At 53.9% G+C, this 252,393-nt stretch overlaps 12 protein-coding genes and 3 long non-coding RNA genes across 41 annotated transcripts; 7 read left to right on the plus strand and 8 right to left on the minus strand.

Annotated features, from left to right (window-relative positions):
- Nucleotides 1–1,253: 1,253 nt before the first annotated feature.
- Nucleotides 1,254–9,228, minus strand: LOC120411427. The gene is made up of 3 exons (XR_005603734.1): nt 9,127–9,228; nt 7,865–7,981; nt 1,254–3,290 (listed from the first exon to the last, which is right to left on the minus strand). It is a non-coding gene; the product is annotated as an uncharacterized LOC120411427 (long non-coding RNA).
- ACER1 (alkaline ceramidase 1) lies at nt 2,261–14,261 on the plus strand. Of its 2 annotated transcripts, none has more exons than XM_010411513.4 (7): nt 2,261–2,339; nt 4,188–4,290; nt 10,388–10,502; nt 10,880–11,018; nt 12,029–12,166; nt 12,843–12,980; nt 13,644–14,261. In XM_010411513.4, the coding sequence occupies exons 2-7, from the start codon at nt 4,198–4,200 to the stop codon at nt 13,810–13,812; spliced, it is 792 nt and encodes a 263-aa protein (XP_010409815.2). In that variant the 5' UTR covers nt 2,261–2,339; nt 4,188–4,197; the 3' UTR covers nt 13,813–14,261. The 2 variants fall into 2 exon arrangements, with proteins under 2 accessions (XP_010409815.2, XP_019148749.2); XM_019293204.2 differs by lacking the exon at nt 2,261–2,339 and adding an exon at nt 3,800–4,067.
- Nucleotides 14,262–17,295: 3,034 nt separating this feature from the next.
- Nucleotides 17,296–23,235, minus strand: LOC109146258. Its single transcript, XR_002048171.3, has 3 exons — nt 22,948–23,235; nt 21,971–22,184; nt 17,296–17,394 (listed from the first exon to the last, which is right to left on the minus strand). It is a non-coding gene; the product is annotated as an uncharacterized LOC109146258 (long non-coding RNA).
- A 4,611-nt stretch (nt 23,236–27,846) lies between these two features.
- On the plus strand, nt 27,847–60,390 carry MLLT1 (MLLT1 super elongation complex subunit). Of its 2 annotated transcripts, none has more exons than XM_039566126.1 (12): nt 27,847–28,004; nt 31,560–31,740; nt 34,601–34,683; nt 43,393–43,536; nt 45,060–45,185; nt 46,414–46,959; nt 51,740–51,836; nt 52,559–52,670; nt 53,846–53,945; nt 54,142–54,213; nt 55,544–55,615; nt 56,361–60,390. In XM_039566126.1, exons 1-12 carry the CDS (start codon nt 27,993–27,995, stop codon nt 56,487–56,489), a joined length of 1,674 nt encoding a protein of 557 aa, XP_039422060.1. In that variant the 5' UTR covers nt 27,847–27,992; the 3' UTR covers nt 56,490–60,390. The 2 variants fall into 2 exon arrangements, with proteins under 2 accessions (XP_039422060.1, XP_039422061.1); XM_039566127.1 differs by having other exon boundaries at nt 51,749–51,836.
- Nucleotides 60,391–60,848: 458 nt separating this feature from the next.
- On the minus strand, nt 60,849–78,294 carry ACSBG2 (acyl-CoA synthetase bubblegum family member 2). Of its 5 annotated transcripts, none has more exons than XM_039566116.1 (15): nt 78,220–78,294; nt 73,965–74,094; nt 71,875–71,954; nt 71,084–71,328; nt 69,773–69,861; nt 69,093–69,213; nt 68,559–68,639; nt 67,913–68,062; nt 67,250–67,426; nt 66,512–66,693; nt 66,073–66,306; nt 65,264–65,481; nt 63,936–64,075; nt 62,811–63,057; nt 60,849–62,230 (listed from the first exon to the last, which is right to left on the minus strand). In XM_039566116.1, the coding sequence occupies exons 2-15, from the start codon at nt 74,063–74,065 to the stop codon at nt 62,118–62,120; spliced, it is 2,178 nt and encodes a 725-aa protein (XP_039422050.1). In that variant the 5' UTR covers nt 74,066–74,094; nt 78,220–78,294; the 3' UTR covers nt 60,849–62,117. The 5 variants fall into 5 exon arrangements, with proteins under 5 accessions (XP_039422050.1, XP_039422047.1, XP_039422048.1 ...); XM_039566113.1 differs by lacking the exon at nt 78,220–78,294 and adding an exon at nt 78,033–78,121; XM_039566114.1 differs by lacking the exon at nt 78,220–78,294 and adding an exon at nt 78,033–78,117 and having other exon boundaries at nt 71,084–71,325.
- A 10,452-nt stretch (nt 78,295–88,746) lies between these two features.
- On the plus strand, nt 88,747–152,000 carry RFX2 (regulatory factor X2). 6 transcript variants are annotated; one of them, XM_039566125.1, is made up of 18 exons: nt 88,747–88,880; nt 122,846–122,958; nt 126,001–126,090; nt 127,102–127,181; nt 127,936–128,203; nt 132,365–132,439; nt 138,465–138,646; nt 140,888–141,007; nt 141,971–142,086; nt 142,921–143,039; nt 143,332–143,444; nt 145,609–145,760; nt 146,603–146,700; nt 147,326–147,475; nt 148,159–148,367; nt 148,660–148,813; nt 150,363–150,405; nt 150,518–152,000. In XM_039566125.1, the coding sequence occupies exons 2-18, from the start codon at nt 122,854–122,856 to the stop codon at nt 150,622–150,624; spliced, it is 2,181 nt and encodes a 726-aa protein (XP_039422059.1). In that variant the 5' UTR covers nt 88,747–88,880; nt 122,846–122,853; the 3' UTR covers nt 150,625–152,000. The 6 variants fall into 6 exon arrangements, with proteins under 6 accessions (XP_039422059.1, XP_039422053.1, XP_039422057.1 ...); XM_039566119.1 differs by having other exon boundaries at nt 88,791–88,880; nt 122,849–122,958; XM_039566123.1 differs by having other exon boundaries at nt 88,792–88,880; nt 127,936–128,029.
- Nucleotides 107,210–109,802, minus strand: LOC109146259. The gene is made up of 3 exons (XR_002048172.1): nt 109,705–109,802; nt 108,308–108,420; nt 107,210–107,344 (listed from the first exon to the last, which is right to left on the minus strand). It is a non-coding gene; the product is annotated as an uncharacterized LOC109146259 (long non-coding RNA).
- A 2,616-nt stretch (nt 152,001–154,616) lies between the features above and the next one.
- Nucleotides 154,617–157,181, plus strand: LOC104697029 (la-related protein 6-like). The gene is made up of 4 exons (XM_039566129.1): nt 154,617–154,765; nt 154,905–155,081; nt 155,325–155,523; nt 155,977–157,181. Exons 2-4 carry the CDS (start codon nt 154,915–154,917, stop codon nt 156,892–156,894), a joined length of 1,284 nt encoding a protein of 427 aa, XP_039422063.1. The 5' UTR covers nt 154,617–154,765; nt 154,905–154,914; the 3' UTR covers nt 156,895–157,181.
- A 1,153-nt stretch (nt 157,182–158,334) lies between these two features.
- On the minus strand, nt 158,335–160,316 carry IFI30 (IFI30 lysosomal thiol reductase). The gene is made up of 7 exons (XM_039566132.1): nt 160,097–160,316; nt 159,258–159,437; nt 159,106–159,180; nt 158,936–159,031; nt 158,697–158,849; nt 158,546–158,614; nt 158,335–158,457 (listed from the first exon to the last, which is right to left on the minus strand). The coding sequence occupies exons 1-7, from the start codon at nt 160,226–160,228 to the stop codon at nt 158,392–158,394; spliced, it is 771 nt and encodes a 256-aa protein (XP_039422066.1). The 5' UTR covers nt 160,229–160,316; the 3' UTR covers nt 158,335–158,391.
- Nucleotides 160,317–160,927: 611 nt separating this feature from the next.
- Nucleotides 160,928–180,872, minus strand: PIK3R2 (phosphoinositide-3-kinase regulatory subunit 2). Of its 3 annotated transcripts, none has more exons than XM_039566118.1 (16): nt 180,764–180,872; nt 173,385–174,108; nt 169,289–169,381; nt 168,841–168,903; nt 167,701–167,832; nt 167,297–167,498; nt 166,968–167,053; nt 166,574–166,679; nt 166,379–166,477; nt 166,043–166,223; nt 165,736–165,861; nt 165,305–165,447; nt 164,930–165,106; nt 164,638–164,709; nt 164,245–164,415; nt 160,928–164,000 (listed from the first exon to the last, which is right to left on the minus strand). In XM_039566118.1, the coding sequence occupies exons 2-16, from the start codon at nt 173,722–173,724 to the stop codon at nt 163,808–163,810; spliced, it is 2,184 nt and encodes a 727-aa protein (XP_039422052.1). In that variant the 5' UTR covers nt 173,725–174,108; nt 180,764–180,872; the 3' UTR covers nt 160,928–163,807. The 3 variants fall into 3 exon arrangements, with proteins under 3 accessions (XP_039422052.1, XP_010409819.1, XP_019148734.1); XM_010411517.4 differs by lacking the exon at nt 180,764–180,872 and adding an exon at nt 176,664–176,899; XM_019293189.3 differs by lacking the exon at nt 180,764–180,872 and adding an exon at nt 176,354–176,590.
- A 2,777-nt stretch (nt 180,873–183,649) lies between these two features.
- On the minus strand, nt 183,650–208,871 carry MAST3 (microtubule associated serine/threonine kinase 3). 4 transcript variants are annotated; one of them, XM_039566108.1, is made up of 29 exons: nt 208,778–208,871; nt 205,796–205,827; nt 204,369–204,458; nt 196,418–196,506; nt 196,086–196,158; nt 195,884–195,904; nt 194,615–194,693; nt 193,805–193,962; nt 192,135–192,210; nt 191,539–191,748; nt 191,355–191,456; nt 190,723–190,855; nt 190,155–190,222; nt 189,722–189,807; nt 189,379–189,587; nt 188,946–189,084; nt 188,603–188,735; nt 188,327–188,492; nt 187,991–188,092; nt 187,592–187,714; nt 187,179–187,288; nt 186,890–187,035; nt 186,423–186,655; nt 186,111–186,311; nt 185,801–186,027; nt 185,575–185,697; nt 185,308–185,444; nt 184,873–185,054; nt 183,650–184,765 (listed from the first exon to the last, which is right to left on the minus strand). In XM_039566108.1, exons 1-29 carry the CDS (start codon nt 208,814–208,816, stop codon nt 183,747–183,749), a joined length of 4,506 nt encoding a protein of 1,501 aa, XP_039422042.1. In that variant the 5' UTR covers nt 208,817–208,871; the 3' UTR covers nt 183,650–183,746. The 4 variants fall into 4 exon arrangements, with proteins under 4 accessions (XP_039422042.1, XP_039422041.1, XP_039422044.1 ...); XM_039566107.1 differs by having other exon boundaries at nt 184,873–185,057; XM_039566109.1 differs by having other exon boundaries at nt 183,727–184,508; nt 184,873–185,057.
- A 2,314-nt stretch (nt 208,872–211,185) lies between these two features.
- Nucleotides 211,186–216,216, plus strand: IL12RB1 (interleukin 12 receptor subunit beta 1). Of its 3 annotated transcripts, XM_039566404.1 has the most exons (16): nt 211,186–211,614; nt 212,003–212,120; nt 212,200–212,369; nt 212,452–212,603; nt 213,095–213,137; nt 213,300–213,410; nt 213,494–213,576; nt 213,655–213,920; nt 213,959–214,140; nt 214,220–214,321; nt 214,406–214,546; nt 214,640–214,783; nt 214,920–215,016; nt 215,097–215,178; nt 215,279–215,542; nt 215,675–216,216. In XM_039566404.1, exons 1-16 carry the CDS (start codon nt 211,569–211,571, stop codon nt 215,816–215,818), a joined length of 2,145 nt encoding a protein of 714 aa, XP_039422338.1. In that variant the 5' UTR covers nt 211,186–211,568; the 3' UTR covers nt 215,819–216,216. The 3 variants fall into 3 exon arrangements, with proteins under 3 accessions (XP_039422338.1, XP_039422336.1, XP_039422337.1); XM_039566402.1 differs by lacking the exon at nt 215,675–216,216 and having other exon boundaries at nt 211,186–212,603; nt 213,494–213,877; nt 213,970–214,546; nt 215,279–215,470; XM_039566403.1 differs by lacking the exons at nt 215,279–215,542; nt 215,675–216,216 and having other exon boundaries at nt 211,186–212,603; nt 213,494–213,877; nt 213,970–214,140; nt 214,406–214,783; nt 214,920–215,103.
- An 8,940-nt stretch (nt 216,217–225,156) lies between these two features.
- On the minus strand, nt 225,157–235,596 carry ARRDC2 (arrestin domain containing 2). 3 transcript variants are annotated; one of them, XM_039566332.1, is made up of 8 exons: nt 234,862–235,312; nt 228,417–228,483; nt 228,176–228,323; nt 227,734–227,836; nt 227,204–227,460; nt 226,953–227,112; nt 226,564–226,715; nt 225,157–226,475 (listed from the first exon to the last, which is right to left on the minus strand). In XM_039566332.1, the coding sequence occupies exons 1-8, from the start codon at nt 235,115–235,117 to the stop codon at nt 226,422–226,424; spliced, it is 1,197 nt and encodes a 398-aa protein (XP_039422266.1). In that variant the 5' UTR covers nt 235,118–235,312; the 3' UTR covers nt 225,157–226,421. The 3 variants fall into 3 exon arrangements, with proteins under 3 accessions (XP_039422266.1, XP_010409821.1, XP_039422267.1); XM_010411519.4 differs by lacking the exon at nt 234,862–235,312 and adding an exon at nt 229,378–229,755; XM_039566333.1 differs by lacking the exons at nt 225,157–226,475; nt 226,564–226,715; nt 226,953–227,112; ... (2 more) ...; nt 228,176–228,323; nt 228,417–228,483 and adding an exon at nt 229,657–234,716 and having other exon boundaries at nt 234,840–235,596.
- Nucleotides 235,597–239,275: 3,679 nt separating this feature from the next.
- Nucleotides 239,276–242,061, plus strand: PEX11G (peroxisomal biogenesis factor 11 gamma). Of its 5 annotated transcripts, XM_039566393.1 has the most exons (6): nt 239,276–239,372; nt 239,917–240,093; nt 240,171–240,349; nt 240,504–240,554; nt 240,980–241,126; nt 241,394–242,061. In XM_039566393.1, coding segments are annotated over exons 1-6 (621 nt in total). In that variant the 5' UTR covers nt 239,276–239,306; the 3' UTR covers nt 241,395–242,061. The 5 variants fall into 5 exon arrangements, with proteins under 5 accessions (XP_039422327.1, XP_039422324.1, XP_039422325.1 ...); XM_039566390.1 differs by having other exon boundaries at nt 240,980–242,061; XM_039566391.1 differs by having other exon boundaries at nt 240,983–242,061.
- Nucleotides 242,062–243,693: 1,632 nt separating this feature from the next.
- Nucleotides 243,694–247,686, plus strand: LOC104697033 (ectoderm-neural cortex protein 1-like). 3 transcript variants are annotated; one of them, XM_039566384.1, is made up of 3 exons: nt 243,694–243,775; nt 244,428–246,233; nt 247,135–247,686. In XM_039566384.1, exon 2 carries the CDS (start codon nt 244,443–244,445, stop codon nt 246,210–246,212), a length of 1,770 nt encoding a protein of 589 aa, XP_039422318.1. In that variant the 5' UTR covers nt 243,694–243,775; nt 244,428–244,442; the 3' UTR covers nt 246,213–246,233; nt 247,135–247,686. The 3 variants fall into 3 exon arrangements, with proteins under 3 accessions (XP_039422318.1, XP_039422319.1, XP_039422320.1); XM_039566385.1 differs by having other exon boundaries at nt 243,705–243,787; XM_039566386.1 differs by having other exon boundaries at nt 243,706–243,763.
- Nucleotides 247,687–252,393: the final 4,707 nt, after the last annotated feature.

Raw genomic sequence — 252,393 nt, forward strand, 5'->3', positions numbered from 1 at the left:
TGTCCCCAAGTGCCACATCCACACTGTTTTTGAGCACCTCCGGGGTGGTGACTCCACCACTGCCCTGGGCAGTCCATTCCAATGCTTTACAACCATTTCTGTGGGAAAAAAGAAGTCTCTAATTTTTTAATCCAATCTAAACCTCCCCTGGAGCAACTTGAGGCTGTTTCCTTTTGTCCTGTCCCTGTTCCCTGGGAGCAGAGCCCAACCCCCCCCTGCTGCCCCCTCCTGTCAGGGAGTTGTGCAGAGCCACAAGGTCCCCCCTGAGCCTCCTTTGCTCCAGGCTCAGCCCCTTTCCCAGCTCCCTCAGCCACTCCTGGGGCTCCAGCCCCTTCCCCAGCTCTGTTCCCATCCCTGGCTCTAGCCCTTCACTGTCCTTCTGGTCACGAGGAGCCCAAACCTGCCCCCAGAACTGGAGTTGGGGCCTCAGCAGTGCCCAGCACTGGGGGGTCTCTGTGTTAGTCCCACATGAGGCCCAGAAGCTTCACCCTGTGCTCCCTGGGCACCCTCCTGTCCCCAGCCCAGCCCCATGTCAGCATCCCCAGCATGCCCAGCCTCCCAGGCCCTGCTGACCACAGGCAGGAGGATGTAAACACCAGCAGGAGCTGGGAAGGAGGACTCAGCAGGAAACCAAGCTCTCTTTATGACCTACTTATTGGTGAATCAGAGCAGATGCAGACCCGTGACACCCTCCCCAGTTATGTCCCCACTGCGTGGCACAGGATGTATCTGGGATGCTTGGACACTTGGCTCACCCCAAGGATGCTGGAGGTTTTGGGGTGGGAAAACTCATTCTTTTTGAATGTTCACACAGACCAGGCATCACCTGTGTGGGTTCTTCTTCCCAAATCCATCTCTGCCACCTTCCCTGCCTCTCTTCCTGCCGGGATGGGCAAGTCACCGCTTGTTTCTCTGAGATTCCCTGTGGAACTGGGGAGTTCCTTCCAGCCTGGGAGCTCGGTGTCCTGCTTGCAGAGTACACTGGACTCCCCAGGATGTACCTTTGAAGGCCCTTCAAATAACTACCTACCTTTATTCCCTTATTCTTGTCTAGTCTTTGTTTTTAGGTGGCCTCGCAAGACATCAAGAGTTCAAAGTGAATAAAAAGCAAATCCACCCTGGACTCCCTCACCATCCAGGGGTGGGAGCAGCTCTCTGGGATCCCCTCAGATCCTCTGCTCCAGGTCTGTCCTAGAAGGATCCCCAGCCTGGACTTAGCGCCACGTAACGGAGGCTCCACCATGGTGCAACATCAGCTTCAGTGGTTAATTACCCTCATTTCCAAATCCAGGTGGATTTGTGGGGCTTTTGTAAGCCCTGGCACAGCCCAGGTCTCCCAGGGATGTTCCTTTTCATAGGAGTAGCAAAATAAATGGCTGAGCTCCCCAAAGAACTTCTCCCCATGGCAAAGGCTGCTGTGTGATCCCTACTCCTCAGGAAGCGCAGGGACAGGGACACGGACAGGGACACCTTGGAGCTTGGTCTCACCCTGCCTGTGGTGTCTCCCCTGCTCCACCAGGAAGCACTGGCCAAATAATAATTTTCATGTTTAAGAAAACAACATATTTCTCTGAACTCTACACGGAGGGAAAAAATGTTGTTTTGGGGGGAAAAGTTTAATTGCTGCCAAATTTCTTGAACGCCTGAATGAGGTCCAGGAGGAAAATATTTGCGAAGCAGTCACCCAAAGGTGTCCTGTTCAGAAAGTTCTTTAACTAAATACCAGAAAGAAGAAAGGCTAGAAGGAGTGAGATTTGATAACAACATTCTTTTTGACAACAAAACATTGGGAAAAAGTTGAGAAGTGGCTTGAATTTAAATCCTGAAAGAGGCAGCATCACCTTGCTCCGCACTTTTTGGTGAAAATCATCGTGTTGGGTGTTCTCCAAGTGCAAGGGAGTTTGTGTGGATGTTCCCTCCCCTGGGAGAAGCAGGGGCAGCACCAGGTGCGTGCGCCTGCGCCGAGAACCTGCCCGGGGGCACACCGATGATTTCAGGCTGCATTTCCACCCCGCTCTTCCAACCCTTCCAGCTCACACTTCCCTGCCCTGCCTCCTTGCCCCTGCCCATCCAGGGGCATGGATATAAACCCCTCCAGCCAATATGTTTCCTGTGGGGGCCCAGCTTTGCCTGGAGGGTGCACATGGCTCCTGTCCCATCCCAAAGCTTTCCCTAGGGACGGAGCGAGGGGATTTTCTGGCGGCTGCTGGCGGTGAGCTCACACTGTGGGCACTCCTTCGGAGCTAGAGCAGCCGGGCAGGTTGCTGCTCCAGCTTTGCTGGAAACCTTGGAGCTCCTGGAGCGTGTGGAAGCAGTGCTGGTCCATCCAGGGATCACAGGTAAGCCAGGCTGGGAGGAGACACGAGCAGCCAGTGCTGGGCGCTCCATCACTGCTTCCATTTCTCTGCTCCTTCTTCTTCTTCTGTCTCCCCATCCCTTCACCATCTCTCAACTGGCATCTCTTCAGCCATGAGGTGGGATTTGCCATCCTGGGTCCGATTCTTTTTTCACCTTGCCTCGCTGTAGAAGCGATGAGGGATGAGGAGAGAGTCCCTGTGGTGTGAAGGAGCACATGGAAACGCAGCACCAAGAGTCAGCCTTCAAACCCTTCTGCCTGCCGCCGATTTTATTTGCCTGCTGTAGCTGTGATCTCAGCTCCTCTGGGAAGCAGCCAGCTGGGATTAAGGAGATGCCATCGTTAACTTGCAGTTCTAAAGGCACAGTGGAGGTTCACCCCCGAGTCAGTTTGTCTGGTCGGAGCAGGAGCTGCAGAAGAGCTCATTGGTGTCACCCTCCTGTGTTTTCTCCCTTTGAACTGCTCGGGAGTTCAGGGAGGCAGAGGAAGCTGTGGGAGCCTCACCCCGCTGCACACCCACGGGGACTGCTGGGCACGGTGCTGGCTCATCTCACCCCGCTGCAAACAGGGAGTTTCTCCTCAAGAACATCAGCTGATGAATGGGTTTGGGATAAACCTCCCTTCCCTGCATTAGAGCTGAAAAGACTTTCAAAGAGAAGCAAAGAAAGCTGTTTGCCACCAGTGCCTTGGGAGCTCAGAGATGCCACTGAAGCGGTGTCACCTCAGCACCTGCCTGGTGTCACCCCAAACCTGCTCACTCTGCAGAGCTGGAGCAGCATGGACGGGTCCACATCCAGGGGCAGAACTGCTCAGCTCCAGGGAATTTCTGTCTCTGTTTTGTACCAAAAATCCAGCTACTGTGGGTTTGGTGGTGCTTTCAGATGCCTCTGAAGTTGGCGCCCATCTTCAAAAGCAGCTCTAAAGTCTCAAGGATCTGAAAAAAACCCCACCAAATAGGAAACTTCTGATCAAAATAGGATCAGGACTTCTGATTTTTCAAATTAATGAAAGAGTGCTGAGAAGCAATGAGGACAGGAAAGTCTTTAACAGGGGGAAGAAAACCAGGCAGAAGGTTAGACTATCCTTATTTTTTGGAATTCCATTTGTAGCTGCAGCTTCTGCCACTACCAGAGGCCAGGTCTGGCAGAGGAGAACCCGCTGGAGGTGTCAAACTGCGATCCCTGTCACTGGGAAATCAGGATGGAGATTGCTGGGGAGTGCACTCCAAGTGAAATCCAGTTCAGAGTGAAGAGGCACCTCCCAGTGCTCCCAGTGCCCCAGGACTCCAGTAATGCCCAGGGTCTGTGCTGGTGCTCCTGGGCTGAGCTCCCATGAGCTGAGTTCCAGCCCTCGGGAAGATGCTGAGGAACGACTGCGGAGAACAGAGCCAATGAGCACCAACCTCTGTAGGGTTGTCCACTCCCCCAGAGGTAACTCAGAGCACAGGGAAGTCCTCCTGGCAGGAAGGTCTGAGTCATAAAGAAAGTGAGGAGAAGGGAGAAGACGGGGTGACAAGGACTGGGCTGAAATGGGGAAGCGCCGTGTGGCAGCAACGGCACCTGACGAGAGGTGTTAATGCCATGGCTCAGTGACCACCCTCAGAGTCTGAGAGCATTTTCTGGGGCGATTTGCAACTCCTGCATCGAGGGGAGAGAAGAACTGTTCTGCAATAGGATGTGTGTTGGGAAGAGGATGAGTCCTTGGTAGCTGGGTAAGGCTGTGCTGGGTTGGCTGGCGCCACACGCGTGAGGAGCGGGGTCCCCTTTGGGTGTGCAGCCTTCCCTTCCCCTCCCCGTGCACACCACTGACCTGCTCCTCTCCTTTCCCCAAGGTGCCCGACGATGCCGAGCATATTTTCCTACCAGAGTGCTGAGGTGGATTGGTGTGAGAGCAACTTCGTGCGCTCGGCGGTGATTGCCGAGTACTACAACACCGTGAGTGGCTGAGGGAGGCTGGGGCTGGCTCCAGGCACCCAGGAGATGCTTTTGGGATCCACATAGGATGGGATATCCCTGTTTCCTTTCCTTCTCCTCACTCCTTTGAACTTCCTGGTGCTGGAGGGTGCTGATACGGGGAGCGTGTTCTGAGCTTCAGGTAAATCACGGGACTTACAACTGAAAACTTACAACTGTCTCTCCCCAAAACGTGCTGTGCTTGTGGTGTGTCTGTGGGGTTGATTGCCAGTGAGAAAACTCTGGCAGAGCTCCTTCGCAGCCCAGATCTGTGAGATCCTGTTATACCAGTCCTGCAGCTCTGCTGCCAAGCGGGGTAAGTCCCATACAGGGCTCATATACTCGAGCTAAATGTACAGGAGTGGCAAAACGAGAGGCAGCACTTCCATGAACCGTGTCAGGCAGGTTGGGAATCCGGAACTCAGCGCAGAGGGAAGCTGGTGCATGAGCCAGTTTCACCTCCCGTGATCCTTTATCACCCAGGCTGCATCCAGTGCCAGTGCCATGGCTGGAGCATCCATACCTGCCTGCAGAGCACTGTGAGATAAGCGGCCTCTCGAAGCATGTCCTGCTCCCTCGGAGCAATTAAAGGCTCTCAGGGGTGTGAGGCATGTGGATTTACAGCCTTCCACAGGCCTTGTTTACAACTTTTGGCAATTACTGTCTAACACTAGAAGTTCTTGTTCTCATGGAAATGGCTCTTCCTCTTTTTTTAAAGCATTTCCTGCTTTTAATAAATTACCTCTAATAACGATAATTCCCCAGCCCAAGTCCTGCAGGCTCTAATTGCCCAGCCAGGGTGTCAGAGGAGGGGGCTGTGCGTAGTCACTGCTCTTTGAGGCACTCAACAAAGAAAGATCTGCCAGTCCAGCCCAAATCCTGCTTCCCTGTGGCATCCAGCTGTGTGTTTTGTGCTGTTTGCTGTTTACTGCTGCTGCAGCATGGGCTCAGAGGTGCAGAGCAGGGCATAATGAGCAAGGAGATACAGAAATCACTCAATGCTCACATCAGCATCTCAGACCTCAGGGCTTGGAGCAACCTGGTTGAGTGGAACATACCCCTGCACATGGCAAGGGGTGGAAGGAGATGATCTTTAAGGTCCCTTCCAACCCAAACCATTCTAAATGCAGCTGGAAGTGCCCAAAGCCTCTGTGCTAACACTGGAGAGGGGCTGAGTTCCACCAAGAGCACAAAGCCTGAAAGCGAAAGTTTTGGGTTTGGTCTGAATTCCTTCCAGGAGATAAATTTGCCTCATAAGTTTGGTACCTAAGGCAGCATTTTTTAAACGTCTTTGGAGCTGAGACACCGTTTACACCCAGACTGACAAAGAGCTCGGAATCCTTATCACACCAACAGCTATCTCAGGAGCTTTCAAAAGCACTTCTGTGTCCAACTCCTCTGCTGGACACCCATTGGTGTGGCCAGGTGCAGGACTAACTCTTGTAGGCCCTCTTAATTCCCATAAAACATTAACTCTCAGCTGCCTGGGCCGTTTTGTGGCACAGCTTTCTAAATTCTGTGGCTGTTCCTGAAAATCTTACCCAGGTGCCCAGCCCTGGATGGAGGAGCCACAGCCACCTCCCAGGTTTCCATACCACACCACTGGGCTTGTTGGGATGAATTCTCACAGTGTGGGACTCAGGCACAGCTTTCCTCCAGGAGAGGAAAACCTCTCCAATGGATGATTCCATGCAGATAAAAATGAGTGCGACACGGAGGGACAGAGGGATGTGGACAAGCAAACCCTGCAGGATTTTTTTCCAGTGGTTGGACTTTCCCTTGTCTCCTCTATGTAACACTGGGAACCTCTTCCTCAGCAGAGAAAAAGCTTCTTATCATGTCCTTTTTGCCAGGCTCAGGAGATCAGCAGAGTGCCTGTGCAGGAAGGGAGGGAAACATTTCTGCAGCCTGTGTCTTAGGATGTGATTCCTGAGCAGCAGGAATCTAACCCTGCCATGCCAGCTGCCTGCCTTGGGCTGGCAGGTGACCTCCTGTCCAGACAAGGGGTGGCAGAGGAGCAAACCCTCCTAAAACCTGCCCTTATCTGAGCTTCTGACAACAGCCCCGAGACTGCAGTGTGCTCAGGGCCAGACCTTGCCACCAAAAGTGGGCAGGAGCCTCACTGACATGGGCATCACCCCTTCCTCAGCCTGCACAGCCTGGCTGGCACTGCCTGGGTCCCATCCTCGGCTGGCACTGCCTGGCTCTCACCCCCTGCAGCAGAGCAGGGACCCCCCTTCCTGCTCTGGGATCTACCCCAGGATCAGGTTCTTTGTGATGTGCCCTAAAGGGGGGATTATAGAAATCTGACCAGGCTGAGATCTGTAGCTGTCCCTGCTGGCTGCATCCTGCAGATCCAGCTGGGGTTCAGGGCACTATCCCAGGTGTGAATTTAACAGCCTGCATCTTCTCCCCATTAATTTGTTCCCCATATTCAGATTGCTGCTTCTCTGCAGGAAGCTTTACGGGCCCGCCCTGAATTCATTATACCAATATTTACCTCAGTGTCAATTTTCCAGAGTTTTAGACTAGCTGGGAAGCTGGCCAGCTCCTTCCCAAGCCTCCTGGATCACTAAATCAGCAGGGTTTCCTCACAGAGCATCCTCCTCAATGTCTTCTCCCCAGCCCTGCCCAGGGCTGGAGCGGAGCAGCTGTGTGCCAGCAGAAGCAAATGTGCTGCTGGGGATTGCTCTGTGCCAGCCACACTCTCTCAGGCCTGCTTGGCTTGGATGCTTTTTATTAGAAATAAGCACCAGGGGTATGAGAAAAGAATGTAAACAGTACCTTTAAGTACCTAATAATACATGGTGGCTCATGGCTGGATGCAGTTCAGCAACAAAGCTCTATTTATAGTGACTCAGTGACCCAGAAATTTATTGTCTTCTGGCTGCTCGGGGGAGAGCAGAATTGTGCTCCAGGAGGGTCATCAGTCAGGGACTTGTCTTTCTACCCTCGTTTCTTTGCTGAAATGACTGATCCAGGGTGCTGGTAATGACACCCACACCTCAGCAGTGTCTCTGCAGCAGCTCTGACACTGCTGCACACCAGAGCTCCTGGATGCTTCAAGTGGTGAAACAAAGGGTGCAGATCCACCAGAGCAGGGCTCAGTGGCAGTGGCAGGGCTGTGTGGGGTGTCCTGGCCCTTTCACACTCTAACTAATCCCATGGCTCTCTTACCTGCCCAGAAGGCTGTGCTCAGGAGTCCAGCCCAGCACGCTGCAAACACTCCCCAAACTGCTGCTTCCTGCCCCAAAGCACTGGCACTGTGATGTCAGGACCTGCAGCCTTGTCCCCTGTAACACAGACCTGGCTTTAGGAACTTGCTGCACAGGTCTGGAGAGCCTCAGAGGTGTTCGCTCTCTCTCTGGCCCTGTGGGCTCCTCTGTCAGCTAAAGCTCGTTCACTTTGAGTGAGAATGAACTCACTGCTGTGAGCCCTGCAGGAATCTCCTTCCACTGCAGAAAGTGCCTGGCTGGAGTGAGGAGCAGCCCAGGCCTCTGCTGCTGTGCTCAAAGCAGCATCTCCTGCCTCAATCCGTATCAGAGGCTGGTCTCACCTGTCACAGGTGAAGGTTCTGTCCCTCCGCCCCGGGCTGGAGTTGCACAAGTTGGGCTCTTCTGGGTGATCCTATCAGGATTAGAGCCGTGTTGCTGATCCCAGTCTCACTTCTCTCCTGGTAAAAGCAAATAGTTGGGCTCAGCTGAGGCACCTGGAGCAATAACTCACACTTGCTGAGGAGTGGGACAGGCTGGGAGCTCAGGCAGGGGGGTTCTCACACGTCCTGTCACACCTTGGCTCCATCACCACTCCCTTATCTCCCCGCCACCCCGGGCAGAGGGAGCTGCTGCCTCCTGGCCAGCGTGACCAGAGAGGCTTAAACAGAACCTCTGCTAGAGGGTCCCAGCCTGAGCAGAAACTCCAGAAAAACTGCTAATGGGTGTACTGGGAGCAAAACCCTCCTACCCACATCTGAGACGGAGCTTGCCACATCCTAGAGGGAAGACAGAAAGTCAGCGTTTACAAATCAGGGCTTGGAACCGACGAGTGATGAAAACCCCGTGTCCCCCACGGGGGTGGGAGCTGTCCCCTAAGCTCCCAGCTTGGCTGCTCTGCAAGGAATCCCTGTTATCTTCCTGACCCTGTTGGCACGGTTCCCCCGGCTATCCCTCCCCTCTGCTATCTGATCTTGCACATCTCGTCCTGAATTAATGAAGTGATAACGCAGCTATCATGTAATTAATGGCACTGTTGCAATGCCCGGTGCTCAGGGATCCGGAGCTCTCCCGCAGTTTCCTCACTGCCGTGCGTGCTGGCACTTGCACTCTCCTGCCTTTTCCCCAAGCGTTTTCCCTCTCCTTGCTATCCCTGCCTGCCTTCCAAAAGCCTCCTTAATCATTTCACGGGAAAAGAAATGTTTGAAGCGTAGTCGTCGCTTGAACACATGGTTTGATTTCTCGGTCGTTTCTGAACAATTTGACCTCGAGGGTGCAAGTGGGAGCAGCACTTCTCTTTCATGGCTGGAGTGGGAATAGGCCTGGATTTGGCTCTAAGCACCTATGGAAAACCGATCCATTCGGCCTGAGAACTGCTGCTAATGGGAGCATCAACTTGTCTCATGGAGGCCTTAGTGAAAATCAAGATGAATCTGCGGTGTTTAAGGGAATAGAGACCTCACATTAGGCGTGAATTGTGTTTCCCTCTGGAATACCAGAGGGTGTGTTCCAGAGAGATGACAACATCCCAGTGATTTGCAGCCCTGTTACCATAAACGGGGATCCCAGGGGACACCACAAGCCCAGCGCTGATTTTGCCGTTTACCTGGTGCTGCTGAGGGGGGGAGGCTCCAGCTGTGGATGCCAAATTCCAGGCGTGGGGTCTGGGTCAGCATCGAGCTGGGAGATGAAAGGAAAAGGATTGTGAGGCTGAGATAAAAGTCACCCTGGTGGTTTGCCAAATGGCACTCAGCAGATGGCTCCAGAGCCCCAAAGAGCTGTCTGGCAGGTAAATGCAGCACCACAATCCCAACCTTTCATAAGCAAGAACGATTTTCCCTGGGGAGGCTGCGTTCCCCGGTGATATCCCTTCCCTGAGCTTGCAAAGTCAGGTGAAAAAGGGAGGGTAAGAAGCCACAGAGGGCAATTAAATTAGCTCAGGTTTCCCTCCCCTGTGCTGCAGGGGGGAGGGGGCCTGGCCCAGCAGACAGGTCCAGGTTAGGGCACTCGCTGGTCCTCTCCAGCTCCCACATTTGGCCCATCAGCATCTCCTCTCCCTGAAGCACTGGCACCTTCAGCCAGTCCAGCAAGAGGTTGAGCCCCAGAGCCATCCCCTCCACCCCAGACAAATCCAAGTCCATCAGAGAAGGAATTTTGCAGCGTTGGAAACCAGAGCAGAATAATTCCTCTGTGTTCATTTGCCAGGTGTGTTCAGAGGAGGTTTATGACCTCATGTAATTACCAGTGTCCAGAACACCTCCCTTCCCCAGGCCAGGTGGCTTCACACCTGACATCACAGGATGTCACCTCGCTCCTGCCTGTTCCCACCTCCTGATGTCCTGCTGCTCTCCACCACACCCATTTCCAGTTCAGGATGTTTTGCTGACCATGCCTTGCTGTGCTGGCCGAGCTCCTCACACCCTTCCAAGCCCTCTCAGGGGAATCACTGCTGGCTGGAAGGGTCAGGAGCCATCCCTGCAGCTCCTGGAGGGTCTGGGTTGACAGGAGAGGGAGATGGCTGCAAACAGAGGAGTTGCTTGGAGGCACTGGGCAGCTGAAGATAAACCAGCATCACCCAAAAGGGATGATGGGTGGGACACAGCAGCTCAGCCTGGGCTTGCTGGCCCCAGAGTGAGAGCAGAGGTGTCTGCAGCCACTGCTGTCACAGCAAGAGCCTCCCTGCCAGCTCCAGCCTGGCTTCTGGAGAAACCCCTCTGCCCTCTCCCTGTGCCAGGAGCAACCCCTGCTTCCACACGAGGCTCTCCGCTGGCGATCAGGATCCTCACACACCGAGACACTGAGGCACGAGGTGGGATGGAGCTTGCCCAGGACCGTGCAAGGAGCTGAGTGTGCCTCTTGTTTTCCAGATCAGCAATGTGAGCTTCTTCATCCTGTCTCCTGCGCTGCTGTACCTGAACCGGCAGTACTGCCAGAAGAGGGCCGTGCCCCTCTACTTCGTCTCGGGGCTGCTCCTCCTCGTAGGTGGGTGCCAGGGCTGTGGGAAGATCAGACAGGTTGCCAAAGTAACCCAACATGAGACCTTTGGAGGGTCTCAGTGGCCAAAGCACAGGGAAAACCTGTGGGTGGGCAACCAAGCAGTCAGGTCTGTTTGAAGCCTGCAGCCCATGGTTCCTGCCAGCTGTGGATATGCAGCTTCCAGCCCTGTAAATCCCCACGGTGTGAGTGGACTGACTCAGTCTGGCCTCCTTGAACACCAAAATCCATGCCCTGCTCTTCAGGAATGGTGTATCTTCAGAAATGGCCCCCCAAGAACCTCCCAGGGCTTGTGGGAGGATGGAACTTTGCCATCTCAAGTTGGATGGAGCTTTGCCATCTCAAGGTGTCCTTGCTCCTTGCAGGTCTCTTCTCCATGTACTTCCACATGACCCTGAGCTACGTGGGACAGCTCTTGGATGAGCTCTCCATCCTCTGGACGCTGGCTGTGGCTTATTCCTTCTGGTACCCACAGTGTTACTTCCCCAAGTGCATCAAGACCAGGTATGAGCCAGAGGGACACAGTGCAGGCTCTGAGGGGAAGGATGGGTCACTGACACTGAGGTGTGTGAACCACTGATCCCCCGATTCCCCTGCACGGAGTCAGCTCTGAGGTCACTGAAGGGCTTTAGGACCAGGTCCTCCTTCTTTTGGTGCTGACAGAGGAAAAATCAAAACCCTCCTGTGCTGGGCTCCTCTCAGCTGGAGATGTTTGTGTTTGTGTCACTGCAGAGGAAGCTTTGCATGGAGAATTTCAAAATCAATTAGGAAATGAAATGTTCCTGAACATTACCATTCAATCACTCGTGCTGTCAATCTGTTCCAGCATCCTCTGCCATCCGCAGAGAGCTTTCCCTGAAGACTGAGGGGGTTTCTCATAGGACAAGCTGGTTACACCCCTCATTTCAAGGAGGGCTGGCTGGGCTGGAGGAGCTCAGCAGAAAGGATGGGGACACTGGGAGAGCATGGACCAGCAGAAATGGGAACCCAGCAGGGCTTTACTCAGAGGCTGTCCCCTCCTGGCTGGAGCCAGCCGGGTTAGAAGCCTTGCAAAGACCTGCTCCAAATCTGCTCTTCCCATGCCGAACAGGAGGTCACCAGGAGTTCACCGTGGAGACGTGGCAGGGGGAGAGGGAAGGGTCTTGAGAAGGGATTTGCATGTGAAAGGCCCCTCTGAGCCCTATTGTTGCTCAGTGAGCCCAAATCCGTGTGTTTGCACAGTCCTGCCTGGCAGCCCTTGCCTGTGTAGAGCCTTTGCCTCAGCCCTGGCATCACCATGGAAGTGCAGGAGCCACCTTCTGGGCTGTGCTTCGGGTCTGTCACGGACCCACTGGGGGCTGCTGCCTCAGCCTTCCTGCCAGGACCCCATAGACACTGAGGTCAGCCTAGTGCAAACAGACAGGAGGTGCTGGAAAAGTTTTTCCCCTCTCAGGACAGGAGCAGGATCTTTCCCATCCTTACCCTCCCGTCCTGTGAGCCCTGGGGGCACTGACACTCACCCCAATTCCCCTCAGGAGGCATTTCTTCTGGCTGACTGGTACCACCACCGTGATCAGCACCTTGATGTCGTTCGTCAAGCCGACCCTCAATGCCTACGCGCTCAACTGCATCGCCTTCCACCTGCTCTACCTGACCTGGCGGGAGCTCAAGAAGTAAGGAGGGGGCTCAGGGGTTACCTGCAGGTCCAGCTGTGCTCCTGTTGGGCAGTGACTCTGTCCACAACAGTGAATTGAGCCTGAGTCTTCAGCAGCCACGTGTACTGGGGAGGGACCAGGCAGAGGCCCAGGCAGGACTGTGGGCAGTGGGGTACAAGAAGGGCACCTGGCCCAGGTGGCCGTGCAGAGTGGGGACAATCCATGGGACCATGGTGGAGGCATCATCCCTGGAAGTTTCCAAAAAGCCTGTGGATGTGGCACTTGAGGACAGGGCTTAGTGCTGAACATGGTGGTGGTGCTGGGTTAACAGTTGGATGTGACGATCTTAAAGGTCTCTTCCAACCTTTACAGTTCTACGATTCCATAATTCTCCCCCTCAGCTGCCATCTCTGCAGCTCCTTCCCCTTTGTGGGGCATTTGGGAACTAGTGTGGGGCTGGGAGAACCCACCAGGATCTGGAGACAAAGACAAGAGTGCCCTGGCATTTCCCAGCATCATTCTCACACCCAGAGCCGCACTTGCCCTGTTCCTGTGGAATTCTGAAGAATCCTCTCCCAAAGAAACTTGCTGGGGTTTGCGCTGCTGCATGTGCAGGCAGGAACCAGCCCTCTTTAAAACTCCCTTTCCTTCCAACACGATTACTCTGCTCCTTGTCCCTCGCTGTGTCTTCCAGGTGCAATGACAAGCGGGTTCACCGGATGGCCGCGGTCATGGTGATGTGGTGGGCACTGGCCATCACCAGCTGGATCAGTGACCGGTGGCTCTGCTGGCTCTGGCAGGCCATCAACTTCCCCTACTTCCACAGCTTCTGGTAAGGGCTCCAGGAACCCCAGCCCAAACATTTCCAGGGCTGAAATGTCCGGGGCAGAGGAACAGCAGCTGAGATGAGACACTCAGCTGCATTATTTCCCCACCCTCTGCCCCTTTCCTGTCACTATTGGTGCTGCTCCTCGCTCAGCCCAAGGATTCAGCCCTAACCACTGTTTCATGTCCCTCTCCTCCTCCACACCAGCCAAGCACTGTTTTGAAAGGGAAATTGTTCCAGGAGTCCCCCCAGGTAGGCAGCTGGGTCTCAAAGGGCCGTGGCTGCTCCCAGGGCGCTGTGTGAAGTGCAATGTCCTTGGGGATATTTTAACAGCCAAACTGAAAAGCAGGGCTTTGTTTGGGCCTGTCCAAGTGCTGCACACTCAGATCCATCCTCAAAAAGCACTGGGATGGCTGGGACAGACAACTCAGCCAGGAAACAGGGAATGGTTGGAGTGAGTCCCCTGTGTCACCTCAGCCCCTCTGCACCAGGTAATTGTCCCCAGCCCAGCTCACAGAGCTCTGCCTGGATTTCCCTGTAGGCACAAACCCTGCAGGACCCATGCTCCCTGCAGCCCTCATGGGACCTTTGGAGGCTGCAGCCTCAGGGTGACCATGGCAGCAGGCAAAGCTCCCCCTGTCCAACACAGCTTCTTGGTTTCCTTGGCAGGCACGTGCTGATAGCCATGTCCCTGCTGTACTGCTGCCCGCTGGTCATCTACTTCAATGTCAGCTACGAGATGCCCTCGTTCAAGCCGAAGCTGGAATACTGGCCCAGCGACTCGTGGCCTGTCGTGGTGCCCTACGTCACCCTGGAGGAGCCCCACAAGCAGTGCTAGAGCTGGGTGCCCTCAGGCCTCCCTGGGGCGCGGGGTGTGTGATGCTCACACAGGGAATATCTCGGCTGCGTTCCTGTTCTTCGGGCAGGGGCAGCATGGTAGCGGAGGGGGCAGGGAGCAGCTGAGGCCTCGTGATGCTGGGCATGAAGCAGAGTGAGAGCCCACAGGTGCCTTGGAAGGCTCTGCCCAGACTGGTGTTCAAGGAGCTGGAGATTTTCCTCCAGCAGATCCCCACGAGGAGGGGAGGGACACGGTGCTGCTTCTGTGTCCTCTGTGTTAGTCAAGCACCAGCACCCCTTGCTGACAAGGGCACAGAGGAGAACACTGAAGCCAAACTGGTGACAGCTGGGTTTGTTGGGGCTGCTCTAATTATTATTATTAACTCTATTTATTGATATATGTGGTCTTGCTCAGGAGAGCTGTGCATTAAAGCTGTGGACACTGACTTATACTGAAGCTTTTTTTTCCTCTGACTGCACCACATCCTCTTATCTGCTAGTCACTCCCACAGACAGGGCGGCCAAAGCTCTCTGACTTAGGGAGAGCTGTTTATAAAGAGAAATCCTGGGTGACAGCCCAAAAGAGGCTCTGCTAGCCCAGGGCCAGGGGTGCTCTGCCCCACGCTCTTCCCCCTCCTCAACCCCCAGTGACCCTTGTTCCTCCCCGGCTCTGACAGTCTCCAAAGGCCACAAAGGTAACTTGGAGACTCCTCTGCTTTCTGGAAGGGCTGTCTGGGGGCAAGATGAGGTAAGGAGCCAGGATGGTCAAAGCTGGCTGAAGGAGGGGATTGTCCTGCTCTGCTCTGCACTGGGGCAGCCTCACCTCCAGTGCTGGGAGCACTCTGGGCACCACAAGATCAGAAGGGTCCAAAGCTGTTGGAGAGTGTCCAAAGGAGGGACACGGAGCTGGGGAAGGGTCTGAGGAGCGGCTGAGGGCACTTGGCTCGTTCAGCTGCAGCAGAGGAGACTGAGGGGAGGCTCCTGGGGGCTGCAGCTCCTCCCGAGGGGAGGCGGAGGGGCAGGGGCTGAGCTCTGCTCTGGGACAGGGACAGGAGCCCAGGGAACGGCTGGAGCTGGGTCAGGGCTGGGCATGAAGCTCAGGGAAAGGTTCTTCCCCCCGAGGCTGCTGGGCACTGCCCAGGCTCCCCAGGGAATGGGCCCGGCCCCGAGGCTGCCAGAGCTGCAGGAGCGTTTGGACAGCGCTCTCAGGGATGCCCAGGCTGGGGTAGTTGGGGTGTCTGGGCAGGGCCAGGGGCTGCACTGATGATCCCTGAGGGTCCCTTCCAGCTCAGGATATTCTGGGATTCTAGGATTCTGTGACATTAAATAGAAATGCTGTTACCTTTGCAGGAGCCTCAGAAAAAGAAACTGCTGTGCTTTCCAGGCTGTCTCCACAATTGCTCTCACAGCTATGGGACACTCTCCTGTTCCCTAAACCTTGCTGCTCACTGTGACAAGATGAGCCTTTTGGTGGGTCTGAGTCCTGGCCCAGCCCGCAGGGACTGTCTGTGGGGAGCACCAAGTCTGGCAGGGTGGCTGAGGTTGGCTCCCTGCAACGCAGCCACACCAGAGTAATGTCACTCCAGGGACCACTTTTGGGCCCCTGCGAGCAAAGCAAAAGCAGGAGCACTCAGGGGTTTGTCTCTGAGGAGAAGGTGATGGGCAGTGCTTTCTCCCACGGCCGCGGCTGCCTCGTCGCTCCCTCTTGCAATGGTCCCCGGGGCCACTAGATGGCAAATTTGGCTCATGAACCCCGAGCAATATTTCATCGTGGGAGAGGGATGCCTTGCCAAGGACTGGACTCCCAGGCCTGGTCCCTCCGTCCTCTCCATCCCCCAGCACCGGGCTCAGACACCTCTCCTGCAGCACGGCCACCCATGAGACAGCTGCACAAGGTGCAGGGCGCTGGGAACTCGCATCTCCAGCCTGTGCATGCCCCTGTCTGCCCGTGCTGGTGCCCACCTCGTCTCTCTGCCTCTTTGTCTCCCCTTCGTGCCCCCACTCCCACCTCTCCCCTCATCACCCCGTCTCCCTTTCGCTGACCCTCCCTGTCGCTCTTCCCCCTCCTCACCCTTTCCCCGGCCCATCACATTCTTCCTCAGCCTATTAATAACTTCTGGGCAATTGCACCGGGTCCCCGCTGGGCCCGGCCCCGCCGCCGCCGCTGCCCCGCGCAGCCACTGAACGCGCCGGCAGCAAGTTCAAAAGTGCAGCGGGGCTTTCACAGCCCCGAGCCCCGTCAGGGGGTGGAGGAGGCCGCTTCCAAAGAAAAGGCGGCGTTGCCAGGGAGCCCCTGGCACAGGAAAAGGGGGTCACCTTCACCTCCGGCAGGACCCGCCGAGATGGACAGGCGCCAGCAGCCCCGCGGGCCGGAGATGCTGAGAGCGGCCGAGGGGATGAAGGGCCGGGCCGTGGGCGAGCGGGGCTAATTGGCCACCTCCGGCCACCGAGCCCCGGTGGGATGCTCGGCCCAGCGGCCAAATCCCCCCGTGCAGTATGGAAATAAGGGAGGTGTCCCCGGCGCTGCTGCCTGGAGAACAATGTTGCTGCAGTTGAGTGACTGTAACAGGCCCCGATGACAGCCGGGGCCGCGTTAAAAATGCCTATTCAAGTAGATCAAGACATTGAGAGGCCTCGTGGGGATCTGAAACCCTCGGGGATTTCTGGATGAGGCCAGAAGCTGAATCCCCAGCCCTGGGAACCTGGGGGAAAAAAAAAAAAAGAAAGAGAGAGAGAGAGAAGAAAAGAAACCCACAAAGCAGCTTTAAAAGGGCGGCAGCGCCCGAGGCAGGGCCTCCTGCTCCAAGCTGCAGCCTGAGAAAGCAAAGCAGCCCTGAAACCAGCGTGTGACGGTGGTCTGGAAATCCCCAGGGCTGCACAGGGTTATCTGAGGCTGGGTCTGCACCTCCAAAAGGTCCCCGAGCTGCTGGGGATGCTCTGTCCTTCCTGCCGGGGAGCCACGGCTGCAGTTTGTGGGGCAGAGCTGAGAAATACCACTAAAAACTGCCAGGGGTCCTGCAAGGATGGCCAGAACAGGGAATGGGGGAGTCCTCAGAGGGTGAGAGGCAGCAGTGGCCCCTTCTCGACACCCTGGGGAGTTGTGAGGGTTCCCTGTGCCCCGGGACCCGCGGCCGTGTGGGTGTGACGGGTGTGACACCAGCTCAGCACTGGAAAACAAGGCAGGGCAGGAGGGCCTGCAAACCCCGGTGCTCAGGGGGCTGGGCTGGACTGGCCAGAAAGAAACCTCTCCTTATTTTTGCCACATCGTTCCCCTGCTTTGGTTCTCCATGTGGCTGCATAAACCACAAAAAAGAGAAGCAAGAGGAGGAGAGGGAATGAGGAAGAGGATGAAGGCTGCTCCTGTCAGCTGATGCCAGATTAAAGAGGTTGGGAAACAACAGCATCAGTTGAGTCTATTTGGTGCAATTGCAACACAAATGAAAGAAAAACCTTGATAAGGCACCAGTCCTGCAGCATCGGGGATTAACATTTACCTGTTCTGCTGCACCAGTTGCCTCCCGCTGTTTCAGATTCCCAGGATTTGGCTCGCAGACTGGAAACTTTTCAAGGCAGAGTGATTTATCTGTAAAAGATATTGCACATTCATGGACCTGCATAAATAATGCAAAAGTAATTAATAATAACTCGGTCCCTGCTCTTAGCAATGCCAGGAAAAGAAATTGCTTCACCAGAGTGTCACTTATGCCTTTTGGAAAAGATCTTTATTTGTTAAGTGTCTCAGAGAGAAAGGACGGGGTAGTTTTGAAACAGGGAATGTTTCAAAGTCCTGGGATTTTCGTGACAGCCTGGCAATCTTCAGGACTGATTTAAGAAGCCTTCTGCTGGAGTCATGTGAAACCAACATTGATTCAGCTTTGATTTTATGTTTAGTTTTAATCTCCTGTGTCTGCAGTCAAAAGTTTGAAACCATGAACACAAAGGGCTGAGAAACCCAGGAAGGAAAGAGAGAAGCTCCAAGAATTATTCCTTTTAAAAGTCTTGTCCTTTCAACTCTGAGTGTAACTTTTGAGGTTTGACACAGGATTTCCAACTCTGAATCCAGCAATCCTGTCCCAGCCACTTCAGAACTGCTAGGAAAGATATTCCTTTATTTTCCTGCCCCCCAGTGTTTTCCCTACATCCTTGCTGGCCACTTTTCTTAGAAGACAAAATTAACCATAAATGCCAGGATTTCCCAGATATTGGTGGCTGTTCTGGAAAGGTGGAAGCTTCAGGTCCTGACTAGCTGACAGGGAATACTGTCACTATATTCCAAGGAATACTCTGTCACTGTTTTTGCAGGGTGTCGAGGTCCCTGCCTGTGTCCTTCTGTCTGAGCTGCACCCACAGCCAGGGCTGGGTTTGACCAGGGATCACGGAGATGTGGGGAAGGAAAAGCACAGCCATTACCTAGGCAAATAAACCACTTGACCAAAAAATGAGGTTTTAATCAAAAGATCAAATAATCTCTTTGGCTGTTTCTATAAACCCCCATGGTTTGGTTCCACTTGGGAAGACATTCCCACTGATGCTGGCAGAAGAAAAACAAGCAGCTCCCTTCTGTCTGGCAAAGTGGTTCGAATAACTTCAACTCTCTACTAATGGCTGCTATCAAAATACCTAAAATGGAAGGATTAATTTTTCTGTGCCTTCCCATTACAGCTCAAAACGTGGTTTCAATTAGGGTCAGTCTCCACTTTTTTTTTTTGCTCACTTTCTGCAAACACTCAGTCGCTCCTGTCCCTGTTCATGAGCTCAGTTCTGCAGTGGTTCTTCACAGATGTGTTCAAACGTAAAACTGAACTGTCCTGAAATGTCACACTTTGCTTCACTGGCACAAGTACTTAACAAACGATGAAGTTTTACCCGAAACGCTGAAATATTCAACATTAAGTTGTGCATGGGGTTATAAATTTCACCATCTGCAGTAGATGCTGCATTTATTTAGATAGGCCTTCAACAAGAGACCAGCTGTCTCAGCTCACTGAAATGTTTAAGCATATGTTTAATTTTAAGAATATGAATAATTCCATCGATATCAATGGCACTTACTTACACTTAAGAATATATTTTGCTGAGCTGGAGCCAGGAATAGTGCCATGTAATGCCAATAAAGTGCAAATTGCAATATCTCACTAAGTGCTTTCTGGGACCAATTTAAAAATTAATCAATGAAGATCTGTCGTGTGAAAATGCAAGAATTAATATATGTGAGATTTTGCTGTTTGCTATCCTAATATTGCCAAGTATTAACATCCACCAGAGCACTGACAAGTGAAATCAAACCCAAATCTGTGAAATAGAGCAAAAATGGCAACAAGTTGCATGTGTTGTTCATCATGAATCATCCTATCAGGCTTCACGATTTACCCATGTAACATTAAATAACATTTACCATCCTTACAGGCAGACAGAGATATAGATTAATTCTAATTAAGATTTGGAATCAGATGATCTTTAAGGTCCCTTCCAACTCAAACGCTCTCAGGGATGCGCAGGGTGGGATTGCTGGGGTGTCTGTGCAGGACCAGGGGTTGGACTGATGATCCTTGTGGGTCTCTTCCAATTTGGGATATTCTGTGATTCTATGACTCTTAATGATTAAAATACTACAGAGCAAAGGGTCAGAAATAACATTATTTTCCTCTTTTTGCCTCTTACCCTCCACAAAACTTTGTTATGAGGATCAAATAAAAGTTTCCAGGCACAAACACTTCAGCCATTTGTATTTGCTCTCACAATTTTACTCCTCACAAGTCCGACATCCCTGACATTGCCCGTGACCTACAGAGACCTGGGCCGTGCCCCTCTTCCCCTGGGACGGTGTCACCAAATAAATAACTCTATATCCATATGCAAATGATTGCTGTTTTCAAGCTGTTCCCCAGCGACCTCACACGCTGCCCAGACGGTGCAGGAATATGTTTCCCACATATGTCAGATGTTTCGTGACACATTTCACACGTATTTAAAATAGATCTCCTGGCCTATAAAAATGCCCAGGCACCCAAACCAAGTGGCCTGCACCTGCAATGTTTACCAAAATTGCATGAAATGTGCCCAAATTGTTTGTATCCTCCATCCAGCTCAAATATTGATGGTTTATAAGTTTATAAGTGCAGTGGATTCACTCATCAGAGGGTATTACCTGCCTTATTTGATGGCTGAGTAACAAAGAGAAAGAATTTGTTACAGCTCTGCCTCCACAGCGACAACTCTCAGTCCTCCCTGTGTTGGTTAAAACAACGTTTGTCACATGTGTTTGTCACTTTATATTCCAGCCTGACTCCCTTGGAACTGCACTGGCTGTGCTTTTATGCAACAAAATCCAGCTCCAGGGTGTTCGAGATGTGCCACGCTGCTAAAAAATGGTTTTTCTGCAATCAGGGGCACTCCTGTCTCACAGGTAATGATGGCAGTGATAAAGCTGAAGTTTCAGTGGGCTGAATTTCAGCATGGTAGGGCCAGCCAAACGCCCTGAGTCACAGCACGTTGGCATAGCCCCCACTGCAGCGTGGGGCACTATCTCAGCTGGTATCGTACCTGAACCAGGTAGAGCAGGGGTGGTTTGCATACATTTGCATATGTGGCAACCCCTCCTGCAGTTGCTGTGCAGACAGGTGAAAGCTCTTTTTACACCATTCCAGAAAAATAGTTTAGTGGAATCTGTCATGGGAGCAGCTGACCCAGAATCCACAAAAAAATCAGAAATTCTTAATAGTTTCATACAATCACAGAATCAATCACAATGGTTCAGATCATTGAGTCCAACCACCAACCCAGCAGCACCACCACTTAAACCATGTCCCCAGGGGCCACATCCACAAGTTTTTTGAACACTTCCAGCAGTGGTGATTCCACCACTGCCCTGGGCAGCCCATTCCAGTGCTTTACAACCCTTTCTGTGAAGAGATTTTCCCAGTATCCAACATAAACCTCCCCTGGACCAACGTGAGGCTGTTTTTTTGTCCTGTCCCTGTTCCCTGGGAGCAGAGCACCCTCCTGTCAGGGAGTCGTGCAGAACCAGAAGGTCCCCCCTGAGCCTCCTTTTCTCCAGGCTGAGCCTGGGAATGCTACAGGCTCTGAAAAACAGCTCCAGGAGCTCTGGTTTTGTCTCACAATGTGCTCTGAGTGCAGAGAGCATCACACACCACTGAGCTGGGGATCCACTGCCCTTGGAAAAGGCCAGTTGCTCTCAAAGCCACCAGGCTGAATTACTGGGGTTGGAAATAGGCAGGACCACCAGATGCAAGAGGAGAAGGCTCCACACAACAGGAGAAGAGCTCAGAATGCTCAGAACCAGGGTAAGCATGAGTGTGTAGCCACTGGAGTGCCACATTAGAGCCCTAGGAATATCCAAGCACTGGGAGTGCCTTGGGAGAGCTTCTATCTCAGTGTACTTGTAGAATCATAGAATCATGGAATGGTTTGGGTTGGAGGGACCTAAAAGCCCATCCAGTCCCACCCCTGCCATGGGCAGGGACACCTTCCACTATCCCAGGGTGCTCCAAACCCTGTCCAACCTGGCTTTGGGATGGGGCAGCCACAGCTGCTCCAGGTAATGTGGGATAGCAAACCCTACTCACTTTGTGGGCTCCTCAGTCCAGAGCACAACTCAGAACAGGCTCTTTGGTGGTGGTCAGACTTCCCTACTGATCTCCTTCTGTCATGTTCTATTTTTCAAGCTATTTTTTCCCCCATCTGGTATTTTTCAGTGGCCTAAAGGTCATCCTGCTGAGGGTGACAGTCCCCAGTCACAAGGTGGCCTCTCTCTGAGCATGCAGATGAGCACCTTTCAAAGACTTAGGCAGCAGCCAAAAGCCACCCTGTGCAGAGCAGACACCGATTTCAGCAGTGAATCTCCCTTCCTCCTATTGTCCCACGATTGTGTTTGCTCCAGTGGCCACATGAAGTGCCTGGGCCCATCTTCTCCAGCTGTCCTCGTGCCAGCAGTTTGCATTCAGCCTGGGACAAATCCAGCCAGGGAAATTCTCCCTGTGGCAGGTGTGGCCAGCTCTGGCACCACCAGGCCGTTACATCACTTGGCCAAAGCTGACCCCTGTGTGCAGAGCACAAGGGGAAGGTGCCCTCACCTCAATAGCCAGCCCCCGAGCATTGATGGGTGTCACTTCAGCGGCGCATTATAATGCCAACCTCACCTTTGGTGTTAATGAGGCCCTTCATTAACAGGCTGGAGCAGAGGGGTCAGGGGCTGAATGGTGACAGGCTCCTTTCTCCCCCAGAAAGCTGGTGCTGCTCATTCAGAACTGGATCACGTTGGCGGGGCAGTTCGAGGACGCTTGTGCTGCCCATGTTGCATCTGCGAGGGACGTGACGTGTTTGGGACTATTCATCTGGCTCTTTTCACCAGCACTAAATACCCAGAAAGAATAAAATAAATTCTCATTGTGTTCCCACTTACTAAGAAAATTTTCCCTCTTCCTTCTGGTTTGGAGGGTTATTGTACATTTAAATCCTTCTGCATTTTTCAGTAGCTATAGCATGCTATAATTTAGATTTTCCTCGGGCACAAAAGAACTTAGTTAAGCTAAACTGTATTACAGTGTGGGTTGGGTTTTTTTCACAAAGTCCTTCATTAATAAGGAACTAAAGAATTTCCAAGCTGTCTGTAATTTTTCCCAGATGCAGCTAGTAGTTGCTAGGAGTATCTTTTTGGCAATCAGAGTTTTTGGTTATTAACAATCTGGGCTTTTGCTACACTACACCAGTGTTAAATATGTTCTGTGAACACTGCAGTGTGGAGTGTGAACTGCAGAAGGAGAAGGCAGACAACAGGCAAAAGAAAATCATTTTTTAGAAGAATAAACACTGCTGGGGTTAACAGCTGATTGGAACAGGCACAGGATTCCCTGCAGGGATCCCAGTGTTGATTAACAAACCAGGAGCCGGTGTGGCTGCAGCCCTCACTCACCCCTCACTCACAGCTTCTCCCTGTCACCCTGAGGTGACCCTGTGCCAGACACAGACCAGAGCAGTGCCCAGGCCCCCCCAGAGAAACCAAATCCTTTCTCAGCTTCAGGTTCAGGACATTTTCCAAGGCTGCACACAAGGACATGACGGTGCTGTTAGCAAAGCCTTGGTCCACTCCAGGAGAAAGATCTCTGCCCCTTCTTACCTAAATATCACCATTTCTGGGTTTCAGCTGCAGATTTGTTCATCTTGGGAACACCACCGAGCACTTGGCTCATGGGATGTGCTTTGCAGAAGTGGGTGAAGACCACTGTAATCACTTTGCAGCTGTAAGAGAAGGCAGTGAAGTCACTGACATCCAGAACTTGAGAATCCTTCCACTCAGGCACGTTGCACATGGGCACAAAGTGGAAGAGTGAATTTTCTCAGAGAAACCCCGTTCAAATGTGAGGTTTGTGTCTTAATCTTTAAATCCTTTAGAGCTATTACAAGATGATCGTTTTTCTACATTGCCTGATTCTTTCCGTGCTGGAATCAGCCTTGCTTGTTCCCTGGCTGGTGCCCAAGCCACTCAGAGCCCAGACTGACCACAGAAGTCATGGTCTTCAGTGCAAGAGTGGAAGCAGGGAAGGCTGCAACTAAATTAGTAATGAGAAAATAATAATGAATATGAAAAACAGTGAAACAAACTTGTTTCTCCAGAGACAGGAAGGGCAAGCCACAAGCACAGACATACAAAACCATGACAGGGACTTGCAGTCGATGTGCAGTTGATGTACAGCCCACCTCGCAGTGAGGGATGCTAAACGTACAGGAAAGAACTTTTGCTGAAAAATGAGCAATTCAGGCATCTCAGGCTGCATGAGAACAGTCTGGAGGGGCTGCTGGGGAGGGTGGGGGCCCTGTGTGTGTGTGTTTGGGGGGTCAGTGCTGTGTTCCTGCAGAGAAAGGGAGCCAGGGGGAGCAAAGAGGTGCCTCGAGGAGCAGTTTTGTCTGCAGTTGCCTGCTCCTCAGATCATCCCAAGAGCCGGGGTGGGCTCTGCCACAGCTCCTGACAGTCTGGTGACTGGGGACACCTGAGTGAGGGCTGCTCTGTCCGGACTTTCCCCACTGGAGCACCGGGACTCATCTCAACGCCCCTTTACTCACACTCCCCAGGAACAGCCACGTTCGGCCTGTAAAGCATCCGTGGTGTGCACAGGCAGGAGAGAGAAAGAACGTGTTGTCCTTTCCCAGGGCTGGAACCTGGGAAAACACCCCTGAAATCTTTCCCATCCCTGGCCAAGACAGGGATAAGCGCAGTGCAAAGTCTTTTTTCCACTTTATTTTCCATCATCCCCAACTCTCACGGGACAGAACCAGCCCTTGGCATGGTCTCCTACCATGGGCCAAGCCAGATTAAACACACACCTTTCAGTCCAAGACAAGGATCTTTGAGGCAAGAGTCTGGAAAGAAAAATTAAAAAATAAACCCAAACAAAAATGAAGGAGAGCTGTCGCGTCTCATTTGCATATTTGAATATGCAAATCAGAGCTGTTTCTTATCCATTGGCACTGGCCCTACTGTAGATGGCAGCAGCACAGCGGATCTCTGCCAGCATCCAGTGCCACAAAGAAAAGACGCTAATTGGATTTGCAGACGCTTATTGCAAAGCCCAGAAGTTGCTGGAATAGGTATAAAGAACCAGGAGCTCAGCCCACGGCTGCCTCGGGTGCGAAGGCACTCGGCTGACAGCTCGTTAGCTTGAGATCTCCCTGCAAAATTAGGAGTTTGGAGAAGCCTGGATGGCTGCTGGCTCCGGCGTCCCCAGCACCCGAAACTCCCAACACGCTCCCAAAGAGCCTGGCAAATTTTCTACCCTTGGCTGTGATTTTTTTTTTCTGTTTGAGGGGAGCTTGAAAAGAAAACCGGGGTAGGTTTGATCAGTGGTTGCGCTGGAAACGGTTCAGGCTGGGAACTGCTAGCGGAGCAAAGGCTGGTTCTAGGAATTTCTCTCCTTGAGTGTTTTCACAGTTGAATGTAAAGAGCCACCCCAGCACATTTTAAATTAATCCATTCACGCCACTTCATCGAATATCCTGAGTTGGAAGGGATCCACGGGGATCAGCAAAGTCCAGCTCCAAACTGCTTGTCCCAGCAGAGCGCTTGGAGCACCAGCTGGTGCTTACCCCAAATGGGACACTCCAAATTGTTCAGTAAAATGTGGTTTAATACCCAATTATTGGGCTGCCAGCACGCATGTGGAAGCTGAGGCACTTGGCTCTGGGTTTCCTATCTTGGAAGTGTCCAAGCTCTTGCTCAGATCCTGCCCCTGAAAGCCGGAGGAGAGACCTGTGTCCAATCCAGAAGTGGGAAGGCAGCTGTGTCCTGCACTGGGAGAGCACAAAAACAACCATTAACACCAGGCTGGGCAAAAATAAAGGCACGGGAAAATTGCCATTGAGGGAAATTAAAACAAAAAGCAAATTCTAATGATGTTTCAGAGGAAGTAACAGGCAATTTTTCAGGAAAAAGCTCATGGTCTGGTGTGTCTGAACAACATCTCTTGCACAAGGTGGAAATTCAGCAGAGCAACAGCAAGCTTGGAAAAGACGAAGACATTCCCAGGAAATATTCAGCCCTGGGAGCACGTAACCACCGAGGACTCTGATGAGGCTGTGAGTGAATAGCCAAGATGGGGAGGTAGAAAATAAAAAGATTTAGACCCGAGAGTCACGTGCATGGGAATAATGTTCACAATTAAAGATATCAATGAGAACTCCCAGAGAAAGAGGCCCTGTCTCAACAGAGAAGAAAAGGGACTGTCCAAGGAGATGTCTCTTGGGACTGCATCAGACAGAAACATGGAAAATTAAAACTGGAGCACTTAAAGGAACCCAAATCAGGCTCTTTTTTGTTGTTGTTGTTGTTAACTGAAGCGATTAAGCATTTTGCTTCACTAATATCCTCTATCAGGTTGATGAGGTAAAGTGGCTCTTTAGAACGATTTGGGAACCGATTAATCCTTGCCTGTGGCGATCAGTCAGCGGCACACGGAGTTATTGGCTAACACGGGGGTTTTCTGCTGCCTCGCAGAGATCAACAAACTATTTCAAACAAGAAAGTTGCACGGAGGAAAAGAAATTCTGAGCGAGTTTGCTCGGAAACAGTCACCAATTGCACTTGTAAAGATAAGTCCCGCGTTCCTTTAGGGCTGGCAAAATTGAGAGCTATAACTTGTCACTTAAAACTCTAAAAAAAAGGGTAAAACTCTCCCCGGGAGGGAGAATGATGGAGGGGGAAAGAGGGGGGAGAGGGGGAAGGAAGGCGGGAAGGGAACTGCGGGGGAATGAGGGACAAAGGGGAGAAATGAGGGAAGTGGAGGGGAAATTGGAATCGAGAGGAAATGTGGGAGACTGAGGGGGAGAATGAGGGGAAAATGAGGGAGATCGAGGGGAAAAAGAAGAGAAAGTGAGGGAGAAACGAAGGAGAGTGAGAGGAAAATTGAGAGGAATGAGGGGAAAATGAGGGAGACTGAGGTGGAATATGGGAGAGTGAGGGGGGAAAAGGAGAGAAACTGAGGGGGAAAATGAAGGGGACTGAGGGGAAAAAAATCGGCGGAATGAGGGGAAATGTGGGGAAATTGGAACCTGAGGAAATGTGTGAGACTGAGAGGAGAAATAAGGAAGACGGAGGGGGAAAGGAGAGAAACTGAGAGGGGAAATCTAGGAGACTGAGGGGAAAAGGAGAAAAACATAAAATTAGGGAGACTGAGGGGATAAAAGGAGGAAGACCAAAGGGAAAAGGAGATAAACAGAGGGAAATTAGGGAGACTTGGGGAGAAAATGTGTGAGACAAAGGGAAAATGGAAACTTTAGAGGACATGTGGAAGATTGAGGGGGGAAAGGAAAGAAAATGAGGGGGGAAATGAGAGAAACTGAAAGAAAGTGAGATTGAGAGAGAAAATGAGAGAAAACATGGGATACTGAAGGGAAAATAGAAACCGAGGGGAAAATGAGGGAGACTGAGGGGAAAAGGAGAGAAAATGAGGGGGGAATGAGGGAAACTGAAAGAAAATGAGGGAGACCAAGGGAAAAAAGAGTGAAACTGAGGGGGAAAGGAAAAAAACAGAAAGAAAAAGGAGGGACACTAAGGAGAAAATGGAAACTGAGAGAAAATGTGGGAAACAGTTGGGAGAAATGAGGGAGACTGAGAGAAAAAGGAAAGAAATTTAAAGAAAATAAGGGAGAGTGAGGGCAATTGAAACGAGAGAGAGCAAAGGAAAAATAAGGGCGAACAAGGGAGAATAAAGGAGTAAGGCAAAGCGGGGGAGAACAAGAGCAAATGGGAGAAACGGAGGAGAAATGAGAGATAAGCAGAGGAAAAAGGGGAGCACTGAGGGAAAATGAAAGACAACGAGGAGAAAAATGAGACAGGGGAACGTGAGGGAGAGACGGGAGAGAAAAGGCGCAGGAAAGAGCGAGGCTGCGGGGAACAAGGCGAGCCCTGCCCGGCCATCCCGGGCTGCCGAGCCCGCCGCATCGGGACCTGCGGCTTCCCTCGATTCCCCTTGTTCCCGGCTCATTTATGTGGGGAATTAACACACCGGCGGGGAAACGTGGACCGAGGGCGGGATGGGAGGAGAAGGGGCGGGATGGCGCGGCCGGGAGCGCCCGACGAGGCCCACTCGCCTGGTGCCGGTGTTGGTTGTGCACTACGAGGGACATCCCGGGGGACAGAAGCGGGGACAGCAGCGGGACAGCAGCCTGGGCACCGCAGCCGCCGCATCGCCCCACACGGGGCTGGGGGGGGCGGCCGGACCCCGCTCCCGCCCCCGCCTGACCCACAGCGCTGACCCCGCCCTCAGCCCCGCCCACTCAGCAGCCCGCCCGCCGCTCATTGGTGGAAGCGCCCGTCCATCACAGGGCGGAGGGCGAGGCCCCGCCCCGCGGCGTGCGGCGCGCGGGCATTGGCGGCGCGCGGGGCCGCTGTGGCGCTGAGGCGGTTTCCGGTTCCGCGGGGCGGGCGCGGGGCTGGCGCTGCCTGTGAGTGACACACAATGAGGCGGGCGGCGGGGCCGTGAGGGGCCGCGACCGAGCAGGCGGCGGCCGAGGCGGTGGGGAGGGGGGTGGGGGGGACGGACAGAGCGGCTTCGCTCGTGGACAGAGCGGGGGAAGAGATTCTCTCCCCCCGCCCCGCCGACCGGGCAGCGAAACCGCCGCGGCGGCGGGAGCGAGCGAGCGGGGCCCGCGGCGCTGCTGTGCCCAGCCATGGACAATCAGGTGAGGGGAGCGGCCGCGCCGCGCTGCCGGAGGGGTGGGGCGGTGCCGCCCCCCCCCCAGAAAGGGGGGCACGTAGGGGAGGGACCCCCTGGGAGGGGGCTCTAAAGGGGGGGGGGGGTCCCTGTCCTCGGGAAGGGGGGGCCGGGGGGCATCGCCCCCCTTTGGGGGGGCATATCCCGTCCTTACAGTCTCTTTGGGGGGACACACCTCCTCCATACACCTCGTTTGGGGTATACATGTCCTCCCCATACCCTCTAAGGGGCACATCTCCTCCCCATGCCATTTGGGGGGGGGGCATACCTCCTCCCCAGCCCCTTTTGGGGGGCACACCTCCGCCTTCCCACACCCTGTTGCGGGGGCACGTCTCCAATCCCATTTGGGCGGTACACGTCCTCCTCACACCCCTTTGTGGGGGCACACCTCCTCCCTACACTCCCCACTTCGGGGGCATGTCTCCTCCTCACACCCTTTCGGGGGTGGCACATCCCCTCAATCCAATTTGGGGGGTCACATCTCCTCCCCACCCCCCATTTGGGGAGGGTGCACGCCTTCTCCCCACTCCCCTTTTGGGGGACACATACTCTTAATCCCATTTGGGGGGCATACCTCCTCCTTGCCGCACCTTTTGTGTGGGCACATCTCCTCCCCAATCCCATTTGGGGGAGGCACACCTCCTCCGCACCCCCCGTTTGGGGGACACATCTCCTCCCCATACCCCTTTGAGGGGGTACATCATCTCCCCAATCCCATTTGGGGGGGGCACGTCACACCCCTCATTTGATGGGCACACCTCCTTCCCACCCCTCATTTTGGGGTTACACCTCCTTCCTAATCCTATTGAGGGGGGACACCTCCCCCCACCCTTTTTGGGGGGGGGTCTTAGCCCTGTCCCCTCCGTGGGCGGCCGCTGCAGCCTCGCCCGCGGCGGGGGGTGTGAGCAGCATTTCCCGCAAATTCCTGCCTAGGATTATTGCCGGGGAGGGAGGTGCCGGCGGGGTGACCCCCCCCCCGAGGCGTGCCGGAAAGGGTTAATGCCACCGGGAAGGGTTAATGCCACCGGGAGAGTCCCTGCCGGCCCGGGGGGGTTCCAGGATGGATTCGGGAAGTTTACCTGAGGTGATGGGGATGAGGAGCCTTTTGTGTGCGGGGAGCGGGTAACAGGTACCTCTCGGGCTGGGGTTTGGGAACGAGCCCCGCTATCCCGGATAATCACCCGGAGGAGCGGGAATGGGAGCTGCTGATGGCTTTCAGGCAATTAGCACATCAAACAAAAACCAGAGCAGCCTTCAGAATGTTTATTGAGAAGTTGAAAGCAGGCTCCTTTGTATTATTACAAATTGTTTGAATAGGATCCTGATTTCCCTTTGTTGAGAGACACGCTTGGAAAAAAAAGGAAAAACCCTCCATTTTCAGCGGAGCAACTTTGGATGCTGGTTATGTTGGGAGATCTTATTTTCAAATGTGTTTCAACTTCTGGCTTAATTCACAGCGATTGTTAATTGGAGCGGGGTGTGAGGAGTGCAGCAAGTACAACTTTCACTCTCAGTTAAACAGTTCTCTTTTATGTTTAATTTCGGTCTCTTCCACACAGCCCCATCTGGTTCTCAGCTCCCATTTCTCAGCCGTTTCAACTCGGAAAGGCAGATTTTGTAGCCTGACAGTCATTTGCACTTCTCAGGAGAGGGGTAGTAACTGGCAACAGTAGCAGGATTTAAAGGGTAATTATGGAATCGATAACGTGAGGCTGCGGCACAGACTGGCTCAGGGGATGTGAACACTGTGGGAAGCATCCCAGATAAAGCAGGCCTGCAGGCACACTCCAATGTGAGCTTAGGATTTCGGCAGGCTGGCTCCACATAATGCTTTTGCAGCGTTGGAGGGATTGCTGTGCTCGGAGTGAAGCACACCTTGCCTTTCTTCTCAGCCCTTAATGCGACATGAAAGAACAGCCGGCCCTGGGCCTTGGTTCTTAGCGCAGGAGCGAGGTGGAGCTGGTGGAGATAAGCCTTAAGAACAGGAAAAAATGGCTTTGCCAAGAGAACTTGCAGAGGAAGGTATCCCAAAGAAATGCTGTAGCAATAATGGTGGAGGAATTAATTAGATGAGCTTGTCCCCGAGCCGTAGGATTGATGCGTTGGGTGGCTGAAGGTATTTTGCTGTAAAGATTTAAACTGCCTGAAAGAGTGTGTTAAGGCTTATGGTTGAAATTGGAACTGGACTGCAATTTGGGAGGTCAGGCTTTGATGCCTGGTGCTCTGCAGACCTCCTGTGAGAGCTTTTTGCAAAGACAAGAAGGCTGAGATGGAGTCACTTGTGCTTTTTCAGCAAGTATTCACCGTGCTCTGGAAAAAAAAAGTCAGGTTGGAGAGATGCAAAATATTTTTTGAGCATTAATTGTGATCACACTCCTTGCTGCAGTTTGTCAGGGGGGAAAATAAGGGTGATACTTTCCCTAAACATTTGTCTGGAGCTCGGGAAGCTTTCTCTTTCCCTGCTCATTGTCTGACGTGCCCTTGGTTTGGCTCCAGGTCAGCGTGTAATATAGGTAATGACAAATAATGCTGCCTCTCCCAATGGCAGTTGGGACTTGCTAGGAAGAGCAAGCCTGAAGTGAAGAATGGGGTAGGGACTAAAACCAACCCCTTTTTCTATGAGCCTTCTGGTGCTGAAACTGGATTTTGGTAGATGTAGTTTGGAATCACTGCTGCTGCTCTGATTTTTGTAACAAATGTGCACAAAAGTAATGTTCCTTGAGTGTTATTCTCTGTCTACAAATGTGGCCCTAAGATTTCCTTGATTTATCTTGTGTCTGAATCCCATTTGCCTTTTCCCTGTTACATCTGTTTAATTCATTTCCTTTCTCCTGGCTGTGAAGTCTGCAACACTACGTGGATTTTCACCATTAATTTCATTTGGTTTTTAAGGCACTTAATGGGATTTTTGTGCTTTGAGCCAGACATGGAGTACACCTTCTCTGTTACTCAGTGATCAGAGTAGGATTCAGGAGTGCAAATCAGAATTAGGTCAGTTTAGTATTGGACATTGTACAGGCAGATATGTTAACCTGGTCTTTGAAAGTGTGATAATAAAATATATTTAGAACCATACAGGAAACATAATTTTCTTCTGGTGAGTGATATATTCTAGAGAATATAATAAACCACCAATTCATGAACTGATTTTTCCTGTTTCAAGATGAGTTTTCTGTCAGTGCTGTGAATTCTGTAAGCTGTGAACATCAAGTTCTGTCTCTGACACTTTCTAGAAATAAAGATTCCTCAATTAGGACTTTGCTGACAATTTAACTGATAAGTGAGGCAAAGAAACCGATCCCTCTTCTAGAGCTGCTTTCTCTGCAATGTTAATATTAGGAAGAAAATAGATATGATATGGTGCTGGGAGCTATTTTTGTGCCACCTTTGCCAGTGATAACACCGCTCTGCAGTCTGAGGCTGATCCCTCCATGGGAGCTCTTGTGTTCCCTGGTGGATCTAGCACCTTCCAGCAAGGTTTTGTGTTGTCTCTGCTTACGGTCCCACCTCTGTCCCCACACAGTGCACGGTGCAAGTGAAGCTGGAGCTGGGGCACCGAGCCCAGCTGCGCAAGAAGCCGACCACGGAAGGGTTCACCCATGACTGGATGGTGTTTGTGCGGGGCCCGGAGCAGTGCGACATCCAGCACTTCGTGGAGCGCGTCGTCTTCCGGCTGCATGAGAGCTTCCCAAAACCCAAGCGAGGTCAGAGGGGTTGGGGATGTTTTATCTCTATGAAAGAGCATTTTGCAAGTCGAGGTTGTGTTGAACTGTCACTTTTCTGTGAAATATCTCCTTAAAGAGGAGCGAAATGTCCATTGCGTGTACTCCAGCTTTAACCTTTCCCCACTGTGTTTGAGGAAGGTCAGGGAGAATGGGACCTTTCTTCTGCTGAAAGGGCAGGAGGTGAGCTGCTTTCTCCTCTTATTTAAGCATTAGTATGGGCAGGTTCTCAAGACACAAGTGACAGCAGAAGATAATTCATGTCACAGAATGGGAAAGATGGGTTTGATTTGTTAGAATTCACCAGCAAAAGCTGGAAGCACATGAGAGATGCTCTAATACTGGGCTCAGATATGTACTGGGTATGTAGAGTTTTGCAGATTCTTGCAATTTCTGGTCTCAGGTGCCAGTTCAGGTAGCTTTAACCCAGCAGAAATCAATGCTGCCAAGGGGTGATGGTGTCTTTGCTGTACATTCCCCCTGCAAGCCCTGTGCAGTCATTGTGGTTGGGGAGAGTATGGATGTTACATAGTGTTATTTTCTGACTTTGTTTTCTGACTATGTAGCAAAATTCTTGGCAAAGGGCAGCAGGAGCTCATGAGGTTGAGGAGCAGGAATTGCCCTTTTCAGGGGCAGTGCAGTTACGTCTGTGTAAGATTGCGTAACTGAAGCTGCAAGCATTAGTGGTTTAAGAAATACAAGCTGCCTGTGAGAACGGTTGTAATGTGCATTCTTGGAAATACTGCTTTGGAAGCAGGACACTCAGGATGTCTTAGGACAAACTGTGACTTTGGGTATTTGTGGGAGTCCACGGTGGAAAGGAACTCAGAGGTGCTCAGCATTCACAAGGATGTGACTCTGGTCTGTGTGTTGATAATGTGTCCTTCAAACTGGTCTGCTAAAACTGATGTCTGATAAGCAGGTGCAGTACTGAGCTGAAAGCTGATTTATAGAATAAAAATGCAATCTGTGGGTTACAGTTCTTGTCTTCTGATGCATTACAAACAACTGTGTTGGGATAGTATACAGAATCCTGGAATGGTTTGGGTTGGAAGGGCCCTTAAAGCCCATCCAGTGCCACCCCTGCCATGGGCAGGGACACCTCCCACTGTCCCAGGCTGCTCCAAGCCCTGTCCTACCTGACCTTGGACACTTCCAGAGATCCAGGGGCAGCCACAGCCGCTCTGGGCACCCTGTGCCAGGGCCTGCCCACCCTCCCAGGGAACAATTCCTTCCCAATATCCCATCTAGCCCTGCCCCCTGTCAGTATAGAACCGTGGCCTTTGCTCAGTCAGTTGCTGTATCATCTGCCTTTACAGAGGTATTTTTTCCCAGTCCCTGGTTTTTCCATGCTTCCTTGAGCTTGCTCCTAATGCCAGTGTGCCTTTGACCAAGGCGTGTCTGGGTTGTACGTAAATACTGTGGCAAATGCCTCCTATTCCTAGGTTTGTTTGAAGGGTTTCTTCAGATGATCCCCTCTTGGAGCAGATCCTGGTGCTGAAGGTGGGCTTGTGCTGCTGGCAGATTGCTCTTGGAGCCCTTGGAATTTGTCAGTATAGAGTGGCAGAGGAACAAAGGCTGCTTGGCAGATAGGCTTAAGATTCCTGCTGCCATATTGGCACTGCTCTTTGGTGTGGGATTTTTCCCTCTAAATGACAGGGTTCTTACATGAAATTCAAGTTAAAGCAAGTCTAGAGGTTTTTGTTATTTTTAGTTATGCCCTTTTTTCACAGTTGAATTTGGAGTGCTGCTTTCCAGCACCTTAATGATGGTAGAAGTGCTTAGAGCTGGGTGGGGATAATACAGCTACATTAAAGGAAAATAATTTGTGTTCTTTTAGGTTTGATGTACTGTTTCCTAATCATATTAATTACTTGGAATTCTTAAGAGAAACTCAAAAGATTTGCGCTGAATTCCTCTAATTACCTAATTGACTTTATTTACATATATTGTAGTGCATAAATTATATGCAAGTGCATCCGGTTCCTGAGAGGGAGAATATCTGTGTGGGTCTCATGTTTCTCCTGGCAGCTGCTGTGTGCTGCTACGTCATGGCCAAATAAAAGATCCTGGAATCCTTCAAGTTGGATATCCTGGAACGGATAATAGGAAGGATTCAGGAGCATGAAGCTGCACCAGGTAGCGGGACAGGGGGAACTGAGGCAGGGACATGCAGATTAATTTCTGAGAAGCAATTAACTTTTCTAATTGCTGTTTCTGCAGTAAGCAGCTCTGACCTTAGCAGCAAACTGGTTCACCTTCCTCCTCGTATTTCCTTGTGTGTGAAATAAATAGCAGTGCTCACCTGCCCTTCAGGTTTGTTCACCTCTGGGGGAAGCAGCAGCCAGGAGTGTGGCCGTTACCCAATTAGGAGCATTGAGGAGTGCAGGGGAGTATTTCAAGGCAAAAATAATCACTTGCTTGTGTGTGGTAGTGTTCTGATTCACAAATATGAGCATCAAAGTAAACTTTACCTTTCTGTGCTGTTCCACCTTTTGGGCCTTGGCCTTTCCTTGCCAGGCACTTGGAACTGGCAGTTTGCGTTGTTGTGGGACTGCCCAGGAATGTAATTGTATCTCACTGCACGGGCGGGGAAGGATCTCAGTTAGACTCAGGCCTGGAGTGTTTTATGTTTCCGTTCCATGGGAGGAGCTAAGAACAGATTTCATGTTATTAACTGAGCCTGTGGCCACCATCTTACTCTGTGTGGGCTTTTCCACAAAGGTCAGTATTTTAACTGTGCCCTGAATCGACAGAGGCCCAGTTCTCCTCTTGCATCTCCTTTTTGGCTCAGAGAAAGTTGTGCTGAATTGCAAGTTCACATTTATTTGTTCTCTTTCAGTGTGCAAGGAGCCCCCCTACAAGGTGGAGGAGTCTGGCTACGCTGGCTTCATTATGCCCATTGAAGTGCACTTCAAAAATAAGGTAGAATCTGATTTCTGGTCGTCTAATTGTTTTGAGCTGTGCCAGAGCCTGAAACTGCCTGACAGAAAGACTCTTAAATTATGTGACTGGTTTATGTGTGTGTTTTTTATTAGTCTAATAAATAGAATTTAACTGGGAGTTGGAAGCTCCTGCCAGACTTCAAAAGAAAGCTTTTGGCAGAAATGGAATTGCATAGAGAGGTGATAGCAGGACAGTGGATGGCCCTGGAGATTCTGAGCAGAGATTGTACCACTTGTAGCTTCTTTAACATGGAGGATATTAAAACAACTTAAAATATTTTATGTGCTTATGGAAGTAAATAAACATAAAACACTGGTATTATAAAGATTTGTAAACACTGTGTTGGTTGTCAATATATTAAAAAATCTACTTTTAAATTTGCAAGCTTATTACATTTAACTATATAGGTATGAAATTTTTAGAAGCCCAAGACAAACATTTGCATGTGTAGCACAAGTATTTAGAGCTGTGTTAAAGATATCCTTGTTCTAAACTCAGTGCTCTTCCAGAATGAAAACACTAAATATTTTAAGTCTTAAGACGCACTGCCAGCAAGTATATGAAAGTTAAAATTTGGGATTTATTGCTTGCTTTAAGTCTACCACAGAGGTCACATGCTGTAGGTTATGAAAACAGGGAATTGGGCACTTGTGTTCATATTACCTCAGTTTCAGTTAAATTGTTTTGTTAAACATGAATAATGGATGTTTCTGGGTTTGATTACTGCTTAAATAATAAAATAAAAACGAATGTTTTGCTTATGATCCCTAAGAGGGAACCGAGGTAAACTAAGCTAAAAATGTTGAGCCACATCCCTGTGCTTTCCCACCCCCTCAGCTCTCCAATGACAAGCCTTTACCCCAGGTGTGTTGACAGCAGACCACATGTAACAGCCTGATTCTATTTAGTTTCCCATCCTCCTTTCCCTGTCCCTCCCACAAACATCTGTCTGCTGTTTCCTTCTGTCCCCACTCCAGCTCAGGATGCTCTCCTGGCAGTGTCATTTTGTGAATAATTAGCATTTTGGGTTGGGTTTTTGGCCTACCACATTGCTCTGACGCCACTTTATGGGTCAGAGGGACAAGCCAGATAATGGGACTGAGCCACAGAAGACAGCCTGCACTCCTAAACCTGGGAATGTTTTGCCCACAAGTTGTTTTTTGGGTGGGTAGGGTAAGCCAGAAGGCTGGGAAGTGGAATGGCAGTCAGGGGCTGGGGAAGTGAATGTTGTTGATGAAAGCAATTTTTTTGGCAAACACTGAGAACTACGACTTGAGTGCAATAAAAACACCTCAAAAGCTTGAAAGTAGCTCTACTTCTGGTGGCTTTTCTGAGGTTTTAGATGGGAATCAGAAAACTCTCCAGCTGCACTAAATGTTGGCTTAAGTCAGGTTCGAAGTCCTTTACACTCCTGACCAAAAAATGTGAACTTCTCCACGCTGATTCCTTAGAAGTGGAACCTCTAGTGCCTGGGAGGGGTGAGCTGTGTTTTAGTTCGGCCTTTCCCTTTTATTTTCCCTTCCTTTCTTCACCCAGCCTTTCCCCACACTTCCCTTTTCCCTGCAGCTCTCCAATGGTTTGTCTTTCACAAATCCTCAGGTCTCCCTCATTTCTGTGTGTCTTTTTGTAGGTGCTCATGTTTGCTTTGACTGCCATCTGCATTCCTGTGGCTTTTTTTTTCCCTCTGTCCCTCATATTCCCACGTTCCTCACGGAATATGGAGCTGGCAGCTTTTCTGACTAGAACTTGGTTTCACACCCACTGGGGTCATCACTCCTCATTGTTTCTCTACGCACGTGACTGCAGAGTTGTTCCCCAGCACTGAGCAGAGAGGTGGCTTTTATAAATAAGGGAAATAGGTGGGCTCTGTTCTCCCTGGAAACAATGGAAGGAGCTGTTAATTTAGGAGAAGGCTCTTTGTTTCTGACATTTTGGTCTTCAGAAACATGACAAATAAATAGGAGAACAGGTTGAGTTGCAAACTTGTTTTCAAATCTACAGATCTTCAAAATTTTTATTTTTGCCCTGTTTTTTAGCTGCATGTTTTCTGGAGAAGTTCTTTTCCATTTTTAAGCTGATTAACAAATTGCTAATTTAGGACTTTCAGGCAGCACCTCTCATTATTTAATTGGGGCAAGGGGTGGTTGAGGGAAAAGGTGACAGGTTCCGTCTTCCAGCACATCACTGGAACAAAGGCATTTTCTCGGATTCAACCATGAACTAATTTAGGATTGCAGGGAGCTCAGAAGCTGTTGCTGAGGGGGTGAGCAGGGACAGGACCTCAGGGGATGGCTGGAGCTGGGTCAGGGCTGGGCATGGAGCTCAGGGAAAGGTTCTTCCCCCCGAGGCTGCTGGGCACTGCCCAGGCTCCCCAGGGAATGGGCCCGGCCCCGAGGCTGCCAGAGCTGCAGGAGCGTTTGGACAGCGCTCTCAGGGATGCCCAGGCTGGGGTTGTTGGGGTGTCTGTGCAGGGCCAGGGGCTGCACTGATGATCCCTGAGGGTCCCTTCCAGCTCAGGATATTCTGGGATTCTGTGTGAAGAGTTGGGCTCCTCTGTCCATCACTGCCCAGTGATGATGCCATCTGCGAGTTTTAAGAGCAATGATTGTTTTCAGTAAGTGGAGTTGAAGGAAATGTAAGAGGTAAATACTTCTACAAAGATAGAAATGCAAAGACTGGGATATAGTGAAAATTAAAAAGGTAGGGAAAGAGGAGGACGAATGGCAAAGGTTTAGAATGGCAAAGGCCTGTGTTCTCCTGAATTAAAGAATATGATGTTAAAACATCAAATAAATCAAAGTCTTCATTACTTCAACACCATGTTTTCACTCTGATCTGTTTAAACCTGTTGACACTGGTGGGGATCAGCTGGTGTGTGTGCAGCAGATACTGTGAATTGATTACAGCATTTGGGACTCATCCTTGAGTAATTCTCTTCAAGTAGATGTTATGGATTGATTCTGGGATTGGGGTGAAAAGGCTCTTTGGAGGTGACTGGGCAGGAGGAGTTGAATGGGTTTTGTGGCCATATGTTCCTCACATTCTGACACATTTTTGTTGATGTATGTCCTCAGCTGAAACCAGACTTCCAGAGGCTTTGGGATTTGTTTATCAATGCATGTTTAGCTTTGTGAAGGTGAGAAGAGAAAGGATTTAAAGAGGGAGTGAGCCAGTCTGTGGAGATTGATCTTTGCCATGGTTGGCTGAAATGGGTTTTTTTTCCACAGTTTAAGCCTCCTTTCTTAGCTATTTCCTTTCCCTGTTCTGATTTGTTCCTGGGATGACAAATCCTGGCTGTCAGAGCCCGTGTGCTCTTTGCTTTGGCTAAAGAAATACCAACCTGTGCTCTGGGAAGGAGCAGCTTTACTAAGAATGGTTTTAATGAACTTCATCAGGGATTTTTTAAGCAGCTTGGCATAAAATTGCCCATTGACTTTGTGTTGGAGGACTCCGTTTTTTATCATTGTTGTGTGTTTGGAGCAGCAGACTCGGTGCTCTTGGTGCCTTTTTGTCAGACAGGGAAGCGTCAGCAGAGTGTGAAAAAGGTCTAAGAGCCTGTTCTTATTCTCCATCAACATCGCTGGTCTGTGTTTGTCCTTCCTGTGCTGCAATCCAGCTCCTCCATGAGTAGGTGCTTTCTCAGGGCTGGAATTTGAATTGCAGAATATGAATTGTGAATATTGCAGTGAGCCTGGGCAGTCTGGGGCTCTGAGCAGCCACAGGACTCGCAGTCTCCTTTAACACTGGCAGAGCCTTTGCTGCTGTAACTGATCCTGAAAAACAAATGGCAGGGGCTCAGCAGGTTGATTGATAAAGCTTTTGAAAGTCGAGTTGGCTAATGACAGCAGATCATTTGGACTGGAAATGTTAGTGTGCTATTTTTGTTTTGAAATCCTTTGTGTTCCTGTAACGAGGGCTGCTGTGAGTGGCTTCTGGTGCTCAAATCGATACAAACCGGGTACAACAAATGCGTTGCTGTTTTTCTCCTGCTCTTCCCCTTCCCTCTCCCCCTCAATTTCAACAGTCTGGAGGCTTTTTTTTTTTTCATTGTTGTCTCCAAATAAATCTCTTCTAGTGGTACACGTTGTAATCTGGAGGCTGTAATACAGGTCTGGCTTTGGTATTCATTCCCTGTGACATTTTTTGCATCCTAATCAAATTAGATCAATCCTCCCCACAAAGCTAAAGGTCTAGTAGATTTTCACGTTATTCTGATATAAGGCAGATGATATTAATGCAACATGGATAAGATGTTGTATTAAAGTCTCTTTAAAGATGCTACCTCCTAATTTTAGTGCTGGAGATAAAAGCCTTCCAGGATTTACATAATGGATACATGGAACTTGGGCTTTTCCTATTAGTGAGAAGGAGATAAGCAAAGAAAGCAGAGAAATCTGTTTGATTTTTCCAGTGAGGTTCAAAAGAAAAATACGAATATTTTACCCCTTCTGCAACCTTTGTAGGTGTGATAGAGAAAACAAATAGAGAAATATTGGAAAAGGGAAAAATTATTTGTGCATCAAAGTAGGGACTCAGTGGAGACGTTGTAGGTGGGCTGCACTTATGGCAGGGGAGGTGAAACGAGATCAGCTACAACTGGTGTCAGGACTGTGCCGTCAGGAAGGGATTGGCCTGGGAAATACTCCTAGGGAAGGTTGAAGAGCCTGTGTTTGCATGAGACATTTGATTTTACTGGAATTGCCATTTGGGGCAGAATGTGCACAGGTTTGAGAGGAGGAGTAGCTTTAACCTGTTGGTGTTTACTCAGTGTTGCTGAAAGTTGTGGAAGGAGGAGTAAAACTTGTCCTTTTGTCTGCCCTTTAAGGGAAGCAATTTAGGTCTGTCCTGTACCATCTTCCCTCCCAAACATGCAGCAATTCCTTTTGTCCTGCTGCTGCTGTCTGGTGAATCTTTCCTTTTACCTTTTTCTGTCAGAAATTAGGATGGATTATCAATTTACCCATTCCTTTATCTGAGCAGGGCCAAAACCCCTGGGCTTTGTGTGTTTGAGTAGCCATTCAGTGTGGCACATAGGCACCTCGAGATGCTGAAAATACATGTAAATACTTATATATATATATATATATATATTTTGCAGTGTGTGGCAAGGATGTGTTTGCAGCTTTATCAGCCATGCCAGCTTCATATAATGTATTTGTAAGAGTTGGTAGATTATTAAGTGCTTGTCTTGGAGTAGTGAGTAGATAAAGAGATATATTTACACTCATCTATGTTATTTATACTCATATATTTATTGTACTTGAGATATATATATATATATATATATATAAATATATTAGGAAAACCTAATTTTCAAACAAAGTAATAAGCTTCTGATGGAGCAAAGTCCTAAATGCTTAATCCTGGAGAATCTTCCAAAAGATAAGGGTGGTTCATGGATTCCTGAGTGGAACATAAGGCTGTTTATTTCAAAATGTGAATATTGGGCTATTGCTTTTCCAATGCCCTGTCTGGAAGCAGCTCCAGGACCAGTCAGACGGGTTGTACCAGCCTGGAAAGGGGTTTCATTTCTCCAGACGTTCTGGATAAATGCCTCTGTCAGGCTGGATCTATGGCAAAAGGGAAGTGGTGTTAGATGTTATAGTTATTGAATAACCATGAGCCTGCTTCCTTGGTGTGCTAGATTTTTGTAGATAATTTTGTTTTATGGCTTTCTAAAAGTGATTTATGAGCTTTATGCGCACGCTACCAGTGAAATTCTTTTGATTTGTGTTAAGTGGCAAAGGGCACACCCTGCCTTAAAAACAAGACAAGGAAATTTTAACAAAAGACTTTGAAAAATTCCTCCTCTTACGAAAAGTGCCAAAAGAACTTTAACCCATTAGTTCAGAACTCAAAGGAAAAATAAAGCAGCTTCAGAGCTCGTAACAGCGCAGTGGCAGGCGGTGCAGACAGGAAGCAGTAAAAATAAAACCTAATGTACCCAGCTCAGGAGATTGGAGGTGGAATAGGGGGATTCACGGGATGAAGGGAAGTTTACAGCAGCTGCAAATAAAAGCCCTGGCTTTGTGGTGCTCACTTGTAGTTTACTTCTCTGGCATCCTGGGATTTAAGGGGCAGATGTAAAGTGAGGTTCTGAAGTGCCTTGCTGAGACATCCCTGCACCAGCTTAACCATTTCATGGCCAAATGCACCACTGAATTTGAATCTGAACAATTCATATCTACCAGTTAGAAATGGACGTGATCCATCTTTTTTAAAGCTTTTCTTGGAAGTAGGGCCCTTTAGAAAATCTTACAGTCTTGGGAGCAGCAAAATACCCACAGAAACGGTCTTCCCTGGTCAGTTTTACTGATTGACATCAAGGAATATCAGAAGGTGGAGTTATCTAAGAGCAAAGCCTGGATTGTGTGTGTAGTTGCTACTGAAGCAGGAGTACATGAAGGATGTTGTAGGATTGTCTGGACCAAAGTTTGTAGGGTGAGAAAGACCCTACACGGGGTTGCAGCTCCCAGCAGCAGGATGTATGGATCCCAACATATTGAGAGAGGCTTTGAAGTGTGGCACTGTGGATTCAGCCTGGCTTTCCATTTAAAGTGATGGGTAGGTCTGGGTCAATTGAGGGAGATTTTCCTTGGGTTTCTACCCCCCTTCTCCCCCTTGATGGTTGTTTGGGGGAAGAACCTTTTAGGGAGGACCGGATGGATTAAGCTTTGGAGTGGCCTGAGCTGTAATCATTAGCTGGGCAGTGAGGGCAGTAAAGGAAAGAATGTTTATTTGCAGCTTTTTGCTTTGAGACTTTTGTGGTGGTTCTTTTAGGAGTGCTGTAATTTCAACTATTCACTGGGGGGGGTGGGGGGCTCCTTATGGCCTGGGGGATACAAAGGAGATTTTAATGATCAGGGCACTCTGCTGGGGCTCATTCCCAGGGCAGTTGTGATCTCTGAGCTGGAGTAATATCACATTAAAAACTGCTTTAATTCTACAAAAATTCAACTGAGACATGATGAACATTTTGATGCTTGTGAGGCTGTATTAAAAATGGGATACCCAAGGTGAGAGGGAGCAGGATCTGCTGCCTCTCTCCTGCTCAGAAAGCAAATGGGCAAATGACAAAGCAGAGCTGGTAATGGGATGGCAAAACAGCTCCTGACCAAAGCCTGCGCTTGCTGATGGAGCCAAGATTATTTACTCTGTTGTAAACCAGGGAAAGCATTTTAGAAGCCATTATTAGGCCACATTTGGATTTCTATTCATCCTTCATTTCAGTTTATTAGACTTTGAGGGACCCTGTGCAGCTGCTGTTTGAACTACAGCGAGCGCACACGCAGAGCTCGCTAATGATTCTGTTAATGAGAACGGGCATGGAAAAGAGGCAAATGACAGGGCAGTGTACTTTGCAAGGATTTTTCTTTTTCCTCCCATCTATCTGTTTTAGTAGACTCCTTTGAGGAGCATGTGGATTATTCAGGACTTTCCCAAAAGAGGGTCTGAAGACCTGGTGTTGGCAGCACGTTAATCTGAGACTCTTCTCTGTGTCTATTGATGCCTACCCCTGTTTGGGGGTGAGGATCCAAGACCTCGACTCCCAGATGAGCTCAGGGTACTGACTTTGATGTAAACCAGGTGTAGCTACCACCCTTTATGTTATTAGAGGTGTAGTTTGTCCAAGGAATAGCCTCTGGAGCAAACAGCAGGAACCAGGGTGGTCTGAAGCCGTTTCAGCCTATTTTCAGCAAACCTAATGGCTGAGGCTGGGAGCCTGCAGCGCCTGTTCCCATCCAACAATGCCACTGCACCAGGAAATGGAGCTGCTGGATGGGAATTCTGGAAAAGACTGCTGTGCAGCTGCTCGGTGCTGCGCAGGGAATGAGGCATGTGGGATGCATTCATGGAAATACGCAGGGCACCGCCGGCCTCGCTGGGCCTCCCAGCAGAGTCTCTCTTGCCACATTGAATTTCCAGCTTGGAAATGCAAAATGCAAGGAACACCAGGCGGTGTCCTGTCGATATTTGTAATACACAAGAAGTGTATTTGCAGTTTTGGTGGGGGGGGAAAAAAGGGGGGATTTCTTCCATTCTGTGCTGCAAACGCAGCAGGTGGAACAGAAGCAGTGAGGCGCAGATGATCCCCCCACCATGCATACAAACTCTGGATTGCTTGGGTGAAAGTGCCCTTGGAAAGTTCAAAAGCCTGGGATATCTTCCCATTCAGTCTCTGCAATATGCATATTGAAAAGGATTTTGCAAACCAAGCCATCCTTTTCCCATTGCGTTTAATCTTTTCTCAGTGCCTGCAGAGATCCTGGGAGTTCAGAAGTTGTTCCTTCTCTAAAAAAGGATTATGCCTTTCTTAATATTGATACTTAGAGTTTGCTTCCCAAAGGAGATAGGATCTGAATTTTGGTGAAAACAGAGTAGTGCATAAAGCTTGTGAATCTGGTTTTCTGGGGAGCCTTGAGCGGCTTTAAACAGACTTACTTTCATTCAAAATCTGTGTCCATACATTGCTTTTGCATGAGAAGCCTCATGCCTGAGTTCCTGATGAACAATGTTAACTTCGGCACAAATAGTTTAATTTCCAGCTCTCTGATCTCATGGTGAAAAACTCCATGAGTGCAACACTTAGTGGTTTATTTGGGATTTTCAGGAGTGACTGTTCGGATCCCCAGACTTAGTGTGTTTGCCAAGCTTCTTCCAGTTTCCCAAAGCCTTTCTTGTTTTTAGGAGGAGCCCAAAAAGGTTTGTTTCACATACGACCTGTTCCTAAATCTGGAGGGGAATCCACCTGTGAACCACCTGCGTTGTGAGAAGCTGACTTTCAACAACCCCACCAAGGAATTCAGGCGCAAACTCATCAGGGCTGGAGGGGTAAGTGCCCAATTTGGGATCCTAAAAGGAGTGAGCTCGTTTTGCTCTGAGGTTTCTTTTAGCCCAGCAGGCTTCAAGCAGTTTTCTTCATTCATTTAAAAGATGAGCCAGCCAGTTTTGACTCGTGGTTACAGGACTGCAGCACCTGTAGCAGAACAAACCTGCTGGTGGTGTGTGATTGGTGACACTTCATTTGTCAATTTAAATTGTGAGCATTAATATCAAAGCACTGAACCCCACTGGAAAATGAGATCTGCAGTGGATGTTGCAGGCTGCAGTTACCTGTGACCTTCCTGGTGCCAGGAGCAGAAAAGCTCAAGGAAAGCGAGCAGCTTCCAAAATATTCCCTATTAATTTTTTTTAGCTTATTAATTTTTTGTAGGTAGTGCTTCCTGGTCAATAAATGACCTCTAAACTTGGCATCAGCTACTTGTGGCTTCACCAATAAAAAATTAATGAAAAATTGGTCAATATAGAGTGAAAACAGGTGTGGGGGTTGAAAAATAGATATTCTCTAGAAGGCCCAGTAAAGTATGGGTTGCTGCAGTAGCTGAGCTCTTCCATCTGGGAAGGCAATAAATAGTGATAGACTCTAGGATTATTCTCAAATAACTGCAGGATCTGGGCAAATCAGTCCAAGCCACAAAGGGCTAGAAGTTTTTAATGAGCCAGAGGATGTCAAGGCCAGGTTGGACGGGGCTTAGAGCAACCTGGAATAGTGGGAGGTGTCCCTGCCCATGGCAGGGGGTGGAATAAGATGAGCTTTGAGGTCCCTTTCAATCCAAATCGCTTCATGATTCCTGTTCCTCGTTGTGCCAGGGCTTTCCTGTATTGGGCACACAGAGAAAGGTGCTCATTTCAGCCCTAGGATGGCTGGAACGTCATCTGCTCTCTAGGATTTTCACAGTATGTTATTTGAGTCCTTGTGTACTGAGGTGTTTCAGCTGTTAATCACTTTTGATGCCCTTTCTCTGGTGGCACTTTTCCACAGAATTATCCTGACAATGCAGGGGAGGTAAGAAGGGAATTGTTCCATGCAGCTCAGTGCTTGGTGTTAGGATTTTGTGAAGGGAGAGACCCAAGCCTTGTTTTTTTCCTTTTTCCCCTGAAAGAGTGAATTCAGCTTCTCCTAAACAGAGAAAGTCTTGCTCATTCCTTCCAGATTTATCTCCCTAGCCTTTTTCAGGGGAAGAGCATTTGCAGCAGAACACACAGTTCTTGTCCAGAGCTTTATTGCCTGCCTGTGCTCAGAATATTGGCATTCCCTCTGGGAAAGACACTCGATATTGCATTGCTGCCTTTCAGTTTTTGTGGGTTTAATATTCTGTATTTGAGGAGCTGCCTTGAAACTGAGCATTCCATAGACAATATCTTTTTATGGCCTTTAAGCAGGAGAGGAAAAAACATTGAAAAGATGAATAATAGTGTGTTAATTGAGCAAGTGGCTTAACATAATCATGTGTTAATAGTTAATAGTCCGTGAGATTTTGCTCAGACATAATTTCCCTCCTCTTTATTCGCAGGTAATGGTGATGCCAGAAGGAGCAGAGACTGTTTCGAGGCCAAGTCCCGATTATCCGATGCTGCCCACGATACCTCTCTCTGCCTTCTCTGATCCCAAGAAGACCAAACCCTCCCATGGGTCAAAGGTCAGTGCAGCACACTTTTGGGTCAGCCCGAGGTGAAGGAGTCTTTCAGGCCAGGCTGCTGAGAGCTTGTTCAGCAGCTGTTCCTGGCTGCTGCTAATTCTGAACCTCCTTGTACTCTGCAGTTCAGTAGTTAATGGTCTGGAACTTCCCAGCCTTTAGGAGGCTTTTTTATGATCTGATAGACTTCTCTCCAGGGAAGTTTTGAAAAGAAAATTAAATGTGCAAGACTGGGAATTTTTGGCGAATTGTGTCTTCCTTAAAGGTGGATGAAATCCTCTCTGATTGTTCTGGTTGTGTCCTCGATGCTGAGGATGGATTCTGTGGCTCTCTCACTGTCTGCCATGCCACACTCTGAGTCCCTGCACCTCTTGGCATGAAGGCTGAGTGGAAAGTCAGCCCTTCCTCTGTCCTCAGGGCAGTGCTGGAGAGAACATCAAATATGCTTCACTTGGTCAAACTGGTGCTTTCCAGATTTGATGTTTGCATCCAGCAGTAGCCAGTTCTTGAGACTTCCAAAGAACCTCACGTTCATTATTTTTTCCCTTATGTACTGAAGCTATTTTTGTATAGTCCTACATGGGAGAAACGATCCCCAAGCACTGTGTTTTGGAGCAGATTACATGCATTTTATCAGCCTGAACAGTCAGAGGTATTAACAACAATTCATTTTCCAGTGTAATTCAATTTTGATACCGTGTTCTTCAGGGCTCTAAACACTCTGGCACTTCAGTTATGCCTTCTGATGTTATGAAACACAGTGAAGATGACTTTACCTGTTAGTGGCTGATTTCATTTTGGTCAGGAATTAAGCATTGGAGAACACAGGAAACAGCAGAGAAATAAAGGGCTCTGAGATGAGCTCTGGTGAAAATTGCCAGTTGCTAAAGAGACAACGTTCTCCTGCTTCCATTCCTCCAGGGTGCCCTCAGAGGTGCATCTCTGTTTGCATTCAGATTAAACCTGAATTAAACATCTCTAGATGTTTCTAGACCTTTGACAGACCCTGGAAAGGAGCAGGAACATGTTTCATCCTTTCCTAATGTTGAAGTGCCCACTGTCAGTTTGTGTCCACCAGCTTGAGGGAAGTGTGGATGTTTACCTGGGCACGTGGGGGTGGATTTCTGCATGAAACAAACCTTGCCATGGGATTTATGAGGATGTGTTTTATCATTCTGTGTGGAGCTGCAGTTTCATACCCAGCTTGTATGTTTCTGTTGCTGAATTTTAGGATGCAAACAAGGAAAGCAGCAAAGCATCCAAGCCACATAAAGTAACCAAGGAGCACAGGGAGAGGCCCAGGAAAGACTCTGAGAGCAAAAACTCCTCCAAAGACCTTGAGAGAGAACAGAACAAGCCTTTGAAGGACTCCTCCAGAAAACCAACTGAGAACAAACTGCCTAAGGAGGAGAAGGCACCTCCAAAAGCTGCTTTCAAGGAACCAAAACTGGCCGTGAAGGAGACCAAACTGGAGAACACCTCTCCAAAGGGGGGGCCACAGCCGGAGTTAAAGTCTTCCAGCAAGAGGCCCTCCAATGTGGAGTCACCAAAGCCTAGTGCCAAAAAACAAAAAAAGAGTAGCTCCAAAGGGGTAAAGAATATCCTGGGGACATCTCCCAGAACCTCGTCTTCCTCATATCCAGAGAAGAAACAAACCAAGGAGAAGATGAATGCCAAAGTGGAAAAGGTAAAATCTGAGAGCGAGGCCAAGGAGATCAAAAAGCCCATGGAAATGGAAGAGTCAAACTCAGAGGATGAAACTTCTTTCAAGTCAGAGGTGAGTAGGGATTTATCCTTTACCACAATTTGGAAGGATGATGTTAAATCCCTGCCTGAAAAAGATGTTAAAAATAATCTCTCCGAGAAGATAGAGAAGCAGATTGGTAAATGCTTAGGCTGGGTTGTATCTCAGATGAAATTCTTCTTTGAAACTCTAATCAATATTAATTGTTCCTCCTGTGTGGTTTAGCTCCTGCTTCAGATACAAACTTCTATTGAGATTTATGTGCAGGCAGAGTTACCTAAAAGTCAGAGTTTAAGGTTATGGTCCCTCATTCATCCCTGGCAGTGATATCTACAGAGCTACAGGAGATACAGGGACACTTTTCTGCCTGCTTATGATAGCGATGTTTTTGAATGTGATCTAATTTCAGAAAAGAAGGAAATCATCTCAGTTTTGGTAATGAAAAAAGCCCAGTATTAAAATGTAAATAAAGCCCCTCTTCCTGTCATGGCCTGTAAGAAATGTGCCATTGGCTGAAGCTCAAAATACAACCACATGCCACTAAATCTAAATAAGTTGTGTTGTGAAACATAAAACAAATTATGTTCTTGTACTACTATTTTTAAAAGCTGTCTAAATATTTTTTCATTTTTACAACTGAGAACATTCCTCATCCTCTGTTTTCTAAAAAGTGTTTTCCAAAAGAAGGCAAAAAAAAATGTAAGAAGGGACAGACAAATCCAAACTGTTGCTACTTTTCACTTGTATATTTGTTATAAAGAAGCCATATATCTTGTAGTAGGGTTCACAGGATAATGTCATGGGAATTCTGGAACTGGTTCCTCCTGACCGCTTTAAGAAAGGTTTATTTTATTAAGATGAATGTTCTGGGGACAGTTTGTATTATGATTTAATCAGCACTGTGATACAGCAAATACTGATGTGTTTGTCAGGAGGGGTTTTTTCTGCAGGATTCCCAGTAGAAGAGTTGATCGGGGAAGCGTTAATTCCACTCTGCAGAGAAGTAACATCCCTGGAAGTGTCCAAAGCCAGGTTGGACAGAGCTTGGAGCACCCTGGGATAGTGGAAGGTGTCCCTGCCCATGGCAGGGGATGGCACAGAATGATCTTTAAGGTCCCTTCCCACCCAAACCATTCTGGCATTTTATGACTTTATTTCCCAGATGGATTAAATACTTATATTGGGCATTAAGAAGAGGCAGTTCCTCCCCTCTTTTAGCCTTTTACCCAAAGCGCAGCAGTGTGCAGCAAGCCCCACATCTCAATTCCAGACCCACAGCCCTCCCTGCAGACCCGTGTCCTGTGCTGATCCCAGAGTGTCCTTCGCTGTCCCCGAGGTGTCCCCGTCCCCTCGCGGGGGGCCCGGGCAGTGTGAGCTGATCGTGCTGCCAGGCTGTCCCTGAAGCCACAGCCTGTGGCACTGGAGCCTCAGCATCTGCTGCAGCCCGTCCTGCCCCTGTCCTCCCTGGCTCCAGCTCCTGTAGGGTGCTGGACAGTGGGATCTGGGGAGGGCAGGGACACTCTCTGTGAGGGACAGGGAGCGGTGGCAGCTGCCGCTCCCACCAGCTGAGGTTCCTGTGGAACCTGAACTCCAGGGCACAGCTGCATAAAGCACTGGCAGCAGCACCCAGGCTCTGGAGTTCCTTGTGCAACCTGGGGGCATCTCCCTGCTCCCAGCACTGCTGGTTGCTGCTCCAGGGTTTCTCCTGGCACAGCTGCGTGTGGAGCCGTGTGGGAGCCACATCACTAAAGCGAGGGAGCAGCTGGAGGTGGACCAGGGCCCGGAAACTCTTAAATCAGCTCTGCTGCTGTAGCCAGGGATTGTGCAACAGCTCCAGGGCTGCAGCTCCACGGGGGCTCCTAGCTGACATCTTTGCAGGCTGCTGTGGAGAGGAGCAGCCCTGCTCCCATTTGTGCTCCTGGCCTGGGAGCTCAGAGGGGGACTCTCCAGAGGGATGAAGGACTTTCTCCTGCTATTTCAGCTCTTGCTGGAAGTTACTTGGCCTTTCTTTCTTTTTTTTACCTTTTTTTTTTTTTTTTTTCCCCCATCAAGTCCAGTTCCCTGAACTGGCCTCATGCTTGGCTGCCTCAGTGCTGACAAAAGGGAGAGCAGGGATGTGAGGCAGCGTTGCTTTTTGCCATTGTCGGCGTTGCTTTGGTCACATCCCAGTGACAGTCACTGAGCACACGGAGCGTGTCCAGCTGCATCCTCCTCTGGCTGAAGGAGCTGATGGGGTTAATGGCAGAAGGAGAGATGAGTTACCTCCAACTTCTGCTGCTTAGGTCCTGTTAAGTCATTTTAAGGGAAGACCTGCAGATTACCAGGAATGAGGGATGTAGGATTGGAGCTGTGGGTCAAGCACAAGAACTGTGCTCCCTTAGCTTGAAAATATTCATAAAATCCCAGAATGGTTTGGGTTGGAAGGGACCTTTAAATATCATTCAGTTCCATCCCCTGCCATGGGCAGGGACACCTTCCACTGTCCCAGGCTGCTCCAAGCCCCAATGTCCAGCCTGGCCTTGGGCACTGCCAGGGATCCAGGGGCAGCCACAGCTTCTTTGGACAACCTGTTCTCTCTGCTCTCCACTTCCATGTTGGAATTTCCCTAAACAGCCAGGGCTGCTGCAATGTGCCAGTAGATCTGATGTTGGAATTTTTAAATTATTCTCCTTCACTCCTGAACCCTTCCCAAAGATTGTAATACCATTTTGGACACATTTTCCCCATCTTACAGTGGAATAAATGGAACTCTTACCAGTACTTGGGTGACAGTGTGGCCAGCAGGACCAAGGCAGGGATTGTTCTTTGTGCTGGGCACTGCTGAGGCCACACCTCGAGTGCTGTGTCCATTTCTGGGCCCCTCACAACAAGAAGGACACTGAGAGGCTGGAGCGTGTCCAGGGAAGGGAACGGAGCTGGGGAAGGGACTGAAGCACTGGGAGCAGCTGAGGGAGCTGGGAAAGGGGCTCAGGCTGGAGCAAAGGAGGCTCAGGGGGGACCTTGTGGCTCTGCACAAGTCCCTGGCAGGAGGGGACAGCCGGGGGGTTGGGCTCTGCTCCCAGGGAACGGGGACAGGATGGAGGAAATGGCCCCAAGCTGTGCCAGGGGAGGGTCAGGTTGGACACCAGGAAGAATTCCATCATGGAAGGGGTGGTCAGGAATCAAAAGGGGCTGCCCAGGGAGGTTTGGAGTCCCCATGCCTGGAGGTGTCCAAGGAAGGCCTGGACATGGCACTCAGTGCTCTGGGCTGGGGACAAGGTGGGCATCAGGCACAGGGATTCTGTGATGAGTTATAAAGAAGGGTGGTATTGGAGTGAAAAATTTTGCTGCCACTTTCACTTATCAATTCCCAAAGCTGCCAATGTGCCTCTTTGTGCCTGTCACAAAGTTTTTTTAGTATTAACCCTTCCTTTAACAAACTTAACAGTGGGAATGTGTGATCGCTCCAGTGTGAGGATGTGGCAGCAGTAGTAATAAGTGGATTCCTAGGAATGAAACAGTGAAACTGAAATGCTGATTTCCAGGGAATTACTTTTAAAAAGGCAAGATACTACAGTACTTTGAGAATCTTTGAACTAGAACCTGCCTGAGCGCCAAATAAAACCGTTTTAAGGGGAATTTTAGGAGCTGTTTGGGGATGGAGGGAGTTGCCGTGGCCTCTGCTGCCCTCTGGCGGTCCCCAGGGCTATTGCAGGTGATTGCTGTGCGGTATCGGATTTACGATTAAAATTTCCCAATCTCACCCAAATTTCCTTCCTGGATGCTGCTGTTACCAGTATTCACTTACTCTTCACTTACTCTTACTGCACAGGATACTCCTGGTACTTCTCCTGAGTGCTGACGGAGGAGTTGGGGTCACAAGGGTTGAGCTGGTCTCTGTTATGTTTGCACAATGTAGTGGAGCCAGTACAGTGGATCACTCAAACTGGTGTAGAAACAACTGGGTTTAGGGGATAATAATAATAATAATTTAGAATTAATTTTGGAGTCATGTGAGCTAGTTGGGAAAGACATCTCCGTGTCTGTGAGGAAAGGGATAGGGAATTGGGATTGTTCATTGAAGAAGAGAAGCTTTGGTGTGACCTCCAATGCCTGAAGGAGCCTGCAGGAAAGATAAACTGTTTGTAAGGGATGGAGGGACAGGACAAGGGGGAATGGCCTCAGACTAACAGAGAATGGGGTTAAATGGGATATTGGGAAGGAATTCTTGGCTATGAGGGTGGGGAGGCCCTGGCACAGGGTGCCCAGAGCAGCTGGGGCTGCCCCTGGATCCCTGGAAGTGTCCAAGGCCAGGTTGGACCAGGCTTGGAGAAGCCTGGGACTGGATTGGATTAAATCATCTTTAAGGTAATTTCCGACCCAAACCGCTCCATGAGTCTCTGAGTCCATGGTCAGTGATCAGTCTGAGGCTCAAGGGAACCTTGGTAGGTACAATAAATACACCTTTTAAGAGGGTTTAGGTAGTTGAGGGTTCTGTGCTGGTCATCTGTCACTTCAAAGTAAGGGCTTTTCATTTAAATGTTTTTCAGATGCTCCATATCATCAGCTGGGGGGTTTGAACCTTGTGGTGTGAAGGGGTTTGCTGGGAGTCCTTGATGTTGCTCCCAGGAGTGCTGAGCTGCATCCTGCCAGACTTCCATAAATGTTTTTTTTATTCACCTCACATTCTGTTTGTTTCCATAATCCCGAGAACTCCATTCAGCCATGGGTGATGTTGTAGAGTGCTCAGATGCTCCTGTCTCACAGTGCTTTGTGCTCTGCTTTTCTGGATTAGAAAGATTAAGATTCTTTTTCTTTTGTTTCCCTTTTATGGGGGGTTAAGTCTGTCCAGTCCAGCCCTTCCAACTCCAGCTCCAGCTCCGACTCCAGCTCTGACTCTGATTTTGAGCCATCTCAGAACCACAGTCAAGGTGTGTTAAAACCTTCCTTGTGTAACCTTAAAAGGCTCAAGAGAAATAAATCTGCTTTTCCAGCACTATAATAATACAGTTTCTTGCATGCAGCCATGTGTTGGAGCTGTGATGCTTCAGCAAGAAAAGGCAATAATGTCATAACATCATGAACAAGTATTTTTCTTCTCTTGGCAGCTAATTTATGAGTAGGGAATCCCTCTGGATTTGGTTCTTTCCCTTCTGGCTTTGGTTTCTGCCTCGGTTTATAAATGTGTTGCTGCTGCCTGGTGTGTAGAATCACCAGAACAGTTCTCCTCCAATCTCATCTATGTTTTATTAAAAATTATAAATGTGCCATTCATCACTTTGCCAGTGTGTAACAGCTCCTTTCTCAGATCCCTCCACTGATAACCCAGAGAGGGAAACTCTGGCAACAGTAAATGTTCCAACTGCAGCAAATGCTGTGCTGTTGCTGCTGTCTCCAGTGCCATTTAAATCAGCCCCACACACATGAAAAATGTGTCCTTTTGTTCTCATTTGGGAGGGAGGGGAGGCTTTGGGGAAGGGAGGGAGTTGTAAAGTTTGTCAGCTCTGCTTTAGCCCTGAGCCTGGGGCAGGCTGTCCTTTTCCAGTCACATCTCACTGGCAATCAGGATGTGTCTCAGCTGAGATGCAGGGGTTGGGCTGGGGCTGTGCTGGTCGTGTCCTGGTGCTGAATTCCCTTCTCCCATCTGCCCCAGGCCCCCTGCGCTCCATGGTGGAGGATCTGCAGTCGGAGGAGTCGGATGATGACGACAGCTCCTCTGGAGAGGAGGCAGCAGTCAAAGCAAACCCCGTCAGCCGGGATTCCAGGTGGTAACAAATCCGGAACAGGGATGTTTGCTTGGCTCTCGGCCCTCTGCATTTGGTATTTTAGGGTGCTCTCCATTTGGAAGGAGGAATTAAAGAGCCGGGGCTCTGTGTGGGAGGGGAGGAAGGGCAGATGTGTGGGGTCACTCAGCACAGGGTGGGGACACAGAGCTGGGGACAACAGGGTTGGCCGAGGAGCACAAAGAGGGGAAGGCACCAGGAAGTGCTGAGCTGAGCTGGCAAGTGTCACTGACTGACACCTCCAAACACCTTCACCTAATTGTGACCCTCAGATCTCTGCAGAGCTGCTGGGGTGTGGCACCTTTGATCTGCCAAGATTAGGGACATGTGGGGGACAGGCAGAGTGTGCTGCTCTGGCTGCCTGCGACTGACAGGGCTCAGGAGTCACTCTGTGCCCACCCTGTGTTGGCTGCTCCTCTCCTCTGGACTCAGTGACAGCTGTTTCCTGCTCCAGGCCCCGGAAGGAGTGGAACTTCATCCTTCTTCCCTCAGGAAATGCTGCTACAGCGCAAACCTGGAGTCTCAGTGAATTGTTTAATCCAAATGCTTGGCCCAGAGAGCAGCTGCAAATCAGAAATGGTGCTGCTGGTTACCAAAACAAACAAATATCCATTATTGCACTTGTCATCATCAGCTAAACAAGGATGGAGAGACATTGAAGGGTATTTTTGTAGATCTTTAGGGGATAACCAGTTTTCAAGTTCATCACAGGTAGGCTACCTGCCATATTTATAGGGCCAAAAGGAGAAGGAGAATAAATAGGAAATCTTAGAGGTCACACCAGCAGCAGCACTAAATGCATTTTTTGTCTGTGGAGGTGTCAGTGAGCCTTTCATGCTCTTGGTGACACTGGGAGGAATTCCTGAACTGAACAGTTGGCTGTATGTGAAAATCAAGTGGTGCTCAGTTGTTCTGGGGGACTCGTGTATGCCAGAGTTGAACTGCTGCCTGTGCTGTGCCACCTAAACCTCCCTGGGAATGCCAGGTGACACCAGCTGGGAAAAAAGGGATTCTTGGAATCTCCAGTGACCCATTCTCGCAGCCAGTGTAGGATCTATGACATAAAAGAGAATTTCACTAGCTCTGTGTGGCTCAGCTGGCAGCTGATGAGTTTGCTGCTCCCTGGTGATGCTCATTCTCTGCTGGTGGTTTTTCAGACTGAGCCTCAGTGACAGTGACAGTGACAACAGCGCCGACTCCTGCCCGCCCAGCCGGGAGCCGCCTCCTGGGCAGAAGCTGCCCCCAGCAAACAACAAGGTATGAAATCCCCCCTTCCCACAGCTCTGCTTCCCCCCTCTCCTGGTTCCTGCATTGGAAATTCTCACTTGCACCGAATTCTCCCTATTCCTGTCCTCAGCAGACAAGTGATTCCTTCCATTTCAGCGCTCTGCTGGGACACCCCTGTGGTTCCTGAGCTGATTTTGATCCTGTTGTTGGTTTCTTTTCCCCTCAGGCATCTGGAAGGAAAAGCCCAGAGTCTTGTAACAAGCCAGAGAAGATCCTGAAGAAGGGAACGTATGACAAGGTGTGTCCTGTGGAGAGGGATCTTTCATGAGGGCCTGGAGGGACAGGACCCAGGGAATGGCTTCCCAGTGCCAGAGGGCAGGGCTGGATGGGATCTTGGGAAGGAATTGTTCCCTGGGAGGGTGGGCAGGCCCTGGCACAGGGTGCCCAGAGCAGCTGGGGCTGCCCCTGGATCCCTGGCAGTGCCCAAGGCCAGGCTGGACATTGGGGCTTGGAGCAGCCTGGGACAGTGGGAGGTGTCCCTGCCCATGGCAGGGGTGGAATGGGATGAACTTTAAGGTCCCTTCCAACCCAAACCATTCCAGGATGCTCTGATTGAGGAGCTGAGTGTGTCAGAGCTGCTGGGCCTCACCATGCACAAAACCACCTCAATCAGCCCAGCCTGTTCATTGTTCTGTCTCAGCAGGGTAAAAGCTTGAGTTTAACAAAAACCAGATGTTGAAAGGACAGACTTTGGAGAGTGACACTGCAGAAATTGTGTACGTTACATAGCTGAAGCCCCAGGTGGTGTTCATAGGCAAAACGTTAAAATTGTTGTATTTGTTTGCCCTTTGTCTGAACCAAGGGCCTGGGCACTGCTGCAGTGCTGGGGCACTTCATTAAAAGGCAGTTTCACCTGGCTTTGATCTTATAAATTAAATATTATTTGCTGCTCTGCTTTGCAGGTTTAGTTGGAACCTTTGTTCAGTGAAATTCCCTCTTTCCTTCCCTCCAAGGAGAGCAGATCCATGTTCATGCTGTGATTCACTGATTCTTTGGATCAGTTTTGCTGATCCGGACCTGTTGTTGGCTGTCTAATAAAAACTAAAATTAAAAAAGAAACCCAAACCACTCTTACCTAAGAACAATGAACATGTTGAGCCTGTGAACAATCCTTCATTTCCTGTTGTGGTGTAGGTAAAACTACCTGGGACTACAGTGCACTCCAAGAATTTTTCCTTACCTAAATGGAAGTCATTGCTCAGCAGATTGCTGGGGTGTTGGTCACTGATGCACCTGATGTTTTCAGGTAATTTGGAGTTAATTAGGAGAATCCACTGATGAGGAGCTCACACTGAGGGTCACCAAGGTGAACTTCACCTCACTGAGGTCCTTAAAGGTTCTGCCCAGTTCTTGGAGCTGGTTACAGGTGTGGGTGTCATTAAGTTTAAGAAAATGGCCTTCAGAGTACTTGTATTTAAGGGAAGTCTTCAGTACTTGAGGAGGAGGCAGTAAAAAAAGTATGGAAAAATTGGGAATGTATGAAAGGGCCTCAAGTTCTTCTGACCCCTCACTGGGGAAGTCCCTTTGGCAGCCTTCAGACACTCCACGGGTCCCTGTTTGTGTTCCAGGCCTACACGGATGAGCTGGTGGAGCTCCACAGGCGGCTCATGGCACTACGGGAGCGCAACGTGCTCCAGCAGGTACAGACCTTGTCCGTGCTGGCCCCGGGGATCTGGGTGTCCAGAGGGCTCAGCCAGGCCCTTCCAGAGAGCTTCTGCTTTGCTTTGAAAGCAAAAATATGGAAAATAAAATCAAATCAGCTGTGCATGCGGTGTTTTTGTTGGAAATAGGACAGGAGTGTGGTGTGGGCACCTTCCCTCTGCCATCCTGGCAGCAATCCCTAAGTTGGGGTCTCCTGGTCTGATTGACAGCTTCTTCCTGGGGGCAGGGGCTGAGCTCTGCTCTGGGACAGGGACAGGAGCCCAAGGAACGGCTGGAGCTGGGTCAGGGCTGGGCATGGAGCTCAGGGAAAGGTTCTTCCCCCCGAGGCTGCTGGGCACTGCCCAGGCTCCCCAGGGAATGGGCCCGGCCCCGAGGCTGCCAGAGCTGCAGGAGCGTTTGGACAGCGCTCTCAGGGATGCCCAGGCTGGGGTTGTTGGGGTGTCTGTGCAGGGCCAGGGGCTGCACTGATGATCCCTGAGGGTCCCTTCCAGCTCAGGGGATTCTGTTATTTTATGATATAAAAGGACAGAAACGTGCCCACATCACTGTCCAGACTGTGCTACTCAGGCATGCAGGAGGAGCTGGTTTGCTTTCTTGGGGAGAGCATTCCTTTCCTGTTATGAGCCTCTCCAAGGCTGTTCCAAAGGGGTGGGAAAGGCCTGGATGGGCTCTGTGTGCCCGCTGCCCTCTGTGCTGTACTGATGTCCATCCCCCTGTCTCCAGATCGTGAATCTCATTGAGGAAACCGGGCATTTCAACGTCACCAACACAACCTTTGACTTTGACCTCTTCTCCCTGGATGAGACGACCGTCCGCAAGCTGCAGAGCTACCTGGAGGCCGTGGCCACATGACGCTGGGCCTGGGAAGCTGGCTCTGCTCTTCGACCAGAGATCCCCTCCACTGGTACAGGAAACCACCCCATGGAACTAGGCCTTCTTATCCTCCTGCCTCACCCGAAGAAGCACTGCCTTAGAGAACAGCCATGCTCTAGGAATGCTCAGCCAGCTGCACTTTTCTTGTAGGCTTCAAACCAGCGCCCGCCTTGCTGAGTCTGTCCCCCCCCGGCTTCGTGGGCCAGGCCCCGAGCAGAGCAGGCGTGCTGCACTTAGGCTGCACAGCGCGACCTTTTCGGTTTCCCTTCGAGCAACTGTGTTTCAAGAGCACATTTTCCAGGCGTCTCTGAGCTCTGAAGGAGCGTGGATGCTGTTCCCTTCCCCCGGAGCTTGGGACCAGCCTGCGGAGAGCTCCAGAACTCAGAGCCCTCCCGCTCTGCCCCGCGCCGTGTGGGTTACATTGACAGAGCTGGCCCGGAGACTGGGGACACAGGAGGCTCCCGGGGGTCCTGCTGGTCTGCTGCAGAGGAGAGGGGCTGCATTCCAGCTGCATTCCAGCTGGGATCACCCACTGGTGACTCCCGGTGGGGGCAGGACCCTCAGCTCCCTGCAGGGACACTCTGTGCTCGGTGAGGAGGCCTCTGGAACCTGCTGTCTCCTGCTGGGGTTTGGAGATGTCTTGTTTGTTGATCTGAGCTCCTAAACAAAGTCCCACTCCTTTCAGTCTGCTTTAACTGTAATAGGACTCCAAAACTGTAAGCTGTATATTTTATATATATATATTATATATATGTATGTACTGTATGTATAAGAAGGGCCTAGTTGGGTCTTATGATCTTAAGGGTGTGTTTTTCTGTTGTTTTTTTATGGCTCTGGCAGGGGAAGGCGCTTAATAAGATTTGACTCGTTTTGTTCAATGCCTCTTGTGGACAATTTGTAGTGTAAGGAAGCTGGACAGCAACCTCCAGGCATCCCGTGCTCCAGAAGGGGCTCACCCGTCGTCTTTCCATTTGTCAGTGTTTGATAACTTTGCCAAAACATGTGATTGGTTTTGTTCTGTGTTCTCAAAGAGGAATCTCCTTGCAGTGGCCCCTATAGTAGTGGCTGTACTTTGGGAAAACCAAAACAAGGGAGAGCTTAAATCTTTGGGAGACGCTGATGTAAAACACGGAGTGGAGTCAGGTTTGTTCCCTCCTCCCTCTCCCACCACGCTGCCTGTGCAGGAAAAGGCAGGAAACACAAACACTAATGCAACCCCTTCCCTGGATTTCTAGTTAAACTAGTATTGACCTCCAAGTGTTGTCCAGGCGGGCGTGGGGAAATCCCAGCGCCTTCCTCAAAGCTGTGTTACACTCCTGGTCCCTAAATTCAGTATTTTCCCAGGAATTGCTCATTTTTCCAAGGGGTGTGGGAAGCTTTTGCCAAATGTCCATGGGGCACAGGTGGTGTGGGAGCAGCGGTGCTGGGGAGCCCCTCTGCTCAGGGAGGGTTGCACCGCTCCAGGTTTGCTGTCCCTTGTTTTGGGTTCCCCCTTTCTTTATCATGGAAATGTTGCAACTAATCAACTGAAGTGGCAATATGATGATAAGCTTGTTTGAGTTGGGTCATGTTGACCCGATTCCCATTAATTTTGTCCTTGTACCACCTTTCATGTGTTGTGTGTGTGTATATATATATATATATATGTGTGTGTGTATATATATATATATATGGAAGTTCAAGCTCATGCCAGGTGCAAACCCTGTCACACCAGTGATCTCAGCTCTTTTCTTTCGTGCTGGACGATGCCAGGGCTGGAGAGAAATGCCAGAGAAGGTGGAGGGCAGTGGGCAGAGGAGGAGGTGGCAGCAGGACACCCATGGTGGAGGCCGGCGGTCACAGCCCCTGGGTGGGTACTGCGAGTCCTCGTGTCTCCGTGGGGCTGTGCCGGGGGAGGCAGCTCTGTGCCCACTCCGGGCAGCCTGGCACCCCCGTGCTGGGTGGGGTTGGTGACACTGTCCTGTCCCCAGAGCAGTGGGGGTGGCCGGGCTGACCCAGCTCTCCCAAGGTCTTTGCTGCCCTCTCCACCCTGGTCACTCCTCCCACAGCTCCGGTCCCAGCACTTCCGGACTGTCCACAGCCTCCAGAGCTGCCCCTCAAGGGACTGGAGGTGCCACCTCCCTCCTGCCCCTTCTGCTGTCAGTGCCCCGTGCTCACAGCTCCCAGCCAGCCCAGGACACGCGTGGGAAGCTGTTCCTGAGCGTGGCTGGAAGCACCGTGGCCACGGCATCGTCCTGTCCTGGAAGTGACTTTGTTGGTGAAGTCTGCTGAGCATTGATAGGGATTTGGTTTGGTTTTTATAAGAAGTATTTTACACATGAATTTTTTTAGACTGTTTATAATCCCCCTGAAAACCCGAGGTAGGATTGTTCCCCAGCAATAGTTCCTCTCCATTGTGTGCACATGCTGATTTGTTACTAAAAGGTTTTTGCAAGTACTTAGTTGTTCTACAGAGTTGATGTTTTTTGGGGTATGTGGTAGCATTGGGGAGCACAGGAGGAATGACTCTGCAAACTAAGAATGGTCACATTTGGGCCTCATCTTGTGTCCCCTTGGAGTTCCCTGTGTAGATTCCCTCTAGGCTGGCTGAACGCTGTTCTGAACATGCCGTGTACAGGTTTTTGTGGATAAAGTGTTTGTTCTTGTGTCACTCTTGAGAGCATGGATGGATTATTGTACTCTAGGAAGGAGGGGGCAGTGCTGCTGTGGGCATTGCTTCAGGTCCTCGAGGATGTGTAGTAGCTTGCGTTGTTAAAAAAAGGAAGAAAAAAAAAAAAGAATCCAAAATTGACTTGTAGCCATAATGGTTTTTCCAAGGAAAATGGACAGGACTCTGTTACTTTTCCGTGTCCTTCGTGGTGGTGCTGCTGGCACAGACAGGTGCTGGGCAGCCCGAGGGCTTCCCGAGCTGAGTTGAAATCGTGTTGGAGGTGGGATCAGGACTCGGCTCCTTCGTCCTTGGCCCAGATCAGAGGCCAGGGAGGGGTCGGGAGCATTTTCCTGGGTCCTGGTCTGCGATGTGTTGAGCCTTGAGGCTTTGATTACTGACATGTACTATTAAAAAAGCTAAAAAAAAAAGAGGAGAGGAAGGCTGGCTGGCTGCAAAGCCCGGCTGAGGCGTTTGGGCCACGGAGGGAGCGAGGCTGGCTGAGGTCAGGCTGAATCCATGGAAGTGCAATGACTCTGCCACCCGTGGGATCGTGGGGTGCGGTGGGAGCATCAGAACGAGCCAAGCAATTGATGCAACAATCCAGAAGCAGTTTTTTTGTCAGATCTTGGAAGGTGTTTGATGGTGAGAGAGGTTTAAACGTCCCTTACGGAGGGGCCTCTCCACGAGCAGAGCCCGGAGCGGCTCCGGTTCCGCAGTTTTCCATTGGGGATGTGCTGGAGCCGGCTCTGCTCGCATGAGGCTCCTCCCTGCTGGCCCGGGTGCTGTGGTGACGCTGTGACAGCCCCGGTGCACCTGGGCCAGGTGTTAATTAGTGCTGGAAGGACCCAAATCGGTGTTGCTTTCCTGGGGCGCGGAATAGCCATCAAAAACTGACAAGATGAGTTTGCACTCCTAAAGAAAAATGTAAGTACTTCAACTTCTAGAGAATTTTTAATTGTATTTCTGCCTAGAGCCGAGGTATTAAATACCTCAGCACCTGAGGATTTTAAAAGTTGTGTTGGGAGAAAGTTCTTCACTCAGCTGGAAGAAATGCAGCTGAGCCAAGACTAACTGCAAGATTAAAAAAAAAAACCACAAAAAAACTCATGTTTGTAATACGTTACAGGATTGTTTGTCCTGAATTTTAAACTTTTTGTTAAATTTGTGGAACTATGGAGGAATTTTCTAGAAAAAGTGAAATAAAGTAAGATGGAAAAGTAAAACTCGGAAGTGTTTTTCTGTTGTTGTGTTGTTTCTCCAGGGATGGCACTGTGGCTTTCCCAAAACCTCTCCTCGTGGCACAGCACTGGGGCTGGGAACACCATGGGGCCTGGCAGGGGCAAAGCCAGGGAAAAGGGAGTTGTTATAAAAGCGTGGGATGGCTCCAGCATCCCCTCATCCATCAGAGCTTTGTCTGTTCAGGTGAGGGGTCCCTGCCCTGGGGGGAGCTGGAGCAGCAGGTCCCGGGCCTGGGGCAGCACCCCTGGGAGTTGAGGGGGTCCCCCACTGCACAAGGAGGAGCCCTGGCACGGGCCTGGCCCGGCACAGGGTAAGGGTGGTGCCGTCCATCCCCTGAGGGAGTGGCCGTGGCTGCCCAGGGAGCGCCCCAGGCCCAGCTCTGGCTGCCGCTGTCCCTGCCCGGCGCAAACCCGGCCCAGCCCTGCTGCTTCCCAGGAATGAGAGAGAGCTGAGAGACACAAACGGAGGAGTTTATTACACATTCCTCTGCAAACACACACTGGCACAGGATGAGCAGCAGTTCCAGTAGTGCATTCCCACCCTTCCACCGGGCACTGGAATTTCGCTGACCCAAAGCAGAGACAGGTTTAGGTTTAACCCACCCTGAGCCTGCTGTGATACCAGCACTGAGCTGCTCCCACCTGCCCCTGCTCCTCCTTTCCCTGGGAAATGGTGCTGGGAATCAGCTGGGCTGCTCTGCCTGTGTGCAGGGAAGGATTCCTGGTTTGAAATAAGCCATTTACAGGCAAACCCAGTGCCCCTGGGTGCTGGGCAGCCTGGAATAAGCCAGGAGCTCCTGGGTCAAGGTGCTGCCCTCCAGCTTTGCAGGTCATTCTGTGTCCTCCAGACAGTGAATTCACCATGAAGGATCTTCACAGCCTTGGGCTGGTTGATCACAGACCGTCAGGAGAACCAGCCTGGGCTCCCAGCACCATCTCCTCTCCCCAAGCACAGGGACAGAGCCTCAGCCCACTCCCCTCCACTCCAGAGTTCCCCAGTTCAGACACTACAACATTTCTGGATTGTAAGACACAGACAGATTTCACACACTGTACACAGCCTTATAAATAATCCTGGAGTAAATCACTTCCCAGAATACCAGCCATGGATACAACTCAACAATACAATTTATGGCTTCATTATAACTCAAAAAGGTAAAACAAACTCAAAATATTGCACAGACAAACCCAGTTCATGTGAGGTTCCACCTCCACTGCTGTGTGTAGTCACACAGCATTTGTCATCTCAGACAGGAATAGTTTGTGGGAAAGGAGATGTAAAACTATATGGATACCATCAGCATGCAGGGAAACGGGCAGCAGGGAGGGAGGACACTGCTGGAAAATAAAATCTGCCTTTCTCCCTCAGCAGGAAAAGTGCAGCTCCTGATTTGCAGCTCCTGTTTTACATTCATCTCAGGAAAAGAAAACTTTGGTTAGAACGTAACATGTCACGTGGATTTAAGGTAAACATTGTATTGCCCTTATAAAAATGGAAATAAAAAATACAAAGTTGAGATATTTGGGATATCTCAGCACGGGACACAAGACACAGCAGAACATGGGCAGGACCACGCTCACCACACTGCAGGGCCAGGACATGACAGCGAAGCGACGCCGAGGGGCTGCCTGAGGGCTGAGCCTCTTTATTTCAACAGAATCCAGGGAATCCTTCCTGGGCAGCTGGGAACGCCCTCGGGAGTGGTTTCAGTCCCGGCTCTATGGCCGGGTCGAGGGCTCCCCCGAGGGGGTTTCGATGTCCGTGTAAAACTGAGAGATTTGGTCCTGGTATTTCTGAGCCACCACCGGCCTCTTCAGCTTCATGGTGGGGCCTGTAGGGAACCAGCACTGGGGTTAATGGGGAGGGAAGCACTGGGAGCACCCACCCGGCCTGGGGTGAAGCAGGGCTGGAGGGGAGAGGCAGAACACAGGAACAGTGACCAGTTCTAAACTTCTCTTTGGGTTTAATAGAATCTCCCTCCCTCCCCTGTGAGCAGAAGCAGCACAGCAGCACCCAGAGGCTGCTGGGCACTGCCCAGGCTCCCCAGGGAATGGGCCCGGCCCCGAGGCTGCCAGAGCTGCAGGAGCGTTTGGACAGCGCTCTCAGGGATGCCCAGGCTGGGGTTGTTGGGGTGTCTGGGCAGGGCCAGGGGCTGCACTGGTGATCCCTGAGGGTCCCTTCCAGCTCAGGATATTCCAGGATTGCAGGAGGGTAAGCACTGCTCACTGCTCCCCTGGGTGCTGTTGGGCAGAAGTGGGAATTCAGCCCAGCTCATCCCACCCCAAACTGCCACATGGAAAAGGCACAGTGAGGAAAGGCTGGGGGCAGCTCTGTGCACTGGGGTTCTGTTGGTGCTCAATAGCCAGGGAAGGGGCGCAGGGAAAACCCCAGACACCTCCCCCACCACTCACCAAGCTCTCCACCAAAGAGGGAGAAGTCCTTCTCCAGCAGGATCCACTTCTGGACTTTCTGGGCATTGGACACAGCTCTCTCATTGACAGCAGAGATCCCTTTCTGGATGGCGGCGTAGACGGCCTTGTCTTTGCTGCTGATAATTTCTGAGACCTTGGTGGCCTTGCTGCCCAGCTTCTGACAGAATTCCAGAGCTTCTGGAGTGAGGTCATCTCCAGGCTTGCCTGTTTCTGCATCCACAACGCACTGCAGGACAGGCAGAAGGGGAACTGTGCATTGCTGAGCACCTGAGGCCCTCTGCACTGAGGAGCCTCCAGCCCTGGAATGGTTCCCAGGCTCCTTTCCCCACCCCGCTCCAATCCCATCAGCCCCTCAGCTCTCACCCAACCCCTGGGTGCCAATGGAAGCTGGGGACAAAACACAGATAAACCCCTGAGATCTCTGCCTGCTCAGGAGCCACCTCAGGGCCAAGGAGCAAGCAGGGTACAGAGCTCACCTGCCAAATTCCTCCTGTGCTATCCAAAGTTAATCACTTTTTCCAGACCTTTTCTGGAGCACAATTTACTTCCCTACACTGTGCAGCAGCATTCTTGGAAGTCACACACAGCATTCGATCATGACAAGCACAGCAGGGCCACCACCAGGGCCACCTCAGGTCTCCTGCCCCAGGCCCAGGCTGTTGGCCTCGGTCTCACTAAGGGGCAATTCCCACTCTGACAGTCAGCACAGGCCACCACGGATGTGTCCTGCTGGAGTTTAAAGCCAGAGTCTGACAAAGAAATCCCTGACAGCTTTTTACCTCCCAGACTGCTCTGGAAGAAACTAAAAGAGGTGAGGAGACCTGAAAGGTTTCCTTTTCCAGCCTCACTTCTGGGTCTTTTCCTTCTGTTTCTTCCTGCCCTGTGTGGCACAGAAAAAGCTGCCCTGAACAGCAGCAGGACCTGACAGTCTGAGCAAGTGACAGCTCTGTGCTTTCAGCTGCTCTTTGCAGCTCAGCTACAGCAAATTGTGCTGCGGGTTCCTGGCTCCACAAGACACTAGAAGTGTGTAGAAGCTCTCCTCCTCCCTGGATTTAATGAGATTCAGCAGCACAGGTGGTGGATTCCCATCCTGTTTTCCATTACCTTTAGTGTCAGAAGCATAGCAAGGAATTTGGCTTTGTCTCCAACCAACATGGCGTTGCTGATGATGGGAACAGCATTCTTGACAGCATCCTCGATTGGAACGGGAGGAATGTTCTCACCTCCTGCAGTGATGATGAGCTCTGGAAAACAATCAAATCCTGATTAATGCTTGGAGCTTCTTCCCTTCCCACAATCTCAAAGAACTCAACTGCTCCTTCGTGTCTGCTGATCAAACAGTGAGCCTGTGTCAGCAGAGCTGGAGGAGGCAGCACACCAGGCCTGGGAAAGTCACAGGGTGACCATCCCTGGAAGCGTTCAAAAATGTGTGGATGTGGCACTTGGGGATGTGGTTTAGTGGTGGCCTTGGCAGGGCTGTACTCAGGGATCTTAAAGGGCTTTTCCAGCCTCAGTGCTGATCCCATGACTCCAGCCAGGCCCGGAGAGAGGAGCAGGAGCTGTGCACACACAGCCCTGCCAGAGCTGCCTCGGTGCTCCGCAGGTGTTTGCAGTCTGGCAATACAGAGCCCCTTGGCACCCTGGCACAGACCCCTGGGGGTCTAAGGCACCTAAGTGGGCACCCAAATTGTCAGAAATTGAAGTGAAAGATTTGCTGGGGCGGTGCTGGAGGTTCCCATGTGCTGCAGAGCAGAGGGGAGCCTCCCCTTCTCAGTTATCTCCTGTTCCTCAGAGCAGCCCTCACATGAGCACCTCTCTCTTTCTGAGGGCTGAAGTCTTGCATGACTTTGGCTTTGTTTGGGGTTGCTCAAATTGCTGTCCCAAGAGCCACATTGCTACAAGGCACTTGCACAACAGAGTTAAGCTGCTGTTTTCCTTGGAGGGCACCCAGCAAAGCTCCTGAAACTGAGGGAGCTGCTGGTAAAACAAGCCCACAAAGCATTAACTCTGCTGGGGCTGAAATCACAGGGCTTCTCCCTCACTCTGCAAACACACCCAGGCTCCAGAGGCTGCCCCTCTCCTCCCACCACACCCTGCAGCCACGTTCACATGGAACCTCCAGGAGGAGAAGGATTTAAACGTTCTTCTGTGCAAGTCACAATCACACAACCAGCAGAGCCTCCCCTGCACCAGGGGAGGTTTAGGTTGGATACTGGGAAAAATTTCTTCACTGTTCAGCATTGAACAGGCTGCCCAGGACAGTGGTGGAGTCACCATCCCTGGAAGGATTTAAAAGATGTGGCAACTGGGGACGTGGGTTAGTGGTGGCCTTGGCAGTGCTGGGGAACAGTTGGGCTCCATGAGGCCTTTCCCAACATTAACAACTTCTACAGGGCTGCACAACACCAAGGTAAAGTCAGGTGATGTGTTACCTTTAATTCTGCCTGTGATGAAAAGGAATCCATCCTTGTCGTGCTTGCCCAGGTCCCCTGAGTGCAGCCAGCCATCCTCATCGATGGCCTCTTTGGTTTTGTCCTCCATGTTCAGGTAGCCCATGAAGATGTGCCTTCCTGAGAAGCAGATCTCCCCAACACCATCCTTGTCGGGTTTATGGATCAGGGTGTGGCAGCCCGTCAGCTCCTTCCCACAGCTGAAAGTGACACAGACCAGGGATTAATTTATTTTAAACTGAATTCAAGCAGAGGTTACAGCAGCACTTCTCAAGCTGAAGGGGTTTGAACAAAGCCCAGCAGCTTTTTAGCACGACAGCTTCAGCAAAGAGCTTCAAAGGCATCTGCTCATGGAAGGGCAGCTGCAGAAAGAGCTGTTATTGCAGAGACCAGTGCTCACACACCTGCTGGTTTGCACTCATTGTTCTCAACACCTGAGCTTGGAACGAACAGATTTACATCCTTGGCAGCAAACTTTCACTGTGCAGACTGAACGAGCCACCCAAAGACAACCCTGCACCCTTCAGTCATTAAAGGGAAGGGTAGTTGGAGTTACCAATTCTTCCTTCTTCCTACCAGCCCTTCACTTCTTCCCCAGCTCCTACAGAACCCAGCCAAGGCAAATTCACACATCCCTGCTGCCTCTGCCCTCAGCAGATCTCTTCACCCATGATGTGGCTCCCCAGTGACCTTTTAGTGGCAGCAAAGCTCTGGGGATGAGCTCTGCCAGGAGAGAGGGATGTGCCAGAGGCAGAACCCACCACTCCCTCTGCTCCCAGGAAGGTGCTCACCTGCCGAGCTTGAAGGCGTGAGGTAGGGAGATGGTGTGAGGCCCAGAGCTCTCACTCATCCCATACAGCTCCAGCACGGGAATGTTCAGGCTCAAAAAGAACTCCAGGGTGTCTCTGGTGATGGGAGCAGCCCCCGTGTAGCACTTGGTGCAGCGGTCCAGCCCGATGGCCTTGCGCACCTTCCTGTACACCAACTGCCTGGCCAGGCGGAAATTCACCGGCACCTCGGAGCACCTGCGGGAGGAAAACGGGCACACGTGGAACTTCTCCCCCTTCCTCCTTTTATCTTCATCCTACTTTAGTTTATTCAGTAAAATAACAGATGATTTCCCCCCTCGGGTCCGAGAGCCACTGGCCTTTCACATGGGACATAATCCTGGATGGACAGTAAAGTTCTCCTAAAACTCATCAGCATTCCTGAAATGTAGCTCATAATTACCCATTCATCCTCTTCAGGTTGGTCTGCAGCCCCACTCCCTTGGCCCACGATGCCACCTTCCTTCGGAGCGCTGAGGATTTCATGCCCACAGATTTCATTTTCTCTTCCATTTTTTCCCAGACACGAGGAACTCCCAAAAAAGCAGTTGGCCTCACTTCCCGCAGGGTCTCCACCAAGCTGCCCTGAGAGAAGAAGGATTTAATGCAGTTTTTAGAAGTGATTCACTGCAGACTTCAGGCCAGCTCTGGTCACTAGCAAAACTTGGGACTCTGCCATCAGTTTTGAGGAATTGTTTGTTTTTTGCAGTGGCACCAAGAGAAGGGAACCCCTGGGGCATTCCAGGGGGAACTGGGAAGGGAGCAAGGGTCGATGCTCTCAGTGCCAGTGCTGACAAAAGAATCCTTTACACCCAGGACTCAGATTTAGCTGGGGCCATTGTGCAATGTGGGCAGAGCAAAGCTGTTGCTCAACCAGTTCTCGATGTGGGACCAGGTATCAGGTGAGAACTCAGCAGCTCCCAGTTGAGAAGTGCTGGGTCAGCTTCTCCCAGTCTGTGACAGAGTCAAAAGGTGACGGTCAGAGTGGCTCCACTCAAACCAACAGGGGCACTTGGTCAGTGGGCAAAGTAAACCCAGTTAGCAAAGCTGACAGAACCATGAGATAACACAGCCTTGTTTTAAGCACCCACCCCAGCTCAAGCAGGTGGATGGGTGTAAGTTTATTATCTTTTTTTTTTACCTTCAATGCATCTGGTTGGGCAAAGTAAACTTGCACTCCAAAGGTCATGGCTGACCAAATATCAGACATTTGTGCGGCGATGTGGCTGAGGGGCAGGTAACTGACCACCTGCTCCTGCCTGTCCTGGGCATCGCTCAGCATGATGAAGCGTCCGGCCGCCGCCGCCGTCCACGTCAGCTGCAACAGGGACCCACAGGGGCTTCAGAGCAGCACAGAACACACAGGCACAACAGAGCTACAGCATCCTGGGATCTCAAAGGCGGGACTGGAGCAGAGGAGACTGAGGGGAGGCTCCTGGGGGCTGCAGCTCCTCCCGAGGGGAGGCGGAGGGGCAGGGGCTGAGCTCTGCTCTGGGACAGGGACAGGAGCCCAGGGAACGGCTGGAGCTGGGTCAGGGCTGGGCATGGAGCTCAGGGAAAGGTTCTTCCCCCCGAGGCTGCTGGGCACTGCCCAGGCTCCCCAGGGAATGGGCCCGGCCCCGAGGCTGCCAGAGCTGCAGGAGCGTTTGGACAGCGCTCTCAGGGATGCCCAGGCTGGGGTTGTTGGGGTGTCTGGGCAGGGCCAGGGGCTGCACTGATGATCCCTGAGGGTCCCTTCCAGCTCAGGATGTTCTCCCTCAGCACCCCCAGGGTCACAGTTGCTGGGGTGGCTCTGGGCACTCACGTTGTCGTGGCTGAGCATGACGCCCTTGGGCTGCCCCGTGGTGCCCGAGGTGTAGATGAGGGTGCAGCACTGGTTGGGTTTCTGGGCCGCGATGACCTCGCGGAGCCGCGAGTCCGGCACGTCCCTGCCCAGCTCCATGAACTCCCTCCACTGCAGAGAACAGAAGAGCTCGGTCACTTTGTAAGGTATCACCCACATGAAAAATTAAACCCTTTGCTGCACACCAGGACAAGGATGCTGTTCTCCCTGCCCAAACCTCTGGAAAAGGCTGTAAATCCACAGTCATCCCACAGTGTTTTCTGGCTGACACAGGGAGAAGCAGAAAGGAGACAGACCCACCCCCAGTAGCTTTACAGCTCTGTAGCAACTCCCTGGAGTAACTGCAGGGCCCGAGGCTGCCTGGCAGAGGTCAGTAGGCTCACAGCCCCCTTACAACATGGATTATCCAGGTTGCACAACAGCAAACTCCTGCCCATCACAGCCAACACGAGCTCAGGGGATCACAGTGACAGAACCCCAGGCTGGTTGGGGTGGAAGGGACCTTAAAGACCATCTCATTTAAGGTCCTGTGGGAGGTGACAGGTACTTGCAGCCATCGGCTGAACACAACCAGGACTCACAAGCACTGAAGAAGCCCAGGACTTACCGAGTACAGATTGGGTCTCTTCTCTTTGATCTCCTCCCCATACTGGACAATCCCCTTCAGATGAGGTAGTCTATCTTCAATCTGTATTAAGAAGGGAGATTCATGAGAAGGAGCAAATGCTGTTTGTCCCTTTCAGACCTCTGTAACCCCCACTTAGCATCTCCTCCTATTTGCCATTTTATGTAAAGCCAAGAGAATCCCATCTGTGCTCCTGAAAGAATGGGTTTGCCTCACTAGGAACAGTCATAATTTGAGCTGGGATGTCACCAGACAACCTAGAGGATGCTCAGTTGTTCATTTTGGCTTCTCCTATTTTAAGCCCAAGGCTTTTAAGAAGTGAAAGCACCACTTAACCTCTTGTGAGACGTAGTGCCAGTGCCAGCTCACCCAGCTGAGCAGGGAGCACACCAAGGAGCTCCCCTCTGCTCTCAGAGCCAGCATTCCCCCCAGGTAATGCCCTCCCACAGCATTTTACCCTCCCACATCTGTCAACAGGTTGCTGTAACCCCCCAGCCATTTAAAAAACATAATTACTTCTAAGATTTTTTGCAGCTGTTTATGATTTTCCACCACTATAACGTTGGCACTGCAGTTCTCTGCCACATAATGACAGGCCTCGGGAGAGTTTGTAGTGTAGATCCCAACAGCAAATCCCCTGCAAAGGAAAAGGGAAAAAACAAAACAGAAAAGCAAAACACAGAGTTAGAGGACAAGCAGAGCTGCTGTCAAAATTCAGATCATTTCAGAGAAAAAAAACTGTAATAAGAATATCCCATAAAATGTCAACAAAGAGGGGAGGGCTTAATTCCAAGAGGAAAGATTCTGTTCTGGGGCGTGGGAAATGTCAAGAGTGGCGTGAGGCACCAAAATGTCTCACGTGGAAGGCAGATATCACAATCCAGCCCTGGGATTCTCTGGCATTTCCCACCATGTTTTAATCACTGTGTACATAAGAATGCTTTTGGATTAACGTACTGGTCATCTTATTTTGAGAGAAGCAGCTGGCTAAAAAAAAGAATTTAACTCTGGTCTCATTAATTCATTATGAAATAGTTCATGTTCTATCTAACTTCATTAAATTCAAATATAAGCAGTTGGATTCGGGGGTTTTTCTGTTTGTTTTATTGGGGGTTTTAATCAGAACCTGCTTCTCATGACTGCAGTCACTCTCTGCCTGCCAAAGCAAAATGCATGGCAAGAAACAAGACTCTTACCCTGCAAGGATAGCTCCAATGTCAGCAATGAACCACTCTGCAGAATTAAATCCCAGGATGCCCACTCCATGGAAACGCTCCAGCCCCAGCTGCAAACAAGAGATGACATTACAGCAGCCTGGCTTCTCCTCTGGACAAAGCTCAGAGTTCATTGCTCTGAGCACAGCACTGAGGGAAAGAGTTCATGTTCTTACACGGGGTAATTCCCACTGAAAAACTTCCCAGGAGCCAAGATGGAACCAGTGAAAGTTTCACACTGCTGTAAGTGGGCAGGAAAATAGAAATTTGCTGAGGTCTGCCCTTGGAAAGACTGGCTCACTGGCACTAACAGGAACATAAACCTGCAATCCAGGGAGTTACCAGTTCCTGGGGCTGGGAATGAGAAGGTGAGAGGTGAAGACAGACAACACCTCCTGGGACATTTGGTACAGGTTGGGTATGTCAGACATCAATAATGGCCAGAGCAACAAGCTCCAGGGACAGTGACTCTTGGCTATGAAATTCCAGCTCTTGGAGACCCAGTCTTTAACTGCCTGGTTTTGTCCCAGAGTGGAAGATCCCAGCACAGGAGTAAAACCAGGCTGGCCTTAACTTGAAGAGATAAGACTTGATCCCAACAGTAAGAACAGATAATGTTGGTTTCCCTCTCCAAGTCTCCTAATCCCAACAGCACAGGCAAAGGGCTGGGCCACTTGGGACATTTAAGTCTGGTTTGTAAGCATTCCTTTGAGTTTTTTTCTTAGAAAGATGAACTTTTCCATGCCTCTGGAGGGGCAGTGTCCAGGCTTACCAGGCACCTCAGTTTAAATGTTTCCTTATATGCTCTTTTTCTTGGTTAAATGTGGAAGCAAATGTCAAAAATATTAAATACCAAGGTGTCCATAGCATGTTCAGGTACTTCCCTGTCACTAAGATTCATCTGCACTCAGGGAATTTGCAGGTTTAAGACAGACCTGAATGCAGCCATTCCAGCACTTAAATGAGTGACCATCAAACTTGACTTTTTACACAGTGGTAGGAAAAGGGAGAACAGTTTTAAGTTAAAAGAAGATAGATTTACATCAGATATTGGGAAGAAATTCTTGGCTGTGTGGGTGGGCAGGCCCTGGCACAGGGTGCCCAGAGCAGCTGGGGCTGCCCCTGGATCCCTGGAAGTGTCCAAGGCCAGGTTGGAGCACCCTGGGATAGTGGAAGGTGTCCCTACCAGTGCCAGGGGTGGCACTGAATGAGCTTTAAGGTCCCTTCCAACCCAAACCGTGCTGATTTTAGGATTCTGTGAATACGAAAAAAGAGAATTCAACACACTCTTACCTTCAGAAAGCTTTTGGCTGCTTTCCAGCACTCATCATAGTACATCTTATATGTCAGCTTTATCCACTGGCCATCTTTTTTGGATGCAAGGGCATAATAGTCACTGTATTTATTCACACTTTCCTGCAGGAGCTGGTGCACAGTCTTTGGGGCCTCGCTGCCAATGCCCTGTTCTTCCATCCTCAGCCTGACCTCTCCATCACGACGCGTTGTCCACACGCTGGAGCCAGGAGGGGGGGAGGCTGCTTGGAAGGAAAAGTGTTCAGCATCTTAGATTAGAAATTTCCTGCTGCCATAACAGCAGTAGAAATACAAGTACCAAGCACATGAAAGCAAATGCTGTTACACCTCCTCCCACAGCTCTTTTTTGACCTTTTCTTCTTGGCAAGTTTGCCATGTGACCCCCAGTATTTTAGACTGGAAGCCTCTAGAGCACTTTCAAATTTTGTTAAACATCTCCCACTTACATCCCCTCTAACCGGCTCTGCTGCCCTAAGGCTCTTGTACTGGTAAGGTGAAAGCTTCCTGCATCTTATACTCTGCTATTTTTAATTTTTTTCTTTTAAGGAGGACTGAAAGCAGGACACTGGTAGCTGGTAGATGAGCATCAGGCACTGACACTGCCTATTTAATCCTTGAAGCACAGCTGGGCTCTAAAGTCTGAGTTCAAGACACTTCTGCACAGCCCATCCTGCAACCTGAGCTGCTTCTTCCATTGTCATGACAAATCCTTCTCTCATTGCAATAATAATTTCATGCACACCACAGTCACCAAACTTCCATCCACCCACCTTTGGGACCGAGTGAGTTCACCTGACATTTCTCCATCTTGGAATCTTCCCCTGGCTCGCTGTTGTGTGGCTCAGCAGTTCTGCAAGGCAAGAGGAATTATCCCTGGATGAGAACACTGACGGCTGCCTGCCACAGGCAGGTTTGCTCCACCCCTTAATGTCACTCAGTCCTTGGATGTCAAAGTGACTCCTGATGTTCTGCAGGTGACTTTATTAATTCACTGCCCTGCATGGCCCCAGCAATGGAACAGGTCCCTCAGAGTGTGCAAGTTCTGCCTGTTTCGAACACGTGAGTGTTGTCCTAATTGCAGCTTTCATTGCAGACGAGCTGCAGAAGAATCCATAAACATCATCCCAAAAACAGCCATCATTTAATTCCTAAGGTCTGCTCCAGGTGCCTGAAACAAAGAGCCTGCAGCTGGGAGGAGGAGAAGGAGGGGGGCAGGAAGGGACACATGGATCTGGAGCTCATCTCCTCTCTGCAGTATGTGAGTCCAACAACAGGGAGGCCCTGGGGACACTCTCAAGTCACCCCATGGGGAAACCCACAGAGATTTCCTGCAAAAGAGCAGGAAATTGATTTAACAGGAAATCTTGTTCTTAGGTATTCCTATTAAAGCCAGGGCTCCCACCAGATGCTTGGGAAGAAATGGAAAGAGGCTCATCCCCATGTGCTTCAGCCACGCTCCTCCCAGCTGAGTTTCAGCCCCCTTTCACTTTCAGCCCTGCAGGAGCTGGTGCAGCACCACCTGCCTGATTGCAAAACTGTTCTTACTCTGCCCCTTTCCAAGATGGACTTTCTCACAGCCCTAAGAGAGGGGGATAATCAAGTCTCATGTCCCACTTGAGAGCAGCAGTTGGAAGCCAGACCCGGTGAGATTTGGGAATCCCACCCTCCAACCAGGCCGCCACTGCTGGGTTCCCTGCCCTGGGCAATGCCCTGCCAGGACCATGGGCACAGCACTGAGGTCTGAGTTTTAGCTGATTTAAGATTATCCTGCAGAGACCCAAACTCTCCATCCCGCCCTGTCCTACCAGGGCCCTTTGCCTCAGCCCATCACACAGGTGTTGTTTCTCCAGGCCGGTGTTTTCCCTTCCCCACAGCAACACCTGGCTGCAGCACCAAGCCCAGGCTCCTCCAGAAGGGCTGCAGGGCCCTGACATCACAATAACCCCAACACTGCAGGGGCAGCTCTGGGGCAAAAAGGAGCCCTGACTCTGCCCCTCACAGTCACACTGCACACAGGTGAGAGCTCCTCTGGTCCCACACGAACTCCTCAGCCTAAGCCAGGCAGGGCTCCCACCAAGCCCCACCTTTTCTTCCCTTTCTACCAGGCCAAAGACAAGAAAATCCAGCACAGGCACTGTGTGAATTTCAGGCTAAGGGGGAAATCTCTTCCCTCTAATTTACATTTACTCTGAATTTCTAGGGAATAGTCAACTATCACTGCTTTGGGTATATGAGGAGGTTTAAGGCCATGGGAAGATCTGACATGGCTGATCCCATGTCCTGTCCTAAAGCAGAACTGCTTCTCAGAACTAATCTGCAAGCCAGCAACCAGGGCTGAGTAAATAATTTCTTTATTTCCCCCAAAGGGATTATGAGATGTTCCCATCTCCGTGCTCCCTCCTCATTATTGAGAACATTTTTCAGCACAAATTAATCCTCAGTTGCAATAGTTCTGCACCATTTCTCCATCATCTTTTGTGATCAAAGCATGCAAATGACCCAGTAATATGAGGAGAAAAGCCCCAGCTATTTCCCTCACAGTCAATCAAGTCATCTTTTCTCCCCCTTACGACATGTAATTCAATGCAGCCCAAAAAAAAATTTAGGTAAAGAGGTTTTAGACAGCTAGATCCTATTATGCTGTGGTGAGATATAGACCCTAATCTGCTCTTTAGTCTGTAAATCTAAGCAGCCTCTTACCAGCAGGAGTTTGAGATCAGTGTAGGTACTGCACATGAGCTGTTCCCTGCAGAGGCAGGGCTCTTCCAAAATCACTTTAATTAATCAAAGTAAGCATGATAGAATATGAACTATATATACAGGTCACAACAGGATAAATAAACCCCCAAATTAGACAAACCTGGGTGAAGAGTTGAGCAGCACATCTTTCAGTGACACCTCACAGGTCGCTTGAGGAGCTGAATTGCAATAGGCCACGGGGACTGGTTCTGCAAGTGCCATCCTTTCGTCTGACTCACACAGCACTGTCCCTGCGAAAACAGGTTTGAAAAATTAAAATACAGTCAAACGTCAGAGCAAAGCAGCTCCACTGACGTGAGCGAGGCAACCCCAAAGACACACAACTCGAGACTGCTGCATTTGCACGAAATAGGGGAAATTCTGACAGTGGGCACGCTCCGGTCGTTGCAAAACCCCGCAGCAGAACCAGCGTGACACCCACAGCTCCCCAAGAGCACCACGAGCCAAACAATTTCAATTCCAACTCCCTTTGCCCCAAATGCTCCCGCTCGGCTCGCAGCCCCCCCGACCCCTCCAGCCTCACCGCGCATCGCCGGTCCCGCAGCCTCCCCTCCGCAGCCGCTCCGCACCGGCGCCGAGCCCGACGTGTAATATCCTTTATTTTTAAACTAGCGCCCAGGAGGCAGATCTGGAGCATCTTATGTCATGTGCTGCTGCCTTGCAATTGGAAGCGGCTCGTCACCCCACACCGCCGCCTCTTAAGGAGGCTCTGGCCCCACGCCTGCCCGTCAGCCTCGGCACACCGGGGATTTCAGGTCCCTCTGGGGGGACACAGCCCTGGGACACCCCACATTTAGCCTGTTCTCATCAAAATAAGCGTTTTGCAGCTGGTTTTTTTGGTGGCTCTCACGCTGCTTTCAGCACCTCGTCTTGGGGGATTTCATCGCCTGAACGAAGTGTGTTCTAAACGCTGGTTTTATTTAAGGTTTACACTCATCAAAAGCCTTTGGTGCTTATGAGTTGCCAGGCTGAGCTTTAATTGTTTCAAGGGATTTCAAGCTGATTAGAGATGAATCCCATTATCCTTGATCTCTCTAAGAAGTGGATTTTGTGCTTGCTATTTTGTGCCTGCATTAGACAGACTCATTTAAATCGTATGATGCGAGTAGCATATTTTTTAAATTTAAATCGTATGTTTGAGGAGCATCTCGATGAGGGACAGGAGAGAAAGGAAGGAGTCTTTTTATCTCATAAATCCGACCCAGCCACGCTGCAGCCTCCTGCCTCTGCCGGGAGAGGAAAGCCACGCCAGCCACAACTCGGGGACGTCCCCCTTTCCGCTTACTCATCCGCGCAAGGACACGTTGCTGCTCACGCCGAGCTCTGCTACAGCCTGCGAGTCACCACGCCGAAAATAGTTTAATTCACGAGCAGCTGAGAGGGGGATGGCTGCAAAAAATCCCCATTCTGAAGCGCCGAGGAAACTGGCAGACGCTGCCCCACACCCCGTTCTGGGCTGGAACACCAGAGAGGTTTATTGGGAGTCTGAGAAGAGGGTGTTGTATCAGCAGCCCCGTGCTCGGAGCAGCCACTCAGACCTGCCCAGCCCGGAGCAGCCCAAACGCACCCGTGGCAGGGCAAACCCACCCGCGGTGCCACCCGAGATGTCCCCACGGCCTCTCTTGCTCAAGGAAAAGCCGAGCAGAGCCCAGGAGGGACGGACCACAGCAGCTGCCGTCACTCCTGACCCCCTTTCGCAATGCTGCTCCCACTTTCGTTCCCAGCACCCCAAAGCGAGGGGTTCAGGGCACCCCAGTGCCCCTGAGGGAAGCTTTGGCCTCTGCACTAATTGCAGCGTTTCTCTTGCCAGCTGTGCATTAGTGCAGTAACGAAGTTTCAAGGGAAAGGGGGAGGCGTTCTCACTCCAGCTACAAGGGAATCACAGCATCCCGGGATGGTTTGGGTGGAAAGGGACCTTAAAGAATACCCCATTCCCCACCTGCCATGGGCAGGGACACCTTCCACTGTCCCAGGCTGCTCCAAGCCCCAGTGTCCAGCCTGGCCTTGGCCACTGCCAGGGATCCAGGGGCAGCCCCAGCTGCTCTGGGCACCCTGTGCCAGCCTGGGCCTCCCCTCCCTCGCCCACCTGCCCCTCTGTCAGTGGGAAGCCAACGCCCCTTGTTCTGGCATTCCAGGCCCTTTTAAAGTCTCTCCCTCTCTCTCTCTAGTTTTCTTGCTGCCTCCCTTCAGGTCCTGGAAGGCCACAATTAGGTCACCCCAAAGCTTCTCTTCTCCAGGCTGAACAATCCCAATACTCTCACCCTTTCCTCACAGCAGAGTGTTCCATCCCTCTAAGTTTCATGTCCAAGGTAGGCTTTCTGCATCACCTTCAGTCACTCAAGAGCAAAAAGCTCCTCCCAGTGGAGACCATCCCTGTGTCCTGCCCTCACTGTGCACAGCCCTGGGTACACTTGCACCAAGAACTGAAGTCCAACCTGACTGTGCAGCTTCCCAAACCAGACATGCATTTTATCCAATCAATTCAGGTTAGAAGCAAATATTTCCTAATATATACAGACTCTCCCTAGCTCTGCTCAGCACTGCAGCTCGGCCCTTCCCTCCCTGATGCTTAGTTACAAACACAAGCCACTGGAAATCACACGTGTTCCAGGGTTGGGAGGGGATAATCTTTAAGGTCCTTTCCACTCCGAAACAGTCCATGGTTTACCAGAGCCAGGTGTAACTCTTGAACCCCAAATGCTCCTCTCCCACCTCACGCTGTTCCCTGAGGAATTAACACACCATGATGTGCCACAGGTGTTCCAAACAAAAACCTGTGGGGAGAAACGTCCCTTTTAATTAAGCCTGTCTGACTCCTTAAATCATTTAAATAAAAACATGTTCTGCTTTGAGGGAGCACCGTGACCCAGAAGAACTGGAAGAATTGGAACCACTATGGGGCTTCACTGACAAAGCAGAATAAAGGTCTGAGGATGTGTGGACTCATGACAGTGAACGGGGCAGGCAGTGGAGCTTTCATTTCTAACAGGCTTTGGACACACCTTTACCTAAAACACACAAGAGCTTCAACACCAGTTCAAATTCAAATTACTGAGTACGTTATCAGCCACTTGACATTTTCCAGCACGGCCCCACTCGGCTTCCTGTGGCTGATTTCTTTAACCAGTAAAGGCACGACATCCGCTCTGCTCCAGTTCTCCCTGTCCAGAGCGGTTCCAGGCAATTGCCACATCACCATCAAAAGTGAAACTTGGGCCTCTTTGTTCCTATGTTACCTTTAAAGTTTACTAAGTGAGGAAACAAAAGCTGAGCAACCCACTCTTCTTCCTCTTAAATAAACTCCGTTTCTAAAGGAGGCAGTGATAAAAGCTTCCTGAGCACTGAATGTTTTGTCCTTGGCAGCACCACTGACCACATGTGCTAGGGTGGAGAAAACAGGAGGAAAAGTTACTTCAACCTCTGTAAGGACAATGAGTGACTGTCACGACTGCAGACAGGCACCTGCCTCCACCACAGCACCTTCAGAGCTGAGCTTTGGCCGGAGAAAGCTGCCCACTGCCCATCAATGGTCAGCCAGGCCCAGCTCCCCAGCCACGCAGACAAGCACAGAACTCTCCATTTCAGGCACATTGCTTCTCCAGGACAGCGGGATATTCCAGGTGAATTCCCCAGCAGTGTGACTCACCAGGAGGCTGAGCCAGGCTCCTCTTTCCTAAGCTTTTGCTTCACCACACCATCTGCACGGTCGCCAGCGGGGGGAAGTCCCCTCAGGCCGAGCAGGAAAGCACGGGGCTGAGTTTCCACAGAGGCACCAGCTGCGTTCCGCCGGCTCCCACACGTGGCTTTGTGTCCGCTGGGAGCTGGCACAGGAACATCCCGAGCACTCGGGTCACCTCACAGCATCCAAAACTCTCCGAGCACCTCACCGAGCATCCCGAGCACTCGGGTCACCTCACGGAGCATCCCCGATCCCACAGGTCACCTCACAGAGCATTCCCAATCTCTCAGGTTATCTCCCAGCACACCTCACGGTCCCTCACGATGGGTTCCTGGACGGCACAGGGGAAGGGACAGCCCTTCTCTCCCTTCTCCTCAGACCACCTCCTGCCCTGACAGGGGGCTAGGGGGGAGTCGCCCCCAACCCACCCCGTGTTCATTTAACCAAAAACCACCAAGAATTTCCCCACCCCGCTGCCCAGACACCCACCCACAAAAGACACATCACGAGAAGCATCTGCCGGCATGGTGAACCCCACACTGCAACCCCCGCGGCGGGCGGGCACCCCACACACAGCGGGACTCGCTGGGAACACCCAGAGGGCTTGTGTGGAGTGGGGATCCCCCTTCCCTCCCTCAGCCCCGGGCCGGGGTCGGGCTTTAGGACCGCGCGTTACCTCCGGGCCCGGCGGGCGCGCGCGGCCCCTCAGCAGCTCCCGCGCGCCGCCGGGCGGAGCCCTTTAGAGCGCTCACCCCTGGGGGCGTGGCCATTTCCGTTTCGCCCCGCCCACCCCGCCCTTTCGAAACACCCCATTGGACGAGACGGCGGTGGGCAGAGGTGAAGCCACGCCCCCTTCGCGGGGGGGGAGGGGGGGGTGAAGCGCACCGCCGCGCGATTGGAGGAGGCGGCTGTCAATAACGGCCAGGACACGCCCCCCCCGCGGCGCGGGTTACCCGCGGTCAGTGCCCGGCGCGGTGTCCGGGACGGCGGCAGTCGGGGATCGGCTGTGCCGGACACCGGGAATCGGCTGTTTCTGTGCCTGGAACACAGCCCAAACACTCCCCAGGCTGTGCTGGAACAGCGTGAAGCTCTGGAGCACCTGGGGTGCTTTGGTGGTGTGGGGCAACGCAGCAGAAGTTTTCGGGAAGAGGAGGATAATAGTCGGAATGCTTCTGGAAGCTGTTTTTTTCCCTAAAATGAAGTGAGGTTAAGGGCGAGGTTCAATAGGACAAGAGGAAACGGCCTCAAGTTGCGCCAGGGGAGGTCTAGATTGGACATCAGGGAAAATTTCTTCATGGAAAAGGTTGTAAATCATTGGAACAGGCTGTGCAGGGCAGTGGTAGAGTCGCAATCCCTGGAAATGTTCCAAAAACACGTGGATGTGCCATTTGGAGACATGGTTTAGGGGTGACCACAGGCTGGCAGTTGGGTTTGATGATTTTAGAGGTCCTTTCCAGCCCTAATGATTCTGTGATTCTGTGAAAAAGATTTTCAAATGGGGCCCTGAGCAATAACAACATTTTGACCAAATGAAACAGGAGATGGTTCATAAAGATGCTCGTGGGCCATTCTGGACAGGGCAAGATGTAAAATGTGCTCCAACCACAGCTGGAGCAGAACAGTCCAACGTGGAGCAGAAATCTCCAGGGAAGGATCAAAGTGGGTTTTTAGATTTAGGGATACAGGGGACGAGAGGCCCCCTGTACTCCAGGGAGGAGCAGTGTGGGGGCTGGCAGAGCACAGCCCTGAACAAACCAACCCCGTGCTGTTGTTTCCCAATCAGCACAAACCAAGGACACGGGCTGGAGCTGCTGAGCAGCACCACAAGCACAAGCACGGGGCAGCTCTGGCTGTGATGTCCAGGCCCCCATTACCAGACTGGGGCAGAACCTGTGGTCTGGTGGCAGCTCCACCATCTCCTGCCCTCCCTCCTTGCTTGTTTAAGCTGGAGTCCAACAGTACATATTTATTTACTTGTTTGTTTGTTTGTTTGTTTGTTTGTTTTTAAGGGTTATGATCAGGTGGATCCATCTAACTGTTCTCAGTTGTTCCTGGCTGATAAAGCTGCAGAAAAGCCAGGATTTTGTTTATCCTGTTAGGAAAACAGCTGTATCTGTGAAATGGATTATTGCTGCTATTTTTCTGGTGCCAGGCCAAGAATTCCAAGCCGTTGTTTTTTTCCCTGTGAATTCTTCTCTGCCTCCTCCCACTGCCCAGAGACATTCCCCACTCACACAGGGAGGGGAGGGTATGGTTCTCACCGTTCAGCTGATGAGCAAACCTGAGGAATATGTAATTAGGGAAGCTCCTGCCAGAAGGTCAGGCTGCAGCTGGAGCAGCGGCAGGGCCAGAGGACAGAGCCGTGCTGGCGATATTGCAGCTGTAAAACAGCATCAGCACAGCAAGACAGGGGTGCCAAGGCAGCCTCAGGAGCCCTGAGCTGTCCTCTGGCCCAGGCACCCCCAGTTCCTGCTGTGTTGGCTGTTTCCCATCTGCACTTTGAGCCTTCCCTTGCAGCTCCTCCACGCTCCCATCTCTCCCCAGCTGTCTCACCTCCTCCTCTCTGCAGCCCCTCCAATGTGGCTCCGCTCTCATTCAGATGGTGAATTTATTTTGAAGAGGAAGACAAAGCAGCTGTTGGTGAGATCTGTAAAATTCACAGACTCCTGACCCTCACACTCCAGCCTGCCCTGATCCTCAGCCAGGACCTGCTGTGCTGATGAGGGGCACAAAATTCCCAGTGAACCAAGGAGAGCTCCAGGGGCACAGACCAAAGGTTAACTCAAGTGGCAAGAGTCTATTTTTGGCCATTCCCTGAGCCAACAAATTACTTCGGGTGAGCGGCTTTTTTAGTGCTCCCTGTGTCCTTGCCCGTCAAACGGAGGTGGCATCACTCCCAAGATAGATCCTGTGGTGGTTGCTGAATTCCTGCTGGTTCTGGGGCCAAAGGGGACCGTGCTGGTGGTGAGGGACCAGGTTAGAGCAGAGATGAGCCCAGGTGGTCCTCGGGCAGCCCTGCCACAGGCAGGAGAGGGGTTGATACCGTGGAGTTATTATTGATTGGTGATAACACAGCCCTTTATAAACAAACAGGGAGTTGTTAGGCTTGGAATAGCAAATGCACTGGAGTGACTGGGTCTCTGGTCAAACAGCTCCTTTGCTGGCTCTGTATTTGCCAGGAATTAACTCCTAGGGAGCCACGGGGTTCTTGCTTTCTGAGGCACCAGGAGCAGGGTGGCCCCAGCAGCTCCAGGAAAGTGAAGGAACCAGGACCAGGACATGCTGGCGGTGACCCAGTGGAGAGCAGCTCTGCAGGGAGGGGATTACAAACCCAGGAGGGACAGTGGGACCCTGGGGGCATTGGGAAGAGTGTGGCCAGCAGGGCAGGAGTGATCCTGCTCCTTGGTCCTAGTGAGGCACATCTGGAGCAGTGTCCAGTGTTCAGTTCTGGCTCCATGGTTCAAGAAAGACAAGGAGCTACTGGAGAGGATCCAGCGGACGCCACAAAGATGATGAGGAGTCGGGAGCATCTCAGATGAGGAGAGAATGTGGGAGCTGAGCCTGGTTAGTCCAGAGAAGAGAAGGCTGAGAGAGCATCCCATCAATGCATATAAATATCTCCAAGGCGGGTGCAAAGAGGATGGTGCCACTGCTCAGTCATGCCCAGTGACAGGACGAGGAGTAATGGGCACAAACTGAAACACAAGACAAACACCTCAACATGAGGAAGAACTTTACGTTGAGGGTGGCTGAGCACTGGAACAGCTGCCCAGAGAGGTTGTGGAGTCTCCCTCTCTGGAGACATCGCAAACCCATCTCGGCACGTTCCCGTGTCACCTGCTGCGGGCGACCCCGCTTTGGCTGGACTGGGTCATTTCTTGTGGCACAAGATCAGGAGGGAGGAGGTGGCTGCAGGTTCAGCAGCCTCGAGCTCTGCTAACACAGGCTCAACCTCGAGGGGAGGACCAAAACCTCCACAGAATCCCTTTTGCTCCTGTTGGTGAATGTGTGGTGAGAACGCACACAAAGCCTTCAGTTCATGGTCTGCTGGGGTGAGTTACAGCAGTGTCTGGGCTCTCTGTGCTGGGATGTTACAGATTTTTGCCTCTGTGATAAAAGTCACTTTTTTCCAAGTGTAGACACACTCCTGGAGGGGTTTAAAAGATGTGGAGATGTGGCACTTAGGGACATGGTTTAGTAGTGGGCTGGCAGTGTTAGACTATTGACCTTGCTGATTTTAAGGGTTTTTTCCAACCTAAATAATTCCATGATATCTTCACATTTCTGCCTCACCTTGACATTTCCAGCTATTTCACATGACTAAGGCAGGGGGAGATGCCAGCAGGGACAGAGCTGTCCCTCACAAGAGCATCAGGATAAGAGCAAAGGCCCAGGATAAAAGCAGACTGGGGCCGTGGGGATTCCAGGTTTGTGCATTTCAAACCACCCCACTGTGGATAGGGACGCCGGGGCACAGGTTTGGTGGTGAGACACGGGCTGGCTGCTGCTTCTCCTTCACCTCAGCCACAGCTTTCCTGTGCCCTACAGAACATCACCCCAGTGAAATTTCCATTTGCAAGTTCTTTCCTTTCCTACCGCAAGAAAAGCATCATCCCTTCCTGTGGACACAGAGAGTGGAAATAAGTTTCTTCTTCAGCTTAATCATTCCCCGTACGGAACAAGCCCTGTCTGACCATCTGAATTGCCCAAGACAGTTTACATAATTCTCACTTTTATCACCAGCCCTGGCACTGGATCTGGGAGCTAGTCTGGGCTAGCATTCCTCTGATAACGCTCCCGAATTCCCAGCTCCAGAGTCACTGGTGGCAAGTGACTCAACCCAAGTTGTTGCACCTCAGGACATTGACTTGGAAGATAACGGGGCATGGGGGGAAATGAAATATTTCAGCAATTTCCACTTGAAGCTGGACACAAGGAGAAGATGCATGTGATGAGGAAACAAGCTGGAAACCTCGTGGTCACAAGGCAGGAAGGGAGACAGAAGAGTGTCTTTATACTTGAGTCATTTCTAGACTTCAACTGCTCACGGTGTCTTTCCCATCAAGGCCTTGCAACATCTTTTCTCGTCGTGTGAAAGGGTCTACAGGAAACAGGTGTGGGAAATACTGGAAAAACCCAAAAAAAACCGCAGCCCAAAAGCACTCAAACACAACAAAAAGGCACACACACACTAAAATCGCCACCAAATTATGCTCTAGGTTAATATCCAACTCTCAACTGTCATAAATCAGCAAAGCCAAGGACTCATCAGCAGGATACACCAGCTGATAACTGACCTTTATCTGCCTCTGTCTGTGATTAAATGAGTCTTCTGCAATTCTCATAAACAAAACAGGGCAAAAACTACTTACCCTGGCCTGTCATGGGCATAAACTCCTTTTTAATTTTTTTAAAATACTCATTAAAAACTGCACACTCATGGATTTTGAACACAGAGCGGGCAAAGGCTGTTTATGCAATATGCAAATTGTAGTGTGTGGAATACGTATTTATAAAGCCTGAAAAGCAGTGGAGAATTAGGATTTCTTGGCTGTATAATTATTTAGTTTGCTGTTATATATCACCTCACTTCAGAGGCCGTGCCTATATCCTCTGAACATTAAACCTAAACCCAAATTGCAACACCATCTATGCCCACAGGTAATCCTAATTTTGGAAAAGAATTCTTTGGAAAGCCATTTGCTCTAAAATGAGATGGATACAGATGTTGCACGGAGAAGAGTTGTTTGTAACATCAGAAACAAATCCAACTGCACCTCCAGAACTTCAGTAAAAATGGAATTCTGTCTTTTCTCTTGCTGCTGGAGGCCGAGAGCAGCGGGATGCTCCCCCATCCCCAAGCCCCACGGGACTTTGTGGCAGTGGTGCCACAGTGTTTGCCAGGCAGAGCAGGGCTGTGCCCCAGCTGCCCTCCCCACCCAGGCTGTGTTGTAAGCAGGAAAGGGATGAACGAGTGACCAGCAGCAGTGACACAGAAACGTCCCTTGGTGACATGGGCCAGGTGCTGCCCCGGGAGCTGGGGGGCAACACAAGCTGACAACTTTCTGCTGATGGTTGACTGAGCTGGAGTGAGGTGCAAGACCTCTGCACCTGCAATTCAGCCCGAGATGTTAATAATCCACAGGGCCACTTAATCATTTTCTGTGGTTTTTAATCATGAACTCACCAGAGTAAAACAGTTACAGAGCTTTAAGACTCTCACAGCCACGAGGATGTTGAGCTTCCCCTTGTCAACAAACCAAACCTTTCTGCTCAATATTCAGATTCCAAGCTTCCAGCAGCCTGCCCAGGGGGCCAAGAAGACCAGTGGCATCCTGGCTTGTACCAGTGGCCAGCAGGACCAGGGCAGTGCCCATCCCCCTGTGCTGGGCACTGCTGGGGCCACACATCAAATCCTGGGTTGTTTCGGGCCCCTCATGATTAGAAGGACATTGAGGGGCTGGAGTGTGTCCAGGGAAGGGAATGGAGCTGGGGAAGGGTCTGATGAGGAGCAGCAGAAGAGGTTGTCCCCAGGTGCCTCAGAGGTTCCTCTTTATTGCTGTGCAGGTGCTGAAGGTGCCACTGCCGTGCGTTTTGTTGATTTTGTGCCCCCTCCCCACCACATCACCCAGGCCCCTCACTCTGATCCCGTCCACCATCCCCTCAAGGCTCCTGGTCACTCTGCTCTCAGCACCTATGGTTTCCTGAGGAACGAGAGGAGCCTCATTCAAACTCACTCACCAGAAAACCTGTGCTTGGTGCAGAAATTCCATTTAAATCCTGCACGGGGGCTATTCAGTCACTGAGGGTGTAATTCCACATCTGTTGCCTCCGTGCAGGAGCTGTGTTGACAGAAGCTGTGCGGATTTAGTCATATCAATATGACTGCACTTGATTACATCCAAGTTGTGGACACATCCTCCTTCCGTGGGCTCAGGAGGCTGCAGCTCCCTGCAGGGAGTGGCACACAAAAACCCACAGGCACTGTTTCTTTTCCATGACTTTATCCAGTGTTTTCTGCGGAATTTCCAGGCAGCTACGGCCAAACCAAACAGATAAAACTGCAGATGAATGTTCGGTCCTTTAAATCTCATTAAAGGAAATTTCCAGGGTGGGGTGGGGGGGGAAGAAAACATTTGGGGTTTTAGCTGTGCTAAAAACTTGTTAGGGGGAAGATGTGAGGTTGAGAAGAGCAACCTTTCCAAATCCCACGTTGTGCAGGGAAGCCTCTGCCAGGGATTGTCGGGATACAACCCAAGTGAGGCAGGAAAAAGAGCACGGGAAGGGCTGAACACCCTTTCTTGTTTCTCCCACCTTCAGCACTCACCTGTTTGCTTCCAGGTTGGAGGAAAACAATGCTCTGGGCCACTGCCAGGACAGGACAGAGCACCCTGTAACAGCCTGGAATTCATTTTCCTGCTGGAGAGACGCGTGGGCAGGGCACGACAGGGTACGGTGCCACTGGGGAATTCCAGCGCGGCCTTGGCACAGCCACACTCAACAGATTTCTCCATTCAAGCCCAGCCAAAAGCACTGAAGAATGTTGCTGTCTGACCAGCAGCGAGTTTGTGATGCAGAAAACGCAGCCCTGGCGCGGTGCTTGGAGCAGGATCTCATCCAGGGTTATCAACCCATGGGATGTGGCAGCTCCCTGAAGGAAAAGCTGCAGCTTGCACCAGTCCCACTGGAGTTTCATTGGAAATAGCTGGGATGGAGATTTAATCTGTTCCAAAGTGCATCCCTGCTTACAAAACCAGGACATCTCCCACGTGCACCACAACTTGAAATGATCGTGAATGAAATGATGGTGAGGTTTAATTTTATTGCTGGTGTATTGAAGGGAAAATCCACTATCACAGGTGAGATGATCCTCATAACTCGCATGGGATGGTGCTGTTGATCCTGTGGGACAGGGGACACAGAGAGGCTCCAGTTCCGGCTCCAAATGTTCTGCACTGAGCTCACCCAGCAGTAAAACACAGCATGGAGAGAATCCCAGAATCCCAGAATCACCTCCAGGGATGGGGGGGAGCTGGCACAGAAATCTGCCAGGTAGGAAAGTGCTCAGTGGGTTGGTACCTGTGTAGGAATAGGGATTCTCCCGTTTAAAACAAGCAAACTTTTTCTTTAAGCAAAAATCCCAAAGGCAAATCTTTAGGGTTTTTTTGTTTCAGTCCTCTGGGGATTTTTTTCACTCAGGAAACAATTCAAAGGAATAGTTTCAGTTAAGGTTTCATTTCCAGTACCCAAAACAATACTATTTTTCATGGATAAACACAAGATTTCGAAGGATCCCACTACCTTTACAAGGAATTTGCTTTCATCAAAATACTCTTTTTCTGTCAAAACGTCCCTTTAGTGAAATCAAGTCAATCAATTAGATCTCTGGGCGGGATTGGGTTTGAGCTGAATTCCAGTTTGCTTTGAGGAAAGTTTGCCCTCCTGTGGGTAGCAGAGACAGCTGCAGCAAACTGCTCCTCTGAGAGAAAAGAGAAGAGAAAAATCAAACCTCTCTTTCTTTACCAACAACTTTTTAAAACGAATCTCCTTCCCCCAGACCCCGGTACTGCATGAGAGGAGTGAGATCTGGCTCATGAACAGGCTGGAAGGAACAAGGAAAAACTTACTGCCCGTGATCAGTTTAGCACAAGAGGTGGCAGACAGGTCCCTAATTAAAAATAACAGCGCTGTGGTGATTCCCTGGGATCCCAGCAGGGAACTGCCTGGCTCCCAGCGGCTGCAGGGCTCTCTCCGAGGTGTGCTGGGCATCACCGAGAATTTTCAAGTGTTCAAAAATACGTGGCTGTGGCACTTGGGGACAGGGTTGATGGTGGCCTTGGCAGTGCTGGGTTGCTGGTTGGATTTGATGATCTCAGAGGGCTTTGCCAGCCTTGATGGCTCTGTGATCGTGGGAATTTCAGGATGTTGTTGTCACCTGTGCTTTGGGTTTCACACAATAATCGGCGCTCTGGGAAGAACAGGAGCACGTCCAAATGTGTTTTACATTTCTTTTCCAGAGGAACAGGCGCTGCTCAGTGGGGAATTGTGACCTAAAAATTGAAGTGGTAACAGAGCTGCAACAACACGTTGGAGGTGATACTAAAGGGGAGAGGACTGAGGAATTTCATTCAGCTCTAGGTAAATTTGAGTGATAATTCAAAATCAGCATGCTGCAATTCAGTGTGGCTGAACCCAATGCACGGTGCTCAAGCAGGAGTAAGTGACCACAGGATAAAAAAAATAGCTGTTTATTGCGTGGTTTTGGGGAAAGGCCTGGATTTTTCCAGCAGGAAAACCAAAGGATTGCTTCATTTGTAAAACAAGAGATTGAGGGAAGGAATGAGAGCAACCTTCAAACACATCAGGAGGTTTTAAGGCAAATCTATTCATCTGGCCTCAGTTTCCAGGAGTAAAGGTGGATGTTTATAGGTACTAGATGGCTTCTCAACAACAATTCCATCTCTGTTTTCTATTTTACTGTATGTTTCCCCTCACCTAAAAGCTGTTCTTTTTAAATAACCATGGCTTAAGCATCTACAAGCCATTAAAAAAGCAAGTTATTTCTCTTTGGGGCTTCTCGTGTGTCTGTGGTGGTCAGACACACAACACCATGAATTCTTCAGTGTAATTCTCGGGATAATCTCTCAAAAGCAGGAACAGCAACCCCAAATCAGCAGATGGACCACATGCCAACCAGTGCCTCCCATTTATATTGCCTTGCTCAGTCACTTCCTTTCCCAGTAACTCCTTTCCCGAAGTGTTAGGTAAGAAAAGTAATAATCCTGTGGTGTTTGGAGTGAGCTGTGTTATTGGAGTCTCCATGGGTACAAATTCCACACGCTTCCTTGGCTGAGGCTGGGACATACTTTTCAGAAAACGTTGCAGAAAAAATACATCATAAAAGCTTTTTTTTATTGCATGTCAGGAAGGTGATCCTGGAAATCGTGAAATTCCTGATGGGGATTTTTCAGAGCAATTGGTGGTGATTCTGCTGAGTTTAACTGTGGGGGAAAACCCATAAAACCCCCACAAACAGAGATATTTCGTAAAGCTTTGTAAAAAATGCTGCTTTCCTTGGCAGCACCTGCATTCAAAAACTATGAGAGCGACCTAGAGCCTGGGTTGGGTTTCACTGACAAAATAAAACAGGACAGGATGTGGGCAGCAGAGGACCATCCAGCCTGGCCTTGGGCACTGCCAGGGATCCAGGGGCAGCCCCAGCTGCTCTGGGAATTCCATCCCAGGGCCTGCCCACCCTCCCAGGGAACAATTCCTTCCCAAGATCCCATCCCTCTGGCAGTGGGAAGCCATTCCCTGGCTCTTGGCCCTCCATGCCTTGTCCCCAGTCCCTCTGCAGCTCTCCTGGAGCCCCTTTAGGCCCTGCAAGGGGCTCGGAGCTCTCCCTGGAGCCTTCTCCTCTCCAGGTGAGCACCCCCAGCTCTCCCAGCCTGGCTCCAGAGCAGAGGGGCTCCAGCCCTGCGAGCATTCCCGTGGCTTTCTCTGGACTTTCTCCAGCAGCTCCACGTCCTTCTGTCGCAGCCCCAGCACGGGGCTCGGTCCGTTTGTCCCTGGGTGGCGATTTGATGTCACAGGGCGCTGCTGCAGCCTCTCCCCTCACTCACCGCGTCCCCCCGAGCTCCGGGCGCTGCCGGGGCCGCGATCCAGGACGGGAGGGGCCGGGCCCGGAGGCGGAACGCTGCAATTCACCGATATTCCCCCCAATCCGCCCCAAATCCCCCTCTCCCCACCCGCCCCCATGCGTTGTTGTCAGTGACGTCACGCCCCGTCGCCACGACAACGGCTTGATGTCATTTAAAAAAAAAAAAAACAGCGGCAACGGGAGAAACCGCCAGCCCGCCACTCGGTAATGTTTAACAGCGGGAAAATCAACTTTCTGGGTTTTTTATTGATTTATTGAGGTGAAATCATCGAGCCGCTCGAGCTGGCCCCGCCTCCCCCTCTCCCCCCCCCCCACCGCGCGCGCGCACGCGCGCGCGTCACGCGCCCGCCCCGCCCCGCGCCGAGGCGCCAAACCGCGCGCCAACTGATGGCCACGCCCCCTCCGCCACGCCATTGGTCCTCCCGCCCCGCGTCCCGCCCCACCAAATGACGGACAGGCGCTTCACCAATGGGCAGCGGAGAAGCGCTGGGCCCGCCCCCTGAGGGGCGGGGCTGGGCGGTGACGCGCGGGGCCGGGGTAGCAACAGTTGCCTCGAGACCCGGCGCCCGGCGCCATAGTGACCGTAGCCCTGGAGACTGTTACTTGCCAACGGCGGCAACGCGCGGCCCCGGCGGCCGGAGCCCAGCGCAGCCCGCGGCACCCGGCGGGGACGGCAGGTGAGCGGGGCCGCCCCATGACGGGCTGGATGTAGGACCGCGGGCGGGGGGGGGGGGGGGTGCAGGGGATGTGTGCGCGGTCTCCGCGTCCTCCGCGGGGCCGGTGCGGTGCGGGCCGGCAGCGCGGACCCCGCTTGTCCCGGCGCGGGATCCGCGGTCCCGCTGCGCGCCGCGGCGGGGGGCGCCGGTCGCGCCGCCCCCGGAAAGTTGGGAGCGGGGGAGCGGCGGAGGCGGCACCGCCGAACCGCCCCGGGTTTCCCCCTCCCCGGGCCGGTGCCGCTGCCCCGGGGCACCGCCCGCAGCGCGGCCCCGCCCGGGCACGGGAACCGACACCGCCCGGCCGGCGGGGGCGGCGCGGCCCCCGCGGCTCCGCCGTTCCCGGCGCGGGGCTTCCCGGAACGCCGCGCTCCCGGCTCCGCGGGCGGCAGGGACGCGGCTCTGCCGGGGGGTCCCACCCGGCTCCGGGGGCGGTGAGAGCCCCAAAGTGTCCGGCCAGGGTCGGGAGGGGGCACAGGGCAGCGGCTCCGCTGGGTTCGGAGCCGGCACCCCTCCGTACCGTCCGCGTGCCCCTCTCCGTGCTCTCCCTCTCTCTGTGCTGTCCCCGTCCTCCTCCCCGTGCTGTCCTCCGTCCCTCTTTCCCTGCTGTCCCCGTCCCCCCCCGAGCGCTCCTCCTCCTCTTTAGGGGTGGAGGGAGGTGGTTTCAACTCCAGCTCATCCCTGGAGTTTGCCAGAGCTGGGAGATCCCGGCGTTCGCTTTCGTGTCGGTCTTAGAAACGAGGGAAAATCGCAGCGAGACCTATTTGCAAGCATCTGCCGCCTGTTCTTGACGCGGTTTCTCCTGTTTGTTTTGAATAAAGTGTGTTGTGAAACAAGATTCATCTCCTGCTAGAGTGGGATTTTGTGGACGTGCCTGTTTCAAGCGTGAGTTCCTGCTGCCTGATTAAATCTTTCCATTCTTTTTATTTAGACAGCACTCTGAAGCCTTTATTTTGGCTTTGCTATTGAAAGAGGCGAGGCTTACTAGTTAAAGAGCAGAATAAATAATATTTTTTTTAAATACTGTTAAATCTACTTTACCTTTTTGCATTTAGAATGTCCTTAAACTGAGGCTTTAACTGCTAGGTTAAACTGAGAGCTCAGCTTCAGAATCATTTAGTCGAGGCTTTTTTCATCTTCTTCTGCCCAAACTTTTCAACTCTATCTTGGTTACAAATCGTTTGAGAATGGAGAGTAACGTCTGGCTTAGAAAAAAAGAAAAAAAAAAAAGTCAGTCTTAAAATACCGACCTTAAGCTCCTGGGCTTCCCTCTCTGCTTCTGCTGTTTCACTTTTCGATGTGAGTTTGCTTCAGTCAGTTTAGGATCAGTTCAGTCTCAGGTTTTATTTTAAAGTGCCACGTTTAGTAGAAGGCAGTCTGTGGAAGGGGAGGCATTTTGGGAGGCTCTTTCATGGTTACCTCGGTTCAAGATGGGTTGAATCAACCTCTGTGTCTGCTGAGAGAGTTTAGGATGAACAGAGTTTGATTTCTGGGTGGCTGGAGTCAGGTGAGGCAAAACCCCAAAGGCAGGACCATGTAGGACTTTGTAAGACCGTCCTGTGGGGTGCTGGATACGTGAAAATCTTAGTTCAGGTTTTTAAAAAAAACCATCCAGCTGGGTCTTTACCTCTCAGTGTCACTGTCCTGAGGGATGGGAGATGTATTGGAATTCTGTGAGGTGTGCTGCATTTGCCTTGGGGTTACACAGCTGTGGGTAGGCTCTGGGGGTTTGTTTTAAGCCATTGGAGTTGGTGTTCTCAAAGCTTTTCCTGTAACTGTGAGGTTTGGAACTGCTCATCTTTTTAATCGGCATCTGGGTTCTCAGGTAACAACAGGATCTTGGCCTGAAGGCTGAAAGCGCAGACAGAAGGGATTGACAGCTGGAATTTCTTTGTCCCTGCTTGCTTCCTGCAAAACAGGAATGATCCCAGTGTGCTTTGGGGATGGGGATAGGAGCATCCACTGCCACCGAGGAAAGCCAGAGCCAGGTCCCTCGCAGCCACCGGGGACTCCCACAGACAGTCCCTGCTTTGCATCTCCCTGCTGGGCCATTTGCATCTCATGAATTCCTCTCACAGGAGCGTGTCCCTGTGCTGGGGCCCTGTGTGCCAGCTCTGTTCCTGGGGAAGGGTTCGAGCCAGTGGGAAATCCAGAGCACCTGGAGAGGGGGTGAGACCTGCAGGCAGCACACTGGGGCCGTGGCCAGCAGCAGTTTGTTCTCCTTTAGCATCAGATTTGCACTCTTAGAGTGTTTTGTAGGATTGCCATATAAATTTGTAGGATTGCTTTGTAAAGCTGTAGGATTGCCATATGAATTTGCAGATTTGGCCCATAAATGGAGGCCCCTCCTTCATCAAGGGACTTGGCACCACGCTGAGCCCCTACAGCCAGGCTGGGAGGGAAGTTTGGGGTCACCCATCCCAAGAAGGCTGAGTGTGGTCTAGAGAGAGTCGCTGTTAAATCGTGTATTAGGTATGTGAAGGTACATCAGAATTTCACTTTCTGTGTTCTTTTGTGTGTGCAAACACAATCAGACCCATCCCTGGCAGTGTCCAAGGCCAGGTTGGACAGGGCTTGGAGCAAGCTGGCATAGTGGAAGGTGTCCTTGCCCTTGGCAGGGGGTGGAACGAGGTGGGATTTCAGCTCCCTTCCAACCCAACCTGTTCTTCTGTGATCATTGAGCAGCCAGTGTCTCTGATGACGTCGTGTGTCCTGGCTTTTTGGTGGAAATGCTCCAACTGAGGGTATTCCCTGCCACTAAAAGTCACTTTCTGCCACAAAACAACTTCGGGGCTGCCACAAACGCGGCTCCATCGCGGCAGAATAGACGGCGCCAGTCATTGTCTTTAAATAGTCCCCTGCTTGTAACACCTCGGAGCACCGACAGCTGCCACGTTTAATCACAACATGTTTTCCCTGCTGATACAGGCCCATAAACAGAGCTGCTTTCGCGTATTCCAGCCCATTTCCCCCGCTCACTTTTAGCCCTTCCCGAGCTAAAAGCGGAGTCCGAGCGCGCTGCTGATTCAACAGGCGGATCCCGCCCGCTCGGCTCCTCCGCCGGAGTTTCTGCTGGAGGCTACCGAGTTATATTTAACCCAAGCTCTCCCTCCTCTCCCTGCCTCCCTCGGAACAAATGCCAGCACAGTGCAGGGCTGGATCCCGGCCAGCGGGAGCCCAGCGTGCCAGGGCTCGCCCGGACTCAGGGATTGGGATCCATCGGGATCCAGGATTGCATTGCCGATATTTGACACGCAGGGAAGGTTTCTGTCTGTCATCTGCGCTTTCAGACGTGTTGTTTTGTCTTCTTTGGACTGGCAGGTCTTTATTCCTTTGTTCAAACACTCACAAATCCAGTTTATTGTCTGGGAACGTGCCGGCTTTCCCACGTCGGGATGTGTCTGTCCGAGCAGCTTATGGGGCAATTCTCCATAAATACATAAATAGATGACAAAACCTTCCTTCAACACAAACCATGGACCCCTTAACGCACTGAGCAAAGAGGAATGTGGCTTATGCACTAATTATCCATAAATTCATAAATAAATGACAAAACCTTCCTTCAGCACAAACCTGAGCTCCCTGAGCAAGGAGGAATCCTTTTGTAGAGGGCACTTCTAGAGTCACTTTTCTTAGCCCACAAAGCACAGAGGAAATTATTTCAGGGTCAGATTAATACACAAATTATTTTCGTGCGGGGGGAAAGCAGAAAAAACAAATCCACCTTCACTTTTGGGTGATGTTTTATGAGAGATGGCAATGTTCACATTTCAGAAATTATTTCAGGACACATTAATGCACAAAATGTTTCCAGGTAGGGGGGGAAAGGAGAAAAAAAACAAACTTACTTTCAGCTTTGGGTGATGTTTTATGAGAGATGGCGATTTCTGGAGAAGTTTAAGTGTTGTTAATTCAGCTAATTGAGTTGTTAAAACAATACGCAGTTATGTCTAGACATGTGATTTCATGTCAGTGAGTGAGAAAATCTTCCTCTTCCCACAGTATTCCTGCTCACTTATGTCACTGCAGGCGTTAGGCAGTGTCTACCCAGCAATAAAGTTACAAGGTGTATTTGAAATTGCAACAGAAGCACAGAGTTTCCCAAACAGAACTTTAGAAACTGTTTTGGTTTGTTGATCTGGTCATAAAATCACAGAAGAACCTTTCCCTGAGATCCATCCCACACCTCCCCTGACACAGCCTCGTGTCATTCCCTTGGGTATTTCCCGATGTTCCACAGGAGTGAAGAGCTGTAGAAATCCCAGGTGAAGGCATTTGAAAAGTCATTTAAAGGCAGTTCTTAAGTTTGCTTTTTTCCTGACTTAGATTTCTATTAAGAATTTGTTTTTCTGGGCTTCATAAATGCCAGAGAAGTCTCGGCATTGTACAAATGTGTCGTGGGAGGAAGCTTCGCAAGAGGTTGATGACTGAACACTGCAGTCAAAGGAACAGGTCACAGAATGCTGCACCAATAATGACTTTTATATAAAGAATATGCAAACAAAAATCAGGTGCTTTGTTTTCTTGTCCCAAGTCTGAAAGAAATCCTCAGTGTCTCTAGCAAGAAGCTGACAGAAGTAATTGAAGTAATATTGACTGCAGAGATATTCCTCCCTGATGCTGCATTTAGCTCACTGCATATTCACCATCCAGGTTCCACAAATCATTTTTTTTCCTGGGTGAGGGGGTTTTTCTTTGGCTTCATGTACAGAATGTCTGGATGTGCGTGAGGACAAACACCAGCAGGTACCTGTGTGCAGGTTCTGAGGAGGAGCAGCTTGAGACACGCCCCCATCTCCCCTGGCAGGGTGACTCCATGCTCTGACTTCTTCAGGGCGTCTCTAATCCTTACAAAGCCTTATCCTGGCAAAGGAAATGTGGAACATGAGCAGGAACAAAGCAGAGGGAAGAGGTTCAGGGGATGGCACCATGTAGCAGCATCTCTGAATCAGGAGCTGGAGTGGCAGGACAAAGGGGAATGGGTTCAAACTGAAAGAGGGGAAATTTAGGTTTGATAACTGAAGAAATTCTTCACTGTCAGGAGGGTGAGCCACAGGTTTTCCAGAGAAGATGAGGCTGCCTCATTCCTGGAAGTGTCCAAGGCCAGGTTGGATAGGGCTTGGAGGAAGTTGGAGTAGTGGAAGGTGACCCTGCCATGGCATGGGGTGGAACAAGATGAGCTTTAAGGTCTCTTCCAACTCAAACCATTCCGTGATTCTATGTTTGCACATAAAATTATATATTCCCCATCCCTTCCAGAGAAGAGGATCCTGGCTGGATTTATTTCTCTCCTGTGCACATTTTCCCTTTCCCATCAGGAGCTGAACCCATGCTCCAAACTCATAAACATCCCGTTTGTAGCTGTGCTGGGGCTGAGGGAATCCTTGTGGACTCCACACATCAGCAGTGAATCCGGGTGTGAAGAGAGATGGTTCTGCCTCCATGGCTGAGTTTTGGAAGTGCCCCACTCGTTTGGAAGCACGAGGATGAAGCCAATGCTGAGTCTGTGTGGGGAGGCAGCAGTAATTCAGGAATTTCTCTGGGATTACGTGGCTGGTGGTTCTTTGAGGTTAACACGAGGCAAAGGGTCCTGCTGAATGGAGCCCATAATTAAGGATGCCTCTTCTGGAGGTGTCAGGAGTTAAGACTGACAAGAAACATCAGGGGAAGAGGAGAGAAGGGAAAAGGCGGGGGTGGGATGATTACAGGCAAACAACCTCAGCAGAATTACGATTTCCTTAACCACCACCTGGTTAGTCATTGTCAGACTGTTCCTTAGTATCAGCTTAAGATCCCATTGCCACCATGACAACCCTGGAACTGTTCTGGAGAATTTCTGGCTTAACACACAGCTGATTAAACATTCACCCTGCCCAGGGAATTATATCAGTTATTCTCGTTCTTCTGGTGTCTGGGAGTCCTGGAGGCTTTAGATAAAGCAGCCTCACACTGACAGGTAAAACCCCTGCACTGCCCTTGCCCTTGTGCAGCTGAGCAGGGACAGAGTGGGACACCTGACAAGGATTTTTTTTTCCTCTAAGACCGTAATTAGAGGAACCAGGGCACAGAGCACTGAATTTTTATTATTATCATATAGAGACATCCAGCAGTGCTACACAGCAACACAGTGATGGCCTCAGTGCAATGCTGGTGGAAGTTATTGTGTTTCCCTCATTTTGGAAGGTTATTTATGATGGACGAGTGTCTTCTGGAATGGTCCTGAGCATCTGGGGATGGCTTTTGCACAGAGGATTTCCCAGGCTTTAGGTGTTGATGGACTGGAACATCAACTCATGTGAAAGGGAATGGTTTTAAACTGAAAGAGAGGAGGTTTAGATGAGGTATCAGGAAGGAATTGTTCCCTGTGTGGGTGGTGAGGCCATGGCACAGGTTGCCCAGAGAAGCTGTGGCCTCCTGGAAGTGCTCCAGGCCAGGCTGGATGGGGCTTGGAGCAACCTGGTCTGGTGGAAGGTGGCAGGAGGTAGAACAGGATGAGCTTTAAAGTCCTTTCCAACCCAAACCATTCTGGGATTCTTTTTCTGTTTCCTGCTTGGCTTCCTCCAAGATCTGATCCTGAGCTGAGCTGATGCTTGATGATGTATGGGTTGGCTTAGTCCTGATGGGTTCAGTTACTGGCTGGTAATGGACAGTTCCACAATTAGATGATTTATTAATTATTGTTTACTTGGTGTATGAACGGAGGCTGCTTAACAAGGCACAGGAACTCCGAGTGCAAGTGGCATTTCTCTCTCCATCACCTCCTGACCACGGTGGGACAGGGTGTCACCAGTGTCTCCAGTGTCCAGGACAGAACTGTGTCTCCACCTGGACAAGGCAGGGCTTTGCTGGGAAGTGTGGAGAGAGCAGCATGTCCTTCCTGAGCCTGTTCCTCACTGCTGCCAAACCTTCCAGCCTGCTCAGCCCTGCAGGGATGCAAACATGGGGAAGGGTCTGAGGAGCGGCTGAGGGCACTTGGCTCGTTCAGCTGCAGCAGAGGAGACTGAGGGAGGCTCCTGGGGGCTGCAGCTCCTCCCGAGGGGAGGCGGAGGGGCAGGGGCTGAGCTCTGCTCTGGGACAGGGACAGGAGCCCAGGGAACGGCTGGAGCTGGGTCAGGGCTGGGCATGGAGCTCAGGGAAAGGTTCTTCCCCCGAGGCTGCTGGGCACTGCCCAGGCTCCCCAGGGAATGTGCCCGGCCCCGAGGCTGCCAGAGCTGCAGGAGCGTTTGGACAGCGCTCTCAGGGATGCCCAGGCTGGGGTTGTTGGGGTGTCTGGGCAGGGCCAGGGGCTGCACTGATGATCCCTGAGGGTCCCTTCCAGCTCAGGATATCCTGGGGTTCTGTGAGCCCAGGCTGGAGCAGGGGAGCAGGAGGCACCTGGAGATGTGTGGTGAGGTGGACAATGGCCCTTCTCTGTGCAGCTCATGGGAAACAAGGCATGGAAACGAGGACGGATCCTGCACAGAGCTGGATATTCCAGTGAGCTCAGCCAGCTCTGGGGCCTTTCTGACCAACAGTCTCATGTTTTCTGTTACCCAGGCTGTGCTCTTGTTTGAGCAGTAACGGGAGGTTGTGCAGAGCCTCTGATAAGGTGGGAGGAAGCTGGCTGAGATAAGCCCAGTGCTGGAGGTGCACTTGTCAGCGCTGTCACCTCGCTGCTCTGTGCAAAGCTATCTTTCTCCTCCTCCCCTGAGCTGTCTGGGATGGTCCCGTCTAAAAAAACAACTCAAAATCCACCTCAGGGCTGTGAAATGTGGGGGGAGATGGGATTAAGTGCACATGAACTGGTTCTGTCTCATTTATCCTCAGTCCTCGCATTTAAACAATTTCTTGTGCTGTTCAAGCCCCCACCCTTCCCCCCAAAGGAGATGAAATGCAGATCTTTTCAAATATTCATGACCTTAAATGACCAATCATGGGAGGAAATTTTTCTTTAATAGGTACAAATAATAAGAGAAATAATGGCTCCTGGTCACCAAGCTGGTCTTCAGAGCTTCCTTCTTCCTAGCAAATATTTATTCTCCTTAATGTGACAGATGTGCACCATTGTTAGAAGACTTCCACCTGCCAGGAAGGTGAAATAGCCTCCACAGAAGATTTCTTCAAGCCCCTTGAAGAACCTGGGCCTTGCCTGCAGGCTGCCCAGCCCCCTCAGCTCCTTGCACTCAGAAGGAAGATTTTTCTATATGAATCACCTCCCCTCAAACCAGAAATGCAAAGTTCACCCCCATATTTTAGGCACCTCCTCTGTCACACTGACCTGCACTGCTGTGACCTCAGCTGGGCTTGCAAGAGCAAAGTTGTTGCTGCTCCTGGTGTAGCTTTATAGATCTGTTGGGGTCCATGTTTTCCTATTGGAATAGTATTTATGGGAAAATCTGGGAGTTTCCATAAGATCATGACTGGCACAGGGTGCCCCAGAGCAGCTGTGGCTGCCCCTGGATCCCTGGTAGTGCCCAAGGCCAGGCTGGGCATTGGGGCTTGGAGCAGCCTGGGACAGTGGGAGGTGTCTCTGCACATGGGATGGGATTTAAGGTCCTTCCCACCCAAACCATCCTGGGATTTAATGACTCTATGAATATTCCCTGCAGGAAGCACTCAGAAGGGTAGAACTGCTGCTTTTTGTGCTAATAAATGGACTTATTTAAGTTTTAGAGTATTGTCTTGTGTGCTGCTGCCATCAGAGTTAGTTGTAGAAGGTGAGGAGTTGTAAACCAGATAATTCTTGTTTTGAATTGTACTGGAGCAGCAAAAGTGCTTTTTTGATTCTTACCACTGCTGTTTTCTACACTTTCATTCCTCCCAGTGTAGACGCTGCCCAGAATGTAAAAATCTTTAAAAAACAACTTAACAAAACAACCTCAAAACAAACAAAAAACCCCAAAACATCCCCCACACAAAAACCCCCTCACAAAACCTCAACTTGTTTTTAGGTAAAAAGTGCAGTAATTGTTTTTGTAACAAGCAGTAAACTCTGTGTTCCCAGAGGTTTACACCTGGCTCTTGAAATTTGGACTCAGTTCATTATTTAATCTTATCAAGTGATTACAAAACTGATAAAGTATAAAACTTATAAACTGATAAAGTGAGGTAGAGGCACTTAAATAGAAATAGCTTTATTTTGGTCTCATTATCGAATATTAGTTAAAAACCATAATTTTTTGACTTGTGTCCAGTGCCAGGAACCCCAAAATTATCCAGAAAATCTGTTATCCTGGATGGGGTTGGGTCTGGGAGGTACTCTGGGAGGTTTCATGGGAGAGGCAGAGCAAAGATCGTCTCACGGCGAGGACGGGGGTTAATTATTTAATTATCCTGTGCCGTCAGCTCGTTTCATCCGTCACAGTCACAGAAACCTCCCCTGCAATCCCCATCCAGGACATTCCAGCGCAGCTGCGTCACCCCGGGCTGTTGGGATGGGCTGTAGCCACAGCCGGGGGTTGCTAGGGAAGAGCCCTTGGAGTGAGGAACCTCGGGGCTCTTTGAGTTACATAACCCTGTTAATTAGGGAAAAACCCCATGGACAGGGACCTGCTGGAGCCACCGGGATGCTCGCAGGGCTGGAGCCCCTCTGCTCTGGAGCCAGGCTGGGAGAGCTGGGGGTGCTCACCTGGAGAGGAGAAGGCTCCAGGGAGAGCTCCGAGCCCCTTGCAGGGCCTAAAGGGGCTCCAGGAGAGCTGCAGAGGGACTGGGGACAAGGCATGGAGGGCCAGGACCCAGGGAATGGCTTCCCAGTGCCTGAGGGCAGGGCTGGATGGGAGATTGGGCAGGAATTGTTCCCTGGGAGGGTGGGCAGGCCCTGGCACAGGGTGCCCAGAGCAGCTGGGGCTGCCCCTGGATCCCTGGCAGTGCCCAAGGCCAGGCTGGACATTGGGGCTTGGAGCAGCCTGGGACAGTGGGAGGTGTCCCTGCGCATGGCCAGATGGTCTCCAAGGTCCTTTCCAATCCAAACCATTCCATGATTCTGTGATTCCAGCCGAGCCAGGGAGTGGATTGCAGAGTGAGTCCCTCTGTGGACCAGTTTGTCCTCTTCTGCCCCATTTTCATGGATGAAATTTGTCATAAAAACATGATCCACCTTGCCATGCTCCCTGACTGCTGCCCTGTGGGGAAATGTGCTTTTTCTTTAGCCCCACAGGTTCCTTGCAGGCTCTGGCTTTGTGAAAATCAAAATCACCACTTCCTTTGCTGGGGACTGAAAGGAGACATTTTCATATCAAAACATCTGAGGGTGTGTCTGTCACAAGAAAACCTCTGGGTTTGCAGGCCCTGGGGGTGCAGCTGTATCAGTGCCTGGGATTTGAGTTATTTTCTAGATGTTTATACTCACTTATGTATAAAGTACACCTGTATTTTATACATGTACACGTATACAGACACATGGAGAGAGGGTGAATTTCCAAGAGTGAATTGTGATCAAATGCAGTTCCAAGGGTGTTTATTCCACATTTCTGATGCACCTCTTTGCCTTTGGACTCCATCCTCAGTGGGGTTTCTGTGCCACCTTAGACTCCCCTGTGCCAGGAGTTCCCCACACTCAGGCCTGTGCCCTGAGGCATAAATTAATCACTGATCTCACAAGTCCCATCTTTTTCTGATCCACAATCCACATCCATTGGCACTTCAGATCTGTTTGGGAAACCCTGCTTTATTTGCTCTGTGCTTTCATTTCCATTTTCCATCAGGGAATAATTCAATCCCTGCCTTTTTTTTTCCAAGAGCCAGAAAGTTAAGATGGGCAAACTCATAAGAGTTAATATTTGTGAAGTGCTTTGAAAGCCTCAGGTGATTGTTGCTTTACTCACTGATCAAAACAAGACACACATTTTTTGGGGGTGGTGTCATTATTGCTCTGCTTCCATTTTTGGGGGGATGGTGTCACTATTTTTCTGTTTGTGCCCTCCTGGAATATTTTGTGCAGAGGCACTTAGAGAATCCCAGAATGGTTTGGTTGGAAGGGACCTCCTGGCTTCTTTCTGCTCCCTGAAGGTGATCCCCCAGGAAACGCCTCTACCCAGAGGATTTTCCTGTTTTCCTCTTTAAAACTTTCCTCCCCCAGTTTGCTGGGGGTGGAGATCCTGCAGGGCTTGAGCTGGTGGAGATGCAGAGATGATGCTCAGAGCTGTGTTCCGGTGCTGAAAAAATTGAGAGAGGGAAAACAGCCAACAAACCCCTGGTGAAAGGGTTTAATTAGAGAAATTTGGGGAAAAGAGTGGTTGGGGCATTTTTTGCTGAAGTGGCTCCAGTATCACTCTTCAGGCTGTTTTACAATCCAAATGAACACACAGCTAGAATGCTCTAAAAAGGGAATTTTGGAACAAAAATGAACTGCAGATGAGGAAAACTCTGTTGTTCCATATTGCTCAGTTTGCAGGACCCAGTGAAACTCAGGATATTTCCCTCTTTGCACATTTAAAAAGTCAATTTATATCACGGGTTAAAGTCCTCCAGCTGTGTTCTAACCTCGTGTCCTTAAAACCCAAGCTTTTTTCTTCAACTGCCACCAAATAATTAATACATGATACACTGCAATTCTAATTCACTTTCCCCTAAGAATTACTTAATACCTTGGTGATGAGTCTCTCCTTAGTCAGTCATGAAGGAATTTCTGTGCTAACTTCTCATTTTGGCAGCTCCGTGCTTGAATTTATATTGTGATGTTTGGGCAACGAAATGTTCCACACAGTGAACATTTTGAATGCATTCTCCTGATTTTTGAGTGCTTTCTTAACATACGAGGATTGAATTATGTGATTAGCCAGAACATCGTGCAGTATTCTGCTGGGGAGAAGTAAATTGTCTGTGGATGAATTTCCACTTTACACTTCAGGTTTATAACCAGCCTAGCACAGCAGTGAAGTGGAAGTTGGTGACAACTGACAGCCTGTGGCCACTCTGCAGTGATTTTTAGACCTTTTTCTTTCTCGGGTTTATAAAAATTTTACTAATTTTTCCTGCATCAGAGAGTTAATGTAAGAGTTGAGCTACTGCCTGTTCCCTGGAAGAATGATTTCCCCCCAAATCAAGAGCATGTGCTGACTGGTTAGAGGAGATGGGCAAAAATAAGGTCGAATAATGTAATAACACAGGATTTTAACTTTAAAAATCTGCCCCCCTGCCCACCCCCAGCTGGGTACAGCGAGTTGTGTCAGTCCTTGGAGGGTACTGAGTGCTGCAAGCCTGGCTGGGGGGCCAATCATCCCTAGGGATGCCATTCTCTGAGTTTATGACAACTGGGGCTGTTTTCCCACTGCAGAAGCACAACTGTGGCCCTTGCACACACGACTGCAGGTGCTCGTGGGGCTGGAGAGCCAGGCTGCAAACACCACTTGATTAAATTTCTCTTCTCTTTTCTCTTCTCTTCTCTTCTCTTCTCTTCTCTTCTCTTCTCTTCTCTTCTCTTCTCTTCTCTTCTCTTCTCTTCTCTTCTCTTCTCTTCTCTTCTCTTCTCTTCTCCTTTCTCTTCTCTCTCTTCTCTTCTCTTTCTCTCTCTTCTTTCTTCTCTTCTCTCTCTCTCTTCTCTTCTTTCTTTCTCTTCTCTTTCTCTCTTCTCTTCTCTTCTCTTCTCTTCTCTCCTTCCCTTTCTCTTCTCTTCTCTCCTCTCTTCTCTTCTCTTCTCTTCTCTCTTTCTCTTCTCTTCTCTTCTCTTCTCTCTCTCTCTTCTCTTCTTTCTCTTCTCTTCTCTTCTCCTCTCCTTCCTCTCCTCTCCTCTCCTCTCCTCTCCTCTCCTTCCTCTCCCTCCTCTCCTCTCCTCTCCTCTCCCTCCTCTCCTCTCCTCTCCTCTCCTCTCCTCTCTCTCCTCTCCTCTCCTCTCCTCTCCTCTTCCTCTCCTCTCCTCTCCTCTCCTCTCCTCTCCTCTCCTCTCCTCTCCTCTCCTCTCCTCTCCTCTTCTCTTCTCTTCTCTTCTCTTCTCTTCTCTTCTCTTCTCTTCTCTTCTCTTCTCTTCTCTTCTCTTCTCTTCTCTTCTCTTTTCTCTTCCCTTCCCTTCCCTTCCCTTCCCTTCTTTTCCCCCTTCCCCGTTCCCCTCTCTCCCCCTCTCTCCCTCCACAGCTGTTACTGCCTCTTTCCTAGAGGCATCACCACCTCCTGTGAACTATAAACTGCTCACCCTTGCTCCTTTGAGTCCATTTCCTGAATTGTGTCATCCCAGCCTCCCTCTGTACCTTTGTGTCACTCCTGGAGGGAGTCACCCAACCCTTCTGGCACAAACTGATTGTGAGAGACAAAACCCCCTCAGCTGTGAGAGCAGAATAAGGAGCATTATTCCTCCTGGAGTGCTTTCTGCAAGAGCACCTGAGTGCAGATGCAGGGAAGATGATGGTGCTCTCTTTTTTACTCCCTTCCATCTGCAAAGTAAAACTTGTCCACTAAAAAAAAATCAATGTCCTACTGATTGTTAAAATTTGCTGTTAATGTCTTGATTGCCGGACTCCTCTGCCCTGTACCACCAACCCCGTTCACTTTAGCACCACATGGTGAAAAAGAGCAGAAAATGTCCCTTCTCTTTTGGAAGGTTGAACTGGAAATTCAGGATTAACAAAATCTACTTGGTTTTTTTGCCTTTGAAACAGGCAGATGGGATCATTTAACATATCATTCACTAAAGCTTATTTTGACTGAAGTCTGATGTTAAGTAGCACCCCAAGCAAATATTTCAGAATAAAATACCATATTTCTGACTTACAACTCTGTTGCTGTTGGTTTAAACTAACTATGGTGATAAAATCCCTCCTATTGGCACAGGTTCTGGTAGCAGAGCAGTAATTGTTTGTATATAGAATTTGAAAGCACTCGTGTTTTCCGCTGTTACGTTAATGGAAAACATATTTTGACATCTTCCCCTTAGCTCCCTGCCCAAACTAACTGGATTTGGAATTCCATCTGGCTGCACAGAAGAGACTCTTCCCTCTATTCCCCACCCAAATCTCTCCTTGGTAAATAAAGGAGCCAATGAAAGGTTAAGTTTTTTAAGAGAACAAATCATTCTGCTGTTAAAATTGGCAGCACTGTAGTCTTTCCTGGCTACCTGCTGGTCTGAGGCTCTCCAGAGCTGCTGGAAGCTTTTCCTAAAATGCTTTGAGCTGTTGGAACACGTTTGGCTCATAAATACCTCCAGCTCATGGCCCATCAGAGACCTGTGAGTCAGGGAGGAGGGAAGGGTTGAGTGTGGATGTTGTAGAAACCCCAATCCCAATACCTCAATAACAGAATAAAGTCGAGTTTCATGCTCTGCAACCTGTCCTCTCTCCCCTTCCTACAGGACTTTTTTCCTTCTTTGTCTGTTTGGGAAGAATGCTCCAGAGGGGATTTACCCTATGGAATGTGAGATTAGTGTTAGGTTGTATCTTTTAAAATACAGGTTTGTGCACTTCAGTCACAGAGGAAAGTTAAGAGAGCAGTAATGGGTTGATAATCAAACAACTCATCATTTTAAAAGGAAAACAGAGTGAATCCCTAGCACAGTGGAAGGACTGAATGCTGCCTGATTCCTCTGATCCTTTTGAAACTGTGCAGCTCAGGCAGGAGAATCAGCTTGAGGTGAGTTGATCAAGCCTTCCCTGCAATCTCTCCTATGGAAAAAAATCCTTTGAAAGTTTCCCAGCCCACACAGAACAGGGTCTTGGCTCTCAGTGCCTCACACTGCTCTCCCTCTGCTTCATGTGATGACAGATCTTCAATATTCTTTGCAGCAGAGTAAGGGGGGAAAGCTGCTGCTGCTGGTTCGGTGTTCCTTGCACTGTGATTTTGCAAAATCCAGAACGGGTCGACGCCTCAGGCAAGTCTGGGAGGTGCTTAAACCCAGCAATATTCAGCTGCTGCTCCTGGAGACACAGATATCCAGGAGCTCCAGCATGGACAACATCCTCCTGCCTCCTTTGGTGTTCCAGAAAGAAAAGATCTGCTCCTGCTTCTTGAGCTTTGGTACAAAAGTCTTTGAAGTCAGCTGTGGTGTGGCTGGGAGGGAGGCTGGCCTTGTAACAAAAACGAATTGAGTTAATCCTTGCACTGGCAATTAGGCTCCTTGTGGGAATTTGCAAACATCTGGGTGGCCAAGAGAGTTCTGTGAAACTGGCAGAAGAGCCCTGGTTCCTCCCCCAGTGCTGCCATCTCCTTCATGTGCTCAGAGAATTAAATCTGGGCAACTTTTACTGACAGGGCCTGAGCCCGTGCAGGCCGTGGCAGTGAGATGAACTCAAGGGCACGGCTTTGGGGGATGGAGTGGCACAGGAGAGACCCCTCTGTCCCCGTTTAAACTCTCCCTGAGCAAACAAGTGAGGCAGGAGACTGGTACTTGAAATATCTGTGGAAAAAAAGCAGTTCCAGGTGTCCCAGCCTGGCTGTGTCAGAACCTCTGACGATGCTGAGGAGATTCCTTCTCCCTCTGCCTTTTCTGCTCCTTTAGGAGCTGCTGAACCCTTTCAGCCTGGACATCAGGAGGAATTCCTTCCCTGGAAGGGTGATTAAACATTGGAAGGGGCTGCCCAGGGAGGTTTGGAGTCCCCAGCCCTGGAGATGTCCACACCTGGACATGGCACTCAGTGCTCTGGGCTGGGGACAAGGTGGGGATCAGTCTCGGACTCGATGGTCTGGGAGGTCTTTTCCAGCCTAAATGATGCTCTGTTACAAACCCCTTTTTCCCCACAAGAGTATTCCTAGAAAACCTTTCTCTTTGCTCGTGGTGCTGCACTTCTCCACTGGTATTTGCATTGCTGATTATTTGGCCTTAGGAGAAGAGTTGCTCTGCTCTCAGCAGCTGGTGGCTTTCCTTTCCAGAGGAGATGGATTTGTTTTTTCCATCCCTGAATAATTTAGATACTATTCATAGCTTAAAAATATTACTTTGCAGAGTAACGAGGTGCTTGTATGAGGCTGAAAATGAATGTTCTGATGTATTTCCACCTGCAAATTACAAAACTGCTGCCTGAAGTTTGCTGTTACAAAGCTTTAGGGACTCCAGTTCAGTCTGCATTTAATCAATTTGTTTTGTAGAGGAAAATTTATATCAAATCTGGCAGCCCTTTTAATGGGTAGGTTGCGGAAATGAAATTATGCCTGATTCTGGTTCCAAATGTGCTGTGACATTAGTGTTAAAAAAAAAATTAAAATGACAATTTTTGCTTCTCTTCCTTGTGAAATGGGCAGGCATTGTGTATAAAGAGATTTGTTTCAGGTTTTTAACCTTTTAAAAAGGTTTTGCCATCCTTTAAAACCTTTTTGAAAGATTTTGTTATCCTCAACTGATACTGGTTAGGAGTGGAGCCCTAACCAATATCAGGAAATGTCTCATAATTTGAAAACCAAACATTTTCTGGTTGGCCTGCATTGAAGAAAACACTTGGCCTGGACTCCTGAATTGGGCTGGTGACATAAATCAATAGGATGCTCCCAGCTGAGGCCAATACTCATTTCTTTGTTTGGAAGGTGCGAGGTGGGACCCAGGTGGGACCCTGTCCCTCACATACATGGAGTGTGAAGATATCACACAAAAGATACTGGGAAGGAATTCCTCCCTGTCAGGGCAGTGAGGCCCTGGCACAGGGTGCCCAGAGCAGCTGGGGCTGCCCCTGGATCCCTGGCAGTGGCCCAAGGCCAGGCTGGACATTGGGGCTTGGAGCAGCCTGGGACAGTGGGAGGTGTCCCTGCCATGGCAGGGGTGGCACTGGATGGGCTTTAAGGTCCTTTCCACCCCAAACCATCCTGGGATTCTGTGAACATTTCCATTGCTTGGCAGTTCTTCTGGAGCCTCCTGCAGGTCTGATATCTGAACCTTCTGCTAGCAGGACCTGCCCTGTGCCTGTGCTCCTGTCCAGGCTCTGGAGGTGCCTGTGGGATGCTCCTCTCTGCTCCAGCTCCTGCTCTTCCCGCTGCTGCTCAGTTCAGTTCGAAGTGGAGGCATTCTTAGCATTCCTTCCATTCCGAATCGTAGCTACACAACTGTCTAATCACACTTCTCCACAACAACTGGCCTGTAAATTAACATTATAATGGATCGTAAGGGTTTGTAATTACTCAGAAATGTCACTGGGCTGGAATCGTGCAGGGCTCTGCCTGTCAGCAGCCTCCCCTCTGCCGCTTCTTGGAGTCTTCCTGCAGGTGAAAAATTCATTTTCCTGAGGTTTTGTTGTACTGAGCAGCACCTTCCTCCTCTGTTGTAAAGGATTGTCCTGGTAATGGCTCTGGGTACAGGAGCATCACCAAAGTTTGGGATGAGGCTGAGGGGAGCTTGGTACGTCACTGAATTTCTTTGCTGAGCTGAAATATCCCAGCCATTTCTAAACACCACCAGCTTCTGCTTTCTTCTGTCCCATCCCAATTTTGATGTTTATTTCTTCAGGCGAAACAGCCCCTGGAATGGCTGGAAGAGTTGCCTCTGGCAGGGATGAGGATGCTGCTCCTAGAATGGACTCTCAGAGAGAAGGGAGCAGAAATCCTTGAATTGTATCTCAAATCCTGCCTTGGGCAGGGCAGCAGCATCGTTCCTGCTGTCCAGCTCTGGCAAAACCAGGGCTTATTCCCACAGGAGAATCCCCACCTCCAGAGGGACACAAGGGCTGGAGCAGTGGGGGTGTTTGCTGCTTCACCAAACTGACACCAGGAGTTTTGGCTCCCTGTGTGGGCAGCGCTGCAATTCCCTCCAGAGCTCAGCTCGGAGCAGCTGCATCTCCTGGTGTACCAAAAATGAGTTTTTCATCCCCTAAGGAGAGCACCAGGTGGGTAATGCAGGGTGGTGGATGCATCCCATCCTGGAACTAAACTGGGGATATTCACCCCTTACACAGCTCCATTCCCAGCCAGCATTCCCTTTTGGGAAAAGAATTATCTGCCAGGAATTGAGGCTGCTGCCTTTTTGTGGAAAGGGGGAAAGGAATGAAATAATAGTTAATACTTAATGCATATGAGCAGCGATGCTGCTGGGGTTGCCTAGCAGCCACTTAGACAAGCAAGAGAATAAAAAGGGCTGAGTGAATGTGTTTGGAGCTGGTTCCTTGGTCTGCGGGTGGAATCTGACCCATGCAGCCCAGTTTTTTTTTTTTTTGGGAGGGGAGGAGATGGTGGAATTTACCACTAATGGATATTTTAGCTCTGTGGATCATCTCTATCCACTCCCCCACCCCCATCTGTTTTTCCTTTTCGTTTTTTTTTTTTTTTTTTTTTTTCAAGTGTAACTTGGAGAGTTTTAGCCAAAGGGAGGTGTTAAAAGTTTTGTGTGGTTTTTTTGGAGATGGAATAGGCAAAAAAAAAAAAAAAATCTCAAAGAGATTTTTTCCTTCTATTTAGGACTGTATCTCTGGCAGTCTGGAGATCATTAGCATTTCATGGCCTCTTCAATATACTGCTCAGTAAATGCTGTAGAGACTGGAAATAGCTCCTGCAGTCACACTTAACACTCCTTGCCTTGCTCTCCTTCCTGCAAGAAGTTCATTTCATCTCTGAAAAGCAAAAGTAGAAAGAAACTTTGGGGAAAAAAAAAAAAAGGAAGGGGGTTTGAGCTGCTCTGTGAGTGCAAATAAACTCCTTCCCCCACGAGACCAGAAATTCCCCAAAGTATAAGGTTGGGTTAGAACCCACTAGGAGATAAAAATAAGGAAGGCTGACAGTTTAAATAGTGATTTTCTGAAATCGTGTTCTTCTCTTGACTTTTTTCCCAGTAAAAGTTGGAAAGCTGGAAACCCTTTTCCCTGTCAGGCACTTGTGGGAGTTACAGGACTCCAGCAACTGGAATCCTAAAACCTCCGCTGCCATCCACACTTGAGAGGTGTGAACTCTCAATTTTAATGCGTTTTCCTCATCCCAGCAGTAATTTTTAGCATATTAAAGCAGGGAAAAGGGCACTTAGGAGAAAAGAATGAAGTGAGAAGCATCTTGGACTTAATTTGGAATAAATATAGCGGGTCTTTGAGGGCAGCTGGGCTCTTTTACACTCTGAGAGGAGCTGATGGCTCTTGGGTCAGTGCCAGCAAAGATATCCCTGTAGGAATTCTGGTGGAAGGAGCAAGAGGGTCAGACAGGGAGTTTGGGCTGGTTTTACAGGCTGGGCTTTGAGTGAGACCAGAGCTGGCAGGAGGTTGGTCACATCCACCTTTGCTGCTTCTGCTGTTGTGACCAGAATTCTCTTTTGAGGTGCTTTACTTGGCCAAATGTCGCAGTGCTAAAGCACCTTTTAACCATTTTCACACAGTTTGGAGGCTTCAGTGCTGAGGCTGGCCTTAAAGCAGTGGGCAAGGGTTGAATGAGCTTGGTTTGATTGACTTTTTCATTAATGAGTGTAAATGCTCTCGGATCACCTCAGAGAGCTGGAGGTGCTGTCTGTGTTGTCCCTTTGCCAGGGAAATTCTTCAAATTATGACTTTTTAATTTCCAGTTGTCATCTTTAAGTTGCCAAAGGCTCTCACCTGTCTTCCATAAGGAGCTGCTCTCTGTCAAATGCTGCTCTGAACATCTCCAGAGATTATTTGCCTCCTTCAAAATACTTCTGGGTTTACTCTTCTCATGTGGGGCAGTTCCCCTGAGAGGGAGATAAATGCTGTAAGACCAAGGAGTAGTTTGGGGGTTGGGTCAGCAATAGTTGAGGGGGAAAAAAATCTTTAAACAAAGAACCAAAATTTTGGGAGACTTTATTTAAAACGTGCCCAGGATTGTGATTTTTATTTTTCATCCAGTGGATGAGTGATTCCAGCTTTTTATGTGCCTCAGAGAAATGACTGCCTCAGTCCAAGCTTGTGCAGTGCCCTGGGGGACTGTGTGTTCCTTCAAAGGCTGGGCTTTATCCTGGAGGCCTTTTCCCAACTTAGTGATTCTATGATCAGCAGAAAAACACCTGGAGAAACACCCAAGGAAGCACTGACAGCAGCCACACCTGGAAACCACCAGTGATGAGCTTTTATTGATCGCTGCCAAGGTGAACTGAAGTGATGCCACAGCCTAAGCTCTGACTGCAAAGTTGGAGAGACAAATTCTGCCCCAGATCTGCTCCTCTTGAATCTGGGAACCTGTGACAGCAGTCTGTGGCCTCAGTGATGATCAGCAAGCACAGCAGAACTTTTATGTGTTCGATCAGACCACGGCACCCAGGACAATGATGTTTCCACCAGCCCAACAAAAGCTTTTCTCTATTCTTTATTTCCCCAGAGCAAGCTGTCCCTTAAAATCCTCCAAGTGTCTCTACATTTTTGCTTGTGATTAATTGCCTCAAATTCTAATGTAAAAAAATCGATGCGGAGAATTTAAATTAGCTTTCCATGTTCATGGCACTGGAAGAAAACATCCTTTGATTAATTTCTCCTCTTCATCAAACCCGAGGACACTCCAAAACCACACACACGCTCTCTCCCAAAAGCTCATCTCCCAGCCAGGCTGCCTTTCCCTGGGCTCACAGACACCACCAAGAAAAGCAAACCTGGTTTAAGTGAGCTAAACCCTGCTCGAAGGGGATCTAAATTCTGCTGGAAAACTTCGAGGGATCTACAAATAGGTGGGGAAAAGAAAAGAAATAAGTTGGAAGAGAACTTGCTGAGGTGTGTGTTTGGGGGTGCCTCTGGCCATGGGCTGCGCAAACACCGGGAGTCGTTTACTCCCACCTCCAAAAAGCTTAACTCCTTCATATTATTTTTTTAAAAAAAACCCCAACCAAACAAAAAGATTTCTCTCCTGAGCATCTGCTTTGAAGAGCGCTTCCCCAGCCCGCTAATCCGTTTATTCTGAAATAACAATTAAATAAAATCAAACCAAACCAAAACAAAGCCGCCGCGGCGCCCGCGGGCCCTTCCCCCCACCCCTCCTTCGCAGTTACCATGGCAAAGGCGTTATTTGTCCGTCCTGCCTTCCCCGGGCTCCTGAAAATACCCGCTGACATATTTAGTGAGGCGGGAGCGGGATGGGGATGTTTGGTTTGGGAAACGCTCCCGGCGTCGCCCGGCAACGCGCTGGGCCACGGGAGGGGACCGGGAGGGGACCGGGAGGGGACCGCGTCACCCCTGGCAACCGCTGTTGCTCCCCAAACATCGCGGCCCCACAGCCTCCCCCCACGTCCTCCCCGCCATCCGCGGCTTCCTCGCCCGCCGGAGGGATTTGGGAGCCTCCCCTCCAAAAGCGCTCGGAGGGGTCTCGGAATTAGCAGCGAAGACGCTTCCCCCCCCCATTTATGGTTCAAAAGGGTTTTGAATCTTCCCCGCTCGTCCTGATCCGTCAGGAGGCTCTGGACTGACCCGTCCCCGTGGTGGGGATGGTGAAATGAGGTGGGTTTTGGGTGTCGTTGGAAGCCCTGTCCAGCCAGACCACAGACAGAAAGGTCACTGGGGCGAGCTGCCCGTCACAGAGCCACCCACTCGTTCTCCAGGCCAGAGACGCTGCCCACAGGAATTTATTGCCCGGATAAACGATCTCACTTGGTTAATTCCAGTTCTGTAGCAGTCAATTCTCTTTCTTTGGGACAGTGGGAGCTGTTGGAAGCCTTTATCTCCTCCCATTCCTGTAGGATACAGTTTGTCTTACTGCTGTCCTCACCAAGAAATCCACCAGTGCCGTTCTCCGAGCACAGAATATTCAAATCCATATTCCCAAACCTCATTTCTAGGACAGCAGCTTTCTGTTTGCCTCTCCAGGGAGAATTGCCTGTCTCTGGATAGTTTCTACCTTCTATCTGGGGTCTTGTTCAGTCCTGGAATCTGCAGTGCCAGTCCCCAGCAGCTTTATGAACCTTAAATTCCCACAGAAAAATCCCAGCTCCTTCTCCCTGCTCACTGGAGCAGTGCAGTGGTGGGGAAGCAACTGCTGATGTCCCTGTACTTGCTGAGATGTGCACTGGACACAGCGATGGAATGGCTGAAGAACTGCTCTGAGTTTGATTTTGGGCCCCCCTGTGTGACTGAGGAGTGGCTGGAGATCTCAGAATCATGGAATGGTTTGGGCTGGAAAGGTCTTTAAAGCCCATCCAGCGCCACCCCCTGCCATGGGCAGGGACACCTCCCACTATCCCAGGGCACTCCAAGCCCTGTGCTTGGACACTTCCAGAGATCCAGGGGCAGCCACAGCTGCTCTGGGAATTCCATCCCAGCCCCTCCCCACCTCACAGGGAAGAATTCTGCCCAATATCCCATCTAACCCTGCCCTCTGGCAGTTTGAAGCCATTCCCTGTGTCCTGTCCCTCCAGGCCCTTTTCTAAAGTCCTTCTCCAGGTCTCTTCTCCCTGACTCCATTTTCTGTGGAGTGCAGGAGCAGAGCTCAGACTTTTGTGGTGGTTCCTCCCCAGTAGCACCAGTTGCTGGTCAGAGCAATGCTCCCTGTGTTGTGCTGAGCTGAGACAACCTGGAACCTCCTCCTCTTCCTTCTCTTTTTCCTCCTTTTCCTCTTCCTCTTCTGCCTCCCAAAGTACAAACCCCCAGTTCATCCCATGGTTCATCCCACAGTGGGATCTTCTGGAGGTTCGGAGCCCTGACTCCACTGATGCTGTAAAATCTGAGACAAAGTCATCTCCCCTCCAAACAGCCCCAGTTCGTGTTTGTTGCTTCTGCTTCCCTTTGTGAGGCACCACAGCGCTCCTGAGTGCTGCTGTGTAAATAAATAGCAACACCCTGGGCTGTGCTGGCAGCGGTTCTGCTGTGCTGGCTGCAAACAGCTGCTGCTGCCGCCCCACATCTCCATGGAATACTGCAGCCAATCTCCATGGAATACTGCAGCCAAACTCCATGGAATACTGCACCCAAACTCCATGGAATTCTGCAGCAATTCTCCATGGAATTCTGCAGCCAAACTCCACAGAATACAGCAGCCAATCCCCACGGAATACTGAAGCCAATCCTCATGGAATACTGAAGCCAATCCTCATGGAATACTGCAGCAATTCTCCTGCTGCACACTGAAATCCTCAAAAGGCTGCTTGGTGTTAAGGCCACTGAAGGGGTTGTTTAGTGTAAGCAAGTTAAAAATGAGGGCTGCTGAACTACAGGTGTGAATTAAGCTGATCTCTTGGAATTGATTTCAAGTAAGTGACATATTCCATAGTTCTCTGATGTCAGACAAGCTATAAAAGCCATAGGACAAGCTATAAAAAGCAGCACCAAGGTTTGCAGTTCCTTGTTCCAAAAGGAGCCCAATTCAGCCAGAGGAGGATTAGCTGTGCCCAGGTAGCTGGGATTGTCCTGGGAGTGGGCACTAGCTGAGCCACGGACTGCAGGGGACAAGGAACCAGAGACTCTGGTTTGGCTGATGATGGAAACTTTTAAATGTGTCCTGGAAAGGAACCTTTGAAATGCTTTTGTGCCAGATTTTTCCTAGAGACTGTTTTCTCACAAGGGTCTGGAGGGACAGGACACAGGGAATGGCTTCCCAGTGCCAGAGGGCAGGGCTGGATGGGATATTGGGAAGGAAATCCACCCTGGGAGGGTGGGGAGGCCCTGGAATGGAATTCCCAGAGCAGCTGTGGCTGCCCCTGGATCCCTGGCAGTGCCCAAGGCCAGGTTGGACATTGGGGCTTGGAGCGCCCTGGGACAGTGGAAGGTGTCCCTGCCCATGGCAGGGGGTGGCACTGGATGGGCTTTAAGATCCTTCCAATCCAAACCATTCTGGGATTCTATTTCCTCTGTTGCATCACAGCCCTGTGAAACCCTTACAATGCACATATTAAAAATATGGGGAAACAATAAATTCCAGCCCAGAGTTTGTGCTTGTTTCCCCCTGGCAGCATCAGTGTGTGTGTTACAGCCCAGACAGGGAGAGAACTGGAGTGTGACTTTTAATTCCTCATTCCAAATGTGACAGCTTCCTCACTGCTCAGCAGATACCCTGACGTTGTTTCTTGGCTAACATTTGCCATCATGGTAGCAAAACTTTTCCGAAGTCAACGTTTAGGTAGTTCATAGGGAAGAAATAAGGAGTTCCACTTGTTGATAGGGTTGTGAAAATCTGTAATCTCTTGGACTTTTCTTAGCAATAAACAGCTGGGAGTGTTGCGGGTGAGTCTGTGAGAACCCCAGGGAACGGCTGGAGCTGGGTCAGGGCTGGGCATGGAGCTCAGGGAAAGGTTCTTCCCCCCGAGGCTGCTGGGCACTGCCCAGGCTCCCCAGGGAATGGGCCCGGCCCCGAGGCTGCCAGAGCTGCAGGAGCGTTTGGACAGCGCTCTCAGGGATGCCCAGGCTGGGGTTGTTGGGGTGTCTGGGCAGGGCCAGGGGCTGCACTGATGATCCCTGAGGGTCCCTTCCAGCTCAGGATATTCTGTGTTCCATGATTCTCTGTTGGGTCCTGAGGGTGAAGAGCAGCAGGGCAGGAACAGGGACACTCCCAGACCTGAAGGAATCCAATCCTGGCTTTTGATGCTTGGAGAATGTTCCTGTTATTAACCCAAAAGAAAACAGGACGGGTTTTTGTATGGGAAGGATGTTCCCAACAATACTTTGCCCCTGTTCACATCTGAGATTCCTGCACGTGGGGTTTAGACTTTGCAAGGAACCCCTAAACTATTGTGGCTTCTGCTCTTCAATCTCGTCTGGCTCTTAAGGAAACTCCAAATTACAGGGCCAGCACAGATCCATTCCTGGCTCTTTTCTGTCCTCAAAGTTACTTTTAAAGAAACAGCAGAGATTAGTGAGCAGCCGTTACACAACAGCTATGTGTGTATATAGATATTACTTGACTTAATTCTGTGAAATCTAATTAAAGAAGGAGTGTATATTTGTATTTCAGTATATTATTAACTTGCTAATAAAAGCCATTTCCAAATTTGTATTTTTCCATGAGGACCAGGTTTCTGAAAAAAAAACCCCAAGCCCAGCTATAGTTCCTGCTGCCCTTGAAAAGTGTGTTTTGGGTTTATCTGTGTTTCCAGGTAACTGGAGCTCATAGACAAGCAGTGTTTGCTTCTGTTTTAAATTAATTTAACCTAATCAGTGGCAGGGTCTGGTGCCTTCTCTTGTCTATAACATTTTGAAGCGGTGTAATGAGGAGTCTGCAGAAAGCTTCGCTTCAAGTTCCTTGGTATGTTTGCTTCCCACTTCCACCCCCTCCACTTACAGCACTCGTGGAAAGGGTGAAGCTGACCACACGTGGTTCAGGACACTGTGGGTGAGCTGGTTCAGGTGCCACTCCCACCAGCCTGGAGTTCAGCTGTGAGGAGACAAGGACATGTCCTGTCTGTCAGAGGTGGCCCAAGCCTCTCCCCATGGGCTGTGAGGGGTGGATGGTGCTCCATCCTTGGCATGGGACAGTACCTGGGGGTTGCTGCGCTGTGGGGATGCCAGGCACCGTCCTGCCCTGTCCCAGGCTCTGTGGGATGGCTCGGTGTCACCTTGGCGTGGGATGGGGGTTCTGGTTTTGATGAGCCAAGGCTCTGTCTGGTCTTAACCTGCTCCCCTGTCCTTCCAGGGTCTGAAGGGGCTGGCAAGGAAACTGGAGAGGGGCTCTTTGTCAGGGACTGGAGTGACAGGGCAAGGGGAATAGTGTCCCAGTGCCAGAGGGCAGGGCTGGATGGGATCTTGGGAAGGAATTGTTCCCTGGGAGGGTGGGCAGGCCCTGGCACAGGGTGCCCAGAGCAGCTGGGGCTGCCCCTGGATCCCTGGCAGTGCCCAAGGCCAGGCTGGACATTGGGGCTGGGAGCAGCCTGGGACAGTGGGAGGTGTCCCTGCCCATGGCAGGGGGTGGGATTGGGGTGAGCTTTAAGGTCCCTTCCCACCCAAACCATTCCAGGATTCTGTGAGATTTCCTGGCTCCCTCCAAGATCCAGAGTAGCAGCTCATCTTCCAGGGCTTTCAGAGCAGTTCAGATCCCAGGCACTGCTGTCCCCAGTCGCTCTCCCGAGCCAAGGGAATATCACGATTGGCAGCTGTACAACACCGTGGACAGGGATTGAGTTCAGGTGCTGAACACCCAGGCTCCCAAGGGCTTTGAGCTGCACCCACTGCTCACAGCCGAGGTGGGAGCTTTGTTCTCTCAGCACCCCTGTGTGGTCTGAGGAAAAGATCACTCCTAAAGGGGAATGCTGGGCACAGCAGGCTCTCCTTGGCTCAACCATCAAAAGCGAAGAGTTTCTTTTGATTTCCCAGCTGAGGGAGCTGGAATCATGTTTTTCCAAAGAGGATGCACAGATGGGGGCACCCCAAGGTCTTGGTTGGGAGCTGTGTCCTGCTCCTGTGCTCCTCCACCTTGGGAGCTTTTTTGGGCGATGGAAAACATTAAATTGGTATTTTCCTGATTGGAATTTCAGGGGAACGTCTGTTACTCCTTGGAGGTCTCATGCTTTGGAGACACAAGCAGTGGGGATGAAGGATGTGTGTGAGGCAGGAGCCAGGCTGGGTTTAACACAAATATTTGCCTCAAAGGAGGGAGAAGTCACTCAATCCATTTTCATTCACATCAAATAAACCAGTTCCTTCTTCCAAAGAATGAAACACTTCCTTTCTGTGCCCTGCTTCAAACACAACCAATGCCTTTTCAGGGCAAGTTATTACATCAAGACTGAGCCAGAAATGTTGAATGAAATGGAAAATATTTAAGAAAGTTTTCTTTAGTAAAATAACTGTGACCTAGAGTGTGGTGGATGAAGTAGATGGATACTTGCAGCTGCTAGAAAATAATCAGAATCAGCCATTCCTTGCATTGCTTTTATTATTTTCAGCCTGTTTTGAGAGTGTTGAGAATTCTCAGTAGTGAAACCATTAAATGTAAATTCTCTGGTTCCTTTTTCTGCAGTCAGGGGAGAAAATGCCATTTAGAGCCCATCTAGAACATGATGGTTAAATAGCATTTTTATTTCTCCTGCATTCCGTTATTGCTCCTCTGGTTTTCCCATTTATCTAAGCTCCAAGCCGACTAAACCTGAAAAAAAGTTCCAATAAACCAAACAACTATTTTTAAATGTAAGCCTTCCCTTCAAAGCAGGCAAAAATTGCACAGAATCAACCAAAAACCAAGGAAAAACCTGGATTTCAAATTTTGATCCTTGCAGGTCACTGTTGCGAATGAGAAATAGTTCAATTTTTTTTTAGTGAAACTGCAGCCTTCCCATTATTTTCAGTAAAATAACAGATATCCGGAGATTTCTATTAAAAATTCATAGCTGCATCATGGACTTGCATATGGAAATGGGATTGGATGAGATTCCCTGGGTAATTCACCCCCTGGTCAGCCTGAGATCCGTTCGACAGAAGGAAAACGTGGAGCACAAACTGTGCCAGCTGAGGCTGTTGGCTGCACTAAATCTCATTAATTCCTGATAATATTAACGATGAACAAAGGTTATCTGCTGTATTAATTTAAGGTGAATTCTCCTGGATAAAATACCATTGGCAATCCCATCCAGCTCCAGGTTTCCTGCAACTCTTTTAGCTGTACCATGGAATTTTTAAGGTTGGAAAAGACCTCTAAAATCAAGTCCAATAAATACAAATCTTGCTGTCACCGAGCTGGTCTCTCTCCCATGTCTGTAGAGATTTTAGCTGCAGATTTATTCTCAATTCTCACGACGGGAAGTGTCTGACAACCTGTGCAGGTGCTGATTACAAATTCAGGAAGCCTGAGTTTACCTGGAGAGCCAAGGCTGTTGGCATGTGAAGAACACCAGAAATAAAAAGCCCAGCATCATTGGAGCAGCTTCACCTGGAAAAATAAACTTTTCCCCGCCTTTAGGTCTTAATTTGGAATAAAAGCCATGAAGTTTAGTGGTGGACTTGGCAGTGGTGGTGGTTGGACTCGATGATCTTAAAGGTCTTTTCCAACTGAAATGATTCTATAAATACATCCTTCAGGCATCAAAAATCTGATTTAATGTTTCCTGTACTTCAAGGCAGTCATTTTTCTGTCGGATTTTTATGCCCCATATTTAAAATCCCCTTTGAGATGAAGTTGTTAAGCCCATTTATGAATGGCAAGGACAGGGGCAGTGGATTTCTTACCCATGGAGGTAATAACACCCACCAAGGTTTACTGGGAAGCTTAAATATAAGTAGCTGTAAAAAACTTTGTCCCAGAAGTCGAATAACTGATTGTTCTTAAAACTAACAAAAAACTCACTGAGGATATTTTCCTTTTCCTCATTCGTATCCCAGTATTATATTCTATTTCAAATGTCCTGACAGAAATAAAAGGATGTAATAAAGGAATTTGAAAAGTTTAAATAAGATCAAAGGATGACCAACCAAGTAAGCTTTGAAAAGCAAATTAAATAAAATAGTTCATGATTTGTTTTGTCTTCAAATGAGCAAGTGATTCACTGGAACAGCAACAATTTTAATGTTTTGAAAGCAGCACTAATAGAAATGTATGATTCTGTAGAGAGGAAATTCCTCCCTGTGAGGGTGGGGAGGCCCTGGCACAGGGTGCCCAGAGCAGCTGGGGCTGCCCCTGGATCCCTGGCAGTGCCCAAGGCCAGGCTGGACATTGGGGCTGGGAGCAGCCTGGGACAGTGGGAGGTGTCCCTGCCCATGGAACAGGGTGGAATGGGATGGGATTTAAGGTTCCTCCCAACCCAAACCGTTCCATATTCCATGATTATCTGGCTTGGCTGCTGCTGCAGGGTAGCTCGTAGGTTTTACATTTCCACCTTCAAGAAATAAAGATATGTAAACACAAGACCTGAATACCCCATGAGAACCAAGGCCATGCCAATCCCACCTCTGATTTATGTGACCTGCTCTTAAAAAACAAAAATAAGGTGGAGAGGGAGTTATATCCGTGTCCAGTGATGATTTTTTCTCCTAGAATAAAAACAAAAACCAGTGTGGCCACAGTTACAGCAGAAGCGACCCAGGGCCTGAGGAAGGCAGGGACTAAAATCCCCTTAATTTGGAGTTTGGAGCTGCCTGGGATGGATGCTGCTGCTGCCAGATGTGCTGCAGAGCGAGGACCAGATCACCAAAGACAGATAAACCAAACATTTCCCTGAGCCCTGCTCTGCCTCTGATCACCAGAACTCCTTCTACGTTTGAGGGCTTCACGTTCAGCTCCAAAATGTTTGTGTTTGAGGGTTCAGGACCATTCTGTGGAAAAATCCATCTCCTGGATGTCAGAGCCTGTGGGCTGCAGCACAGAGAGAGCACTCAGGGCCAGCTCTGGCATCAGCCCCCTCCTTCCCCAAACTCTTTTGGGGTGCAGGGGATGCTGCTCCATCACTTGAAGGAGTCACCCTGTGATCTCCCCCTGCTGCCTCCTCCTTTCCCCCCACCCACCCCCCCTACAAATTTGAACGTAGAGAATATTTTGAAATATTCTCCTCCTATCCTCTTATCTCTGTTTTCCCAGCGTTTTGGAGCTGCTTTAGGCAGGAGAGATTAACAAAGGCAAGGCCATTTACATGGAGGCAACGGTGCCTTATGAATGAAACAGTGACAAGCCGAGTTTTTATCAGCCCTCGAGGCTTGTGCTGGTACTCCTTGTCTTTCTGAAAGGCATTCAGCCTCTGACAGCCCTCAGAGACCAGTGCTTGAAAAATACCTTGCCTAGGGGAGTATTTGTGGCTTTTTTAGGAGTGGGAAAATTGAAGCATGGGGAAAGGGAAGCATCCTGTTCAAGGTCACAGAGCGAGCTGGCGGCAGAACCAGAAGTAACCCCCAGAAGTTATTAGGGGTTTTTTTCTTGAATTTCCTTTCCTGTCCCTGCTGTTTGCTTGGATACCGGGATAGCTGTGTGTAAACAGAAGGTTTCCAGCGGCTGCAGCCTTGTTATCTGCCTGATTCATTCAGTGATGATGCAACCTGGAATCCAGATGTCTGTGATGCCTTCCAGGGCCCTGGTGGCCCCGTGTGACATCACCGGCCACGTTGAGCAACCAGGGCTGTAAACTTGTCTCTCCCTGAAATGCCAATGTGCTGAACAAATCCACTGTAAGGAGACCTTGTAGCAGCTTTTTAGTGTCCAAAAGGTACCTGTGAAAGAGCTGGAGAGGGACTTTTTACAAGGCCATGCAGTGACAGGACAAGGGGAATGGCTTTAAGGTGAAGGAGGGCAGACTTAGATTAGAAATTAGAAATTAGAAAGGAATTGTTCCCTGGGAGGGTGGGCAGGCCCTGGCACAGGGTGCCCAGAGCAGCTGGGGCTGCCCCTGGATCCCTGGCAGTGCCCAAGGCCAGGCTGGACATTGGGGCTTGGAGCAGCCTGGGACAGTGGGAGGTGTCCCTGCCCGTGGCAGGGGATTGGAACAAGATGAGCTTTAAGGTCCCTTCCAACCTAAACCATTCTGGGATTCTCCCCACGATTTTATTCCTTTTGCATGGTCAGGGCCATCTGCTCATATCTCCACAATAACTGACTTTTTTTCCTCTTTTTCACCTGGTAAGGATCCCTGGAACTGAGAACATCAACTGGGGATGCTGCTGATCCTCTCTGTGACCCACCAGCAGCTTTGTTGATTATTAATTAACTTCTCAGTTTGCAAACTCCCCAGTACCAGGGGCTGCCAGGCTGTCAGAGACCACCAGACGCCTTTTAATGGCTTCTGTCAGTCCCTTCTGTGAGAGAGCTACAGGTGGGATAAACCTGTCTGTCTTAGGCCAGATCTAAGAGGAAGAAGCAAACCGTAGATCTTTGGGAAGCAGGAGGGCTGGCTTTTGAGCCAGTGAGTTTCTGCTAAGAAGACGATCAAGAACACTGTAAAAGTGCCTCCCCTGTGGGAGGTGAAAAGTGGGATGGGAGGAGAGCAGGGAGTCCTTCCATGGGCATTTGCTTCAGGGATGTGGCAGAGCTGCCAAAGAGCTGCACGAGGCTGAGGGAGCTCCAGGGGTGTTCCTTACCCTGGGACTGCTGGGGAGTTTGAGACGGGAACTGCCCCTGGATCCCTGGGAAGTGTCCAAGGCCAGGTTGGACAGGGCTTGGAGCACCCTGTGGAAGGTGTCCCTGCCCATGGCAGGGGTGCAATGGGATGGGATTTAAGGTCCCTTCCAACCCCAACCATTCCAGGATTCATGAGCTGGAGCTGATCCAAATCCAACCACAAGTTCCCATGACTGGACCATCAGCTCTGGTGGCCTTTGGAGCAGAGCAGGGGCTGCCCCAGCTGGAAGAAAGAAAAACCTCCTGGCCCTTTTTCCCTCTCTCCTCCTTTTCATGGAGCCACTTGTCCTCCTCCCACCTTCCCGCAGTTCCACATCACCCAAGACACTCTTTGAGGTGATCTCCCACAGACAGAGATCATTCTGACCTCCAACCCCACAGGTCTAAGAGCTGGTGTTTATTAATGGTCCATAATGATCCTTCCTGCTCTCATCTGCAGCAGAGACATCCCTGGAAGCCCCAAAAAGTCTTTCTGTGGCCCTGAGCCTAACCTGGGATAGTGGGAGGTGTCCTTGCCCATGGCAGGGGGTGCAGTGGGATGAGGTTTAAGGTCTCTTCCAACCCAAACCATTCTGGGATCAGGTGAAGAGGAATGAGCAAGACTTTGGGTGCCACATTTCCTCTCCTCCTTGGAAGCCAATGCTTTCTCCACCCTCTGGAGCCTTGGCCCAGGTGCCAGCTCGCTTGGCAGCCGTGTTCCCAGGGCATCAGCAGAGCTCTGCAGCACCTTGTGCTGGTTTCTGGGAGCGCAGGAATTCTGTGTGTGCTGTCAGCTTTCCATCAGCGCAAATTAACGATAGCAGATGGCACACACAGATCTGAATCCAATTCTCAGGAAGCGCAGGATGGCTTTAATGAGAAGTGAATGATTCTTTCTCCAGGATGTTGCACTGATAAATAAAATAATAACAAGTCCTGTACATGTGGCTTGGCAGTCCAGGACTTCTCTGTCTGTCTACCTTGTCTGGAAGTGCCATCTGCAGATTTCCTCGGAGCCTTTGTGTCTGGCGTGGTTGTCATCACTGCCTCGTGGAACAAACCTGAAAATCACACTGGGGATTTATTTTGGCAGCAGACAATTCACCTTCTGCCCTGCCCACGTCTCTCTGCTCTCTTCTGGTCACTGAGGGAAAGCAGGAGACAAAATGTAGCAGCAAAGATGAGTCGTTGGTGATTTGAATGGTAGAATCATGGAATATTCTGGGTTGGAAGGGACCCACAGGGATCACCAAAGTCCAACTCCTCCATCGTTTCTAAGTGTTCTTTTCTGGTTATAACTACACTTAAAAAGGGACCTTTTGTAGACCTAAAATGCCAAGAGCTGACCCAAGAACCACTGACAGAAGATTAAAATATCTTTGTCAACTCACCCACCTTTCTTCTGTAACCTCAGCACGCTGCATTTCACACTCAGAAAACCCTGGAAAGCTGCAACCCATGGCCTTGGGCACAAGGGAGAGACAATAAACACTTCTGGAAAAGTTAGGGAAGCAGATGTGCTGAAAGTGCCCCCCTCTCCTGCCCGAGCATCTCCACCTGAGCATCCCAAACCCAGCAGCTCTTGCCGAGTGTTTAATTGCAAATAATTTGGGGCCGTTTCCCTCCTTTACTGGGAGAATTATTATTTCCCTGATCCCACGGCGCTGTTGCAACTGGAATCTTCTCGTGGGGAGGTTTTGGCTAAAACCCAGGTGGAGGCAGTGATGGGGAGAGGCAGGTGCTGCCTTTATATAGCAGAGCTGTGACGATGGGGGTGCTGAGGGCAGCTCAGGGGGCCTGGTGGGGGACACAGGAGTAAATATTGATTTAATTTCCCTTGTTTCTGGCTTGTTGGATTCATCTGGTAGCTGTGAGTCTGTGGGTTCTCTGTCTACTCTTTCTCCCAGGTGTGAGAAAAATGATGGGAGAGAGAGAATTGTTTGTAAGCTCTGGGGTTTTGGGAAGGTTGGGAGAGTAATTGTGATTTGCTAATGGGAGTATGGATATTGGGGGAAAAAAGCCCTTAAAAACCTGATTCGTGGAGAATCTTAATATTTGGGGTTTTTTGTCAGTGGCTGAAGGGATAAACAGATAAACTCTGTACCTTCACACCATCCTTGCATTTCTTTTGAGCACAGATGAGCAGGGTCCAGTGTCCCTCAGTTTCTCATTTTTCCTTTTGCCTCTTAACTTGCACAAAGTTGAGGGAAAAGTTTAAATATTGGCAGGAGAAGGGAAATAAAACAAAGACATCATAATGTTTGGAGGCTCAGCAGCGAGGCCGAGAAAGCAGAAATGACACTGCCCAAAATCTGGTTGTTTTTAATCTTTTGATTTTGAAGTGACAGCAGAAACCCTCCTAAAATAGTTTATTAAGCGGGAAGTTTCACAAGAAACTGAGGAAAAAAGGCTCCCCCACCCCAAAAAGAAACCAAAATGCCATTTTGTGCTGTTGGGAAGCCCCTTCTGAGCATCCCTTGGTGTCTCCAGGGATGGACACAGGCTGGGACAGTGCCAGGAGGGAGTGCTGGGCCACAGGGATTTGAGGATGCCAAGGGCACCACCAGCTCTGTAGGGTTGTGTGGCAGTGGAGGGCGATGCTGTGGCTGTCTGGGGACCTTGGTGGGATTTTGGGGCAAGGGCAGGGATGGGAGGGTGGAGATGCTGCTTTGGGGTTTCTAAAATACTGGTGAATCGCTGCTCTTCTGCTCTTCATCCTTGATTATTTGTGGTTAGAAACCCAAGCTGGCCACCCCCACTTTCCCAGTGAGATCTTAGCTAAACTCCAGGCACGGGCTGAGGTTTGATTAAAAGCTTTTTTGCAGTAGTTAAACGTGATAAGGCAGAGGGGGAGAAAGCTTTATTTTAAAAATATGCCTTTACTCTTCCTGATCATGTGTGATGCTCACTGTGACACAATAATTTTCCAACGCCACTTTTCGGTTAAATTTAGAAGTGCATTTTCTGTTCCTTCCCTCTCCTCTCCGTGAAACAATTGTGCAACTTTCTTTTTCCTTAATATAATCCTGCATTAAAATTAGCTCCAGGACTAAAACGAGTCCCGTGTGTAGGACGGGAGCTGCCTCCCTTCCCAGCGCTTCCCTCTGGATCTTCCACTGGGATTTTGCCCCCGGTTCAAAGGGCTGGGGGTGTGTGGCTGTGCTGTGCTGCCCTGCCTGATGTCCCTGTGCTGTCCCCAGCAGTGAGCATGCAGAGTCCCGAGGGTGGATCAGACTCAGCAGCTTCCGTGGCGCTTCACACGTCGGCCTCAGCCCAGGCGCCGGTGGTGCAGCCAGTGCCAGCGTCTCAGCAGGTAACGTATGCACAGCTGGGGATGCTGTTTCCATGGAGAAGAGCCCTGTTTTCCCTGGCAGATGTATTTTCATCCCGGGTTTTGATAGTGGGGAGAGGATTTTTAATCAGCTCGTTGAGATAGTGGGGACAACCTGTTGCTGGACTTGGTGTTGATAAAGGCCCTGTGGGTTTGAGCCCTCCCCATCCACCTGCAAGCTTTCAAATGTGGCGTTTGGGGTTTAATTTTGGTCCCCAGGGGAGTCACTTCGTGCCAGCTGGGTGTGTGCTTCGGATTGATTTCCTGTTGTCATAGTTTGGTGTGTCAGTAAAAGCAGGGGAAGATGGAACAGCCCTGCCAGGTACCGAGGTCATGGGAACAGGTGAGGGCAGAGCTGGTGCAGGAGAGGGTGGAGGAGCCATGTGCTGCATCCAGAGAGGAGTGGCCAGCAGGTCAGGGAGGGGATTCCCCCCTCTGCTCTGCCCTCCTGACCTCCCCCTGCACTGCTGGCACCAGGTTTGGGTCCTCAGCTCAAGAAGGACATGGACCTGTTGGAGAGAGTCCAGAGGAGGCCACGGAGATGGTCCAGGGGCTGGAGCCCCTCTGCTCTGGAGCCAGGCTGGGAGAGCTGGGGGTGCTCACCTGGAGAGGAGAAGGCTCCAGGGAGAGCTCCGAGCCCCTTGCAGGGCCTAAAGGGGCTCCAGGAGAGCTGCAGAGGGACTGGGGACAAGGCATGGAGGGCCAGGAGCCAGGGAATGGCTTCCCAGTGCCAGAGGGCAGGGCTGGATGGGATCTTGGGCAGGAATTGTTCCCTGGGAGGGTGGGCAGGCCCTGGCACAGGGTGCCCAGAGCAGCTGGGGCTGCCCCTGGATCCCTGGCAGTGCCCAAGGCCAGGCTGGACATTGGGGCTTGGAGCAGCCTGGGACAGTGGAAGGTGTCCCTGCCCATGGCAGGAGGTGGAATGGGATGGGCTTTAAGGTCCCTTTCAATCCAAACCTTTCCATGATTCCATGGTCTCTTCCTTCAGTAGGTGGATCCCAACATTTTAATTTGAAGGGGGGATTTGTGATTAATATCCATGGATATGCTGCATTGGGGAGGCCCAACAGGACACAAGAGGTGGCTTCAAGCGATGAACGGGAACCACCCAGTGCAAAACGGGAAGGATTAAGTGAAACTGGTTCCTTTTTGTTCCTTTTTATGCCGTTTGGGGAACTTTCAAAAGAAATTTCTCTCGCAGGAAGCTGGAGGGATGAGAGGATGGGTGGGTGTAACTCAGCTACATCCTTCTCCAACTCCCAAGTGAGCAGCAGCAGCTGCCATTGGATGCTGATGAAAAGGAACAATTAAAGATTGTGAGTTGGGAGGAATATTCCACTCTGCAGGAGCCATGGACATTCCCATTGGGTGATCCAGAGCGCTGCTGTCGCCTCCCAGCCTTCCCATCCATGGAGAGCATTCCTTGCTGGTGTTGCAGTGATGGGGACAGCACTGGGCAGCAGTGCCAGGTGTCCCAAGGATCAGTAGCGTGAATTTGGCTGTGAACAAAGGTTGGAAAACTTTTGGATTATGAAATCACCCATCCAGCCTTTGCCTGTGCTGCCATTGGGATGTGGAGCATCGAGAGGAACTCTGTGGATTAAGGAAAATCCGGGGCATAGTGGAAGACTGCTGAAGAGGAGGAGCATCCAGAGCCTTCCCTTCTCACCAGCAGGACAAAGAAAATACTGGGAATGAACTGCTGGTAGAAGGAATGGTGTGAGGCTGAAGCCCTCGGGGTTGTTGAGCACTGGTGCCCCTTTCAGTGTGGGCAGAGGCTGTTTGAGCAGGACGGCCTCACCTTACAGGTTGGGGATGATTCCTTCTTTTGGTTGGAAGGTAACAGGAGAGCACCGGGACAGGCAGTGAGGAGCTGAGCTGGGCAGCTGTGCCAGGGATGTGCCATTTGGCAAAAGCAATGCCAGAGAATGAGAGAAAAAGTAGGAGAAAGGAAAGAGTCTTTGATGTAGGTGGCACTGCCAAGGCCTGACTTCAAAAAGGGCTGGTGATGTCCCCATCCTGCTCTGGTGACAGCCCCTTCTGGAGGGAAAACGGGCCAGGTGATGGCTGACATAAGTGTAGGTGTCCTCACTGCAGGATCTCCAGGGAATGCGGCCTGGGCCCTGGAGATGGAGCAGGTTTCTGGAAATCTGGGCAGTTGTCATAAACCTGTCATTCTGCTAGGACAGGATTTCTGGTTGTTACAAAGGCATGTTGGGAGGGCTAAAAATCATAAATATCCATGTATAAGGTAGCCAGTAATTATCAAGGTTGCTCCTAAGAATCCTGTGGGATTGTTTTCTGGCTCTTTGTCCTGTGGCCCAATCTCCTGGATGTTTTTAAAGCCTCCAACCACAGAGGATGTGTCTCCTTGGAGAAGGTTTAAAAGGCCATGGAGATGTTTGTCTCTGTTCCCTCTGAATCCTTTCTTTCCATCCACCACACCCCCACGTTTGTTTTGCTGGATCTGAAGGTGCTGAGCACTCTTGAGATGTGTTGACAACCTCACACTGAACATGGAGTGTAACACAGGGATGATGGATGTGACAGAGCCACCACCATCAAACGTTCCTGTGCCCTCGGTGGCTCTGCAGGGAGCTGCAGAACCACCTGAGCTTTGGTGCTGGTGGAAGCTTGGTGGGATTTCTTGTTGCAGGAGGCAGAGTGTGGTTGGGTTTAGCAGCTCTAAGAGAAGGAACTTTGGAGCCAAACGTGGATGTGTGAGGAGAGATTCTTGTTTAGCTGTGGCTGAACTTACCAATGAACTGCTGTTTCCTTTCGTGGAGGTTTAAAGATGGTTCCTGTCAGAAATTTTGGGTGCAGCTTTGCCCAAGTTCAGGGGGCTGAGTTCAGGCTGATGCACCCCCCTGTGAGGGTGGGGACCACAGGGACACTAATTCCAGGGTGCCACTGCTGCTGCTGCTGTCAGAGACAAGTTATCCGTGGAATTTTGTTAGAGAACACCTGGCTCACCTGTGTCATGGACTGAATTTAAGTGTCTCTTCCTGTATGTCCTTCTTGCAGAGGGTTTTGGTCCAAGCCACAGGCTCCGCTCCCAAAGGGGCGCAGATGCAGCAAATCTCCGTTCCCAGAGTCCAGCAGGTTCCACAACAGGTAATGAACCCTCTGGGGAGAGACACCATGCAGGGACCCCTGCATTAGCAGGTCCCCACGTCCCACACGGCTTTTGGAACTGTGCCAGATCTAGAAAAATCTTAATTAAAGATTTATGGGCAGTCAGAGACCTGGGATCACTTTCTCCAGTTCTCTCCTCCTTTCTTAGACTGATGACAAAAGAAACTCTCAAGATATTTGAAGTTTAGTAAGAGCCTTTGCTGTAGTAGTTGTCTTTCATGTATTTGAAGATTTGATGGATTCATACATCTGAAGATTTGATGGATGCTTTCAACTGCCATTTGAAAGCATTTATTAAATCAAAGTTAAATTAACAGCAGTCTCCTTTGGTAAAGGTTTTTTTAGAGGTGAAGTTAATTACACAAACAAATTTACTGACTGCACGTGGCTCCAGAGAAAGGTTTGGTGCCAGAGAGCCGTGCAAGTGTTTTTATTTATTTGAACTTTGCCTTTTCCAGGGCTTGTTTCCTAAGGAACCAGGGATATGTGGTGCTGTCCCATGTGGACAGCGAGTCTGACCCTCCTAATTTTTCTTCCTTTAGTGATTTTTTTATTTGGTTGCTCTGTTTCAGGGGGAAAAAATAATTGACAGAGGGCAACTCCATCCCTCCCAGGGCAAAGAACAAGGGGGCTGGGGTTCAGCTGGACACTGCCAGGCTCCCCTCTGAAGGAAAGGCTGCAGCATGAGCTCACCCCTATTAGTCAGCCCTGAGACACGTGTCCAGGGGAAACCCAGCTCCATTGTTTCCACTGCTCATGGAACAACCACTTATTTATCTATTTTAATTTGACCTTTGAAAAGAAAAACCTCCTTTGGGATTCCTAAGCATGGAGGGGGGGGGGGGCCGCGGGGGGAGAGAATGTTTTTGGTTTGGTTTTTTTTTTCCTTTTTCTTTTAAAAAGAAAGCTTAAATGTCAAGGTAAGGTTGGAGTTGTGCAGTTTATCCTGAAGTTCCTGAGCAATCCCTGAGTTCTTGCTGCCTGTTGCAGGTGCAGTCTGTGCAGCACGTTTACCCAGCCCAGGTGCAGTATGTGGAAGGAGGAGAAGCTGTTTATACCAATGGAACCATGTAAGAGTCTCTCAGAGATGTTCCCCTCCCACCTCCCAGCCCTTCCCTCCCCCCAGGCTCCTTCCTCCCCTGTCCCACGATGGAAGGAGGAGGAGGAGGAGGGGCTGTTTCAGGTGTTCTGTGGGGTGTGAGGGTGGTTTCAGCTGGATTCCAGCCTTGGGGGTGTTGTCCTCATGGAGGGACTGTTCTCCAGGGAATCCTGCTACATGAAAGTGCCTGGTGTTCCCCTGTGCCCAGCAGGCTGTGTGGTGATGTGGGCAGCTTTAGGAGAGGAACTTCTAGAGGGAAAAAGGGGCGTTGTAGGATTTTAGAGAATCAAGGAATCCCAGAATGGTCTGGGTTGGAAAGGACCTTAAAGCCCATCTCCTTCCAACTCCCCAACACCTTCCACTATCCTGGGCTGCTCCAAGCCTCATCCAACCTGGCCTTGGACACTTCCAGGGACGGGGCAGCCACAGCTGTGCCAGGGCCTCTCTACCCTTAGAATTCCCTCTTCCTCCTGTCTGCCATGCCCCATTTTGGGCCTCCTTTTGGCCTTCCTCACCCCAGTTCCCTACAAGAGCTCCAGGCTCTGCCCTCGCCGTGAGCTTGTGCTGCGGGGCCGGTTAATCCCAGCTCAGGGTCCCATTCCAACAGAGCAAACCCCACCAACACCACAGGGGGTTTTCTGACACTTGTCCATCTTTCAGAAACCATTGAACATGGGATTCCCTCTGCCAGCTCCTCTCCATGTCCCCTTTTGTCCCCTGCACAGACGAGCCGCCTACTCCTACAGCAGCGAGGCGCAGATTTACGCTCCCGCCAGCGCCGCGCCCTATTTCGAAGCGCAGGGAGGAGGTGGAGCTCAGGTGACTACAGCGGCATCCTCTCCTACAGCCATTCCCTCTCACAACATGGTGGGCATCACCATGGACATTGGGGGAAGTCAGATCCTCTCCGGCTCGGGAGCCTATCTCATTCATGGGGGGCTGGAGAACTCTAGACATTCTCTGTCACACACCTCACGCTCCTCTCCAGCAACGGTATGTAGCCCTGCAGGCACCGCAGCTCGGGGGCCAGGAATGATTCCAAAGGGAACTGAAAAGCCTTCAGAAAATAAAACTGACCTGTCATTATCGCTGTATATGTCTGTCCCATGCCATGAGAGCAGGGGAGAGAATAGACACTGGTGTACTACACTTATCTTTTCAATTGGTGTTTGGACTGTCCCTCTCACTCAGCAGATCACTGAAATTATGCAGCATTAGAGAAGATTCTCTGGGGGTTTGGTTTGGGTTTTTCCCCCCACCCCAAGCAAAATATTTTGGCTTTTAAAGATTTGTCTCTATTTATGTTTTCTAGTAAGTCAAACATCTCACACATGCTAAGCCAAAATATTGAAATATATCTTCAGTTATGAAGAGACCTGAAAAATCCTTCATTAACCCAGTGGATAATTAGCACATAACTTACGTCAAGCTGATCATGCCAAGTGCACAGTGATCAAAAACTCTTTGTGTGTATATCTCCTACACCATTGTGTATTCTGTCCTTGCCATATGTTTAGAAAATGTCTTTTAGGGGTGATACTGATCAAACAGAAACGGTTTAAAGTTCCAATTTCTTTAAATCGTGTCCCTCCCGCTGCCAGCCGAGGTGGCAGGTGCTGGAAGCTGTGCAGCTGTGTGGGACTGAGGGCTCACAGCTCTTCACCCAGAACAGCCTTTTTGCAGTGAGAAGCACCAGGGCTTTCATTTGGGAATCTCCCAGCCCTTAGGAGCTGCCAGGAGTGGTTGGAGCTCATTTCCTGGGACACTGCTCACCTTCCTCTGCAGACTTCTGTGTGTTTGTACATTCAAATATAAATATAAATACAAATGTAGGTGTAATTCAGGGCATGTAGCCAGAATTTAAAATGTGAGCAGCATCACCAGGGAGAAAAACAGGAGCTGTTGCTACTGAGAACTCTTGTAAATCTGGCCTGTTAAGTTGTGCTTTCTTCTCCCACTGAGTTTTAGAATATAGACTTTATGTTTTCTGAATCTTTGTGCCTTGAAAGGTTGCTTTGATCCTGTGGTAAATGTGCTCTGCCTTGGGTAGGCATAGGGGAAAAGTCCTTAGTTTGGATGCAAGAGAAAATGACAGATGCTGGGGTCCTTTTCTTGGGTGAGAACTGTGTGTGTGTGTATGTATTTTAACTGTTCAAAGTTAAAAATTAGCACTGGACCATTTGATTTTTGCTCAAAGTTATTGTTTGGAAGCATCACCTGTGTGGGGACTGCGTCTCACAAAGCTGCACAACTTTACTCTGGGATTTTTGGGGAGGTTTTTTTGTTGTTTGGGGTTTTTGTAATTTCCATGGTGATGAGCACAATATAAAAGCCCAAGTAGAAAACGTGTCAGTAGAAATGTCCCATGAACAGATTTAGTTTGTGGTTATCACATGAGATAAGGCTGTTCAGGAAAAAAAAAAAATTTAGAAAGCGACCTTTATGAAAATGCATCAGAGATGAATTCACCCTTTTGCTTGTAGGAATGAACTCTGTGAAGGTATTTTAACACAAAATAGCTGAGGAAGGGCTGAAGAGAGTGGAAAAGAGCCTGGCAGGCAGTGCAGGGCTGTGTCTGTGTCTGTGTGTGGCTTTCAGTCCTTCCAGCGCAGACCGGAGTCGGAGGGGATAGAGCAGAGCCTTGACTGCTTGGGATTTCACATAATCATGGAATCATTTGGTTTGGGACCTTAAAGCTCATCCCATTCCACCCCCTGCCATGGGCAGGGACACCTTCCACTATCCCACGCTGCTCCAAGCTCTGTCCAACCTGGCCTTGAGCATTCCAGGGATGGGGCAGCCACAGCTTCTCCAGACACCCACAAGGAAGGATGGGCAGCTTCAGGAGAGCAGGGACTGAATCAAATCCATGGGCAGGAACATTATTTTCTGTTAATGTCCAGCCTAACCAGAGACTGGGAAAGGCTGGTGTTAAAGAGGCCAGAGGGGCTCAGGTAGTCATGGCAAAACATGGTGGGGCAGGGTTGGGAGCTTTGTGGGAGGAAAGGAAAGCAGAGCTCGTGCAGATGGAGCCAGGGAAGCCAAAGTGTTTGCACATGGCCCTGGGGATGGACATCAGAGTGGTCAGCAATGAGAGGGCTGGGCAGTGGGGAAGGAGAGGGATTGGAGGTGTTGAGGGCTTGAGGAAGAGACTTGGAGAGCGAGGAGGGCACCTCCAGAGGAGAGTGGAAACAAGGGAGTGCTTCAGGATTAGCAGTGGCACATGAGCTGCCTCAGGAGGTTGAGAGACATTTGGTGAAGTCTGTGTGTCCACAAAGAAAAATCTTCAAATACTTAGAGAAACCTTCTTAAGAAACCTTCCCTATCTGCTGGAATAACAACGTTCTGCTCCATCAGATGGGCTGGAGCAGCACAGGGAACAGCCTCACTCAGTATCTGTGCCAGCACAGCACTGTTAATCTTCACCTAAATTAGTCTGGACCAAGAGAGGAAATCCTTGAGACCTCCTATAAGTGGGTCCTCAGAGCTCTTCACCTTCCTGCAGGGCTGCTGAAGAGCTTTTAGTCTTTTCCCTGTAATATTTTTCATTGCAGATGCAAGGTGTCCTTTTGGATGGGACACCTGCCAACAGCAAAAGGCCAGGCAGCATTTCTGTGCTTGCCTCAGAGCTGTTGCTCAAGCAGCCCCCGAGCAGAGGAAGGAAATTGGGTCTCCCTCTAACTCTGACTCATTTCCTGAAGGCTGTGTCAGCACTTGGGCTTTGGTTCCTCGTGGTCCATCACGGTGTGAGGCAGTGTTCTCAGAAACCCCACTAATCTGAGACTGAGCTCGGTGATAACCCCTCGAGAAGTGCCACAGTGGTTCCACTTTGGGCTGGAAACCAAGGGACTTGTGCTGGAGGTGGAGTGTCACCTTCACACCAGGATGTGGCACGGTGGCTGTGGTTGGTGGATGTCACTTCAGCAGCTGGGTCTGATCTGTTCTGCTCTGCCCCCTGCATCCTTCTGTGACAGAGCCTGGGTCTGTCAAGGGCTGGGTTTATCTCAGCCTTAATCTCCACCGTGGGGTGAGTCAGTGCAGGCTGTGAATGTGGGAAGGAGGCCATGGACAGATCATCTGCAGATGCTTTGTGCCTGTGCCCACAGAGGTGTCAAATGAGGACAGAGGCAGGAGAGCTGCTGGCTGCAGGTTCTGTGTGCTGCTGCCTTGTCCTGCCTGCACCCACAGGGCACAGATAACGCAGTTTGAGAAACAGGAGGTTCTGCTCCTGGCAGTCCCTTATATGGGGTTTTTGGGGTTTGGGGATTTTTTTCTTGCAAAAAGCTTGAAGAGGAGCGCTGGAGTTCTGGGACCAGCAGCCATCTGCTAAGGAGTTTCACAGATTCTGCCCCAATAGCAGAAAAGAGAAGACAAGAAGGGTTCAGGAGAGGGTTGAGGCACAAGGCAGCAGCCACAGGTGGGCTGAAGGTGGAACAGGAACCAGACTGGGAGTGAGGGGGCTCCTCAGGGGCCAAAAGGCCTCGCCTTGGCTCCTCTGAGATCAGTAGAAACGAGCACAGGTAGCATCAAATGTTCCACCCTGGTTTCTGGGGGAGAGCTCACCCAACTGAGACCTGGCTCCTCCCTTCTTCCCTCTGCAGTTCTCAGCATCAGAGAGCCCTTATCCATACCAGTTCATGCACTCTCCTTGCACCCCAATTTTATTTAGTTTTTTAGGGGTTTTTTGACAAAATCTGAAGAGGTGACAATAACCAAGTCATCACTGCCAGCTCTCCTTGAGAAGCCTGGGTACAGCTCTGCAGCCAATCTCTGACCCTCTGCAGTGGATCTGTCTGGAAATGGTTTGCTCTCAGCAGGAAGGGAAAAAGAGGAGCAAAATTGCTTTTTTTATATATATATATAACTGGGCAGTGCTTTTAGTGGAACATAAACCCCCCCTGGCCTCGCTCTGTCACCCCCCTGGGGATTCCTGCTGTGTGTCCATTTGCATGTCCCAGTAACACCTCTGCAGCTCCATCCACGCCGACTGTGCTCATCTGTTTGCCTCTTTTCCACAAGCTTGTTCATATAAAGCATTAATCATTCAAATATTAATAAAGAAACAATAATCCTGGCTGTTGCTAACTATCTGATTTCCTTTCTTTTTCCTTTTTTTTTTTTCTCTCTCTCTCTCCTGTGCACATTTTTCTTTAGCTTGAAATGGCGATTGAAAACCTACAAAAAAATGAAGGGATTACATCACACAAAAGCAGTTTGCTCAACAGCCATGTAAGTTACAATCAGAATTTACAACCTTTTCCCCTGCTTTGATAGGAGAATTATTTGTAGCCCTTTGGTGTATTTAACAGTCACTCAAAAGCAGCCTGTGATTGAGCTGTGCTGCCCAAAACAGCCCATTCCCAAGGAAAATCGTGCCACGATGATAATGTTTGCTGCTGAGGTGCTCTGCAGTCTGTTAGCTGCCTCTACCCTGTGTTTATTTATTTCATCTGCCTTGCAATGGAAATTGCTGGCAATTAGATAAACACATTTGAGGAAGTTCTTTTCCTTTCACTGCAGCTGAAAAATGGCTGGAAAATGACTTGTAAATCCGCAGCCACGACTCGGCGTGAATTGTGACAGATTCCCCTCAGGCAGCACGGACCCAAAGCCTGTGAATGCCTTTTTTCCCTGTCTCTGTGCCTCAGGAAGCCCATTGCTGTCACAGTGCTGTGCTGAATCCATGTGCTGGCCCTCTCTCTCCGTGCTCTGCCAACGATTTCCCTGCTTTGTGTGATATTCCCACTGTTCTGCTGGGCCTTTGCATCCCGGTTTGTGGTTCCCGTGCAGGAACACTGAGGGGTGAGCACATGCTTGGGTGAGATTTGGGTTGATCCAGGTCATGTTGGAGTCCTTGGATTTGCCTTGGCTTCCCTGTGTTTGGATTAAGCCCAAGCATGTCCTGCACCCATAAATCCCAGTGCACAAAGTGGTGCTTCTTTATTCTAATGGATTTCCTCTGTGTTTGTGGGCTGGTTTGTTGGCATTCTTAGGTCCTGCAAAAAAAAAAAACCAAACCAAATTAAAAAATCTTTGGCTTCTTCACCGTAGATAAATAGCCTGAGACAACAAAAGGAACTTTGAACCAGTCTGATTCTCCTCAGCTGATTTCAAACTCCAGGCCAGGGCTCCTGAGGGAGCTCAATCCTTATTTCAGCTGGTGGAGAGTGAAGGTTTCTGGTTGTAGTTGGGGGAACACAAACCTGCAGGATCAGGCAATTCCTGTTCTGAGCATCTCCCTGCATCCCTCCCACCCCAGGCTGTGCCAGGCTCACACTCCTGAAGTGCTGCACGAGGATTGTGTTGCTCTGCAGGATTTTTCTTGTTCATCCAGGACAGTGTTTGAAAAAAATCAGGAAAAGGGCAGAGGAAGGAAAGCAAAAGGTAGCAAAGAGATTTCACTGCCCACAGGCTGTGCAGGATGGAGCTGGGGCCTGATCCAGCCCCTGATCACACCTTCCCCACCCTTGTCTTGCAGGCTGGAAGTGCAGAACTTGATGTCCCTGCTTCTGGGTCATGGTTCATAGCTTGGCATTAGGTTTAAATGCTCTTACAAACTCTGGAGCAAACAAACTCCTGAGCACATGTGACACATCCACCCTCAGCTGGTCCCTCGGAAGGTGCTGCTCCAGGCACAAGGTGCTGGTCCTGGGCAGCTCCAGAGCTGGGTGGGTCATTCCCTCCAGCACAGAGCCTGAGCTGAGGAGCCCTACGGGGTCCTCGCTGTCCCATGGACCCCCAGCGTCCCTGCTCAGCCTTGCCAGGGCACGGGGAGGTGTCTGTGGAATAACAGGAGGCATGGGCAGTGCCTGAAGGGAACACAGCACGCTGGGGAGCCAGATCAGGCAGTTCCAGAGCTGGAGGAGCTCCAGTGCCCAGGGAGGCTCTGCAGCCTCTGCGTGGGGAGGTTCTTAGGACTCACCTGAGTGAGGATTGGGCTGGAGTGAGGGACCTGAGCCCCATGGAAGTGAGGCCTGATTTGAGTAGGAAGCTGGACCAGGATGGTTTGGGTTGGAAAGGACTTTAAAGCTCATTTAATTCCAACCTCCTGCCATGGCCAGGGACACCTTCTACCAGACCAGGGTGCTCAGAGCTCTGTCCAGCCCAGTCTTGGATGTTCCAGGGATGGAGCAGCCACCACCTGGAGACTGCAGATGGCCAGAGCTGGCTCCCAGTGCGGGTGTGGGACATCCCAGTGACCACCAGTGCTGTGGCAGAAAGGTTTCTGCTCTCCAGGGTGTTCCAGTTCCCACCTCTTCATGGCAAAGAGCAAAACCACAACACCAGGGAGAGCATTACCCATCCCAAATTCCCCATGGCTGGCACACAGGATTGTCAGGCTTGTGCTGGAGGAGCAGAGAGGGAAGCAGCAGGTGACTGCAATTTGTCAAGGCTGAAAGCAAATTCCAGCTTGACAAAAGCAAGAGAAAATGGGGAGATGATGCTAATTGCACTGAGTTGTGGCTTAATTGCTCTGAGTCTTAAAGTTGAAAAGTTCTTTGTTGTCTTCTGTCCCTCCTTTTAAATTTGGCATTTTGGAAATGTGCAAATCCTTGGGGCAGTGGGGTTTATTTTGTTACCATCAGCAGATGGTTCGTGCCAGGAATCTTTGGGGTTTTAAAAAAAAAGTAAAATAAGAGGACAAATAAAGGTATCTCAGTCCAAAGGGAATTCTCCCCATAATTTAACTAAAATCAATATGAAATGGAGCTTGGTCACTGAATTTGGCTTCCAAAACTCCCTGAGAGGTTGTTGAAGTGCACTTGAAATATCCAGTGGGGAAGGTGAAGCTCCTGCTGATCCCCGGTGACACGGGATGGTTCTGATGAAATCATGTCCGTGTGTGACTGCAGCAGAGAGTGGCTGAGGCCCTGGGTCAGAGGATTATTTCTTTGCCAGTTATATGAACTTGCAAATGGTGCAAAGAAATCGGAGAAAAATAACTCCAATTTATGTACACGAGTGCCTGAAGTTGGAGGAGTTGGGTGCCTGAGGCCCTGTGGCTCTGGGATATCCACAGCACGAGTAGGAGCAGGGGGAAAATGTAATTTTCCCTCATTGCCTGCAAAATGAAATACCAAAAAGCCCACAAAACAAACCCAAAAAAACCCCACTGGAATTCTTTCCTGTGAGGGAATGGCTCTGTCCTAACTCTGAGCTCGACGGAGTGGAAACTCAGGAACCTGCTGCTCACAGTCCCAGCTAAAAACACCCTAAATATGACCACATATGGTTTCTTTTTTATATTTCATAGAAACGGCCACAAGAAAACTTCTCCAAACCTGGACCTTCGAAAAAAGGTTTTTATTTTCTCAGCCAGCCCCAAGAATGGCTTTTTCCATCCTTGGATCGAACAAGGAGGAGGTTTTTGCTAGCAAGAGTTGTTTTCAAAGGAAACCAAACAGTCAGATAGAAATAAAGTTAAGGTAGAAATGAAAATTAAATGTTCCCCTGTAGTGCCCATAACAAACACAGCAGCATATGGCTGCAGAGTGATTTTATTGGAACCTGATCGTGGCATAAACAGAAATAAACCAGGGAATATCTGATTGTCACAACTGAGCAACGTTCAGAAAGCAAACAGATAAAGGGATACAAATGGAAAGAATCTTTAATTTTCTCGTTTTAAGTGCCCAGTCTGTTATTAGTAGTGCAGGAAGAGCAAAAATCATGTTTGGGAAATTATTTCTATTCTGACAGGTCTTTGTTTCAAGCTCTTCTGTGTGCTTCATAATACATTTCTAATTCAATAGTGGGAGTTCATATTGTGAAACTCTGCAATGTTTAAGGGAATATAAAAAGACATTTGCAGGAAAAGGAAGCTGGGAGATGAAGGGAATCTTCTAGAAATATCAGGGATTAGAATAAAAAAGCCCAGGATCAAATTTAAATGAGAGGATTTTATCTGTATCTGAATTTTCCATAGTAATAGGAGACTTTTATATTTTTTTTAAGGCTTAAGGCTTAAGATTTAGGAGATAAATAGCTGATGCACATTCAGTATCTTCCATAGCATAAATAAAATTAATGGTTTAAATTTTTGAAAGAATCTTAAGCAATAATTTTTTAAATGTAGGGGATGGGCCAACATTAACACAGATGTGGACAACTTAAAAACTGAATTCCTGCTGGTGTTTTATGCCAAAACCACTGGGTTCCACTTTCATTAGAGAGAACTGAATGGCTGGGTGTAGTGGTTTGGCCACACTGGGGGAGGCTCAGGGCCACAGAAAGACTTTTTGGGGCTTCCAGGGATGTCTCTGCTGCAGATGAGAGCAGGAAGGATCGTTATGGACCATTAATAAACACCAGCTCTTAGACCTGTGGGGTTGGAGGTCAGAATGATCTCTGTCTGTGGGAGATCACCTCAAAGAGTGTCTTGGGTGATGTGGAACTGCGGGAAGGTGGGAGGAGGACAAGTGGCTCCATGAAAAGGAGGAGAGAGGGAAAAAGGGCCAGGAGGTTTTTCTTTCTTGCAGCTGGGGCAGCCCCTGCTCTGCTCCAAAGGCCACCAGAGCTGATGGTCCAGTCATGGGAACTTGTGGTTGGATTTGGATCAGCTCCAGCTCATGAATCCTGGAATGGCTGGGGTTGGAAGGGACCTTAAATCCCATCCCATTGCACCCCTGCCATGGGCAGGGACACCTTCCACAGGGTGCTCCAAGCCTCGTCCAACCTGGCCTTGGACACTTCCCAGGGATCCAGGGGCAGCCACAGCTGCTCTGGGAATTCCATTCCAGGGCCTCCCCACCCTCCCAGGGAACAATTCCTTCCCAAGATCCCATCCAGCCCTGCCCTCTGGCACTGGGAAGCCATTCCCTGGGTCCTGTCCCTCCATGCCTTGTCCCCAGTCCCTCTGCAGCTCTTTTGGAGCTCCTTTAGCACTGGAAGGTCCTCTAAGGTCTCCCTGGAGCCTTCTCTTCTCCAGGCTGAATGAAATAGTTTTAATTGCAGAGCTTTAACTGCACGGTTTTGGATGCAGCTGACTTCGTGTAGCAGCAGTTTAATTTTGGATGTGTGAAGGAGACCCACAGAACACACACTGAGGGTGCTGCAAAGCCTCTGTGAGCGCAGAGTGGGATATGAAACACAGAAACTGAAAATAGCTCAGAGGAATGAGGTGCCAGAGATGTCATCACACAGCTCAGGTTGTCTTTCACAGAGTTATTGGTGTAGAACTCAGCCTTGTGGTGAATTGGGACCCTGGAGTGTCACCAGGAGAAAATGGGAGGAAAGGGAGGGACACTGGGGTGGGAGTGGAGAGGGTTTGAGTGTAGATCCATGGGCTTTGTCAAATCCCACTGATTTCTAGACTAAAGCCGTGCTCAGTTCCAGTACATGCTTGGACTAGCAGTTGTATGGAGATGCTGTGGCTGATATTTGGCACCCACAACCCGAGTGCGTTTTGCCCTGATCTGCTGGGAATGCAGCTGCTCCTGGTGCAGGGATGGAGGTCTGGGGTGAGAGGGAAGTCTGAAAAATGTTAATCCCAGACATTCCTCATGGCAATGGAAGGGCTCTTTCCAACCCTGTTGATATTAGTCCATGTGTACATCCAGCTCCTCCCAAAATTCACTTATTACAACACTCATTTTATTGATGCTGAACTCATTTACTCAAATTAAAGGAGATTGGAGGCTTTGCATTTGAATTCCTGTGCTGACACCGTGTGCTGGACCTGCCCTTTCAGACTATCTAGGTATAAATAATTTATATTAATTGCAAATTTTAATCAACAGCCATGTCAGAAGTTCAGACAGTAAATTTTGCAAAGTAGATGGATTCCCTCAGATTTTGAAGGTTGCTTTGGCAACCGTTAATTTTATTGTTAAGGGAGCCGTTGCAGACATGCCAATCTTCAAATTAATAAAGATTTTGCATCAATTTGCTTCCCCTAAAATTTATTCCTCTTAGGCAGTATCTCAAGATCTCTTTTCCTTGGAAAATGCGAGTTTTTACGGCTTTATTTTGGCTCTGCAGGAATTCATCCGAACCCGAGGTGGACACTGAGGTGGCAGCAGGACTGGGTTGTAATGAAAAATCTGACAGTGGTTTTGTTTGGGCTGGGGGTGCCTTTGCCATCCTATAAAGTAACATGAAATTATATCGATTATAAGTGATGTGAATTAACTTGTATAAATTAATTACTCAGTTCTCTTGACCTCCTAAACCTGACGGATGTTTAAGCGCTGACCCTGCCTGACATCCCAGCCCTCTTTAGACTTGCATGTTCTTTATTTTTCCCTGCCTGAAGCTGCAGTGGCTGCTGGATAACTACGAGACAGCGGAGGGTGTGAGCCTCCCCAGGAGCTCCCTGTACAACCATTACCTGCGGCACTGCCAGGAGCACAAACTGGACCCCGTCAACGCCGCCTCCTTCGGGAAACTCATCCGCTCCGTCTTCATGGGGCTGAGGACTCGGCGCCTGGGCACCAGGTTGGTGGGAATCTGCAGTTAAATAAACAAAACACAACCCTCCTGCAGCTTCTCTCGTGCACTCAGAACCTCCTGAGCATCTTTTTGTTTTTCTGAGGTCGTGCGGAAACAACCGACCCTGAGCCGGTGGGAAAATGTTTTATTTGAAGCTAAGCTGCTTCTCATCCCGTGAGGATCCCGGGACCCCAGGGAACAGCTGGAGCTGGGTCAGGGCTGGGCATGGAGCTCAGGGAAAGGCTCTTCCCCCCGAGGCTGCTGGGCACTGCCCAGGCTCCCCAGGGAATGGGCCCGGCCCCGAGGCTGCCAGAGCTGCAGGAGCGTTTGGACAGCACTCTCAGGGATGCCCAGGCTGGGGTTGTTGGGGTGTCTGTGCAGGGCCTCAATGATCCTTGTGGGTCTCTTCCAGCTCAGGATATTCTGGGATTCTGTATTGTCTGAAAAAGATGAGGTAACTCATCCTCACAATTCCCACTGCAGAGCCCAAAGTTCTGGCTCAGTGAAGCCGTTTCTCCCTTTGGGTCCAGTGAAGATCCCCCATGACAGACCCTGTGCCCACAGCTTTGATGCAGACAAGGTGCAAAGCTGTAAATGGTTTATTTCTGAAACACCCAAAGCATCAGGCTGAATCTTGGGAGAGGGTTTTTTCTTCTAATCCATCAAAGATCTGTAAGATGTTACAAGCAAAGTGTAACACAAAAAAATAAACTCCTGTAATTACAGACGTGTCCTTCAAGGGAGCATCTGCACTGCTGAGTGTGCACTTTATCCCAGCTTATAATATTTAAAAAGTGGGTAATGTACTGCCCATAAAACAGTCATTGCTCTGATTGTTGAAGATTTTATGATAAAATTCAAGCATAGATATCTGAGCTTTTAAATGAGAACAAAACCAGGGCACTCCACAGCTGGAATGTGAGGTGGCAGTTGTAGGAAGAGCAGGGGAGCATTTGGGTTTCTGTAGATTGGGTCAAGTGCAAGAACTCTGAAATTACTCTGAAGTAATTTCTTTAGAGGAGAGAAATTCTTTAATCCCATCAAGGATTAAAGAATAAACAAGCGAGCAAAAAAAACCACTGTAAGCTGGAAATGTGCAGGCTGGGAAGGGGACAGTGAACCTCAATAAGTATTGAGGAAAGAGCTGACCCCCATTATTTTCTTACTCATTGTAATTTTAGGTTCTAAAGGCAGCTTTTATTTGATTTGCAGGCACTTAAATCACTTAGGACAGGGCTGAACATGGAGAGTGTGTAAAACCCTTTGGTGCAGTGACAAAGACCCAACAATTCAACCCCATGAAAAGAGCAAATTCTCCCCCCCAAAAAAAGAACCCAATTTGATAAATACTCCTCTCTTATATTTCTCTAATTTTCCAAGGGGAAGCATCCTTGGATTTAAGGCGCCTCCAGTCCCAGTTTTAGTGACACAGCAGTTGCATTTTAAGCCTCCACTCTGTGCTCTGCAGATGCTGCTGGTGCTTCCCTGGCTTGGTCTCCTCTCCCTCTGAGGACTCAATTCACCCATTTTTGGTGACAAATGTGCTGAAGCCAAGTTGGACACACTGTCACCATGTGTCCATGGCTGCAGAACTGTCCTCGCTCCCACTGGGACCGAAAAACTCCAGTTTAGTGGAAAAACTTCAGCTGACACATCTCTCTCTGATGTGATGGAATCACATCCTCCTAAGGAGCTCCACAGCAGCAAAGCAGAAGGAATTCCAGCCCCTTGTTCTTGGAGAAAGCTCTCAGTTTTTACAAAACCTACAAAAATGAGCAGCTCCAAGGACAAAACCACATCAAAGCCTGGTGCTGTTGCTGCAGAAGTGCTGGCAGCAGAAAGACATTTTTCTTTTCATAGTGGGCCATTCAGTCAGGCTCGTTTTATCCAAGTCTGGATAAAGATGGATGCTTGTTTTTATGGAAAAAACAAATCCTTAAACCCTAATCAAATAGCAAAGTGTCCCCTGTGGTCTTCCTGTCACTCTGTTTAATAACACTTTTTATTGTAGCACTTCCCTCCTCTCTTCCCCAGTTCCCTGTTTGGAAGAAACCTGGCTGGGTTTAAGTGTGGATGTCACTGGACTCGGCCACACGTGGGTTTAAATTTTCCAGGGGATGATGGCATCTCATTAGCTCATCCCTTTCAGCCACTCAAACAGTGCTTGGCAGCTGCAAGAAATGGGGTGTATTGTCCAAAAAACCAGGGCCACAATCTCCCTTCCACTGACAGAGTTGGTATTTCCAGGGGGAATTCCAAATATCACTACTACGGGATCCGCCTGAAGCCGGAGTCACCGCTGAACCGCCTGCAGGAGGACACCCAGTACATGGCCATGAGGCAGCAGCCCATCCACCAGAAGCAAAGGTAGGTGCTCCCAGGCCCTTCCCAAAACTCTCAGCAGGCCCCATCCCGGGATTTGGCTCCGCTTGGGAAGTTCAAACCCGGTGTTGCTGAAGTGCCAGAGCCGAGCTGTGGAAGGGTCACTGCCTGCTCTGAGCAGTGGAAGGGTCCAAAAACAATTCCAGTTGATGCCCCATCCCTGGGAATACTCAAGGCCAGGTTGGATGAGACGTGGAACAACCTGTTTCGGTGGAAGATGTCCCTGCTCGCTGCAGGGGGTTGGGCTAGATGGCCTTTAAAGGCCTTTTCCAACCCAAACTCTTCTGGAATTCCGTGGAATGGGATTTATCTGCCTGTTCTCCTTGCCAGTGGCATGTTCCACTGTATGTGCCACCTTTGACAGCCTCCCTGTAGCCAAAATGGTTTAGGATCTCAGCTATGGAGATGTTGGTGCCAAGTCAATGTGAAGGACCTGGGGGCTTGTGCTGTATTTGGGTGAATTTTGGGGTTTGGGGTGTTTTTCTGTGCAAAAGTGCAAGTTAAATAGTGCTGTGTTTAATCTTGTGCCTGAGTCATTTTAAAGATGTGCAAAGGGATTTGGAATTGCCTCCTGCAAGCATGGACACTTCTGGTTGTTGCTGAAGTGCAGAAGGAGCAGAATTTATTTCTGCAGCTCCCAAACAGAAAGTAAATGAAAAAGTCAGTGCTCGAGACAGAGTCTGCTCTGGAACCCGCTCCAGCTCTGCTTCTCTTTTGATTTTTTGGTGTCACCAAATTTCTTAACCCTTTAATTCTGTTTTGGGGAAGCTTTTCATAAGGAGCTTCTCATTTTCCCTCCACTGGAGTCCACGATATAAATGATCAGCCTTGAGCGTAACCTCGAGTACCAACCACTGCATGAACTCACAGGTCTGTGTTGTAAATATTGTGTAGGTGTTTTCTCCTGTCTGTGTGGGTCCTAATCCATCCTAATTCTTGGGAATTTAGGTACAGAGCAGCCCAGAAGATGGATGGGATGGCAGAGAGTGCCTCCAACAGCAACCCCCACACCACACCTGAGCAGTCAGTGGCTGCTCAGAGCCAGCACCATCAGCAGTTCATAGGTGAGGAGACTCCTTTGATGATGAGTTGTCCCACACCTGGGATTTGGGCTTTAAGGGGAAGGTCTTGTCCAGCAAGTCCTGACTGTTGTGCATTTGTTTGCTTTCCTAATAAATCTGCAGTGTTCTTTTTTTTCAGACATATATATTTTATATATAGCATGTTTTCTATAAGCTTTGGTAGTGTCACACTTGCTAAGTTGATCTGCTGGCTCCAGTCCCCCCAGGAAGGCTTTTTCCTTGAGCCCATGGCTCTGCTGGGTCCCTCACAGTATGTTTTTAATCCATCTGGTTTTATCTAAATTTCATGGAAGATGGAGGTCCTGCCAAGCCTGGCCAGAGGGGGAGAAGCAATTCCCTTCCTTGCAAAGGCTGCAATGGGGTCTGAGATGATCCATATGAACCTTTTCCTTGTGGGACAGACCCTCTGGGTTTGCTGGTCCTGGATCTGTGTGTCTCCATCACAAATCCCAGCTCCTGACACCTCTGCTGCCCAATTCTATTCCCCACTGTACTCTTAAAATACCAGAGAGACATCTTCAGGCTTCAGAGAAGTTCTAATGGAAGAGTGGCAGATGAGGACAGTGTTTTCTTGTTTCTTTTCTTACCAACAGAAAGAAAACATTTTCCTTTCCACACTGAATCCACTGGGCTGTGGTTGTTTGGTTTTTCCCAGTAAAACAGCACAAATCAGGGAAAGGATGCAATTATCAGTCTCATTTTCCTGTTTCATCCCAGCTGGAGCACAGAAGAGCTTCCAGTGACAGCAGCACTTTGTGCTCACCTGCAGTCTGAGCTTTCCTAACCCTCACCATCTTTCCCCATTTTTTTCCCCAGATGTAACCCATGTCTTTCCCGAGTTCCCAGCCCCTGATCTTGGTAACGTCCTCTTACAAGAAGGTTTCACCTTGAACGATGTGAAAACTCTGCAGATTCTCTACAGGAGACACTGCGAGGTGATTGTTTGCAGTATTATTTGGTGATGATTAGTAATTGATTTATTACCTGTGGGATATCATTCATGTGACCATCTCATTTCCCACCCTTAGGAAAAGCTGGAATATAGTCAGGAATGCTTCATTTGCCAGGAATAACAACTCAAATATTGTGCTTTATGTGGTTTTTTCATCGTGTGACCTGTTTTATGTTACAAAAACAGTGCCAATTCCGTTGTTTTTCTTGTAAATTATTTACTGTGAGTGGCAGCGCTCGAGCTGTGTGCTGACACCGTGGTGTTTTTGCTGTCAGGCCACTTTGGATGTTGTGATGAACCTCCAGTTTCACTACATCGAGAAGCTGTGGCAATCCTTCTGGAGTCCCAAGGCACCCCCTAGTGATGGCCCCACTGCTCTGCCTTCCAGGTACTCCCGGCCTTCCCTGCTCCATTTCTCGGTGATCTGTTTCTTTTTAAGATGCATGAAGTGTTTTTAGGCTTTTTGAGTGCTTTGGAGAATTTGGAAGTGTTTTCTGCCCTGCAGAGCCGTGACAAAGAGCGTCAGAAGTGTTTAATATTGTAACACAAAATTCAAAGCCCTGAGGAAAGTGAATGCTCTGATTAGAGAATTGTGGGCTCACTGAGGTTGGAAAAGCCCTCCAAGATCATCGAGTCCATCCATAAACCCAGCACTGCCGTGGTCACCACTAAACCAAGTCCCCAAGTGCCACATCCGCACGTTTTTTGGACACTTCCAGAGAGGTGACTCCAGCACTGCCCTGCACAGCCTGTCCCAGTGCCTGACCACTCTTTCAGTGAAGAAATCTTCCCTCATATCCAATCTAAACCTCCCCTGGGGCGACTTGAGGCCGTTCCCTCTCATCCTGAGGCTGGACATCCGTGTCCCTTGCTCCTCCTGTAGCAGAGAAGGGGATGCTGCTCTCCCAAGTGCTCAGGAGCAGACATTGATGATTCCCTGCCATGAATCAGTGCCATTCTCTGGCTCTGAGGTTTTAGGGATTCTCTGAGGTTTTAGGGACATCCAGACTGACTCTCTGCCTTGCCTGGCTGCCCAGACCTGTCAGTGCCTCGTGTTTTGAGGCAGATCATGGCAAATGAAGCTGCTTTAATCTTTTCACTCCTGCCTGGCTCGTTGCTGTGCCTCTTCCTCATCCTTTATGGATTGGGAGCTGCTGCCAGGGGAATGGAAATAAGTGAAAACAGAGAAAATTGAAGAAGTGAAGGTTTCTTCTTAAAATTTCTATCACAAATCTGTCCACTCTTACTGATGCTGTAACAACGAAGGTTTTCTATTCAGAAGAAAAATGGTAAAACATTGAGTAATAAGCAAAAATCCCTCAAAAATCAGTAGAATATGGCCCTGTAGATGTTGCCCAGGGGATATTTCCGTGCAAGAAATCACTGCAGCTGTGTTTGATTGGTTTAAAATCTCATTTACTTGAGGGAACAGCTCCCAGGCAGATTGCAACACCCCAGGAGCTGTTTCTAGGCAAGGGAAACCGGAGGCAGCTTTTCTGCAGGGCTCTGCCACCTCCCCACACCTCTGCCAGTAACCCAGGGAGGTGAATAACACACTCCCTCACCTTCTTCATATGTAAATATAAATTTAAACTCCAAATATTGGGGAAGGGGCACCCTGAAAGCGTGAGAAGATGCAGAACGTGGATGCACTTCCCAGCAAGTTTCACGACCCGTTTCTCCATGTGGGATTTTCCAGGAGTTATGCCCATGGAGTTCATCACTAAAATCCTGCAGGCTGAGGCTCAAAGTGCCCCTTTAGAGCATGTCCAAGGTTTGGCTTCAATGATTTTGATGCAATGCATGGGGAAAGACCCTTCCAAATGCCCAATTCCCAGCATAAAGTGTGAGTGAGCAGCTCTGCTGTGGTGCTCTGGCAGTGCATTAAGGTTTCAGCTCTCTCTTCCTGCTGTGTAACAAATATCTTGTGCCTTTATACATCCACAGAGTGAAAATAATGGAAGCTGGATTGACCTCAGTCAGTTACAGACAATGTGCTCTGTTCTCATCCACTCAGCCTCCTTCCTTCTGAAAACATTCAGCATTTGGAGGTGTTCAACACCTTGAAAACATCTCAACATCAGCTAACCTGCCCCTACACTGGCTGCAGAGCTTTTGTCCCCAGTGCTGTGGCTCAGGAGGTTGAGAGCAGAGGAGACAGGAGAGGGGTGGGAAGGTTTTGGGAACAGCTGGGGCTGTAAGGAGGATCCAGCTGAGCCCTTGCTGGCTGAAATGACTGTGCTGAAGCTCAACTCCCACATGAACAGGGGGTGTGAGAGGCAATGAGGTTCAAAATGGAAGAGGGGAAGGCAGGGCAAGCACCAGGAGTGTGGATTTGAGGGAAAGCTGCTCCGAGCTCTGGCCCCAAGGACAGGGAGGTGCTGGCAGAGACAAGACCTGCACAAGCAGCCAAACATTTCCTTTTGCAAGGCACACAAACATCTTTTTTCTGCTGAAAGTTGGAGTCATAAATACAGAGGGAAGGTGAAAGCACTGAATGCAAACCTGCTGCTAACTCTGTCTCCTTCCTCCTCCTCCTCCTCCTCCTGCAGTGAAGAGGAGCCCGAAGGGACCCTCCCAAAGGACAAACTGATCACTCTGTGCAAGTATGAGCCCATCCTCAAGTGGATGAGGAGCTGTGACCACATCCTGTACCAGGCCCTGGTGGAGATCCTCATCCCTGATGTGCTCAGGCCAGTGCCCAGTGAGTACCCACAGCCCCATCCGGGGACCTGAGTCTGATCTCACTCTGGCCACCACTTGCCACAGAGATTTCCGCTGTAAAAACCAACTTGCAGGTGTTTGTTGTGGTTGAAGTATTATGGCAACAGCAGTGTTCCCCCTGCAGCATTGCTCTGGGGTGAAATTTGGTGCCCCCTGGGAATTCCCATGCCTTTTAAATTTGGGGTGTTACAGATCACATCGCCCGATTTTGGCCAGAAGTCAGGTAAAAAACACAGTTTGGAAATGGGAACTCCTTGAGATGTGCTTCCTTGGAGGTCTTTGTTTGCACAGGACCATTCTGTGCATCCCTGACTGCACTCCTGGGAATTAGGGCTCAACTTTTTGGGACATTAAGATGGGGCATTGAGCCCTCTGATTTGGCTTCCCAAATGTCCCTCTGAGGGCTGCCACAAGCTGGGGCACGAGGGTGTCTTTGAAGAGCAGATTTCAATGCTTGAAACATGCTCAGAAGGGCCATGAATAAGAAAAAGACAAGAGAAAATAAGAATAATAAAAACCATAGAAATGCTTAGGTTGGAAAAGACCTCTAAAATCATTAAATCCAATTGTCATAAGGATAAGAGTAAGAATAAGAGTGAGAATAAGAGTAAGAGTGAGAATAAGAATAAGAATAATGAGACGAGTTTGAGTAATAACATTAAAGAATAATTTGAGTGCATCAACCCACCTGTTTCCTTGGTGCTAAGTTGAGATCTCAACTAACAAGACCATGGGCTGTGCTTTCCCAACACTCCTAAGCTAGAAAGTGGTACCCAAAACTGCTACAGAGCAGCCTTTCTGACTTTGCAGCCTTCTTTGCAGGCACGCTGACACAGGCAATCCGGAATTTTGCCAAGAGTTTGGAAGGATGGCTGATGAATGCCATGAGTGAATTCCCCCCGCAGGTCGTGCAGACCAAGGTGAGGAGAGGTGGGCCCAGGGTGAGCGTCTGCATCTTGCAGTTTTCCGCAGGGATTGGAAGTCCCTGCTGGGGTTTGGCCACCTGGCACAGGGTAATGATTGATCCTGAACCAAAATCAGCCAGGAGTGGGAGGATGGGTGGGGCAATTCCTTTGTACCAGAAGCTGATGATGCTCTGTCCATGGAGCCATTCCTGTGTCCTGAAATTACAGATAAAGCTTTGTGGGAGAAAATCACGGAGTCACAGAATATCCTGAGCTGGAAGGGACCCTCAGGGATCATCAGTGCAGCCCCTGGCCCTGCCCAGACACCCCAACAACCCCAGCCTGGGCATCCCTGAGAGCGCTGTCCAAACGCTCCTGCAGCTCTGGCAGCCTCGGGGCCGGGCCCATTCCCTGTTATCTCTGCCCTGGAACGAGGCTGTCCTCCTGGAAAACACAGGAGTGGCATTGCCTTGGCATTGCCCCAAGGCTCCTGCTCTAAACTAAACCGTGTCCCCAAGCGCCACCTCCGCTCGTTTTTTGAACACTTCCAGGGCTGGTGACTCCAGCACTGCCTCTGCTGGTGTGTGCAGGGCTGGGCAGGGAGCAGAGCGTGCCCTGCAGCCCCTCTGCTGTGTTGCAGGTGGGGGTGGTGAGTGCCTTCGCCCAGACCCTGCGCAGGTACACGTCCCTCAACCACCTGGCGCAGGCGGCGCGCGCCGTGCTGCAGAACACGTCCCAGATCAACCAGATGCTCAGCGACCTCAACCGCGTGGACTTCGCCAACGTGCAGGTAACCACGGGCTCCTCTCCTCCTCACCTCCTCCACAACTGGGGCTCCACAGCCAGGTTCTGTGCTGGTAACCAGTGTCCAACAGCCAGCACTGAAACCCAGCTGGGTGAACGAGGTGATGGGTTTGGTGTTACTTTGCCAGGTGAGTTTTCCGTCTCACCGTGAGCAGTGGAAAAGGAGCTTCTGTAAGACTCACAGAACCACTGAGGCTGGAAAAGACCTCCAAGATCATCCAGTCCAACGTTCAGCTGAACCCCACCATACCCACTAAACCATGTCCCCACGTCCTCTCATTTTTTGAACGCTTCCAGGGGTGATGACTCCACCACTTCCCTGGGCAGCCCATTCCAACGCTTTGCCACTCTTCCAGTGAAGAATAAAGAAGTGCTACCAACAATTACATAGTTCTAAAATTCCCATAGTCCAGACAGGTCAGAGGGGACATGATTCAGAGCTGGTTTGCAGCCCTTGCCTGCTAGAAATGAAGTTGAATTCCTGGGTTGGGATACAACACCATGCAGGCCTGGCAGGAGTAACTGTGAACATTTCCTTTTGAGCAGGAGCAGGGCAGGAGTAACTGTGAACCCTTCCTCCCGAGCAGGAGCAGGGCAGGAGTAACTGTGAACCCTTCCTCCCGAGCAGGAGCAGGGCAGGAGTAACTGTGAACCCTTCCTCCTGAGCAGGAGCAGGCCTCGTGGGTGTGCCAGTGCGAGGAGGGCATGGTGCAGAAGCTGGAGCAGGATTTCAAGCTGACTCTGCAGCAGCAGAGCTCTCTGGATCAGTGGGCCAGCTGGCTGGATAATGTGGTGACTCAAGTGCTGAAGCATCACGAGGGCAGCCCCAGCTTCCCCAAGGCAGCCAGGCAGTTCCTGTTGAAGTGGTCCTTCTATAGGTACGTCTTCTTCCTCGTTTTGGGGCTATTTCTGCATCAGGCTTGCAGCATGTTAAGAGCTCCTTGAAAAACCAAGGCCGAGTTCTTGACCCCCATGAAACTCTGGGTAACTGTGGTTCTGGTACCCTTTCAGGATGGGGATAGGATGCTCCATCACTGATTTCCTAAAGTGTTTTGATACTTTTGGGTCAGAGGCAGAGACAGTGTTGGGTCCCACAGTACCTCCAGGGTCCAGAATTCAATCAGACACGGCACAGGTGTAAAATTCAACCCAAATTTCTGGGTTTTCCAGCTCCATGGTGATCCGTGACCTCACCCTGCGCAGCGCCGCCAGCTTTGGCTCCTTCCACCTGATCCGCCTGCTCTACGACGAGTACATGTTCTACCTGGTGGAGCATCGTGTGGCCCAGGCAACAGGGGAGACCCCAATTGCTGTCATGGGAGAGGTGAGAATCCTTTATTCCCTACAAACCAACCCAAAATAAGCAGCTCCTCCAGAGACACCGTTGGTTCGCAAACCACAGCGTGCCTTCGACATGTTTTACAACCAAAAGGATTGACTGAGTTGTTTCGAGTGCCTGGAACAAGGAGAGAGCTCCTGGAGCATCTTCCCTGAGCTGGTGGATTTTGGATTTGAGGTGGTTGAGCATCAGCTGGGCTTTGGAGGCCTGGAGGAGGGAGGGAAAGAATCTCCCCACTTCTCTGCACAACCTGTGACTGCCAGCCCTGACTTTGGGATTCCTGCCAGGACAAAGTCCAGCTAAACCAAGCAAAAATGGTCCAAAAGTTGCTTTCAGCAACTGAACTTCTCCAGGCCTCTACAAGCTCCAGCATTACATGCACAGTCAGCCACTGTCTCCATTTTTGAGGTGAAGAAGAGGAATGATGGGGTTGTTTGGGCTGTTTGTAAGGGTTTGGGGTGGTTTTTGTTCACCAATCAGACACTGAGTCTGGTGCCTGGCTTGCAGGCAGGTCCTGTCCTGCCTAGCTGAAGCCACATCCAGCTTTTCCCTCTGAAATACAGAGTAAAAAGCCCCAGCTGAATCTGTGACAGCAATATTGAAACTACTGCGAGTTCAAAACTGAGCCCACGTGCTCAAAATTGATCTCATTTGCTCCTTGAAGCTTCCACAGAGCTCATGCAGGGAGCCAGGCAAACTAAAGCCATTTGGTTCTGCTTTCCCTTCCCCTCCCACACTGCTCCAGCTGCAGTACTGAGCTCCCACTATTCCCTGCAAAACCTCTGCCTTTATTGATATTAAAGGAACATGAAAGGCAGAGAGTGGCTCCCAGCAAAACCCAGCTCTGGGAGGCTCTCATCCCTCAGGCTTTCCTTGTTAAACCCTTGCAATATTCCTGTTCTCCAGGAGGAGGCTGATTCTTCCCAGCAAAGGAGGACGTATCATGTCCTTCCATTCCCACTGAACTTTGTCCTTCCCACTTTCCTCAGCTCCTGCTGCTGCCCAGCTTTCCATGCCTTTCCAGCGTTGTTGTTAAAGCAATTTGGTGTCTCAGACCCCATCACTGACAGGGACACCACATCTCCAGAACCAAGGAGCTCTCTGGTCCCACTTGGCACCACGGCCTCGCTGGCCAAACACACTCTGACATCACTGCAAAGGCTTTGCAGAGAGGTGAAGGTGGATTCCAGGAGAGGGGAAATGCCTGAGAGGTGGAAAGGGCTGGAAAAAAGACACCATCTTTGCCTGTGGCAGCACTTGGTCATCACTTGGGAGATGGAAAAATTTCTCCCTTCATTCCAGAGCTCAGTTGTGCCCTGGATTGTTGTGTGTGGTGTTTGCCCAGAGCTTTAAATGGCAACAAAAGGCTTTTCCCCCAAAGCCTGTGGTTGGTTTTGTTTTCTGCTCTCCACCACCAGCACTGATGCTCACAGTCTCTCCTGGGTGGTTGAAATTGTTTGGTGATTCCATCGAGCAGGTCTGGCCCCTTGGCTCCCCAAAGCCTCACTGACCCTGTAACTCCTTTTCCTTTCAGTTTGGTGACCTCACATCCCTGTCCCCGACACTGCTGGACAAAGGTACCTCCCCTCCCTCCCGGGGAGCTCTGCTGGGTCAGGGTGGGATCGCTGTGGGAGGGGGAAGAAGCTCCTGGTGCCCCCATTCCCTGATCTGATGCCGTGTCCTTTGCAGATGACATCGGCGAGCTGGGCACTGAGGTGGACCCGGAGCGGGCGCTGGGGGAGCCGCTGGTGAAACGGGAGCGCAGCGAGCCCGGCCACTCCCTGCAGGAGATCTGACACCGGGGCTGGGCTGCTCCCAGCTGCACGGAGCCATCCGGAGCCAGGGTTGGTGCCCCAAGCCTGGGCCTGCCCAGATCTGCGTTATTATAGTGCCTCTTAGTTTCTCTTTATGTTTACTTGTGTTTGAGGATGGGCTCCGGGCTGAGCCGGGGCAGGCGCTGGGACAGGGCTGGTTTGGCCTCCAGTGTCCCTCCAGTGTGGAGGGAGAAGCTCCAGAGTCTGCTCCCAAGGGATGGAAGCCTCTGTGGCCAGCAGCCCATGGGATGTGCCTGGCTGGGAGAAGCTGTCCTCACTCTCCAGCCGGAGCGAGGCGCACAGATGAGGCTTTCTCTGTCAGGGAAGGTGCCTTGGGTTCCTTCCCCGCTTCTCAGACTTCACTGTGATACAGACTTGAACCAATCAGTGCCCAAGAAGAAGGAAAAATACCTGGCCCTTCTCCTGCAGCCTTTCCAGACAAGCTGTCCTGGCTCTGGCTTTGCCAAATCTCTTGTACCAGGGAGCACAGGACAGTCGGTGTCTCTTGTCCCCACCTGGGGAGAGGCTCCAGGCTGCACATCCCGGCAGACACGGGCGTGCTCTGGGACTATGGGATGAGCCTTCCCACCTGCTTCCACGTCTCCCCAGCTTGGCACTTCACCCCAACGCTCCCAGGATGCCAACTCAAGATACCAAAGGACTCCGAGGCAGTGGCAGCTGCATGCAGAGCGTGTTCCTTGCCCTGTGCCACGATGCCTGTGGGCAATCCTGTGGCAATCCTGTGGCAATCCCGTGGCAATCCCATGGCAATCCCGTGGCCATCTGCATCCTCTATGGTGCCCAGGCAGAGGGGAACTGGTCCCACATCCTGGGGTTTGTGAAATTGCCACTCCATGTCCTTCTCTGACCTTCAAGGAGGGTCCGGAGCAGGGGCGAGGGTGTGCGACCGCAGTGCCTTAGGGTGGGCCTTGTTCCCATTTCCCCCGCTCCGGGTGGGCCAGCACAGCTCAGACTGACCCAGCACAGCTCAGACTGACCCAGCACGGCTCAGACTGACCCAGCAGCACATCCCAGGTGGGGAGGGGCTGTCACAGACCCCAGGGGGGCTCAGCACTCCAGTGGCATTTCTCTCTCTGGATCCCTTTGCCTTTTCCTGCAGCGACAGCGCAGGGGTGGCTCCCGTGGGGCTGAGCTGGGGGAGCTCAGCAGGGTTTATCCCCCTTTCCCATGTCCTATGGGGTCTGTGCTGACATGGATTACCCAGGGATGCTGTGGACTACACTGGGGTGCTGTGGGCTGCAGGGCAGAGGAGGCGGGGGAAATCTGTCATCCATCTAAACTGCAAAAACAAAGCCCTGGGGCAAATCTTTCTGTGAATAAAGGCCGTGTCATAAATAGCTTTTCTTATGATGGTTTCTAATGATGCAGTGTTCGGTGTGAGCTTTTCCAGGGGTCTCGTATACATTTGCCTAGCAGAGTACATTCCGTCCCAACCTCTGATTTCCTCATTCCCAGTGGCACTGAGGCAGCTGTGACACTTCCAAACACATTCCTAATGGCAAAGCGAAATGAGAGGGTGTGAGTGGCACATCTCCCCTCAGTCCCCTGCTGTTGTGGCAGGGTGATGTTTGTCTGTGAATGTCTCACATGGAAGTGGCAGGAGAGAAGTGAGAGAGGCAGATTTAAATGTAAATAACCACAAAAACTGCCCAGGTCAGAGTCCACATTTCAGATCCTGCTGATAAGAGGGTCTAAAAACACAACTGAGCAACCAAATCTTAACTGCCCTGCTCCCACTGAGGGCCATAGGAAGTTCAGCTCTTCCACTGAGGGAACCTGGCATGCAGAGGAGCTGCTCTGGAGCTCTGCAGCAGCATGTGAGGAGGCTGGAGAGCCCCCCAAACCCCCCTGCACAGAATCCCCAGCTAAACCTGAACAGCAATGAACGTGTACCCAATGCTCAGGCCTGCACAAGGAGTGTCGTGGTCCCATTTCTTCTGTGATCCCTGAGAGGTGCCAGGAGATGCTGCAGCAGCCTCGGGGGGATGCAGGAGCTGCCCAGGGCAGAGCAATTAAAGCAGTTTTGGGCAGGGATCCGGGGTCTGCAGGAAGGCAGATTCCCCCTGGAGCAGCAGCTGTTGTGTAGGGATAACTCCTGTCACAGCCAAGCTCTCAGAGGAGATGAGAGGCTGAAGGATCAGGCTGAGCACAGGGCCACAGAAGGATTTTCTAATTAAGCTTCCAGACTAATTGAGAGCATGGGAGCAGTGAGGATGGGAGGGATGTGACAAGTGCTGGGTCATTCCTGCTCTGACCCTCAGAAGAAGGTTTATCCTCAGCCTCTTGTCCCTGTGCCTTTGCTTTACTCTCCCTCTGGATTACGCCCGGTCTGGCTGGAGCAGACGGAGCCTCTTCCTTTGGGAATCTTGGGTCTGGAAGCAGGGGGTTGTTTCCCCCAGGGGAGCTTGGCAGCACCTCCTGACCCTGAGGAAATCTGCTGCTCAGCAGAATGCAAACACAGCTCAAAATCCTCCAGTCAGTACCTACACCCCCCATGTTCAGCCTGCCTCTGCCTCCACCACCCCTCCCAGGTGGGCAAATCCTGCAGAGATTTCAGCACAAGCATCCCAGGACTTTGTCTTCCATCTCTTCCCAGCCAGCAGAGAACACAAGGAGGTGGCAGAAGGGGAGATGGCCGGGGTGGGGGGTGACACCACACCCAGGGAAATCAGAGGGGTACAACATTCCAGGGGCTGTTGGACATGGCCAGTCCCTGTGGCTCGTCCCAGAAGGGCGACCTTGGGGCTGGGCAGGGTGGCACAGCTCAGGGATTCCTTGGGAGCAGCCCTGCGTGGCTGGGGCAGGGGCTTGGGCAGGGGACACTGCCGTGCCACCAGTCTGGGGACAGCCAGGACATCTTGGAGAGCTTCAATCTGTGTGTGGCTGCCAGGAAGCCAGGGGGGGATGAGCCCCAGACTTGCCTCCTGCTTGTCCCCTAGGGAATGTGTCCCCTGGCTGGGATGCCTTAGGGTCATGGTCAGGCACTGGCACTCCTGGATTGTCCCCACATTGTCAGAGAACAGGCACCCACGTCTAGGAAGCCTCTGGGACACAGGGACTTGCAAGGAGAAATGAGAGGAAGTTCTCGAAATGAACTAACGCAAAAATACGGATTTGCAAATGGGCCAGGATCACCTTCTGTTGTTTGCTTGCAACTTCTGTCATTCTGTCTGAAACAGCATCTCCTCTTGTGCCAGTGGAGCCCATGTGGCCACAGGGCACGGGAACATCAGCCAAACCCTGCCTGGGCTGGCAGGAGAGGCTCGGGCGGGCTCTCAGCATCAGCCCTTCCAGCGGCAGCTCCAGTTTCCATCCCGCTCCACGGCCCCCCATGCCCTGGCATCGTCCCCAGCCCGGTGTCACCCCCTACCTGCCCCTGTCCCCATCCCTCTGTGTCCTCACCTTCCCCACATGGGGCTCAGGCCACGGGGATGTTTCATTCCAGGCCCTTCCCCATGGAGCCAGGGGCCATCCTGCCCCCCCTGCCCTGCCCTGCCCTGGCCTCCACCACATCCCTGCTCCCTCACTGGCCTGGGAGATGCTTCTGCAGGGACAAGGACCTTTCCCTGCTGCTCTGGCAGCACTGAGAGCCCAAAGGATTCCCTGGATAGAAGCTTCCCTCCCCCTCACACACGGCACAGACCGAGAGGCCTCGTGGCTGCCATTCACTGCCCCCCCGGGTACCAAAGGGGCCAGGTTCTGCTGGCCCTGCCCTGCCCGGTCCCGGGCCTGGCTCTGCAGCCAAGGCAGGAGGAGCCTGGCTGGTCCCAGGGCTCAGCTGGGGCAGTTTGACCACAAACAGGTTTCACCTGGAGCAGGCAATCTGGAGGCACGTCCACAACCACCCCTGCAGTTCCTTCAGGGTGTGTTTATAAACCCACACACCCCCCCCTCAGCTCAGGGGCTTTCTCTCTCTCTCTTTCTCCTTTCTTTTATTTTGTTTTTTTTTTTCCTTTTTCTTTTTTTTTTAAATTTTTTTTTTTGTTTTGCCTTTGTGTTTTGGGAGCCTCAGTTTAGAGCTGGGGGGAATTTGGGAATTGCTGCCTCGGGGTCTCTGGGATGTGCTGCTAGAACTTTCCATCCTTCTAGTGCTACCAAGCAGGTAAGGACACAACACCCAGCTCCTCCACTGCCCTGCCCTGGGCTGGCTTTGGGGGCTGCAGCCCAGAGCAGGGCTCTGCCCCAGGGCTGGAAGTGGCCGTGGTGTCCCAGCCCTGTCCTTGTCCTGTGTTGTGTCCCAGGTGAAGGACGATGTCTTCACACAGCTCTGGAGTGGCCTTGGGGCTCGATTCCCAGCCCAGCTGCGGCACTCCAGTGCCTGTACCGAGGAATCCCTTCCTGGCACGGCCTCTCCCTCCCCCATGGAGCTGCTCGCTCGCCCTGCTCGGCCAGGAGGACATCGTGGAGAGCTACAATGGGTATGTGGCTGCCAGGAGAGGCTGAGCCCCGCTCCTTCCATGTGTTCATCCCCCAGGGAATGTGTCCCTTGTCCGGGATGTGTTTGCTTCAGGTCTGGCTCTCCTGGGAGGCTCCCAAGGCTGGTGTTGTTCCCTGTACCCAGGACAAGGCTGGTGGCAGCCCTGGCTGTCCATGGTGTCTGTGCTGTCCCACCCTTGTGGCCCGGGCTCCAGCTCACCCCTGTGTCCCCACTGCTGTGCCAGGAGTTCCTGTGAGCTGGGGGTGGCTCTGCTGGACTGCAGCTGCTCAGCCCCCGACCCGCAGCTGGTGCGCAGGATCGTGGCCCAGGTGGAGTTCTACCTGTCCGACGAGAACCTGGCCAAGGACGCTTTCCTCCTCAAGCACGTCCAGAAGAACAAGCTGGGCTTTGTCAGCATCAAACTGCTGACCTCCTTCAAGAAGGTGGGTCCTGGGTGTGTGGGGCTGCTCCGGCTGCCTCCCGTGGGTGGGGAGCTCCAGACTGTGTCCTGGTGATGCGGAGCTGGGCTCTGCTCTCTGCCCTCGGTACCCTGCAGCAGCTCTGCTCCCAGGGAGGGTGGCTGGGGGATTCCAGGGCTGGATTCACCTCTTCTACCCACTCTTCCCCCAGACTGCTCTGGAAGGGATCATCCCTTAACCAAAAAATCCCAGGGAAGTGCTGGTGGTTTGGCTCAGGGGGAAGTTGTGGCTTCTTGCCACAGCCTAGGGGACACCAGGGACCGTCTGCAGATCCCAAAGCTGCTCCCGTAGAAGGGGGATATTGCCTTGGGGGATATTGGATGGGTCGCAGCCTGCCCGCAGGGTGGGTTTAGGGTGGTCCCTGCCTGGGGAGAGCGGGGGATGCAGCCTGATGGGGATTCCACCCTCTCTCCACAGGTGAAATACCTGACCCGGGACTGGCGCCTCACCCTCTACGCCCTCAAGTTCTCGGCGCTGCTGGAGGTGAACAAGGAGGGCACCAAAGTGAGGCGGCGGCTCCCGGTCCCCGAGTACCTGCTGAGCGTCCCCCCCAGCAAACTGCTGCTGGCCTGGGAGCTGCAGCCCCTCGAGCAGGACCTGCCGCGGCAGAAGAACTTCCTGGAGACCATCACGAGGATGTTCAGCCCCTTCGGCGCCATCGCCTCCATCCGCATCCTGCGGCCGGGCCGCAAGCTGCCCTCGGATGTCCGCAGATACTCGTCGCGCTTCCCCGAGCTGCTGAGCCGCTGCTGTGCCCTGGTGGAGTACGAGAGCCTGGAGGGTGCCCGCAGCGCCTTCGAGAGCCTCGGGCACCGCGACTGGCACAGCATCAGGGTGGTGCGGCTCTGCGGGAAGGGGGGCACGAAGAAAGCCGGGGAGGAGCGGGCGGGCTGGAAGGTGCCGGCGGCAGCCCTGACCTTCCCCCGCAGCCTCGAGGAGTCCCTGCCCAGCAGCTCCCCGGAGCCGGATGATGCCTCAAGGTCGCTGTCCCTTCTCCTGAACAACGACCTGGTGGCACCGACCTGGCCTGGCAGCGACTTCAAGCCTGGAAATCCCAACGCCTTCACCGGATCGCTCCCCACCGGCAAAGGCTTCCCTGCGCTCGGGATGGGCTTGGGCTGCTCTGGCACCGAGAGCCCCCGGGGGTCCTGGACACCGTGGGGCAGCGGCCTCTGTCCTGCTGCCGAAGCTGCTCCCGGCGATGCCCTGGCAGCACCGTGGGTGTCCGAGCCCCTCGGCCTGTGGGACGGGGTCCTGCGCCTGCCCCACAGCCCCGGGGGCACCAAGGGCTTCGGCAGCACCTTCGGGAGAGGAGAGCTCGTCCTCCGTCGCTGAGACTCCTTCAGATTCGGGGGTAGGGTTTATTATTTTCTTTCTTTTCCCTTCTTCTCTCGAGCAGAAGAATCTCCTATGGCCCTGAGAGCTGTGGGCAGTGGCAGTGCAGCTGATCCAGAGGCAGAAATTTTGGGGCAAGGACGATGCTCGAGGCCAATGCTGAGCAGGAGCTGTGCCGTGCTGTGCTCGTGCCAGTGGGACTGTGCTTGCTCAGGGCCCAGAGCTGGGTTTGGGGTCCAGGTTTTGGATGAGAAATGGACAATAAAGAGAGATGAAGTTTCCAGGCACTCTCTTGTTGGTGCTGTGATTTGTTTTTTTTTCCCCATCTTCCCAGGTCTTGCTGCTGCCTGAGGTGCAGCCAGACAAGGGAAGGAGGATCCCTGCCTGCCTGCAGCTGCCCCCCTTGCTGTTCTTGGGGTGGTGGGGGCACTGAGGGATGCCCAGGACAGGTGGCACAGGTTGGCTGAGCCTGAGACAGGAGCCGTGGCTGTGGTGGCAGGGCCATGGTTCCTCCTGGCTGCTCAAAGCATCTCCCTGGATGGAAAGTGGGGGTTTCCGAAGTCCCTCCTGCTCCCACAGGATCCTCTGGAAAAGGGCTAAGGGGGGCTACAGGTGCTTCTCAGGGGTCTGTCAGTGCAAGTGCCCTTGGTCTGTAGCCAGAGCTGGGATCTTCTTAAGATCAGTGGGATGGGGTGGGATGAGTCCCAGGCCTGCAGAGCTGGGATGGAGGATTCAGGTGGGAAGGGCTGGGGAGGGGGTGGGGTCACACCTGGTGCGAGGAGAGGTTTGAGGGCACAGCCCCTGCAGTCGGGGGTGATGTGGTTGGGAGCCTCTGGGTGAGGATGAGGGGGATGGAAAACAAAGCAGGTGGGTGCTGGTGCCCATCACCCAGCCAGGACCCAGAACCGAGGAGCTGTTCTAGAGGCAGGGAGGAGAATTCTCTGGGTCATGAGTTCTTGTCCTCGTGGTGGATTTCAGTTTCCCAGACCCCAGCTGGGCATGGCCTCCTGCTGGGGTGAGCAGGTCCGGGAAATTCCTGAAGTCTCTGGGAGAGAACTCCTTGTCACAAGTGCTCAGGGAGCCACCAGGAAAGACACTGTCCTAAACCTGCTGGTTGAGAATGGAGAAGGACTGGTGGGAACTGGGATGGTCTTGGCCCCAGTGCTCCTGAAATTGTTGTTTAATGCTGTCAGTGCAAGGAGAAAGACACCAGAGCTGCTCTCCAAGATTTGGAGAGAGAAAATATTCTGCTCCTCAGGGAGGTGCTCAGCAGAGTTCCCTGGGAATCTTCAAGGGGGTTCTTTGTGAATCTCTGGGGCATTCCTGGGTCTGGAGGCCAGTCCCATTGTCCTAGTGCCCAGCTCTCTCTCTCCCCTTCCCACTGTGGCGGGGCAAAGCCAACCCCTCCCTGCTTCCCCGTAACACCACTCCAGATCCTGGTGTTTTTCAAAAAAAATATCCTTTTTATTGGCCTCTCTCTCGGTGCTCCCACATCCCTCAGCGCCTGCAGCCAGCTGGGATCTTCGGTGCCTTTGAGCCCCCACAGGCTTCGGGCTTCTCCCCCTGCCAGAGAGCAGCCAGTAGAGCCCCAGCAGGGATGGGGAGGTGCCCCCAAGCCCTGCTGTCCCCCCAGATAGATCCCCTGTCCCACCTGGTAGAGCTGGCAAACCAGCCCCAGCAGCGAGGCCTGTGCCTGTGCCTGCAGCTCGTTCGTGTGCTTCTGTGGGAGGATACAGGGCCAGTCAGGGGGGTCCCCACGGTGTCCCAGCCCTACCTGGTACCCTGCTGCCCCCCTGCCATACCCCATTGACGGTGATCCAGGGCACGTACTGGTGGGGGGGGTCCAGGGCCTCGGTGAGTTGGGCGTTGCGGTGCATCAGGGCCACCCCCGTGTCCCCCCGCACGCAGGCGGCGATGCGGCCGCTGTCCAGCTCCGGGGCGTAGATCTGCAGGCACTGCCGGGCACAGCGGGCAGGGGGGCGGTCAGGGGGACAGGGATGTCCCCCAGGGTGGGGTGTGAGGGGCGGGGAGGGGGACATACAGCCTCCAGGTTCTTGGTGACGGAGCTGCCCGACTCCAGGCAGAAGATGACGGGGAAGTAGGTGCTGAAGTTCTTGGCCTCGTGCATCAGACAGGCCTATGGGGACAGGGTGGGTGGTGAGGGGCTGCTGGACACCGCTGTGCCAGCACTGTGGGAACAGGGACCGTCACCTCGATCATGTTGCCCAAACATTCCTCGGGGCCGTGCTGGCACTCGAAGTCCAACCTCCCGCTGACGTTCCTCTCCTGCGGGTCCAACTGGTCAGAGCGGGGCCAGCGGCACCGGGGTGAGCGCCCGCGGCACCGGGAGGGCCGGCTCCTACCTGGGCGTTGCCATAGGGCACCAGGGTGATGTCGAGCATCTCTTCGGGCAGCAGCAGCCAGGTGGAGAAGAGCTCCATGACCAGGAACTCGCGGCAGGCCGGGCACAGGCTCTCGTAGTACAGGCCCAGCTCCACGGGCGCGGCCGCGGGGTGCGGGAGGCTGGGGCAGCTGCTCTCCACCTGCACACGGGAACGTTTCGGGGTGCACGGGGGGGATACGGCCGCAGCCCCCCATCCCAATATCTGTAGGGATGGGGCAAAGCTCCCGCGATGCAGGGAAGAAGGGGGATGAGGGTGCGCAGGGCTAGAGGGAAGTGAGAGTGGCCAGGGCCTTTCTGCTGCTGCAGGATGCTGCGTGTGGCTGAGACCCAGCACTGGGGCTTTCCACGAGAACTTCCCCAAAATATTTTAGAGGAAAACAAATTTAGACCAGGACGTGCCTGGGTGGGGGGATGGCCCACCACCCACTGCGAGGGCGAAGCTGCAGCCCCGTGGGGCTCACAGGGCGTTGGCACCGCCCGGGGCTGTTTGGGGCAGAACAAGCTGAAAAGCGGTTTTACACTTAAAAAGCAGAAGTGCCAGCGGCAGCTGCGGAGGGGCCGAGGTCAGGGTCCGGCTGGACCGCAGCCATTCCCCAGGGATGCTGGGGACCGCCGTAGTGCCCGTGTGGCACCGGAGGCTCTGAGCGTCCCTGCGGATGTGCCAGCCTGTGCCTCAGCGGTGCTCGCAGCTGGCACTTGCTCCGTGCATCGTGGCCAGGCGATGCCCCAACCCTGTCCCCGTGTCCCCCGGGTGACCCTGCCCGTGTCCCCAGCCCCGGCAGCAGCAGCGGCTCTGACCTGGCAGGCGACGGCGGCGTCCCGCGAGCTGCACCAGCGGTGGGCAGGGTAATCACAGCCGGGGGCCACCCCGAGTCCCGGGGCCACCAGGGCCACCAGCGCCAGGACGGCCAGCGGCACCGTGGGGGCCATGAGGACGCCGGGGTGACGCGGAAATGAGCTCGTCCCAGCGGGGACTTTTAAAGCTCGGCCGTGCCCGCCTCCATGCGCCCTTCCAGCCCTTCCTGCCGCCCCAGCCGCCGCCTCCCGTGACGCCGCCGGCCCACGTGGGGCCGCCCGGCTCCGGCCACCGCGTCCCCGCTGTCCCCTGACCCGGAGCTCTGGGCTCACGGCCCCGCCCGCAGCCGCCGCTTCCCCGCAGGTTGTGACAGGTCCGGGAGCGAAACCCAGCCTGGAGCAGCCACGCGTGGAGTTCCCCGAGCGGGGACACGGGGCTGGCTCCCAGCAGAGCCCCCGGGGCTGCGGGAAGGGGGTGCAGCCCAAGCCGTCCCGAGCTCAGTTGTGGGGCCGAGTGAGAGGAACCTCGTACTTTCCCCGTGTGTGGCCGCTGTTTCCGACCGTTTCTCAGCCCTGGTCCCCACGTGCCCCAGCCCTACAAACCCGGGGAGCACAATCCTGGCAGGATGGGTCACATCCTGCACCCAGCCCAGGAAACGGGGCACAGCCCTACCATCCTCCCGCCCCCGCACAACCTCCCACAGCAATCCAGCAGCCTGGTTCATTTAACTCTGTTTATTTCTTTCTTCTTCTTTTTTTTTTTTTTTTTTGTTGTTTTTGTGGGTTTTTTCGAAGTACCGTACAAAAAAAAAATCCTCTTACAGTAACAAATACTGGGTTTACATTAGTAAACATCAACAGAAAGAGCAGAGAGCACTACTGCTGGTAACGGTACAGCTCGGGGGGCAGGTTATTCTTTATTGCATATACCTAGAAACTAAAACCTCACGCAGCCGCCACGTCCTCTCTGAGCACAAAGCTGACACCAGAGCCCTTGGGGGTTAAATGGGGGAGCCTGGAGCCCCCCGAGCAGGGACATGGAGGGATGAGCCCCAAACTGTGCCCCGGGGAGCAGGAAGACCCACGGGACGCAGGTGTGTGGCTCGGCTGGGGGACGTGGGGGTCATAAGCAGCAAAGCACAGCCCAGCGCCTCGAAACATGGCCGGGTTCAGAACGAGCCAAAGCAGCAAAGGACAAATCACAACGAGCTTATGCTGGGGGAGCTCCAGGCGGGGCTTCCACCCCGGGGAGAGCAGGGAAAAGCTGCTGTTCAGGGAGCCAAGTGAAGCACCGTCAGGGAAAGGCAGCCCTGCGGAAGGGCATCTTCCTCCTCGTCGTACACAGGACGTGAGCAGTGCCCTGTCAAGGACAGGCCGCCAGCGGGCAGGGAAGGCAGTGCTGGAAGGTGCAGAGGGGTGACCATGACACCCCTTGGGCTGCGGCTGGACAGCAGGAGGGGACAGCATGGGGAGAACAGAAATTCAGCCAAAAGGATAAAAACACAGGATAAAGAGAAGCTGGAATTTCCCTGGGCAGCAGAGCCAGGTGAGCACCAAGCGAGTGTTGACAGGTGACAGCTTCAAGCTGAGACTCTCCCAGATGCTCAGCAGGTCCTGGCATGAGCCGGGAGCAAACCCTCCAGCAGGACTGGCCCCAAGCTCACGTTGAGGGGTGGTGGTCGAAGAACATGGAGCCCATGGGGTGAGAGGCTGAGGATCCCATCTGCCTGCATCCTGTCCTGTGATGTGGGGATGTGCTGGAAGTGCAGGGATAAGCACAGGACCAGCAGAGTCCCCAGGCTGAAAAGGTGTGGGACACTAACAAAGCTTTGGAGTGTTGGTGCAGCCCCCCTGGCCACTCCACAGGAGGCCTCTGGAAAGGGCTGTGAGGACTGAGCCTCCCTGCCCCAGTCCCATGTGCCCTCATCTCTCACATGCCCAAGCCCCAACTATTCCCTTAATTATCCCTGGCAGCTTTTCCCAAGTGATCCCCAAAACCAACCCCCAACTCACTGCCTGCACCTGAGCACCAAACACTGACAAATCAGACCCAAAACCAGGGCCCAGGGCCTGGAGAGGACACGCAGGGAACGGGGGCTGTACAGTTGAGCATGGGAGAGCTGCCACAAGCAACCAGGAATGGGATGTTTGCTCCAGCAACCCCAGCTCCAGAAGGATCTGGGGACCTGCCCAGACCAAGGCAAGCAGCAGAGCAGGCCGGAGAGGGAGGGACAGCGTGGTCCCCAACGCAGGTGGCACATCAAGGGCAGGATGCAGGCACAGCACGAGCACAGAGCATCCCATGGATCCGGCAGAATCCAAGCTGCAATGGGAAACAGAAGCACCAAAGTCCATGGCATCCACCAGCCTGTCCCAAGGAGGAGCCTCTGAGAGGGAACGAGCCACTCTGGCAAATCAAGAGGACCAAGAATGCTCTCGTCCAGCCAGGCAGCCGAGATAACCCAGGAAAGCAAATGCCACCACAGCCTCAACTCTCAGCTCAGCTTTTAAAGCTCTTCCAGGCCCACCTGGGCTGCCCTGGGGCCCTCTGAGCTCAGACACAGAGCCCTGCCCGCAGCAGCCAGCTGTGGTGGGCAGCCCTGCCCGGCCCCCATACAGTACCCACGATAGTAAGTGCTTTGCATTCGTAGTTCACCATCATGCAGATACACTTCAGCATGCCCTGGGCCCCACAGATGTGTCCTCCTGCAGCAGAGAGGTCCTTCATTCCAGGTAGGGCTCGTAGTGTGTGCTGGACTCCGGCCCTCTCCTGCTACAGCTGCAGGGCCCGAGGCTGTGGCAGCCTGGCAGCTGCTGCCCATGCTGGGGGTGGCACTGGGAGCTCAGCAAACACCAGCACCAGGGGAGCAGCTGGTCACAAAAAGAACCATATTTACAGAGCTACAGTCAGCTTCAACGGGTTACGTGTGCAGAGTCACCGAAACCGGCCGGAAACAACGAGCTGTGCATCCCACAGATGCTGCCAGGAAAAACACAGGTACCAACACGGATTTCACAGCTTCACTGGCACAACTAAGGCGGGAGATTCACGGCTAAGCTGATCCTCCCTGCCCAGGCAGCAACACTCCAGAGGTGGTTATGACAGGAGGGAATGGTGGCGAGGTGGGGCACAGCACGGAGCGAGGATCTCGGCCGGGGAGCCCCATGGAGGATTCTCCTTCCTAAGTGTGTCTCTGCATGCAAGAGCAGCACCCCTCGTACCAGACACCATCACAGCCTGCAAGGCCACCGAGGGAAGCGAGAGTGAAGGATGCACACGCTCAATGGAGCCTCCTCCTCCGCCTCCTCCGGTGTCCAGGCAGGGAACCCCTCGGGCACAGCACCGAGGAATCAGGAACCAAAGCTCTACAGTGATGCGTAGCGGGGCGACCTGCCAGCAAGAAGGGGATCTGACCTGCTTATCAGGGAAGGGGAGGGGGCTGTGCTTGCCCCCAGCAATTCAATCACAACTGGATCCCACCTCCTAGAGGCTGGAGCCCACTGGGAATCTACAGCCCAGCCTTTCTGTCCCATCAGCCAACACGGGTTTCAGCTACTGACCAAGAGGGACATCAGGAACGGTCACAGACATCTCAGAGGCTCTGAAGGAGCAGGAGCACAGAGACTCAACTATACAGGGTGCAAGAGTCCAGAGCCAGAAAGCAGCGCCCTGGGGAGAAGCTGAAGGCAGCTGTTGTGTTGTGTATGGGCTGCTCATCTGGCTGGTGGCTGGGAAAGGACCGGGTGAGCCAGCGTGACATTCAGGGAGTCATTGTGCTGCACCAGGGACGTGTGCTTGTAGTGCAAGACCAGGTCCTTGAGGGAGGCGTAGAGGTTGTAGGGTTCAGCGAACCCATAGCCCGTCGCTGTCTTGTAGATCACGCAGTGCTTGGTGTCACCGTCCACCCTGCCAGGGAGACATGGGAGCCTGGGTCAGCAGTGGCACAGGGACAGAGGAGCATGAGCAGGGCCACCAAAGCAACGTAAAGATACACCTGGCCCTGGCAGGAGAAGCCAAGGCAGATGGGAGCTGTCACCTCCAGGATCTGGCAAGGGGAAGGTGGAGCGATGTGGGAACACAACCTGGGCCAGCCCCATCCCATCCCATCCCATCCCATCCCATCCCATCCCACCTGCACAGGGATACTCACACCACAGAGCAGGCGTAGCAGCCCTTCTGGCTGCTCTCACGGATCAGGAAGGTGCCGTCCCGTTTCCCGCACAGCATCTCCTCTGCCTGCACGCGGTTGATCTTCCCCACGTACCACGTCCGCTCCTCGTGGTGGGGCAGCTCCTCCTCGTCATCCATCATGGAGTACTGGCTGCAATCGAGCACAGGCAGGGTCAGACTCCCTGAATCTGGGCACAAGGCTCCCACACCACCCCCACACTGATAGCTACCATCGCCCATCCAGCAGGGAAGACATCTTCATCCCCCGGTCAGGGAGCTGGGATTTACCCAGGGCTGCAGCACAGGCAGAACCAGCTGGCAGCCTGTGCTCCCACATCCCCCAAACCCCACAGCACACGAGCAGGACACTCACTCCTCTGTCTCGTTCTTGATGCCCAGCCACTCGTTGATCTTCTTCTGTCGGGCACCCTTCTGCGTCAGCCACCTGGGGAAGGAGGGCAGAGCTGAGCGCAGCTGCAGCGAGCCCCGGGCGTGGCCGTCACCAGAGGGCAGCAGCCGCCGCTGCCAGGGACCGCCGAGCCCCGAGGCCGCGCTGCAGGAGCGGCTCCTGCCCCCAGCGGGCCGCGAGCCGGTCCAACGAGCCCCGGAGCCCCGGAGGAGGCAGCCGGCTGGCTCCCGGGCCGCGCTGCGGGGGCACTACGTACACCAAGTACTGGTCCCGCAGCTTGCGCAGCTGCATCAGGTCTGGCTTGAGGCTGTTCATGCGCTTGTCGATCTCCCGGTTCTCCGAGGCTTGTTTCTTCAGGTCCTGCTCCAGCTTCATCTTGCTGTCGTGGATCTCTGTGATGCGGGACTTGAGCTTCTCAGAGTTCATGAGGATCCTAGGAGAAAGAGGGGGGTTTAGGCTGTGAGCCAGAGTGGGGGAGGTGGAGGAGGCAGCCTGCCAGCTCCAGCCCACAGCACGCTGCTGGAGAGACAAGGAGTCCGCGTGCCTCGGCTCTGTGCTGAGCCAGGAGGATCCTTCCAGCCCCTGGAGCCCTTCTCCAGGCAGGGCAGGCCACCACCACCCCCATCCTCACCGTTGCACCTCCTTCTCGTTGCCCTCCCTCCGGAAGCGCTCGATGTACTCCTTGCTGCACTTCTCCTGTGTCTGACACTGCTCCTCAAAGATCTTGATCGTCTCGTTGAAGGCCTCGATTGCCGTCCTCTTCATCTGCAGCTCCTGGGAGAGAAGGGAGGGAAAAGCTGAGGAACTTTTCTGCACATTTGCATCCCCTCTTTCAACTTCCCCAAAGCAGCTCTGTCCTTGCTGCAGGCAAAATATCCCTCTCCTCAAAGCACATCCTCTGGGGAGTCCCTCAAAGTCCATGAGCTGACAAATGGGGCAGCAGGTGGGTGCCCAATCTCTGGTCTCCCCTGTGCACAGCAGGGTGGCTGCCAGCACTGAGGGGGTGACAGAGCAGCCCTTGGGGGTGTCAGGCAGCCCGTGGGGAAGGCAGTGCCCACGTACCTGGGACGTGCGTGTGTACTCCTCATACAGCAGGTCGTACTCCCAGCTCTTGTCCTGGTATTGCTGGTGATAAACCTTCAACTGCTCCCCCACAGCTTCCACGCTGTCCTCCTTCACCACCTGGTCCTGCCACAGGCACAGCCGCAGTCAGGACCTGCTCCAGCTGGTCCCACAAAACCCCACAACAAAACATTCCAGCACACGGGGAGAGGGATGGGACATCGGCATCTACCAAAGGGGCAGGGATGGCTGAGCAAACGCCCCTGGTTCAGGCTGTGCTTGCCAGCCATGTCCCTGTACGCCTCACCTGCTGGTACTTGGAGATGGGGTAGAGCAGCCTGGTGTCCAGCTTGGCGTTGTACTGGGCGAGCGACTCGTGCCGGTAATGGGTGATGAGTTCCACCACAGAGCCGAAAGTCAGGGGCTCCGAGAAGCCATACTTGCCCTCCCGATGGAAGATCTTGATCAGCTTGTTATTACCTCCCTTCCTGTAGTGGAGGGGAGAGGAGAAGGTGCTTACCACCACCCCAGCACCCTACACCAGCCAGAGATCTTGGCATCCCTGCAGCTGGGATGTGTCCCAAGAGCTGCACCCCAGAGGCTCCCAGGGGATCCCAGCTCCCAGAGGACCCCAGAGCCCTACCTGAGCGTGAGTGTGTATTCCCCCTGGATCTTGCTGGAGGCATCACGCACCAAGAAGGTCCCATCTGGTGTGTCCCGAAGCTTCTCATTCACCTCCTCCCTGCAAGGAACAGGATTGTCACGGCCTGTGAGGTGGCCCCAAGGCTCCCCTGATGGACAGGGCACCCCAGGTGTGAGCCTCCAGTCACCCCCTTACCGAGAAATGTCCCCCCAGTACCACTCGGCGTCCTGCAAGGGCGCGTTGTTCCCATTGGCCAGGCTGGCTGCGCTGGGCTTTGGCTTCGGTGGTTTGGGAGGCAGGGCTGTGAGAGCAGGAGGGTTGAAACAGGGTGAGCCCGAATCCCAGCTCCCCACTGGCAATCCCTTGGAGTGCTGAGTCTCCCTCCCTGCAGTGACTGGCCCAGGAAGGCCCCTTGGCCACTACATTGCCTGGAGCTGCTCCAGGCACATCTCCAGCAGCTCAACACCTTGAGCCGGCCTCCAGGCACAGCTGGGCTATCAAAACGCCCTCGGCAACCCAGCTGTGGGGGCAGAGAGTCCACACCCACAAATGCCAGCGCCCCAGGCCCCAAGGAGGGGTATTGCAATACCTGGAGGCAACTGTTCCGGCTCCAGCTCCTTTGCCTGCAGAAGTGTCTCCAAAAACAGCACGGAGAAGTCAGGGCTCAATTCTGGGCTGCAGGGAGAGAAGAGGCAAGTTAAGAACAGCAGTTGCGGAGGAGAACTGCTCCCAGGTCCCCTGGGGTCAGCTGGCTCATCCCAGCTGCCAGACCCCAGGCTGACACCTCTGAGTGCTGCCAGCAGTTTAACCCCACGTGCAGCCCAGCAGGCAGCCCTGCTGTTCCAGGCTGGACTCCTCGTCCTGGCAGGCACAGTGGCCGAAGCTGGGAACACTGCTGGAACCAAAAGCTTCACGTACCTGGCACCAGGCAGCCGAAGGAGAAGGGGGCCGAAGATCTCTCCCAGGGCCCGAGGGTGGAGGCTGTTGCTCTCGGCCTGCTGCGATACCTTCCCCAGATGCCGGAGCAGGAACTGCAGGGTGAGCGTGTTCTGCAGCGGGACCGCAGGCGACTCCAGGGCCAGCTGCAGCTGCTTCCGGCAATTCTCTGGCTGGGGGATCTCTGGGGAAAGAACAAGACACGAGGGAAGAGCTGGGACAGCCGGCACCACTCTCCACGCTCCGGCTGCGTCACAGCACAGGAGCACTGGCAGCGGTGGGGGCCATGTGCCAGGCCCCAAAGGGACAGGGATTATTTTAATATCCCAGATGTGCCCATCCCGCCCAGCTGCCCATTCCCAAGGCAGCCAGGGGGAGGCCCTTACCCTGCAGGATGCGAAGGATGTCTCCGTGCACCGACACTGGCACCACGGGGGAGGGCAGGTCCTGCAGGTAACCTCGCAGTGCCTCGCCCAGGGAGTGCACGTCCAGGGGCTCCAGGTCACCCAAGGTCCAATCTGCCAGGGCACAGATTTCCCATGGGAGGTGGACACAGCACTGCACACCCAGCTGGCAGCTCTGGTGCTGCCAACACCCATCCCAGAAACCATCACACACCAGCCAGCTATCATGGGACACAGCACCACGAGGGAGCTCAAGCAGCCCTCGGGCAGCCCATGTGACAGAGGATGCCTGAAGTGCACCCCAGAAGTCAGCTGGCTCTGGGAACCCTGGCAGCTCCTTTGGGAGAGGGCAGAGGTCATTTTGGGTACCCACACCCTTTGCCATGAGCCCCAACACAGGAATTCTAGGCAGCCATAGCTTGGGTGAGAGTTTTACTCCCCACTGCCAGCAAGAGTTGAGCACAGACTGGGCAGCCACACACTGAACCGAACAGGGAAAATACCTCCCTCGAACACAGGATTTTGGGAAGCACATAAAGCCTGTCCCTCGCTCCTGCAAGAGCACAGCCCGGGCTGACAGCACCGCGTGGTTGGGGTTTGCGGAAACGTCTGCGGGAGGGGACTCGCCAGCGTGGTGCCGGATGAGGCCCCAGCCCAGCTGAGAGGCAGACGGCTCCCAGGGCTCCCCGGCAGAGACATCAGCTGCCAGCACCATGGAGCCATGGCTCCAGCCACCAAGCTGAGCTGAAAGATCCTCCCCTGCTTATTAGTGGCGTGACAGAGCCAGAGGAGCCTCCAGCAGCCCATCAGCAGAGCACCCCAAGGACAGCGGGTGACAAGCACAGGGGTTCACTTGTTTGCCTGCGAGTCTCTGAGCCAGCACCACATCCCTTTGTTGCCCCCCACGGATGGTGCCAGAATCCCCTCTGTCCCATCCCTTCCATGCAGGACAAGGCATTTTGGGATGGGGAACAGCCCAGCCCCAGAGGCAGCGTGCTGGGAGTCAGGAACTGCCGGGGACAGGCGAGCCTGGCCTGGATTGCATTACTGCTGGCGCTGTCACATCCACTAATCTCCTCCATCTGAGCCGATTCGCCTCCACCGCGCCGAGCTGGTTCTTACCGGTTCTCAGCGCCTGCCTCAGTTCGGAGCCAGATGTCCTGTACAGCATCTCGCTGTCCAACCCTGCGGAAGGGGGGACACTGCTGTCAGCTCCAGCACAGGCATCGTTTCAGTGCCAGCCAATGGCTGTGGCACGGCCAACCAGGCCTGGATGGTGTCCAAGCCAACCCCCTGCAGAGTCTGGCCCCTGGGTGGCCCCCCAGGACACCCGGTTCAGTGGCCCCATTTCTCCACCATGGCACAGATCCAGGCTGCAAGCGCTTCCCAAACCCCAGCACCCACCCAGAGTGTGTAGGTGCTCAAACCAATCACCCTCATAGGCCTCAGCAGCTCAACCCAGGGAGAAACATGAGAGCAGCTGTTTCCCTGTGTGTCCCACAGAGCTCAGCTCCCATTGTGGGTTTTTGGGGTGTATCAGCCCCCCCAGTGCTCAGCATTGCCCCCTTACCTTTCTTCTCAATAGCTTCCACCAGCTTCACCAGGAGAGGCGGAGCAACCTCGGGAGGGCTGAACTGCTCCTGCAAGTCCGGGAGAGGAGACCCTGGGGGAGAGGGAGGGAAAGAAGGGCTCAGCACCAGCTCAGCCCTCAGCAGCAGAGCTGGGCCAGGGCACAACCCAGGCAACTCCCAACAGGGGCAAGGAAAGCCGTGGCCCCTGCTGTGAGGCTGTGACCCAGGCAAACACAGCATGGAGCCTGCGAGGAACCTGCCCAGGAGCCAGCACAGCACTTGTTGAGCTCCAGCCCTGACTGGGTGTGCGCAGGGAGATCTCTACTGCTCCCTGCAGAGGCTTGGAGACAGAGCCCATCCCCCTGGGAACTTGCACCCCCCCGGGCAGGCAGGACAGGGGTTACCAGGGCTCCTGGAGCTCAGGGCTGGGTCCCTGCCCAGCACAGGGGCTGCGCAGGGCTGGCAGCGGAGCGGGGCCAGGGAGCTCGATTTGCTCGTCGTGGTGAGCTGTGATTAATCCAGCGATTCAGACAGAACGCCATGTCAGCAAATTCCTGCCCTTGATTGCTCGTTTAACATGGAAACCGGCCCTGTGCCTCCCCCTCCCCGTGAGCCCACAAGCCTCTGTGCAAGCTGCTACAGGGCAGACAGCCCGTGGCACGGGACCAGGGTCCCCCCATTCCTGGGGGATGTGCAGCCCCGTGTCGGGTGGTATTTCACTGCCGCTTCCAGAAAATCTTGAGGTTCTGGCTCCAGGCACCCCCTTCCTCCGTGCATGCCGGGGCAGGAGCACACAGGCCTGGCTGAGGAGCTGCCAGCAGGAGGTTTGCCGAAGGATAAGCGGTGCCAGGCTCCATCCCGCTTCCAAAGGAGCACCAGCCGGAGCAGGAGGCTCCTCTGGGCTGGTTCACAGCACCCGGCAGACCCTGGGGAGCCCACAGTGGGTGAGGACACCCAGCACGCTCCACTCTGCAGAGGCAGAGCCAAAAGGCTGCTCCCCATTGCGAAACAGCTCCGTTGTCATGGATCTGACCCGAACTCGCCTGGTGGGGTCTCACCACAAGGCACAGCAAGCTGGAACTGCGCACCCAGCTCAGCCTCCTGCACCCACAGGCTCGAGGGGAGACGGAACAGCCATGGGAAGGGAAGCACACGGATCAGGCACCCAGCAGCTCTGCAAGAGCCTGTGCTACTGGGGCGGGGGGGACAATCCCCCCCTGGAGGAAGCCCCTGGGCATAGAAAGGGGCCCAGCGTGGTGCGGGTTGGGGTGGGGAAGCTGCAGGCAAGCTTCCAGGCTGGCAGCTCCCAGCCTGACCCTTGGGAAGGGCTGAAGGGAGAGTAAATACTGGTGCTGCCCACGTGGCCCGGCCGGGAATGTGCTGCTTCAGCAGGCAGCAGCTTGTCTTTTTTTGTCAGGCACAGAGCTGGAGCCAGCAGCAACTCCTGAGCCTGCCGGGCCTCCGGGCTGGGCTGCCGCGAACAAGGCTGCTCACAGCACGGCCCGGGCAGCTGCGGAAATATTCCCGAGCCGCATTTTCCGCTCGTGTTCTCTGCGGAAGGCAAACACCAGCAGCTCGTAAATCCACTGGCAGAACACGCTGGGTCTCGCTGCTCCGCGCGGCCAGCCCTGCTCCCGGGCTGCGGGACAGCTGTGGCACTGGCCCTGCTCCACGAGTGACACTGAGGGGCTAAGGGGTCCCTGCCAGCCAGGGCAGGACCTGGGAAGCAGGGAAGGAGCTTTGTGGGGCAGCCAGGAAACGGTTCTGCACCTCCTTAAGTGCAGACCATGAAGAAGTAAGACAGGCTTGGCTCAAATACGGTTTTTCCATTGCAAAAATGTGTCTCCCCAGCAGAATACAGAATACAGAAATAAAGAATCACAGAATATCCTGAGCTGGAAGGGACCCACAAGGATCTTCAAGACCAGCTCTTAAGTGAATGGCCCATATGGGGATCAAACCTGCAGGCTGAGTGTAAAATGGCTCTGGGCGTTTGAACTGCCTCCCTGCAGGCCCTGCCGGTGCCCAGAGTGGAGGTTGGCTCTGGGGATACACCCACAGGGGACAGGGCTGGCACTGCCCTCATGTGCCCTGGTACCCCACCCTCCATCTCCAGGCAGAGGCCAGCTTTTGGTTTCCTTCCCAAATTTATCTTTTCTGTGTTTCAGGAGCTTTGGCACGTATCTTTTTCCACCTCCCAGAGACCCCACCGGTGGCTTTGATCGCCCAGACACGCCCCCACCAAGCCCCCTTGAGAAGAGGGGAGAGCCGATGAGGGCAGAAATCCAGCCCCCGAGGGAGCACCGGGCTGGATGCAGGCGAGGCCAGCACGTCCAGCACAGAGCACATCCCAGGCTCCCAAGAGGAGCTGCTTTCTTGGAAAGGCAGGTTGCGAGCGGGATGACTCAGGTCAGGCTCTCGCTGCCAACCCAAACGCACACAGGGCCCGGCCGCATTCCCACCCTGCGGAGATGTTTCCTGGGGCCGCCCCTCCGGCTCCGGGAGCAGGAGCGAGAGAGGCAGCTGCAGGGAGCTGCACCAGCCCCACAACCCCGGTTTTGTAAGACCCAGAGGTATTTTCACATAGCCAGAAGTATCTGCTGGGGTAGCTGTGGCTTCCAGGCAGAGAGGGATGGGGAGGACACAGCAATGCCAGCTGGGAGCGTTCCCTGGCACCCTCCAGCTCCTGCTGCTGACCCCACTCCTCCCATGTACACCAGCACAGGGTCTTCTGCAAGGCATGGGAAGGCAAAGTGTGGCTGTCACCCCTCAGAGAATCCTGGAATGGTTTGGATTGGAAGGGACCTTAAAAGATCACCCAGTTAAAACCCCCCTGCCTAATTCCACTAGATTAAGTTGCTCCAAGCTCCATCCAGCCTGACCTGGAACACTTCCAGGGATGGGGCAGCCACAGCTGCTCTGGGAAACCTGTGCCAGGGCCTCACCACCCTCACAGTCAGGAATTTCTTCCTAATATCTAATCTAAATCTCTCCCTGTTTTAATTTAAATCTTTCCCCTTGTCCTATCACTATCTGCCTGTATAAGAAGCTTCTCTCCCTCTTTTATATAAGCTCCCTTTAAGTACTGGAAGGCCACAGAAAGGTCTCCCAGATCCTTCTCTTCTCCAGGTGAGCACCCCCAGCTCTCCCAGCCTGTCTCCAGAGCAGAGGGGCTCCAGCCCTCGGAGCATTTCCGTGACCTCCCCTGGACTCACTCCAACAGGTCCACATCTTTCTTGTGCTGAGGACTCCAGATCCAGACTCAGCACTGCAGGTGGGAGTCTCACAAAGGAAGAGTAGAAGGAGAGAACCCAGGGGCTGCTGAGCCCTGGCCACAGAGTTTGTGTGCCTGGGAGCCAAAAAAAGAGGCTAAGAGCAGGCAGATGCCACAGCTCCACAGGCAGGGCTGAGGCACGTTGGCACTCCCGGACCAGGTCCGTGCCAAGGCCAGGCCAGCTGGGAGGCAGCCGCAAGTGCAGGACAGCCCATGCCCAGCTCCAGGGTGGCTGCCCAGCCCCAGCGAGGGCTCAGCGACCCGCGGGGAGGGCTGGCTGCCAGGCAGACAAGCAATTAGCTCCAGTTCTCAGAAGCGCTCTTTTAGACCCTGACTTTTCTCCTCTTGCCCAGAGACAAGTAATTGTGTCTCTCAGCAGGGCTGAGCAGCTCTTGGCAGGGAGCACTGCCCCAGGCACTGCAGAGTCGGGGAGGTGGTGGCTGGGAGAGGTCAGGACTTACCCTGAAGGGAGGCAGCCTGGCAAAAGTCAGTGGAGCAGGGAGAGGGACCATGGGGATCCTGGCTGGTTGCACAACAGAGAAGGAGAAAGATCTTGGAGCAGTAAGAGTGGGACAAGGCTTGCCCCAGGAAGCTCTGCTGAGCAGATTGGCAAGCTGGAGGAACAAAGTGCTTTTCTCTGGGCCAGGACTGACAGAGGCCATTTTTGGCTGCGGCTCAACTGCACTGCTGCTGGTGGGGCAACCCAGTGCTGCTGAGCTGAGGGTTTCACCGCTGTCCTACAAAGCCACTCACACACTCTCATCTGTCACACAGTGAGACTGGACGTGTCCCGGAGCAACAGGGCACACAGCAGGGCTTACCTTGCTCCAGAGCCTCGGGCAGCCGGCAGCCGCTGGCCCCTGGCGTGGCGGGCAGGGGTCTCTGCACTCGGGGTCGGTGCGAAGGGACGGCAATTTTCACCGGCCCCACGTACTCCACGTAGGTGCCAGGAAAGTCCCCCTTCTGCTTGGTGCGCTCGTTGACGCCCAGGATCCACCCGATCTGATTGGGGGTCTGCTCATCTCCATCTTTGAAGCCCAAGGCTTGCAGGGCCCCCTTGCTCACGACCAGGATGTCTCCGGGCAGCAGGTCAATGTCCTCCTCACGCTCCTTGCGGTAGGGGTAGAGCGCGCGGTACTGGAAGCCGTCGGTGCTGCCCATCCTCTCTGCCAGGGGAGAAGGGCTCTGAAGGGTGAGGCAGCACGTTCCAGGTGGGAGAGGAGGGCCCTCAGAGGCAGCTCTCCCCCATCAGCACTCTGAACTGTCTCTGTGTGAACCGGCACACCAGGAGCCTGGTCTGGGTGCCCCAGAGCGCTTAGGTGCAGCCCCTTTTCCTTAGCTTGAAACCACGATTCAACCAAATTATGGAGCAAAGGGAGAAGGAGACGAACATAATCCAGCACTGGTGAGTGAGCATGCAGCAAAGAAACCCGAGATCAGAGTCTGTTTCACCAAAAAAGCCAGTCTCTTGGGGTCTGGGGAGGAAAAGCACAGTAGGCTTCCAGCCTGGAATAGCGTGGCACGCTATGTTCCCCTTCCCAGTGCCTGCAAAGAGAAGAAGACTTGTCACTGCACAGCCAGGCACCCCACACCCTCCCAACACGCCAACATTCAAACTAGGGGTTCACCTGAGAGAGGCAGGACTCGTTTCTCTCCTACCTAGCAGCTGATGCTGAGCTCTGGATCCAACCAGGACATGCTAATCCCGATTTACACTCCCAAAAGCAAGTGAGGAGCCAGCGGCTGCGGGCAGGAATGCTGCCTCCTCTCTGCTACAGCCAGGCACCAGCTCTGCATCTTAAAGAGGTTCACCCCTGCTTCTTCAGCTTACCCTCCTCGAAGCACTTATGCAAACAAGGAGACAACAAGTGGGACAAAACAGCCTTTATGCAGGATAACTTTTGCATACAGAAAAGGGTGACCCTGCACCCACCAGCTGCAGGCCCTGAATAGGAGCAGAACAAACAGATTTAACCTTCCCTTGTTAAATCGATTAAATTTCACAGTTCACCTTTACATCTCGCCATGCAATCCCCCACAAAGGCATCTTCTGAAGAGAGCTGCCCACAAATGTAGGTTAACCACGCTTTCAGCAAAAGGCGTTCGAGATGCACTGCCATTCCCACAGAGCAGCACTTCAAAGCTTTGCTCTGAGCAAAAAGTCAATTTTTGAATTTTTCAAAAGCAGCAACAGCATCAAGCGCAGGCACGGGTTCTTTTTGCAGAGATGGAGGCAAGAGGAGTTAAAATAATCTTTAGAAGCCTTCAAGTCTACTTAGAGCTCCTAACTGCCTTTCAGCTATTCAGAGAGAAATTGAATATGCTGCCTGCCCTGCCCAGAAATCCACCAAAAAGAATAAACCTGGGTTATAACATGTTGTTGAAGAGATGTACGAGCCAGGACGTTCCCACCAGCCAGGCACGTCCTCTTTTCCCATCCCCTCCTGGCTGCACAGGCCAGTTTTCCACCTCCCTCAGGCAAATCCCAGAGTTCTGGTTCCCGCAGAAATGGCGTGTGGTCGAGGACCGGACCTACAAGGCACCGGGGCAGCCAGAAACCAGCTTTCCCAGGGACACCTTGGGCCTGCTGAAACGGTGCAGGTCCTGTTAAAGGCTTGAGATGTTTTGGCCCAGAAACCACCAAACCCAGCTCAAACTCTTGAGTCTCATCTGAAAACTATTAACGAGCAGGAAGGTGCATCTCAGGGCTGTGGGAGCCTGGGCAGAGGGAGGCAAGGAGGCAAAGGGAGCCAGGACAACCCTCCCAGAGGGGTCAGTGAACAACCAAGCATGGCACGAAGCCAGGGCTGCCGGTTGGACTCTGTGACAGGCACCAACGGTGGTGATCTGCAGGGTTTCTAAATAACCCTTCCGGGCCAGCAATACCTTACAGTTCATATCAGCTACAAGTCCCTCTTTCCTCCTGCACATGTTATCGCCCCTGCACGTGTCACCACACCTGCACGTGCTGCCACAGCTGCACGTGCTGCCACAAAGTCTGAGAGCGGGGTGAGTCCCCCGAGAGGAGCCAGCCCCACCTCTCCGCAGCCAGGCTCTCCAGCTCGGCACCAGGGCTCCTTCCCTTGACAAGGACAAAAGGCACAAAGAGGCCATGGCACAGGAAACCTGTGCAGCAGCCAGAGCCCGCACCGCCTGCCTGAGCTCGGGCAGGCGTCCCAGCCGGGCTGTCTTTGCCATGAATGAACAGGCAGTGCCCGCGGGGAGGTGAGGCACTTGCGGCCAGAGGCGGGTGGGGAACAGGATTGAGCCTGATCCAGCTTGCTGGAGAGCTTCTCCAGAACTCCAGGAGCAACACCAGACTGCAGAATTCATGGAGAGACTCTACAGAGGTTTCTGATGTTCATAGGGGAAGTAACTCATCCCAGCACAGCTGCTGTGAAAGCTCCCACCATGCTGGGATGGCGGCTGCAGGGAACTCGCAGCAGGGCCCGCATTTCCCCAATCCAACCAGCCCCAGCCAGGAAAATATTACTTCATAATCCACAGCATAAAGAGAGATTTATGACCAGGCTTACTGGCTGCCCCTCTGAGTGCTGCCTGTCAGGGTCCCCCAGAGTGGAGTCACAGTGCCGGGGGCACTGTCTGACTGCCAAGGGCCTGAGTGGCCGCTGCCCGCTGGGCACAGCGCCAGCAGCTCCCCCTCTTCCCGGGGAGGACAGACCCCAGAGCGCACCCAGAGGCAGCAGAGCCCATCCCCAGCAGGGTCTATAGTCCCCCACAGGCACCCCCCCAGCTTCCACCCGCGGATCCCAGCCCCGACTCCAGGCACCTCCGACAAGCCGCTGCAGCTGAAGAGGCTGGAAGGACAAAATGCTCAGGCCTGGCAAACTTGTTCAGTAACTTTTAAAAGCAGATCTGCGTGCAGGGGTGGGAAGAGGAGGGTGACTCCGGAGCACCGAGTGTCTCCAAAGAGCAGGTCCCGCAGCTTCTTCCAACCGACTCCTTCCACAACCTTCTTCCCTGGGGTGGGAACGCAGGCACAGCTCTGTGCCACCGCGCTCTCCACGTTCCAGCAGGTCACTGGGCACATGAAAAAATCCAGAGAACTCAGAGCCAGAAGATTCCTGGAGAAGTCTCACCTGCTTTCCCCACACTCAGCCCAGGTGGGCACTGAGTGCTCGTGAACATGGGTGAGGAGACCCCCAGGAGACCCAAATCCTCATCGCTAATGCCAGCACTGTCCTCTCCAGGGGCAACAGTTGTCCTCTATCCTGCCACGGACCCAGCCAGAGGCTTCCCTGACTGAGCTGCAGAAAAGCTCTGCACCCTCGGAGAGCAGCTGACGGAATTTTTGGGGACTGGGAACACACACTTCCCAAAGCCCTGGAACAGCTCTTTGGAGGGAAGGCAGCGCCGAGAGGCCGGGACACGCACAAGCCTGTCGGCTGGAAGCACACCTCCAAGCAGGAGAAGGGAGCACCTTGCCAAAAGATTTGTGCTGGGCCCAGCTCCAGGTTTGCTCGGCTCTCAGAGAGGAACCTCGTGTGTCTGTGCTGGCGAGCACTTGCTTAGGCTGCTCTGAAAATCCCATGCATCAGACAGCTAAATACCTTTGGTAAATCTATCTCAGTGCCCAGAAACAATCCCTCAATTCATTAACTGCTGTCAATACTTGCTTTGTTTAATACATTGGTTTGAAACAAAAAACACATTACAAGTCTTTTTGTCTGTGCCCAGCACATAAATAAAAGCATCTTAACATTTTAAATGTGGTTCCTGTGCTTTTTAACCCAGTTCCAAATGCAGTTCAAAGTGCAGCTTGAATTGAAGCAAGATTGAGAGTTACTTTCCTTCCAGTGAGGGGAAAGAATGCATAAAAATATTTAAAAGAAGAATATGCTCACAACAGTATACACAGCTCCAACCTCTCCAAGTTACATCAGATCCTCAGCAAGCAAAACAAACACCAGATTGAGTTTTGAACTGCAAGTTACAGACAAAAAGAACAAACTTTTCCTTTAACAAAAAGAGAAAATAGAACAATGCAATGATGGATGGGAATAAAAATGGACAGGGAATTGCCTGCCACCGTGACATCTGCTGCTGCATCACGTCCTTCTGACCCACGCAGCCAGGGCAGCTCTGATGGCCTCAGCTCCTGAAGCTGGCAGTGGCAAGCATGTCACAGATCGTGCTGTACCCACCAGCACCCACAATGCCGAGTAGCAGAGGCAGGGAGGGTAAGAGCTTGGCAACCCCTGATTTATAGCCAGGACAAACAGCACAGCAAATCCCTGTGCTCCCAGGCAGCTTCCCGGGCCTGCTGCCTCCCCAGCAGGAACAATGACTGGAAAAACGACTCGCAAGGCTGGAGCCATGAGCGAGGCCATGGAGGAGGCAGCAGTGCCACGAGGAGCTGTGGGGGAAGGAGCCGGGAGAGCCCGCGGGGAGCCAGTGCGGGCGGGAAGCGGAGCTGGACACGCTCCAGCAGCTGCCCCTGGGGAAGCAGCCAGCAGAGCAGGGAGAGCTGGAGCCCGGGCTGGCCACGGCGCTGCCAAGCCAGCTGGTATTTCCTTCCAAACAGGGAAAAGCTGCAGGGGAGGAGGGGAGTTATGCCTGAGCTGTGCCCGAGCCAGGCATGGGACAGCCGAGGCCGTTTTCGCCTCTTCTCTTCCCCAGAAATGCTTCCCAGCCAGCAACAGATCGCCAGGAGCAAGAGATCTCCCAGGAGCAGCAGCTCCTGCCCAGAGCCACAAGCCACTCTTTGCCAGGGACACAAGAGCATTTACTGCTCATGCTTGAGTTTCATTAAATATTTTGCTTTATTCACCAAAGCCCGAGGAAGTGAAGGAATATCTGAAATACTTCACTGAAAAGGTCAATGTCATGGTTAGCAGGGACATGAGGAGCTGAATAAATCAGGAATGACCAACACCTTCCTCACTTTTGGGAGACCACTGGAGGTGCCAGGGACCTCCTGCTCAAAGGCTGGACAGCATGAGAGCACCCCAGGCAGTCTGCACACCGACTCCAAGACTTCTCATACTGTTCAGAGGCTTCTCCAGACACTGAAAGTCCTTGCTCCAGCTGAAGCTTGTTCTCTCTTAACCACCTCAGAAACTTTCTCCTCCTCCCTACAAGAGCTTTTTACTTGGCCAGAGACTTTTATTTGCTGGCAGCAAGCAGAGAAGGACCCAGCACCCAACACCAGCCCCATCACCTCACTCCAGGCTGCCTTTACACCATCCCCCATGCAGCAAGCACACACTAATTCCATTTTAGGAGCATTTATAGAGCTGGCTTTAGGGATATAGAAACTCAGGAGCTGTATTTTGGCAAAAAATTACAGTTCTAAAAAAAACCTGAGTACATGAAAAAAAAAAATCCAACTGCTCTTGCTAACTTATCTGCTTAAAATCACATTCCCCAGGGTATTTGGAATTTATATGATTTATTAGCAGCTCTGCACAGCTCAGCAATCACATGAAGTAACCGGCGAGGTAAGAAGCACCCAGGTTAATAGACGAGCATGATTTGGATATTGGTGAGAGAGCCAAGACCTTCCAACTTGATAAATCCACCATCCCTTCCTCTGTCTGCTTTTTATCTTCCATTACCAGGCTACTTTAGCTCCAAGCTGTGGCTCCAGAGATTCCCAGAGGAATTAAAAGAGCCCTCGATATTATAAATACTCTTCTTCATTGTAAACACACCCCGGCACTCGGAGCTCTGACACGGCTCCAAACTGGCTCCGCAAACCACTCTGCTCCTCGCCACATTCCAGCTGAGCCGCGCTTTCCTTTCCAACCCAGCACTTTTGTCCAAGCGAGACCCAACTGCGGGCAGAAAGGATTTTCCTGTGTGCTTAAAACCTTGTTCCAGCGAGTTGGGAATGGGGGGTTTTGGGGCAGAGATCAGCTTTAGGAGGAACGAGTCCGTGCCACGAACCACACGGGCAGATGGAAGCACGAGCTGCCCACGTCAAAGAGAGTCACCAAAGAAACCAAACCATGGCTTGGACTTTCCCACATCGTGGAAGGCTGGAGCAGAGGCCAATCCAGCCTCGGGGACACACCAGCCCTTCACATGTCAGGGAAGGGTGGGGGAATGGCCAGGAAAGCAGTGATTTAGGCTATATTTACTCAGCTGTCTCCATTCTCTGCTCTCACAGAGAAAGTCACAGGGCCAGTTCCCCAGCGGCTCCAAGAGCTGCTTGGGAAATCAAAGCCGCACATTAATGGGAGGAGAGGCAGCCACGGCTCCATTGAAAGGCAACGCTGGGGCCACTCCAGCTCTTCACAGCTCTCATTTTTCAACAGTTTTGCCCCCTGGCTTCTTTATCTCCCATTGATCACAGAACCCCAATTTGGGAGGTACGTGACCATGGGAATTTTCCTCCTCAAGGCACTGAGAAATATCCACAGAAGGAAAAAAAAATACAGTGACCAACCTCCCTGGGAAGCAGTGGGCTGGCTCATCCCAGAGCGAGGGTTTGGGGGATATACTATGTTAAGAGAAAGCAAAGCCACCCTTGAGCTGAATTTGGCACGTCCAGACGGACAGGCACATCCCTGGGGCACCAGCTCCAGCCTGGGAACTGCTGGGGCCGAACTAACCCCGGGCAGGGGGAACAGAGCTGGGACCTTGGAAGGCCACTCTGGTTTCACCGCCCCCGGGGGTCCCCAGGAGCCTCGGCAATGGGGACTGCACCGTGCTGAGGGGGTCCCTGCACTGTCACCGCTGTGGGGACAGCGGCACAGGGCACTCTGTGATGGCACTGCTGGGTTGCAGAGAACCAGAGGGGAGCGGTGGGCACAGCCCGGGCACTGGGGGGGACAGGGACAGCCCGAGGGGGATCGGGGGGCACAGCCCGGGCACCGGGGGGGACAGGGACAGCCCGGGGGGGATCGGGGGGCACAGAGAGGACACGGGGACAGCCCTGGGGGGACCGGGGGGCATAGCCCTGGCATCACGACGAAGCCACACGGCAGTGGCACTGCCCTGGCAGTGGGACACCCTGCGCCAGCACCTCCCGAAGGGTCCGAGCACATCCTCGAGGCTGCCCCATGAGGGACAGAGCCTCGGCCCGGGGCCCATCCCGGTGCTCCCCGCCAGGCCCCGGGGCGCCTCACGCTGAGGGGGGTCCGACGTTCACCCTGGGCCTGGTTCCGATGCCGGGCCGCTCTCCCCGATCCCGACCCCCCCGATCCCCATCCCGCCGTTCCCGGCCCTGTCCCACCTCTCCGCCGGCCCCATCCGCCGCCGCTCGCCTCCAGCCCGCTGCTGCCTCCGGCCCGGCGGAGCCTGGGACAGGCCCGAGCGCCGCCGGAACTGCCCGAACCCGCCCCGGAAACAGCCGACAGTAGCCGAGAGAGAACGGAACTGCCCGAACCAATCCCGGAAATAACCGAGAGCAGACGACAGAGGACGGAGCTGCCCGAAGACTCCGGCCCCGCCCCTCCCCTGGCCCGACCACCATCGGGGCCCCGCCCCTCCCGCGAGCCGCTCCGGAAGGAGCCGAGGGGGCCCGGAGAGAGAGCGCGGCGGCGCCCCCTGGTGGTGAGCGGAGCAGGCACCGCATCGGGCACCGGGATAGCACCGGGAACGGGGCACAGCACCGGGATTGAAACGGGAACCGGGCACAGCACCGGGACAGCACCGGGAACGGGGCACAGCACCGGGATTGAAACGGGACCGGGGCACAGCACCGGGACTGCACCGGGAACGGGGCACAGCACCGGGATCGAACCGGGAACCGGACACAGCACCGGGACTGCACCGGGAACCGGGCACAGCACCGGGATTGAAACGGGAACGGGGCACAGCACCGGGATCGAACCGGGAACGGGGCACAGCACCGGGATTGAACCGGGAACCGGGCACAGCACCGGGATCGAACCGGGAACGGGGCACAGCACCGGGACTGCACCGGGAACGGGGCACAGCACCGGGATTGCACCGGGAACGGGGCACAGCACCGGGATCGAACCGGGAACGGGGCACAGCACCGGGACTGCACCGGGAACGGGGCACAGCACCGGGATTGCACCGGGCATGGGGCACAGCACCGGGACTGCACCGGGCACGGGAATGCGCTGGGATCGCACCGGGAACCGGGCACAGCACCGGAATTGCACCAGGGTTGCACTGGGCACTGGGACTGCACCGGGATCGCACCGGAACGGGGCACAGCACCAGGCACTGGGGCTGCACTGGACACCGGGATTGCACCGGGAACAGGGCACAGCACCGGGACTGCACCGGGCGCTGGACACTGGGCACAGCACCGGGCATGGGGCACTGCACCGGGACTGCACTGGGCATGGGGCACCGGGCACTGCACCGGGGACAGAGCATGGGGCGTAGATTTGGGAATGGGGCATGGCACCAGGCATGCGGCACTACCCTGGGCACAGGTCACGGCTCTGGGACTGCACCAGGGGTGCGGGACACTGCTCCGGGCACCGGCACTGCACCGAGCACCCACGGTCGGGGCCCGGTGCCGGAGCCAGGCTGGGTGCCAGCCATCCCAGTGCCACTGCAGGGCCACCTCCCCTCCCCTCCCACCTGTGCTGCGGCCCCGTTCATCCCTTGCCATCGCCCCCAGAGTGGGCACTCGCTGCCCTGCACACTCCAGTGCCAGCCCCCCCCCCCTTCTCTGGACACCACACTCAGCGCAAGGGACAATTTTAATCCAACATAAAACTTCCCGAAGGTACGAACAGAGCCGGGCACTGGGCAGGAAGACACAGTACCCTTGGCTTTTAAGACATTTTCCATTTAAAAAATCCTCTTCCCACCCTGTCCACGCCACCGGTGTGCAGCCGAGCCCCCCATCCCACCGTGCCAGTGGGCAGGGGGTGCCCAGTGTCTCCCCAAAATCCCGCTGCCTTCCCAAGACCTTAATACAGAGAGTGGAGGGAGAAGCAAAGGAAACACGGAGCAGCTCTGGTTGCTCGTTTTTGGGAGGGTTTAACAGCACCAGTTGAACGGGAGAAGCGGGATACGGAGCCTGGCACAAACCACACGTGCACAAAAGAATCCAACACGCAGCCCAAAAATCCACCGGGGGCACGGTGACGCCTGATGGCAGCGGGGTCGGCAAACCAGGGATGTCCCCCTGTCACCGTCACGGTGCTCGGAGCACCACGGCACCAAACCACGGCGGGGGAGGGGGGAAACCGGAACATGCATCAACAAATGGAAACGTTTATATCCCAGAAAACGGTAGAAATGGGGGAGAAATGCTGGGTTGAGCTGTTGGTTGTTGGGTAAGGAGCAACAGGAGGGGAAAGAAAGGGATGAAATTCTCAAATTACAACTGAGGCAGCACAGGCACTCACTGGGCTGGGGAAGTTGGTTTTTTTTTTTTTAAAGAGAAAAACTGGGATCTTGTGGGTGTCTGTGCACTGACCAACCAACACCACGGGATCTGGTGGCAGAGAAATGGAAAGAGCAAAAACTGACCCTAAAAATCCCATTAATATTCCCATCTGGGGAATGTCTTGGTTTTTCCCACCTGGAAGGGCCAATGGAGCCAGGTGCCTGTAAAATCTCCAAATAAAACAATTAAACCCTTTTTATATCTCCTGTAAGCTTATAAAATGATCCATATGCTCATCATCTGATGATCCATATGCTAAGAATATCCCGCCCTCTGCATCCCAGCCCAGAGCACCAGCATGTGGGGGATGTTGCTATGGATTTGGGATTTTGTTTTAATTTTAAATATTAGAATTATGGGTTTCTTAGGAGATCCGGGGTGTTTCCAGCTAGAATTGAAGTTAAAAAGTAGGGAAAAGCGAGTGGGTTAGAAAACAGTGGGCTGGGAGCTGGGAGACGCACGGAAAAGGCTGGGACTCCCAGAGCTGGGTTGGCCCCTGCGACAGTCCTGCACTGCCCGTTTAGCTTATAAAAAGTAATAAATTAATTAAGGAATATTTGCATCGAGTCCTTTCTGTACACAGAGGTCGGGGCCCAGCTGGGGAAACGCCGCCGCCAGAAAAGCTCCTGCGTCTCTATAAAAATATGAGCATCTTTCAGGGAGTACAAAAAGCCTTCCAGGGGGGCGAAGTACCGGGCCACAGCCGGCCCGGCCAGCGCCAGTGTCCAGAGTGGCTCCGGGGACGTTTGTCTCATGGATTTGCCGCACAGGATGGGGTGTTGGGGAGGCACTGGGATGCCACAGGGAGCCTGAACCATCCCTGGTGCCAGCGTGGGGCTCAGGCGTGCTTGGCCCCGCTCCACGTGCCCCGGGGAGCCGGGAGATGAGCACCCGGCGGCTCCTGGCCCTGTGCTGGCACTTGCCAGTGGCCGCTTGATCCCTCCCTGCAGTTCCGCTGCTGCTGGGAGCCACGGTCCCGATGCTCACACCCATCCCACCACGGCAAGGAGATGCTGCTGTTTGGCTGCTCAGTGCTGCTGATAGGGTAGGAGCCCTGGCATTCCCACTCGGCCACCGCTGGCTCCTGCTCATCGCTCTCCGAGCCCTGCACGGCGATCTGCGGGACCGTGCTGGGCTTTGGCTTCGGTGGCGGCTCCGTGCCACCGCCCTGGGCAGCCGTGCCCTGCCCTTCTTCGCTCTTGCCGCCGTCTTCGCTCCCTGCCGCTGTCTCCTGCTCGTCAAAACTCACTTCTTGAACCGCCTCTTGCTTCTTGAAGGAGTCCCGGCGCTCCGACAGGTTCAGGCGCCGCATCACCACCATCTCCTGGTCCCGGTCGTGCCGCTCTCCCAGCCGGGAGCTGGCGGGGTGGTACCCGTGCTCCCCAGGGTACGGCAGCGTGTCTCCCTCCCCGATGGCCTCCCCATCCAGCGTGGACATCTCCAGCCCCAGCTTGCGGCCGCCGCCGGTTTTCTTCTCGGCCAGGATGGTGACGATCTTCTCGGCCGACTGGACGCGCTTGAGGAGGGGGGAGCGGGGGCAGTCGGCGCTGCGGGGCCGGGAGCTCTGCCGGACGATGGTGGGGGGGGACAGGGTCTTGCCCTGGAAGGAATGGGGGGTTTTGGGGTACCCATGGAGCGGCGATGGGGAGCGCTGGGGGGAAGGCGGGCGCTGGGCCGAGGAAGGGGTGCAGGCCAGGGGCGAGGGGGGGATGCTGCTGGTGGATTTGCGACGTCCCACTTTGTAGCGCGGCCCACCCAGTTTGGGGGCCAGCCCGTGCAGGGAGCTGGGGCGCACGTGGCCGGCGGGTGATGTTGGGGTGCTGGAGGAGGGAGAGGTGCTCTGAGGGGACACAGCATCTGCCGTACAAAGAGAAAAGGTCACTGTAGGGATGGAGGGACACGGCCTCCCCGAGGGACACACAACATCCTGCCCTGCCCCGAGCCAATATCCCCCCTTGGGGTACCTGAGGGCAGGTCGGGAGCGGGGCTGCGGCACGGCGTCGTGGGACCTGGGGACAGGCTGTGCGTGGGGGACTCCGGGAGGCTCTCGCTGGAGGACAGAGAGTGATGAAGACCCGAGGAGAAGCTGCGGCTGGTGTGCAGGACCGACGACTGCTTGGAGATCTTCTTGAAAAGGGATTTTCTCCTGCTGGGGGGGGGGGGGGGGGGGGGGACAGGAATAACTTTGGCTTCTTCTTAAAGCTGTTAGCCTCAAGCCTGCTGACCTGGTGGCAGCAGGACCAGACCCCACTGGACATCCCAGTATGGCAGATCCAGAGAATCCAACCCAGTGCCAGCAGGGCCAGACCACACAGGACACGCCGATATGGCAGATCCAGAGCATTCCTCCAGTTCCCCACGCACTGGGACAAACACAGTTCTATCCTGGTTTTACCTACCTGTCTTGGCCATCCCTTTTCCTGCTCTTTTTACTCCTCCGTGCCATTCTTGTCTTGGAGCTGTTCTTCCGTGCGGGACCAATTTTAATGGAGGTGTTTTCCAGGGCAGTGGTCCGCAGGGCCACTTTATTCCCACTCTGAGGGGTGGAAAAAGAATCACCATAGCACTGGATCCAAACCAGCTCCTGCCTCAGCTGCCAGCAAAGGCAGTGCCAGGGAGCTGCTGAATTGATGCCCTGGGAGAGCAGAGCAGCTCTGGTCACCCACCTTCAGCAGCAGCTCCACGACGTCCCGGTGGACCAAACCCAGCACGGACTCGCCGTTCACGTGTGTGATGAGATCGCCCGCCCTCAGCCCGGCCTCCTGCGCGGGGCTCCCCTCCTCCACGCTCTGCAACCCAAACACAAAGATTTTATTTGGATGCAGGCTTCCTCCTGGGGTTTTCCCACTGGGAAAGGCAGTGTCTGGCACCACTAGACCCCAGGGCACATACCCAGACCATGTGGTGGACAGTGTAGACGTCGCTGTCGCCCATGTAGACGCGGATGGCTCGTAGGGTGAAGCCGTACTTCTTCCCCGAGCTGTGGATGATGATGGGCGGCCGCAGGCTGGCGATGGCCAGCGAGGAGTCTCGGCTCGGGGAGGAGTCCCGGGAAGAGGGGTTGGACGAGAGCGAGTGGGGCGAGATGGGGCTCATCAGGGGACCACCACCGAAGTCATCTGCAAGCAGAAGGAGCCGGCTCAGTCCGGCAAAACCATGTGGCAGTGGCCATCCAGCAGGATAAATCACACAGCACACAGACCTGATGTGATGATGAGGGACAGGGCTGAGACGGAGGCAGATTTGGGCACACGGCTGCCCAGCGAGGCTCTCTGCCTCTCCGGCACATCCTTCTGGGTGCTCAGCCGACGGCCCCCACTCGGCTCCAGGCTCCGGGGAGTCGAGTTCTTGGTGCCAGTGCTGTTGCTCCGCAGGCGGATGCGGTTCAGGCTGACGAGATCGGCTGCACAGAGGGGAGTAGGGAGAGTTTGGGGATGTGGAGAAGCCACCCTGTGCCATGCAGGACCCTGGCTGCCCCCAGAGCATCCCACACTGGCGCCCACAGCCCACACACCGGATAACGCCGACTGCTTCACCGCGCCGCCAGCCCCCGCGTCCGAGTCTCCCACCACAAACTTGGGTCTCTCCGGCTTGGAGGATGCCACGCAAGGGCTCTCATCCTCCGAGGAGAAGGCAAACTTGGGCATGGTGTCCAGGCTGAGGGTGCTGGGCAGTGCGGTGGGGCTGCGGCTCCGCTCGTGCCGGGAGGCGTACGGCGTGGCGCTGCCAGACGTCCAGGAGCGAAGGCTGCGTGGGAAGAGCAGGAGGGCTCAGGACAACCCAAGATGGGTGAGGGGGATGGCACTGAGCCCCTGCAGCACCCCAGGACATGTCCCACTGACCTCACTGAACCCTCAGTAAGGACACAAACCCTCAGTGCCACCACAAACCCATGATGTCAGCACAAACCCTTGGTCCTGGCACAAGCCCTGGGCACTGGCAAGAGCCCACACCAGCAGTGCAGCCCCCCCGACCACGCACCGGGGCTCGGTGCCCGCTGGCCGGCTCCTGTCCTCATCTCCCGAGTGCCGGTCCCACCGCTCTTCTTTGTCATCACAGTGACTCCGGTCGGAGGAGGAGAGACTGAGGGTGGAGTTGACGGCCAGGAACTCAGAGCTGCTGTACACCTGAGGAGGAGAGGAGCCATCAGCAAGGAGCAGAAATTGGGGAATCTGGGTGCTCTGGTGTCAGCCAAGACACCGATGCTCAGCACAGCCGCACTGGTTGCAGTGCCAAAGTATTTTGGATGCTGCAGGAGGGACTGGAGCACCTTGCTGAAGCGGTGGGAGCAGGAGGAGAACTGCCCGATCTCCACTGATGATTCCTCGTCATTGGTTTCCTCATCCTCCGAATCCAAGTGGCGATACCTCTCGGAGCGAGCTGAAAGCAAGAGCCAGAGGGGAAAGGGATGTCACCCTGCCTGCAGAGCTCCACGTCCTGCCTGTAGGGCCAGGTGGGACCTACACCCACGGGGTGACAGACCAGTCCCAAATCCCAGTGGAGATTTGGGGGGAGGAAGCTGGTAAGGGTGAGCAGTCTGGAAAGAGGATTGTATCTGTTTCGTGATATGGGTTGTAAAGCAACCAGCTTCCCCCAGGAGATTTTCATCCCCCATGGGAGCATCCAAAGTGCAGCGGGGATAATGGATTGGCACAGGGGGAAAAGGAATGGATTTGGCCTCACTGTCAAAGTAGCTGGTATCATCCTCCGACTCCAGCTGGGGGATGAACTCAGCCTTCTGCCGCAGCAGCCCGTTCCAGTCCAGATGGAGGAAGAAGGAATGGTGCTTCACCTCATGTGCACCTCCTGCCAGGTAGAGAAACCCGTGTCAGGGACATGGGGCAGGAGGGACCTGGGATGCTCCTGCTCCCATCCCAAACAGCACAGTCTCTCCTCCACACACAGCAAATGGCTTAAAAAAGGACAGACAGGAGCCCTGTGCAGCCTTCCTGGGGGGAACCCTGAGCAGAAGACCTCCTCTGAGCACCCTCAGTGTGGTAGGACATGCTTTGGACTCAAAGCCATGCAAGCTTGATGAGAATGGAGGTGCCAGGTCAGCCCCAAGGGGGCTGCCATGCGTACCAGTGCCCAGGCGCTCGAGGGGACACTGCCTCAGCAACCGTGTGATCAGGTCCTGGGCGTCTGCAGGGAGAGCCTCGTCCCCTTCCGGCCACATAATTTCATCTGCAAGGAAAAAGGAAAAGAGATTTGGGGTGGCTGAAAGGGTTTGGACACTTCTGGGCAGCAGGAAAGTCCCCCGGGAGCTGCAGCAGGGGAAGGGCCCTCCCAAAGCAGGAAGTCAAAGCTTGAGGAGCCTCCTCACTGTTCAGCCGGGTGTGACAGGAAGGAACGAAGCTTCCCACGTGTTAAAGGACAAGCCTTGGCTGCTGGGAACACAAACTTGCCCCTGACACTCACCACTGATGACCTGCCCGAAGAGCTCCTCGGGGGTGTCTCCGAAGAAGGGGACGCAGCCCACCAGGAACTCGTAGAGGATGATGCCCATGGCCCACCAGTCCACGGGCTTCCCATAGCCCTGGATGAGGATGACTTCAGGGGCGATGTACTCTGGAGTGCCACACACCTGCATGGGAAGCAGGGCCTGACACCTCCGCAGGGACCTTTGCAACAAGTCCTGAGGTGGTCCCAGACCCCAGTGATGGCAGGTCAGCCACGTGGAGCAGGACCTTGTACCTGCTTGTCCATGAACTCCCGCGTGTCCTTCTCCATGTGCCCTTCGTAGAGGTTCGTGGTCATGTTCATCAGGCCGATCTTTGACAGACCAAAGTCTGTCAGCTTTATGTGGCCCATGGAGGTGATGAGCAAACTGCAGGAGAAGACAGACACCCCACAATGCTGCTGTTTGCTCCTGCGGAGACTTGAGATGGACCAGCCACACCCCAGGACCTCTGGTCCTGATGCAACAGCACAGAACCAGTCTCTGGGCAACAAAACCCATTCTGCCCTTCCCTCTTGTCTTTCCCTTTTCCATCCAAAGCCAGCCCCACCCTTGCTCAGACCTGACCCACATCCTCACTTGTCAGGTTTGAGGTCCCGGTGGACGATGCCGTAGTTGTGGAGATACTCCAGGGCAAGGACAGTCTCAGCAAAGTACATCTTTGCCATGTCGACGGGCAGGGGGCCCATGTTCTTCAGCAACGTGGCACAATCCCCCCCTGTAGGGACACAGGGGGATCAGAGAAGGCAGCGAGGTCAGCAGGCCCAGCGGGCTCCCAGCCAGCCCCTCTGAGCAGCTGATCCCCAGGCACGGGGCACAAACACGCTCTGAGGTGACCATGGCCACCACCTTCATCAAGGTGAGACTCAGGATCCCAAGATCATCTCCTCGTGCTTCCCTCTGCTTCCCTGAGCAAAGCAGGGCAGGAGATGTCCACGTGTTGTCCTTGATGCTCAGACTTTGATATCCTCCCCTCCTCCCTGCACCCTCCAGCCCCGAGTCCTGCTCTCACCTTCCACATACTCCATGACCATGCAGAGGTGTCGCTTCGTCTCGAAGGAGCAGAACATGCTGACCACGAAGGGGTTCTCGGCGAAGGTGAGGATGTCCCTCTCCACGAACACCTGCTGGATCTGGTTCCTCAGGATAAGGTTCTGCTTGTTGATTTTCTTCAGGGCAAAGCGCTGCCGTGTCTCCCTGTGCCTCACCAGGTACACAGCCCTGGAGGAACGGCCGGACCTCAACACACATCCTCCAGCCACCAGCACTGACCACCCCACACCGTGGGGCTCGGACAGGGAGGGCTTTGGAGTCATTTACAGGTGGAGACAACTGATAGGAACTCCCCAACTCACCCATAAGCCCCGTTGCTGATCAGCTTGATGGTCTCGAAGTCCCCCTCGCAGGGCTTCCTCCGTGGGACGGTGACTGAGGGCTGGCTCTGAAGAAGACACAGGTATTTAATGTTTCCCATTTGCAAGCAAGAACTCACCCAGCACCATCATGTACCACCTCCAAAAGCTTCTTTCTGCCAGAGCCCTCTCCAGCTGCAAACCCCAAGCCAGAAGCCCAAGATGCTCTGCAGATCAAGAGCCCACTCCGAGCTCTGTCCATTCAAGAAGCCAAATGAGGGATTGTGAGATCTTCCGCTTAGTACATCAATCACCCTTGAGGACAATCCAGATGAACATCTCCCAGTCTGGGACAGTTGCAAGGAGCTCTGGTGTGGGGTGAGGCTGGGGGAAGCCGGAGGCAGCAGGTGGCACATGCAGGTGGGACCACACTCACCTCACAGGTGTCATCGTTCTCCGGTGTGATGGTGTTCCCGCTGTCAAAGTGATCCAGCTGCCCCATTTCTGCAGGTGACAGGGATGGTTTTCACTTTCCTCATGCTTGACCCCCACCAAAATCACCCCCTGCCCAACCACTCTCCTTCCAAACTCAGAGACCCCGTGGGGATTTAGCCACATGCTTTGCTCGAGCTATCGTGTGGAGAAATTCAGGTCATGACGTTAAGAGGTTCAACACAAGGTTAAACATTTATATAATTCTTTTTTTGATAGTCATTCCTGCGTTCTCCAGGGATTACGATTCCCCCCCCAAGGCCATGGATTAAGTGGTTTTGAGCTTAATCTGCTTTGCTGAACGTGTTGGAAGTAACAATAAGGGATGTGGGGCTGGCTAGAAGGACTTGGCCATCGTCCTGGTCCTGCTGTGACTCTCCCACCATGACACCAGCTCAGCCCTACAGGTCTCCCTGACAGCTCCCAGTGCTCGATTGTGATCACCAGTGGCCAAACTGGGAGTCCACATCCTGCTGCAGACCTCAGAGCCACCAGCCCAAGTGCTTCCCTACCCTCCAGTGGGTCCTTGACGAGCCCCAGTTGGCTGATGATGTATCGGGGAATATCGGTCTTTATTCCCTGCCCAACTTTGGCGTGTCCTTCTGCAGCTTCCAGGAGATGGTAAAACTCCTCTGGGTCGAACTCCTGGATGGGGAAAACCAAGCACAGTTGAGGAGAGAGATTTTGCAAAGTTAAACTTCTCCTCTAAGCCTTGCAGGAGACACCTGTAACTGGGGACAGGCCCTGGACACGTCATTTCCCTGTCATTCCCCATGTCAAGGGTGATGGAAAAAAAAATGTAGCTCTGTGAGTTGGCTTTGGAAGGAAAACAAAGGGAGATGAAAATTTCATCAGGAACAACAGCACAAGGTGAGTGCTTTAGAAATTCAGCACATCAGCTAAAAAATAAAGCCCTGAAAACCACAGAATCACAGCTTGGTTTGGGCTGGAAGAGACCTTAAAGATCATCTCATTCCAACCCCCTGCCATGGGCGGGGACACCTTCCACTCTCCCAGGTTGCTCCAAGCCCCATCCAGCCTGGCCTTGGGCACTTCCAGGAATCCTCGGGCATCCTGGAGGCTTTGCCTCCTCTCCAGGCTGGCACAGACCACGAAAGACAAGACAGGAGCTTCCATGTCTTACCAGGCACTCCAGAAGTCGAGCAGGGCGGGAGATGATGATCAGCAGCTTCCTCACCAACTGGTCAATGAACTTCACCTCCTCGCTCTCGGAACGCTCCTGAGCCTGTAGGGAATGGAGACAGATGCCAGGTGTCCCTTGGTGGCCTCACAAGGTGGCACCAGGCAGGGAACTGCCCTGTACTCACGTCTCGGAGCATCTTCTCTAGTTTCTCCTGCAGCTCCATGAAGTAGCGGGAGGTGATGAGAGCTCCCTGGGACTTGGCCAGGCAGTCTCGGGCCAGCTCAATGATCTGGTGGTGGATGAAGCCCAGCACCCCATCAGCCAGGGGCAGGGTGCTGCTCGGGGAGAAGTTGGTGATGGTGTCCTGCAGGCGCTCTTCCATCTGGGCTGTGGCCTGCAAGGCAGAGTGGCTGGTGATGTCCAGGAACACATGTCCCCATGCCATGGGTTTGGCCAGCCAGGATCTCATCCCAGCACCTCCTGCACTGGGTTTGGCCAGCCAGGATCTCATCCCAGCACCTCCTGCAGCTCAAATATCCACATGCACATCATGACCCCACCTGGGACCCAGCAGACTGCAAAAAACGCCACCAAAGTCTCCAGAGACCTCTGCCTGCTTGTGTGATGGGGCAGACCCACAGGTTTATTGCATCTCCAGTGTCCCCAACACCCCCAGGATCCATCCACCCATGCACTCCACACTCCCGCATGGAGAGGTTGTTCTGGAGAAGGTGCTGCCAGGATGCCAGGGAAGCACTGACCCCAGGGCCCGGCAGTTACCTTGGGGAACCTCTCCTTGTAGACATGGTTCATCATCACCACCTCATTATCAAACGTTCCACTCGTCCGTCCAGGGCTGCAGAGGGAGGAAAAGTGGTGTTACGAGGCTCAAGTCATTTACATCTATGCAAATAGCCACTACCCCTGGAGAGCAATTTGTTCCCTCCTCCTAAATCCTGATTCCAAGCGGCTAAAGCTCATCCAAGTGGAGTCACCATCTTTGGGCCAGCACTCCCAGCAGCATCCCTCCCCCTGGAGGTCCCTGGGATGCGGTCTAGGGAAGCTTAACCTCCTGCAAACCCAGGTCCCCAAAGACAAGTCACTTGGAAATCCAGAGCTGAGAGGCTGCTCCATCAGCCACTTGGCTTTGAAGAATGAGCTCATCCTTTCCTTCCTCTGGATCCCACAATTTCTCGCCATCGTTGCCCTTTCTGCAGCTCACCAGCAAACAAAATACCCAACCAAACCTCGTGGTGGACACAGCAATCTCCATTAAACATGGTTTTCCTCCTTCCCTCACCCAACACTTCCCCTCCCAGGGCTCTGCCTGGTGATCCCGTTATGCAAAGCAAGTTGCAGGAGCAGCCAGCAACTCATTAACCACCATAAAATAATAAATATGGTGATTAAAACCAGCCCCAGCCCAGCCCCAGCCCTGCCCCAGCCTTTGCTGTGCCAACTGCAGAGCTGGCATCTCCTCAGTGAAAACCTTGCCACCTACAAACCCCTGTCAGATAATTAATCTGATTTTAATGAAATTCCGGCCGGCAACATGCCGGGCTATGGTTCTGCCTCTGGCAGCAAAGAGGGTCAGGAGATTTTTCAGAGGGAAAAGAGGATTTAACCAAAATATCCCCTGCAAGAAGCACAGGCTTCTGGTGCTGGACAATGTGGGTGGCTCACTGCAGGATGTGACCTTGGAGCAGCAACGTGGAGCTCAGCAGGTCCAGCTGAGGGTCAGCTCACGCAGTGCCGTGGCCACTGGCTCGATGTTTTCTCTGAATTTTCCTCTCTCCAGCCCACAAATTCCTGTTCACCTGAACTCCTTGTGGGTTTTTTTGCAGAGGCAAAGGCCTGCCCCAGCAAACAAAAGTGATGTTTTCTGATCCAAGCCCAGAAATGGGATTTTTATGTTTTAACAGCAGGTCAGTCATACAAGGATGATCACTGCTTGAGCTTCTGCTTGATGGTCCCCTCCTCACCACCAAAATCATTCAGAAAACTGAGAAGAGGCTGCAAACCAACTCCTGTGGAACAAATCCTGCTTTCTCCAGCTTCAGCCCTAGGACACAAGTATTGCCTGCTGCCAGGAGAGCAGTGCCACATCCCAACAGCAAAGAATATGCTCAGAACCAGATCTTAATGCCCATGGAGCATAGGATCACAGAATCATGGAACAGTTTGGGACACCTTCCACCAGACCAGGTCGCTCAGAGCCCCACCCAACCTGACCTTGAATATTTCCAGGGATGGGGCACCTACAACCTCAAGCCAAACTCTCTCCACTTCCCTGCAAGAGGCAAACCCATATCAGGGTTTGGGACAGGCTTAGCAGGACCAGGACACCCCAGGAGCAGCTCGTGAGAGGGCAGAGGACGCCCTGGATGTGCCAGCACCCAGTGTATTGTCCTGGCAGCTCCGTGGGTGCCTTCCCACCATGGGTGCCCCACCTGAGGCTCCTGGATCGTGGGCGCAGGCAGGGCGAGTGCCTGCCCTCCTCGTCCGTGACGCTCTCCGTACTGCGGAAATGCTTAGAAAGGAAATGCAGCTCGTCGGGGGTGGGCTGGTACGGCAGCTGGTGCAGGCGCTCCTGGGAGGATGAAGATGACTGGGAAGAGAGAGAGGGATGCAGGAGATCAGGGGAAGGGTCCGTGCTCCCTGGTGTTGGGGTGGGAACCAGCAAGCCCATGAGGGAAGTGTCCCTTGGAGTCTCTTAGGAGGCTGCAAACACTGTCAGGCAGCATGGTCTGGGCTTGGGAGTGTGAAATGTGGAGAAGGGCAGTCTGGGGAGGTCTGCACTGCCCACTCCCAGCCCCAGCTCCCCCATTCTCCCACTCGGTCTGGCTCCACTGAGCCCCATCCCTTTAACTCCAGCATCCCCGGCAGCTCAGTCCTGTCACACCCAGGGATGCTCGAACTCCCAGGGATGCTCTAATGTCCAGGGATGCTGTAATCCCAGGAACACTGTAACCCTAGGACACAGTAACTCCCAGGGACGCTGTAACCCTGGGGATGAAGTTAACCCAGAGATGCTGTAACCCCCAGGGACACTGTAACCCCCAGGGATGCTGCAAGCCCTTAGCCAAGCCCTATGACTTTCTTAAAAGCTCATTTGGGCAGCAGGATGCAGCTAAAGCACATGGTCCTTTAGAACCCAGCGCCGTGGGGCTCGGGAGGCATTTCAGCAAAAATCCTGAGGTTTTAGGATCTTATCATCTATTGCCATAAATCATCTCTTGCCATAAGAAAGCAAACATTACCGAGACCGTGGAGCTGGGGGTGTTGGTCCCATAGCCAGAGGAGGGTAACGAAGCCAGTGACCACCTTCTGCCATCAGCCCTGTGAGCACAAACGTGACCATCACATACAGGGGAAAAAACCCCAACATCCGAACGCAAATCAACAACATCAGAGCCAAACACTGGGGAGCAGGACACAGGCGTGGCTTGAGGAATAAAGCCCCAAAACCTCTTTTCAGAACAGACTGAAACTGAGTGAAGTAAGGGCTTTGCAGGGGAGGGGGCCTGTGCTGAGGCCACGGTGTGCAGGGACAGTGGCAGCCAGCAGGGTCACTGCAAAGGGACAGCGCCGGGACTCTGTGGAATCCATTTCAGAAGGGGCAAAAAAAACTGCCTGCGAGAATCTGATTTTTAACCAGAGCAAAATTCAGCCTGCTGGGAGTTTTCTTGGTGAGAAACTGGGATTCCCAAAGACCCATCCTGAGACAGCAGGCGCCGGGGAGTAGAGCCTGGCCATAAACAGGAAAGGAACCGCTCATACGCAGGCGAATGCTTCCTCTCAGAGATGTTTCCAAGGGATGGGGACACATCCAGGTCAAGATGAGGCCCTTCACCTCCCACTGCCATTTCCCGTGCGGGGTCAAGGACAGCAGGAGCTGGCAGGGTGCCACATCCAGCTCCAGCACTCGCAAACTCCTGACCCCACAGCCTGGCTGCTCCCTCTGTTACAAATGTGCAAACCACCCCAGAGCCCCCGGCGTTTTTCCATGCCACGATCGATGGGTTAAAATCAGCCACCCGCCTCCATGTGTGCAATTAATTAATTAGTTAAACGGGGTTTTGGTGGCTGCATCTGGAGCAGTGTGGGCTGGGGAGGGGATTCAGCAGGATCTGCCTCTGTGGGGACCTGGATGAGCATCCATCCCCAGACTCTTCTGCGAATCCATCAGGAGCACTCAGAGCCCAAGATGGGGCTGAACACATAGCCAGGGGTGATGTGATGGGAACAGAGATATTTCTGCTCCCAGAGCTGAAGGGAGCCCAGTCCTGGTGCAAAACTTCCCCCCCAGGAATGCAGACAAAGAATCACAGAGTCCTAGATGGGCTTGCATTGGAAAGGACCTCAAAGAGCCAGTCCCAGTCCCTGCCATGTGCAGAGACACCTTCCACTTGACCAGGTTGCTCCAAGCCTTGTCCAACTTGGCCTTGAACACTTAGAAAAGAAGGTCCCTGATGATGTGGAGCAGACACCTCCCCAAAATGCAGCCCCTGCCCAGTCTTGGTACTTGCCTGTCAGTCCGAGGAGCATGGCTGGGGTGGTGGGAGGAGCCAGTCACGGCAGAGCAAACACCACCAGGCCAGAAACCAGGCAGAAGGAAAGCAAAAATAAAAGCAAAACAAGTCACTTGAGATCAACAGAACAGTTCCCTGGTGGGGGAATGATCTTTACTAGTGAATATTTACTGCTCTGGGACTGGGGTTGGGAGCTCACCTGCGAGCGAAGGGGAAGTTGATGGAGGTGCTGGCAGAGAAGTTCCGTGGGCTGTCCAAGGGACTGCTCCCAGCTGCAGGGAGAAAGGGGGAAAATTCATCCTGAAACCCACCCCAATACAACATCCAGGGGTGCTTGGGGTTGCTCCTTCAGGGAAAGAGTGTTTAAGTCACTTCCCAACCTATTTCTCCCTGGAAAAGGCACCTGGCAGCCAGGAGCCAGTCCACTGCTGCTAACAAGGTGCTGAAGCCCTCCAAGATACTCGGGTAATTTTGGGAGATGCTGCACCCATCCGCTGGGTTGGGTTGGGAGATGCTGAACCCATCCCTTACCTGTTGGCACGGAGAGCGGGGAGAGAGGCCGCGAGAGGGTCGGAGAGGGGGTGCCCACCACTAAGCTCTTCCTATTGCTGCTTCGGCAACTGGGGAAGGAAAAGGGAATTAATTTAGGGAATCAATGACAGCCAGAGCTGCACGGGCTCAGACATGGAAGGATCTGCCTGCACGTGAATTCCTGTGCCAGGGAGCACGGCTGCTGTCACCCCATTGATTATGGATCTCCTGCCGTGGGAAAGATCCATCCCCAGGCCTGGCGCTGCTGGAGATGGGCTGACAGGGTTATTTTTAACAAAGAACTGTCTCGTCAAGGTCCCACTTCTAGTTTTGGCTCACTGGGGAGGGCAGAGACAGGCGGCGCCTTGGGCAACAGCCCCAGGGCAGGAAGAGAAAAAGGGATGTAAAAGGAGGAAGCAGTGGAAATGCCAAGTGGCCACAACTTGAGCTGCTCCATTGCATGGAAAATGCCCCTAGTTCCTATAAATCCTCTACCCTTGGTGGTTCCCATGTCACAGCAGAGAGGACAGTCCCAACCCCCTGAGACTTTGCAGTGTCACCAGGAGGTGGTGGGAATTTTGCCCCGGCTGGGCCGTGCTCTGTCCAGCAGCAGGAGGGAGCCACGTGCACCAGCACCAGGCGAAAAGCAGCCCCAGCACCCTGACACCCCAAAACTCCACAAAAAATCCCATCCTGGTACCACATCCCACAGAGCACCTCGGCAAGGCCACATCCACAAGTACTGAGTCTTCATATCCCTGTCTCCATTCCCACCCTCCCAACTCACAAGGTTTCAATCCTCATAGGAATTTTGTTTTTCCTTTCAGCCCCGAGTCCAAGGCTGCCTTGCAAGGGTGGCTCAGCCTCGGAAATTCCCCCAGGGATGCTGCAGCCCCACTCCTGTCATGCCCCACTCCCACATTTCAACCCCCTTTAAAACACGATGGGCTCATTTAAGTTCTCCTTCACTCTGCCAAGAGGAAGCTGCAAATATCCACGGCACAGAGCAGAAGCTCAAGCACGAGGACAACCCTCCCCTTCCTCTATTTCCGCTTCCTCAGGCTGCGGATTCCGCAAAGACACCGAGTTTCCTCACCAAGCTGGGAACAGGAGCCCACACAGATGCTACTAATTAAAGGACATCGTTTAACACCATACCACGGCCACAAACACCCACAGCACTGAGGGGACAAACTGGAAGCGAAGGGATTCTCCACGGATCCCAAAAACAGACACGAGTGGCAGATGTGGCATGAGGGTGTAAAGGACAATGATTCACAACAGGTCCCTGCAGGTGGATGTACAAGGCACTGATGAACAGCCAACGCCAGCAAGGCGTGGTCAGAGCTCTACAAGTGTGGTCAGAGCTCCAAACACATGGACAGAGTTCCACACGCATGGACAAAGCCCTACACGCGCGGTCAGAGCTCCACACCTGACATCCAGCAGCCCTCACCTCCCTCTGGCATCTCCCCCCTGCGGGGCTCCTCCTGCTCTGGTTTTAGTGGGGCTAAAACCAGGAGCCCCAACTCTTCTGAAGGTCTCAGCCACCAGGGAGGCTGCTTGAGGCCCCCAGACCCCTCCTCTGCACCTCCCTGCACTCAGGAGGAGGGGTCTCTGGGTGTCCCCCTGGGACACACATCCTGTGACTGCTCTGAGGTCACCTAGAGCTGCAGTGACCCTGGAGGGCTCAGAACATTCCTCTCAGCACCTGGGCTGAGCTGAGATGTTGGGAGGAGACAGAAACCTTTCCCTCCCTGAACATTTATCCCTTCCTGGAATCACAGAGTCCCAGAACAGTTTGGGTTGGGAGGGAACTTCAACATGGTCTTGTTCTACCCCTGCCATGGGCAGGGACACCTTCCACCATCCCAGCATGCTCCAAGCGCCAACGTCCAACCTGGTCCTGGACATTTCTGCCCTTGGACATTTCTTCCAGGGATCCAGGGGCAGCCCCAGCTGCTCTGGGCACCCTGTGCCAGGGCCTCCCCACCCCCACAGGGAACAATTCCTTCCCAATATCCCATCTAACCCTACTCTCTTTCCTGCCTCCGGTGTTTGATTTTCTCACTTAAACACAGGCTTGAGCCCCAGTTAGAGCTGCAAACTCACAGCCCAGCACCCACAGCCTCGGCTGCTGCCAGCTTCATGTGCCGGATGGGAAACTGAGGCAGCGTGAGCAGCCCTGCCCCGCCACCGCAGCGGCACAGGAAGAGGTTTAGGAACCAGGAGGGCTGCAAAGAGCTGCCAGCTCTGGCATTGCTTCACTGCCAGCCCTGCCACAGGGACCGGGGTGCGCGTGCTTCCGTGTCCTGAAGAGCGGACAGCCCGGGGGACGAGGGGCTCACCTCTCCTCCCTCGGTTTCATTTTGGAAATGAAAACAAACCTTCAGTGAAGCAAGTTCCAGTAATGGTGACACGGAGCGAGCCCGACGTTTCCTGTTTCCGCGCGCTCCACCCTCGGCTCCCACAACCATCTTGCGCCACTGTAACCCCCCTCCGCCTGACACATCATCTACAGCTGGTTCCCATCCTTCCCGCACGGAAACCTCGGGCTAGAAACAAGCCCCAGGGCACAGACGAGCTGCCGAACCCCGATGGAAGGCGCTGGGGCTGCTGCCCGCTCTGCCTCCATCACCTAATTGCGCGTTTGGTACCAAAAATGGAGTGGAAAATCGCTGTCAGCATCTCCCGCGCTGCTCGTGCTGAGGCTGCCTTGGCTGTGGCGCTGCCGCTGCCATCCAGCACTTGTTTCAAGGGATGTGGAAAGTGTGTGACAGCCAGTGTGACCCCAAAGCCTGGAGCAAAATCGTGTGTCACCCGTCGGGAGGCTGCCTGTGAGGAGGAACCGGCATCTCCCAGCGCCTGCTGGCACCACACCAGCACCCGGCCTCGGCACGGGATGTCCAGGGGAAGGAGATGGAGCAGAACCTGGCAGCTCCATAGAATCCTAGAATATCCTGAAGTTGGAAGGGATCCACAAGGATCATCGAGTCCAACTCCTGGCCCTGCACAGGACACCCCAACAATCCCGCCCTGTGCATCCCTGAGAGCGGTGTCCAAACATTCCTTGAACTCAGGCTGGGTACCACGATCAGTTCCCTGGGGAGCTTCCCTCGGGGAAGGGCAGGATGCGGCTGCACAACGCTGAGGTCTCAACCGGCAAATGGCTCTGCCAGGATCTGGCCGAGCGGGGATGGGTGGCTCGGGGTCAGCACTGTGGAACACCGAGGGTCAGGCAGGGAAGTGCACAAAGGGGCTGCAGCTCCCGCTCCTCTCCCGCGGGATCCGACCCTAAACCTCCCAGGACAGCAGAGCACCGTGTGCCCGATGCCAGCGCGGTGTCGGGCACTGCAGCCAGGTGAATCCGAGGAAGAAAACAGCCGGTTTGGGACAAAGTGGGTGCGGGGTGGCGGGAGCAGGGCGGGGTCGGGCCGTGATAAGGGAGCAGGCTCAATCTCAAAGGGCAGAGAAGGCGGCTCCGCTCCTGCTGCGTGACTGAGAGCACGTGTCTGTGCTCCCAGCTCCCTTCCTTGCTGTCCCCCAACAGCTCTAATGTGCCTGGAGATTTGGGGAAGTGCTATGGATCACCATGTCCTGGAAAAAAAACTGCTTTCCAGTGGGATAAATTCATGTTTAACTTTGAAACCCGCTGAACCAAGCAGCTGCATCCCAAGTTTCTCCATGACATTTGTCCTCCACGACTTGTGACAGCGCTGAACTCGGCTGCCCCCAGGGATGGGGCTGGGAGAGGGCTGGAATGGGGCTGGGATGAGGATCAGGGTCTGGGTGGTGAAATGCAACACTCTGCCTGGCACAGACCCCACCACATCCTCACTCTGACCCCTCATCCCACCCCAGCCAAAAGCCTGGCACTGTGGGTGATCTTAGGAACCCACCCTGGAGCACCAAGCAACACATCGGGCACCTCCCAAAAGCAAAATCCCAAATCCTCAAAGGGAATCACAGGGTAACAAGTTGGGTATAGACTTATTTATTTCTTTGCACTGCAAAAAAGCCTCAAGAAACTGCCCAGCACCCTGGGGTGCATCCCTGCACATCCCTGTCCCGCAGGTTCCCGGTGGTGGGTAGGAAACTGTACCTGTTAGATTTGCTGGGCTGTCTCCCTGTGGTGTTTGGAGCTGTTTTCCTGTGGTGTTTGAGGTGTGAACAGCCACGGGCAGCATCCACGGAGAAGGAGAACCCCGTCAGCATCGACCCACCAGCTCTCCTGCCCTGCACCGGCCATCTCCGCATCCCCCCATGGGAAATTAGGATCCCTCAAACCTCTTAATCCCACTAAATAACATCATATGCTTTCTGTTAAATAGGCCAGACCAGTCCTCACCGTGGATTCTAGGAATACCAATGAAAGAAGAGCAAATCCTCTGCCCTTCATGAGAATTACAGCCTCATCATGCTCAGCTGGAGACAGATGACTGCCTAGATCATCTTTCCAATTACACATCTCTCCCAGAGCCCCCCCGGCTTGGCCACCCCAGACTGGAAAACCCCATCCAGTGCCTTTTCTTAATTGTTAAGGGTCCTCTTCGCCCATCCTCGCACACTGGCAGCAGGAATTCCCACAGCCCAGGTGCGGCAGGCGCCTTCCCGAGCTGGGATGGGATGGGATGGATACATTTGCTAAGCAACCGTGTTGCTTTGTGCCAGCTCACACTGACACTGACAGACACCAACAATGGGAATCTCTCTGCTCTGCCTCCGCACTGGCTTCAACACCTCTGTTACACAAAGCCTTGGGAGGGTTTTATGCCTGGGCCAGCTACAGCACCCCAAACCTGCTGGATGGAGGTCCCAGCCTGGGGGGCTCAGCGGGTGCTCTGTCCCCTCCTCGGGGACACATCCCACCAGCCTGCCTGGGTCAGGCCTGGCCTTGCAGCTGGAGGCCCGGGGTAGCCCCCCTTGCACCCCATTTATGCATCCCCCCACCACTGTCCCAGCCCTGCTGCCAAAGGGGGTGGGAGTTATTTGCCCTCCTGGAGCCCTGGCCCCTTCCCACCCCTCCAGGCACCCTGGGGACCCTCACCCCGGTTCGGGCCATGTGCCACATGGGATCCACTCCATCAGCACTGTCCACCTTGGCACAGGGGGTCACAGGGGTATTTCCTGCCTCATACATGTAGGATACTCCCCTTCCCCAACCCACACACACCCCAAAACACCCCCTAATGCCCTGGGACTCTAAACCCCACATCCCCCATGGCACTGGGCTTCCAACCAACCCACCCAAGGCTGCACAGCTCACCCCACCCGCCACACTCGGGATCTGGAGGGTGTTGCCTCAGTGCACAGCACCCCCCAAAAAGATGCAGCTATGGTGCACAGCCCCCCCCCCCAAACCCCCACACCCACATGTGACCTCCCCCAGTGCTGAGACCCCCCCAAAACCACACACCCTGGTGCACAGCCCCCCCTATATCACACAATCTGGTTCTCACCCCCCATGGCATGCTGCCCTTCCCAAACCCCACCCTGCTGCACCCCACGATACACACGGACCCCCCCAAACCACACACCCCATTGTGCCTCCCAAGTGCTAAGACACCACCCCAAACCCCACACGTGCCCCCCCCCAGACCATACACTCCGCTCTCCTCCACCCTGAACACATCCCTGCATCCTCCGCTGCACCCAGACCCCCCAAAACACGCACCCCAGGGAGCCCCCCGCGGGGTACAGACCCCCCAGCCCACGCACCACGTGTCCCCCCGGTGCAGAGACAGAGCCCCCCCGCCCAGCCACGCACACCGCTGCCCACCCCCCATGCACGGTGGCGTGTCCTGTCCCCCCCAAACACGCGCCCCGATCACCCCCGGTGAAACCCCCCAAGCCACGCCACCCGGCGCGGCTCCCAGCCCCAGCCCCTCCCGCCGGTGCCCCGTCGGTGCCGGTGGCGGCCGCCGGTACCTCTTGGAGCGCTGGAAGGAGGGCGCCGGCCGCCCGCTGGCCCCGGTAACCGGGCGGGGCAGCTCCCCAGCAGCTCGGGTCCGACATCGCGGCCCCCGCCTGGGCCCGGCCGCGTCCTCCGGCACCGAGCGGCTCCCCGGCACCGAGCGGAGCCCCCGGGACGGTGCGGGGCCGCGGCGGGGGCCCGGAGCGGGGCCCGGAGCGGGGGCCGGGAGCGGGGCCGGGAGCGGGGCCGGGCTCCCGCCGCCTCCCGCCGCCGCCGCCTCCCGCTGCCGCCCGCCCCTTCCCGCCCGGCGGCGACGGCGTTACCATGGGAACGGGCAGCGCCCCGAAAAGGGTCGGGGTTTCCATGGAGATGGGGGGATCACCCCCAAAAGGAGAGGAAGTGGGGGGGGAGGGGTTTGCCACGGAAAGGAGGCAGTGGTACAAAACGCGGTCGGGGTTATGGTAGGGATGGGGCATCACCCCAAAATAAGGTAAGGGTTGGCCTGGAGGTGGGGCAGCACCCCAAGATGAGATCGGGATTACCACAGAGACAGGGCAGCACCCCAAAATGGGATCAGGGTTAGCCCAGAGATGGGGCAGCACCCCAAAATGGGCTTCAGGTTACCATAGAGACAGGGCAGCACCCCAAAATGGGGTCAGGGTTACCATGGAGATGCAACATCCACTACTGATGCATTCGAGGGGCACAAATATCATCCCCTAAACGTGGGGCTTCCTGGGAGCACCTCCGAGGGCACCCACCCGGCAGCATCCTGGCAGTGCCCTGCAACCTCCTGCCCACACTGGCTTTCCTGTTCAACCGGGGAGATCCCAGCACAGACCCAGTGACACCCAGCCCCCTGTGCAGTGGCACACCATGGCCACTGGAACCTCCCGAGTTGTGTGGGATGGCATCACCACACTCACCGGGCCAGTGCCACAGCCAGAAATCCTGGTGCTGCTGCTTTGGGCAGGGGTTCAGCACATTTCTCCTCAGCTCCTGCCCAGCAGCCATGAGACACCAGCACAGACTGCTTGTCCTTGTCCCCATCCTCATCCCCCTCCTTATCCCCATCTCATCCCCACCGTGAGCATCCCAAAAACTCTCTCCCCGAGGCCTCAGCTGAGCATTCACAAGGTCACGCTGGTTTTCCCACATGCTGCAGTCACTACGGGGCAAGCAGTGGCCAGGCAGGGCTAGCAGAGGGGGACAGCGGGCAGGGCCCCCGGGTGCAGGCAGGGCACAGGAAGCGCCAGGCTCCTGCCTCCCTGCCCGCAGCAAATGGCTCTGCCTGTTGCTGAGCAGCGGCAGAGCTCCCCAGCGGATCCCGCTCTGCCGGCACCAGCTGCTCTCCCCCGGCAGGCGGACGGAGGCACCGGCGTCACCCCCGGGTGCCGGGCAGGTGCAGCTCCGCGCTGCGGGTGCCACGGGGCACAGGGCGGGGTGTGCCCGCCGGTGCCAGCACACCTGGTGCACCTTGTCCCCAGGGCAGAGCGCAGCTGGCACACGGCGCAGGGCCTGGCCACCACCTCCACCAGTGGGGCACCACAAGGGGCTTGTGGCATTTTGGGGGAGGTAAAGGGGGGGGCACCCACCCCCCAGAGCAGCCCCTCCTCACCTTCAACTCACGGCGGAGCAGAAAAGGTGACAAAGGAGATTTCCCAGGCGCCATCCCCGCTCCCACCCTGCTCCCATCACAGTGCCCTGCCCTGGCCCATTCTCGAAGTCTCCCTTCACAACAGGGGTGCTCAGAGCCTGAGCATGAGCTGCTGCCACAACGTTCCCATTGGGGCTTCCCAAAATGGACCAGTCAGCAGCAGAACAAAGCCAGCAGCACAGCCAGGCGTGCAGGGCTGGGCACAGACCCCGACCACATCACTCCATATGCCCCGTCAAAGACAGTAGTACCCCTTTTGGGGCGCCCGAGGACATCCCTGGTGGAGGGGACCCACCTTTCTGTCCCCATCTCCACCTCTCCCCCCTCATTCCCTGGAGCAGGTGGCCACGATTCTCAGAGAGGATTTGGGGGGGTCTTACCTCCAGGGGTGCAGGGTTAGTAAGGGGCTGCAGGGGCTGCAGGGGCTGCAGGGGCTCAGCAGCGTCGGGCTCTGGCTGCTCGGAGACAAGCTGCAAGGCAAGACGTGCCGGCGCGGTGTCAGTGGGTGATGGATGGCGCTGGTGGCCCCTCGGTGGCACAGTCCCCTGGGTCTGGAGGGGGCCGGGGGCCCAGAGCGGAGGGGACATGGGCTGGGGGGTCAGGCAAGGGGAGTGAGGCAGAGCTGGAGGGGGAGCGCAGAGGACAGCAGGGACACTGCAGGGTCTAAGGCTGTGGCGGGGAACGACAGCGGGAGGTCTGGCGCTGTCGCGGGGGCTGTCACCGGGAGGGCCCGGGGCTGTGACTGCAGGAGAAAGGACCAGGACCTGTGGCCCGGGGGTGGGGATGCAGCGGGATAGGGATGGACCGGGATAGGCGATGGGCCGGGACGGGGAAGCAGCGGGACGGGGACAGCCCGGGGTCCCGCCGCCCTCCCCCGGTGCCGGTGCCGGTGCCGATGCCGATGCCGATGCCGGTACCGGTACCGGTACCGGCGCGCCCCGCCCCGGCTCCGACTCACTCCAAGGTCAGCGAGGGGATCTTCAGCCTGTCCCGACGCGACTTCATGCCGCCGCCGCCGCCGCCCCGCTCCCGCTCCGCTCCCGCTCCGCTCCCGCCGCACCGGCTGCCCCCGCGCTGGGCGGCTCCCGCCGGCGGGCGGCACCGGCGGCCCCGACGGGGCTCCCTGCTCGGCCCGCCGGGCCCGGGCCCGCCCCCGCGGCACGGCACGGCACGGCACGGCACGGCACGGCACGGCACGGCACGGCACGGCACGGCAGCCCCCGGGCCCCCGCGCACCCGACCCGGCCCTCCCGGTCCAGCGGCGGCCCCCGATCCGGACCGCTCCTGGGATGTGCCGGGGCGCTGCCGCTGCTGAGACACCGCAAGCCCAGCACAGCCCCAGTACAGCCCCAGTGCATCCCTGACAGTGCCGGTATGGCTGCAGTGCATCCCTGACACAGCCCCAGTGCTCCTCCCGTGCATCCCCAGCACAAAAACCCAGAGCAGCTCTGCAGCAGCGTCCTACCACACCCCGGTGTACCCCAGCACACCCCAGTACTGCTCAGAACACCCCATCACACCCCAGTACACTCCAACACTGCTTTGAACACCCCAACACACCTACAGCAGGGCACAGCACACCCCAGTACATCCCAGTACACCCCAGTACACCCCAGGAGACACGCAGTCGGGTCCCTCCAGTACCAGAGAAGACGATGATGCCACTCCAGATTTGGAGACAACAAGGCCTGGTGCCATTCAACAGCCATCCCTGCTGCCACCCACAGTGCCAGTGCTGTCTCCCCAAGTGTGACCCTCCCGGTGACACCCCACCCCATGCCCTGGGTGACCCAGCTCGGGGACTTACGCTCTTCCTCGGCGTGGCAGGCTCAGCTCCTTCTGCAACAAGACAAGCAAGAGGTGGGGTCAGAGCGTGGCCCTGGGAGTCGGGGGGTGCCCACCAGCACGACCCCCACTCCTGCCAGCCACACCCACACACCCGGCAGCACCCCCACTGCCACACCAGGATGTCACCTCAGGATCGATCCCCACTCACAGTGCCCATGGTGCGGGTGACAAATCCCCCACCCTGGGCCAGCACAAGGGGACAACTTCCAGTGTCCCCAAGGCTGGTGGCCCCATGGCCAGGCCCAGGAGCGATGGCATGAGGGCAGTGGAGTGGGAGCAGCACCCATATGCCCAGCTGGAGCATGGCCCCAGGGTGGTGGCTGCACCCTGTCCCCCACCCCATCCCCCCCACCCGGATGCAGCAGCCCCTATGTTATTTATTTTTCCAGACTCTGGGAATATTTCTTGTGAGAGCTGTTTGCTCACAGGTGGTGCAACAGGCCAAAGGGCAGCTGGGGACAGGAACCCAGGCCAGTGCCATCCTCCTGGTGTGTTGGGCACAATCCGGCTCCAGCACTGCTCTGGTGCCCACCCGTGTGCCACCTGCCACCCCAGAGAGTGTCACAGCTTCTGCCAGCACACTGTGAGTGGCACGATGTGGACAGGCTGCTGTGTACCCTGGCACACCGTGGGATGCACGGCCATGTGGCAGCTGCAAGTGCTGGTTAATGCCCCACCATTTCCCTGGTCCTGTGCCCACCGGTCCCGTACCCCTGAGCAGCTCAGACCCATTTTCGGCACAGGCACAGAGCTCCCTGTGGGCAGGGACTGCTGCCACAGATGTGGGGACCCCCAGCAGCACCCGTACCCACCCCCCAATCCCCGGGGTACCCATGCCCCATCCCGCTGCCCACGCCACGCAGCCCCTGTGGAAATCCCGGGGTTGGGGCGCACTGCAACGCAGTGATGCAGCAGCATTGCCATGGCAACGGGTGACATCATGCCTGGGTGCACAGGGACTCGGCAGCCCCGGGGCCCACGGGTGCGTGTCTGCCCCGGGGTGGCGTGGGTGCAGGGACAGGGGACACGGCGTGGGTGTGGGTGTCCCTGTGCACCCAGCACAGGGTGACCCCAGGCCCGGGCTGGGGAAGGGAATAGGGGTCCTTACATGGAGAGGGAGACCCCCAGCACCCTAAGCCAGCCCCGCTGTCACCCAGCCCGGATCCCCACCCACACCCGGAGCTGTGCCCCCGGCGACCAGGCCCTGCGCAGGGGAGGAGGCAGAGGAGGGTCACGCTGAGGGTTTTACTGCTCAGCTGTGTGCAGATGGGACAGCGGGACAGAGGACTGTCCCCCATGATCACCCCCACCCATCTATGGGTACAAAAGCGCAGAGAACCCAACACCCTTCGCTGCCAGGGGCTCTCCGGCCATGCTGTGTCCCCAGGGACACCCAGAGCATCCCCCGGTGGCCCTGAGGACCCACGTGGGGCAGTGTCACAGAGCCAGTGCCCACAGGGTGCCTGATACACCCGTCCAGCACGGTGCATCTCCCATCAGCAAGTCCCAGTGGGAGCCAGGATTAACCATCGGCTGATCCCTGAGAGGACACCATTAGGGACCGCACTGGGGACAGCACCGAGGATGGCACCAGTGATGGCATCAGGGATGGCATCAGCGACAGCATCGGGGATGGCATGGGGACAGCATCGGGGATGGCATTGCTGCTCAGCGCTTTGGGATTAAGTCCCTGGTGGGAGCCCCTTCCCACCCCTCTGCCACGGGGACATGGGCACTCAGCCGGGTCCCACGGCTCTGCCCTTCCCGGGACTGCCAGGAACGACACCCACAGTCAAGAGCCCCGAAGCCCACGGCCGTGGCTCTGTCCATCCGCATCTGCGGGGAGGCAGCTCCCGCGCAGGGCTCTCTCCCGGGCTGAGCGTGCAGCGGAGCGCAGCTGCCCGCGGAGCTGCCAGCTCGGATGAAGGCAGCGCCGTGCCATCCTCCAACCGCCCCGACAGCTCCGCCCGGGCCCCCCGGATACTGCAGATGGGGATGGAGGCGTCAGGTCACCCGGAAAATCCGGCTCGGCACTCAATTCTGCGAGCCGGGGGGTCCCCGGCCATCACCCCTCCGAGCATGGCAGCGAGTGGCGGGCTCCTGCGGGAGCGGGTGCAGGATGAGCAGGAGGATGGGTATCCCTCTGCCTAAGGGAGCAGGAGCGCAAGGCAACAGAGGGGCTCGGCGCGGGGGGGGCTGGCACAGTGGTTCGGCACGAACCGGCACCAGGAGCTGAGCTGGACGCACCACGGTGCTCCCACGGGAGCCTCCACACAGTTGGGTACCCCCCACCAACATCCCGTGGCATGGCTGGGGCTCAGACCCTGCCCCGATCCCAGGCGGTGCCCGGCTCCTGTCCCACCTGTCACACACAGCACCCACCTCTGGACCCCGCAGCACCCCTCCGTCACCCACAGCACCCACCTCTCACACACCCACGCAGAGCACCCCACTCCCACACGCAGCACCCGCTTCTCGCACACACACGCCGAGCACCCAACTCCCCCTCACAGCACCCACCTCTTGCACACCGAGAGCACCCCCCTCTCACCCGCAGCACCCACCTCTTGCACACGCAGCACCCACTTCACACGCACCCAGACCACCCACTGCTCACCTACAGCACCCACCCTTCGCACACCCACCCCCGGAGCACCCACCTCTCAACTTACAGCACCCACCCCTCGCAGCCCCGCATCCGGAACACCCACCGCTCACCCCGAACACCCACCTCCCGCCCGGATCACCCACCTCTCACTCACAGCACCCACCTCTCACCCGCAGCGCCCGCCCCCGCGCCCCCGCAGCGCCCACCCCTTGCGGACCCGCACCCCGAGCACCCCCAGCCCGGGCTCACCGGGACCGGGCTCCCCGCGCTCCCTTCCGCCCCCGCCACGCCTGGCTGCGATGCCGGTGCCCGCTGCCCGTGCCCGGTGCTCACCTGGAGGCCCCGGCGCCGCAGGATGCTGGGCTCGTCCATCCCGCCGCGTCGCCGCCGCCTCCCTCTGCGCCCGCTCCGCCCGGTGCGCCCGGTCCGCCCCGCCGGTGCGCCCGGGGCGCCGCCCAGCGGCCCTGCCGCGTCACCGGACACGCATCAGCACCGAGCCCGGGGCTGGCACGGCACGGCACGGCATGGGGCTGACATGGCATGGGGCTGGCAGAGCATGGGGATGGCACGGCATGGGGCTGGCACGGCACGGCACGGGGCTGACATGGCATGGGGCTGGCATGGCATGGGGCTGGCACGGCAAGGGGCTGGCAGAGCATGGGGCTGGCACGGCACAGCACGGCACAGCACGGCACGGCACGGGGCTGACATGGCATGGGGCTGACATGGCATGGGGCTGGCATGGCAAGGGGCTGGCAGAGCATGGGGCTGGCACGGCACAGCACGGCACAGCACGGCACGGCACGGGGTTGACATGGGATGGGGCTGACATGGCATGGGGCTGGCACGGCACAGCACGGCACGGCATGGGGCTGGCACGGCATGGGGCTGGCACGGCACAGGGCTGGCACAACACAGCATGGGGCTGGCATGGCACGGGGCTGGCATAGCATGGGGCTGGCACGGCATAGCATGGGACCCACATGGCACAGTGCTGGAACAGTGCAGCACAGCACAGCATGGGGCTGGCACGGCACGGGGCTGGCACAGCATGGGGCTGGCATAGCATGGCATGGCATGGCATGGCATGGCATGGGGCTGGCACAGCATGGGGCTGGCATAGCATGGGGCTGGCACGGCACGGCACGGCACGGCATGGGGCTGACATGGCATGGGGCTGGCACGGCACAGCACGGCACGGCATGGGGCTGGCACGGCACAGGGGTGGCACAACACAGCATGGGGCTGGCATGGCACAGAAATGGCATGGCATGGCATGGCATGGCATGGCATGGCATGGCATGGGGCTGGCACAGCTTGGCATGAGTCTAGCATGGCATGGGGCTGACACATCACGGCGTGTGGTTTGCACGGCACAGCATGAAGGCATGACACAGCGTGGAGCTGGCATGGCCTGGTGATGGCACAGCATGGCATGAGACCCACATGGCACAGGGCTGGAATGACACAGCACAGCATGGGAACAGCACGAGGCTGGCATGGCATGGGGCTGAAATGGCATGGGGCTGGCACAACATGGGGCTGGCACAGCATACGGCATGGGGCTGGTATGGGACAGGACTGGTGTGGCATGGCAAGGTGTGGGGCTGACAGGGCACGGAACATTCTGGGCTTGGCACAGTCTGCCTGGCTCAGTGCAGCCCAGTATGGCACATTCTGGCATGGCATAGCACAGTATAGCACATCCTAGGGCTGGCAAAGGGCTGGTACAGTCTGCCTGGCTCAGCACATCCCAGCACTGCAGAGTCTGCCACATCATGGCACAGCATAGCACGGCACAGCATGGCACGGGGCCTGCACAGCACAGCATGGGACAGCCCAGGCCTGGCACAGCCTTTCTGGCTTGACACAGCCCAGCATAACAGCTCTGGCACACACAGGATGGCCTGGAGCTGGCACAGTCTGCCTGGCATGGTACAGCCCCACATGGCAATGCCTGGGGGTGGCACAGCAGGGCATGGAGTGGGAGCTTGGTGTGGTCCAGTCCAGGTCTGTCCTGGTTGGCACAGCGCATCACAGAGCTGCTTATGGCCTGGGGCAGCACTGCCCGGTACAGTCCAGCATGGCACGGCACAGCCCAGTCTGACACAGCATGGTCCAGCAAGGCATAGCCTGGAGTGACGCAGCATGGCCCGGTTCAGCATGGCACAGCCCAGTCCGGCCCAGTCCAGTCCAGTCCAGTCCAATCCAGTCCAGTCTGTCGTGGCACGGCAAAGCCCAGCACGGCTCAGTTTGGCACAGCATGGCTTGGTGTGTACCCCCACCCCGGCGGGCAGGAGAGGGGACACACAGGGAGGACAAACAGGGGAGTCAGGAGGTGCCAGAGGACCCTCTGTGCCCCCAGCCCAGCCGTGTCCACGCTGTCCCAGCACAGGGACACTCCCGCCACCGCCGCCCTCCGGCCCCGAGGAGGGGCCGCACAAGGGGCCGCTTTCTGCGGGAACAAGAGCACTCTGTGCACGGCCTCCGGTGCCACCCGGCTCCACCGTCCCGGGTCACCCGCCCCGTCACACGGCTCTGGCGTCCCGGTGCCGCCGCGCTCTCCCGCCTCACTGGGGCTTTGTTCTCGCGGCGCAGGGAATGAGTGGCTCTGGGGACAAGCACAACAGACCCCCCCCAAAAAAAAAATACCCAGAGAACCCCAACCTCGGAGCAGCCGCTGGAGGTGCACCCAGTTACGGGCAGAGGTCCAGAAACACGCTGTGTGCATAGAAAAAAAACACAACCAAAAACCCCAAGACTCATCTTTCGCTTACTTTGCGCTTCTCGCTGTGCCGGAGCACGTGGCGCGGCCGGGACATGCGGTGCAGCCGCGGGGCAGGGGTGGCCTCATCCCGGCAGCCGTGCCGGCAAAAAAAAGGGGGATATTTTGGTTGCTTTCTCTTTTGCTTTTGGTAAAAGTGGGGCACGCACTCACGTCTGGGGCTCTGCCCTGCGTGGGAACGGCGCACTCTGAGCAGAAGAGGAAACCCAAGCGCGGGAAGCCGAGCTGAGCACAGGGACTGCCGCCACGCCCGAGGGGGCACCCGTGGGGTGCCGGGGAATTGGGAGCCAGGAAGGGCAGCGGAGCCCCGGATCCGGTGTGGGACATCCCGGGTGGGCGATGCTGGGGTGGCTGCTGGCAGCGCTGGCGGCGCTGGCGCAGGGCGGTAAGTGCTCTTGCGGTGCTGCGAGATGAGAGATAACTTCAGAAGACTTTCAATGAATGATTCGGGGACGATAAGACTTGGGGAGCTCCCGGAGAGAGATGGAGATACTCACCCAAAACCACAGGGACGGAGTAAAGACGGTGAATCCCCTCTGGCAGCGGTCAGGAGTTTTGGCGAGTGGCACCAGCCAGCGCTGCCTCACTGGGGAGGGGGAACACAGGGGGTTTGGGGTGAGAGTCGCCACCCAAGTCGCGCCAGCTGGGGTGCAGCTGCTCTGATTCCCCATTTGAGCAACACGGCAAGCAGGCAGCAGCCACACCACTGCTCCCTCCATGCACGGGATGGAGTTTGGCATGCGGGAGCCTCCAGCCACTGCCCTGTCCCGCAGGCACCGTCGCAGCCCACGGAGTCTCCTGCTGGAAGAAATGCAACACCCCCAAGCTTTTCCGCTGCTCCTGGCCACCCCTCGGTCCCGCCGGCAGCACCTTCTACACCCTGAACTTCTGGTGAGTTGGGCAGCGCGGCGGGGAGAGGGAACCCAGGGGATGTGTCCCAAATCCCACCTTGTGCCCGCTCCCTCCCCAGCTTTGAGAAACAAAACCTGTGCCGCCACCTTAAGGTGGGCACGGCGACCAGCTATAGACCCCCGCATCGCGAAGTGTACATCTTCGAGAACACCACGGCCTGGGTGGAGGCACGCTGGGGGGACCAGGTCCACAGGACCCCCAACCACACCCTTTACCTCGACAAGGCTGGTGAGTGCCCCCGGGACCTGGCTGGCAGCCAGCACCAGCACTAGGAACAGCCAGACCACCCAAAACCGCCTCATCTTTCCAGTCAAACTGGATCCACTTCCTAGTGGAATGTCCTTCTCCAAGACTGGTGGCCAGCTGAGGGTGAGGGTGCCACAGCCACAGTGCCACGGCATGGAGCAGCCGCCACAGCGGGAGGCTCGCTTCTGGAGGGTGGGAGACAGCAGCTGGACACAGGTAAAAGTGCTGTTTGCTGGAGCTGGCAGCAACTGACAGGACAGTCAGGAGCATCACGACAGCCCAGGGAGTGTGGGGGCCCAGTGATGTCACTGTCCCCCCCCCAAACCCAGCTGTGTCCCATCTGTTTCTCTGCGTTATCAACTCTGCCTTGTCCTCTGGCCATGGGATCCTGCTGCTGCCCATAACAGGATCAGGCCATGATTCTCAGGGATTACACAGACAAAACCCCAGATTATACTAATGACGACAACGGATCAAATCCGGATGCTTGTCCCCAGAGGAGCTCTCAGAGCTGGGGACCCCCCACCCCTTTCAATTGCTGCCAGGAGGGTCCCAGCATTGAGGGGGCCCCCTGGCCACCATGTCCTCTCCATTCCTTTTGGGTCTCCCAGCCCCTAGGATATTTGGGGATCACAGGGCAGCACTGCTGTCCCAGTAAAATACTGGTATTACTGGGTGGGTGTCTCCATCCCCGGTTGTCTCTGCAGGTGACATGTGAAACTGTGATGGTGACAGGTGAAGATGACTCAGGTTGGTTTGTCCTGTGGGAGTGTTGGGGACAAGCATCTCCCAGGGGTGCTCCCATATCCTGGTGGGGTGCTCTGCCCTGTGCTCCCTGCCCAGCACCCCATGATGGCCAAAAGCTGGGGAAAAGAGGGGTCACCCCCACCTGACCCTGCCATCCCTCTCTAGTGACCTGTGCCCTGGGGGTAAACGGCACCTTCGTGGTCCAGCTCCGGCACAAGCCTCAGCACTGGAGCAGCTACTGGAGTGACTGGAGCAGCAACATCTCTGTTCCCGAGGGTGAGGAACAGGAGAGGAGCCTGGTGAGATCCCAACAGCTCTCAAAAACATTGATAGCTCAGTCAGGTTTGCTCCTCCTGCAGAAATCCTGGCAAGCCCAGTGCTGAGCCATCAACTGGGCAAACTGGGGAGAGATGGGCAGCGGGTGCTGAGGCTGAGCTGGCAGGTACAGTGGCGTCCCTGGGGGCCCTCCCGGGTGTCCGCCACCATTTCATGCCCCGAGTCACCCCCTTTTCCTCCCCAGCCAGTCCTCAAGGAGCAAAGGAATGTCACCTACAAGCTGGACGTCCGCATGTTGGCTTGTGGCTGTGCAGAGTCAGATGAGAAGGACACTGTGCTGGGCTGGGAGGTGACAGAGCACAACCTCACCCTCTCCGGGGCTGAATATGAAATCCTGCTGACCGCGGTCAACACCGCGGGGCCGGGGCCAGCGCAGCAGCTCCGCGTGCCGGCAGAGCAGCGCGCAGGTACCCGCCCCTCTAGGAGTGCCGAGCTCCCCTGGCAGCCCTCAGGGCGTTGTTTTTTCCGGCTACCCTGAATATCCCCCGTTTCCTCCCAGATCTCAGCTTCAAGGAGATCAGCGTGGCCGGCAGCACCGTCACTGTGCAGTGGGAAGCTCCGGTCGCTGGCAGCACCTTCTGCTTCGAGCAGCAGACACCGCCAGAGCCCCCGAAACAGGGCGTCTGCATCCGGCAGGAATTCCCTGCCAACAGCATCCACGTGGAGAGAGGCAGGGAGCGCCCCAAGCCCCCCGCTGTTCCCCCACCCGGGGTCAGAGGGTCTAACCAGCACCCCCGGTTCCTCCTCAGGATCGCTGGCAGCGCCGGGCTGTCACCGCCTCGCCGTGCACGGCTGGGACGAGAAGCGGGGCTGGGCCACCTTCGCCCTGTGGCACCACTACGCCAGCAACGGTGCGTGTGGGAGCTGTGCATCCGCACCTGGTTTCACTCCAGAAGGGGCGTTCCTGAAATAATCCCCCGGTTTTTTGCGCACAGACTCGCTGGCCGTGCCCATCAACATCAGCACCGCAGACGCCGCCGTTGTCCTCCAGTGGAAACCGTCCCCACGAGCCGCCTGTCCCGGCGCGCTGGCCAAGTACCGCATCTGCCACGCGGCCGAGGGGGACAACGTGACCTGTGAGTGGGACACCTCGATCCCCGTGGGGCAGGAGGAGGGTGCTGCCCGCAGGCAGCTGCCAGCTTGCCCCACACTCGGTTTTGTTTGCCCAGACAGCGAAGTGGATGCCACGGCATCAAACTACACCCTCCAAAACCTCCAGCCTGGCACAGCCCACAGGGTGGGTGTCTGGGAGGTGACAGAGGACAGCGAGGGGACCTGCAGAGCTTGGTGGCACTTCCAGACCAAGGCGCTGGGTAATGGTTGAGACCCCGTGCTCTCCCCACTCCCCATGGGGTGCTCTCTCCACTGTGTGCTCGCCCTCACCCCAAAACGTCTCCTGTGTCCCTGTTGGGGGCAGGAACGCCACCACCCAGCCATGTCCATCCTCAGGTCCCCAGGGAGCAGCGTGGAGAGGCAACCTGAAGTACCTGGGCATCCCGCTTGGTCTCCCCGTCGCAGCTGCCATCTACTACCTGAGCAAAAGGAGGTGACAGAGCACCCTCGTCCCCAAAGCCGCTCAGGCCACCCCATCACTGCCCACCCCCTCACCAACCACTCCCTTCCCAGGGCTCGCCGCCTCCTCTTCCCACCTCTTCCCAAGCCCGTGGGCACCAAAGCCATCCAGTTCTCTGCCGGCGAGATGAGCCAGGTGAGGTGTAAGGTGCAGGAGGGGCCAGATCCCACAGCCCCAAACGCCCATGCGCAGCCCTGGCACGGGACGTTCCACCCCAAACCCACCCAACCCTTAGGGCCAGCCCCGGACAGGCCTCCTGGAGCCCTCGGAGAGGTTCAACCCAGCCGAGCTGCTGCTGACGGAGCCGGATCCCAGCGAGGAGACGGCTGACACGGGCACACAGACTGCGGTGCCACACCCCGACGTGTCGCAGCCCGGCCCCGCGCTGGAAAAGCCGGCGGCAGCGGTGGTGTCCCCCCCGGGCTATGGGGGGGAGCTGCCCTTCGCCTACCGCAGGCAGGAGATGCTGAGCCCGGTGGGATCTCCAGTCTCTGGCAGCGCCAGCTGCACCGGGCACCAACCCGGAGAGGAGGAGGAGGAGGAGGAGGAGGAGGAGGAGGATGAGGAGGAGGAGGAAGAGGAGGAGGAAGAGGAGGAAGAGGAGGAAGAGGAGGAAGAGGAGGAAGAGGAGGAAGAGGAGGAAGAGGAGGAAGAGGAGGGAAGGCAGGGGCTGCACCAGCCTCTGATCCCCATTGCCCTGCTCATCTCTGACAAACCCATCATCATCAGGGATGAGGAAGGATGGGATCCCTCGCCGGAGAAGTCGGTGCCGTAGCCATGACCAAGGCTGGAGCAGCGGGGATGGACGGCAGGAGGGGGACGGGGGTGTCCCATGGAATGCGGAGTGTCTGTGTGCCATGCTGAGTGCCAGCCCGTGGCTTCACGGTCACACCGGCACTTTCAGGGGGGTTTCTGGTTTCCAGGGCACGGAAGGCGACCCCTCTGGGTGCAGCGTTGCGCCGGGACAGGTTTTGGCCACGCAATTCCCAGCCTCAACCTTTCACCGGCGATAAAAGCCGAGCTAAGGCGGCTGCAGAGTCTGGCCAGGACCGAGGGTATTTCCATGCCTGGATTGGGAGGAGAGGCAGAGCTTCATCCCAGCCGGCTGCTACCCCTGGAACAAATATCCTGGCGGGGACACAAAAAGCCCCAGCACCAAACACCTGCAAAAAAAAAAAAAAAAAAAAGTTCAAAAAGAAAGAAAGAAAGGAAAAAAAGAACAACCAGATTTAAAAAATAAACACAAACATTAAAAAGATTAAAATAACTGCACAAAGCAGCAGGGCTGAGATGGTTTTTCCTCGCCTGACCCGGGCAGATTACAGAAAGGATTTAGAGCCGAGGTTCAATCCACGGCGCTGTGGAGGACGCAGCCAGGCAGCCGGCCCGGGGGTGATCCATGAGGGCCCCCCCAGCCCCTTCCCGTGGGGCCACGCCGCCGTCTCGGGCCTTATCTGGGACAGAATTAGAGATGAAAAGCAATTTGTGGTTTTCTCTGCCTGGCGCGGCGGTGTTTATTTGCTGAGAGGGCAAAAAAGAATCTTAAAAACCAAAAAGCTGCGTGAGGTTAGCAACACGGGGAAATCCAGGTGCACAGCCACGATGTCTCAGCCATTGACACTCGGCCTCCTCGCTGCTGCTCTTGGCTCCACTCACGTTTTGCAAAGTATTTCGCTCAAACTGCGCTCGCAGCAGCGGCACCCGCGGGCGGAAACCGCGGCGGTGCCGAGCGGAGACACCGCTCCAGGGCGGCACCTTCACCCAGACCTCGGCCAGGGACGGCTGCGGTGGGATTTATGGCCATTCCCCGCGCTCCAGGGATGAGGTGGCTGCCGTGGTGTCGCTCCCAGACACCAGGCTGGGGGTCTCACCCAGCTGGGTTCGTGCAGGACCCCCATCACCGGTGCCGTCCCACCGCCGTCCGGCACCGCGCGTCCAGCCCGGCTCAGCTGCTGGTGGAGCCACGAGGTGGCACCAGCCCCACGTCCCCAGGGCGATTCCCAACCTCTTGGCAGAGCAAATCTATCGCTGCCTCCCTGCATGTGAGAGGAGTGTGCGTCGGGAGTGTGTCAGGCCCCTGTGCCCGGCAGCTTTGCTCCTCCAGCCCCCCAAATCCCTGGGGATCGACTGGAGGGGGAATATCCGGCATCCTGACACGCAGAAACCCAGCGCAGAGATCAGACTTAGGGAATTTGTTGGGTTTTGGGCGATGCCAGGCTCACTTCAGAGCACACCAGGCACATGTGGAGGAAGTATCTGGTTACGGGCGTGGAGGCACACTCGGGTTTCAGCCCCAGCCCCTGTTTACAGCTGGTTTTTGGGGTCAGAGCGATGATGAGGGAAAGCTCTGAGGGTCACTCTGAGGGTCACAGCTCAGCACGGTTGGGTAGCAGCAGTAAACACATGGTCCGGCTCGGGGCCAGCGCTGATGCCAGTTAATCATTCCAGCCCATGGAACGAGTTCACAGCAGGACAGCCAGGCCTGGCCGCTGCATTAAAAACACCCTGGGCAGGCAGGGGACATGAGACCCCCCTCACTGCCCCCATGGGGTCACTCCCCAGGGATCCATCCCACCCATGGTGCCACTCACATCCCCCCTGACGCCTTCAGGGATGGCCTTGTCGCCACCGATGGCTCTGTCCCCACCAATGGCCCCGTGCATTTTTCCCCACACCTGTCCCGAGTTGGCCAGTGCTCTGCCAGGAACACTGCGCCATGTGAAGCCCATGGACATGCTGGGGAAAATTAATCAAGCCAGGCTTGCCAATTAGTGTGAGTGAGCAACTCAGGGCTTGCTAATTAGTTTAAATTTCACAGGACTGGTTCCCAAATGAGTCCCCAGGTGCCACGCTGAGCTTGGTGACCCAAGGACAGCCGCTAGGCCAGCTTTTGCAGCCACGATGTGACCTTCCCTACTCCTCTGTCCCAGCACAGCACCCAGACGTGCCACAGGGCATTGGTTATGCCTGGCAAGAGCCACTGCCACCCACAGCCTGAGGACAACTCATTACACCCAGCAGGGGACTCCTTCCAGGACAGCTCTGGGATAAGCAGCCAAAATCCCTCCCAGCAGGGAAGATAAAGGTCAGCCCAGTGCCATTATGATCCCAAAGTCATCCCATGGGGTCCCCTGTTCACACCCAGTGGTGCCAGCACTGCCCACACACCACCAGTGACAATGCCATTTGCTGGCACAAGTGTGGAGCACCCCTGCCCTCAAGGGAAAAACCCCTACTCTCCCTATTCTCACAGGGTCCCAGTGCTGTGTCCCCAAAAGCAAATGGCACTGGGGATGTGCACATGGATTGACCTGGCTCCGCTTGCTCTTGTGGAGTGGAAAATTCAGCACTCCATCCCAAGGAAGCAGGTGGGGCAGCCAGAAGGAGCTGCAGGGAGGTGCCGGCAGCCTGGGGATTTGCTCTTGGCTCCCTGATTTGACAGAATCATTAAGGTTGGAAAAGCCCTCTAAGATCATCGAGCCCAACCACTAATCCAGCACTGCCAAGCCCACTGCTAACCCATGTCCCCAAGTGCCACAGCCACACAGCGTTTGCATCCCTCCAGGGCTGGCGACTCCACCACTGCCCAGGGCAGCCTGTGCCAGTGCTTGACGACCATTTCCATGAAGAAATTTTTCCTGATATCCAACCTAAACCTCCCCTGGTGCGACTTGAAGCCATTTCTTCTTGATTTTGGGGATGTGAGCTCAGAGATAAAACATAAAATAGCGGCTATGGCCCCATCAGTATCAGCTCTTGGGGGGTCCAAGCCCCTGCAGAAGGAAAAGTCCATCCCTGCAGGTCCAGACTGATATTTTCACACCAGATTAAGGTGTTTTGCTCCCAGATTGAGAAGTCTAACCTGCTTCCCGGCCTCGGGGAAACAGCCCTGCAGAGCCACAGCCTGGCTTTAACACGGGCAGAGGAGAAGGTCACAACTCTGCAATCCCCTCCCTCATTCATCCATCCCTTTCCCAGCCCATTCCCTCATCTGTACATCCCTCACCCAACCCTTTCCCCGCACCCAGCACCATTTCCTGCTCCCTAAACCCCATCCCAGAGAAGAGCTGATGCCAGCAGGAAGTTTGAGCCCAGCCCGACCACCAGCCGTGGCCAGGAGCAGGATTATTTGCTGGGCAAAAAGCCATCGCTGCCACCACCTCCTCAATGCCACCTGCTGCCAGGCAGATTGGGTGACTTAATCCCTAGGCAAACAAACTGATCCCTGGGATTTTTTTTTTATTATTATATTTTAAGCAGAATTCAAGGGCTGCAGACAGCTCATCTCATCCACCCCCCCAAGCACTGCAAAGCCCCCGTGGGCAGGATACCTGGTGGTTCCTGTGGTAGGAAACCCCTGCAGCTGGGGAACTGGGGCTTTTCCTCCCTAAAAAAAGCTTCTGGGGTTCTTCTCCCCCCTCCCCCCAAAAAAAAGCCCCAAGCATTGCTGGTACAGGCATGCCAGCGGGGAAGGGGCTGCAGGGCCCACAGATGGACAGATGGACACGTGGACAGAGAGCCGCCGGCCACAGCTGGGCTCAGCTTGTTTTGAAAGTCACGGGTGTTTCAGCGCCGGCGTTTTGCAACCATTCGGTGTCACAACAACAACAACAACTCGGTTCTACTTCTCAAACAGGCCCCGAGGCCGCCCCGGCTCTTTCCTGCTCACGTCAGCTGCAACAGCCTCACCCGGGCCAGGGCTATTTCCAAACCCAGCCACGGAAAAGGACTTGAAGCAGCAGCGAAAGTGAATATTTCCTATTTTTTCCCCACCAGGAGGGGCTCGGAGCAGCCCTCGGGGTGGCACTGGATGCTCAGATCACTGCAAAACCCCGCCGGGGCGCTGCGAGCCCCAGCATGTCAGCCGGGAGAAATGGTTGAAAACCCATCTTCTCCCTGCCCGGAACGGCCGGGCCGTGGTAGGAGGCATTTTCCTCCCTGCAGTTTGAATGTTCTCGGATGGCTGCGCTCAGGGCCGGCAGCCCCAGGGGCAGCTCAGCCGCTGGCACGGCCGGAGCTTTCCAGGCTTTGGCAGCTGCAAAGCCACAGCTATTGAATTATGGGGTGGTTTGGGGTTTTTTTTTTTTTTTTTGTTTGTTTGTTTGGGGATTTTTTTTCTTGTTTTGGTTTTTATTTCAACGGAAACTTTATAATAATAGCAAAAGAAATCATAAACTGAGGGTGTCGGGAGGCGGGCGGCCGCCTCCGTGCCTGAGTATCGGGTGATCAGGAAGGGGAGGACGCTGAGTCCTTATCGGCACACGCGTTCCCTGCCCCCTTGGCAGCGGAGACGGCCGGAGGTTTTGCAGCATAAACATATTTTGCTCAAGCAGGCGGCCAGAGTTGAGCTAAGGACAACTCGATAACCAGAGAGCCCCCCAAAAATCGCCTTTTTGCAGCAGCCTCCCCCATCTGTCTCATCCCAGAGCAAGCCGCCAGGCCGGCTTTGCAGCGATAAATACGGACCAAGAACAACCCCCCTTCTCCCAGATCCGCTCCCAGGGTGTTTACCGGCTCTTTGCAGGCAGATTGACTCTCCCTCATTTTTTCACACGCCAAAACCGCCGGGAAAGCGGAGGGAACCGGCTCGAGCCCCTCCGGGACCGTCCGGGAGCGCCACCGCCGCCCTCCCCACCGGCACTGCCCGGCGCAGCCACCTCCAACCAGCCGGGACCCCCGGGCTATCGCTGCCTCCATCGCTGGGCCGGGATGCGGTGGCATTTACACAGCTGCTCAGCAGGAAAATCCCTCTCCCTGCTCCACATAACCCCTTGCGTTTAAATATAACCGCGTTCAGGCTTGCTAATGAGGTTGGGAAATGGGAAGGGGGTTCATTGCAGGCTCCTGGTGATGTGTGGGCATCCCTGCGAGCTGGCTTGGACCAACCTCTCCCCAAACTGAGCTCGGTCTGGGTTTTTTTTTTTTTTTGTTGAAATCAGCTCAAATTTGCTGCTTCTTGCAGGGTGATAGGGAAAAAAAAAAAGCAGCACAACCAGGTTTCTGAAGACTTTGCGGTTGGGGCGTGGGAGGAGGGATCGGAACCGTAGGGTTTGACAGGGCTGCCCCATCACTCCTGCCCTGGAGCAGGGCTGAGGTGACAAGGAGCAGTGAGGGTGACAGCCCCGCACTCCTCGCCTCTCAGCTGGGTCCCCACTGACCCCCAGAGCGGCTCACCAGTGACTGCGGTGCCACTCGCTCCTCCCTGAGCCAAATGCCCCACCAACAAGGTTTTGTCTGCGGGGCTCAGGGCGTGCGATGTCACCGTGCCACGTCCCTCTGGACGTGGTGGGGACCGCGCACCTACCCGGGGCTGGATGGAGACTTCTCTGCGATTTGTGAAGCGGCGCCTGGGAGTGACGGCAAACCCGGCCGGGGCGTGGAGCGGCGCTGGGAGCAAAGTCCGACATCCCTGGCACAGGGCACGGCCGTGCCACCCGCAGAGTCCAGCCCGTCCCCGCGCGTGGCGTGGGAGCCGTGCCCCGTCCCCGGCTGTCCCCAAGCTCCCTGTTTGTGTGCCAACACATCACGTGCGGCCACTGGATGATCCGGGAGGGGGGGGATTTTTATTTTTTTATAGTGTTGTTGTTTTTTTTGAACAAAGCCAAAATATTTGCGTCCCCACGGGGACGGCTCCGGGTCACTGGGCATGGAACGCCGCACTGGGGTCCCGGTGGGAGAGGGGACACCCGGCTCCGTGGCGAGGGTCTGGTGCCGGCGGCTCCATCCCTGGCGCGGTCCCCAATGTTTATACATAGACATGTTTGTGCGCGGCACCGGCCCCTTCCTCGCTCCCAAACAACTGGAGAAAAGTCAAAAAGTCATAAAAATTTTCCATTGCCCGAGGAAGGGAGGGAGCGAGGAGTAACTGTGCAAGGGGCCAGGCAGTGCCAACAGCGAGGGACCCCAAATGAGGGGTCAGACCCAAAAAAACAAGGGGTTGGGTTTGATATAGCGAATAAAGGTGGTGGTTTGCTGCAAAGACAACACCGGCAGCACCGGTCACCATCGGGGTTTGTGAGGTGTCCCGGTGATGTCACCATGTTGCTGGCACGATGCTTACAGGGGACTGGACATGTGGCACGTACAACACGGCCATCCGGCTGCTCCAGACCCCGGTTTTTGGCATTAAAAAAATCTGGTTTGGAATAAAGAAACCTGCGGTTTCTCTGCAGTTTTGCCCCGCACCCGGAGGGGCTCGCTGCCCGCACCAGGCAGGGGAAAAGCTGCGATTCCTGTCGAGCCGGCGGGGAAAGCCCCGGCGCAGGGATGCGGGGACTTTGCCTGCGGTTTCCGTGGGCGGGAGCAGCTCCGGCAAACAGGCGGCTGAGTCAGCGGGCGGAGGGCGGCCGCGATGCCGCCCCGGCATGTCGGGGTGCACGGCTGCTTCCCGGAGCCCTGGCACAGCTCTGACGCATGAACGGGAACCTCAGAGTCCCAGATGCCAAAGATGCTGCCAGGGCCAAGCTATGCCGCCCTCAGCCCTGGTGCTTCTGCAGGGCCGGAGGTTGGAGCAAACCCAAAGCAAGGCCTGGTGCCGCTGGGGACTGTAAGTGTCTCCGCGGTGCTCAGGGACCCTGTAACCTGGGGCTGGGCAGGTTGCCGTGTCCCTAAGCCCCCATCAGCACCGACTGCTGCTCTGCAGGGTGCGAGGGCTGCGAGTCCAGCGCCCCACCGGCACAAAGATGCTGAATTTGGGCAGTGCCTGAACCCCGACCCCAGCGCACAGACAGAGCGGGGCATCCCCCTTCGGCCAAAATCCAGATTTATCATCACCAACCGTGCCAACAGAGCAGCCCCTGGCGGGTGCCCCTCGGCAGGTTCTGGGGTGAGCTGCACCCCGCAGGGCTCAGCCCAGCTGGGATGGGGGAAGGCAGTGCTTGTTTTGGGAGCTGGATGGGCGCCCGGGCCGGAGGCAGCAGCGGCGCAGCTAATCCCGGCCCTCGCAGGGCTGCGCCAGCCCCGGCACATTCTGTCCCTGCCAGCGCCGGGACGGCCACAAGGTTCGCGTGTCACCCTCCCCGTGGCACGGCCGCGCTGGCCCCCGCCACTGACCCCCAGGCCACAGGACAACAGCCTCAGCTGAAGGCTGTGGCCACCGTGATGGCACCGAGCATCATCCGGGGATGGGGAGAGCCCCCCAAAATGCTGCAGAAGGGGGCCGCAGGAGCGGGGTGTCCCAGCGCCCTGCAGAGCCCTGAGCTGCAGCGGGGAGGGAGTTCCCAGCACGCCTGCGACCGGGGTGGAGGGGTCCCACAGCTTTGGGACTGAAAGGCAAAAATGACAGGACAGAGGAGCAGAGCAGGGGGTGGGGGTGGGTTTCCGTGCCCCTCGCAAGGAGCAGATTCTGCCGAGCGGTCTGGGCAGCATTTTCCAGCGCACGGAGCCAAGAGCTATAAATAATCCCGGCACTGTAATTGCATCACGCGCCTCCTGCCCGGGGTCGGGTCTCGGTGCTGCCGCGGCATCGCCGCGCAGGGCACGGGGCCGTTCCGGCTCAGCGGACCCCCAGGGAGCCCCAAGCCCCCCGTGCCCGGGGAAACAGCCCGGGCTGTTCAATCAGGACTTTGGAGCCGGGGCAGATAAACAACGGAAGGTTGGAGGGAGCACCGGCAGCGCTGCCAGCAGTTATGAAAGCACTGCCTGCAAGGGTCTGCACCGTGCCCCGGCTCCAAATGTCCAGACGAGGTATTTTTAGCCCCTCCAGGATTCAGGAGTGCAGCCCTTTCCTGGCAGGAGCCCCAGCCTGGTCATGCCCCCCCGCCCTCCCCACCTCTCTGCGCTACTGCCCGACTGTACAAGAAAAACCTGGAGGTGTCTACAAGAGTCCCTGCTGGAGAGATCGCTCCCTCAGGCGCACCGGGAGCGCTGCCCACCGGCGTTGGGTTCCCCGGCCCGGCATGGCCTGTCCCCGTCGCTGGGTGACGTGGTTTCCCAGAAAGACACGGGGTGCCGGGCACTCACCTCCCCCTCCGGCCCGGGGAGTAAACACCCCCTTGTGCAGCCGGGGCAGATGATCCGGGGCTGACCAGCAGCCCCCGGCCATCCCTGCTGCTCAGCACAGAATAGCTCCCTTGTGCCAGGCTGGAGCTGGCTAGGATCAGCCTGGTCACAGGGGTGCAGCACTGTGCTTCCAGTCCCCTTTGATGTCACCAAAAAATCTCCAAGGGGCCATGCAGCACCGGCCCCCGCTGCTGCTGCCAGCGGCAGATCCAGACACGATCCCCCCAAACAAATTCCCTGTGAGGCCGGTTAATCCTCCCCCAGGAAAAATTAATCAGAGCACCGGGGATGCCAAATAAAAACCAGATTTGAATAAAGGTTGCAGGAGCACCAGGTTCTCGCAGGCAAACACAGGGGCAAGTTCTCTCCCATGGCCCAGGGCAGGAGCATGTGCTCTGATGCAGCTGTGGGGCTGAGCAGCTCAGCAAACAAAAAAAATAAATAAGGGGGGGGGGAATCACATTCCAGTGACAATATTTTTAAGCAGCACAGTCTGTGGAAGAGAAAATTAAAGCCCTGACTCAAGCCCTGCCTCGCATGCACCAAGATTTACCGCACCCAACAGAGATGTGGAGCACAGAAATGCTGTGAAAAACCAAATTCCAGCCCCAGGAAGCAGGTGAAGGAGCCTCCCCTGCTCTTCCCACACAGCAGCAGTTCCCAGCCAGCACAGCATGGGGCTGACCCCAACCCTCCTTGGGACTGGCTGAGCCAGCTCAGGAGTGTCCCAGCTCCCAGCTGGACCTGCTGGGTCCCTGCCAGGCTTCCAGGATGGAGGAGAATGTGTCTGTCCTCCCAGAGCCTGGACACAAATGGGAAGCAAGTGTGGAAAAATACAACAGGTTTGCTTGCAGCCCTGCATGCCAGGTAAGGGGAAAAGTGCCAGAAGTGCACGGATGTGGAGGAGCTGGAGGCTCAAGGGACAATCCTGCTGGGGAGCAGTGCTGGCCAAGTGACCCAGTTAATCCCAGTGCAGGACTGGGCCCAGGGTGGAGCTGGGTACCTGCAGGGCAGTGAACAGAAGGCAGGGAACACTCCCACATCCCAGCAGCCAGAGTATGGCTCCAGACAACGGGAAGCAGGAAGAGGAACAGAAAACTATCCAGGCAACAGTTTGGTTTAAAGAATTTATTTCAGACAAAAAATTCCCCGCCAAAAAGTTGTACAAAAAGAGTAGAGACAAAGAGTGGTCATTACAAAAGTGTTCACAGATAGAAAAGACTCATCTGAGCAACCCCAGCACAGAGCCCAAGGTACGCTGGCTTTGGTTGTGCACGGCCAGGGATTCTCAGTGAGGGAATGCAAAGGTCCTCGGCACCCAAACTCTGCTCAGGTCCCCCTGCAGCGAGTGGGGTCAGCCCCTGGCACACTCTTTGGCTCCTCACAACGTCCAGCTCACCATTCCCACACTGGCTCCCACCCCAGTGAGCACAGGTTGCTGCTGTGTCCTCACCCCACCAGGGCCCCCGAGCCCTCCATGGGCGCAGCATCAAGGACTCCCAGCCCTGAAGGATTCATCCCAACTCCACATCTCCCATCAGCACCTGTGGCTGCCACCAGCCTTGGACTGGGCTTCCCCCTCTCTTCCTTGGCCACCAGCCACAGCTCCAACCCTCTGTGCTGGTACCAGTTTGGGGGCTGGTTTGCTGGTTGTGCAGGGTCGCTGCTGACACTCAGGAACCAGCTTTCCTGTTCTTGGTAAATGGCACCAAAACACTGCCACAGACCATAAATTCATTCCCCAAGTCCTTGTCTCAGTCCTTGGAGGCCTTCAGAGTTCGGTTAAGTGGCTCAAACCATTCCCCCCACAGGCACCCACAGGCTTGTGGCAAAGATTATCAGCAGTGGCTGAGGCCTCTGCTTCATCCAGCCAGAAAAGGACCTTTCACTGCCTTGGGGACCCTACAGTCCTGGTGAGCCACAGGCAAAGGGCTGCACCTGCATTGCCCTGGGGCCCAACCCTGAGCACCGTCCAAACATTCTCCAGTAATCCTGAGAAACGCCTTCAAGCTCCCGTTTTCCACACCAGGAGCTGACAGAAATTTTTGGAGCGCGGCACTGCAGGCAAGGGGAGAGCAATCTCGGCTTGTATTCCCTGTTCTAATCCCAAAATCCCAGGTCAGTTATGAACCCTCTGTGTCCTGCCCAGCCACACACAGAGCTGCTCCACACCACCAGCCCCTTGTGTTCTCCTACCCTGCCCGGGGCCACGGCACCGCGCTGGCTCTGGGCCCGTGGGACAATCACGACAGGAGTGGCCGAGGGCGATGAGCCGAGTCGGGGTCTCACATCCCCGTTTCCAGACCAAAGTGCTGTGAGGGTGCAAGCTGCCATCCCAAGGGATTGTCACTCTGTCACACGCAGCCGATGTGCTTCTCTCAGCAGGTCATGCAGCGTGGGCGGATGCTGTCCAACGCGGGGTTTGGATCCACCTGCACAGCCAAGTTGAGAGTCAAAAACCTCCACAGTGGCAGACCCCAACCATCTCCACCAGCCTCCCAGCCCAGAGGGATTAATCACCTCTGAATACAGTGGAGGTGGTCGGAAGCGGAATTCCTGGATGTAGGCGAAGAAGGGACCCTCCAGGATGTCCCCAAGCTCGCTGCGGCACGGAGGAGCCAGGCTCTGCTCGGCCTCTGGGCTGGACACGACTGCTGAGTACTCAGGGGGGGCTGAAGAGAAAGCAGAACCATCAGGGAATAGGAAACACTCTCTATAAATGGGGGACACACACATAAAAGGGCTTCAAACCCATTATTTCCCAAACCCTCCCAGTTCCCTTAGGAAGGAACCCAGGAGATTCAGCACCACAACCAAAAAATTAAATTAAAACAAAGCAAAACTGGCCCAGTCAAGAACTTTGAACGTCCTGAGCAGGGGGTTTATCCCAGGGAGAAGGAGATGCTCACCCTCCAGCTGCTCCGGGATGGTGCTGAGCCAGTCCAGGTTGACGCTGTACTGGCTGCTGACACTGGAGGTACGGCTCCCAAAGGGATGCAGCGGGATGGTCCCGATGACAAGAGGCAGTTCAAGGAGCAGCTTGGATGTCCCAGGAATATCCACACAAACCTGCAGAGACAGAGAGCAGCAGAGAAGCTCAGCTGGTGGTGTTTTCCCAGTCTGAGCTGGGCAGGAGGAAATTCCTGCAGAGCTCACTCACCTTCAGGGAGTATTCCACCTGGATGATGCGGCACTGGAGGATGGACGGCCCCACGGGCGGGATCTTCAGCGCCCGCCCGTGCCACACCTCCCGCTTCCCAGCCGGAATGGGGTCCCCAGTGATGCTGGTCACCACTGACTTCTTCTGCTTCTTGGTGCCGCGGGCGATGAAGGTCTGGGTCTGGATTATGGCTGCCTTGGGCACCACGGCACGGCTCGTGCAATTGTCGATCTCAGCAAAGATGGGGATGACCTCACCTGCCAGAACAGACACACATGTTGGAGGAGGGGAGGCAGAGCCCAGTCCTGCCTCGAGGGATTGCTGCACAGGCCCACCGAGGGCTGGCCACACTGTCTGACAGGGCAGGCACACGGGTTCATCCAGGAGGAGCGTCCCAAGGATGCTGCCCACATCAGGTGCACACACTAAAGCTCTCTGATTTCATGCCAGCTCACAGTCACCCAAACCCCCTCCTCTGGGCTCTACCCCAGGGCCCACCGAGGTTCAAGGGCCCCAGCACCTGGTCTCACCTGGGGTGTAGCCTTTTCGGTCAATCTTGGCAGTCACAGAGACCTGGCCACGGCTGCAGTACCAGGCACGAGCAAGTTTCTCCTTAGCACCTGCCTGGGGAGCCTGGAGAAAGGGAAATATTTAAGCTGTTTAGTAACTAAGGATGAAACTCAAAGCAATCGCCTCCCTGGCACCAAGAACCTGCCGGGGAGCATCAGCAACTTCTCAGGTATCTGATGCAAGAAGCTGTTGCAATGCATTAAAGTTTCCAAAAAAAAGAGGCACAGCTGACCTCTGCCCAGCCCAGGTAATGCTGGAGGGCACAAGTTACATGGGGGAAAATATTCCTTCTGGAAACCAGGCCTGCATTGTAATCCTGAAGGGGAGGCAGACACCTTCCCCATGGGCTTCCTGGGTAAGTTTTGGACGTCAGAGCCCCGGGGTGGAGCAGGGGGAGCTCACCAGCAGTGCAGGGGTGTTTATGTCGATGGGTTCAATCACAGTGAACTCCTTCTTTGCTTTCTTCACTGTCGACCAGGGTCTGTGCAGCTTGGCCTTCACCCAGTAGCGCACACTGCCGTGCTTCCCCTCGAAGGAGGTGGCCAGGGTCCTAGGCATGAGCAACAAACAATTTTAGAAGGGTTTTGCTAAAAAAAAAACCCATTTTCATTATGTCCTCTTCCCCCCAAAAATGCCAACTTACTCGGGGAGCTGGAAGGTGAAAGGGAACTCATGCCTTCCCGCCTGCAGGACGGTGGCTTCACCATTGTCTGTGGGCAAAACAGATTGAGGAGGATTAGCTCCCTCCTGCAGCCTCCCCACGAGAGTCACAGAGATGTGCAGCACCCAGCAAGGAGCAGCACGAGGGCACAGCAATGTTTCTGCCAGGGCTGAGCTGCAGCAGCTGTGACACAGGAGCTGGGCACTGTCTGCATTCCATGTGTCTGCAGACACGCACACGACACCCAGGGGCACCTCCTTGGAGAGCCGGGCAGCTTCCCCAGGTGGGCTCTGCTCCACAGCTTTGGTGCAAGAGCCCAAGATGCCCAGCTGGAGGGAGAGTGGCCAGCCAAGCCCCCGTGCCCCTCGAGACTTTGCACCCCAGGGTTGGCGGGGACCTCTGGGGATCATTTAGGCCAGTCCCTTCCTCCTGCTCAAAACAAGCTCCGGAACCTCCAGTTTTCCAGCACTGCTTCCCTACCACAAATAGCTCTGAGAAAAGGGGGAGTCTTGCGGGAAGCCGTCCCTAACCGAGGTGCCCCGCACAGCAGCAGAGTCCAGCTGGGCACCCCAAGATTTCGGGGTGCACCCAGAACGTGAGGTGTCTGCAGGGACCTACACAGCCCGTGCCCAGAGCGCTCAGACCCTAAGGCACCCCAGGCACCCGGATTTCAGCTTGTTGGCGTGTCATGCACTCAGCAGCCAAGCTGTCCCTGGCACTCAGATTTCTGCAGTTTCGGGGTGCCACGCATCCAGCGTCGGCGGTTGCCTCAGGCACCCAGATTTCAGCCGGCTGGGGTGTCTGGAGCACCCAACAGGCGGGGTGTCCAGGCTGCCCCACACCCCCGTTGTTTCAGCCCCCCGGTGCCCCCACGCTCCCGCTGTCGCCGCCGACCGCGGGGTGCCGCACGCAGGCGGTGCCCCTTGGGCCGGGGATGCCGTACCTGGGGGTGCCATCAGCGTGTCGCGGTGGCTCAGAAACTCCACCTGGTCGCTGTAGCTCTGCGTGTAGGCGGTGCTGGAGCCGGCGCTGCGGGACTCGGTCCAGTGGACGCGGGCAGCGCCCATCGCCCGCAGCCGCAGCGCCCCGAGCCGCGCCGCCGCCGCCAGCTCCAGCACCACGCGGCCCGACACCGCCTGCCCGGGGCTGAAAGCGGCCGGGCCATCCCGCTCCGCGCCCTCCAGCACGATCGAGAAGCGTTTGAGACGGTCGAAAATCATGGCGCGGCTCAGCCCCAACCGGCGCGATGCGGCTCAACCCGGCCCGGCGCGGCTCGACCCCGCTTTAAGCGCCCGGCGCGGCCGGGGGCGGCCCCGGCGGGGCGGGACGGGCCGGGACGGGGCGGCCCCGCCGGGCCCTGCAAAACAAGGCAGGGAGCATGTGCAGATCGGCCCCTCCGCACGGAGCCCGGGGGGGTTGGAGTGTGGGGTGCCGCGTTCAGCCCCAGTGGGACTCCTCAGAGCCTTCCCGGTGCCGCACCGGGACATCGCCGCGGGAACGTGTGCTGGGCACGGGGCTGAGCGCTGCCAGTGCTCGGGTGGTGACCCCCTGTCTGCTGCCGGGTGGCTGGGTGTCCCCCAAGACTCCCTGCAGCTCTCGTCCTTGACCCCCCAAGCCTTCTCTAGCTTCTGTCCTTGCCCCACAAATTTCCCTTCCAGCTCCATCCTCGCCCCCCAAATTTACCCTCCAGCTCCATCCTTGCCCCCCAAAACTCCCTTCCTGCTCCTATTCTTGACCCTCAAAAATCCCCTTCCAGCTCCCATTCCTTGCCCCTCAAAAATCCCCTTCCAGCTCCCATCCTTGCCCCTCAGACTCCCCCTCCAGCTCCTAACCTTGCCTCCCAAAATCCCCATCCTTGACCCCCAAGCCCTCCTCTAACTTCCATCCTTGACCCCCAAATTTCCCCTCCAGCTCCACCCTTGTCTCCCAAAACTCCCTCCACCTCCCATCCTTGCCCTTCAAGCCTGCTCTCCAGCTTTATCCTTGCCCCCCAAAATCCCTATCCTTGCCCCCCAAAATCCCCATCCTTGCCCCTCAAGCTCCCCCTGCAGCTCCAATCCTGACACCCCACCCCATCTTTGTCCAGAATCCCCATTCCCAGGGTCACGGCCATTGGCTGTGGCCAGGGGGGATTCCTCACTTGGAGTTGCGGCCTCTCTCATTCCAGTGCCCGCAGGCCAGAGCCAGGGGCCACGCCACACATTGACCCACATCCTTCCTTTCCCAAGAGCCATTCCCAGGGCTCGGAACAGGCCACAACTGGATCTGGGCTCCTGACACAGCACGGCCCGGCCAATTGGCAATGCGGTGATGTCTGGGACATCACTTCACTTAGTTCTAAGAAATCAAGAACTGGCTGGAGTTCAGCTTGTGCAACGACAGGGTGAGCAATCCTCTTCCCTGTGCCTGTTAACCAGGTGAGCGCCAGTTTTCCGCCAGCTCCTGCTGGGATCGGTGTCCAAAACCCAGTGATAAATTTCACCTGCATGGCCAGGAATAGCACAGGGGCTCGCTCCGTCGGCAGCATCCATGATTGCCAGTGCTCAGCTGGGGTGAAAGCGTGGAAACTGGGAACTGCTGATTCCCAGGGTGGACATCACCGTTAGCAGTGCCCCGAGATGTTGTAAAAGGGAGGAGAAAGGAATCTGTGCCCTCCCCAAGGGTTAATGCAGCCTTAGAAACTTCCACTTTAGTGATGGTTGTCACGTTTGCGGAGCACCAGAGCCCTGCACCCCCGGCACGGGCGGGGGATAAGACAGAACAGGCATTAAAAATGTTACTCAGCATTTGGCCGCTGAAGTTTTGGGGATTTTTGAGTTGCTCCCAGCCATGCCGGGCAGGACCTGCTGTGCTGAACTCGGTTGATGGCAGCCACTTAAAAAATGAGCTGGGCTGAAGCCTGGCACTGCTTTAGTTGTTTCCAAGGCTGGACTGGAATTGTCTGTCTCCCTCCCCAGGGGAAGGGGACTGTGGTTTGTTTTATGTGCACCGCCATTTGCTGCAACGGGCAAACATGAATCATAGCAAACACTACAGAGGGAGAGGGAAAGGAGGAAGGAAGGCACGTCACAGCACGAGTTAACTGGTGACACTGGCTCTGGGAAGGCGCCTGGTGTCCCTGCAGTGACATTAGAGGTGGGGAGGCTCGTGAGAGGGGCTGGAGCCTTGGCTGGGCCCCCCTCTTTGCTTGGCATCCTTCTCCTCCTCCTCCCGCCTCTCGCACACACCCCTGGGCCGTGACTCAGCCCTCGCCCACGGGATGCGGCTCCCTTCGAGCCTCCCTCCCGTGGCAGCGCACGCGATGCCCTCGGCTGTCCCTCGCTGCCTCCAAGTGTGGAGGGAGGGCAGCCCCTCTCCGACCCCTCTGGGACCCCAGCGCCCAGAGAGGGTCTCTCCTCTCTCCTGGGATCTCCAGGTGCAGGGGCTGTGGGAGCACAGCCAAGGCTTTTCCATTCAGGAATGGTCCTGGGTGCCCAAGGAAAGCCCCGGCCAGGCCGAGCATAGCACACAGGGCACGATCTCCAACTCTTCAGCCCCATCTAGAGTCTGGCCAGGCTGGAACTGCTCCCAGCAGGAGCTGACACCCTGTCCGGCTCATGGGGAGGCTGCTCCTTCCCTGACCCGCTGCTGGGACCTGGTGGCTTCTCCCCACCGACCCTGGAGTCACACGAGGGGCCCTGGAACGCCAGAGAGAAGGGAATGCAGTAGGTAAATAGGTAAAGCAGCAGCCCAGTATGGGGATGAGATGGGACAACACAGAGCCTGGCACAAGCTCGTGCTCCCAGACTGAGGAACCAGCTCCATCCCTGATGGATTTGGGACTGTTGTGTATGGACAAGGATTAAGGGGCTGACTGAGGGCCACCCTGCAATGGAAGGAGAGCTCTGATGCTATAACTCTCCTGGATGTCTCCATGAAAATAAAATGGCTTCTGGATGTTTGCCTCTTCACCAGGGCAGGAACTTACACCTTTGGGAAGTGCTGCAGGATCCTTGGACAAAAAACATCACTGCACATGAATTATTTATGTTTCCTAGGGCACCCTCCCGTCACCTCACGCAGAAGAGTCCAGGGCTCTCCTTGTGCTGCCTTTGCCCATGAACCCCCTGTCTTTTCCTCTCCTCCTGCTCCCTCTTCTCAGATGATTACACAACACACGTTTCAAGGCCCTGCCTGAACATCCTTTTTGCACACTTTTTTCTTGTCTTTCAGCGCAGCACCCCAGTGCCAGCACTCACCACCCTGCCAGGAAACTGCAGATAAACTCAGCTGAGGGGAGAGCAGAAGGGAGGGCGCTTATCTGTGCCCGGCTTCCCTCCTCTGCACTGCCTTGTTACCATGACAAAACCTGCATTTTTTAAACACCACGCAGACACAGCTGATCTCATGGAGAAGCAACAAGAAAGGAGCAGTCACAGGGACTGTCGGATGGTGGCACGTTTCTCACCAGCTGACATCAGGAAGGCCCTCACGCTGCTGTTGGGGACAGAACAGGGGACAGCGGGATCCAAAGGAAGTTATTTCTGCCGTTCACTGCCTTAAAACGCCCTGGTGATCACACGTGTCCCACTCACAAGGCAGAAAAGGAATCTGTGTACGGACAGAGACAATAAAATCCCATCCCCCCTGTTCTGGTGAGGCTCTCTGCCCCCCAGGCAGCCCAGCTCAGCACTCCCTGCGCAGTAAGTGAGGGCCAGGAACCATCAGCTCCGAGCTACAGGTGTGCAGGGTGCCAGAGAGGCCGAGCAGCTCGTGCAGTTCCTGCAGCCCTTGGCCAAGTGCCCTTCCCCAGATGCCTCCAGGGGCTCCTATCGAACACAATCCCAGCAGCAGAATCCAAACATGCTGGCAGCAGCTTGTGCCTTCCCTACAGACATTCCCTGCGGGGATAACGGGGGATAAAACTCACCCTGTCACCTCAGGGCTAATGGGACACAGACCAAGTACTGCACAACCAAGTGCTCAGGACCTGTGCTGCTTCACTCCAGGGCAAGGGCTTAATTGTAATTTGGACACTTTGTAGAGGTGCAGCTGCCAAGGGGATATCCTTAGGCACAGCACGGAAGAGCTGCTGCCAGAAGACAGGAACTCCAGAGCAGTGCAGGTGTTTGGAGCAGATGGCAGGGTACAGTCATCCAGAAATAGAGAAAATGACCCCCCAGTGCAGTCCAGAGACAGGAACACCTCCAGGAAGGCAACTCAAGTCCTCTTTCCATCCCTCCAGTTTATTCCTGCAACCTCTACGTTTGCCAGATTGGTCTGGCACCACTCTCTGGGTTGCACCTGGCCATTGACACAAGTAAATGCCCTCAGCATAAGTCCTACAGCCATCTCCAGGGCTGAATAGTAACAAGGCCATCAGAAACAGGGAAAGGGGGAGGAAAAGCAACAGGGGAATGGCTGTGACACTGTTATTGGAGGGGAGGATAAAAGACATGCATGTTCCTAAGAAAAACCAGAGTTAATGAGCGGATGGACAGTTGAGACATCCCATATCCCTTGGCTCTGGATCATTTCATCCCAAGCACACAAAGAATGGCTTGTGGCATGCAAGTGGCTTGTCCTCTTGCAGCAGATCTAAGCAACGTGCCAACTGGGCACGCAGTCCCAGCATCAGGGACCTGAAAACAAACATTGACTGAAGCACTAAGAGCTCTTTCCACACTTGCTGACAGACACCCATGTTTGCTCTTCCCTGTGCAAACACAACAAAAGCCACAAATCTCTGGTGCTCCCCAGCCCCGGGTGTGCCAGCAGCCTCCTGGAAACCAGCAGCAGAGAGAGAAACCCTCGGCCAAGGTGAGAAGAGGGGCAAACAGCCCTGCGTGGGTCAGCAACACCCACCAGGTCAGAGGCTCCTCAGAGGGGATGCCTGCAGCCTGAGGGGGTCCCAACCGACACCCTGGCACAAAGACCCATCCAAGGGGGTCCCAACCCCACACCCTGGCACACAGACCCATCCAAGGGGGTCCCAACCGACACCCTGGCACAAAGACCCATCCAAGGAGGTTCCAACCCCACACCCTGGCACACAGACCCATCCAAGGGGGTCCCAACCAACACCCTGGCACAAAGACCCATCCAAGGAGGTTCCAACCCCACACCCTGGCACACAGACCCATCCAAGGGGGTCCCAACCCCACACCCTGGCACACAGACCTATCCAAGGGGGTCCCAGCTCCACGCCCTGGCACACAGACCCATCCAAGGGGGTCCCAACCCCACACCCTGGCACACAGACCCATCCAAGGGGGTCCCAACCCCACGCCCTGGCACACAGACCTATCCAAGGGGGTCCCAGCTCCACGCCCTGGCACACAGACCCATCCAAGGGGGTCCCAACCCCACACCCTGGCACACAGACCCATCCAAGGGGGTCCCAACCCCACGCCCTGGCACACAGACGCACCCCATGGTGCGGCCTTACCAGGGATGAGCTGGCAGCGGCGGTACAGGAAGGTCTGGCAGGCTGTGTAGTCCCGGTAGACGACGTTGAGGCCGATGCTGCGGCTCTCCAGCCAGTGCACGGTGGCCAAGCCCCGGGCACACACCTCCAGTGCCCGCACCCGCAGTGCCCCGCGCAGCTCCAGCTGCACCCGCCCGTGCAGCAGCTCCCCGCTGCCGTGGGCCTGGCCATCCTCCAGCCTCACCACCAACCTCCGCACCCGCCCCAGGGGCTGCATGGCTGCTGCCCACACTGACCCCGCTGCTCCAGGAGGCTGGTGCCTGCCTGGAGCTTGCCGGAGAAAGGAGGAAGAGCAAAGGCTACACCAAAATCCCTGGATTTATCCTGGCTCTTAGCTGGCCCCACCCTGCAGGCCTTCCCAGGGGTTGGACTGAGCCCCTGTTTTGCAGCGATGCTTTAGCGTTGACCTCATGTGCGTGAGGCTGACGACATGCCCGGGACGGGGCTGCAGTGACGAGGGACGTGTTTTTAAACCAACCGAGAAAAAACGTGACTTCATCTTATCTCTGAGTCACAGACACTGGCGACGTGACACCGGGACGTGGCTCCGCTGGCAGGGAGGGGTGTCACACACCACCAACCGCGCTGGCAGATTTCACACAGCAAGGGAATCAAAGAAAGCCTGTTCGGCCTTCCTGGTTCAGGCATTCCTGGGGCACTGCTGGAAGGGGTGGGAGAAGAGTTCAGAAAGCAGAGATACTCACTCCAAAGCCAGTTTTGTTTTCCCTGTCGGAAGTTGCACCAAAATCCACATGAAAAAGAAAGTGAATAATCACAGTGAGTCCCGGCAACAGCTCTCCCAGCCAGCTGGTGCCTCCGAGGGTGATTCCACCACTTATCCCTGTGGTGTGGCTGTTCTTGCAGCAGCACAGGTGGCAGTGCCACCTCAGGGTCACATCAAAGTAATGGGGCAGACCTGGAGCAGATGCAAGTCCCTGATACTCCACCAAATGATGCAATTGAGGTGTTTGACTGGAGGTGTTTAACAACGTGCTGGCATGAGGGACTGATGTGAGTGGCTGTGTGCACTTGGAAGATGTGAGTGCATGGCTTCTTTGAAGCACGTGTGGAGCAGAGACCATCCCATTCCTGAGAAATACAGAGTCAAATCCATAAAGGAAAGCACGAGGCTCGTGGGCCCGGGCACTGCTCACACACAGACTGAAGCTGTTGTGAAACTTCACTAGCCCCGTGCTCAAAGGCTTCAGGGCTGGCTCCCAGGAATCAAACCCATCTGCATGAAAAGGCTGAGAAGAGCTTCTGAAGTGGCAGCTGTGCCACCCTGCTCACTCAAACCCCAAGGGAGGGGGCTGACCAGCCCCCACTGATCCCTCTGGAACACACCTAGATCCCAAACAGAGTTAGTGCAAGCTCAGCAGTCAGGAAACCCACGTGAGTGACCAACTCAACAAAAACACAGGGCTCACCTCTAGGAAAACAGCCCACTCATCACAAGCTGGGCAGAGCTGCCTCGCTGTCCTACTGTTTGCTGACCTTTGGTTGCAGGCCTTGACACCAAAATCCAAACAGATAATAAGGGAATATTCCATCCCCCACACAGCCCTGATGCTGCCTCTCACTCTGTTTGATCTCCTGGCCTTCCTCTGTGCTTCCCCCTACCCCACCTGCTTTGTTCCACCCCAGTGCCTGCCCAGAGGCGCTCCGTGGGTCCTGCAATCCTGAGGGATGTGTCACCCACGCCTTTGGGCTAATCTCCTAGTGTTTATTCTTGCTGTCACAACACCTCCTTGTGTCCTCATTCAATCTGAGAAATAGATGTTCCCTGTGACAACACACAGACGGGCCAAGAGCAGAGCACAAGGACGGCTCCGAGATCCCACGCCGTGTAGGCAGCTCAGAGTGCGTCAGCAGTTGCTGGAGAAGGGAGGACATCACCTTCCTCTGGGGACAGGACCCTTCCAGGGTCTCCATGGGGACATGGCCCACTTGGGAGTTTGCCTTTAGGATTTCAGCTGGGCTTCTGGGCTTGGACGTGAACTCGCCTCTCTGCTCAGTCTGGCAGAGGTTCTGCGCCCTCCTGGGCAGCCCCCAGTGTGAGCATTTCATCTGAGAAGACAAAACAGCTTTCAGCTCACTGGGATGGGGCTTAGAAAGGGGCAGGTGGCACCACTGAACTGGCAGCCCCAACATCTGAGCCGTGTTGTTACCTGAAGGGTCACCCCACCCTGGGCAGCTGCAGCAGCTTCTGTCTCTGGCAGATGCTCAGCCCTCTCTGCTGGGGGTGCAGAGATGTTTACCACGGCTGGACACCTCTAGCCATGACAATATTCCTCCTCTGAGCCTCTGTGGGGGACTCCAATCACCTTCAACCTCCCTCCGACCTTCCCTTGCTTAGGGATTTGGTTGCCTGTCCTTCCTCTCCCTTCAAGATATTTCTCATCTACGACTCTGCTCCCACCTTAGGCTGGAGCAGACAGGGTTTGGTGCTCACTGGCCCATCTCAAGTGGCTCAGGAGCACACTCCCAGGGGAGTTAAGGGCAGGCTGGAGCTTTGCTGGGTATAAACCCACTTCCCCTGTGGTTAATCCAAGCCTATTACAGATAGCACATCTTTAGGGAGTCACTCTGCTGCCTGTGTGGCACCAGCATGGCTTGCGTGGTTGTGACAGAACTTTCATCTGCTGACAGATGGAAATCAAAATAAAAATTAAATTCGAGGCAGTAAATTAGGAGGCAGTACCAGAAAAGCTCTGCAGTCACAGGTATCTGTGTACATTTCCCCTGAAGACAGGAAAAGGCCGGCTCTGCCGTCAGCACTTTGCTCAAAACCTTCACCCAAACAGAAAACAGCTCTCAGGGTGAGGAGGCAAATTAAGAAATTCACATGGCAGTTACGGGAATATCACTCCATGTGGTAGTTATGGAGCTGCTCCGGAAGTTTAGGGCCAAGCAAAAGACCAATTCAGCTGTGATCTATTCCACATTTAGGAAATCAAATAGCTTGAACACAGATCCATGGCATGAAGGGACCTCTCTTAACTTCTGGAGAAACAGGAGGCAGCGTCAGAGGAGGATTTTCTTAATGCCTTCCATGACCAGCTCTAACCACATCCCTTCCTGAGGTTGCACAAGCACAGCTTTTGATCAAAATCCTCTCCTTCCTCCCAAAAATAAATGAAAAACAACTTCTAAAAACAAACGTAGCGATGGAGAAAGATCAAGACACTGGTTCATGTCCCAGAAATCATTCATTTTATTCATTTTACGTAATGGAATGCCAAAGGGATTGACAGCAGATTGCAGTGAGGTGACTCACAAGACTGTGGAACACGGATGTGGTGCATCAGGTGGGATAACTGCAGCATCTGAGGATACAGCAAGTGTAGAACAATCAGAATCACTGAATGTCCCCAGTGGGAAGGGACCCACAAGGATCTCCAGTCCAGCTCCCAGACTGAGGCTGCACAGCAAAAGCTTGGCTGGGAGAGGCTCTGCTTAGTGCTATGAACCTGTTTTATGAAATCAGATTGATTTACAAAGGATGATTTACTCAAAAGCTTGATTTACTCAAAAGGTTCTTCCCCCCGAGGCTGCTGGGCACTGCCCAGGCTCCCCAGGGAATGGGCCCGGCCCCAAGGCTGCCAGAGCTGCAGGAGCGTTTGGACAGCGCTCTCAGGGATGCCCAGGCTGGGGTTGTTGGGGTGTCTGTGCAGGGCCAGGGGCTGCACTGATGATCCCTGAGGGTCCCTTCCAGCTCAGGATATTCTGGGATTCTCTGATACTCAGCTATAAAAAGAGAAAGCAAAATATCCAAGTAGTTCTAACAGCTTTAATTAACAGCAGTGTGAGTGCAACTCTGTGCTGTGCCAAGCCACTGGACCCACTGGAGCCCGGGAGGAAGCGGGTGGGATCCAGGTGCTGGATACGGGAAGGTGTAGGAGGATGGAGAGAGCCCGATTTCCCTCTGTCTCCACACAGAATGTTCCCCTTCCCTCACTCAGCCGGGGGCTGGGAGGGCTCTAAAGGTGGGACAGGGAAGATCTCCCTGTCTCCCAGGTGACAACGGGGACGCGGTGATCTGTGTGCAAGTGGTCAGAGGACAGACAATGGGGACCGCTGTCCACAAGGGCCCCTTGAAGTTGGGTTTCTGAAATTTCTTTGAATCACCCCCGGCCGGGCCCAGCACCATCCCAGTGGCGGGGCCGGCCTAGAACCCCTGAGAACGGGGAAACCGGGGGTGAGAAAAGGGCTGACGGGGGACTCGGTGGAGGGATGCGGAGGCCGTGAGGGGCCCGGACAGCGGGACTCATCCCCGGGCGGGCACCATCCCCTGCAGGGCCCGGCCGGGCCGCGGGGCAGCCAGGCCGCGTTGCCATGGCGACGGGTCCGCCTCCTTCCCGGCGTGCCCCGCGCCCGCACCTGACGCCACACCCGGAAGTGTTGCCATGGCGGCGGGCGCGCTCCGGGGGCTCGTGGGCGCTCTGGAGACGCACCGGGGCCGCGATCGGGCGGTGAGTGAGGGGTCTGAGCCCTCCGGTACCGGGCGGTGAGTGGAGGGTCTGAACCCACCCGCACTGGATGGTGAGTGACAGGAGGGAGGGTCTGAGCCCTCCGGTCCCGGGCAGTGAACGACGAGGCCCGACTCTGTTGTGGCGACCCACCCTAAAGGGGAAAGAAGCACCTGAGAGATTCCTGAGTGTTCGTTAGTGGAAAGGAAGGACAAAGGCAGAGGGTCCACAAACAGAGTTTTATCGGTAAATTATTCGCGCTTGGGATGGAAATGGGTATGGGAGTGCCCTTGAGCACAGGGCAATGGAGTTTAGGTAAAGGGAAAAGAAGGTGAAGAGGGAGAGGTGAAGAGGGAGAGGCGAATTAGGGAAAGGAAAAGAGAAAGAAAGAAGAAAAGAGGGAGAAAAAGAGAGGAGAAAGAGAGAAAAAGAGGTAATCAGCCCTGGTTCCAGCATCACCTTCCCCCGGCCTCTGCACCCGGTGGTTCCGGGGCGGCCGGGCCAGGCGCTGACCGGGCCGGGCGCTGACCGGGCCGTGCCCCCGCAGGTCCGGGCGCTGTCCTACGGCTGCCAGCTGGCGGGGGGAGCGCTGCCCGGGCCCGCGGGGCTGCCCGGGGGGCTCCTGGCCGCCTCTGCCCAGCTCAGCTCCTGCCGCACCGCCCTGCGCCTCTTCGACGACCTGGCCATGCTCCGGCACAGCTGCAGCTACGGGCTGGGCCCCGAGGTGAGCGGGGGGCCGGGGGTCCCCGCCAGCCCCCCCCGGCCCCGCCGCGGGCGTGCCCCATGTGCGGCTCCCCGCAGGGCGAGGACGCGCTGGTGCGGGGGCTCTCGGTGCTCTGCAACGTGGCCAACCAGCTCTACTACCCCTGCGAGCACCTGGCGTGGGCGGCGGATGTCGGCATCGTCCGCGCCGGCTCCCAGAAGTGGTGGACGCGGAGCACGGCGCTGTGGGGCTGTGCCCTGCTCCTGGGCATCCTGCGGTACGGCCGGGATGGGCACGGGAGGGGCGGGCATGACCCCAGTGCCCTGGCACCAAAGCTGTAGGAGGTGCTCTTCCTCATTGAGGCAGTTAGTGCATGAGGAAAAAAACGCTCCTGTTTGGTGCTGTAGGAGAAATAATTCTGTTCTTTTCAGGTCCCTGAGAATCTTGTTCCAGTTAAGAAGAAAACTGAGCCAGCACAAGTGGTAGGATTTCCCTCCGTGGCTGTGCAGCTAGTCATGCAATCCCAGAATGGTTTGGGTTGGAAGGGACATTAAAGCCAACCCAGTGCCACCCTCTTCCATGGGCAGGGACACCTCCCACTGTCCCAGGCTGCTCCAAGCCCCAATGTCCAGCCTGGCCTTGGACACCTGCAGGGATCCAGGGGCAGCCCCAGCTGCTCTGAGCACCCTGTGCCAGGGCCTGCCCACCCTCCCAGGGAACAATTCCTTCCCAAGATCCCATCCAGCCCTGCCCTCTGGCACTGGGAAGCCATTTCCTGTGTCCTGGCCCTCCAGCCCTTGTCCAAAGTCCCTCTCCTGTAATCCACCCACATCTGTCAGTTCTCACTTGTAGCCATCACAGTTATTAGGACATTCTGGGCTGTCACTAATATCACCTTTTCTTCCAGCAGCACTTCTTCACCTCAGAGCCAGCAGAAGCTGAGAGCCCAGGTGAAGGCTGAAGTTCTGAGCATCCTCATGGACACAGCAGATCTCTCCAACGCAATCCACTGGCTGCCTCCAGGATTCCTCTGGGCAGGAAGGTTCCCTCCATGGTTAGTAGGGCTCCTGGGCACCATCTCCTCCCTGATTGGAATCTACCAGGCATCAAGAGGAGCAAATTCTGAAGCTGCTTAAGCCATAACTGAGCTTCAGGAGCCCAGTTATCACATGGTAGAAGTGCCTTTAGTGAGGCAGGGTGTATTTTAACTTTCCTGGGTCGATGATTGTCATTCCAGATATCCCATAATCGGGACTGGAATCAAGATGCCTGTTGCAGAGGGGATTGTTTGTAGTTGACAATTTTTATCACTCTTCATCAGAGAAATAATTCAGGTGAATCCTCTGAAAATCAAGAATCTCCTACAATGGGTAAAACTGAGGGGAAAAGAGCTGCTTCCATGTGTCCCAAAAGAGAAATGCAACCTCCCAGTGATTTCTGTCACTTACAAGAGCACAATGGCCACAGTTCTGTCTCACAGAACGGGTAAGGGATGAATCCTGCGAGTTCACACTCCGGGCTCGGCGCTTGGTGCTGCATCTAAGCCAGGGATGGGACCCCTATCCTGGGAGTTCCCCAGGTATTCTGGGGTTTGGGCTCAGAGCTGATGCCCAGAGCTCAGACAGGAGCGAGCAGTGGTGTTGTTTGTGACAGTTACGTTTCCTTAGAGGCGAGAGGGGCAGGAAATTGCAACTGGAAGCAGCGTGAACCTTCCTGGCCTGCCTTGCTCATTTAAGGAGAAATGTTGGAAGTCGAGAATTCCCACAGAGCTGAGGCTCCAGCTGTGCCTTTGTGGAATGCCACCGGGTGGAGCTCTTCCACCAGGCTTTGGCAGCTGCCAACGGACTTTTTTTATTATTTAAAAAAAAAAAAAGGGCAGGAAATTTATTAACCACCTTTCAAAGGAGCAATCAAACCAATGCCGAGATGGGGTTTGCAGTTACAGTTCTGGGCGTTGCCAATAATAAACGACAGAAATGCTTCAAAGGTGCCCTTGAGTGATCATTCCTTCTGATAACAGGGAGAAGTTCTTTATCTTTGGTTCTGGAAAGCTCCAAAGCATTAGTGCTGTGTGAGCTGCAGCTCCACATGTGTCACCAGCCTTCCTCCTGCTGAAATAATTCCCAGCCCCTGCCTGACTGCCATGGAAATGCATCCTTTGAAAACAGTTCTGCTTAGTCTGCGTGTCCCTGCCCCCCAGCACGGCACATGCTGCGTTTCCAGGAGGTTTGACCTTGGTTTTTGTTGGTTTTGGCCTGGACACGGGGAGCTGTGTCCTGGCTGTGTTCAAAGAGCAGAATGAGGTCTGGGTACTCCTTATCCTTTGCCCTGTCGTTGGTGTTTATCTGGACCTTCACCCTGCAGAGTGTCCCTCAGGATGCCTTCCTGGCTGTGCTGGGAATTTGCTGCCAGATTGACAGGTTTTGGTACAACTCAGGGCTTACCTGGAGGAGACTCTTGTTTTTTCTCTACGTTTCTCAGTCCTGTGCTTGAACAGGGGGAGCACCCAGGTCCTTCTGCTTAGGGACAACTGCAGTTTAGTGTTTTCTAATAATAAACCAGATTTATTTTGTATTCTTAACCCCAGTAAATCATTCTTTCAATTCTCACTGTACTGCTCAGCACAGGACAAGGCGTAGCTCTACCAATTTTAAAAAAACAAAACAAAAAACCCTACACAACCTCTGATGCCAAGTGAATAAACCTCTTACCCATGCATTAATTTTAATGTAAAGCTGTAAACTGCTGTAAGTGCATTTGCTTCAGTTCCTCAACAAGTGACCTTAAACTGCAGCTGGTAAAGCTGGAACGTGCAGAGATAAATCAAAATTGGGTCATTCAGAATTTCTGGAATCTGTTTTTTCTTGAGGTGGTTTTGATCCCTGCTGACACACAGTGTTTAACCACCTGTGGCAGCTGCTGCTGCCTCTCCAGGGCAGCACTCGCTCAATTTTAGCACAAGACCTTGTGCAGGCAGACCCAATCCTCCCAAAACTTGGTGTTTTTCTTGTCTTTTCTGATGTGGCCATCAGCCCAACTCATCTCTTGCTCCTGAGAGAGGGTGATAGTTCCTTTCCTTGGCAAGGAAAGCACCCTGCTCCGGTGTTGGTGGTGCAGATGATGGGCTGGGCTCCAAATTTCTGAGGTGGGCTGCATGCAGGAAAACATCTGCTGAGCAGGGCTGGTTTGTTCGGTCGCGACCTGCCTGTGTCAGCAGGCCGGGATCCAAAGGCCGCGGGCAGGCGCTGCTGATCCCAGCCCGGCTGCCCCGTTTATGGCCCTTTATGGCGGGGTGACTCCGTCCGCAAAGCTCCGCCGCGCTCGGGAACCCCAGATCCGCCGTCCCGGCCCCGTAGCGGGGCTGGCCGCGGTCCGGGCCGTGCTGCCATGTCCGGACCGGGGGACACCGGGGGACACCGGGGGACACCGGGGGACACCCGCACACGTGGGGAGGGGGCACGGCCACGCTGCCCCCGGGCAGGGCCGGGTCAATGGGCGGCGCATGCGCACGGCTGGCCCCGCCTCCCATTCACACAGAGCGAGCGCCGGGCGCCGCGGCCGCTGATTGGCTGCGGGGAGGGAGGGGGCGGGGCCGGCACGGGGCGGCCACGCGGCGGCGGCGGGGCGGCGGCAGAGCCGGAGCGGAGCGGGGCCCGTGCGGAGCCGGGTGCGGGACCGGGTGCGACACCGAGTACGGGACCGGGTACGGGACCGGGTACGGGATAACGGGGGCAGCTGCGGGACCGCGGGGGCAGGTGTGGGACAACTGTGCCAGGTGCGGGACCGTGGGGGCAGGTGCGGGACCAGGTGTGGGACCGCGGGACCAGGTGTGGGACCGCGGGACCAGGTGTGGGACCGCGGAACCGGGTGTAGAATAGCTGAGCCAGGCGCGGGGCAGCGAAGCCGGGTGGGACACCGCGGGTCTGGATGCGGGACCTCTGAGCCAGGTGGGAAACCGCGGAGCCGGATGCGGGACCTCTGAGCTGGGTGCGGGACAGCGGAGCCGAGTAGGGGACCACGGGCTGGGTGCGGGACCGCGGGCTGGGTGCGGGACCGCGTGCGCGACCCCTGAGCTGGGTGCGGGACCGCGGGGCGGGCTGGGAGCGGGCATCACCGGGAGCGCGCATCGCCCCCTCCCCGGTACTACGTGAGGCCCGGCGGAGCCGTGCGCTGCACCGGAGCTCGGTCCGGGAGCTCCCGGTGCTCCGTTCTGGTCCGTGCCCCAGAACGGGGGACGCCCTCACCGCGCTCCCGTTACCGGCTCCTCTCCGCGGCCGCCGGCCCGGCGCTGCACCCCGGCCGTGCCGGGCCCGGGACCGCGCTGCCCGTGCTGACTCGCCGGTTTTGCCTCGCAGAGCGGCCTCAGCACTATGTCCGTGAGCAGCCACGAGAACCGGAAATCCCGCTCGAGCTCCGGCTCCATGAACATCCACCTCTTCCACAAACCGGGCCACGCCGACAGCCTCCTCACCCAGCTGAACCTGCTCCGCCAGCAGAACCTCTTCACCGACGTGGTGCTGCGGGCGGGGAACCAGAGCTTCCCCTGCCACCGAGCCGTCCTGGCCGCCTGCAGCCGCTACTTCAACGCCATGTTCAGCGGGGGCCTGAAGGAGAGCAGAGATGCCGAGGTCAACTTCCACGATTCCCTGCACCCCGAGGTGCTGGAGCTGCTGCTGGACTATGCCTACTCAGCCCGGGTGCTGATCAACGAGGAGAATGCAGAGTCCCTGCTGGAGGCCGGGGACATGCTGCAGTTCCAGGATATCCGGGATGCTTCGGCTGACTTTCTGGAGAAGAATCTCTACCCTGGGAATTGCCTGAACATGCTGCTGCTGTCCGATGCCCACTGCTGCGAGCGGCTGCTGGAGCTGTCCTGGAGGATGGCCTTGGCCAACTTCACCTCGCTCTGCAAGACTGAAGATTTCCTCCGACTGCCCAAAGACAAGCTGCTGGAGCTGGTGGAGAGCGAGGAGCTGGAGGTGGAGGATGAGACGCTGGTCTATGAAGCTGTTATAGGCTGGATCCGCTATGATTTGCCCCGACGCCACGAAGTCCTACCTGAGCTGCTGCGCTCCGTCCGCCTGGCCCTGCTGCCCGAGTCCTACCTGCGGAAGCAGGTGGCCTGTGAGAAGCTGGTGACCAGCCACAAGCTGGGGGAGGAGATCGTGGCCGACGCCGTCCGATGCAAAATGAAGATCCTGCAGAACGACGGCCTGGTGACGGGGTGCTGTGCCCGGCCCCGCAAGGTCAGTCAGGCCCTGCTGCTGCTCGGGGGCCAGACCTTCATGTGCGACAAGATTTACATGCTGGACCACAAAACCAGCGAGATCATCCCTCGTGCCGACATCCCCAGCCCCCGCAAGGAGTGCAGTGCCTGCGCCATCGGCTGCAAGGTCTACATCACCGGCGGCAAGGGCTCCGAGAACGGCGCTTCCAGGGACGTCTGGGTGTACGACACCCTCCACGACGAGTGGGCCAAAGCTGCTCCCATGCTGGTGGCACGGTTTGGCCACGGCTCCGCCGAGCTGGACCACTGCCTGTACGTGGTGGGCGGTCACACGGCCATGAGCGGAGCCTTCCCGGCCTCTCCCTCCGTGTCCCTCAAGCAAGTGGAGCACTATGACCCTCAGCTGGACAAGTGGTCCCTGGTGGCTCCTCTCCGGGAAGGCGTGAGCAACGCTGCTGTGGTGGGAGCCAAGATGAAGCTGTTTGTTTTCGGGGGCACCAGCGCCAACCAGAACAAGCTGCCCAAGGTGCAGTGCTTCGATCCCTGCCAGAACCGCTGGACGGTGCCCGCCAGCTGCCCCCAGCCCTGGCGCTACACGGCTGCCGCCGTGGTGGGCAGCCACGTCATCGTCATTGGTGGGGACACGGAGTTCTCCGCCAGCTCCGCTTACCGCTTCCACAGTGACACCTTCCAGTGGTCCAAGTTTGGGGATGTCACCGCCAAGCGCATCAGCTGCCGCGCTGTTACCTCGGGGAACAGGCTCTATGTGGTGGGGGGCTACTGTGGGGCTCAGCGCTGCAAGACCCTGGACTGCTACGACCCCTCATCCGACACCTGGAGCAGTGTCACCACGGTGCCTTATTCCCTCATCCCCACCGCCTTTGTCAGCACCTGGAAGTACCTGTCAGCCTGAGTGTGGTGGAGGATCTGGAAGGTAAATAGTTGTGGGTCAACCCAGAGCTCCTTTGCATCAGGTTAAACCTCGAGGGGCAGATGCACGTGGCTCTGGACTGGAGTTGTCCTAGAGAACATCAGCTCCAGAACTTCCAGGCTGGTAGTTTGGGATCTAAAGCCCTGCAGGAGAGAGAAGGTCTCTGTAGGTGCTGAAATGCTGCAGGGAGAAGATTAGTATAAATAACAAGACTCTTAACCTGGCATCTTGGCCCGTGCAAAGATTTTGGGGAATGCTGTGTGTGGGGATTGGGTGTCGTCCCTGGGTCAGGAGGCTGGAGGAGTCGATGTTTTTGCAGGCAGGCTGTCTGCAGGAGCTGGGACAGACCCCGTGGTGCCACCGGCTCTGGTTGCTGCTTTTAGCACAGCCTCCTCCTCCTGGTGCCACGCTTAATCTGCCAGTGGCACCCAAATGTCTTGTGGGACGCCAGGGCTGTGAGCTGGTGCCAGAACAAGATTATAGCTGGGATTTAGTCCCAGAATGGTGGGTAATTGCATTTATAAGGCAAGCCTTGTCTATGTATAAACACAGGGTTTCTCTGCTTCTAATTATTCCCTGGTGTCCCTTTCATGCCATTGCTTTGCTGCTACACAGAGATTGACTTTCAACATTTGCAACTGGAATTAAACCTTTCTAAAAGCTTTTGGCAGAAACGACGCCAGTGAATCACAGACCCTGCAGGGTTTTTCTTTTCTCCTTGCAAGAGTTGTACTGTCTAAATAAAATTATATACTGTAATAAAATAGCCAGGGATACCTTTAGAAAATTCCTGTCTGTAGAGGGAAATCAGCAGGCATTGCTGATTTCTCTGGGATTTGAGGCCTGAGGAGTGGGGTTGGGGTTGCTGGGCACTGGTCTCACAATACTCTGCTCTGCACCACAGGCTTCACACCTGATTTTGCCAGTGCCTCCCTTGACTGAGGATCCAGATGGAACACGCAGGCAGCAGGAGAACCTCCTCCCTCCTGGCAAGTCTGTGAGCTGGGTGCCAGCGTGGATCCGTCAGCACCAGCAGGGCTCAAGGCAGCACGGTTTTGGCTTTGAATCGCTTCTGCAAATCCATCCCCTTGGTCAGGCCAGGGAAGGGACAGGCACAGAGGGACCTCCTTGGGCTGACAGCTTGTGCTGTCCCTTGAGACAGCAAAAGGTTTCCAAGTTTCCTCCTAACTTGTGTGATCTCAGAGCAGGAACCAGAGGGATTATTTTGGTTTCAGTGATACTTACTAGAAAGGAGGAAGGACACTCCTGACCTGCTGCAGGCTCTGGACTGCACTGCTGGGACTCGCAGCACCCAAGCAGTTGCCTGGACTGTCAGAACATGTGACAGTACTTTGCCCACGGGCTGGTTCTGTACATTTATTTCTTTTTTTATACGGCAGTTTTGTGTGTTTATTACTCAGCCTGGAGCTGCTTCAATAAATCTGAATAAAATCCACTGTGTCCATTGCCTGCTCTGTGTGCTTAAGGTGCAGGTTTTCCCAGCCCACTCTTGAGACCGTATTTAGTAGGACAGTGAGGAGCATTCCCTGCTTGAGTCCAAATCGAGGGCTCAGATCTTCCTGTATCTTTGTAACTAGAGACTGAGGAAAGCTCAGATCTCACACCGCCTTCTAGCTTTGAAGGAGACACAAATCTCTTCAAAACTTTAAAGATTAAGGTATTCTCTGCCCTTACCTGGTCACTCTCCATGGAGTTGGGTTTCCTCACTATCCAAAAAAATGGGATAAAGTGCTGGCCCTTCTGTCCCAAAGGGCTGTGTGCTTCAGGCCCTGCTCCAGGTGAGGGGAGGCAGTGCCTGGGAAAGAAAAGCTCTGTTATGGGGCAGAGGTGAGACAGGAACCAGCATGGTCAGAGGAAACAGGCACCAAAGGTACAACCAACTGTCTCACCACAGAAGCATGGTTTGGGTGTGATCCATTGCTTCAGAATTAAATAAATCAATGTCACAACTCTTCCGAGCTGCTTGCACAGGCAAGAGCTGGCAGGATGGGAAGGAAGGGAGCTGCCCTGCTTCTGGGGGCTGGAGCAGATGCACCAGCTTCCTTTCCACCCCCTTTTCTGATGCTTTTGCCATTTTCAGCCCCCAGGCTGGGCCTTTTTTCATACACCCTTTTTGTGCCTCCTCTCCATCGCTGGCTGAGCCTAACGGGAGCTCATCAGGCTGCAGGGAGAGGAGCCCACAGCCTGCCTGGAGCCCACAGGCAGCAGCAGGGAGACAGACTCGTTTTGATGGGAAAAGGCTGTTAAGATCATGGGATCCAACCATCCAGCAGCTCCCAGCCTGGCTGTGCCTTGCAAGCAGGGGAAAGTCACTGCACAGGACTCTGCTGGCACCAGCAGCTGTCTGGAAGTGTCTCCAACCCTGTTACCCAGCCAGGAGCTGCTTCACCTTTGTTACATCTCCAGGTACTCCTGAGGGCTGGACAGAGTCCGACTGTGCTCAGCGAGTCAGAGGAGCGGAGGTTTCATTCCGGGCCATTTGAGCAGCAGCAGCTGTTTTGTTTATGCTGCCAAGCAATAAACGCTGGCTCCCCGCCACATCCGCCTCCCACTCCAGGGATGGAGCAGCTTCCAGCAGCACGGATCTGTCTGCCTGGGTGTTATCTGAGCCAGGCTCGGTGTGTTCTCAGCTGGGGAGCGAGCCCCAGCTCTGCTGCTGCTGCAGCCTTTGCAGGGACTGGGCATTGTTCCCTTCTTTCAAGCCAACCCCCTCTCCGGGAAAGCCGGCACTCCAAGCACACCTGGGCTGGGCTGCTCCGCGGTGGCTCCCTGCTGCCGGCAACAAAGCCAGCAACAAAGCCAGCCCGGGCTGCATTGCATCGGTTCATGCTCCTTCACCTGGCAGAGGGCCCCGTGCTGTCCCTCCAGCTGCACCTCCTCCTGGCAGGAGCCAGCTCCCAGCTCCCGGAGTACCCTGGGGAGAAGAGAGCGCTTCCCTGGTGCGTGCCTGACTCGTCCCAGCAGACCTGTTTTCCCAGTTTGACATTTCCATGCCTGGATCCACTCGCTGCTTCAGCGCCAGGGCCAGAAGGTTCAGGCCAACAGAGCCGTAGGTGAATTTGGTTCAGAGGTGAATTTGGTTGCTGGGGTAGAAATCCTCGTGAACTAATGTAATTGATTTAGAATCTCAGAGTAGCTCAAACCTAGGCCTCTCCTAGCCCAGACCCCCACTTCGTGTCTGCACCTCCAGCTGCAGGAATCAGACCCCAGCTCACAATCACATCTGGAAGAGGCAACACACATGGCTCAAAGACATCACTAGGCTCAAAGGCAAGACAATCCAAGTGGGACATGGCTGTACCTCTTCTCCCACAAAGCCTACAAGCCACCACATCCAGAGAAGTTTGGGATCAGACTGATCAACCTCCCTCCTGGCCACAAGACAGTCAGGGTTGATTTTAAGAGAATTGTTGCTTGGGTTCGTAGGTGCCTCCTGCTCAGCAGCTCCTGCTGCCAGAGCACCAAGAGAGCACATGGCCTTTCTTCCTTCCAAGCACAGCAGTAGCTGAGAAATTCCCCTTTCTGGTTAAGATGGGACATGGATCATTCAAATGATCTGCAGCACACCCACCACACACCTAGCAAGGAACTGTTACAATGGTAATTCATGGCAGCCCAGGAAAAACAGTTTTAACTACACCCAGTGTGATTTTGTTCATGACTTCCAGTGTTCCAGAAGGGAAAAGGGACATTGCACACCTGAAATTCCCTGGCAGATCTGCATTTCATGTGCAGTCATCTGGGATGGCTTCAGGTCTAGCAAGACACTGTGCTCCACACAGTGAAATGGTATCAGCTGCTGCTCTGACATGGGAGAGGCACGTCAACATTTGCTGTCAGTGAGGAGTTTTCATGGTCCTGTGCACAGGGAATCATGGAATGGTTTGGGTTGGAAGGGACATTAAAGCCCATCCAGTGCCACCCCTGCCATGGGCAGGGACACCTCCCACTGTCCCAGGCTGCTCCAAGCCCCAATGTCCAGCCTGGCCTTGGACACTGCCAGGGATCCAGGGGCAGCCCCAGCTGCTCTGGGCACCCTGTGCCAGGGCCTGCCCACCCTCCCAGGGAACAATTCCTGCCCAAGATCCCATCCAGCCCTGCCCTCTGGCAGTGGAAGCCATTCCCTGGGTCCTGTCCCTCCAGCCCTTGTGCAAAGTCAAGGAGCCCCATAACAAAGTGATCCTGCCCTGTCTGAGCCTCTGGTGTCTGTGACAGTCCCAGAACTGGGGACCCTGTGTCACATGTGCCAGCCCTGCCAGCTCCTGGAGGGTTTGGCTTTTATCCTCTGCCAGATCCCATGGGCACAGCAAAAGCAAACAATGCAGAACAGGCCCCACATCCCTTGCCTGTTGAGCCTTGGGCTGGCCCCATTGTTGGGATGAGAAATGAAACCGGATTTGAGTCACAGGGCTGAGGAAAGGGAAAGGCAGCAAGCAGCACATTCCCACTGCCGGAGCACACTGTGGAGCCAATATCCTTTGTGCATGTTTGTCCTCGAGCATCTGGCTCACAGATGAATCTCAGATGCACTTATGGGAACCATCAGCCTTGTCTCACCCACATGAAAGAGGGAGGTTTAGCATAAAGCTGGTCATTGCCGATGGCCTCGTCGTGATTCATCCACAGAAAGAATGTGGTTTGGGTTTCGGGTTAATTAGCTACAGATTGGAGAGAGAGACAAGGCAGGGCGGAGCTGCTGGAATATTGGTGTGAGCAAGTAACCAGCTCTGAAGGCACCGCAAGCCATGTCCTGAAGTCACACCCTCCCTGAAATCACACCCTCCGTGTCTCACAGAGGAGTGACAGCCTTATCAGTGCCACTGCCACGCAAGGCGTTTGCAATCCCCAAGGAATGTCTGCCCTGCTATTGTGGCAAAAACTGAACACAGCAACACCTACACACCTTTGAACACTGATAGCTGCAGCAGCACCAAACTTCTAACAGATTCAAATTCTGCCCAGGATTGAAACTTGTCTCTGCTGAGCTCTGGGCCGCTGCAGCTGGGTAGTTCCCAGTGGGAATCTGTGCTGCAGGGATCCCTCTTGGCCATGTTAACCCTGGATCTCCCTGGTCCAGGCTCTTCTTGTCTTCCTAGAAACAATTCCTACAGGTCTGACATGAAAAAGGCAGCTCCTCTTAGCTTTTCTTCTAGACTGTCCCCCTCTGCTGTCCCCCACAAAACCACTTTGATTCCATTTCTTGCTGCCAAAAAATATTTAGAAATGGAGCTGGAGTGACTGGCCTTGCTGTGGTGACACAGACACGAGGTCTGCAAGCACAGAGGCAGTGACTGATCTCCAGTGGACACTGTGGCTTGGCTCCCGGCAGCTCCACAGATGGAAGAAATATTTTCCTAAAAGGAGCACAAGCAAAAGCTTGTACACACACACATTTGAGACGTCATTCTCTCACATGACAGCCTGTTAGTTCCCATAAAGACCAAATTCTAAACACTGGTCTGCCTAGAAGTCTTTGATTATTTATGTATGTGGAAAAGTAGAAAAAATTTTGTTTTTCCAGTGGAGTTCCAGTTTGTGTCGCAACCCAGATGTCACATGCACTTCAGAGGCTGACAAATGCTGGCTTCCTTTACTGACTCCTGCACACAAAGACCCAGGGTCCCCACAAGCTCTTTTGATAAGCCCCAAAGGCAGTGACAGGCACTGGAACTGCCACCAGCCCTGGCTCAGGGTTCTCCTCACCCCTGGCAGCAGCGCAGGATTCCGATGATGAAACCCTCCCCTCTTCCCTGAAAGCACCAATCCAAGGCCCAGTTCTCCCACTGTCTCCCTGTTTTTGCATCTGTTCTCCTCTCTAGAAATGATTGGAGGTTGCAGCTCTTGGATTCACTTGCCAGCTGTGCCACCAGTGGGGATTTCACCAGGAAGCTCAGCCTGCTGCAGAGCTGGGAAGAGCAGCCCCAGCCAGAGGCTATGGGATGGTGCTGGCAGCGAGGGCTGCCAAACTGGCACGAGCACTAGGGAGAAAGTTTCTATTTTTGTTATCCTTGTTCCAAGTGGGAACCGATACTGCCTGGGACAGAGCCAGGCATGTCTCAGGCTGGCACCATGCAAAGCACCTCCACGCTAATGAAAGCAACTTAACCAAGTTCTCGCTCTCACCAGCGGAGTTCAGATGTTT

Source organism: Corvus cornix, chromosome 28, assembly GCF_000738735.6.
Source record: "Corvus cornix cornix isolate S_Up_H32 chromosome 28, ASM73873v5, whole genome shotgun sequence".
NCBI classification, from domain to species: domain Eukaryota; kingdom Metazoa; phylum Chordata; class Aves; order Passeriformes; family Corvidae; genus Corvus; species Corvus cornix.

Excerpts from the sequence above, each read along its gene's own strand:
- PEX11G (XM_039566390.1), top strand. The coding sequence starts at position 239,307 with ATGGCGGCGGGCGCGCTCCGGGGGCTCGTGGGCGCTCTGGAGACGCAC. Across the intron at positions 239,373-239,916 it reads ACCGGGGCCGCGATCGGGCG|GTCCGGGCGCTGTCCTACGG; the intron begins GTGAGTGAGGGG and ends GTGCCCCCGCAG. Across the intron at positions 240,094-240,170 it reads GCTACGGGCTGGGCCCCGAG|GGCGAGGACGCGCTGGTGCG; the intron begins GTGAGCGGGGGG and ends GGCTCCCCGCAG.
- ARRDC2 (XM_010411519.4), bottom strand. The coding sequence starts at position 229,654 with ATGATTTTCGACCGTCTCAAACGCTTCTCGATCGTGCTGGAGGGCGCG. Across the intron at positions 227,837-228,175 it reads TAAACACCCCTGCACTGCTG|GCTCCCCAGGCAGGTGCTAA; the intron begins GTGAGCTCCCCC and ends CCCTTTCTCCAG. Across the intron at positions 226,476-226,563 it reads CACCTCCACTGTATTCAGAG|GTGGATCCAAACCCCGCGTT; the intron begins GTGATTAATCCC and ends TTGGCTGTGCAG.
- LOC104697029 (XM_039566129.1), top strand. The coding sequence starts at position 154,915 with ATGTCTTCACACAGCTCTGGAGTGGCCTTGGGGCTCGATTCCCAGCCC. Across the intron at positions 155,082-155,324 it reads ATCGTGGAGAGCTACAATGG|GAGTTCCTGTGAGCTGGGGG; the intron begins GTATGTGGCTGC and ends CTGCTGTGCCAG. Across the intron at positions 155,524-155,976 it reads TGCTGACCTCCTTCAAGAAG|GTGAAATACCTGACCCGGGA; the intron begins GTGGGTCCTGGG and ends CTCTCTCCACAG.
- RFX2 (XM_039566125.1), top strand. The coding sequence starts at position 122,854 with ATGCAGAGTCCCGAGGGTGGATCAGACTCAGCAGCTTCCGTGGCGCTT. Across the intron at positions 145,761-146,602 it reads TGTGCTCAGGCCAGTGCCCA|GCACGCTGACACAGGCAATC; the intron begins GTGAGTACCCAC and ends CCTTCTTTGCAG. Across the intron at positions 150,406-150,517 it reads CCCGACACTGCTGGACAAAG|ATGACATCGGCGAGCTGGGC; the intron begins GTACCTCCCCTC and ends TGTCCTTTGCAG.
- ACSBG2 (XM_039566113.1), bottom strand. The coding sequence starts at position 78,069 with ATGCCGGCAGATGCTTCTCGTGATGTGTCTTTTGTGG. Across the intron at positions 68,640-69,092 it reads AGCTGCAAAAAATCTTAGAA|ATTGAAGATAGACTACCTCA; the intron begins GTAATTATGTTT and ends TTCTTAATACAG. Across the intron at positions 66,694-67,249 it reads CCCAACCAGATGCATTGAAG|GGCAGCTTGGTGGAGACCCT; the intron begins GTAAAAAAAAAA and ends TTCTTCTCTCAG.
- MAST3 (XM_039566107.1), bottom strand. The coding sequence starts at position 208,816 with ATGGACGAGCCCAGCATCCTGCGGCGCCGGGGCCTCCAG. Across the intron at positions 189,588-189,721 it reads ATCAGCAACGGGGCTTATGG|GGCTGTGTACCTGGTGAGGC; the intron begins GTGAGTTGGGGA and ends CCGTTCCTCCAG. Across the intron at positions 185,698-185,800 it reads CTGTCCACCACATGGTCTGG|AGCGTGGAGGAGGGGAGCCC; the intron begins GTATGTGCCCTG and ends TTTGGGTTGCAG.
- LOC104697033 (XM_039566384.1), top strand. The coding sequence starts at position 244,443 with ATGTCCGTGAGCAGCCACGAGAACCGGAAATCCCGCTCGAGCTCCGGC.
- IFI30 (XM_039566132.1), bottom strand. The coding sequence starts at position 160,228 with ATGGCCCCCACGGTGCCGCTGGCCGTCCTGGCGCTGGTGGCCCTGGTG. Across the intron at positions 159,438-160,096 it reads ACGCCGCCGTCGCCTGCCAG|GTGGAGAGCAGCTGCCCCAG; the intron begins GTCAGAGCCGCT and ends TCCCGTGTGCAG. Across the intron at positions 158,458-158,545 it reads TGGTTTGCCAGCTCTACCAG|GGGGAGAAGCCCGAAGCCTG; the intron begins GTGGGACAGGGG and ends GCTCTCTGGCAG.
- ACER1 (XM_010411513.4), top strand. The coding sequence starts at position 4,198 with ATGCCGAGCATATTTTCCTACCAGAGTGCTGAGGTGGATTGGTGTGAG. Across the intron at positions 10,503-10,879 it reads GGGGCTGCTCCTCCTCGTAG|GTCTCTTCTCCATGTACTTC; the intron begins GTGGGTGCCAGG and ends TGCTCCTTGCAG. Across the intron at positions 12,981-13,643 it reads CCCTACTTCCACAGCTTCTG|GCACGTGCTGATAGCCATGT; the intron begins GTAAGGGCTCCA and ends TTTCCTTGGCAG.
- MLLT1 (XM_039566126.1), top strand. Across the intron at positions 51,837-52,558 it reads ATCTCAGAACCACAGTCAAG|GCCCCCTGCGCTCCATGGTG; the intron begins GTGTGTTAAAAC and ends CATCTGCCCCAG. Across the intron at positions 54,214-55,543 it reads AGAAGGGAACGTATGACAAG|GCCTACACGGATGAGCTGGT; the intron begins GTGTGTCCTGTG and ends TTTGTGTTCCAG.
- IL12RB1 (XM_039566402.1), top strand. The coding sequence starts at position 211,947 with ATGCACGGGATGGAGTTTGGCATGCGGGAGCCTCCAGCCACTGCCCTG. Across the intron at positions 213,411-213,493 it reads CAACATCTCTGTTCCCGAGG|AAATCCTGGCAAGCCCAGTG; the intron begins GTGAGGAACAGG and ends CTCCTCCTGCAG. Across the intron at positions 215,017-215,096 it reads TACTACCTGAGCAAAAGGAG|GGCTCGCCGCCTCCTCTTCC; the intron begins GTGACAGAGCAC and ends CTCCCTTCCCAG.
- PIK3R2 (XM_039566118.1), bottom strand. The coding sequence starts at position 173,724 with ATGGGCAGCACCGACGGCTTCCAGTACCGCGCGCTCTACCCCTACCGC. Across the intron at positions 165,448-165,735 it reads AGTACACACGCACGTCCCAG|GAGCTGCAGATGAAGAGGAC; the intron begins GTACGTGGGCAC and ends CTTCTCTCCCAG. Across the intron at positions 164,710-164,929 it reads CTGCGGGACCAGTACTTGGT|GTGGCTGACGCAGAAGGGTG; the intron begins GTACGTAGTGCC and ends CTCCTTCCCCAG.